Source organism: Argiope bruennichi, chromosome 1 (genome assembly GCF_947563725.1).
Source record: "Argiope bruennichi chromosome 1, qqArgBrue1.1, whole genome shotgun sequence".
NCBI lineage: Eukaryota > Metazoa > Arthropoda > Arachnida > Araneae > Araneidae > Argiope > Argiope bruennichi.
In genome coordinates, this window is record NC_079151.1 from 131,792,872 (window position 1) to 132,081,229 (window position 288,358).

Genomic DNA, 288,358 nt, shown 5'->3' on the forward strand with positions numbered 1-288,358 from the left:
CATCCTATTGTGATAATGTTTCGGACTTAATTCGTATATCGCTATTTTAATTATAAAATTTGTTCTTAATAATGTAATAGCGTTGAGATGCACATACGCACGCACACACACACACATGCACGCGCGCGAGAATGACAGTATTTACTATCCTCGAAACGTCTTTGTGTATTAAAAAATTATATTTTTTAAAGAATATTCAAAATGTTTCTTAAATATATTAAAATTAAAGTAAAAAAAAATGAAATTCTTATCATTAAAAAGTGTTTTTTTTTCAATTTTTAAATGATGTTAAAATAGTTTTTGTGTATAATATATCCGAAGTTAACACATTATTACGATCGAATCGGTAATATTTCACATAGGGCCACGACATGTTTATTATTTTTTTTTATATAATTCTCATTCCTTTGACATCATATAGGTTGCATGATATATGAATAGGGTAAATTCTTTAGTTTTATAACTTATTTTCATGTCATTCACACATTTTATTCTTTTACATCAGTGAAAATCGCGCTTATAATGTGTTCCTCTACAGGCCACAATATCACATACTCACATAACAGTGTCGCACAGTAAGAAGATGAAAAAGCGTGTGACGCGACCCTCTGAAAAATATTATCGTTGCGCAAATGTGCAATGTATCGTTGCGCAGTATGTTAAGGGAAAGCATTATAATAAACTTTCTAATTAAAATTTTGCCAAAAAATAATTAACCGGGTATTAAATTATTTCTCAACTTAAACTTAAAGGGAGCATTTACTATCCAAGAAATAATTACATGCTAAATTTGGAAACTCTTGATTCAACGGTCTGGCACGTAGAACATTTTGAACTATTCCTACATTATGCATGTCGCATTTGCAATAGTATGTCCTTATATAAGCACTATCGTATTAAAAAATATGCGTTATTAATTCAAGAAAAACAAATTTAAACAGTCAAGCCAAATTTTAAAAATGTTTGAAATATTAATTACAAACTAAGATGCAAAAGACATATAATATTTAATAAAAAACAAACTTTTGCAATTAAAATATTTATCTTATTTATAACTTTGTCAAATGAAAATAAAATAGGCGTCATTGTATTCAAAAAAGATTTCCTGGTGAACTAATGCAACTGCATAAAATTATGAAATTGTATCATATCAAATTGCTAATCATTTGAATTCTCTAATCGTAGCGACAATTTGGATTGAGAATTATAAAGTTTATGCGAAAAATGAAACAATTCTCTCCTTTTCCATGGCGTTAATATTCACCTTTTAGCTGTCCTCAGCTTTTATTCCACTAATTCGATTACTCCTCCATCAGAACCAACTCCGTTTTCGGAATCGCAATAATAAGACCGGAGGGCCTCTCGAATTTCACGGAGAGCTTTGTGAATCGATCCCAAACAGGTTGCTGCTACCCCTTCATAATGCTTAATGAGTAGGATTTCTCCAGGCTAGAGCATCAACGCAAAATATCTCCAGCAATATCGACACCACTCGAAGAACAATCGAATCGTAAACGCTTTGAAGTGATACGATACCGTTAAATTGTTGTGTGTTCGGGCCACTGACTTCCGCTGACTTGATTCTTAATTTTGCTGACATAACTTTCATCAGAGATGGGGGCGAAAACATGTAAAAGAAGATTCAATTTTTTTCCCTTTTTTGGAAAAAAAAATCGTTTTTTATTTTGAGGAAGAAATGTATTTTAGAAAAGAAAACGTGTTTCTTTTAAGAGAATTGTTTTTTGTCAAATAGACTCAAAAGAATCCTATTTTTTGAACCTCGGGGGTTTATCATACTTTTCTTTGTATTCTTCAAAAAGTGCCCGAAGGCTTCACGGCCTTTGAAGGAATTTTAGATTAACTTGAGGAGATACGACATAAACAGGGAAAATGAAAACTTTTGAAAGACTTTCCTATTTCGAGGATAATCGTTTGATTCTATAGAATGAATTGCTACAACTTTCATGGAGATTTAAATTCGTTTCTTTATGTTTAAATCAAAATTTATGACTATAACGTGGTAACTTTTAATCTAAATTACTGAATAGCAAGATAAAATTTTCAACTATTTACATAATTCTTAATAAGAAAAGATGTTTAAGAATACAACTTAATAAGAATAATAAAAGAATAGACATTAAATCACATTTTACATATAATCTGCTTTTAATATAAGATATTATTTTCAACGTGATATGAAAATTATGTCTATTTATTTTGAAATTGTCTTACTATTTAATAAAATAAATAATTTGGTTTTCGAATCAAGAAATTTGAAACATGAGAATTTTAATAAAAAATATATAAATCAATTCTCAAGACAAGAAAATTTGATTTTTTTCCCTTCCAAAAATTTCATTTACTGAACGAACGAATGAAATATATTTAGAATGAATAAGTATCAAATTTAAATTTAAATCGCATTTATTGAAATGATTTTATTAAATAGATCTCATGAATTCTACGAGAGATAAAAAAAAAGAAGGCACAGGGTTAAATGAAGTAGCAAAAGTTTTTTTAGGTTTTAAAAAGTTGGCAAGTGAACAAAATAGGAGAGACCCATTTTTTAAAAAAAATTCTGAAACCATAGATTTCAAATCTGAATGTATTAACATAGGAGGACAAATCAAATCAAATTGCAATTTTCTTTATTTGTATAACATATTTCAAAAATTTCAACATAGTAAATTCTTCAGAAATTAAAATATTGTTACGAAATTTCCGGGTTCGTTTGGATAGTGGAAGTTATATGGTGTATAAAACTCTCAATCAGAAAACGGCGGTAGGAAAAAAACAACGACGTTTATTTACACGAAGACAAGACAGCACAAAGACGACAACTATATACAGCATAGAGGAGACAATTATTTTCAGCCGAGACGTGCACACAACAAGACTCTACTGCAGACAGTAGCGCACAGCTTAGTTCAGCACGAGCTTGACTCCGTCGCTGCTCTGCTAATCTCTGAAAGACCAGTTGTTTATCGTCGATTCCGACTACTCTCCTCTGGCAGCTGCAGACTGCCTCCTTTTATAGGTCTCAGGAGGCGGGGCTAGAAGCCTCTCAACCAATCAGGAACTTTCAAGGCGTATCTCGGTTTCCAATGGACGGATCGGAAAAATTCTCGATGTTTCGGGTATAATCTATTTTGGCGCCAAAGTCGCCAAGCTCTGGGACCTCCGACGCGACACCCGGACTCCGTCCAATACAGATGACTGCAAAACGGTCTTTTTGATGATGGAACCAACTATGCTGGGAAGCAGCATTACAGATTCGTAACAATATGTATTTGTTTTGTATACAGTATTCTGAACCTCCTCTCTTTCTTATCTTCTTATTTTTTTATTCGCTGATTTGCTGGGCGTTAATCTACCAACTTTTATAAAATATGTTAATAAAAAAATTAATTGTTTGATTGTTTGTCATTACATCTTTACTCAAACGTTTTTTATTCTTCATTATATGTGAACAAAATGGGAAGTATTTTTAATATGAAAAATATTTATAACATGGCAAAGGGTATGCAATATATATCAAACCAGCTTTTAACATCTAAATGATGTTGATATCATTTGAGAGGGAGTGAAAATGTATATAAAATTTATTTTCAATAAAATACCAGCACGTACAGTGGCTCAAACAATTGAGAGTACACTTTAATTTTACTTGATAAATCTGACTTTCAATATAAATAACACATTACCGAGAAGTGCAAACATGGTTTTATTTTTACACATAACAAATGGTTAATTTAAAGCAAAAATAAAGAGGAATCAACGAAAAATTTCTGAATTGAATAATTTCAGACGCATTTTGAATAAACATATGCAGATTTTTGTTGATTGATAATGCACCAATGAAATTTTTAGAATATCTCGCATAGAAAGAAAGTGCCAATATTTAATTGCATGTCTTTTGGTTTTTATAATGGCCTTTAAACGTCGTGGTACCGATTCGACCCATTTTTGATGGTATCTGAAGATATTTTACATCATTCTTCTTGCAACATTTGTTTTAAATAAGCTTTAGTTCTAATTTTGTGTTTTGGGATTGCTGTTTCGAGTGTGGCCCACAGATATTCAATTATGGTATTATGGTGATGTGTGTAACTGCTGTTTACAATGAATAAAACGCATTTTGACGTTACATGCTTTCGGTTTGGGGTCGTTGCCCTGCATGAAAATGAAAGTTACATTTAAATTCAAGTTTTTAGCACTTTCCTTTAGATTGCTGCGAAGTGTATCCAAGTAAACCATATGGTTTATAAGGCCATCTAAAAGAATTAAATTTCCTACCCTGGATGAAGAGATACTGCCGCAAATCATAACGGAATCACCGCTATGTTTAACTGAGGACGTAAACTTTTTGTATCCAAAGCAGTATTAGACTTTCTCCATACGGTTCAACGGCTGTCACTTCCAAAAATGTTGAGTTTTCTTTTATCACTAAATATAACTTTCTTCCAAAAGTTATTGGTCTTCAATGGATGAATTTTTGCAAACTTCAAACGCTTTTTCTGAATTTGCAAGCTGATAAACGGTTTCTCTCTAACAATTCGACTTTTATTTCCAGCTTGTCTAATTACATTTCATACAGTTTCAGCACTTACAATTCTGCCTATATTTGAGAAATTTCTGTAACAAGTTGGATCAACCATATGGTAGCAGTAATCTAATGAAAAGTGCTAAAAATTTGAGTTTAGAGGGAAATTTCATTTCCCTGCAGGACAACGACCCCAAACACACTGCACATAACATCAAAATGTGGCGTCGTTTTCATTGTAAACAGCAGTTATACGTGCTACCACAATCCCCCGACATCAATGTCATTGAATATCTGTGAGCCACACTTGAAACAGCAATCCCAAAACACAAAATTAGAAACAAACCCTATTTAAAGTAAGTGGTGCAAGAAGAATGGGGTAAAATATCTTCAGATACCATCAGAAATGGGTCGAATCGGTACCTCGACGTTTAGAAGCCATTATAAAAGCCAAAAGACATGCAATTAAATATTGGCACTTTCTTTCTATGCGAGATATTACAAAAATTTCACTGGTGCATTCTGAATTTTTTGAGACAAAAATCTGCATAAGTTTATTTAAAATGCTTCTGAAACTATTCAGTTAAAAAAATTTTCGTTGATGGTTCTTTATTTTTACTTTAAATTAAACCATTTATTATGTGTAAAAATAAAAATATGTTTGCACTTCTCGGTAATGTGTTATTTTATTGAAAGTCTGATTTATCAAGTAAAAGTAAGGTGTATTTTCAATTGTTTGAGCCACTGTATATAAATAAATAAATTTAAAAAATATTTATATGATATTTTCATTGCAAAAAATTATTGTGAAATATTATTATATTTAAAATACTTTTATCGCAATTTTGCAAGTTTATTTTGAATTAAAATGAAAATATCAGTTGTGTCAGACGATTTTTAAATGTTACAGTTTCTTAAAAACTACAGACTGTATCAGATGATAATTAAGAACAACCTAAAATTATTTTCGTAAATAGATATTCGTTTTCAAAAATAATACGAAATTTAATTAAACATTGCAACTGAGAAATAAGTAAATAAAACGATTTAAAATAATTATATTTTTATTGACTAGGAAATTACCAAAAGAAATCTCTTCTATATACAGAAATATAGTTTCTAATTAAAAGTAATTATCTGTCCAATACATAGTGACGAAATCTCCACTGAAACTTTCATTATGCATTATGTATTTTTAAGCAAAATATGAAAATCTGTTGGATAATTTGGATTTCTATAGAGTATAAATTAGTTTTGAATTATTTCATATTTCAATATATTTTTGATTTATGTACTGATATAAATACAAAACATCAAAATTAATAGCAGTCTAATATTTGAATTGGCTTTAAAATAATTTGCAAATTTCTTTCAAGATTACTTATTTCTTACAAAATGTATCGCCCTGAATCAAAAAAAGCAAATGTGTTTAATGATCTTGAAATAAGATATAAAAAATAAATATCATTATTTCAAAATACTATAAGAATAAAAAAAGCTATTGTTATATCGAAATTTTGTATATCAAATATGCTAACACATTTTATGAATGTAAAATACTTCCATAGTTAATTATATATGTTAACAATTCAATTAATTATATACTTTATCAATTTTTTATATTAATATGTGATTAGCTAGCAACATAAGCCATATTGTCACAAAATGATGTATGCATGTAGAGATTTTTAACTGTCAACATCAAAATTTCGTATGTTTTACATCGTGTAGGTTTTTATATAAGACTTTTACAGACGATGGAGTTCAGCATCGCCTAAGGCAGGAACAGTCAGATTTCAAAGCCTAGAGCACAATGTGGACCTGCGAGATTTTTCTGTCCGATGTCCATGACGTGAAAAGGAAATTTAAAACGCCCACATTGATCAACTCACCTATGCAGTTTCGAGTTTTGTGACAGTTAAAGAAAGGCGGAGGTCCGCAACGTACTACCCACTCCCAAAGGGCAACAATTATTAAAAGTTATTTTAAATAGAATACAACTTTCAAATCATCACTGTGTGAAGAAATAAAAACACGCAGTTAATCTTTCATATTAAAGAATAAATGTTGTTTTTTTTGTAATTTTTATTTATTTATTTTTTGAAGAATAAAAGAAACGACTCGAGCACACACGCTGAATAAGCAAAAGCCAGCATAGAATAAACAAATTTTACTAAAAGGAAAAATTTTACTACTTATTTTTACTTTTCCTATACTAAATAAACAAAGTTTAAAAAAATCCCTCAAAATAAACAAACGAAAAAGTCAATATAAACAAACGAAAAACGGACATTCTGGTACCTTCAAAGTGCGGGAGGTTGCTTCAAATCATTAAATAAAATAAAATAATAAATACAATGTGAATGTCGATATCACCTAATAAAAATATCCTAAAAAGCCTATAATTTTATAAGTGAATAAGGTTAAAATCATGTAAGCATGACTGCTCAACTCACCTCAAACTTTAAATATATGAACGTACTTGACACAATTAAGAATTTCACCATATCAAAATAATCACAATGTATTTATTACGGTCCATGCGAATAATCGGTTATTATTAATACTAACCGGTCATTATTAATAATAACCAATCCGGTTAGTATTAATAATGATCCGTTAGTATTAATAATTATCTGTCATTATTAATAAAAATTTAACCGGTTAGTATTAATAATAACCGATTATTCACACTGCCAAAACATATACAAAAATCATCAAATGTAATTTCACTAAATGGCATCACAATCTTATAAGAAAATAATCTTTAAGCAATATTGCAAAGTACGTATAATCAGATCAAGTGTTTCAATTCAAAATATTTTCACTTAGAGCCAATGTATTAGTATCTTTCATGTTTACAATATAACTGTTAAAATTAATAATGTATATGATTAGGAATGGCAGAAGCTACTTTGTAATCCACTGGATTACAGAATTGTAAGGAACTAATCAGAACTAGATTTTTTTTTCATCCGCAATTTGGATGGGTTATGGATATTCAGCGGCAAATTTAGGCATTTTGCATTCCCAGGTAATGCACTTTATGAGATCTTACTTTCAATAACGATCAATATTGTTCCAGATTTAATTTTTAATTTAATAAGCATAATAATTTATTTTACCTGGATTTTTCAAAAATTAGCCATAATTATAAGTTAGTATGTATATTACCATATTACTACTAATTAATTAGATATTAATTAAGGTATGAATTTATTATCAACAAATAAAAGCATATAAATATTGCAATAGATTAAAAGAAAAAAATGAATTTCCAACGAATGCAACAAATGGTTCTGGTAGGTTGTCAAATAATTCTAGACCAAGGTGCTAAAGTTTGTTAAACCATTAACCATTGACATTCCGTGGAGGCGGGGCTAGAAGCTTCTAGACCAATCAGGTCTATCTCGGTTCCTAATGGACGGATTGACAAAATTCTCGAAGTGTCGAGCATTACCCATTTTGTCGTCAAAGTCGCCAAATTTGCCTCCAAGTCGCCAATTAGTCGCCATGCTTTGAGACTACTGGCTCGGCATCCGACAATATCCAATACTGATGGCTGTAAATCAGTCTTTCTTATGATGACACTATTCGTGCTGGAAAGCAAAATTACACGTTTGTAACATTTCTCTTCAAGGACTGACGTCTCGGCATTCCCACCCCAATCCAGGAGCCGGCGTAAGCTACCGATCGATGTACACAATCTTTGATCAGGCGTTGGGCGACTTCCACACTTTCAAACATGACAACATTTACTAATTTGGCGACAACTAAAGATCCATCCAAATCTTCTCACTGCTTTTGTCTCAGACCTCTTCGTCGCTTCGGATTGTATACCCAGACTTGATTTCTCTTTTAAAAATTCAAAGTGTCCCATGGAGCCAACTGTCTATCTTTATCATACGAAGCTTATACACCATAGGGATCAACAATATAATAAGTCAAAAGTATAACCTAAGTTAGAAGTTGCTGTAGCTTCTAACCTAAGTTAGAAGACTTCATTTCCACTGAATACTGGAGAATAAAATCTGGTTTACATTCGGCCAGTTATAAACCGACCAGTTGGCAGCGCATGCGTAGAAGGCAGAAAAATGCTTGTTCGGTTCATGGCAAGTACTTGTCCCGAAAGGACAACGACATGTCGCTGTTGTATTTTTTGCGTACTGTTCATGCGTTTGTAAAATTTGGTGGTTTATTATTTTTTTTAAATTTTTATTATAATGAATCTCTTATCATTGATTAATTTTGGCAATTTTTGCACTTTGTTCTTTCTGATGCGAGTTTTTTTTTTCATTTTATTTGCCATTTTTTTTCCCTATAATTTTCAAAATTTAAATATGTTGATCTTCTTTTTTTAAATTTTGCCATGTTTCTTTGAGTAAATATCCATCATTTTAATAAGATGCGTAGTGAAAAAGAAAAATTTAGGGACTCCATAACGACAATTTATAGCCAAGCATGGAATGCCTTAATCTAATTTATGAAATTGTGGTAAAGATAAATCAGTCTCTTGCAACGCATTCACTGCACACTGACTATCTTTTAACTGGCCCAGTGTAAACTCGGTAAAAGAAATGTTCATTCACAATTAATTAATTAATTGTTTTTTCTGTAAATAAAAGGCGTGGAAATATTATCAATTTGGGCAACATTGGCTCATAAATACGCTAAGAAGAGCAGAAAAAAAAAACAGGTAGGGGGAAAAGGACCGTGTCCCCCCTCCCCTTCCTTCTGACAAATAAGCATGATCATATTCTGTGTACAGTATAAGTCAGCAAGTTATATAAAAAATTAAAGCAAATTTTACTTTTCTGAATTTTTTAAAATATAACTGGGTTTAAGTATCACTTGGTCCTATCAAGGAACATAGTCATATCACTGACTTTCCGACCTGCCTCGAAGGCACTCGTATAAAAAAACTGAATGACCGGACCGTCGCTACAGCAACACTGGCGGGAACTGTGGTTGAGTCCTAAGGACATCACTGGTCACGGTACAACCCTTCCCTAAGGAAGTCGACGGGAGAAGCCAGACCCCCACCGTTTCGTGTACCCTCCAGGGTGGTGAGCACCAACCACCAAGCCCGAAGCTTCTCATCTTCAATTAAGAGGTGCTGCTCCGGGGGGTCCTCCATGGAACAATCCATTCGGAATTATCCAAACTAACTCAGATGATCCCTTTAAGCACATTGAATTTGCGAAAAGATTGAAATCGTCATACGAACAGTTTTTGTTTTATTTCTCTACATTTAATTACATTTTTGACTTTGGATAAAATTAATTTAAAAAATCACATCTGTCAATCTCTAATAAAATTATATCTGTCAATCTCTACCACTAATAAAGGAAGGTATGTTGACGCTGTGCATTTCAGACCATTTGGCCCAGAGCTAGCAAATTTGACACAATACACTCAATAAAAGGTCGGAATGTGCACCTTAGAGCAATTTTTTTGAAATTTTAATTTTGATAAATTAAATATTAAGCGATATTTTAGTGTTTTTCAGTAATATCTCCCAAAAAATGCACAAAACTGATGCCTACAATATTTTAAAATTCAAGGAAATGTGTTTTTAATGACAAATAAGAGAAAATGAGAACGATCAAATATCTAGAAATATGAAAGGAGAAAAATATTTTAAATGCCGATAAATTTTTTATTAATTTTGGCATTTTCTTAAAAAATATTTTTAATTTGATTTGATAATAAGAAAGAGAAATATGAAAAAGATCTTATGAACAAAATCTACAAATGTGAAACGAGAAATAACTTTTAATTGCCGATAAATTTTTTTATTGTGTTTTAAAATTTTCTTTAAAAAAATTTTTGGTACAATTTTTAACAATAGTTTTTATTGTTGCACTGTGATTCCAAATGCTTTATTTTTTTCATTCTAATAGTTAATTGCATGCCAGGTGAAAGATTCACAACCTTCGCAAATTTGGTGACAAAAATGGAGGAATACATGAACAATGCGATATGTTCGTCAGCAATCGAGATCCGAATATCTTTCTAGAAAAGTCCATACCCTTTTAATAATTGAATTATTTTCTTTGCTTAAATTATAAGAAAGAATGTGAAAAAAAATGAATCTATTTATGATATACTCATTTTCCGTAAAACGGCTGGCTAAACAGTAACACTTAACTCCCGTGCATTACGACATAATGAACGCATTTTTGTGTGCACATTATCGTTTGTACAATGAAGAGAGAATATCTAAAAATATTGTTACAAAAAAGAAATCTGGCTTTTGAAAAGAATTGTTACAAAAAAAGAATCTAGATAATGAAAAATGATGCTTGATTCTGCAAAGAAGCAGGAAACACATGTAGTGAAAATATAGCCAGTGTGTAAACAAACAATAGCATTTGTAGATACTCACAGTATAAGCAGTCGGAAGACAACAATACCGTTCAGAATGCAGCTGGAGAGGTCATTCACGATCAACAATTTAAAGACAGAATTGCTTCTGCGTCTGAGAGATTCTCCATTCATAGTCTCCCAAAAGAGTGTGGACTTTTCTAGAAAGATATTCGAATCTCGATTCCTAATAAATATATTGCCATTATTCATGCCCAAGAGGTTCTATCCTCGGGTTGGGCAAGGTTGACTCAGCCTTTCATCCATTCAGCGGGTTTTTAAACTGAGGATCAAGCATGCTTGGAAACTAAATACTGGGGATTGCGCTTTAGGCTAACTACCTAATCGGGAAATATGCATTGCATCCCAGGGCCCTCGATCAAGAAAGCAGATATGGGCACTGTAGGCCTTGGTCCACATGGGTTGTCGTGCCTCTAAGTTTAGTTTATTCATGTATATTCCAACCCCCATTTTTGTAACCAAATATGCAAAGGTCATGAATCATTCACCAGGCATGAATTCTTCATCCAAAAAAGTACCTGTAAATCTTTCTTCCCATATATGAGACTAATTGTGCAGGGAAACAATTAGTTAGTTATTTCAATTATAGAAATATCTCATTTTAAAGCAATACTAGGACTATTTGTGGACGGACCTCATAATTTTGAACCGCAGTCAGATGAAGAAGACGATATCTAAACTAGCCCCCTATCGAAACTTTCCCACCACACCAGCGGGAGGATGTTTGGCCCCAACGAATTTAAATTGCACCTGAAGAATTACACAACCGTTCTACGGTGGAATCGGGCTTCGAACCTGAAACCCTCCGGTTCCGAAGCCGAGACCAGGCCACTGCAACCTTAGAAAAATAGCATAACACATTCGTAACAATACAGATGAATTAAATCCAAAACAAAATCATGCTGTAATATTTCGAACGGGAGATTAAAACGCCTTTTTTTTTTAATACCTCTTGCAATATTCTGTGAAATCGTTTTCTCCTCAACTTTCCAACGTACTTACTTCCATGATATAGGATGTTTTGGGTGTAACCAACAGATGTGGAAAAGAAAAGAACATGTTTTTCACCGATGGAGACCAAAATTCACCTTTATAAAGTTTTGCTTTATAAATTACGTACTATAATTTGTAAACCAAAATTTCAGCTATAAATGGAACTGCTGCATCTCTGCAATTTGTGTTTTAATGTATAATGCTACGAAGCTTCGGACTATTTCTATGATTTATGTCACCATGTTTGAGCTCTAGAGATTCGAATGTCTTACTCTAATTAGATTATTAGAATAGGAGATTCTTAGATGGAGAGATTCCAGATAGAAATTCTAAACTATTCTAAAGTTAAAGAAGCTCTTTTCTCTCTGAATCTCTGCTTTATGAGTTCCTAAAGACAAACATTTTGTCGACAAATGTTGTTCGAAATTTTAAAGAAATCTATTCTTAGTGCCAAATTCCGCCCTTTTATCTGTTTAAGATTTTGAGTTACCGTGATCTCAAATAGGACGATATAATTCCAGAAACTATTTTTTCCAACTCTGTGAATTCTGAAATATAAAATTCATTCAAACCTGAAGTCGAATTTTTTGATGATTATAGTCTACTTTCTTGGTGTGGTCTCCTCAAAATTTTCTCACATACTCTCTAATAAACTTGGCGTGCCAGAGAACGATTTACAAGCCATTGACGTACGAAATAGTAACGTTTGGCAGGAATTTAGCATTTTTACTGAATCTATCGTCTGATCCTTGGCGAGCGTTTTGGTGATTACTCACTGGCATGAATTAATAGTATCGGAAAGTCAAATGTGTGTTTACACACTCTTTTCTCGACCGATTGAAACAAAAATTTGACACAAAATTGCGCTTGTAGTCTCAAAACCTCATACCAAATAGGATTTATTTAAGTCATAGTATTTTTACATTACCACTTTTACTTGTTTTAGAAAGTACAGACCGACATATGGTCAACCCATAGTTGTATTTGGTTCGAAATTTGATAGATGACTGTTGTTGTTGTGACTTATGGCACTTTACAAGCTCGCGGACAGTCATTTATCAGTGATTTAAGCCGAGTGAGAGTCTCTTGTTTTTTCAGTAGCGCCAACCAGGGCAAAGAATACGACTTAGCTACTCACGCGTCACAACCCTTTTTACTAGGCGGACGTCATTCATGCATTTCATTCACCCATCGACAGATCGTAATTTTGACCTGAATTAAAGAACGATCACCCCTGAACCAGTAACCCCAGTGGTATTACTCTCGACTTTGTGACCTCGAAAGATTTATACGTGCGCCAGCCATCACACACATGGAGAGTCTTCGGCCGGCGTGGTTCGAACTCACCACCTGCTGGATGCGAGTCTAACACCCTAACAACCAGGCTATTCCGGCCGATAGGTATCGTCTAGATGTTAAATCTGTATACCTAATTTTATCTATCTAGCTCATTTCATTTTATAGTTATCGTGTAAACATATATTCGAATAGCCGGAGAGATGGATTTCCTCTGAACAAATTTTACTCAAAATTTGACAGAAATCTGCAATCAAAAATACCAAATTTCCTCCATCTAGCTCAAAGCGTTTTTGAGTTATCTTTGTTATAGACACACAGACGCACATTTTTCTCAAAATGTGTTTTTCGAACTCAGGGAAGTCAAAAACGTAGATATTTGTCGAAATCTCGAGTTCTAATTTTTTGACGATTACTATACTTTCTCTATACTACGTATACGGGAAAGTAAAAATGACAAATAGTTATCGTTTTTCAAGAAACAGTTCATTCGGTTACACATGTTTTTTTATCCATCGCATCATTAAGTTTTGTTACTAAGATCGATATCAAATCATCGATATTAATCAATTTACGAATCAACTCATGGGCAGTTTTGGTTCGATGAGACTACGCTTGGAGAAAATCATTTCAAAAGACATTTCTTCTTATCGACAAAGTCCTCTTCAAGCAGTTTTAATACACAGGAAGATTCTGAAGAAGCATGTGCACCTGAACAGAATGAAATACACTGACGTCATCTCACGAAGTTGGCTGCACCTGAGGTTGCCCTTTATTCACTACGATATTCTAAGTGGAAAAGCAAACTTGCCCTGTACAAGGGAGGGATTCTAAGTTTGAAGTTTTCTCTCTCACTCTCTCTCTTTTCATTGCGAGGGAAAAAAAAGAAAAGAAATATTTGCGAATAACTTCATTGAATTTGGAAGAAGTTGTTAAAAATTTTCTAGTTGTTATTCCGATTATTTTATTTATTTGTTCAGAATTTTTGCTTCTAAACTCTTGCAGTTCGATTTGAATTAGTTCGTTTCTAAAAAATTTGGAACAAACAGAAATGAATAAATTGATTATATTTTTACCAAAAGTACTGAAGGTCAAAACGGAAATTTGCGTGACTTTATAATGACGTAATAAATATAGCAACATGTATCCTTTAACATCTAATTGCACATTACTTAAACTCTCTGCTGTGACTTCACATCATTATTCTTGATTCTAACTGCAAGATGAATTCGACATTATAAAGTGTGACGTTCTTGATATGTGTAGGTAAGTATGAGATCAGGTTTATTCTGTTGTTAACAGAGACGGATTCAAGTATTTTTCGACCACAGGCAGTGCTCATTACAATGCTCCTCTCTGAAAAAAATGACCCATTTATTTTTGCATTTTAATTCATTTTAAATATGTTAATAATTTATTTTAGATGAATACTTCTTTTAATTATTTTTATTCTTATACATTTCTTTAAATACGTTCTATTATGACATCACACTGTCCTGCATCCTCTTCTGTACACATTATTATTGATGGATGTAATCGGTTTTATGAATATTCTAATAATTAATTGAACGTAACATAAGGAAGCAATAGAATCTGGCTAATTAAATTTAATAAAATTTTAATGTTATTCGAATATTTTTATCACTCTTAGAATTCATATTTATTATAAACTTTTGTTTGTATCTACGTTTTCCCCGTGATCTGGGCTTCCCAGGGTTCGAGTCCTGGTTCCGGCATGGTTGTTCTTTACCCTGTGTTCTATTTGTGTGTAAAAAGCTCCCCGGTAAAAAGGGGTTGTGCAAGAGAATATGAGAGTGTCATCTTCATATGAGCTAGAAGTCAGACTTCTGCCTCGGGTGCTCAGGAGTCTCTACCCTCAGAAGCAACTACACCCCCTTTCTGTTGTAACGCGGACGCGACATCATTATCATCATCATCATTTGGTAACTAGGAAGAGAAAGTTTATCTACCTTCTTCAGCCCCCCTCTTAACCTAAATATCCTAGGCAGTTGCCTTGCGTGGTGTGAAAGTTTGGAGAGGGGGGGGAGGTGCCATCTCAGATACCGTCCTTGAGGGCCGTCCCAAAATATCCCTAGTATTGCTTTAAAACGGGGCGTTAATATAACTAAACTAAGGTGTCTGTCTAATTTGAAATCCGCCACTGATTACGCAGTTTAGTTTAGTTATATTAAAGTCCCGTTTTAAAGCAACACTAGGGATATTTTGGGACGGATCTCATATTCTTAACCGCTGTTAGATGACGAGGACGATACCTGAGCTGGTACCCCCCTCTCCAAACGTCCTCCCGCTGATGTGGCACACCACTTCAGCGGGAGGACGTTTGACCCTGACGAATTTAGCATGCACCAGACCCGCTTACACGACGGTTCTTCGTTGGAATCGGGTCACGAACCTGAAAACCCTCTGGCCGAGACTTTACCATCAGGCCACCATGACCCCACATGTTACGAAAGTAACAGTATTAATACATAAAACTTTACAAGAAATTTATTTTGAACTTATTATATAAATTTTAGTTTTTTACAAAAAGCTTAATACTTTAAAAAAAATTTGTGAGGAGTACTCACATATTTTTTATGTTTTTAGAGGGGGGGGGGAAGATAACTTGCGTCTAACATTTCAAATATTAATTTTTCTCTACTATACAAAGAGAAAGTAAAGTAATCATCAAGAAATTCGAGCTCAAGAATTTGATGAAAATCCATGTTTTAATCCTCCTTGAATTTGAAAAACAATTTTGTGTATCTGCATGGTTATCTATCTGTGGAAACAATAAGGAACGAGATAAACGTGAAAATTTTAATTTGTGCTTTTCACTTGAAAATTGTTCATTTGTATCAAATTTTGGACGATATCGATCAATAAAAAGTTCTTCTGCCAATTCGTGGACATACAAGTATGATAATTCATAAATGGAAGAAGCTAGGTGCGTGAGATTTAATACATAGATTCATCTTTTGATATTGTGGCGATCCTGCACATCCCACAATATCTTATAGATCTGCATCAAATTTTGAATCCAGTTTTTCAACGATTTGAGTGTCTGCCTAAATGTTTATTCACGTCTGTTCACGCACGATAACTCAAAAACATAACAAATTAGACATAGCAAAACATAGTGGGTGAATTTTAGAACGCCATTTGTGAAATCAACATGTAGATTTGTATGAAATGTCGAACTAATTTTGTAAATCTGTCTATCTAAAGGGCCGCTGTGACCTAGTGGTAAGGTCTTGACTTCGAAACCCGATTCACCGAAGAACCATTGTGTAAGTCGATCTGGTTCATGTTAATTCCGTCGACGCCACACTTCCTGCCGTTGGTGTGGCGTGGAAGTCTGGTGAGGGGAGTGCCAACTCAGGTGTCGTTCTCGTCCTCTGACAGCGGTTCAAAATTACGAAGTCCGCCCCAAAATAGCTCTAGAGTTGTTTTGAAAACTGTATAATAATATAACTAAACTAAATTGTCTCTCTAAATGAATACACGTAAACAGGATAACTCAGAAGCATAACAAGCTAAGTAATTAAAATTTGGCTGTAACAATTGCATATATCTGGGTTTTTTTTTCCAAATTACATGAAGATATAGTTTATTTTTTCATTTGGAATCGAAGAAAATTTAAAGACGATTATTCAAAATGCAACGTAATAAAATTTAGTGTCATTTTTACACCAAAATTGTAGCTAAATAAGAAATATTGTACCCAATCTGTAAAAAAGAAGCACAAGCCGCACAACAGATTTTCTTTTCTATACTACGAAGCTAAATACAACAGATGCAATATTATATAAGTATGCGAAAAAGTCATTCGGAGAATACGCTATCTAGTTGTTTAAAATTCAAACTGCTATTTGTCAATGGAACTGCAGAAAATATGACAATTACATAACATGAGTTAAAGATAAAATGTTAGTCAAAATTTTAGTCAAACGTAAATAAATTAGAGCGTTCTGAAGAAAAAACATTCGCATATTAATTATTGTGAATAAAATGACGAACATGGCTCCTATTTCAGTAAAATTCTGATCTTTGCGTATTTAGAAGCCTGTCTTTGCTTAAAGATTTGTGATTTTTTTTGCATCGCGTTTCAATCTAAATTCAAAAATCATGTTAACTTTGGGTGTAGCTTTATTATTGGGTAGAATTTTTATTGTAAAAGTAATATCATAAAAGTATGACTGAATTTTATAGCCGATGATCAGTTTACGAAATTTTAGTTGATTATTTTAAATTCTGGAATCTTGTTGCTAACGAATTTCTGTGTGTTTTAATTTTTGATTTGTAACTACATGCATTGAAATATTTAATATATTAAACTTGTTTATGTTACATTATAAAATAGAAGGGTATCTAATTGCAAATCCTAGTTATATTTTTACTTTTAATGTAGCTAAAATTATTATTAAATAAATTTAATATTTAAATTTAAAATCAGTATAGTAAATTTTTAGGCATCGTGGGTTCTATGTCTTTCTGCTATTGCTCATTTAGTGCATTGGTTAATATAACTGCTGGTAATCAGTCGTGGAATCTTTATGAAAAGTGCCGTAAGGTAGCAGATGAATACGGATGCCCTTGAGCTCACTATATAAATGTATGGATATAGACGGAGATGTACCAAACATGCCCGAATGTTCATTTTTAAGTTTTCTTTTTACGTTTTATTCAAGACGAATAAACAAAGTTGTTTCAAAAACCTGTTCTCTGTTATTTCTCCAATAACCCTATTCCAGATATTAAAGAATAAATATATTAAAAATATAACTATAATAACTTTTATTATAAAAATACTTTTTTAAAAATAATTCAATACTCAAAATCATCTTATTGCCTGCAATTTTATTTTTAATTAAAATTAGAATAAAATTTTAAATAAAAAGTATTTAAGATTATATTAAGAATATTTATTATTATAATAAGAATATTAAAAATATTTAAGATTATATTAAGATTTTCGATAAATTTGTGACTCTACCAGACAATTTTTTAAAAAACCCGATAAAGGGCATTTTTTTTTTTTTGTAAGGCGTTGCCAATAATGTTTAAAGAAAGATGAAGAATTAAAATGAAATTTCGAGTGACATTTTAAAAAGAAAGAAATAAATATAATGATCCAAATTGTATAGAATATTTTCCCTGAATATGTGTGACAATATTAAAAAAGAACTTTTTCCGATACATGCAAACATAGTTTTTAAATAATAAAAGATAAATCACTTTTCTCGCAGCTCTCATTGTAATATCAGTAAGCTTGGGCTTGTAGAAAAATTATAATTCTATAAAATAAACACATAAACAAACTATTTAACTAATCCATGATTTACTAATACCTTTCTTACGATTTATATTAAATAAAGTCAAATTTAAGTAAAATCTGTTGCGTAGTTTGGGTTTTATAGCGCACGTACAAGCTATTTATGAATTTGCTTTAATTTTTATAAATTTCTTAAGTCAAAAAAAAAAAAAAGATAAATGCCTACAATGCACATATCCAATGATAGAATAATAAAAAAGAAGAAATGAATTCATCAACTTTTTGTTTTAGAACATTGGTTAGTTTCAGAAATAGTCATTTTTTAAGAATGACTTTCCTGTATTAACTAAAGTGACAAAAACACTCTGTATTAAACAGAAGAATTCCGATTTTTGAAACGTTGTCCTGCATTACGAAAATGTTTCGTATTTGTCCTGAATTTTAAATAAATACCTCGGATTAGTCGGGTCAGACTCAATTTTAAACATTTTATCCAATGTTTGGCCGAAATACCCAGGATTGTCTTGACCAGACGTTTCGAATTAACCGGTATCATTCGGTGATTTTTCAAGAATTTATATCAATATATTTCGCTTCTGAAGAAAATTTTGAAGAATGGCAAATTTACATTTTGCGAAAAACGTATTTTAATTCAAAAATATTTACTTCTCAGAACATTTCGGCCCTACATTCCAAGCATTTAACATTTATTTAATGTAATCATCTGCAAATTAAAATGATAATTGATTTTATAGTGTTCCTTTACCGAGACGTTTCATCGCATTCTTCTTACAATTTCCAGATTCTATATTTAGTTTCCTCAAAAAAATGTATGTAGCTTTTTTAAATATTTATGTGGTATGCACAGAATTAAGGAAATTCTATTTAAACAAATATTATCCATAAATATGACATTCATTCTTATGCTCTGGATTGGAATTTCGGGTTTTATCATGCATGCATTCCTTCCGCAACTATGAATCGGATAAATTTACAAAAACTGGTCTCGCATCTTCTGGAGTATCAACAAAATGTTACTGTATTTGGTAATCATCATATTTTTTTAACGTTTCCGAGAATGATGTAAAAATAGATTTCTGATATTTCTAATAACCATAGATATATATAAAAAAATCGTTTAAGGAAGGGAAAAATTGAAAGAAACTGAAATTACAAAATTCTCACATTATCATTTTTTGAATGCTTTGAGTGTCTGTCATTTCTTAAGCATACCTCAGATAAAAAGCTGTTGTTGAAGATCTTAGTCTTTCATTCTTATTTCAAGTTTTATCTTAGAAAATTTATTTATTTATTTATTTGGCTAATATTTAAAATTTAACATCGGTGACATTTCTACTGATTTACAGCAGTGTAACGTGAACATGTATTTTTTAGTAGAATAAATTGTGTTGCTATTTCATATTTTCTTCTAATATACTAAAAGTTATAGATCTGCAATAAGAATTAAATTTTAATTAATCTGCATTTAATTTTTTACTTAGCTGTAGAGTAAAACTAGTATTCAAGATAACATTGAAATGTCAGTTTTCTAATAAATAAATGAAATTTCACCTCACGATTTGATTATAACTTTCTGAAAAACCACAAATACATTAAGATTAATTTCCCTTTTCCCCTTACGTTGAATTAAATTTAACAAAAAAAAATTTAGCTGTAAAATGACAGAACGAGTTAAAAAATATTTTAAAAAGCTGTATAGATAAAACTTATATTCACCGTTTTTTTGTGATTTCTCGTTGAGGTTCAAGAAAATGAAAACAAATTCCTCGATTTTATATGCTCTGTTTTCTCTTCAAATTTCCTGCTTGTTATATGCAGTAGCTTAACGATCGATAGAGCCAATTGTGCTATTTATTGGTATAGGAAGCCTTTAGCGGGATAAATGGGACTAATCTCAATAAAGTAAACGGATTGCATGTCACTTCGTTTTGTTGATAAAATTTTCGGATCATTTTAAAGTTGAAACAAATCATTGGGGGTGCTTTCTCCTCGACTTTCTCCTATACTTTCACATTATGGAATATTTATTTATTCGTTTTGAATTTCTACGTAAAGTAAAGAATCGAGTCTGAATTTTAACTCTTTCTGTCCTAATGGGCATATAATAACTGAAATCAGATTTCATTCCCTATTGGGCAAAAAAAAAAAAACTTTTTTTTTACATGGGTTATCGTAAAACGACATGGGATTTAAAATTTTAATCATGTAAAAATCGGTTTGAAAGGTTAAACTTTTGTTTAAGTGGGTACAAAATTTGACAAAGATTTCCTATTTTAGTATCAAGATTACATACAAAATTTCATCTACCTATATTGTTTCATTGCTGATTTATTCTTTCATCTTTATAACAATAGACAAAACAAGAAGCAGTCAACTCAGTGTTTGATTTGATCCAAATTTCTATAAATCTAGTGACAAAACTACATGCTAAATTGTCGCATTTTTAAGTTATCATGCTCAAATGCATAATGATGGATGGACAGGCAGTCTTCCCGTTGACCTTATTTCGTCGAAAATTTGATACAGATTGGTTATTTTGATGTAAGAATATAAATTGTACTGAGACAAACTAACATAATTTTTTTAAAAAAGCATTTGTTTGGACGAAAGAAGGCCAAAACATTAAAATCGCTAAAAGATGGTGAGATAAAATTCTTTGACGATTCCAATACTTTCTTTGCTTGCGTTAGGTATACCAGAAAGTAAAAAGGCTTCTTGTAATATCACATCTATATAGCTATAAGCAAAAGAACCAATAAAAAAAGGGAAGTCCTTAACAACCAATCCATCATACTTAACTTCAGTCTCAAACTTTTCACTAAAATATGTAGAACTCACAACTTCTGTATTTTAGTAAAGGCAGGGGAAAAAACAGACTCACCGCCTGCATGTCTACTCATAGTGACTTTAATCGATTGGCGATATCAAGATTTTACAAAAATTCAAAAACCATAGACAAAATTTCAACAACTTCTGCTTTTTCTAATTCTTTATGAGCTCTGGAGAATATTCCTGACTTTGATTAGTGCTGTGTTTCCAATCAACAATTCTATTTGTTTATACATGCTTATGAATTTTATTATAATCAGACTACAACATTTGGTAAACACATGCTTAAACCAGCATTCAAGTTTTGTTTCTGACAGTTATGATTACATGTTTTATACAGTTTTTTTTCTGAATTTTGAATTGTTCTTGGGAAACAATAATTATTTTCATTACGAAGATGGAAGGCAATAATATAATGCTTGACCAATCTCTTAGTATTTGGTATTTGAATAAGAATTAATAGGAAATCTGATGGATTTTTGTAGACTTCATGTTGAATTTAGACAAAAAATCGGGGCCTTAAACATTTTGTGGGGTCTGTTCCCCAACACAAAATTCTGTACATATTTTATGTTTTTATTCTAGAGATTCTGTAAATATCCTCGGTGCTATTTATAATCTGAATAAATGTAATAATATGTCGCAGATATAGCAACGATACAGAGCGCTTGAGACTGAGGAGCAATTATATGAACGCTTCCTTGAGAATCAAAGTGACATTTTTGTTGCTGAAAGAGATATAAAAAAACTGATAACTGAAATAGGAATATATTTAACGAATTCTGGGCTGGTAATCGAAAGCAGCCATCAGATGAAATATGCAATGAAGTTATAATTATAAATGCCTTTCTATTATTTGCTTTAGTGCTATTTCCGAAGTCATAAGTAAATTAATTAATTCTTGGAAAGAAACTTGCATGAAAACAAAATGTTAAGAAAAGATAAGTAAACTTTCACTTTTAGAAATGATACATTTAATCAATAACATTTAGGATACCATAAGAATTGTTTTATTTGTCATTATAAAGAAAATAGTCATTCTCACTGAGTTATTTGTTCACAACAACCGTTGTTGAAAAGAGATACTAATGTCCATAAGAATAAAAAAAGAGTTCACTCTTAATTACTATAATAAATATTTAGAAGTTAAGTTTATACAATTAAATGTTTTGAATTCAAAGGAGATGAAAAATTAAAATTTAATGCAAACTGGAAAATATTTATTAATTTTAATTTCTTGTGTAAAAAGAGAAAAATATTATAATCGTCAAAAAATTAGACCTCGAGATGTCAACGAATCTCCAAGTTTCAAATTTCTATGAGTCCGAAAAACACATTTCTGGAATTATGGCTGTCGTCTTCGAATATGAAAACTCAAAAACGTTTCGACTATAGGGTTAATTCATCCGTTTCATGGTAAATTAAATAATTAAATTTAAATTTAAATTTAATGCTCTAATTTACCATCAAACTTGAAGATTTCAACAATATTTTGGAATATTGCTCAAATCTACAAGTAGAATGAGTGCAAATAAATCTATAAAACGCTTGAAGCTAGATAAATAAAATTTGGTTCATTTTTTTAACTTCCAAATTGTAGATAAGCATCAAATATTGAAATAATAATTCATCTATGAGTTGACTCTCTGACGATTTGTATATTCACATGAACCGGATTATTCGAAAACAAGAACTACTTAGATAAATATTATTTGGTAATGATATTGTTACTAAAATTGCAGTTCTGTGTAAGATTTCAGTTTCCGTCGGTTAAAAAAAGGGGGCCTAAAATGCATACCCGATTTTCTTTTATATGTTGTGAACCATAAAACTCTCATGAGCAATATTCTAAAAAAATCTGAGAACTCATGTCATTCATCACCTTGCTCAAGGTCTATAATTTTAAATAGACCTAATTGGAACTTTCATTAGAGAATATGCGATAAAGGTTCGGGTATATCACTCTCCCGCTGGTTAAATTTATATAAATGAAAAGGATTTTCAAGCAATGGAAATAATAATATCACTAAATAAAAATCTATTCTGTAATAACTTGTGATTATTTTAATATTGCTATAGTGAATGAAGAAGTAAATATTCCTAATTTTTGGAAAGCTTTGGCTAGTTCTTTAATGATAATTCTTAATATTAAATAAATCCTTGAAATTCTGAAATTTAAATTCTATAAATACTTATTGAAGATAATTTAGTAAATACTAAGCAACTCTTTTAAATCAAATTTTGCATTAGATTTTATTAACTGGAAAGAATGTGAAATTCTGCTAGAAGACAATGTTAGGAGTGAGAACAAGTTTTCTATGAATGCGAACCACTTTTCTTTTGTGAATGAAGAATTTTTGTCATTCGAAACTTCTTACCTGGTGATAAATAATTTCGACATTTTCAAAATTCTCTTCTTCTTTCCTATGGTTCTTCGTATTCCTTGCATTTGCTTTGAATAACCCTAAATTTAAAAGTTTTAATAAATCTACATAAATAAAAAGAAAGCTCCAATTTTCCTGCTCTCAATACAAATCCAAATTACTCCATAGACTTTATATAATTTTTTTCATTGATAATATGTAGTAAAATAATAGTTTTAACAAAAGTTTCGTGAAAATTAATTAAATAATTATGTTTATTAATTAAAAACAATATTTCCTTCTTCATTAATATAGAACGCAATAAGCCGGTTTTGTTAACGAACAGAATTTAAACAATTTAAACGGATTGACGAAATTTTTAAAAATCAAAAGGTGGAACAGAAATAAATATTAACAAAATAAATTTTACCTTATCGATACTCAAAACTGTTTATTAAAAATTGTCTTGAAGTTTACTACTAAAAGAACTCATTCAAAACTTGATTATTTATTTTTAATAATGGATAAAGATTGAAATCTGCAGCTTTAGAGTTAAATGCATACAATGGCTTTCAAACGAGTTAGGCCACTTTTGAAATTTGAAGAAAATGCACTTTTGCTTGGAACTAAATTCAAAAATGTAGATCAGAATTTTTCCTATCCCCATATAGTAGCTCTAAAAATCGATTTTATTTCATTTCATTTTTTATTTTAATTTTTATAAAAATAATTGACTCAGATAAAAAGCGCTGCAATAGTGATAATTCATAGAAAATTTTTCGAATAAATGCACAACAAAAATTAACGTCTGTCACTTTTTTCATTTTTTCATTTTTAATGGCATTTTAAAAATCGTTTGGCTTTAATTTTTGTTTCCTCACTTCTCTATGCTCTATTTATTATTTTAAAATAGCTCTTAGTTGAAAAAATCAAAAAGTAATTATTTATCGAAAATAATAAAAAAGTTATTATTTTTCATCATAGCAGTAGAAAATCAATTTGCCATATCACTAATCGGAAAATTTATTCCATTTTACGATTCAGTATCCGATTAAATGATTTAAAGAAGGAAATCGAATAGAAAAGAAAGGCCAACCAACAAAGTTAGTTCAACGTAATAAAAAATTTATGGCAATAAAAAAAATCCAGAAAATCCACGTTTGAATGCTGTAAAGATTTCTTTAGAGTTTACCAAAATATTTTCTATTTGAATTTCAACTGAAACTGTTCAACAAAATCTCAGATCAATTAGATTACGTGAATAATCAGATAGGAGAAAACTTTTACTAATGAAAAAAAATTAAGCTTTTGTTTGGATATTAATAAGGAATAAGCCTGAAACATATTGCAATCAAGACTTATTTGCAAGCGGGAGCAAATTAACATTTTTGATTCTGACGGGAGTATAATTGTATGAAGAAGGAAAAAAAAATGAAAAACGTAATCCTAAGAACTTAGGAACAGAAAGCATGCTCATGGAGATGTTTGTATGTGGCGAAGCATATTAGTATCAGGACTAAGTACTTTGGCATTTATTAAAAAAATATGAATAATTCCATGTATTTAAACATTTGAAAGACAATTTAAAATTATCATATATTGGAAATTTTGGAGAAATTTCATTATTAGAAAAACATCGTTTTATATCAAAGCAACTATCTTAAGCAAAATGTCCCATGTTCACCTATAATGTCAAAATTTGAAAATACTATCTCAGTAGCCTGAATTAAGCCCAATGGAATATATTTGGAGATATCTAAAAATTAAAATATGGAGACACGATCTTAATGAGAAAATCAAACTAAAAACAGTAAATGTAAAGATATAGAAGCATTGATGCAGTAATAATCCTAACAAAACTAGTGCATTGTATAGGCAGACATTTAAAAACTGTTGTGGATGCTATAGAAAATTATTCTAAGTACTAATTAACTGAAATGTCATAACATTTATTAATATATACGGATTTCTTTAAAATGTAAAAAGACTTCTGCGAGATAACTTTTTTTTTCTTATTGATTTTTCAAAGAAAGTTTTTCGTAAAATATTTAATGAAATTTTGTTAAGAGAATTGATGAACATTATTTATAAAATTTTCATTCAGAAATATTAATTTTTAATAACAGATAGAGTAAGATTTTATTAAAATTCTTAAACATACAAACAATTTTGGAAGCCTTTCTATTTAAATTATCATTCACAATGTTCAACTAAATTTTGCCTCATTTTTTAAAAGTAATTCATAACTTATAAAAAAGGAATTATCTGTCTCCTATTTTTAAAAGTTTGAGACATTCTGTAAATCCTATAAACTACAAGATATTAATATTCTACAGTGCAAAAGGTCTTTCGCTTTTCTATTAAAATAAAGCTGCAGACAATAGATAAACATTCATTATTATAAAACTTTATTTAAAGGAATTTTTTGACATTAAAATATTATAGATATACGTACTCTGAATTGATATATGACGATTTTAAATTTTGCTATAAATATTTGTACATCTTACAAGTACATAAATTTTGTTCACATCTGTGAACAAAACAGTATTTATTTAAATATAAGAAATGTTTGAAAATTAATTAAATGGCTAATTTTTCGGAAACTATATTTCCTAAATTGAGAAGATTATTTTAGAGAGATAGTGCTAGTAGTTCGTAAGAAAATATTATAAATATCTGAAAATATCAGTATTTGCAGCATTTTAAATCGTTTCATTTATTTTGTCCTTGTTTTTGAAGTTATATATGAGTATTCGCATTGTTTAATAAAGCTTCGTATCATTTTTTAAAACAATTATTATTAATTTATAATAAAAAAACTAGCTTTCGTTGGATTTAAAAAATCTTTCTGTGCAGTCTATAATTTTTTGAGAAATTACGAGACTTAAAAATCGCTTCGTGCTAATGATATTCTCATTTCTCTTATAAAGAAAATAATAAGTAATAAACGTATTTTGTGTAGTAATATATATATATATATATATATATATATATATATATATATATATATATATATATATATATATATATATATATATATATATATATATATATATATATATATATATTAGATATTTCATAATTAAATTTCTTTAGATAAATTAGTAACAATTCTACTTAAACAAAAAAAAACAGAATTCAATAGTTAAAGAATATTACTTTCTATATATAAGCAAATAGTTAGAAAAACCATATGCAGAATTTTGAATACAGTAATTGCACAGTGAAACTTTAAAACAAAAAAGATATAAATACCATTAAGCGCTTTGAAGGTTTTTAAAAAAATGTTATAATTTTTTATTGAATAATAAAATAAAAGCTTTTAAAAACATCACTTCCAATGACTGAAGACACATGGTGTGATTGTAAACAAAAGAATTCAAAAATAAAAATAATTTTGCACAATTCTTAGTTTTGACTTAGAAAGGACAAAAATAAATTTAAATAACAGACGATATTTATATCATATTGAAAAGAAATTCTAGAGATATGAGGAAAAATATCGATTTATCAAAGAATTCGATTTAAAAATGCTTGAATTAGCAAAGCTCGTTTTTAGTAGAAAATTGGAATGATTTTAAAACCAACTTACTGTAAAAGTGGCTACTTCTTCAATTAACTTCTCAGCCTGGGAAAAAGCATATTTCAGCTAAAGGTGCACGAATTTTTCTTTTCGCGACAATATGATCAGTAGCAGAGCATTATTAAATCCATTTAATTGAATCGCAGAGAAATGTTCATTTACTTTTACAACAAAATTACGTAAATGTCTTTTTTATTTACATAAAACACAAATATTTTGTGGTTTTTTTTTTTCAAATTTCAAATTTATTGATTTTCAAATTTTTTATTTGGAATCAATGTTACTGTTGATGTTATTTTACGATATTTTTCAATCGATATTTAGTAACTTGAAAAGAAAACAAACAAAAAAAAGCAATAAGTGTTAACAGTAAGATGCAGTTCGTTCTTCTCAAATAAAATAAGGCATTCTAAATCTCCCAATTTTTTTATGAAGCATTTATGAATCCTATTTTCAAATAAAAGTTTGATTTTTTTTGTATACATCTGTACCTTTGATATTTATCTTATTTATTTGATTCTGCTTTCATAATATTTTATAAAGCTATAAAATTTTTATGGAGGAGGGAGATATCTAACAAAAATAAATCATTAGAGTTCAACAGTATTAATGATAGTCAATAATATATGATTGAGTGATGTTATATAAGAAAATTGTTTCATTTCATATATATTTTCTTAATATTCTTTGATATTCAACGCAAAATAAAAATGATACACCTTTTATTGAATGAAGCAAAATGTATTGGAATTATCGAAAAAAAAAAACGATTATATATAAAGAGAAAGAACGGGAAATCTGTTAAAGTGATATCTTATATAACGGCTAGGAATTCAGCCGTTTGATATTAGAGTACTGCAGTGGAAATGATGACAAATAAAAAGTCTCCAAAGATTAGGTCCGAGAAAAGGAAAGGTTTAATTTAAACACAATTTATTAAGAGGAAATAAAATTAAACACATGATGAACTATTTACAGGTATGATGGAAAAACTTAAATAAATAGACGGTCATTACAGGACCCAAGACCAGCACCGAACCACATGACAAACATAATGACACGTATTTATATCATGTCTTAATTCTTATATTTGCATATTAGTTACGGTTACCGGGTTAAATAAATGTCAGATACGATACCGATTAAATAGTTATATGTACTGTAATAGTTCTGTATACAGTCAAGTGAAGTGATTTACTTATACTAATGACGCACAATAGCAGATTTATAATACATTGCATCATTTTAGAATAAGATAAGGGAGCCAAAAGAATTTGGAATTTAGAACCTTAATGCCGAAATTTCCTAACAAAATCAGTAATTACATATTATTGTGGCAAATTATTTATTATGATGCTTATTGCAAGAAATAATTTTTAGGATATTATAATCAAGAGAAAACTTATAAATTTGATTCTTATAATTAGTTTTTTTATGTACCATTAGAAAGGTGAACATGTGGCTGATATAGAAGGCTTTCATTCTAATAATAGCACAATAACTTATTTCTAAACCATTAAAAATAGGTGCTTTTAGTGGGAAAAAGCCCAGATTGATGTAAATAATTACATTTTTATTTTATTTCAATGAATAGATATGCTGTTGAAAAATTATTGAATCTAAATATCTATACCGTCTTTAATCATAGTTAATGAAGTATTCATCATTTACTAACATATTAATTATAAGACAAAAAGCTCTAGTCTTCTCAGACTGAACAGGATTAAGTTATGAAACTTGGAATATCGTCATTTTCCCCGTCATTTAAATGATTGGCTCAAAAAAATCACCCAATGAACATACTGCATTTCCTAGAGGGGGTTGTTCATCGAGCTGAAATACTGAAATTTAAAGCTTCATAACTCGGCCAATTTTCATCACAGAATGGGATTTCTTAAGTTTAAAATTTTAGTGTACCAAAAATATTTTACTATGTATGTACCAGCTTGCTGCGTATGGTGTAATAGTACCGGGAGAATGTATAAAAATATATATTTCGTAATTTTATCAAACATATATTTTTTATTCAAACAAATAAAATGAATGCTTTACGTTATTGAAAGCTTTTTTAGAGCTATATGGCGATGTCCACTGCCAAAGAAATTAGCTACTGGGTTATAATTAGAGTGAACACCTTTTTATTAGACATATATTTGTCTTTTCGATAAACAGAAGAATTTCGAAAATTCTTTTTTGGAATTTAAAATTTTAATTATTTATCTTCTTTTGATGTCCATATTCGTGAAATTATCTTTTTGCATTAGGGGTCAAAATTAATAATTTGGTATTTTATTATGAAATTATTGATTTTTTAAATGTTCTTGCGATTATGTTTTTATGTATACAAATATTTTATTCAATTATTTGAATATATGTTATTTTAATTTTCTCTCACGTGCATTAAATTAGTTAAGTAAAAAAACGTACATAGAAGCATGCAAATTAAGAAAAATAAGAATTCTTTAATAAAAATTCCAAAATAAGACATTTCATCTTTCATAGAGTCAAAGATTATAGTATTATTTATAAATATCGGATGATGCTGAATTTTGAAAATTAAATCGACCAACCAAATATGGGTTTGAAATTATAATTTTTTGCTGATTGCATTCATTAAATACATGCGATTTTCACATTAAAATAACACCATAAATAAAAAATGCATTATTTGGAATTATATTGATAGTAAATGTCATTAAAAAAAGGGAGAAAAAAGCTAGATCAATTTTTTTACATAAATTTGTATTTGTAAATCCGGCGGAATATTTATATATACTAATCTTAAATATTCCAGTTTGCTTTGAAGCTTTATTTGTGGTGAAAAAAAAAAAGAAATAAAAAAATAACTCACACAATTTTTCGAATTCCGAACAAAATTCATTCAGAATTCTTTCTCCGGGAGCATTGCGAAGAATATACCGCTCTTAAGAGATCATTTTCTGCACGTGGGACAGGACATCCATCTACGCTTGCGTAATCGAAACGAATTCATCGCGAACCAATGAGCGTGAAGCGAAGTGTTCTGCTCACACCGCCCATAAACTTTTTCTCAGATACTCAAAACGGCTATTACCGTCTTGAGATGTGGATATGAAATGTACCAACACCGGGAGAAATTCAGTTTTAACGCCGAGTAATTCATCTTTACGTGACTAAAAAGTCGTCTGCTCCTTCTCCGCAGCCAGATCTAGAACCGAAAAACTTTCCTGCTGTTTGTTTACCGTGTTTTTATGCATTGATGTCGCTGAAAGTTTTCTAGCCGAAGAGGCGATGTGGGCCGATTGCGGGTTAGGCTGGGCTATGGTCATCCTTCAAGGAGTGGCGCTGTTTCATAATGGTAAGGATTGTTTTAATTTTACTTCATTGAAATTAGGAATACATTTAAAACAAATCGAATTTTTTCTTAAAGGAATTTATTTGGTTTTCGTCATTCTGAATCGTTTTTATTTTGGAATTTTAGAAACAATGAAGAACAATTTTTTTCCAAGAATTCCAAAATGTGATTTAATAAATTTGCTCTGTCAAAAATTCTGCATTGTTATTTTTTTGCTTGATTTAAATTAAAAGTAATTAAAAATTAACGAAATTAAAAAGAAAAGAAAACTTTGCTTATAAATAGTTTTGCAGCTTTTTTTCCCCCTTTTTCGTAAACCGTTTTCATTTTACAATTCTAGAAATACAAGCCCATATTATCTAATGAATTTTAGAACTACATTTAATAAATCCATGCTGTATTAAAAATCTGTATTTTGACAAATTTTCTTCAGGATAGTTGCTATGCATTGTTTCTGTAATTGCAATTTGTTAAAATATTAGCATCAAGTTCATTTTTGAGCTTAAAATATCATTTGCAATTTTGTTTTAAAAATGTCCTTAGAGATTTATTTTATTTTAGAAAACAAATCTCTAAGGATATTTTCCTTAATTCCTAAGGACAAATGTCCTTAAGTTATAAAATTATTTATGATTTAATTTTATATTTCAGGAAAATTAGTTTAACCTTTGTTAAAATTTTTTCAAACGATATTAACAGATAAACTTTACTTGCTGGATATAATTCTAAGCTTAATAAATTCTTAACTTTCAGTTTTTCAACTTAACTATCCGTTTTTATCCATTTTTATCGATTTTAAATTTAAATGATTTTGACTTCAAACTTAATGAAAAAGAATTTTTCCTTGAACATAACTAACAATGCAAAATAAATACATATTAATAGTTTTCGATAGCAACTAAAAATATAAAATATATACATGTTGATAGTTTTTGATGGAAATCAGAAGGTTAAGATTAGAAAAAAGAAGTAAATCTTTATCATTATCAGTCTTTTAGATCTCACCTGTTTCTTTGGTTAAACATTTAAAACAAGTCTTTAAAAAACAAAATTAATGAATCAAATTCATAGTTAAATTTTGTGAGCAAGATTCTGCTTAAATACTTAAATGTATATGGACTTGAATTGATTTGGCAAAAATTTTGCCTAAAAGACAGCCATATTTTTTTAACGAATTAAACTGTTTACATTTTTTTAAAGTGTTTCAAAATAAAAGTAGTTTTTAAAAATCATTCTAAAATTTTTCTTTAACCTTGACTTTTGAACGTTAATATTTAAAAAATTTTACGATCTATTGTCAGTTAGTTGTAAAGCTTCGCTATATCCAGCAATTTGATTATAATTTTATATATATTTTTCATGGATTAATACGAGTTATGCATAAATGTAGTAAAATGCAAAAAACAAACAAAAATATAAAAAGAAAGAGGAACATAATTTTTTTATGAAAGAAGGAATTCGTTTCAGCTGCCCTTTCAATCCAAACATACACGTATAAGCGAGTGACAGAAAGATTTCCCGATTTCTTTAACGCCTATATGGTTTTCGAGCTTTCGTTATTATTTGAACAAACCGGAATTGGAAAAGATTATATTATATTCAATACTTTTGAGAGTGTTTTTTTAGTTAAACACATTTGATTGCAAAATTTAATTCATAAATATGCATGCGATTTCATTATTTGAGAATGTGTGAGAATGAAATGAAAATCTAAAAATTATGAAAATTGTGAAAATCTAAGTATGAATTCCTGAATTTTCATTCTTCACAATTTTTAATTAAAAATTCAAGGTGCTGATGCATTTATTGCATTCGTATTACAAGACTTTTAACAAGCCTACAAAAGGGACAATTGATTTTAAGGTTTTATACCTTTATGGTTTAGTTCCTTTTATTTTCTCATATATAAATGATAGAAATACAAGGTACTGTAATTGTTAAACAATTCGAACTCAAGTTTTGATAAATCTTGACTCGAACTTACACTTTCACAGTTTCTTTCATGAAAATATTCGAAAAAAACATTTTTTTTTCTTCGGAATTATGCTTGAACTTGATAATTCAAAAATGCAGCGAAATAACTGAATTGGGTCAAATATGCTATCTTTATAACAAAATTATATATATATATAGTAAAGCACTGTTTTTAAGTCTTCAGAAAGCGAACAGACGTGAAAAGAAATTTGAATGCAAAGATGCATGCTCGAAATTTTAATAAAGCAACTTTTGATTGTTAAATACTAAATTCTACTAGTTAAAACTCATTTAAAGTAATAATTTTAATTTTTTAAGATTTTGGTATTATATTACCATATAGTTTTATAAAAAAAATAGTTAGAAATTTATAATAAAATAGGGAAATCCATATTTTTATTGCATATTTTGAATATTAATTAGAAATTTCTTAGATTATACCATTTATCTTCACACAGATAGGTATTTGATTAAAAAATCTTTTATCGTTACCTAACAAGCTGATTTTAAATACAGGGTGAATACGAAAGATGGACCCGATTTAAAAAAAAAACACACCTTATTTTTGAAACTACTGCAAATACTACAATAAAGAATACAGGAATTTAAAGAGAAGCATACCAATTTTTTTTCAGTTACAAATATCCGATGTGTGACTTTCTTGTTACACGGCATACGTCCAATATGTAATCCAGTTCGTTCTTAACATTTTGTAGCATCGCTCTGTCAGTGGTTCTGAATGCTGCACAAATGCGTTCTTTAAGTTCTGGCAGTGTTTTTGGAATTGGTGGGACATAAACAATGTCTTGTCTCAATGATTTCTTTTTGCGGAGTCATGTCAGAGATAACAGACAAAACAAAATGCTTCAAAATGTTTGTAACGAACTGGCTTCAGATTGGACGTATGCCGTGTAACAAGAGGGTCACACATTGGACATTTGCAACTGAAAAAAAACTGGTATATTGCTCTTTAAATTCACCTATCACTTATTGTAATATGTGCAGTAGTTTCGAAAACATTATTATTGGGGAGTTATTTTTTTACTCACCCTATACACGGTGTTATAAATCATTAATTCCACTCAATGATTTTCGATACTTTTTTGACAATTAAATTAAGTTCGAAGTTTGAAATAGAACGTAAAAAGCTTCTTCAATTGAAATTAATGGATGAAACCCTTCTTCATTTTTATAATTTGATCATTAATAATGAAACTACTTCATCATTACTTAAATTAGAATCTGACTTCCGGTGAAATAGATCAGAGCTTGGACTAGCTGTCGCTTAAATAAGCATGTATCTTCCATTTTTCTATATTAATAATTTCGGAGTAAGGATCTTTCTATCAGAATTCCGATACTTTTCTTAAGATATCTCGGAACGAATTGGACAAAAGACGCATAACCGAGTGTCCTAAGTGTTGTATAAACGAAATATTTTATTATTAAAATGATTATGAAACAATCGGGATTTTAATGCAACGACGTATAACTGAAAAACGGATAAATAGTTCTTTACTATGTATCAAATGTTGGGCGAAATTTTTCAAAGGAAATTCTATCTAAGTTTTCCGTATGCGTGTAAATATTATAAATAAAATATACAACAACTTGATAAATGAATTTCGACAAGCAGCTTTATCATTAGAAATGAAGATTTGCATCAGATTTTGAAGTAAATCTGTCATAGATTTGACAATTTGTGGAACATCTATTTTTGTTAACACTGAAGCTCGATGCATAAAATTTAGTATATCATCTTTACACTCAAACTATAAATAAGAGCCAGATTTAAGGCTACTTTGGTCTGTGAGAGAGATAATGTTCCAACTTGTATATTCGATAATCTACATTATACGGTTAAGCCAAATATAAAGAAGAGATAAGTTACCAAAATGTATACTCGATTTTCTTCATCATACGAGTAAGAAAAATACAAAAAAAAAAGATATTATTCCAAATTGCATACTCGATTTCTTCTTCATACGATTAAACCAAATACAAATAAGACATAATTCACCAAAATGTATGCTCGATATTCTTCATCATACGATTAAGACAATCCCAAGGAGAAGATAATGCTCCAAATAGCATACTTGATTTTCTACATTGCATGATTAACAAAACACAAAGAGGAGATAATTTACTAAAATGTATACTCGATATTCTTCATCATACGAATAAGATAAATACAAAAAAAGATATTATTCCAAATTGCATACTCGATTTCTTCTTCATACGATTAAACCAAATACAAATAAGACATAATTCACCAAAATGTATGCTCGATATTCTTCATCATACGATTAAGACAATCCCAAGGAGAAGATAATGCTCCAAATAGCATACTTGATTTTCTATATTGCATGATTAACAAAACACAAAGAGGAGATAATTTAATAAAATGTATACTCGATATTCTTCATCATACGAATAAGATAAATACAAAAAAAAAAGATATTATTCCAAATTGCATACTCGATATCTTCTTCATACGATTAAACCAAATGCAAATAAGACATAATTCACCAAAATGTATGCTTGATATTCTTCATCATACGATTAAGACAATCCCAAGGAGAAGATAATGCTCCAAATAGCATACTTGATTTTCTACATTGAATGATTAACAAAACACAAAGAGGAGATAATTTACTAAAATGTGTACTCGATATTCTTCATCATACGATTAAGATAAATACTAAATACAAAGAAAAATATAACGTTCCAAATTGCATACTCGTTTTCTTCATGGTACCACAAAAGATGTTCCATAAAAATGTTCTAAAATGTATACTCGATTTTCTTCATCATACGAGTAAGATAAATACAAAAAAAAAAAAGATATTATTCCAAATTGCATACTCGATTTCTTCTTCAAACGATTAAACCAAATACAAATAAGACATAATTCACCAAAATGTATGCTTGATATTCTTCATCATACGATTAAGACAATCCCAAGGAGAAGATAATGCTCCAAATAGCATACTTGATTTTCTACATTGCATGATTAACAAAACACAAAGAGGAGATAATTTACTAAAATGTGTACTCGATATTCTTCATCATACGATTAAGATAAATACTAAATACAAAGAAAAAGATAACGTTCCAAATTGCATACTCGTTTTCTTCATGGTACCACAAAAGATGTTCCATAAAAATGTTCTAAAATGTATACTCGATTTTCTTCATCATACGAGTAAGATAAATACAAAAAAAAAAGATATTATTCCAAATTGCATACTCGATTTCTTCTTCATACGATTAAACCAAATACAAATAAGACATAATTCACCAAAATGTATGCTTGATATTCTTCATCATACGATTAAGACAATCCCAAGGAGAAGATAATGCTCCAAATTGCATACTTGATTTTCTACATTGCATGATTAACAAAACACAAAGAGGAGATAATTTACTAAAATGTGTACTCGATATTCTTCATCATACGATTAAGACAATCCCAAATAGAAGATAATGCTCCAAATAGCATACTTGATTTTCTACATTGCATGATTAACAAAACACAAAGAGGAGATAATTTACTAAAATGTGTACTCGATATTCTTCATCATACGATTAAGACAATCCCAAGGAGAAGATAATGCTCCAAATTGCATACTTGATTTTCTACATTGCATGATTAGCAAAACACAAAGAGGAGATAATTTACTAAAATGTGTACTCGATATTCTTCATCATACGATTACGACAATCTCAAGGAGAAGATAATGCTCCAAATAGCATACTTGATTTTCTACATTGCATGATTAACAAAACACAAAGAGGAGATAATTTACTAAAATGTGTACTCGATATTCTTCATCATACGATTAAGACAATCCCAAATAGAAGATAATGCTCCAAATAGCATACTTGATTTTCTACATTGCATGATTAACAAAACACAAAGAGGAGATAATTTACTAAAATGTGTACTCGATATTCTTCATCATACGATTAAGACAATCCCAAATAGAAGATAATGCTCCAAATAGCATACTTGATTTTCTACATTGCATGATTAACAAAACACAAAGAGGAGATAATTTACTAAAATGTGTACTCGATATTCTTCATCATACGATTAAGATAAATACTAAATACAAAGAAAAAGATAACGTTCCAAATTGCATACTCGTTTTCTTCATGGTACCACAAAAGATGTTCCATAAAAATGTTCTAAAATGTATACTCGATTTTCTTCATTATACGATTAAACAAAATATAAAACCACGTCTTATTGTGGAGCTATCAGAAAATATCGAGCATAAGATATTCTCTTTATTTGTTTATTTTTTGGTCCGCATTAGAGCTTATTTTTTCTTAATCGTCTCATTTAGGAAATGAATAAAAATCATTCGCAAAGAGGAAACAGAAAATTAAATTTTGCAAATATTATCTTTTTTTTTTGGTATTAAAAATATGACTTCTTATTCAAGATACTTCTTATTCTTCTACTAAAACAAGAATACAACTTCTTATTTTCTTATTAAGATATATTAAATGAGAAACGCCCTAAAACGTGTGCTATTTTTAAACAGTTTTCATAAAAGAATGTTTAATATGCTTTTAAGAACATTCTCCCACTCACTTAAAATAAGGCAAGATCTTTCATTTAAATCAGACCACATTTATTTACTTGACTACTTTAATGAGATCTAATGTTTTAAAATTTCGAAGAAGATTTTAGAAAATTCTCTGCGATAATTTGTAAAAAATATCATTTTGTCTTATTTGAAAAAAAAAACTTTATTTAATTAAAAATAGTAAATTATGCTAATTTATTAAATTTAAAACATTAAAATAATCATTTCAACTAATGTTATATGATTAATTATAATCTAATGCAACATTTCAAAGCAATATATCTTGGAATAATATTTTGTAAATTATTGTTATATATTATTCAGTAGTAGTAATTATTAATTTCTGGCAGGAAGGTTAGACTATAAATAAATAATTCCAACAGAAGTAATTTCTAATAAAAAAACTAAACAAAAAAGAAAGTAAAATTTTATATTTATATTTTTTGTTTTAGCAAACGATGAACGGTGTTATTCATTAAATGGAAACTATCCGGTGAATAAACGTATATAATTTGAGAATTCTAAATTAATAATTTAAATGTTTAAAGTATTGGAAGTATATTATTTAAAAATCGAAGAAAAACAGAGAGTTGGTTTATATACTTGTGTGCGCATGCTCTGTTCTGCTGAATGAATAACACGAAAGTCGGAAAAGAGTTGAAAGAAAAGTAATATATGCATGACTTAAACAACTGTTAACTAACTTAATTCTTCCATATAAAATTACTAACTATATACTAACTTTAGTAAAGAGTTTCAACAAAAGAATTACAATTTCAATCTCGTTGCTGAATGAAGAAGGTATAAACGCGCCCATTAAAATTCTAGGAGGATTCTTTTGCTACGTTTTAAAGAATGCAATATTAAAATAAGAATAAAAAACTATATGCATATTATTTCTTTATGGAAAACTATTTAATTATTTTCGTATGAATAGAAAATTCTCAAGTTTGAACTTTAATACATTTTAATCCTCTGAGTAAAATATCATTCCAATGTTCTGCTGATTCCTTCGTTAAAGAAACAGTTAGTTGATCTCTAGATCTATCTACAATTAGTTGATCTATGATCGAAATCATTTAAATATTTCTTATTTTCTCATATATAAAAAGAAAGTTGTGTAATTAAAAAATTCCAACTCGAGATTTTGACTTTTTTGTGTTACTTCTTGGAACCCTGGTAGTTGACATAGGTACCAGAAAATGGGACAAGTATTTTTGACATCTTTTTTTAGACCGATTAAAACTAGAATTTGGCATAAAACTATGATTGTAGACGCCTGACAATATACCAAATTTTATTTATTTAAATCATATAGTTTTTGAAATATCGCGATTACATGGATGAGAAGTACAGGATGGTAATCATTCCCTTAACGGATTTGTTTCCAAATTTGTTACATATTTACTCTTTAGATGCTAAATATATTTTCTAAATGATATCAGTTTAACATTATTTGCTGTTACATGTTAATTAGATTCAGACCGTCTTATACACATGCGCTCTCACAATGAATTTCGTTCAAAATTTGACAAAAATTTTGAACGAAATGTACAAACGTAAATTCTATATGCTGAATTTCATCCGTCTATTTCAAAGCGTTTTTGAATTATCATATTCAGACAGAGAGACATAATTATCAAAATATGTTTTCGATGTCTGAAAATCTGGAACGTAAAAACTCGTCAAAATTTGAAAGTTTTAAAATAATTTTTTTGACAATTTTAATATTTTATTTACGAGAAAATAAAAAAGCAACCAAGTAGGTAGATACAATTAGATATATGATTTTGTTTATAGGGTTTTTTTATTACCTGTTTATAATCTGGTTTTTAATGACACATATAGCTTAACTCTGCATCAGCGCATCTTCTCCGTGATCTAGGCGTCCCGGGTTCGAACCCCGGTTCGGGCATGGTTGTTCTTCATCTGTGTTCTATCTGTGAGGTGCGTTAGTGTGCCCTCCTGTAAAAAGGGGTTGTGCAAGCGAATGAGTGTGTGTCATCTTCATATGAGCTAGAAGTCAGACTTCTGCCCTCGGGTGCTCAGGGGTCTTTACCCTCAGAAGCTACTGCACCCCCATTCCGTGGCAACGCGGACACGATATCATCATCATCAACTCTGCATCAAATTTTAAAGAAAATTCCTTGCTGATTAATTCTCTATTTATCTGTGTGCTTATGAACCAGTTAATTCACCAATGCTACAAATTAAACGAGTAAATTTTAAAATTGTATTTTTACACAATATAGTTTCGGACTTAATCCGTCTACATGTAGCCTGAATAGCTGAATACGATAACTCAAAGGACCAGATATACAATTTTGGAATGTTGTCTTGAAGCCAAAATTGATTACCTGTATTAAATTTTGAACTCATTTTCTCAAAAAGGAAACGTCTAAAATGCATTCGAATCTCTTCACTACACAGCAGAGCTCAACACAAAACTCAGTGTATAGTAGATTTTGAGATAAAATGGGGGGGGGGGATTATTTCCGCTAGGTTTTTTTCTATTGTTTCTCTAGAAACAAATTTGTTGTTTATACTTAAAATAGTTGTCTTTACGATCATTTGTATTTAAATAAACGTTTGGTATATATTTCCAAATAGCCTCTTAAGGAAGGTAAATTCTAAATTCAGCATTATTTTTTTACATTCTCTTATATAAAGGAAAAATGCTGTAATCGTCAAAAAATTTTAATTCGGAATTTTGATGAATATCCATGTTTTATACCCCCCTGGGTCCAAAAACAAATTCCTGGAATTATGTATGTATTTGCACGAGATAACTTCAAAACGTATTGAGCTAGAAGAACAAAATTTGATATATAGATTTAACATCACATTTGTAGATTTTTATCAAATTTTGAACGAAATCTATCCAGAGATAATCTGTCTGAATTGCTGTTCGAGTACAAATGAATCCAATAACTTTAGGACGTAAAGAGCTAAATCGATAAAATTTGGTGCACTAATTTAGCATCTAAAATGTAGATTCTTATCGAACTCAGAACCAAATCCATCAAGGGGTTGACCATTTGTCCTTCTGTATTTTCAGAAGTATGTAAATGTGATGAATAGAAAATACAATAGTTTAAATATATAGAATTTAGTGTTCTATATATTCATTCTATATATGTTCTATATTTAGTGTCCTATAGTGTCAAACTTTAGCTTCAATGAGTTGGAGAACCAGCGTTCAAAATACACATTCGGTGTTCTAATGCTTGTGTATTAACCGCATCCTAGCAATTAATCATCAAAAATCGTGCGCTGATAGTTTTTTCGTAATTATTGCACGCCAATGTCATGCGATTAATAATATACATGTGTAGTTATTAGAATGTATGCGAGAAAATTTTGAGAAGGTCACTCCTGCTAGTTGTTCGTTCCTCGCCTCACAAAGATAATTTTTTCTTTCTCTGTTGGCCGGATTCTACACGTGACGTTAAGATGTCTCCTCGTGACTCGTTTTGCGAAACATCGTTTCTTAAGGGAGTCATTTCTTAACATTTTATTTTGCTTGTTGAGTGAATCCCTTGTTATGAGAGATGAAGATTAAGCCAGGGTTGACTGTATTGTTTTTTATTTAGAAGATGGTGTATAAATAATTTTTCAGTGCTTGAAACATAGTTTATAATAAGAAATTAAGATAAAACCTTTTAAAAGTGCTTGATTTTTATTTTATTTTGAGATTTTCATATATTATAATTAAAGATATTAAGTGATACTAGTTTATTGAGCAATGTAAAGTAACTAAAATTTCCAATGAATTACCTGCAAAACATCGAATTTATTTTCTCTTTATTCTTTGCGGAAATGAGGTTAAAGAAATATCTTCAAACACATTTATAACTGTACAAAGAAAATTATTTGAAAAAATACTGTAAAAACTATTTGTATTATTTAGTTTGGATGTATCAAGCAACGAGTATTTTGGGGATAAAATACTTTCATTTCAGAAATGTTTCTTTATAAATCTCGGTAAATTTCTTAAAAGATCGAAGTAAAAAAATAAATAAATATGCTTCGTATTAATGGTATTGTTTTCTTTGCTTTATTTCGTAAATTCTGAGGGAAATGAATGAAATTATAATATGCAAATACAATGTAAAAAGAATGTGGTGACAGAAATGGAGAATATTAAAAAATAACTGTAATATGAGAAACATTTCGCCGTTAATGTAAATTTGTAGCCGAAATCTATATGAGAAAATTTATCTCTGATTATGATTTCGTATTGTTAGAAATTTTTTCTAGTTCATGTTTAGAATAATCTACTATAACTGATTCTGGTCTTCAAATGTAGATTTAAAAACATTGGTCTTAAGATTCCTTTTTGCAACTTTGTCAATAAATCCCATTTTTTAATCGAATCCTAAACACATATAAAGCAATGTTATGTTATTTAAGTCGGTTTAATTTAATAAAACATTAAGAAAAATAAGGGCTTAAAGTATCCAGCTCAGGCGTCATCCTCGTCATCTGACCACGGTTCAAAACTGCGAGGTCCGTCTCAAAATAGCCCTAGTGTTGCTTTACAACGGGTCGTTAATGTAACTAAACTAGCAGATTCATAACTAATATTCATATCTTAAAGTGTACGTAATGACCATGGAGGGCTATGAAAATGAGAAAAGCTAAATAACAAAACGAATTAGGGAATATTCCAAACCAAAGAAAAGATAAGCGATCTTTAATCCATACTCCTCTGGAATCAAATTTTACGTAATCTATAAAGTTGCATATTTATTAGCCTGTAGTTTTTACTCCTTGTCACAGTTTTAAATAGTTAAGATTGCGGTACAATACAGTCATTTTTTTTTCTTCTTTCTCAAATACGAAGTGTAGAGAAAATACTGAAATCGTCAAAATTTCGACCTCGAAATTTTTGGCGGGGTTTCTCCTTGTGTCAGATCTCTCTCTGTCCAAAAAATACATTTTTGGTATTATATCTATCTGTATGTAAACACAATAACTCATAAATGATTTGACTTGAACTATTGAAATTTGATATACGGAATTATAATCAAATTTGTAGATTTCTGTCACATCTTTAATGAAATCTATTTACTGGAAGTCTGTCTGTCTTTCTGTTCCAATACAAGTGAATTCGATAACTACAGAACGCATAAAGCTAGGCAGATGAAATTTGGCACACATGTTTAGCTTTTAAAATATGGATACTTATCGAATTTTAAACCAAATCTGTCAAACTTTTGACCGTCCATTGGTTCAGTCTGCCCTTTAGGATGCTTATAACAGCAATAAGTCATATACGGAATGACTTAAATCGATGAAATTTGGTATGGGATCTTGCGATTACAATTGCAGTTTTTTTTAAATTTGATATTAACCGATCGGCAAAAAGACTTCCAAAATATTGTGACGTAGGTATTCTAGTGTGGAACTCAATGACACCCACAAGAAGTAGAGCTAAACCAATTTATTAGCTCAACTCTGAACTCAGAGATTGACAGATCTTTATACTAGCAGGGAAAGTTCCAGAATACTTTTCTGGAGACAGTAAGAAAAGTCCAGATAAAAAAGTTATCTGGTAAACTAAAGAAAGGTCCAGAATGTTCTGGAACATGAAATAAAGGAAAACATAAAATCAAGGAATTAAATAGTTACACAGACTGTGAATCGCATTGTCTCGAGCGGGATTCGAACATACAATCTCTTGATTATGAGACCTGTGCTATGACCATTCGTCCATGGAGATTCGTCTGTTTTTTTTTCAACGCGGCAATATATATTTTCACAATAGATTTAGTAAAAATGTTAGATTTCTCGCCAAGATCTATATTTCGTAACTATTGCTTACAGGCATTTGTAACCTTATCCAAGGACCGCAATTTTATTCCGAGGAAGAGGGATAAGATTTTATTGGAGAGTATATGAGAATGTTTGGGGATTTGGGAACACTCCTACTGGTTTTCAACTGCCAACACCTAATTTCGAATTAAATATGAAGTAAGACGGTATCACTATTTAAGACGGTTTTAAACTGTTTCAATGACCATTGATAATCCGACAATCAATTCATAGCGCAGTCTTAAGACGGCCGTTGACTGGCTTAAAATAATGAAATTCAAAGCTTCATAATTCGATCACTTTTGGAAAAAGATGAGTTGAATTCTTTATTTGTTTAAGAAAGTAACATGAAGCATTATTCTTTACATTATTTAGAGAATTTTTCCAGATGAAAATATACGTCTTTTTATATATTACTAACCGCCTTTGGCGACCAGCCCGTTCACCAATCTTAATGCTCGTTAAAATTTTAATAATTAGATATTTTATGTAACTCCTATTTTAATAGCTTCTTCATCAAAATATTTTAAAGCTACAAATTTTGATAGTCATATAATTCATTCATAATATTATAAAGGCCTTCAACCATAACGTAATATGTATCTCTCTCATTTTCTTTTAGCTCCCATAGAATTTATGCTTTAAATTAAAGTGGAAATGGTGAAATTGCAATTAATATAAGGAAATTTTTTACTGAACCGAAGCATTTTTTTAAAATATGAGTACTGAAAACAGAGTCTCTGAGTATTTAAACTAACCCTTATGGGCATATTTACATAAATTAAGAAAGAATATCTTTCTTAATTTATGTAATATCTCAAGAAGTTTTCCACAAAATTTTCTCAGATGCATCATGAACAGATCAATTAATTAACAATGCTTGGTTTTAAATGCATGAAACTCTAAGAAAATAAACAGAATTGTTTAAAGTAATCGGCCGAAAAATGTTAAGCCTAGCCTTATTACTGTTGGAAAAAAAAACTGAAGCTTTACTCATTTGGCGGTGGGGAAAATGAAAAGATTTTTTGGCGGGAAAGTTAGTTTTTTATTAATAGTTAAAATTCTAATTAAAAATTCAAAAAAAGGAGCCCAGGTGCACATAGCCGACCTCCAAGGTATACATGTACCAAATTTGGTAGCTGTAGATGAAACGGTCTGGCCTGTAGAGCGCCAACACACACACACATTGAGCTTTATATAAGTATAGATGTATCAGGCATCTGGCATTAGAATTCCCAACTGCACGTTAATCCATTTTAACCAAAACTAATAGAAAAATGTAATCAATCATTCAAAGAAAATTTTAATAATGTTTAAGTGATTCTTGTGAACAAAAAGGGTAAAAAATATCCAAGAGCCTATGCATGATTTGTAATAAATTGTTGCGATAAGTAAAAAACTTTGTTTAATATTCAATGAGATGCAGAATTAAGTGTGTCCTGAAGCACAAATAATGTATTTCAGAGCATTTAGTGAAATGAATAGCCTCATTAAGTCGAATTATTTATTAAGCAGAATTAAACTATGATGAGGTATGAACTAATTATAAGCCACTTTTGCCAAATGAACTAATTTAAGTGAAATCTGCAGTTGGTATATTTACTGTTTACGCTGCTCAATACATTGTGTTTAGAGGGAAAAAAGGAGAGGAATGAAAATAGTTATTAGAGTAAAGAATATATAGAGAAAAAAAAATACAAAACCAAAAATTGTTTTAAGCCAGTGAATCACTTCAAACGAATGCAAAATGTCATTTATTAGTGCTTTAAAGCAAGTAAAAAGTGCTGATAAACAGATAATAATTTTATTTATGAATTTTAAAAAATTACCAGTGAAGTCTTCGATTAATCATGAAAATATCCTTCTCTTAATTTCTATATATGTTTACTTAATATGGGAAATTATAAGTTTAATTTCCTAGTGTAGTAAAGAAAAACGATTAGGCATATTGAAAATTGTTCCTTCGCCTAATTTTATCTAAAATTGGATACAAATATATAATTTTGTTGCCAAGATCACACAAGAACTTTCATTTATCCCGCTAATTTCATTTTGGAGTCATTGCATTCATATAAGCACGAATAGATAAGTTGATAAAAAAATCAAGCAGTGATGCATTTAATCCAAAATTCCATACGCATCTATAATTTTAATTTCAAAACCGTATACTAAATTTCACTTATCTAGCTTGTCTCATTTTTCATTTATTATGCTCACAAACACACGATGGAAAAGAAGGACAGAATTCTTGAATATTATCTTCCAAAATTTGGTTATAAATCTATTATATCTTTTTAAAGGTCACGCACCCATATCATTCATCTTTAGATATATTCCCAGAAGAAGAAACACAATGTGAAACGTTTTGTAGGAATATTATCTCTGTCTTTGATTCTCATAGCATTATTATCAATCTTCCGATAAGATTTTATTATTATTACTCATGTTGTATAAACACAATTATTGGAATATGTGAAAATCTCGGTCAGATTCTTAGCTGTGACACCCCCCCCCAACTTAAAGGGAATAGAATTGGCGTGCATGTGTATGTGATGTTTTCATACCCCTCTAACTCCCTTATGAAAAATAATTCAAATCATAGAAATTATCATCGCATCATAGCGAATTAGTTGTATGAGAGCTTTTTGATTGCTGCAATAGCTTAGAAGTTATGAGCTGAAAAGTGTTGTTTCTTAATGAGACTGCTTTTTAACCTACGCCTGTAACTCTTCGTTAAAAATGTTTTCAGGAAGTGTAATCTTTTCCTCTTTTTTTCACCATCGTAGCTTTAACTTTAAGGAATTAGAAATAGAAATGGTAGAGGAACTGAATTTTTTTTTCTTCATATCTCCTAACAAGTACAATATATCTTTCATTAATGTGAGCGCATTAAATAAAATATTTTCATTCGAACGGGCCGCGGTGGCCTGGTGGTAAGGTCTCGGCTTCGGAACCGAAGGGTTTCAGGTTCGTAACCCGATTCCACCGTAGAACCGTCGTGTAAGAGGGTCTGTTGCACGTTAAACCCGTCCTGACCAAACGTCCTCCCACTGCTGTGATGTGGTGTGGAGAGAGGGGTGCCAGCTCAGGTGTCGTCCTCGTCATCTGACCGTGGTTCAAAATTACGAGGTCCGTCCTAAAATAGCCCTAATGTTGCTTCAAACGGGACATTAATATAACCAAACCAAAACTAAACTTCTTTCAAACAATGGATCCCAAATTTCGGCATTTTACCTGGACCAATTACACATAAGTTCATAAATTTATTAGTATTTACTTTGTCTTTAAAAAATCATAATTTTATATGAAAATCACCAAATTCAGAAAGTTTCCCGAAATTCCTTCATTCTATCGACTTATTCTGATTCAAAATAAGTTTCCGTTTCGAAGTTTGTAATTTTACATCGATGTCTAAAAAGTACGAGCATCAATGAAATTTAAAGCATAAATTACACGTTATTAATTATCATTTAAAATTCTTAATGTATTATGTATTAATCTCTATTAATCTATTTATTATTCTATTAATTAATACATACATTAATTTATTAAGTATTAGCATTAACCTAACAAAATGAAAAATAATTATTAGTTAAATTGAAACCATATTTCCATTCTATTTTATTTCATCTTAAACTTCAAATCGCTGTAAAAGAAAAAACTGACTGTCTTTTTCAAATTCTTTAGAAAGATTTTTTCTCGCTGTCTGTTTCGCCGTTATCCCCGGAGGTATGAAAGTTTAAAGAAAACCTTTTCCTTTCACTTTGGCTTTTCATAAGTAAAACGTTTCTCTTCCACTTAATTTAACCAGAAAAAAAAAGAAGCTTCTTTTTCCTTTTCACTGCATTTTTATATATTTTGTAAGAAACATCTTCCTTTCTTTTGTAGCGTTTTAGTTTTCATTTATTTATGATTTCGTTTTCTTTGCGCAAAATTAACAAATCACGTGAAGTGACTTCACAGAAATTTTTGCTAAAACGATGTGAAGTAATGTGATATATAGTTTTAAATCTTAAAAACCAAATATAAGAATAATTTAGATAAAACACTTTTGAAGATGTTTAGTGTCTTTAAAATTTTATTTTTATGTTTTTATCTTTAAACTTTCATATTGGCAACAGTGAAATTCTTTTTTCCTTATATTCTAATTTTTCTCTGTATTAACGTTTAAATTTGTTTTTAAAATGCCCTTTTCTTAGTCTAATAAGAATATAGTTTCGGTTTAGTTATTTTTTGCTTTTTATTCTTTAATTCATAATTCATTGCTAGTGTCATTATAAATCCTGTAATCATTTCTTCTCAAATTCACCACCAGATGGCGCTAATTATAGGAAATATAAATTTAATTTTACAAATTGATATCGGATAGCTGGAAATGAAAGGTAGATTCCTTATCATCTAAGTCAATGCTTTTAAATTCCTTTCAATCCTTAGATAAAGCAATATTCCATATTGAAACAACTATAGGTAATGATAATATTGTTATTGCATGAATCATAAAATAAATAAGTTAACAAATATCATAACAATAAGGAATCTACCTTATTTGTCGATTTACTTATAATTCGGAAAATATTAAAGCAGAATATTTGCATTAAGAATACGCAAATGAGCAAAATTTAAAAACTGTGAAAATCAGAAAGTAAGTGAAAAAAAAATCGATTATAAAATTAAATATAATTAAACATAATTATATAATTAAACAAAATTATATAATTAAACAAAATTGTTTAAGAATTGATTCATCAATATATTCAGAATTTAATAGATATATCATGTGGCATTCAGTTTCATAATTTATTTTTAACATCTCGATGGCTACGTCCAAGTCTTCATTCTTAAAGCTTCAGGTTCGACCCTCTGTTCAACTAATGGTTTCCATAATAAACAACTTTGTGCGAAGAATATCTAATCTTATCGTACATGACTGTTATGCTTATCGACTTGACTTTTAATTACAATGAGACGAACTTCTCAATTTTTTAACATTTTGTTTTATATAAATAAAAATTGAAAAGACGTGTATCATTATTGAAGCATTTTTTGATTTAGTAACACAGCATATAAATTTATAGCGTTTGTGATAAAAGAATAAACTATTTTTAATTTGTATTATTCAGTTTTATTTGTATATGAAAACTTTACATTGTGATTAAATACTGTAGTAAATTTTTGGTAGTGATACAAAAAAAAAAAAAATATTAAAACATCCTGTTGATGAGGATTAGTGTGATTACTGAAGTTTCATTGTAACCAGTTTCGACTCATTGAATCTTATATTTTAAATTCAATCGTAAGTTTATTTATCTTTTTGAAATTAAATGCGTCCAAAATTTATTTTTCTTTAAAAGCATGGCTGAAAAATCCCATTTCAGAAAAATGAAAAGCATTAAAAATTGGCCAATGTTTTTGGAAATACAGGATGATTATAATTAAAGTTGCATTCTCGAATGGCTGTAACAAAAAAGAACCACTGGTCAGAAGGGTCTGATATTTCATCTCAGTATACATGAATCAATCAGAATTTGTTTTGAGAAATGAAAGAAAAATAGTTCAAAAGTTAACCGATAGACTACGCTGTACTCATCACATACTGATTAAATGATGTGACATATTGTTATGACATTCTTTATTCAAAGCCCATACACCACGACAAGGTGCTGCCACAGCTGATAGGAAAAAATTGGTTTTTAACTGTCCTTGAACCAAAAACCATAGAAAAAGCAAAGATTGATGACACCATCAAGAAAAGAAAGTCAGCTACGTCTTGCTTAAGAGATGTTTAAAATGTTGGCCAGAGATTTCTCCTAAGCCGAAAGCGTAAAACACCATGTTCTACAACAAATCGCATTGTTCCAGCGGCGATATTGAGAATGTGTGCGTAATGCTTTTTTTAAATACACCGAAGTTCACAATCGAACCATCTTACACGGCATCTTTTACTTAATCTCACAGCCAGAAATCGCAAGGGTTCAGATCAGGTGATTGTGGTGGCCAGGCTTTTTGGAACGACAACTGATAATCCTGGCATTTCCAAAATACAGATAATACAGATTCAATAGCTGCTTTACTGGTTTAAAATGTGAGGAGGAGCGCCATCTTGTATGAAAAGTGTGCTGTCTACACATCCGCGCTATCATAGTGCTATTGAGATGGTTGTGCGAAAATGATTCGTAAAGATCCCCATTGACGCTGCAGGTTACAGGAGCCAAAGGACTAATCTCTTTGTTGTTAATAACTATTCGATTTTCATGTTTAAATCTTTTTAAGTAGCTCAAAGTATAGATGTATGAATTATTTCCTGATCAAGACTATTAAAATTACAGTTAAAACATTTCAGAACGATTTTCAATTTTTTATAAACAATCTTTTTATATTTTATAATGATTGATGACTTTTAGTTGGTAGAATCGTCTGTATTTCATTTTCATTATACAGTTATATTTGTGAATACTGATGGAGACACGTATGAGTCAATTGTCTGTCTATGCCTTGATGCATTATTGGCCAAACAATTGAAATTAAATGATAAACTTTGCATAAATATATTCCGGAGGATGGGAATGGGTAGGTGCATTTAGAAGCGGTTTTTCAAAACTTATTTAATTTACAATCAAGCAAAATTTTGGTAATTCTAGTAAGGGAGGAAATATTATCTCGCTCAAACATAGTTGTTGCAGCAACTTAAAATTCAAACTCATATCTTTTCAGTTATATATTAAGTTTTTTAAATTTCCCTCTAGTTTTAATAAATTAAAAAACATTTCTAGGTATAATTTAAAATAGCAGATTTGATTTTGAAATTTAACTCGGATCTATTTTATTCTTGCGTTACATATTTAAATCATTTTTTTTTCAGTTACAAAAGATTTATTATTTTTGAGGTAATTTTTTTATCAGGAGTTTTACTTTTTAAATAATGAAAAGTAGCAAGCGATTTTATAGCTTACGAATATTAGATTACTCTATCTCTATGATAATAAGCAGACGATACATTTTATTTAAGGATTCGATTTTTCATGTGATATCTATCATGTGTACATAAATTATTTAGGAGATTTTTCATTACTTCTAAAGTTATAGATATATTTAAACAGTGCTTTTCATAAGCAAATGGCAATTCTCTTTATTTTGAGACTTAGAAAATTCTGTAGCTATTAAATATTTTTATTCAATAACGTAATATAAGAAAATTAACTATATAATTTATATTTATTTGATAATACTATTATGGATATAACCATTAGAATCAAGTGGGTTTTAATGGCTAATAAAATCGGTATATTTTTATGAATCTTTAAATTCCTTTATATTATTATCTGTTAATTTAGCTTTAAATTTCCGGGAATTTTTGAAAATCTTTTACAACTTATGGATGTAAGTGCCCATTTTCTGCTCCTTTATTTGAATCATAGGATAATTTATATTTTTGAATTGTATTTCAAATGCACTATAAATTTTTATAGATATAGATTATTTAGATAGTTGCAATGACTGATTTCTTAATTTGGATATATTTAACTGTGCAATTCATAAGATGGTAGTTTTGCATAGTTTCATAATTAAAGCCTCTGCAGTCATTAGTTTGTTCTTTAATCCTGCGTTATAGTTTTCTGAAATATATAATAATATATTTTATAGTATTTCATCAATTACTTTTTTCCTTTTTTTATAAGTAACGTTGTTTTAACTGAAAATTCTTTTACGTTAATTTTTGTTCATTTCTAATACTTTTTTTTATTTTAAATCTACAAATTTGGCAGAAGCGCTGTAATCAATATAATGGCTCTAGGAGAGGTGGTGCTTATTAACTTATAATTAGCTAAGTAATATGAAATGTCTGAATTTAAATTAAATTTATACGAGATCAAAATGTGACTATAATCTTAATTAAATCTTATATTTTTAAAAACACCATGTTGCCGAATGCTATTTCAACACTGCAATATAAGGGTTGAAATCAATAATTAGGAAGCATTCAGCATATTTTCATTTCATTCTTACATCAAACTATAGCTCAAATTAATAATATATACAGTGTCTCACAAAAGTGATGGGACACTTGTGCTTTACAAAAGGAAACTGTAATAAAATAAATAAATAAACATGTACAAAATTTTTTTTGGGTGTGTTTCATATTTAAAGTTAGTAACAATTATTACATAACATACATTTTGTCAAAATATTAAAATATTAATTTAATAAAAATACAATTGTTTAGAACGGAGCAAAAAACGGCTCACATAAGTGATGGGACACTTACTTTCCCATCAAATATTTATCCAAAAATTTTACTTTTTAAAAGGTTTTAATATTTTGTTGGATTTCCTTTTACTTTTAAAACATGATTTAATCTTCTTGGGATGGATTCGACTCATTTTTTTTGTGATTTCTGGAGTGATTTTACCCCATTCTTCTTGAAGCACCGATTTTAATTGTTGTTTTGCAGAAATGGTGTGTTTGCGAATTCTTGATTCCAATTCTTGCCAAATATTCTCTATGGGATTTAAGTCTTGAGATTGTTGTGGTGTTTTTATTATTTCTGGACAGTTATACAGCAGCCAGAGTCTAAAGTTCAAAGCAGTGTGCTTGGGGTCATTGTCCTGGTAGAATTTAAAATTGTTATGAAGGTTCAATTTTCATGCTGAAGATTTCAACTTTTGCTTTAAAATGTCAATATACTTGTACTGATCCATTATACTGTCAATAAAAACAAGATTACCAACTCCAGCGGACGGCATACACCCCCATACCATAACTCCTCCACCACCATGTTTTACTGTTGGCACCAAGTTCTGTTTGCGAAATTCTTCCCTGGGTTTTCTCCACACCAAGATTCTACCGTCAGAACCAAATATATTAAATTTACTCTCATCGGCAAATATAACTTTATTCCAGTAATCATAATTCTTATTTATGTTGGATTTTGCGAAAGCTAGTCTGAGTTTTCTATTCTTTTCACTTACAAAGAATTTTTTACTGTCTACTCTACCGTGATATTCAGCAGATCGAATTACCCTTCTAATAGTCTCAGGATTAACAATTATTCCATATAATGCTTGTAAATCAGCAGCAACTTTAGGAGCACTCTTTCTTGGATTTTTTTTTAATATTTCGAACGATAATTCGCTTTATTCGATTGGATAGCTTTGATGGTCGGCCAGGTCTTCTTTTATCTTGAATAATATGATTCTTTTTATATCATTTAATGATATTGAAAACTGTTGAATGACTCAAGTTAACTGTTTCAGCAGTTTTTCTAATAGATTTTCTACGTTCAATATGCAAATTAACAACTAATTTTCAAATTTCAGGCGAAGTTTCTTTTCGTTTAGCATTCATGGCTGCACAGAGCTAAAAAACACAAAAATTCCAAAACAAAGTGGAGAGAAATACTGCAGACGATTTTATAAATTATTGCCAATTGCTTTTGAGTAAAAATAAAACCACCAAAAATATTTTTATTGCTTATTTCAGATGATTTTTGTTGCATATCTAATGGTGTCCCATCACTTATGTGAGATATTTTTTGCTCCGTTCTAAACAATTGTATTTTTATTAAATTAATATTTTAATATTTTGACAAAATGTATGTTATGTAATAATTGTTAATAAATTTAAGTCTGAAACACACTCACAAAAAATTTGGACATGTTTTTTTTAATTTATTTTATTACAGTTTCCTTTTGTAAAGCACAAGTGCCCCATCACTTTTGTGAGACACTGTATACTACTATCAACTTATTTTTCCGTATTCTTGAATTTATTTCATCGTTTTATAAAGCAATCACTGCTGCTTTCAACGTAGCAAAAATTAAACAATATAACTTATTTAAAGGTGATTGACATAGCGAAATAATAAAGCAATAAATTTAATGTTTATGTTTTTGTATTTATGCAAGAATTAGGCTTTATATTAGCTTAAAGTATCAAACTGTTTGTTTTATTTATTACAAAAGAGTGTCTTACTGATGTCTAGTATTGCAATCTGCCTGGACTTGTTTTTTGCTTTTTTTAAATATTATTATTAATTACGATATAATTCTAAATAGTTTCTTTTGTATTAATTTCAAATAATTCATTTTTAAAAAATCTCTAATGCCATGCCAAATTTTTTAGTAATTTTACATATATAAATGTATTAATTTGACAGAAACTGTAACTTAATTAAAGATATATTTGTTGTAAATCAAAAAATTATTTTTTAATGAAAGGCAAAGAACAATTCTGATTTTAATTTTAAAAATGATTGCATATGGAATTGGAGAATGTAGAAATCTAATTAAAGAAAATATTTTTAAAATAATTTAAATTAGTTTTTTATCAATTTAAGGCAATTAATAATATAAATTTAAACTAATTATTGAGTTTAAATTACTTTTATCTTAATATTGAGTAGAAGATTTTACTGGGTATAGCTTTCATAAGAATTTTTTAGATATGTTGTTATTAAAGAAAATATACTTCAAAGATTCGGAAACTTTTTTTCAAGGAGTTAAATTAAAGGAAGTAATTGAGCAACCATTGTTATAATAATTGAAAATAGAAATAGTAAGAATAGAATGCTATTTAAAATCTTCACTTTTTTTTTTACTTTGTATAAAAAAGAAATTAATTAATTAAATAACAAAAACTATTACTTTTTAATTCAAAAATATTATTTTTAAATTAAATGGAGATAATAAAATCATTTAATGTCTGTCTTGCCCGATTAAAGATTCAGTGTCAAATATTGTGCTTCAGTTAAATAATTAGTGAATATAAGAACTTCTCAAGCTAAACTAGTTTGTAAAATATCTGTAACTCCCTAGAATTTTTTTTCAAAGCTCCTAAATAATTATTATTCATACCTTTAACAGGTTTTTTTTTTAAAATTCTTTTGCAAAACCAGTTGCAAAGTAATTTTATTGCCATTTGAAAAGTAATTTTATTAAATATCTTAATCACTTGTTATGTTCGCAGGATAAGAGCTCCGAATTCATACACTTCCTGATCATCCTCAAATCAGCAAATCAAACTCCTTCTTAGGATTTGTTTCTTACCTTAACCTTAATATTATGGACTAAATGAAGTCAGTATTTCTCTCTCGGCTGTTCTGATTCGAATTTTAAAAGTCAATCCAGCCTCAAAAGTCAATTAAAGTCATTCCAGCCTCAAAAAGTAGCAAAAATATCGAATTTAAAAGTTCATTATTCTATTCAGGACATGTCCAATCATATCAGAGTCTTGTTTTATGCTTACAATTTCTACATTTGTCATTTTTTTTATTAATGAAATTTATTTCCTTTTCTTTTCTCCTTCAATTTACAATAATTAAACTCTAGGTACTCTATTATCTATTTCAAACATTAATCGTGTGTCTGTAAGCGTGTGTGCTTGTTATTCGATAAAAATGCTCAGTGAACAGAAATATAACTTTCCGAGTTTATTTATAATAAGTTCGATTCCAAGTTGATTCTATTTTATTAAATAATATCCAAGTTTATATTATGTTTATATTATGGAAATTTATTTGCCTTTGATTAATTAATAAAAAAATTATTTTAAAACGTTTATTATTCGCTTGTCAATGTCAGAAACAATATTTGCCTACAGGAATTGAAATAGTGATTTGAATTTGAGAGTGTTCACATATTAAAATGACAGAAAAATCTGATTTTTTGGTACTATAAAGTTTTATTTTAGTTTTGGGAAATAAGAGTTTAAAAAATGTATTTATTTTTAAAATCATTAAATCAAAGTAGCAATAAATTTTAAAAAGAAAATTCCTTTGATTATCTTTAGTATCATTTACGTTTTTATATGGATTGAAATAATGATAAGCAAGCAGCTTTTGTCAATCAGCTGTTCAAATACGATATTAGTAGCATTGATTTCATAATATGAACCAACTTCGGTAAACTGCGTGTTATCCTTCCAAATTAAAATACTATTTTAAATTATATTGCACAACAAAAATAAAGTAATCTGATTGGTTAGTTGTGTATGATAAGCGGTGAAATTAAATGGAGAATAAAATTAGCGAAATTGGTCAAACTGTTGAAGTTGAAGACTGTATGAAAATTTTATTTAGCGATATCTCTAAAAATGGAAGGAAGAAGGGGCAGAAAGTCAATTGACAGCATATAAAAAAGTCATGAGTTTTCAAATGAAATAAAAAAAAAATTGGAGAAATCAGGTTGGGGAACTATTCCAGACAGATAGTGGCGGATTTATGTATTTTGCAGTTTTAGACAGTGCACATTATGAAGTTCCTCTTTTTATAAGGTGTCCGATTTAGTTTCACATCTCAGCGTATTATTTACCTGTTAATGGTTTATTTTATGCTAACATGTTTTTATTTTATTAACTTTGCGAATATCTTTTTATTCATCTTTTATGACTCCAGATTCCCCGGCGTCCACGTTGTGTGCATAACATTCTTGAAGCAGATGTTCGATTTTATAAATGTTCTAGTCCCACGAGTGGGGGGGGGGCACCTTGAAATTGAAGATGAGAAATATCCGGCATGGTGATTGGTTCTCGCCATGCTGATGGGTATACAAAAAGGTACGGCTCTGGATCCTCCCATCGATGACAGACGTACTTCCCAAGGAAAGGGTTGTACCATGACAGGTGGGGGGCCCTTAGGACTCAACCACAGCTCCTGCCCGTGTTGCTGTTGCGGCGATACGGTCATTCAGATTTTTCCGTGTGCCTTCAGGCGGGGTGCAATAACCAGTTTATAGTTTATAAATATCCTAATAATTAGTGAACGTAATTAAATATATACGAACCTGACAAATTTTGTTTGATGAGGTGTGAATATTATCCTCATATTTTATCACTTATAGAAATTGAATTTTTTTATTGTTTACAAGTTTATTTATTTGGCAACAGGGAAAATAAAGTTTATTAATCAATTTTTATAGCTCCTTCTCAGCTTAGAGGTCCTAAATAGTTATCTAGACTACGTAGGACCGGTAGTTATCTAGACTACCTAGTTGGAAATCTAATACCGTGTACAGTGAAATAGAAGAATTTTTTTATTCTATTTCTCTAGTAAATGAGGTGTGCAGAGCTCAGACGACAATTGATATCTTATCTAGGAGTCGTCACGAGATTTCATACGAAAAAAAAATGGGAAGATCGGATCACTAGCTGGATCTGGGAGAGTGATACTTTGGTTTTCCTAATTATTTTAAATATATAACGCTAAAAGAAAGGAAGATTTAAGAACTAAGATTTTATATTAAAACTAGATAGGAAGGAAGATTTTATATTAAAACTAAAACGCTACAAAAAACGCTAGGAATATTTTATATTAAAACTAAAACGCTACAAAAGAAAGGAAGATTTAATATATAACACCCTCAATAAGATATCGCATGTAATTACTAACTGAAATAAATTCATTAGTCAAGGTGTCATGAAACGTAATTGTTTTCATTAAAAACGTAATCGAATCACCATCCTATCAAATCTTCAAAATAAAGTTCATTTTTGAAAATGAGAAAAACTCCCGGTGATGGCATGAACACACCGCCATCGGTGTTTATAGGCATCCGCAGTTCCATCATCTCCTGCGGTACGCTTCTAGAACAGAGCCGTGCGGCAAAGAGAAAGAGCGACAAACAGCTGAAAGCGGGAGAGTTTCCAAGTGGCCGGTGCCTTGAGGGATCAAGGGATTTGGGTAATATTGAGCTTCTTGGGTTTGGGATGAAAATATAATGACCTCTATCTGATCGATGAAAAGCCTCTCGTGCTGGGTGTTTGCTGAATTTTCTCGAATCGTCTGTTCACTGTCTGAAAATAGTAACCGTAAGAATGCTTTTCCGATTCAGGACGATGGAATTAGCATTCATCCGTACAAAGATGTATTCTGAAAAAAAAAAAAAAAACGAACAAAGAAAAGTTCCATACTGTATTTGGAATATTTAGTTGAATGTCTACAATTTTTAGCATGATAATGTTACTAACTATAACGCGTCATTTGATTAAAAATTGTGTTAAATGCTCTAACAGAGAAGATCGTTTGGCCCAGAATTACTAAATTTGGCCGGTAGTTATTTCTTTGTGAAAGTATGCTGACTTAAAAAGAAAAAAATGGGTTTTCAATTTTTTTATTAAATTTTTAATTAAAAATGAATAATTTTTTTATAGCTTTTCGTCCAGAACTTCCGAGATCGTTATTACACACAATAAATATTCGGAGCATTTTATTTTGGTCATTTGAGAATTCAAATAATCAGCTTTTCAGCAATGCCAAATTTATTATTCTAAAATGCTTTTTTTTTCTAATTTCAGTAATTTTTTAAAAAAAATATTCGAAGTGTATTTTATAACAATATCATTCATCGTCTTAATTATTACATATTTAGGATTAATACATTAGGATTTAATTACTACATATTTAGGATCGTTAGCATTCCGATTACAGTAAATACACATTTTGAATGCATTTAATCGCAGCCATGTAATTAAAAATGATTTTTAAAAATAAACAAAAGATAGAAGAATCAAATCTGAAATACTGCTATGTTACAAACGAGAGAACTGAATCTTAATTATTTAACTTAATTAGTAGTCTTTAGCGCCCAGTTTGTCTGACAGGATTTAATTCTCACCTTTCCAATAAATTAAATAATTTATGTACCGTTTCAATTAAATATTTTATGCCCCCTGGTCTTTTAATAATTTCTTTAGAAATAAATTTCAAAGAGCTTCAAATTTTGATAGCATATAAATAAACTTACATTATTATTGAAGCCTTACTGTACTATTCATTGTACTATAAATAAACTTGCATTATTATTGAAGCTTTACTGTACTATTCATTGTACTATAAATAAACTTACATTATTATTGAAGCCTTACTGTACTATTCGTTGTACTATAAATAAACTTACATTATTATTGAAGCCTTACTGTACTATTCATTGTACTATAAATAAACTTACATTATTATTGAAGCCTTACTGTACTATTCGTTGTACTATATATCTCTCTGATTTTCCTTTATCTCTCATAAAATTAGAAATTTAATTTGAAGCAAATGGGATGAACAATAAATACACAAACTTTCTTATTGAAACAGAAAGTGGTTCTTAAAAATATGAATACAGAAAATAAAATCCTTCAGCATTTGTCTTATGGATACTACTGAATATTTTTTTTATAATTAATGCAATATCTCAAGGATTTTTTCAATAAAGAATTATCTGAATCATTATAAATTCAGTTTTATTTTCAAAAGGATTTAAATGCATTAAGTAATATTTTGTTTTATTGTAGCCAGTAATTTCTGAAAATATTCATGAAGGATAAATTTTATATAGAACATCATCTTATAACCCTATTCAGTAATATATTCTTGATACTCCAGTTTTTAAATTAAAAAAAACTAAATCTTCTGCGACCAAATTTGACAAAGTTTTGTGGAATATCAATATTTTAGGACAAGCAGCAATTTCATTATTTTAGGCCGCTCAGATTTGGAAAAACCCTCTAGGCGCTGATTGGCTTATCTTCTACAGTGGAATGACTTAAAATATTGGGTTTAAAAAAAATGGTATTTAGATTTTCATTACTCAAATCGGTTTTTGTCTCAAAAGAGTGAAACTGTTCTGAAAAAAAAGTCTCAAGAATAATTTCTTAAATATGACTCATAGAAACGAAAGTTTCAATGAGAAATAGAAATGTTGTAATTCATCAGATCATTTATTGACTCAAAGTACCTAAAATAGTATTCTTTACTTCATTTAAACGGTTTTTTTAATTAGATAAGTGCATCTTCATTACTAGTAGCTCAGAAATTAGCTATTGAGCCCTGATTAAAGGGGATAACCTATATATATATATTAAAATATATATTTGCCTTATCACTGAATTATTGAATTATTCTATAAATAATTTAATAGTTCACAGAAGCCTTGAAAGAAGTAAGATATTGGGATTTATAGCATCAATATCTGTTATCCCCTGTTTCCATATGTAGAAAGCAAAAAAAAAAAAAAAGAAAGAAAGAAAGAAAGAAATGAAAGGTGTGAAACGTGAAATTTTAGTCAGTTAACTGTTACAAAGCAGTTCCGCTGATGCGAATTAGTACATATTCGGTAGTTCCAGTGGAAAGAAGAGGTACTGTAAGACAGAGCGTTCCTGCAACTCGAAATGTTGATAAAAAAAAGTCTAAAAATAAGTCCCAACAGAATGTGGTCAATAAAGTTAATAGATAATGAAATGCTTCATCGCTTGAAGAGAAACTTGCCGATTGATCTTGTTTGCAGTTATTTTTATCCAGAACATTTTTGAAGGAGATATCTTTATCTCTGTAGAAAAGTCCACAATTTGTTTCTATAATACGTATAATTTTTGCACGAGAGAACTATGTGTTCAATATCATTAATGCTTTTACATACGTGACAAAGGGGATCATTTTGGAGATTAAAATGATTCAGCAGTCCTGGTGTTATAATTGTTTTGCTGATGAGTCTGGCCAAAACAACATCTTCCCTCCGATTTTTGGACCAGGAAGACAGTGCTTCAATGCTAGGGATGTCACCTAAGAAAATGAAACATTTACTGTTTCTATCATTATTGATTGTGATCCGATGCGTCTCTCTCTTGAGTACAGAAGCCTTTCTCTTGCATTTATTTTTCTGGAAAATATCATGTTTCATATTTATTTTATTTCATACTAACCGCATTTGGCGATCAGCCGGCTCGCCAATCTTAATGCTTCGTCAAAATTTTAATAATTAAATATTTTATTTAATTTCTACTTTAATAGCTTCTTCATCAAAATATTTTAAAACTTCACATTTTGATAGTCATATAATTTATTCATAATATTATAAAAGCCTTCAGCCATAACGTAATATGTATCTCTCTAATTTTCTGTTTGCTCCCGTAGAATTTATGCTTTAAATTAAAGTGGAAATGATTAATCTGCAATTAATATAATAATATTTTTTACTAATACAAAGCATTTTTTTAATAATATGATTACTGAAAACAGAGTCACTGAGAATTTAAAACTTATGGGCACTAAAGAATATCTTTCTTAATTTATGTAATATCTCAAGAATTTGTTAACAAAATTTTCTCAGATTTATCGTGAGCAGATCGATTCATTAACAATGTTTAATTTTAAAGGTATCAAACACTCAGAAAATAAACATAATCATTTAAAATAATCGGTCGAAAACAGGTTAAAAAAAACTACTTAAAAACCGATGTGCTTAAAACTATAAGCATATACAAAAAATATATATAGCTAACATAAATACAATTTAATTACAAAAGCACACAACTAACCTAAAAATAATTTAAATAAAGTCAACATCCATTGAAAATTTTTGTCAACAATCAGAACACAATGCGCATGCTTGAATTTTTAACGCCAGTTACGGTAACGCAAATGCGTGAATTTTTCTACGCCAGTTGGGGTAACGCTATGCAGATTAGACATTTTTAATTTCCTTTATTCTGTGTTATTTTAATTCAAAAGTATTTCAGAATGAATCTGAAACATGGATTAATTAACAATGTTTCATTTTAAATGCATCAAACATTAAGAAAATAAACAGAATCGTTTGAAATAATCGGTCGAATGTTAAACCTACTCTTGTTAGCGTGGGAAAAAAAATAAAAAACTGCAGCCCTATTCATTTGGTGGTGGGGAAATGAAAAGAGTTTTTGGCGGGAAAGTAATTTTTTTAATTAATAATTAAAATTCTGATTAAAAATTCAAAAAAAGGGACCCCAGGTGCACATTCCCGAAAGGTATACATGTACCAAATTTGGTAGCTGTAGATCAAACGGTCTGGCCTGTAGAGTACCAACACACACACACATACACATTGAGCTTCATATAAGTATAAATAACCGGCAACTAAAAATTACTTTTCTAGATTTAGTTCACAGTAAGGATTTATTTCTGATTATCTCTCAACTTGAGCTTTTGACAACGTTGATAAAAGCTGATTTTTTTTCATAATGTGCTCGTGCATGTTAAATTCTATGCGGAATGGCAACGACTTCATTAGAGAGTATGCGAGAAAGTTTTGGGGAGACCACTGCTTGCGGTTTAAACTCAGGGAACTCTAAAACGCAGAAATTTAGCAGAACCTGAATGTCGAATATACTGTGTGTATTTCGCATACATAAAAATCGCTGAACTAAATCATTAAGCGACGTGAAGTGTCATATATTTTCTATTAATCATTAAATCGAAATTTTCCGATCACTGAGACTAGAGAATGCCTGAGGTTGCAATAGATGATGCGCAAACATACCGAAAGCTCATTTCCAAGAAATTACTAGCGAATACTCAAGAAATTTTCAAGAAAATCTTCTTCATAAATCTATCTTTATAAACGAACCTTTATGGCTAGAAGAAATGTCACGATATTTTCAAATCTAACATTTCCATGTCAACGAAAGAAAGGAAACTTGATACAAAGATAATAAATACTGCAGTCATAATGATAGGTTTACAATAAGTTGCTATGAAAATATCTTGTAACCGACGAAATCTTGCGTTTTCCGGATTTTTATTTTCTCTTACATATAGTATGCAAAAGAGAAAATAGTAATAATATTAATAAAAATAATAATAATCAAAATAAATCGAAAAGAAAGCCTTGAAAGTTTTCATTGATAAATCTGCAAGTTGCAGATATCTCTTAGATAGACCAAAAAGCCATATTTAAACAACTTTAATTAACTTGAATTGTTTGAAAGGATAGCATCATGAAATCAATTTTGAAATCTTTTCCTAAGGAATTATAACTTTATACTTATGGGTTTTTTTTATGACGAGACATTATTTTAATATTTTTAAGACTAATCATAGGTTAAATTTTGAAAAACAAAACACATGGTGATATTTGGTAGAAAATCCGTGAAACCTTTTTTTTAACATTCCCTGATATTTATAGTAATTGTAGTACATTGTTTATGATGTGATTAAGTTTTTCTAGAGTATATTTTTATACTAGATTTGTTCATTTAAATCAATAGAAATGTTCTCTTATATGCTTACACAATCTCCCACCCGGGGGCATCTCAGACATAGGATCAAGAAGCTCCTGGAATGATGGTTGGTTCTTGTCACAATGGTGGATACAGAAGTGGTGTGAAGTCAGCTATCCCTACCAATGATAGGAAGCGCCTCTTACGGGAAAGACTGTACCTTGACCGGTGATGACCCTTAGGTTTCATCCTTAGTCTTCGCCTATGCTGCCATCATGTCCAGTCATTCAAATTTATATATATGCCTTCGGGCGCATCGGAGAAGTTGTTTATGGTTATATTTACACAATAGGGCACGGTGTGGTTTTCTTCATATATGTACAGCTTCGTAGTATGATAAAAAAGACGCGAGTACGCATTTTGGAATTCTATTCACTGGTATATAAATTTGTACACATACGTTTTAATATTAATCAACAATTTTAGGATTACGAAAACATTGCGAATTTCAGATATATGAATTATTGCGGTTGTGAGTTATTGGATTCAAATATGATTTCATTGATGGAAAAAAAGGCAATTCTTTTGTGGATTTACACAAAAATATCGTACGATTTTATCAATTTCAGTGGAAAAAGAACCATATTTAAAGTTTGGGTCTTCTGCGCATTTTTACTTTCTGTTAAAGAAGTTTACAAGGAGTAATAGAGAATGCAAACAGTGAAAAAAATTGGTAATATTTAAAAAAAAATGAGATTTTGATGAATTTTTATGTTTTAGACCACTCTGAATCCTTATAACATATTTTCGTCTATCCGCTTCTGAGTGCAATAATTCGAAAAAGGTTTAGCTAGACGTGTGAAATTTGATATATGATCTTTAATAAATTCGTAAATTTCTATCAAATTATGAAAGCAATCCATTCTGAGGAAATCCGACTGTCCAAGTGGAAGCAAAAATGATAGTTACAAAATGTTTTAAAAAAGGATAGTGTTACATAAAATTTGCTCTACAGATTTAACATCTGAACAATAGAATCGAATCTAATTTTGAAACAAATCTGTCAAAGGTTTGGCCATTTCCTGGCTTGTATTCTCGCATTCAGGCAAAGCAAAAACTAAATTAAATTTTGTATGTGATTTTATGATATTTGGTATGCGAATTGGTAAGTGATTTCAATTGCAGTTTTATGACAAATTTTAGTTTCAATCGGTCAAGGATAAAAGGCATCAGAAAGACATATCCAGTTTTCTGGCATTTATGAATTAACAACATACCAGTGGTTAATCGCCAAATAAGTAGCCAAAGATCACATTCTAGATTCAATAAAAACGCCAAATTTGCCGTAAGATCGTTATTTCGTAACTATTGCTCGCCAGTAGATTGCAGTTAATACATAAGCGATGGCGGCGTCCTAGAATAGAGGCAGCACGTTTTCTCCGTGATCTGGGAGTCCTGGGTTCGGTATGGTTGTTCTTCTTCTGTGTTCTGTCTGTTAGGTGTGTGAATGTGCCCCCCCCCCTGTAAAAATAAGTTGTGCAAGCGAATGTGACGCATGAAGTAACTAAGTCGTACTCTTGGCCCCAGTTGGCGCTACTGAAAAAACAAGAGACGCTCACTCGACTTAAATTGCTGACAGATAACTGTCAGTAGGCTTGTAAAATGTCATAAGTCGCAACAATAACACACATGAGTGCAGGTTTTCTTTACTATATTACGAAGCACTCAATTCTCATGTGTGAAAATAAAAATCTGAGAAGTCGTGTCATTCACAATATTAACAGTAGTATATAAATGCCTGTTCTGGCACACCTTAAGAGCCATCAATAATTTTAAAATAACATCAAAATTTAGAGCAAAAATAGTGTAAAAAGGGCATAATTAGCACACCTTAAAAATCCATCAATAATTTTAAAATAACCTCAAAATTTAGAGCAAAAATAGTATATAAATGCCTGTTCTGGCACACCTTAAGAGCCATCAATAATTTTAAAATAACATCAAAATTTAGAGCAAAAATAGTGTAAAAAGGGCATAATTAGCACACCTTAAAAATCCATCAATAATTTTAAAATAACCTCAAAATTTAGAGCAAAAATAGTATATAAAGGGCATAATTAGCACACCTTAAAAATCCATCAATAATTTTAAAATAACCTCAAAATTTAGAGCAAAAATAGTGTAAAAAGGTCATAATTAGCACACCAAATAACATCAATAATTTAAAGTATCAAGTCAAAATTTAGAGCAAAAATAGTGCAAAAAGGTCATAATAAAATAACATCAATAATTTAAAATATCAAGCCAAAACTTGGAAAAAGTTAACAAATTAACCGAAAGGCTATCGTCTTAAAATCAATATAAATTCATGCGTTGTTCACATTATTATACACATTAAAAGAAATAAAAATATAAGAATAAAAATATAAGAATAAAAATATAAAAAAAGAAAAAATTATTCATAAATACTGCACGCACCCCATTGAAAAAAATCTTTATGTTCTGTTAAAGGTTCGCCGTTTAATTTTATACATTGAAATCTAAAACCATATCGATCTACTTCTGTTATTTTAACAATAAAAGGTTCACCATATTTACAAATAGGTGTTACAGTTATTACAGGATGAATTCTAAAAGTTTCTGTAAAACTAACGTTTATTCGATCACTAGTACAACTACCTGTTAATATCTTTGTTTGCTTACCACCCATTTATAAAGATTAAAAAAAGAATTATTATTTATTCAAACACGTTCTTGCTATATACCATAATTTCATCCTTCTATAAAGTTTATTAAATTCTTCATCTGAAAGTTTCAGATTTCTCATAACTCTACAATCTGTTATTTTTTCAACATGTTTCATTATAAATTCAGAGGTTAAATTTTTCTGATATGAATAAATTTTATTCCAATTAACAGTTGTTTCTAGTTTTTCGATTATATTCATACTCATTTCATCTTGATACTGAGAAACTAAATCCATATCTAGTTTTCCAACATTTTCAAAAATAAATTTATCACTTAAAGTTTGATATTGTGAAATTGCAGGCCAGTGTACTTTATGATCATGCATTAAAATAAATTTTTCTGTTAATTTTTGAAATTTCGATATGATATCCCATTCAACTAAATGTTCATTTTCACTTATAAATTTTTCTGATAATTTTTGATAAGCTGATATATTTTTCCAATCAACTTTATCTTTAAACTCTAAAATGAAATTTTCTGATAATGTTTGATATCTAGAAATTAAATCCCATTTCACTTCATCTTTTAATTTTCTAATCAAACTTTCAGGCATACCACGTTCTTTTGAAACTTCATCCCAATTGACTTTTTCACTCATTTATTATAGGATGAAATTCTCTAATAAAATCTTCACTTAATTTTAGTTTTCGGGATATATAATACCAATCTACTTTATCTTGAAATATTCTTATGAAATCTTCACTTAATTTTTGATGTTCTGATATACCTTCCCAATCTACTTTATCTTGAAATATTCTTATGAAATCTTCACTTAATTTTTGGTGATATGATATACCTTCCCAATCTACTTTATGTCGAAATACTCTTATGAAATCTTCACTTAATTTTTGGTGATATGATATACCTTCCCAATCTACTTTATGTTGAAATTCTCGAATAAAATCTTCACTTAATTTTTGATTTTCTGATATAAGTTTCCAATTAACTTTATCTTGAAATATTCTTATAAAATCTTCACTTAATTTTTGATATTCTGATATAAGTTTCCAATTAACTTTATATTGAAATTCTCTTATAAAATCTTCACTTAATTTTTGATATTCTGATATAAGTTTCCAATTAACTTTATATTGAAATTCTCTTATAAAATCTTCACTTAATTTTTGATATTCTGATATAAGTTTCCAATTAAATTTATCTTGAAATTCTCTTATAAAATCTTCACTTAATTTTTGTTTTATTGGTTTTTTATAGTCGGAAAGACTATCGTCTTTAAAATAGTTAGATGAACTCATTTATTTAGAAAAATTTTATAAGTCGAAATCTAAAATAAAAAATCAAGTTTATCTTGAAATTCTCTAATGAAATCTTCACTTAATTCTCGATATTCTGATATATAATACCAATCTACTTTATCTTGAAATTCTCTTATAAAATCTTCACTTATTTTTTGGTGACATGATATACAGTCCCAATCTACTAAATCTTTAAATTCTCTTATAAAGCTTCACTTAATTTTCAAATCTAGATTTTTTGACTTTTCTGCTAATATTGGTTTTTTATAGTCTTTAAAATAGGTAGATGAACTCATTTATTTAAGACGATAGTCTTTCCGACTATAAAATTTTATAAATCAATTTCAGCTAATTTCTCGATATAAAGGTAAGATTTCAATAACATATTAGACGTATCTTGATTATTATTAAATAATAGACGTATTATCAATTGAGAGTCAATTTTACCGTATGTTATAAAAATAATAGGATTTAATTTACCAATTTTGTCACCATATATGATATCAGTTGATTCATAATTTTCAATACTGATTGATATGTAAGGATTAAAATTAAATCTCTTTAAACAAAAGGTAATTTTTACCAGCATATCTTTCGTAAATCTCAGATCAGGAGTTAATAATGATGAAGTGAATTTATCAAAAACAATTGTAAAACTTTCGGGATAAGTATGATATTTATATTCTTGAGTTGCTAAGAATGTTTCAATTTTATTTAAGTTAGGAACATATAATCCATCATGGTCTCTAGTTAACATATTGTCAGTTTTTTTATCATTTATTTTTGTTTTTTTATCAACGTATTGTTTAGTAACTGCATCGTTTTTATCTTGAGGATTAGAAAGATTTTTTAAAGAAATACCTTTCAAATCATAAAATTCTTCAGGTGGAACAGTATTCTTTTGACTTAAAGTTAAAGCATTTTTTTCGAAATATTGCTTATTGACAACATTCAAGTTTTTTATAGGATCTTTCACATTTCCGATAATTTTACCTTTAGCATCAAAATCACCATGTTCTGAATGAATTAAACTTCTTTTTTGCAATTCTACAATATCTTCTTTTAGTGATATTTGATTCAAATCAACATAAGATTTAGTCGCTGCATCACTAATTTCAACAGGTTCATCAACACGTTTTAATTTCTTCTTTTCCATATCATAATCACCATTATCTGTTAATTTAGCTGAAAGCTATCGCTTAAATCCAATTCCTGGAGGTCCTATACGTCCTTCTGTCATTTCATCATCAAAAAGTGGATAATAAGCAGCCATTTATTATAGGATGAAAAGCGACTATCACTCTGAATGATCTTTTATACTAAATGTAAATTTATTCTCATACATATTTAAGTAACATTTATTCCTTTCCTTCAAAATAAAATAAAATATATAATCTTTTTGGGTATTATTTTCTAATTTCCAATGAAATATTAATTCTCTGGAAGATACAGAAGTAAGATTCTTATGAGCAGATAAATCTATACAGAGAAATGGATATAATTCTCCAAAATCTTTATAACCAATCATGCAACCTGTTTCTGTATTATTAGCATTATATCCTTCTTTTAAAAGAGCTGTATATGCATTATTATAATTTTTATCCGAAAAATTTACTTTATAATGATATTCAGGATAATCTTGTCCATTTACAGTAACCCAATATTCAACTATCCCTAAATTATCAAATATTAGATTATTTTTAGTATAATCTCCATTTCTATCATTATATTGGGGAATTGCATAAAATGCTGAGACTTCATCCCATTCAGTTGAAAGTTTATATGATCCATATTTTACTTTTAAGTTTATACCAGATTTTTCTATTCTATAATGATCCCAATATATATCTATATATGAATTTAAAACTTTCAATTCTGTAAATTTCAAATTTGCGGCATTTCTAAACTTTACATAAGGTAAAAATAATGATATTTTCTCAACTTTTACTTTAAAATCAGGGTTTGCATCATCTGTAATAATCATATCCTTACTAGTATTTCTCGTAAATTCCATTCTAACATGAAATCCAGTCAATACTTTTCTGTATTCATTAAAGAAATCGAATATATATTTCAAAGGAATCCATATATTAACGGTTTTACTATTTTTTGTGAAATAATACCTTTTATCAAAGCCTTTGTTATAATTCTCATTTATTTTTAACTTATTAAAAAATTCAGTTATTTTAGTTGTATCTGTTAAAGTTCCATCATATTTTAATATATTTATATCCTTCGTATCTGCTGTATCTGAGTAAAAAAACATATTTTGAGCTTCAGATTTTGAATAATCACTTGTAAAATGAATATGTCTTAAAACTTGATCTAGAATTGAACAATTTTCATTAATCGATTCGAGTGTAGTTGAGCCAATTTGCAGTTTTTTACCCTTAAAAAAACCTCCTCCATTCTCAAAAGTTGCTTTTCTATTTCCAATATTTAAATCATTTTTATCAGTAATTTTCATTTCCAGATGAATATAGGCTCCTGAATAAAATATATTATCATTTTCACCTTTAATACTAAACTTATACGTTGCATTTTCATCATAAGCATAACTTGGATTTTCACATTCTTTTTCCTGATATTCAAATTGTTCGAGATCATTATTTTGAAAATAATGAGTATCTGTCAAATCATAAATCTTTTCCATTTATTAAGGATGAAAAGTGTAAAGGTCACTTGGAATACTTTTTAAAGCCTCCTCCAATTTTATTCTTCGATAAAATTTCTTCTACTTTATCATGAAAAATTTTCTTTGTTTTATCTTCTAATACTGGTTTCACTCCTTTAATAGCTGCTAGAAACAAATCTTTAAAAAATCCTTTTCCTTGAATTTTTTCTCTTTTAGATGAAAAGCTATCTCTTTTACTTCTACGATATAATCTATGTTTATTCATTTATTATAGGATGAAAAGACATCTAAGTGGATAATCTTTCATGCATCAAATTGTAAATTTTCTTTAAATAATTTCCCTCTTCTTCATCATATACAGCTACAAAATTATATTCAACTCTTCCTTTATTCAAATCTATTAGTTCATTATTTTGATTAGTAATTCTCATTCTTATTCTATATATATTCTTCTTTTCCACAGCTGAAAATATCCAATTATTAAAATCTTTAGTTATATTACCACCATGAGGAATTTTACTAACGAATGAATGAATAACATCTGAATCACAATTATTAATTAATGAACCTTTTACGATGTCACAATGAATATAAATATTATCGATTCCATGTGTAATATCTGCAATATATTCACCAAATTGATTTTCCTGATCTAATATTTTAGATTTAAAACCTAATAATTGATGAAGATTTCCTTCTGTTAAATCCATTTTAAAATTTTTCTTCAAATTAACAGAAATTAATTCTCTTTCTTCAATAATACCAAATTTAATGGGTGAATCTATTCCGAATAGTTCAATCATATAACGATTTAAACTTTTAACAGTATAACTACCATTTGGAATTTTAATGATCCTTTCATTGTTTCCTTCAATCAATTTAAACTTATTATTATTAAATTTTTCACTTATGTTATGCCAAGTCTTTTTAATAGAAAACGACTCTAAAGCTAACTTTTTAATCTTCAAAGGAGGCGAATATTCAACTGTAAAGTCTTCAGATTTTTCATAATTATCTGATGTCAATTTTAAACGACTCATTTATTATAGTCGAAAAGACTATCGTCTTATGGATGAAAGTCGACTAATTTCTCATTATAAGCACTTGGTTCTTGAGTAAATGAATATAAAACTTCAACAGGTGATTTTCCTTTATTTCTTTCAGTTATGTATTTCATGCAAAATAAACCACATTTTACAGAAGTAGGTTGTTGTAAAAAACTAGAATTATATCTGATTTCTTTCTTAGATGTTTTAAGATAATTTACAATATTTTTAGGAATATCACCTTCTTTGAATTTGATCCCTTCATATTCATATTCACCAAAAGAATCAAAATATTCAACAAATTTATATTTAGGATCATTATAATAACAGACCCAATGAGTTCCAGATCCAGTTGAAATATCAAAATTAATTATCCCATTTTCAAATTTTCTCATTATTTTGGGTAATGTATCTATTGTAAAAACTCCTCGAAATCCTTTCTCTTTTATCATATTTTCATTAATCATTGCATCGGATATTCCCTTGGTAGATATACTCCCTTTCCATTCTTTGGTTTTCGATTTTTTTTTTTAGGGTGCCAGCCCTTCAGTCTAGGATTACCAGAGCCTGTTACTTTATCTAATACTTTTTTAGTGCCCCAAGCTCCTAATCCTGTTGCTGCACCAGTTAAAAGAGGAATAAGAAATTGTAAAAATCCCCCATTTTTATTCAATTGAGCTTTACTGATTGTAATTCTTTTACCTTCATTAATTCGATTAATATTTGTTTTTGTTAAATACAATTCATAATTCGGTGATTTAGATTTATCGATTTGTAAGGTAATTTCCTCATTTTTTCTATAAGCCGATTTTAATTTATCTTTCTGCCCATCACTTAAAAAGACTTTCTTTTTAATATAACTCATTTATTAAGGATGAAAAAAAGCGTAAAGATGTTAATTCCTTTTATAAGAGAAATTTATGATAATATCGTATTACTTGATCATTAGTCATAAATCCTTCTTTATGTAATCTATCTATTAATATAACAACTTGATTATATATTTTTGCAGGAATATCACTTTTAAATTGACAAATTTTATCTGTTAATTTATCTAAAAGCATCTTTTTATCTTCTAAACCTTCTCCAATATAATCTTTACCTAAGTTTATAAGACTCAGTGCTTTTATGTATTTTTTCATATTATTCATCTTTTTATCTGCATCTTGTATTTGATCTGTTTTCCTATGTTTAGACGCATTTCCTTTTGCTCGTTTATATTCATCTCGTCTATCTTTTGCGTTTTTTATTATTGTATTCAGTTCATCTGCACTTTTATTTACTAATTCTGACGGTAATTCAAAACCTTCATTTTTAATAAAAGATGTATCTAAATCTTTATTAAAATGCATCTTAAATATATCGTCAGCTCTCTCAAACATATTTGTAATATCTGACGAATAATCAGGCTCAATTTCTAAAGGAATTTTGGATGATTCATGCTGTGGAATGATTGAAAAATCACTTACAATATTTTGTATAGCTCGTATTTGCTCTTTCGTATTTATTTCTTGTTTCTGAAATTCTTCTAAAATAGGCTTATATTTTTTCTTTAAAGATTTTTGTATTCCAATTTCTTCTTCTAATTTTTCTTCATTTATTCTTCTTTTTTCTTCATCTAATTTATTTATATGTAATAAATCTCTTATTTCTGAACTTTTCTTTAAAGGGGTAATCTTTTTATTCGTTCTATTTAAAGGTTTAGATACCTTTAAGGTGATAACCTGTCGGTTTAAAGCTTCTTCATTTATTCTTCTTTTTTCTTCTTCTAATTTTATGATACGTTTTAAATCTTTCAAGTCTTTTTCATTCAAGTCTTTTTCATTCATTTATTATAGGATGAAAAGCGTAAAGGTCTGCTCGTTGCAAATATGGCTCTGCTCGTTGCAAATATGGCTCTGCTCGTTGCAAACCTTTACGCTTTTCATCCTATAATAAATGATAAAAATCAAAAATTATAGTGAAGAAGAAGAATTTACAGATGAAAACCAAAATCCATATATACCAAAACATCCATTTCGTTTATTAATTACAGGAGCATCTGGTTCAGGAAAAACGAATTTATTATTGAATTTAATCTATGATTATTTAGATTTTGATGCTTTATACGTATGTGCTAAAGATTTATTTGAACCTAAATATTCTAAATTGCAAGAAAATTATACATTGTTTCAAGATCTTCAAAAAGAAGATATTATTAGCAATATTAAAAATCATAAAAAAAGGGAAAGGTTATTAAAATTGTACAACAAATTCAAAAAGAAAGAAGTCTTATTTTCATCTGATTTGAATGAATTTATTACAGTGGATGATTTAGATCCTGCTATTAAAAACTTGGTTATATTTGATGATTGCGTTACAGAAAAAAATCAAAAATGTATAGAAGATTTATTCATAAGAGGAAGGAAAAAAAATGCATCAATTATTTATTTATCACAATCTTATTATTCTACACCAATCAATATTAGAAAAAACTGTAATTATTTCATTTTTTTCAATCTTCAACCAAGAGAAATGAAACAAATTATTAGAGAAATAGATGGTAAATTAAACACAGAAGAATTTAAACAATTATATAATAAGTGCATTCAAAAACCATATGATTTCTTTATGCTAGATTTAGTGAATCCAAAAATGAGATACAGACAAAATTTTGACTATATTAAATGGACGAATATTTAGAAAAACGGATCTTTATTTACAGAAAGAGCTATAATTACTTTCACAAGATAAGCATTTCTTTATCTGTCAGTAAGTTTATTTTAAGTGGAACAGGCTTATCAGCATTTGTTTTTATTCCTTTAGCAGCATTAAGTTTAAGTGCTGGAATTGTTGAAATTATTGAAAAATCGTTAAATATTTTAGAAAGAAAAGAAGAATATAAGCAATGTTATAGATTTTATAAACAATTGTTAAATTTATGGAAAGCTAAAGCAATTTCTGAAGAAGAAATATATCAAAGAGAACAAGATTTTATTAATAGTTTAAACTATTTTCCTGTCGAAAAATATGTAAAAAAGACTCAATTGAATGGATATAAATATGTTAATAACGTATGATTTTTTATCCTTAATAAATGGTTTGTGATAAGAAAAAGACACCTTGCAGCTGTAAAAAATTTGTTATTGAAAAAATATCAAAAAATGGAAAATTTAAAGGATATTGTCAAAAATGTGAACAATTAGGTTCAGGTTTATTCAAACTAATAAGTAATCCGGAATCAGTTAAATATGGAAAAGGATTTATAAATTCAGCTATAAATAATTTACCATTCGAATTGCATTTACCAGGTCATAATTTTACTGGTCCTGGAACTCAATTATTATGGGGAAAACATAGATTAAATCCAGATTTATCATATAAAGATTTGAGTAAACCGATTAATAGAGTTGATAAAGCTGCTTATAATCATGATGTTTGTTATTTAAAAAATAAAGATACAAAAGTAAGAAATGAAGTATGTGATTCAAATATGTTGAAAGAATTGGATGATATTGAAAAGCCAACTATTAGAGAAAGAATTGAAAGAGCAATTGTAAAACCTATTATTAAAACTAAAAAAAGGTTTGGAATGGGAGGCGTTTTCATGATATATTGTGTAAAATGTAAAAAGGAAACAGAAACTAAAGATATGAAAGAAACTGTTACTAAAAATAATAGACCAATGTTAAAAGGAATTTGTGTGCAATGTGGATCTAAAAAGTGTCGTTTTTTAGGGCGCTAGCCCTTGAGTCTAGGGGGCAATCTAGGAAAGGAGAAAAAGCCTTAAAAGGAGAAAAAGCCTTAAAAGCCTTAAAAGTCCTTGAAAAAACATATTATAATCCAGAAACTGGTTATTGTGGAATTAACGAGATAAAAAGAAAAACAGGGATAAAACAAAAAGAAATTGCAGATTTTTTACATTCTCAAGATGTTTATACTAGATATAAACCTGTTATAAGAAAATTTAAAAGAAGAAGAGTATATGTTTCTCATATTGATGATCAATGGCAAGCAGATTTATTATTCATAAAAAAATTTAGTAAATACAATGATGGAACTAATTATTTATTAACTGTCATTGATATTTTTAGCAAATATGCTTGGGCTATACCAATTAAAAGAAAAACAGGAGAAGAAGTTACTGAAGCATTTAAAAAGGTTTTTAAAGGCAGAATTCCTGAAAATCTTCAAACAGATAAAGGAACTGAATTTATTAATAAACATACTCAAAAGTTATTCAAAGATAATAATATTCATTGGTTTACAACAGAAAATGTTGAAATTAAATGCTCTATAGTTGAACGGTTTAATCGCACTATTAATACTAAAATAAGAAAATATTTAGCAGCTAACAATACTAAAACGTATATAAATGTATTACCGAAATTACTAAAAAATTATAACAATTCTTACCACAGATCTATAAAAATGACACCTATAGAAGCAAGTAAAGAAGAAAACGAATCATTAGTTTATAAGAATTTATACCAACAAAAAGTGATTAGAAAACCGAAATTTCAAGTAGGTGATAAAGTTAGAATATCTAAATATAAAGAAACTTTTACACGAGGTTATGATCCTACATTTACTGAAGAAATATTTCTAATCTCAAAAATATTAAAAACTGACCCAATAACATATAAAATTAAAGATTTAAATGATGAAGAAATTAAAGGAACGTATTATGAATCTGAATTGGTTAAATATAATAAAAAAGATGATGACTATAAAATTGAAAAAATTATAAAAAAGAAAGGAAATAAATATTTCGTTAAATGAATTTAATAGCTGGATAAGTCGAAAAGATATAAAATAATAACATACCTTTAAGGTGATAACCTGTCGGTTAAACCCCGACTCTCTGTATTATCGGAGGTTGATCCGTTTTTTATAAAATATCCATTTTATCCGAATTAGCCTGAAGTAATTCACGAATACGCTTAATTTCCTCATCAATACTCTCATATTGTCTTTGCTTTTCGGATAACCTCGTCTTGAGTTTTCATTTTCTTCACTAAACCTTCCTTAGATTTTTCAAGATTAGAAATATCAAGCAAAAGTTCTGATTTCGCTTTTACTAAGCTGAGGGATTGACATAGCGAAAGTGAGAGGAAATAAAATTAGTTATGGAATTGGAGATAATATATAGCATCAGAGAAGCTTCTGGAGCGATAAGAAGTGCAATAAGACACTTCTCGAAGCGATGATAAGAAACCAGGAAGTTACGTAAATATGAATGAAAAAAGGCGTCCTTCAAGACTTTGAAGGACTTTTACAAGGTTCGTCAAAAGCTTTTGAAAAATATTCGTAGCCGTCCATCTTAGTTAACAAACTGTTTAGTGGCTTCATCTTTTGGACTTTATATTATTTCTTTTTAATATCTGATAGGTTCAAAAAATTCCACGTACACTAAAACAGTGAAAACCTAATAAATGAATACTAATTTTTTAAAAGACTTGGAAGAAGATATTTCTTCTGAATTTAGTGAAAGTGAAGAGGTCTCTGGTCATTATTTGAAAGTAGTTAAACAAATAAAAAAATAAGGAAATGTGTTATTTTAATTTAAATTTTACTAACGAAGCGGATGAATTGTTTTTAAAATTTGCGAATTATGCAATATACCACACACTTTAAAGATGACTAAAAATGAAAAGATCTGGAATGATTTTATGAAAAGCCTTAATAAAAATGTGTCGTAATAAATGGAAGTGCTAAGAACTTGTACATACTGTCGAATTGTAAAACCATTAGATGATTTCTATAAACATCGTAATTATGGTAAATTTAATCGAGATAATATATGTAAAACATGTAAATCTGTATATAATTATACAAAATATGATTGTGAATGTGGTAAACAATACTCTATGGGTCATAAAAAAAGACATGAAAGTTCAAGATATCATATTAGTCGTCTAGCGCAAAGTCCTTTAAAAAATGTTTCCTAATAAATGGAGGTGCAGTTTAAGTCAAAGACTATCGGTGAACTTAGAAAAGCTGTAAAACAGTTAAAAATTAAACAACCTAGAGGTTGTAAGAAAGATGAATTGATCAGATTATTAAGGAAATACATTAAAGAAACAGGTGAATATAAACCGGTTTTGGTAGATTTATTAAACTTGGATGTTACTGATTATTTGAATAAATGTAAAAGAGATAGCTTTTCAGCTAAAAAAATATTTAACAAAAAACCAGAAAAGCGTGATAAGATTAAAAAAATATTTGATTCTTTCGTAAAAAATTTATATGATTTTGATAAAGGTGAAATTGAAGGCCAGTTTAATCTTGATAAGTTATTTACAGTGGAAGAAGATAGAAAATGTCATATATGTGGAAAATATTACAAAATCGAAGATATAGAGGAGCATATAAAAAAAGACTTAATGAATAAAAAATCAAAAAAGAAGAGAAAATGTATGATTTGTGGTGAATATTATAACATAGCACATTTAAGTAATCACATATCAAGTCGAAAACATCTAAAAGCATTATCAAAAATAAAAGATGGAGAAATTATAGAATATGACACTGCTTTTGAATCTAGATTAAGATCTTATAGAATTAATAATTATAATAATATTATAATCCCCTTAGAGTTTTTACAAGAGAAAAGAAAAATTGTAATTGATAAAATAAGACAAATTTTGAATGAATTTAATGGAATAAAGGTGAATTTAAAATTATTTTGTTTGTATAGGTTAGATGATGAAATTCAGGAATTTTCATTCAAAACTGAGAATCAAATTATATTAAATTCTAATGATTTACATACTTTTTATGATAATGCTATTGACAAATTAATTAATGAATCTGATGAATTTATAGCAAAAGGCTCTGGTTGGAGTCTTGAAGAAATTAGATTTTTGGAATTGAGAATAAATAAATATCAACCTTTGAGTGGATCAAGTTATATTGATTTACCTGATGAAATTAAATCTAAAAAAGCTATAATAAACGTTAAAAATACAGATAATAAATGTTTTATGTGGTCTATATTATCAGCGATTCATCCTGTAAAAAAGAATCCTCAAAGAGTGTCAAAATATGAACAATTTAAAGATGAATTGAATTTTAAAGGAATTAATTTCCCTGTTTCATTAAATAATATTAAAAATTTTGAAAAACTGAATAATATATCTGTAAATGTTTATAGTTATGACAGTTCGATTTATCCACTTAGAATAACTAACAATAAATTACAAAATCATGTAAACTTGTTTTATATGAAAGATGAGCAAAATGATCATTATTGTTGGATTAAAGATATAAATAAATTGGTCGGATCCCAAATTACTGTTGATCATCGAATATTTTTATGTGATAGATGTTTAAATCATTTTTATTCTGAGGAAAAATTAAAAATGCATGAAGAATACTGTAAAAAGAAAGAAGCTGTCACAATTAATATGCCAGAAAAAGGTAAAGTTATTCGATTTAAAAAATATAATCATAAAATGAGAAATCCATTTACTATATACGCAGATTTTGAGTGTCTTTTACATAAAATGGATACAAGTGAACCAGATCAAACTAAATCATATACTATGAAATATCAGAAACATGAATCTGATAATTTTTGCTATTATATCAAATATGAAAATGAATATTTTAAACCTCCTATTCATTATAGAGGACCTGATGCAATAAAAAAGTTTATATCTATGTTAAAAGAGGATACTCTCGAAATTGAAATTTTTATAAAAGAGAAAACTGAAAAATATGAAAGTCTTAAATCAATGATAGATTTCGATAAAAATCATTACAAAAGAACTAATATTTGTCATATATGTGAAAATGAAATCTTAAAGGATTCTCCTGTTGATGGGGAAAAAAAAGTAATTGATCACTGTCATTTAACCGGAAAATATAGAGGTCCAGCTCATAATATTTGTAATTTAAATTATAAAATTCCAAAATTTATTCCAGTAAAAATCCATAATTTAACAGGTTATGATTCTCATTTATTTATAAAAGAGCTCGGATTTGATAAATCAAAAATAGATGCTATACCTAATACTGAAGAAAAATATATATCTTTCAGCAAAAAAATAGGAGGAATGAAATTGAGATTTATTGATTCATTTAAATTTATGTCATCCAGTTTAGATCAATTATCAAAAAACTTGAGAAAGATGCCTGAAAATGAGTTGAGTAAATATCCGTCAAAAATAAGAGAAATGAAATATATTAATTATTTAAAATCGAAATTTAGAGAGACATCATTACATTTTCCTGATGACAAATTAGATCTCATAACAAGAAAAGGTGTATATCCGTATGATTATATGGATTCTAAAGATAAATATGAAGAAACAAAATTACCTCCAAAAGATAAATTTTATAATAAATTGAATGAATGTCATATAACTGATGAAGAATATCAACATGCTCAACGTGTTTGGAAAGCATTTAATATAAAAAATTTGGGTGAATATACAGATTTATATGTTAAAACAGATGTATTAATTTTAACAGATGTATTTGAAAATTTTAGAGATGTTTGTTTAAAAACTTATAAATTAGATCCAGATTGGTATTTTACTGCTCCTGGTTTATCTTGGGATGCAATGTTAAAAATGACAAAAATTAAATTAGATTTATTAGATGATTATGATATGATTCTTATGTTAGAAAAAGGATTAAGAGGTGGAGTTTCGCAATGTTGTAATAGATATGGGAAAGCAAATAATAAATATATGAAAAATTATGATGAAAGCAAAGAATCCAATTTTTTAATGTATTTAGATGCTAATAACTTATATGGATGGGCAATGAGTCAATATTTACCTTATGGAGGATTTAAATGGATAAATACAAATGCAATACAAAATGCAATACAAAATATTCTTAAATGTCCTGATGATTCAGAAAAAGGATATATATTGGAAGTTGATTTAGAATATCCAAAAGAATTACATGATTATCATACAGATTTACCATTATGTCCTGAAAATAGAATTCCTGAAAATTCTAAACAAGGTAAGTTATTAACAACTTTATACGATAAAGAGAAATATGTAGTTCATTATAGAAGTTTAAAACAGTATTTGAAAATGGGTTTAAAAATTATAAAAGTACATAGAATATTGAAATTCAAACAATCGAATTGGTTGAAAAAATATATAGATTTAAACACTGAAATGAGAAAACGAGCAACTAATGATTTTGAGAAAGATTTTTATAAATTGATGAATAACTCAGTATTTGGAAAAACCATGGAAAACATAAGAAAACGAATAGATATAAGATTATGTTGTAATTATGATCAAGTTAAAAAATTAATTGCCAAACCTCATTTTAAAAGTCGAACTATTTTTGATGAAAATTTGGTTGCTGTTCATATGAAAAAGACAAAAATACTTTTTAATAAACCAATCTATGTTGGAATGAGTATATTAGATTTGTCTAAATATTTAATGTATGATTTCCATTATAATGTAATGAAGCCAAGATATAAGAATAATATTAAATTATTATATATGGATACAGATAGTTTCATATATGATATTAAAACAGATGATTTTTATGAAGATATGAAATCTATGATTGATTATTTTGATACTTCTGATTATCAAGAAAATAATCTATATAATATGCCGAGATGTAATAAAAAAATATTGGGTAAAATGAAAGATGAAAATAGTGGTGTTATTATGGAAGAATTTGTAGGTTTAAGAAGTAAAATGTATGCAATCAGACTAGAAAAATGTGAAATTAAAAAATCGAAAGGAGTTAAAAAATCTGTAGTTAAAAATAGAATATCATTTGATGATTATAAAAAATGTTTATTTGATAAAATTCATCAATATAGAACACAGAATTTAATTCGAAGTATGAAACATGAGCTGTATTCAATTCAAATAAATAAAATAGCTTTATCAGCAAAAGATGATAAAAGATATATTTTAGAAGATGGAATTCACACTTTAGCATTGGGTCATTATAAGACGATAGATTCTTAAAGGAAATAAATGGAGGATCTAGAACAACTTACACAAGAACTTATGAAACTAAATTCAAAATATTTAAGATCTGACTTGCATGAATTAATAACGAAATATGTCAAAGAAATAATTAATTCATATACAAATAAAATATCTAATGCATTGGAAAATATCGATTCAAACATACAATTAATCAACTCAATTGAAGAAATAATCGATTCATAAGATGGAAGTCATTCAACTTGTAAAATTTTTTTCTAAATAAATGGAAGCTTTCAATAGACTTAAGCCACTTGTAACATATAGATTAAAAGATTTAAAGAATGGTGAATACACTCTATTATCTTTGAAAAAAATTCAATCTGCTAAATATGGATATATAGTTATTGCAAAATTACAAGTTGAAGGGCAAGAAAAAGAATATTTTCTCCCTAAACATAAATCTAATATATCTGATGAAGCAATTGATATAATTAATGAAGGCTCATATATTTTTGGTTATAGAGGTAAGGTTGATGGTAAATATGATGATTGCTATATCAAGAAAATTGAATAGTGAAACCTTTTTCTTTTTATATTTTTATTCTTATATTTTTATTCTTATATTTTTATTTCTTTTAATGTGTATAATAATGTGAACAACGCATGAATTTATATTGATTTTAAGACGATAGCCTTTCGGTTAATTTGTTAACTTTTTCCAAGTTTTGGCGATATTTTAAATTATTGATGTTATTTTATTATGACCTTTTTGCACTATTTTTGCTCTAAATTTTGACTTGATACTTTAAATTATTGATGTTATTTTATTATGACCTTTTTGCACTATTTTTGCTCTAAATTTTGACTTGATACTTTAAATTATTGATGTTATTTTGGTGTGCTAATTATGACCTTTTTACACTATTTTTGCTCTAAATTTTGAGGTTATTTGATGGATTTTTAAGGTGTGCTAATTATGCCCTTTTTACACTATTTTTGCTCTAAATTTTGATGTTATTTTAAAATTATTGATGGATTTTTAAGGTGTGCTAATTATGCCCTTTTTACACTATTTTTGCTCTAAATTTTGATGTTATTTTAAAATTATTGATGGCTCTTAAGGTGTGCCAGAACAGGCATTTATATACTATTTTTGCTCTAAATTTTGAGGTTATTTTAAAATTATTGATGGATTTTTAAGGTGTGCTAATTATGCCCTTTTTACACTATTTTTGCTCTAAATTTTGATGTTATTTTAAAATTATTGATGGCTCTTAAGGTGTGCCAGAACAGGCATTTATATACTACTATTAACCATATTCTTCAATTTAATGAATGAGAGGGAGGGGGATTAACACTTTCCTTAGAGAGTATTCGAGAAAGTTTTATGGAGACCACTCTCACTGGTTGAATTATTGTATTCACATTATCATGGGTCAACAAATTCACAGATTTTTAATAAATGATGTGTATCGAAAATTTGACAAAAATGTGCAAAACACACTTCATACTTTCAGCTTGTCTTATATTTAAGTTACTATATTTATAGACCGAAAGATATAATTAAAAGTTGTATTTTTCGAATTTAAGATCTGAAAAGAAACAATTTAGTAATATCTCCAGATCATTTTTTTTAACATTTCAAATGTTATTTCTTTTTGTATTTTTTGTACTAGAGTTTAAAGAGTATAAATTTAAAGCTAAAACTTTCAATTTATTTATAGCTTTACAAATCACATCGCAATTCTCCTTTTTCTCATTTCACCGAAACGTTTAGGTGGCATCTATTTCCAGCCATCTATCTATATCACTTCTTTCCTCACAATTGCTCACAAATAAAGCAATCGATTTTTTTTTCCAGTGAGCATCTTTTCGAGACACCATTTAAAAAGAAACTATCCAAAAAGCATTCTTGCATATTTTCTTTCATTTAATTCTTTATAACAGCCATTCTATTACATTTTTTTAAAAATATAAACCTTATTTATCAGCAAGAGAAAAATCCTTTTTAGCCATTTTCAGTCTTAGAAAATTCTCTGAATATTAATCTTTAAAGTTTGAATGGAAAGCTCAAAATGTGCAATGGAACATAACGTGTTTTAGAAGCTGTTTTGACTTTACTCGAGAGTCGGCGAGAAGTTTATAGCATGACACTCTTCTAAATATTTCCGCGAGCCATGAATTCTTTAAGGCCTGACGAGCTGAGAGCTTTTTTGCAAATGCGATCGCTTACAGCCTTCATTACTTATGGATTACAACTCTGATTTTAAATTTCTTTTTTTTCTGTTGCGAATTTTATAAAACTTAAAATGCGAGGAATAAAAAATACGAAAATGGCAATACAAAGATTAACTAGAAATATTTTTCTATAATTCAATAAAAATAAATTTAATTCTATATTTCTAAATGATGGCTGTATATATTTAATGAAATCAATTCGTGCTTAACTGATAAACATAAAGTGGCCCTCACCGGCTCAAAATTGAATCTTGTTTTAATTTAATTCTCAAATATTAAGAAAGATTTTTTTTTTTTTTTTACTTTTAAAATAATCATTCGTTTATTTACTAGCCGCCAATGGCGACTAGTTATTCTCTGATGCTCAAAGTTTAATTAAACTTTTTTTTTAATTTGGTTACAAAAAAAATGTGTAAAACTTTATTAAAAACATGCTGTATATTTACATCTTTCCAACATGGAAAAATAAGCCTATTTTCATACTTTGATAATCAATAATGGGAAAAAAAACCAGTATGAAATATTAGTATCAGCAATAAAAACGTTTTGAATTTCACTTCAATAATGATATATATTGTTATAAAATGCGCATGAAATATTTTCTAAGCTGCAGAAGTGGTTCCCCCAAAGCTTTCTAGCATACTTTCTAATGATGATGATAATGTCGTGTCCGCGTTACCACGGAAAGGGGATGCAGTAGCTTCTGAGGGTTAAACCCCCTGAGCACTAGCTGACTTCTAGCTTATATGAAGATGAAACTCGCACATTCGCTTGCACAACCCCTTTTTACAGGTGGGCACATTCACACACCTCACAGATAAAGAACCATACCCGAACCGGGATTCGAACCCGGGAAGCCCTGATCACGGGGAAGATGCGCTACCCCTATGCAAGGACACCGGCATACACTTTCTAATAAAGGTGTTATATCCCACCTCCCGCAAAAACTTGTGGCTTCTAAATAAGGGAGATAACGCCTCACATGTCATTAGCGTACAAGTAGTTAGAAAATATTTACCGCTGGGGTGAATTTAGCATTTTTGCAGAAGTTATCTTATCATACTTGGCGAATTTTTGGCGATTAATCCTGGCATGCGGTTAGCAGTATCCAAAAATAGAATTTATTTTTAAAACGAATTTTTTTCCTATGAATTGAAACCACAGTTAGATACAGAATTGCAATTGTAGTCTCAAAATCATATACTAAATTTACTATATTTAAGTCATTGTTTGAAGTTTCCGTGTTTGCATGCTTCTAAAAGAACAGATTGACAGATTAAACCCCATGTCGGATTAGGTTCAAAATTTGACAGGTGCCTACAATATAGATATTAAATGTACACACCAAATTTTATCCATCTAGCTCTCTTCATTCTATAGTTAACATGTTAACTTTTATTCGGAAAACTGGACACATAGATTCCTCTCAATAGATTTTGTTTAAAATTTGCTAGAATTCTACATATTTGGGGTAAAGAACCATATACCAAATTTCATCCGTCAGGCTTAAAGCGTTTTTCATACACAGAGACGAAGAGACAGACAGACCATTTTTTTAATGTGTTTGTGTTTTTCGAACATAAGGAAGTCTGAAACGTAGATATTTGTCAAATCTCTATTTCTAATTTTTTGACTTTCCAAATTTTTCGAAGTTTTTTTATAATACTTTCTCTGTATTAAGTTAAAATTAATTAGAAATAGAAAAATTATATAACAAAACTTAGCCTCATATACGGAAATATACAAGAAATTTGGTATCACTCAAAAGATAATATTTTGAATTTCATATGATGAAAAAATTATTCTTGAGTCATAATATTTTCGGAAATTATCGCAAAAAAATTCAACATTTCGTTTAGTTTTTAATTCATTAAAAATTATTAAACGTCGCTGCACAGTGAATATTCCTATCCTCCATAGTATATATGTGCCCAGTGTGGTGACTTTAGATCAAGTGTTCTGACCTCTTAAAACGCCAAAACACACACAGACATTCGTCTTTATTATTAGAAGGGACAGACGCGATCAATTTAGACCATAAATATAAATACTCTAGAATATACCTAAAAAGAACACAATAAGCAGTTTGATACAAATTTTTTCGTATTATTTCCATAATATATTATTTTAGTTGGTAAGGGTTAATAGTTGAGAGCCTGAAAAGGATTCTTACGATAACCATCGTTTTCTTTTGCATCGTAATATCGAAAGTTTAACAATTACTCATTTCTAGAAAGATTATTTACAAGTATATTATCTATTATAATGATTCTTATCTCAAGACTTCAGGGAAATATCCAACCAACATACAGACAATAATCATTCCAAAATTGCTCTTATTATATTCAAAAAAGTCTAAACGTGGAAAATCATCAAAAACTTGAAATCAAATGCTTTGACTATTATAACACTTTACCTCTCTATACCTCGCTTAAGGAAAACTAAAAATACATGATATCCAATTAGGCACTTAATTCACAAAAGGGTAGCTATTTGTTGGTTTACTGTTATTCCGCTAAAGAGGCGCATCGATCGATATTGATCACATAGATATAATTATTCTATCTCGCTGCATGCATGATGCCACCGAGACCGTCTGCTGCTGGCAAAAATATCTTGTTAAAAGGAGCGACGCATTTGACTTACCTCTATCTTAATTATTCAGGAGAAATATATCTCAACAGTAATTATTCTTATCCAGTATTTTCATATTAGGATATATTTCATAAGAGTAAAAAATGCCAATATATATATATATACAAAAGTATTAGAATCAAGTTAATAGGAAAAACAAAAATCAAATAAAAATTAAACCAAAAAAATTATTAAAAAAATATTAAAAAAAGAATCCGGCCTGAAGACTTTTTCAAGGGTCACCCTCAGGCAGGGATTCAAATAAAGGGATTTTTTCTGTGAGGACATACAGACTTTGTCTAATAATGATTCCTCGTGACCCGAAAATCCCCTGAAATTATGCTCAAGAGATATACCATTTTAACAGAAAGGAAATACAAAATAACAAATTAGAAAAAAAAAGAACCACAACAAAGTAAAAATACAATAAAAACAATAACAATAAAAACAAAAACAGCATTAAAATTAAAATTAAAAACGAAAAAGCCAGAGCATACCATCCAACAGTCAAGGAAACTTTAAACAATTGATTGTGATTTCCTGTTTTTAAAAAAGTTAACGGTAAATTATGTAAACAGAGGTAGGCACCCAGCGCCATCTATTGAGTGATCCAATATGCAAGTAAAGTTCTATTTTTATTTAAGCCAAAAGATTAATCCCAAACCATACCTTGTTTAATTAAAAAATTGACATTACAGTAATTTCTAGGAAAATCATTTTTAATTAAATTTTTAAGGAGGTTGTTTGATGCTTCAATATAAGAATTTTTATTATTGCAAACCCTTTTGATCCTGTTAACTTGTGAGAAAATTAGATTTTTGAAAATTTTAGAGTTTAGATTGGAATGGTAGTTACATAGTTTTGTTATTTTAAAGTTGAAATCATCCCTTTTATCGTATATACCAACTATTGTTTTATCATTAGCAATTTCGATTTTTAAATCCAGAAAGGTAGCCTCAAGTTGATTTTTATTTGTATCTTTTAGAATTAAATCTTTTGGATAGCAATTAGTAATAATATTAGTATTGTCGAAGTTAATCAAAAGTAGGTCATCAATATATCTCCACCCGTTTATTAAATTATATTTAATTATTTTTTTCTCATAGTAATGCAGGAAAATATTAGCTAAAGCACTTGAGAAAGCTGTCCCCATTGGAATGCCCTTGAATTGTTTATAAAAATTAATACCATTAAACACGTAATTTTCAGTAATATTAAAATTACATAACTCAAGCCAGTTATTTTTAGGAATGATATTTTCATTTAAATATTCGTCATATATAAAAGTGCAGACCTTTATTAATTTTTCATGAGGTAGATTAGTGTATAAATTTTCGAAATCAAAAGTATTAAGTTTATTAATGTTGTTATCTTTAAGAAAATCCAATACTTCTTTGTTACTAGAAATAATAAAGTTGTCTTCATTTTTTATTTTGTCCAGGATAATTTTTAAGTATTTAAAGAAATGTTTACCCGTATAGTAATTAAAACTACCAGTGCTACAGGTTACGAATCTGAATTTTAATGGATTTTTATGAAATTTAACTGTTGGGAATAAATAAGGATAGTTAAGAGAGCAAGTCTTAGTTTTGGTTTTTTTTTGCGAAAGCTAGCATTCTTTTATCTAATTCCTTTTTCCCGGTGTTCTTTAACATATAAGTTGCATTAGAGTTATATTCATTAATTAAAAGTTCTTTATAAAAATATTTACAAATTAAACAGAAATTATTTGCTGATTTATCTATTACTGAAATAACAAATTTTTCTTTTAAATTTTTTATTTCATTTTTTAATGTTTTACTAAAATAAATCCCACGTTCTTTAGATCTGTCAAAATCAGTATTCAATTTTATTTTAATTTCCTTTAAAATTCTCACTTTCCATTCCCCAAAACCTTCCGCAGGGTAAAAGTATTTTCTAGATAATTTGGCAATAAAAACATCCAAATCATTACCAATAGAAATCAAAATTTTGTTATGGTTTATTTTTTCTCTTAATCTAAATTTTGTTCCTCTTCCCATCAAATCTCTTAAAGAGTTGGATTCAATAATTTTTAAATTACCTGTAATAATATGACCTTTATCAATATCTATAAAATCTTTATATTTTTCCTTGTTACAGTAACAATCTGTTTTATTTATTTTATCTAAATTTTTGCTATAGTAATTATAATTACAAATTTTTTTCTTTAAAGTTGAAGTGTAACTAAACGCTATTGATACAGTAGTTTTATCTGCAAGAGGAAAAAATATATTATTATTATGTATAATTTTGGGTAATTTTAGATATTCGAAGTAAATATCCAAGAATTTAATCACACAGTATTCTTTGTAAACATTATTTTTATTATTAAAAAGTAAATCGTTTTTTCCAATGTTAAGTTTACATTTAATAAGATCTAGAATAATACATTTAGTGTACGAATTTTTAAACTCTAATTCCCCGAATTTATTATTTAAAAACCATTTCATTTTATTATTTCTAAGACCAAAAATGTATTTCCTAATTCTGTGAATGTTTTCACTATTGTGTTCCAGATTACAGTAATTTTGAAATTCCTCAAATATAATTTGAAAATTGCCTCCTTTCCCTTTACCTCTTTTAAATCTTTTAGAAAAGTTATCTTTATTTAGAAAATTTTTAAATATGTTAAATTTGTTATAAATGCAATTATTGTTTAAATCTGCACAACCTTCCCCATTTAATTTACTATTGAGACCATAAGGAAATAAAGTTTTCAGGTTGCAAATATAAATGTTTTCCAGATCTAATCTTTTGTTTAATTCGTTAATATTGTCTTCTAGAATGTAGATATTAATATTGTTAAAGTTATGGTTTTGAAAATGCTCCAGTTCGAAGTCAGTGGTCCTATTTTTTATGAAGTTTTTTATATCGGATCTGTGATTGTTAATTCTTAAATTAAGCTTGGTGCTAGTTTGGACAATATATTTTAAATTACATTCTGAACAATTAAGGAGATAAATCAAATTTTTGTTTTTACAGAATGTTTGCAATTTTGAGTTTTCATTTTGATCTGTTCCTTATCTGCTAATGGACATGTCCTACACTTTCCGTTTCCACAAATTTTATATTTTTTTGTATTTTTAAGATTTTTTAAACAAAACAACTGTGTCAGTAATTTTTTCTCCGTGAATGCTCCTGACACAAAGCTATCCACAGTGCCCCTTGGTAGAGCGCGCGACGGGCCATGCGCTATGATAAATTCCTTATTAACTTTTTGCATAGTTTAATTTATTTATTAAAATGAAAATATATCTCCCAAACGCCAAAAACAAGGAATTCTCGAAAAAGTAAAATCAGGAAAAATGATCTGAAAATTCTTAAATTTTTTAGGCAATACACCGAAAAACCTATTGAACCCCCCACCACCACCAAAAAAAACTATTAAAAATATTTTATTTAAAAATTTGCAGTTCGTGGAACAGCACACCTGCAGCTAAATTCCAACCAAATGCAAGAACGAGTAACCAATCTAAAGTAAGAAAAAATTTGAAAACGAAACTAAAATGAAAACGAAACAAAACAGTTTCGCAATCGCAACTAAAATTTATTACCTATTTAAATATATATATATATATATATATATATATATATATATATATATATAAGTATTGCATAAACAATCAGTAACTTTCATCTAAGTTTCATTACTTAAATTAGTTGATTAGTTTATAGTTAAATAAGTTGATAAATAGATTAGTTTAGAACCTTTCATGTCCTCCGAAGTACTGATGATTATTATCCATTTGCCGCTATAAAATATTCTTCTGTTGATATTACTATAATATTCTCTGCTGATATTGCAAAAAGACTTAATATGCCAACAGATAAATTAGGGAAAATTATTTTTGAAAATTTTTCTCAATTCGTTGATAGTAGCTTGAGATGTAAACCTTTAATTTCGTAAATCTCCTCAAAATAGAAATCCACCGGAATGAGGTCCGGTCATAATGGCAGAAATTAAATGTTATCTCCTCAATTGAAGAAATCCCTCAACATAGATAGATTCTAACGTCTCGAAAATAGTGCGAATGTTTTCTCATCCTGCTGGAAATATTATTTTTGATTATGAAAATGTATGTCATTGAATGATCATGCTTTGCTGCTGCAATTTCAAGTTAAAAGCGCTATTCATGATATTTTCGAAGATGAATGGTTCATTTCATGTACGCGCTGATAGACTATTTTACACAGTTAGCATCCGAAAATTTCCCATGATGCTCAACTGTCAAACAAGGGCTTTCAATTGCAAGGTAATTGTAAAAAGGAAGTTTGAATGACATTAATTATTAAAACATAGCCTTAATACATGAAACTATTTATATAAAAATGCCTTATTTAATTATAATAAAAGAAAAAAGCACATTTTTTAATTAATTAAAATCAGGAAACTTGGGATAGCTTCTAAGATTCTATATTTGTGTATGTTAATATAATTAAGGAAACTCCATAAACGTTATTAAGTTCAAATGTTGAACTTGAGAAGCTTTTACATTTCTTTGCCAATGACTATTGAATATTGAGGATAACTTTTGCAATTTGTTTATTTGTTAGCTAAATTTATAAATCAGCTTACGGAGACAAGGTGTTTTATAGTTAGGAATGCCGATTTCAGTCTCGATATATTTTTCTTCACTTATTTGTATTTTGTTAACTGCAATAAATTATATCGGAATTCATAAAATTCAAATTTTTTGGAAAGAAAAAATATATATATTATTTTCAAAACAAATCCAGAGTTGATGAAAAATACTAAGATTTTTTTAGTTATCAAAAAATATCTCATTCTATTAAAAACTAATAATTAATTAAAATCTTATGTAAATACTTAGCTTTAAATTTTCTTAAGTATGCGATTTTTTTCGGCTAATTTAAAGAACAGATGAATCATTGAGCCTGTCAGAGAACTTTCTTTCTTTGAGCGCTTTTTCTTCAGACAATATCTAATTATAGAAGCATCTGAAAATGTAAACTCCCGAGTTATAAGTAATTTCATAGAAAATCAGAGCTACAGTGGTGGCCAAAAGTGTGGACATTTTTTGAAAGTTTCATGTTTTTCAAGTTTGCGTGCTTGTAGAATATATTAATTTTCCCTTAAATACAAATGTTTGTATATCAAATTGAAGGTAATTTATTGTAGAATGTAATAACAAAAACAGTATTACAATATCTGTATTACAAAAAAAGTTACGCTCATTTTAGTAGAACAAACAAACACAAATCGTTTTGAATAATGACGTGTTTTGCAATAAAAGCGTACTAGCCAATCACAAACACTGTTCTGAGGACCCCATCAAATGTCTGTAACTATAGTTTAGGTTATTTGGTATGTAAAATAGTTATTGTTGTGGAAATATTTTGCGGAATGATGCATACAAGTACAATTAAATAGAGTATTGCTGTTTTTGAATATTTTAAGTCCTTTTTTCTAATTAAACTAATTTTAAACAATGTCACCAACAAGAAAAACTGATTGGACATCTACAAAAAGAAGCCGAATTGTCATATTGAGAGAAAATGTCTTATGCTAAAATTGCAAGACAAGTTGGTGGTTCAGTGACTTGTTCTGGTGTACGAAAGTTCTGTTTACGTTATGAAAAAACGAAATCAGTGGAAAATAAGGCCAACTCAGGCCGAAAAAAGTGCTAAGTGCTACTGCCGATAGAAAAATTAAACGGTTATGCCTTCAAGATAGAAAAATTTCATCAGATGCCATTAGATGTGAAATGAATGCAGCGGGTATTGCAGTAAGTTCAAGAACAATAAGAAGAAGGTTATCAGGATTTAGACTACAAGCTAGAATTCCAAGGAAAAAACCATATTTAAATCAAAAGCAACGCGAAAAACGAGTTAAGTGAAAAGAACACATTAAATGGTCAGAAAATCAATGAAAGCAAGTAATCTGGAGCGATGAGACTGAAATATCGCTCTTTGGTAGTGATGGTAGAAAATATGTGAGACGTAGAGTAGGTGAAGGGCTTCATCCTGATTGCATTGAAGCAACTATAAAAACTACAACAAATGCCATGATTTGGGCATGTATGTCTGCAGATGGTGTGGGCCGAATTCAAGTGATTGATGGCATCCTGAATGCCAAAAAATACATCGAAACTGTCCTGGAACCAAAATTGATACTTTCCTTCAGGGATTTCTTCCCCAACAAATCACCATTTATTTTTCAGCAGAATTCAGCTCCATGCCACACAGCAAAAGTATGCAAAGCATGGTTTCAAAATAAAGGCATAGATGTATTACCATGGCCAGGAAACAGTCCTGATCTCAATCCAATTGAAAATTTGCGGCGACGTTTGAAAATTCTTGTACGAAAAAAACGTCCCTCCAATAAAAGACAACTTATTGAATCTATAATTGATTCTTGACACCATGTGATTACGAAAGATGAACTCCAAACACTCGTTCACTCGATGAAAAGACGCTGTGAAGCTGTCTTAAAAAATAAGGGTTATCCTACTAAGTATTGATTGTGTAAGTATCACTTTAAAAAAATGCAAATCTAAGATGGATCTTACTAAAATGAGCGTAACTTTTTTTGTAATACAGATATTGTAATACTGTTTTTGTTATTAAATTTTACATTAAATTACCTTCAATTTGATATATAAACATTTGTATTTAAGTGAAAATTAATATATTCTACAAGCACGCAAAGTTGAAAAACATGAAACTTTCAAAAAATATCCACACTTTTGACCACCACTGTATACTCTAGTTTGTGGCATTTGCCAGAAGAATTTTTATGATTGATATTTGATATTTTAAATAGTTCCCCAATAAATTAAATTCAAAATTTTAATATTTATTTTAATTGAATTTTGAGTTTTGAATTTAAGGATGTTTAATGTTCAAAATAATTTTCCAAGAATTATTCTCTGTTAATTAATGAAACTTTTACTTTTAACCTGAAAGACGTTTTGTTATGACCAATAATATTCATAGTTGGACAGCTTATTTATATTTAACTGTAGACATTAGCATTTCCTTCAAAGTGGTTTCATCTTTTAATAAAAAAATGAACAATAAAATTATTTAACTGTTTTAATAGATGAATCCCAAAGCTTGACCGGCTACCGTTAGGGAAATTTCGATGCCTTCAAAAGGGCATCGCAAGAGTTTATATAATTTTCATAATTTTATTTGCAACTTTAATTCAAATTCATAAACAGCGACATTTTTGCAAAAGCAGATTACCTTAAAATACCACGTGGAATAAGAAATATATTTTCAGAATGATAATATCGACATATGTGCATGGATTACAAGATCCATTTAATGATACTGCAGCATCTACTTTTATTGTTGAGGTCTAGGATAATATGATCTTATCTTATGACAATTCATTAAAACAAAATTTGAAAGTGTAGAATTAACTGTGTTTTGATTTTCAATGAACGATTTGTATCCTCTACTGATTTATTGATAAAGTTCAAATAATTCTAATCCATCTATTACTTCTTTTTTTTATGTAGTGCCCGATTTTCGGCAATTGCCATCTTTCCAATTGAATTCCATGAATTCCATGGTTTGATTCATTCGTAATTCTATTTCATCTGATTTCATTTCTACTAATTATTATATTTATCGAAATTTTCATTACCTAAAATTTATTTTGTTTATTTTAAACTAAATTATACAAAAATTATATACTATTTTATAAAATCGTTGCTTGAATTTTACCCGGTGTGCTTTTGGAATAATATCAGGATTCACGATATGTGCCAAAAATTGAAGGATTTGGTGAAACCACTGGCTTAAGCTTAAATTCCCTAAAATCAAAAATAGAGAAAAAGAAGAGAAAAACTCTTTTACAAGCCGTACTCGTGTCGTATCCTAGGAAACAAGTGTAATTTAAATTTGTGCACTTGTCTTGACTTTTTAATAATGCAGGGGTCGGTCGAAACAGATGGGTCAGTGCGTCACCTGCCTCCGGCTCCTTTCACTTCAGTTGAAAAGAGTTCGAAATAAAGCTGCCTCTGCCGTCTGTCCCTCTCTCTAAGGCGTTAGCAGTAATGGACGAAATTTAATGCTTTATGGCTGTAGAGAAACTCCTTATCATTTATCATGGTAAGTAGGAGGTCAAGTCACGCAATATCCAAATATCCGAAACTCTTCATTCGGAGAAAAAAAATGTAGGAGGGGAAAAAAATAGTGAAATCTATTTTCAATCCTAATTTTATTTCTGTAAAACATAAGGAAATGTCGTTTTCATTTAACCTCCTAGAAATGGATATTAGATTAGAGTAAAGTAGCGCATATTTGATATCAAGTAGTATCAATATCATTTAATTGTATGATTTTCTGGCTTTCAAATAAGTTATTCTGTTTCATTTTTACAGCGATATTTATTCGTACGACATCATAGTCACGTGATAGCAAGCTACCTTAAGGTATCCGACTAGGTTAAAAACGTAAATTTGTATAGAAATTCACAATCTCAAAGATTTTTTTTTTTTTTTTTTTTACCCTGCGAGAACATGATATTTGGTTTGGAATTTTTGAAGCCTCAAAATACACGGGCAGATTTTTTTATTTTCTACTATTCTCGATATCATCAGTATTTAGCTAGAATTATTGCATAATACGGATGGCAGTAACTAATTACAGAATAGCAGTATTACATTAATGCAATAAATTAAATTCTGATTCTGCAAATGTTAGCGCAACAATTTAAATACATTGATATTATTATATAAATCTGCAACTTTTATGTTAGTATCCAGATTTTTCGGCCTCTAGATTCTAAATTCTTAAAATTGCTCTGGAAGATAATCTACACTGATACCTATAATCAATGGTAAATGAGCCGTAATACATTTGTAAATAATGTCCGTAATAAATTTCTAAATATGGGTGTAATATATTTGTAAATTATTGAATTTAAAGTCTGTTTTATACAACTTCTCTTTTTCATACATTTGTACTTCTTTAATTTTATTTGAAATTATCTGTCTTCTGTTAACCCATCATATTAGTATTATGAAAGCAATCATATTAAGAAACTTTCATGAATTTTATTTTATCACAACAAATGAAAACATTTTAACATTTTTTTAAATTACACAAACAGCATTATGATTAGCGATCTACGCTTACAAAGTACTGAGAGCAATTGATAAATAAAACTGTTGAAATTGATCCAGTTGCTAAAATTGGGGTGTCGAGTCAATATTTTGCGATATCTCTCAAAAATGAAAGAAAGAGGAGAAGAGGTAGACAATCATTCATGATGTATTTAGGAATCATCAGTCATGTCCCCCCGCCCCCACTCCTTATAATAGATACAGGGAAACAATATACTTGAAATTTCTCTTGGAAATGTGGAAGAGGATAAGAAACCAATGACGGTTTATCTAGGAATCATTGCCGTTCATTGAACATTAACGAAATTGACAGAATGGTTTGAACTGGAAGTTATTTGCCAATTATTTTAAACATGTATCTAACTTTTAAGAAATATAGAATTTTACAAATTCTTCTATTTTGTTGTGTATTCCAATTATACGTTTATCTAATTTGATAACGATGCTTTTCTTCTGCAGCTATAATGTTACGTATAATCAAAGAGATTCTTTCTGAATGAAATATTTGGCACTTTATTCGAAATAAATTAAAAAATCAAGGAAGTTTTTGAAAACGACATTTAAAAAACATTTTGTTTTTTTTATAATTTTTATAACCTTAAATGTTTTAAACATTTTGCTTCCGTATGTGAAATGTGTAGAAATATATATATATATATTATAATCGTAGAAAAATTCGATCTCGAGATTCAGATGAATCTTAAAATTTTAGACTTTTCTGAGTAACAAAAAACAATTTTTTAATTATATTTCTATGTCCTTCTATCAATACGATATCTTAAAAACACTACATATTAAACAAATGAAACATCGCATGCAATGTAAATAAAAACTATAAATTTATATCAATTGAATAGAATCAATTTAAGCGGAAGTCTCCAATTTCTATCCTTGAGCAATTGAATATGATAGCTCAAAAACAAAACAAATAAATTAAATTAGAGTTGGCAAGTGATTTTGACACCAAAATTTTATAGGAAACTCTAATTATCTATTTATCTGACCTAAGGAAATAGATTGAAAACCCATACTCAATTATTTTCATTTACTATGAAGACAAACACTAAGCGTACCCTATTTTGAAAATATATATGAAATTCAAAAAGAAAATATTCCCATTTGGTTTTTATATAAAAAATGTATTAACGGAACAAAGTTAGTCAGAATAAGAATCAAAGCGATCAAGGCAGAAATTTAACAATAATCAAAGTTAAAAATATATATCTCATCTCTATTATCATTAATCTTATATCTTTAAATGGGTAATTCTTGTATATATATTTATTTCGTGTATTTCGGAAATGGCTTTAATGATTTGCATCAAATTTCATGATAAGGGCTTGCTTTTTAAGTTTATCTATATCGGTGTCTTTCCTAGAAAAATGCGATTTCACACACACACACACACAAAACAAAACATTTTTTTTATGTAACTAACTATTAGAGCCTTTTCCTATCTTCTGTGATGCTGACAATGTCATATCGCGACATTTCATACCCGATTTCACCGTGATAAAACTGAGTGTAAGTCCAAAAATTAAAGTAAAGATAGATAACCTGCAAAATGAATACTGTAGTATAACAGATTGTTTCGAATAAGTTTTCAAACTAAGTGCATTCATTATTTCTTCTATTTAAATAGCCAGTTCATATGTTGGTAATATTGGGAAATATTCATATGTAATTAGTATGTGATTCGTATCTAAATATTTTTTCCGAAAAAACGCGATTTTACAAGCAAAAAAAAAAAAAAAAAACCTGCCGAATTAAGCTGGCTCTCCTTGGTGCTATTTCTATAGCTGTAATTATTCCATAAGATTGACTACTATTATTAATGCATAATGCTCAATAGCCATTTGAACAGTAATGAAGCAATCCAATATCTTGTAATTATTATAAGTCCATTATGAGTTTATTACAGATTTTATTGAAAAAGTAAATATTGAAATCAAGTTCTTAATATTAAAATTAAGCTAAAGCTAAAAGTTTTCTCACATACGAAACTGATATGAAGAAATGTCGATATCTCTCACTATAATGGCCTTTTACCACGACATTGCGTACAATAAAGAACACTTAGTAGCATTGCTCTGCATTATGGAGTGAAATCATTGGCCGTTACATTTTGATCATTGGTCGTTATGAAGGCTCATTGGTTATTATCATTTTGATCATTGGTCGTTATGAAGGCTCATTGGTCGTTATCATTTTGATCATTGGTCGTTATGAAGGATCATTGGTCGTTATGAAGGCTCATTGGTCGTTATGAAGGCTCATTGGTCGTTATAATTTTGATCATTGGTCGTTAGGAATGATCATTGGTCGTTAGGAATGATCATTGGTCGTTACATTTTGATCATTGGTCGTTACGTTTTGATCATTGGTCGTTACATTTTGATCACTGGTCCTTATCGTTTTGATCACTGGTCGTTATCATTTTGATCATTGGTCGTTATCATTTTGATCATTGGTCGTTATGAATGATCATTGGTCGTTACATTTTCCATATGTTCATAAAAAGAGAAATCCGGTGTGCGTTTTTTCATTTTTTGAGAATTCTTCATACCGTTCAGAATGCAATGGAGAAAATGAGTACTTTACGATTCAACTAAAATATAACAATTTAAAGGGAAAAAAACAGTGTTTTTCAATTTAATTCAAATCGTTATGTGGTTTATTTAATCAAATGTGTTTTATTTAATCAAATGATTTGATTCAATTTTAATCGTTTTGTTCTGTCGTGTAACGTCTGATTTTTACTAACCTTAAACTATCAGCTGACAAATGGCCTGTCTGCTGCACGAATGGTGGCAAATTCAAATCTATTAATTTTGGGACAGCCTTTATTTTGCATATGATCATAATAAGAAAAAAATCTGGTATGTGTTCCTACAATTTTTAAGAGAATTCAAAATCAAATTCTCATATTATTCAATATGCATATAATTGGAGATTATAAATGCTAATTTACAAAAGTTCGTTAACTTCCAACAACGATGGTGGATTGCTCCAGGAAAGATTTCTCTCATAAGTTGAAGCTCAGATGAAGGAAGAGAGAGAGAGAGAGAGAAAGATGGCTGATATGAGGCCTAGTTTGTAAATTGGACTTTCTGATCATGTACTCGACATCCATCCCAATCAGGTGACCCAAATAAAATCTTCCCTGATTAAGACAAAAGTGCAATATCCGACTCACGTCATTCGTACAACAAGAAAGAAAGAAAAAGAAAAGAAGAAGGTGGAAAGAAGAAAAAAAAATGGCGACAGAATTAAGGAATGGATGACTTCTGGATCGCATTCCACGGTCGCCTCACGTTCCAACTTTGACCGTGTATTATTGACACGAACGTTTCTGGAAAGATGGGTGAAGGGGGTGGAAGGGGGATGGCACCCACACAGTATATATTTCCACCATCCTCATCTAGGAAGAAGCCCAAGAACATCCAGATACAAAGATCCTCGCCTCTTTTAAAAACAGAAAGTCTTAGGAAACGCGATAATCGTCGAATTTATCTTCAAACATACTCATGACAGGAATGGGAAGAAAGAAAGAGAGAAGAAGAGAAATAAGTGGTAATGAGATCTTTTAAGCTGTATGACGTGATGACGGACTTTTGGCTGATATCGTAATCTTTTCCTCCCCCCTCCCCTTCCGTTTATTCCTCTTCTCTCACCACCACCCCTTTTTGTAATTTCTTCCGATGTCTTTTGTTTTAATTTTTATCTTCTTCCCACAAAGTGTGGTTTTGAATCATACAAGAGTTACTCGCGAAAGTTCCACTTACGAAGAAATACTTCCATTTCGGGTGGACTTTTGTTCTTGGCTTATTATTCGCGAACTTTGTTGGCCCATTGTTCATCGCTGTCGACCGTAATTGTGAGGAAGTGAGTGGTTGCAGTTATAACTTCTGAATTAACCACAGAGTCGTTTTTAAAAGTTACTTTCGAGGGAGAAAGAAAATGGAATGTATGTACCAATAGAATATATCTTTCATGAAGTTTCCAGAAGGATGCCACGAAAGTTTCATTTTATCCTCATACTTTATTTAGTTTAACTTCTGTTACGAATCTTAGATTATCATTTTTTTATTAAAAAAAATTTTAAAAAAACTTTTGGAATTAATGCCAAATAAAAAGTAAGATAATTTTTACACGAAATTTTTTCTGTTTACCTTTAGGTCTTCTTAGTCGTGTTGTTGAAATGCTCAACAATATATACAGAGAACGAGAATTAAATGTTTCACTTTTATCAAAATTAACTCATGTTCAATCAATTCAAAATTTACCATATTCATTCTAAATTATTCAAGTCTCAAGTGAATATGGATAATGTACCAATGATAAATGTCAGCTTTTTAGATATAATGTCAAACAGTTACTTTAAGATTCACTTCTTTCCTTCCTAAACAAATACAGTTTATTATTAAGGTAGGTCACTAAATTAAAAAGTTAATTTTTTTTTACATTTAATATTCTTAATGCTTGAACAAATACATTTATAAAATCATTAGAATGCTGTTTCTAAATCTATTTAAGGGAGGGAAGTTACACTGATTTTTATTTACATTTGCAAATGGTTTAAAGCCATTTTTACATCTTTAGATGCTATTTTCTCAAATTCCAATCTTTGGTAGAATTTTCTGGCAAAAACCTCACGAATTAATATCTAATGCATATTTTAGTTAAAATTTGGTATAATAATTTCTCAATATGTTGTGCAGTTTATGAACTAGAGAATAAGTAATCTGTTTATTTAAAAAAAAATTTTATGTTATATATCAGTCCAAATATTTATAGAATGGAAACAAATACAACTTATTTTTTAGTTCAGGAATTAGATAATATATTTCTCAGCTATCTGCAAATTTGAGGTAAATTATTTGATGAGCCTCTGAACTAGAAGATTTTTCTTTATTCTTTTTTTTTTCTTGTTTGAGTCAAAAAAAGCTCTTTTTACCAAAATACGTTTGCCACTTAACTAGTTTAACTAGTTTATTTTGGTTTCATAGATGTTTTTTCAACCCTTTTTATGTTCAAAAATATAATAATATAAATATTCAAAAATATAACTATTTTCGAACGTTTTTTTTTTTAATTCACCCAAACGTAGTCACATATTTTAAATATTTATCGGTCGCCTTTAGTGACCAGCTGGTTCACTGGGTAAATGATAGCTGAAAAATTCAATTATTTTTTTTAAATAACTTGATGCTAATGGCTTCCTAAGTAACATATTTTAATACTTTAAACTCTGCTGCACGTACTATTTTAGATAAAAGAAGAAGTAGAACGAATAAAATAGTATGAGTAAGACTCTGATATCTCATACTATTTTAGAAATTTTGCACAGTTCTGTTCATTGTTCTATGCATTTCTCTAATTTTTTTATCTATATCTTTACGCCTCCAATTGTATCACTGAAAAGAGCAACTGTATTTAAAAATGAGCTTACTTTTTAAAAAACTTCATCCATGCCTGCTTCTAACGACAAGTTTTAATTGTAAATAAAAAAAAAATTCAGAAAGTTTATTAAAAGCATGCCTTATACTGAAACCTGTTCTTTATATCTTGGCCATCAACAATAGAAAAGAAGAAAAAATATTACTAGTAGCGATTATTATTAAACTAAATATTAGTAAAACATATATAACTGTAAATGACATATATGATTGTAAAATAAGCTTAAAATATTGAAATGATTCAATAACTGATATCATTGAAAAAAAATTTTAATTTTAAGATGACTTAAAAATCGTTTTTGTTTCAGGAGCCATTGCAGAAAATTCAGATGCCATTGCTTATTTTTTAATAAATTAAAATTCTGATAGAAACTTAAAAAAAAAAAAATCGTTTCGAAGTGCATATTTCCACTTTCCAAAGTATATACGCGCCAAATTTGATAATTCTAAGCCAACGAGCTCCAACATACACAGAGACAAGCAAATACTTTTCGTTATAATTATTAGAGATTAAAATTTAAAAGAAAATGCTCATTTCCATTCTCTAAAGTATATATATCCGAAATTTGGCAGCTGTAATTCAAACAATCAAATCCGTAGAACGGCAACACACACAGATTCATTTTCGTTATTTGTAGAGATAGAGATTATTCATAGAAGAAAACCAATAATTGTACATACCACTGAAATAGTCAGAAGAAGATATTTTTTCTCTAGATAAGTTTATTGTTGGAGTAGTGAAAGTAAGTAATGCTCAGGTTATGAAATTACTCTCCCCCCCCTTTATATTTCTCCAAAAAAGTGCAATAAAGGGCACAAATATTCCGTTCCCTTAATATTGCTAAAACTGTCGTCTGAACATCTAAACTCTGTGCTACCGACGTTTTTCTACTGTGCTACTGAAGTTAATCATGATTTTTTATTATTATAGAAATGTGATTAATCGCTTGTATCACTTCTCCTTACAGTAGTTAGTAACTGAATTGATATTAGAATATTTTAATAAGATACTGGTTGAAAGTCAAAGCAATTATGTCAGAAAATCACCAGTTATAGCATTTATATACAATTACATTGTCATTCTCTGAAGTATAAAGATTAAGATAGTAATTAGAAAAAAAAATTTTAAGAAAAAAAATTATCATGGTAAATTCAAACTGGCATCACTGAGTAATTTTTTTATCATGTGAATACATGATGGTGTTTTAGTTAGAGGTTTGTGAAGCTCGAAATAGTGTAGGCAATGAGTAAAGCATAAATGGCAATTTTCATCATCCTCTTTTAATCAATAGCATGTATTTTTTTTACCTGCTTTTACCAGCATTGCTTTATTATTGCGTACTGCTTTATCAGATAGCAGATGTTTTTTTAAAAGGTTGACGTAGAACTTTGACATCATAGCTGTTATTTCATCTCAAAATCGGTCGAGCTCCAAAACTTTGTGTGCCAGCAAGAAAAATTGAAAATGAAAGTTTAAAAAAATTATCATTACATATATATAGAGAGATATATAGAGAGAGTGATAGAGAAGTCCCGTGATTGTTTTAAACCGGTTTAAAATGGTTAATGACTTAAATGAATTAAAACAAATAATGACTTAAAAAATAATAATGTTCTCACATGATAACTTGAAATTTGCAATCGTTGATTTCATTTTAATTTTTCTCCAATTTAAATTTGATTTGTGAATAAATTCTTTATCACATGCATCACATGAGTACAGTTTTTATTATATTTAATTTTTTGTTATTTCTTTTAAATTTTAAATTGAAATGAAAATATTTTGCTGTATATATCATATATCAAAATTTTCAAAGTAATCAATAAACCATTGATATGAGGAAATAAAAGATATTTTATTGAATTAGACAAAAATAAAGTAAATATTTAATAAACATTTTTTATTGTTTTGAAATCTTTCTTTGCCTAATATGTAGATAAAATCATCTTCGAATACACGTTAAAAGGAACATACTCTAGAAAGTGTATATTTAAAGTTAAGGAATGAAAAACATTTTTTTGCTCAAGATAGTTGATTTGAGTTATTCTTTAATATCTTTTAATTTTCATTTTTTAATATTATCACACATTCTTCTATTTTCGTTGTATATTCTGTCTGGTTTTATTGACATATTTGTCTTGGTTTTTCTTTCATCCGCTTCTTGGATTTTTCAAAATGTACTTTTGTAAAATCATTAAACGCAGAGAATTTTTTTTTTTTTTTTTTTGCCCTTTTATAATGCAGCAAAATAAAGCTGTATTATCTTTTGAAATTTTTATTTTTGTTCTTTAATATTATCTTAGTTTTATTTCCACTGATTTCAATTGCAGTAATCCTTCTTTCGATGATTTTGTTTATTAAAAGCTTTGTTTAGAAATGAATGTGCGATAAACTAAAATCACTGCATCTTATTTCTCCTCCTTTTAAAACTATTTATAAAAAAGATATCAAGATAATAATAACTTCCTTCCTTTGCTTTGAACGCAAATTGTTTTGAAATCTAAAATTCTAACATTTTTCTTTTCGCTTTAGATATTTAACGATTTAGAATTCAAAACCAAATTCAAAATTAGCATTAAATTGATAAAAATTTAAATAATTCACCTAAATCCATAAAACAGTAAATTAATAAATCAATTTATTATATACAATAAAATTTCCCGCATTGTCAATACCAATTAATGTTGTGGAAATAAACTCTTTAATCCAATTCACATATTTAATAAAATATTTTTAACATGCTAACTTTTCAAACAAAAAAAAAATGACCCTCCCTTTTACTACTAAAACTGACTGAAATATGTAACTTCAAATTTCTGTATTTTCTACTAATAAAAAGTCTCAGAAGAAGGCGCTGCGTGTAGACTGGCCATTCAACTGTACTCAAACTGAAAATGGGATATTATAAACATAATGCATCTGCCAATTTTAATAGCAGAAACGTGGTTAAAACGTTAGCGTGTCTGAAATAATTTGTTAAACATGATTAATAGGATCAGGACACTGTAAAAATATTGATTTAATAATTTTTTAACAGTATATTAATAAATGGGCGAAAAAATATATAATTTTCTACGCTATTTAGAGCACTTCTCCAACTAGGAGTATATGATTATTTTTAATGGTTTATGAACTAGCTACTGAACCACGTTTAGAATACATACTTCTGCACTAGTGTAGATCGAAAAAGAGTGCACATCTTATGCACTAGGATGGGTAGAAAAAAGTTGCTTTTATTTTCATGTCGCTACACAGCAGACAAACGGACAATGGATGGGATAAATGCTGATAAAAGTGACTGATATCTTACGCTCATGCATGGAGCTTAAATATCATAAAAAGTCCAACTTTTTTCATTAATTTCTAAAATTTTTATTTGCTTATTATAATACTAACTGTTACTTAAGAGTATTTTATTTATTTTTTAATCAAAATCAGTACATTGTTGTTGTTTATAATGGCACTTGCCATGGACAAGCTCGGCCGGTCAGCGATTTTAAGCCAAGGAAGCGTCTCTTGTTTTAGTAGCGCCAACTAGGGCCAAGAGTACGTCTTAGCTACTTATGCATCACATTCGCTTGCACAACCCCTTTTTACAGTGGAGCACATTCACTCATCTCACAGATAGGACAGATGAAGAACAACCATGGCCAAAATGGATTGGAACCCAGGACGCACTACCCCTATGCCAGGACGCCGGCAAATCAGTACATAAATATCTTTTGCGCATTCATTCCAAAGTTAACTTTCAAAAAATGTTAAATTGTTTCTATATATAATTTTAAGTTTCTAACCATCATCAATAATACAAAGTATGTACTTGTAAAAAGTCATTGAGGCATCAAAAGCATATTCATTTCATTTATTTACTCATTTTAAAGATATATATATATATATAATGTTATGAACCTGTGATGTGGCTTCCCAGCATAGCTGGTTCCATAGGAGGTCCCAGAGCTTGGCGACAAACTTGGCGAAAATTTAGGCGACTTGGCGACGAATTTGGTGGCTTTGGCGCCAAAATAGATTATACCCGAAACATCGAGAATTTTCCCGATACGTCCAGTAGGAACGGAGATACGCCTCGAACGTTCCTGATTGGTTGAGAGGCTTCTAGCCCCGCCCCCTGAGACCTATAAAAGGAGCTGCAGCTGCCAGGGAGTGGTGGTGAATTGGGTTGCGAACCAGTGGAGTCGAAGAGTAGTCGGAAGCGAAAGAGTAGTTGTCGTGGTGAACCAGATTGGAGAGAGTAATGGTGAATTGAGTAGTCGTCGTGGACCAGTGGAGTCGAAGAGTAGTCGGAACCGACGGTAAAGAACTGGCCTTCCAGAGATAAGCGGAGCAGCGACGGGGTGAAGCTAGTGCTGAACTAAGCTGTGTGCTACTGTCTATAGTAGAGTTTTGTATGCTGCACGTCTCGGCTGAAGATAATCGTCTTCTGTGCTGTATATAGTTGTCGTCTTTGTTCTGCCCTGTGTGTCTTCGTGTAAATAAACGTCGTTGTTTTATTTTCTACTGCCACCTGGTGATTGAGCGTTCTTCACACCATATAGCTTCCACTATCCAAACGAACCCCGGAAATTTCGTAACAATATATATATATAAAATGTAACACATTAGAAACTAAGATCCAAAACTAGAAGCAAACTAGAATTTGTCAGCAAACAGCGAATGATAAAAATACAGAAAGTATTGAAAATTAAGAGACCTTTAAGAGAACATTTTAGCAATTAAAAATCTTTCCTTTAATGGAATTTTATTCTTGTTACTTATCAGATGATACTAACATGGAAATAAAGGGACAACAAAGTCGTTCTTGGGTTCAGTTACATTGTCCGTTATGTTATTAATCAACCCTTTGTCTTTTGTGACCCTAGATACAAATATATAGAAGTGACTTTCATCTCCTCATCAAATGTCTTGAAGTCTTGTGGGTGTCATTTCTCAATAAAGAGGAAAATTTGTAATAATGTAGGAATCAACTTTCCAGTTTCAGAAACTTATATATTAAGCTTACTTTAAACCACTAATACATCTTGGACATGGAATACATCCCCAGATGGGGCACCTCAGATTTGGGAAGGAAATGCTTCTGGTGTGATGGTTGGTTCTTGCCACCTGGTAGGTAAAGGAATGGTGTGCGGCCAGCTACCCCGTTTCGATGATGGGACGTACTTCGAACGGGAGGGATTGCACCGTGACTGGTGAAGGACTCAGCTTCAGTTTCCACCAATGTTATCGCGGTCATTCAGATTTTTCCGTGTTCCTAAGAGCGGGACGGAATAGTCAACTTACAATTACTTTAAGCCTCTAGTGAAGAGATAGAATTGATTCAACTTTCATTCCCAGTTCTATGGAAAGTTTTCTACAGTCACAGTACCACGATCAACATCACATTTTTCCGGCATAGGTAAAGTTATCGGCGTATGACTCTGCGTTTTAATGTGCAGATTGTAAACGCTCGATACATAAAATAAACATTTCTTATTTTAGGATATTACGACCAACGATTTAAAGTATTTTAAAGAAATTAAAATAAAAACACAAACTACGTCAAATCCAAGCAACGGCGAGCAACTCACTCGTTCTATTTATTTTTTCAATATAAATCTCGTTGCCAGATGCAACAGCAGAAAAATAGTTTCATTTAACACAAAAATAATATATAAAATATTTTTGATGCAATTACTTCAAAAACAAACATGAACAATTATAACAATTAAACAAATACAAAACATTAATAATTATTTATAATATTTAGTTACGTGTGAACCACAATAACTTGCGATGATGAGTTGCGTTACTCACAACCTGTTCCTACATCACTCCCTTGCCAGTAACGAAGTTACGTTAATTAGAAAAAAAATTGAAAATGACATTTAAATTTAATATGAATAGAATGCACTAGAACAACATTTTATGCATCGTCTGTAAAACGCACAGGTCGTTTTATTTTTCTTCCACAACGTGTTTGTGTGGTTAAAGCAGGCAGTTTCTCGTCCTTTATTGAATCACTTAATGCATTCTTATGTTGCATCCTTTCAGTTGAGCCACTTCTTTTGGGTTCACAAGATGCAGGACTGTTAACAGTTGATGGCAATGGAGCATCAGAAGTGTCAAAATGTGTTAACTTATAGGCTGGTTTAATTCGATCAATAGAAATATTTACATGTTCACCTTTGATTAATAACGTGAAAAATTTTTGCGTTCGTTGTAATACTAAAAATGGTCCTTCATATGGCGGTTCTAAGGGTTTTTTTACGCGATCAATCCTAAGAAATACGTGAGTAGCTGTATTTAAATCTTGTGGGACAAAAATGTGTTGTTTGCATTTTTGCTTGGGTATTCTTGGTTTTACTAACTGCATCTGTTTTCGCAGATTATCAACAAAAGAATCTGTAATGGACACAGTTTTCGAATCTTCAAAAAACTCACCAGGTAATTTGATAGATTTACCAAATACCATTTCGGCTATTGTAAAACTACAATCGTCTCGAAGAGAAGCTCGTAAACCCATGAGAACCGTAGGCAACGACTCAGTCCATCGAATACAGTTGTGGCATCTAATGGCTGCTTTTAGCGTGCGATGTAGGCGTTCTATCTTTCCATTGCTTTGGGGATGATAAGACGTCGTATGCCGTAATTTTACACCACAAATGATTGCTAATTTTCTGAATAATTCTGAAGTAAACTGAGTTCCTCGATCCGTAACCACGAGAGAAGGTACTCCAAATCGTGTTATCCAGCATTCGTAAAAAGCTTGTGCAACAACTTCAGCAGTGATCTGCCGTAAAGGAACCACTTCCATCCAAGATGTGTGTCTATCGATGCATGTCAAACAATAGATGTATCCATCCGATGGAGAATACGGCCCAATCAAATCAATATGAATTACACTAAAACGATCATCTGGCGGTTTAAAAGTTCCAAATTCGGATTTTGTATGCCGCGAAATTTTATTTTTTTGGCAATGTAGACATGCCCGTTTCCAGTTGCGAACTTCCTGTTTCAGTGAAGACCAAATGAATCGTGATGACATTTCTTTAACTGTTGTACGAATTCCGGGGTGAGCTAAACAATGGATTTGTTGAAACATCCGCATACGGAAAGGCTTTGGAATAAAAGGTCTAACCTTTGATGTAGATGTGTCGCACCATAAAGATTTTCCGGATGGAAGTTGACACTGCTTAAATTTCAAGGATTTACTGTAAAGTCGCAGTTGTTTCAGTTCGTCATCATCAGTTTGGGCGTCAGCAATTTGATCATAGTCTATAGTTGGCAGGTTAACATTAGCAATTCTCGATAATGTATCTGCGACAATATTTTCCTGACCCTTTACATGACATATATTTGTGGTAAATTGAGAAATATACTGTAAATGTCTCAACTGTCTTGGCGACGCTTTGTCGTTCTTTTGCTTAAAAGCAAAAACTAAAGGTTTATGATCAGTGAAGATTTGGAAATCTCTACCTTCCAAATAATGCTTAAAATGTTTTACGGACAAATAAATAGCCAAAAGTTCACGATCGTACGTCGAATAATTGGTTTGTGCCTCATTTAACTTTTTTGAATAAAATGCGATAGGTTTCAACCCATCAGGTTCGTGTTGTTGCAAAACTGCTCCTATAGCCAAATCCGATGCGTCTGTGTGAAGAGACAGAGGATAATCGGAATTTGGATATGTCAACATTGCAACTTCTGCTATATCCATTTTGCATTTTTCAAATAATTTTACAGTTGCCTCACTCCAAGGCACTTTTCTCTGATCTTTCTTTTTGGCACCTTTTAAAAATTCATGAAGAGGGGCTTGAGTTGCCGCAGCATTTTTTATGTATGGACGATAGAAGTTTAGCATACCTAAAAATGTACGCAATTTTTGAAGGGTGTTTGGCAATGGATACTCTAATATGGCCTTTACTTTTTCAGGCAGAGGCCTTGATCCTTTAGCCGAAATTTTATAGCCCAAAAATTCTAGTGAATCAACTCCGAAAACTGATTTGCTGACATTTATGCGAAGCCCGTAATCATTTAAGCGTTGAAAAACTATTTTGAGATGTGAACGATGTTCTTCTGGACTAGAAGAGGCAATCAATACATCATCTAAATAAGGAAACACAAAGTCTAAATTTCGAAATACTTCGTGAATAAATCTTTGGAATGTTGCCGGAGCATTCCGCAAACCAAAACTCATTCTGTTAAATTCGTAAAGTCCAAACGGAGTAATAATAGCTGTTTTTTTCTTGTCCTCCTCTGCAACAGGAATATGAAAATAGGCCTTAAAAAGATCAATTTTAGAAAATATGACTTTGTTTGGCAAAATGTGCTGAAAATCTTCGAGTCTAGGAATTGGATATCTATCTGGGAGTGTTTGGTCATTCAACCTTCTGTAGTCCCCGCATGGTCGGAAAGATCCATCTTTCTTCGAGACCATATGCAGTGGACTGGCCCACTCTGATTTAGATGGACGAATAATATTATTGTCCAGCATAAACTTAAATTCCTGTTTGGCAGTTTCTAATTTCTTCGGATCTAATCGTCTTGCCTTAGAGTACACTGGTGGTCCCCTAGTTTCTATGTGGTGTTTTATAGTATGCTTTACATCAGAAATAAAAAAATTAGGTTTTGTAATAGATGGGTACAAATACAATAAATCTGAATATTTACAGGCACTGTACATTGTATTTACACTGACGTTTAAGGCAGGTGCAACTTTACCTTGAGTAGAGAGGTTAGTTATTCCATCAATTAATGTTTTATTCTTAACGTCAACTAACAAATGGAAACGATTTAGGAAATCTGCTCCTAAAATTGGCTGTTTGATATTTGCTATGACAAAAGGCCATTGGAACTCACGACGTAATCCCAAATCAAGGGTTAATACTTTCGTTCCATATGTTTCAATTTCAGTTCCATTTGCAGCATATAATTTATAGTCACTAGTTGAAACTTGTTTTGCGGTATTGGGAATAATGCTAACATCAGCTCCACTGTCCACAAGAAAACGCAAACCCGTTGTTTTGTCAAAGACAAATAGACGGTATTTACGGCAATCCTGATTTACTTCCGCAGCAGAACTCGCCGTTAAGTCTGCTGCTGATGCTAGTTTTCCGAATTTGCATTTTTCCATTCACAAGGTTGTTTACATTTATCAGGGTAGCATTTTGCTCCAAATTTATAATGAAAAAAACAGTACTTGCCAGCAGGATTAAATCGTTTACGAGACGCGCTGCGCCCCCGATTGTTTTGATTAGCAGCTCTGCTCCTTGAACGACTGCGTTCAAGTTGTAAGCGGTTGATTTTACGCTCTAAAGAAACAATCTGCGAACGTAAACTATTTATTTCACTATCCTGCTGTATATCATCTCTAGATGTAGCATATATTTCCCGATTCGGATGCATTTCTAAAATACGGTCAGCCATTTCGGCAAGTTTCCGGATATCTTCATTGCTGACGATTAGGATATTTCGGATGGAATCCGGCATTTTTTGAAGAAATAGAGTTTTCAACACATTATCCGAAATCCCATCTGTCGCCAAACTACGCATTTTTTGAAGTAGTTGAGTTGGCCGTAAATCGCCTAACTCCATTTCTGACACGAGACGCTGAATACGTCTATTTTCGCTTTCTTTAAAGGTATTCAGCAATCTCTCCTTCGCAGCGGTATATTTATTTTCATTAGCATCAGTGACTATATCCCATAAATTTTCAACAAATCTTGGTTCCATCTGCGCAATTAAATAATGAAATTTTGTTTCCTCCGATTTAATACCACTAATGGAAAATTGCGCCTCCACTTGGTAAAACCAAATTTCTGGCTTTTCTGTCCAAAATGGAGGTATTTTTATACTAACCTTGGCTACTTCACCATTAGCTGCAGTTTCCGTTGCACTTAGTTTCGGTTCGTGTTTTTCGCTGGTCGCCATTGCAGTTCTGTTTCCGGGTCACCACTTTATCGGCGTATGACTCTGCGTTTTAATGTGCAGATTGTAAACGCTCGATACATAAAATAAACATTTCTTATTTTAGGATATTACGACCAACGATTTAAAGTATTTTAAAGAAATTAAAATAAAAACACAAACTACGTCAAATCCAAGCAACGGCGAGCAACTCACTCGTTCTATTTATTTTTTCAATATAAATCTCGTTGCCAGATGCAACAGCAGAAAAATAGTTTCATTTAACACAAAAATAATATATAAAATATTTTTGATGCAATTACTTCAAAAACAAACATGAACAATTATAACAATTAAACAAATACAAAACATTAATAATTATTTATAATATTTAGTTACGTGTGAACCACAATAACTTGCGATGATGAGTTGCGTTACTCACAACCTGTTCCTACAAAGTAAAGGCATTTTATTTGTTCTCAGTATAATTAGGTTTAAGCGAGTTTTTAGAAAAGTGACCGGTTGTTTTAATAGTTTAAACGCATAGTTTAGAATGATTTTATTAAAAAAAAATTTAAAAAGCAAATAACTTTAATAAAAATGTGTGGCAACAGCCTATTATCAGATATGTCGTCTGCTATTTTTAAATTTATTCTTCTTTTAAAATATTATAAATAAATTAGCTATGAATTAAAGGAGGAGTTTTCCCGCTTTCCGCAGAGACATATTTTTGCTCCATAATTTTAAACGTCTTGTGATACCATTTCTAAGAGCAAAATAAGTTAATAATTGGATAGTTAAAAACAGTAAAGCATTACTTTTATGTGGAAAAAAGTTCCCAAATACTCAAAAAAAGTACGTACCACTCCAGATATTTCTAAAGTCAAATCAAAATAATTTAACTAATCTAAAGTTAATTCTGTTTCTGTATACTGTAATATGGTAGCATGGATTATTCCAAAGAAACAGGCCGTTTTAAAAACCGAATTGGTTTATTTCTTTTTTGACACATAGGGACGATCACTACATTACACACCTTTATAGAGACTAACATTTAAACACGAAACATTTTAAATTTTAATAAATTATTCCTTCCGGTGTTTCTTTTTCACGCACACCACATCATTCCGCCGCTGCACGCTTCTTTCTCCACGTTGCCACTCGGCACCAACTAAATTTAGTTTCTGTCGCCATCTCACCAAAGTGTCTAGTCCTTCAGTACTTTGCAATACCAATGACTTTCAAGGAGTGATTCATCACAACTAAGTTGCAAAAAAGCGATTAGCGATCTTCGAAAAGTACCGCTGCATTCCTTACTAAAATGAAAACTCATCTATGCCTTTTCGACATATTCCTACGAAATCCCCTGAGGTTTAATGTGCTTTCGGTCTGCTGAGAAAATCTTTTTATAAGCTCAAACTCACCATGATTTATGCTCCTAGAAAGTAGTAGAAAAGGAATGGAAATTAATACCCCTGGAAATTTTACGATTTTTTTTTTCTATCATAAAAATTATAATGCAGACTTATAATTCAGAAGAAGACAGTTAACATTTAAAAAAAAAATCTTTACATTTTAAATATGGTTTAAACGGTCTCGGAATCATTGTAAAAATATGTAAGCACCCTCTGTTGTTTGGGCTGTATGACGTATTTCCTGGATTTAATATTTATCAATTGTGGGATAGAAGATATCAAAACATTTTTTTTTATTTCTTTCAATATCATCAAAGAAGTTTTTACCATAATTAACCATCAGAAATTTTCCAATTGCCAGGTTCTTGAAAAATTAATTACTCAACACATGTTTACCTATTTTTATGGCAGCTGAAATATTGGGAAGATAATTTTAATCTTCATCGAGTGGGTTTTTATTTTTTATTTTTATATATTTAATAATTTATTTATTTTTCATAATAGAAGCTAGGCTTGTTCTCACATAAGTTAGACTTTCAAGTATTATCTGTTCAGAAAAAATAAAATGCCATGCGAAAAATTTAAAACACATAATGGCGTTTTAATGGCGGAAGTATTTCATAAAAATGTCTGAATGTTTACTAAATTCTCATTTCGGGATATTTTTTCTTTGCTGATAAATAAAATTTTAGCTTTTGAACTTATTTTTGCAATATGTTACCATAAATAAAAATAAATAAATAAAGCTGATATCTTTTTGAAACTAACTCAGTTTTTGTCGTATATATATTTTAAACTATAATAATTCGTCGATTATATTATGCATGAAATGTATGGTGATGATTACGAGGTAAGAACTGGAAATGAAAGTAATTCCAGGGAGTTACTTTTCTTTTCGTTTATTTTTAAATTTGAATTCGATGCTCAAAAAATGATATTCAATTGATTTCGAATAACTAACTTTTATTCCTTTTAAGAAGTTGATTACTTAACAACTAATGCAATAATAAATAAATAGACAAAAGTTTAAAAAATTATAATTAATGAAAAGCAATCGATTTTTCCTTTTATTTTATTTTTCAAGCTCCATGCAAGATTAGAAAACATGAATAAATTTTTTAAATTTTTTCCCTCGTTAAATGTCTCACCAAATGCGAACTTTTCAGCAACAATAAAGTTTTTTTTTTTTTTTTTTTAGAGAGAACAAGTATTGATACACTTAATTTTTTTCTCTTAACAAAATAACATTTTAAAACAAAAACATTAATTTCTCTTTTTTTTTCTTCTTTTTTTTTTTACTTTCTTGTATACATAATTTAGAGAAACTATAGTAATCTCTAAAAAATTCGAACTTGTAATTTTGATGAATATCCACTTTTTAGACCTACTTGAGTTCGAAAAACACATTTTTGGAAAATACTTGTTTGTCTGCCTGCCTGTGACAAAGATAACTTAAAAACGCTTTGAGCTAGGCGGATGAAATTTGGTTTATGATCTTTAAACCAAATGTGTCTGTTTCTAACAGATTTTGTGTAAATTCTGTTCTGAGGAAGTCCGTCTGTCCAGCAGTTCAAATATAAATTAACATGATAACTAAGAAACGAAGATAGCTAAATGAATAAAATGCGGTGCACATATTTAACATATGTAATGTAAATACTTGTCAAATTTTGAACGAAATCCAATGATTGGTTGACTGTCTGTCGGTCTGTACTTTCACAAGTATGTAAACGTGATAACTCAAAAACTCAATAAAATAAATATATTTAATTTGATGTGGGGTTCTGTGACTACAAATGTAGCTTTTTACAAATTTTTGTTTCAATTGCTTGGGAAGAACTCATTTAAAATACAAATTCGATTTTCGGATGCCATTAATAACATGCTAAGAATGAATCGCCAAAGAAGCTCTCTAAGAATCGCACGATAGATTCTATAAAAATATAAATTCACGTCAAAGGTTGGTGTTTCACAATTATTGTATGCCAATGCGGCAATGGGGCACTGACCCTCATACTTCCTTGTAGCAGAGTTCTTCAATCATGTTTTATTCATTGCCAGCTTATGTGAAAATTAAATTGTAATATTACTATATTATGTATTATAGCTTTTGAAATTTTTGTTACTGTTCTTATAAAATCAAAGAAAAAACCTTTTTACCATTGTAATGAGCTTAGTGTTTTTCAAGTACATGTTTGTATGTCCTGTGAATGGCTCACAATAAATAAAATTTCAACTCTATAAATACTATATACATGATTCCTTGTTCTGTTTTTGGAATTCATCATGATAACATTATTTGAACTTCAGAAAACTATTTGATGGTTTTGAAATTAGAGGATATGCGCCTTAGAGGAACAGCCCAACTAAATCTAGTACCCTGAATCGTTCTCAGTCCTTAAGGTTTCTAAAAAAGGAAAGGATTTAGTGGTCAACTCTTTCAGCACCGGACGCTAACAAAGCCCCTTTGATGTATGGCTGGGCCTTCTCCATTACATCCTGTAGAAAAGTGCTGCGAAAACTGACCACTTACGGAGTCCCGCGGCCCTACGTGAGCCCATTACCCATTCTGATGGACTCGAGGCCCCATAATGACATTGGCTCGAGTTATGTTGATTTTGCCTTCGAGTTGCGTCGCAGAGGCGAAAAAGCGTTAATATTAGATGGGGATGCATCTTCCTTTATAATTTACGAGGCACTTGCCCGACGGCGCTCGCCAGAAAGGATAGGGTGGTGGTGGTGGTTTTTTTTCTTTGGGAAAACGCTCTATTTTCGCTTCCCGGATAGGTCGGGGGTGATTTTAGCCGCAACCGCATCCCGATTCCTGGAATAACATCTCTCTTGATGGGAAAGGGCTGGACTGATTTCTTGTGGCGTAAAAATGAAGATCAGGAGCTTGTATATTAAGTGGGTTTTGTAATGATGTGAAGAGCAGTATCTCATTGGTTGTGAGCAATTTAAAAAGGAAAAGGGAGTTTGATTTTCGGTAAAAGTGTTCCTGTAGGTTTGACAGCTTTCAGTAGATTTTGGTTATTTTTTAGTTCTATTAGTGTCCCGCTATTAAAGCAACACTAGGACTATTTTAGGACAGACAGCGGTCGTGTCACACTAGACCTATTTTGGGATTTTGAACCGTGGTTAGATGACGAGGACTACACCTGAATTGGCACCCCCTCTCCAAACTTCTACACCAACCAGTGGAAGGACGTTTGGCCCCGACGATTTAACGTGCCCCAGGCCTGCTTACACGATGGTTCTTCGATGGAATAAGGTCTCGAACCTGAAACCTTCCATTTCGGAAGCCGAGACCTTACCATTAGACCACTGTGGCATTTCAGTAGATATAACAGGCACACAGAAAAAAGATGATTAAAATAAGAAATGATCAATTAGTTTTCAAAAACTCACTGGAAATTAATACGCTGTAAATAAAAACTTGTACAATTTAGGTAAGTTCTAATATTCCCTTTTAAGAGACAAATACAATATTTTTAAAAAATGAAAATACATACTGCCATTTAGTAGGATAAATGAGGTCTTCAGAGCACAGTGGAGTAACACAGGACTCGATTAGAAACCGAATGTGTCAAGCATGGCAAGAGGGGTGGTATCCGATCTTGTCCCATAATTTGAGACTAATTAATATTTATAAATGATTTTTTCAAAAAATTATACATTTATTCTGTACTATAACTAAATACAAACATCTTTATACATAAGTCTTGAATAAGTGCATATTTGTTTTCAGAAAAACGTCATTATTATAGTTTGAAGTTTTTAAATACTGTGCAATAAATTTTTATACATATAATATCGAAATTAAAAACCACAAAAGAAAAACTATAAAAAATGTAGAGCAAAAGGTGAAGTAAGGTGTTCGACGAATTAATTACTCATCAGGGGCGGAAATCAATGTTGATAATAAATATATAGCTCTTTGTGGTATTTCGAAAGTTATTTTACCCTTTTTTTGGCAATTAGTGAAAAATTGTAAAAATTTCTTGAGTGCACATACTAAGTAAATAGGACATTTATAATATGTTTACCTGTTCTTTGAATTTTTTAAATTAATTCTTAGAAACTTATTTTAATATTACTCAAACATCTTTGTGCGAACATACTTATAATACCCATTTAAGGAATTGGGAGTTGTATATCTCAATATTTATTACTTAAAACTACTTAAATAAAGAATAAATTAAAATCTATAAAAAAAGACTTGGTTAAGTAAGTTTAGAGCGGAAAAAAGGCCTTGAAATCAGCCTTACCTAACGACACCAAGAAGATTAGTCCGGCCCAACTACCAATACATTTTTAACCCTCATAAATGTGCTTAACAATTTGCCAATATTATCACATTAACACGAAAGCTATGGTAATTGGGATTGAATTTGAACAAATGGCAGGTGATATGTTGCAGGGGTAGGGAAAATTCCTATTTGATTTGTAAGTAGGCCATCCAGCCTAAAAGGGACGGAAAGGGAAGATTTTAATTTTTCCATTCTCTCATACTTAGGAGGCAAAAAGAATTAAAATTTCATTACAAACAATTTTTGTGGTGAAAATTTTAAATAACTGCAATTGTTTAGAAGTTACCGTTTTGCCACATTTTCTTGTTCTTGCATATACTTTTATATAAAAGTTTACTACATCTGTCATGTGCGAATATGGGCTTTAAAAATATTTTCATTCCTTAAATTTGTCTGCTTTTTAAATTTATCTTGTGACTCTTGTAAGTTACCTCTTCTTCTGCCATCTTTCAACCTCAAGGCTCTAACTCTTTTGAAATTGGTGAATGAAATGTTAGAGGAGGAAAAATTTCTTTTCTATACAACTCTGTACAGAAGAAATCTCTTTTTGCTTCCTGGCTTTCCCACAGGGATTTTTTTTTTAATACAAACTATTCTTTCAACAATTTTTGCAGACAGGTGTCAAAAGATCTGAAAAGAGATACTTTGAAAACTCTTTTGACTTGGATATTACTTTCAATAACTTTACGCAATAGCATGAGCCACGATTAAATAATTTGCAACAAAACAAAGAAACTTGAAAAAAACATGACTTCATTCAAAACATTAATAATTTTAGCCATCATAGCACACTTATAGCCATGGAAAAATGACGGAAGTGGTTCTCTATGTATCTCTGCATAAACAAAAATCTAACTCTGTCTTCCGGCTTATCTATTATGATTTTTTTTATTGTAATGTTTCCTTTCAAATAGTAAGTTAACGAACTTAATCTGTTCACAGACGATATTTGTTCCCCGATGTATTCGTTAACTGATCTTCAATAATAGACTTTCAAAATAATTTGATTCATTCCTTCTAAAGAACCAAAAGATAATTGAGAAAATTGAAACCTTGATTGCAAAGTTTATTTATTTACAAATCGTGCTCAACAACCAATTGTTTCGCCTGGAATATCGTCTGCGTTTTATTTCGGTTAAATCTCTCTTGTAAAACTTGATATTCATCATTATTTCAACAAACATTTTCAAGCATCAATTTGTGACAGATATTAAGGTAGTGTTATCTACACTACCTTAATGTTTACATCTATATTATAATTTTATTTGCGTACTATTTTACATCTATTTATTATTTACATCTATTATTTTTATTGTGGACTATTCCTAATGGAATCGCGTCCTAACACATCAAAAAACCATTAAATGAATCGATATTCTGTTTCAAAATGCGCGTTGTCTTTTGAGATCATGTCATTTCGTCCTGTGATTCCTCACGTAAATTGTATAAATAATTGGAAGAATTTTTCTTTCTTAGATTCCAACAGTGCAAAAAGTTAATTAAATTAAATTAAACTTTTCAAAAACAAAAATCATAATTTTCAACAATGATAAAAATAAACAAATAATAAATGCTTAAAAAATATTATTAGGTACCCAGATCAAGCAATTCATCGTCGGTCCTTGAAATCTCATTGTGCATACAAGTGATTGATTGATTGAAATTTAAAGGAAAACCTTTTGACTCTAAAGGCGCTGGAGTTGCAATCAGAGCAGATCTGATTTGGAATGTTGATTACCCCTCCCCCTACCCTCGGGGGGCACCTCGAAATGAGGATGAGATGCTTCCGGCATGGGGGTTAGATCTCGCCACCCTGGAGGGTACACTAATAGGTGGGGGATCTGGCTCCTCCCATCGATGACGGGACGTACTTCCTTCGGGGAGGGTTGTACCGTGGCCGGTGACGGCCCTTAGGACTCAACCACAGTTCCCGCCAATTGCTGTTGCATCGGTCCGGTCATTCAGTTTTATGGTTTAAATCCGTGTGCCTTAGGGCGGGTCGGAGAGTTAGATGGTTGACTTACCCCTCCCCCTAATCCAATGTAAAAATCGGCTTCGTTTTCTCGCTTTTCTCCCTATCTCTTTCACTGGATGTTCATTTTTGGTTTCGATCCTTGTTGCTCTAACAGAAATACATCTAATTTATTGAATATCCATTTTCTTTTAATTGAGAGTGTTCTTCGAAAAAAAAAATGCTTGGGTAACATTCTAAAACATTATTCAAATAAAAAAAAAATTGAATAATCAATTATTATGAATTATTTGTAACATATAAAAATCGACGAAAGTTCATATTATTTCATTTTTTATTTTTAGGGAAGCATCATTGAGCAGAATGGGCGAAATCGAAGGGTACATGAGGAGAGAAACTCTCATATTTTTATCTGATAAATTATAACTTCAGTATTTACTTAATTTTCTATTTGAAAAATTACAAGGAATTTGTACCGTACACTATTTAATGTGCTCATATGTGAATTTAAAATTCAAAATTTTAAGCTATTTATGTGTAAATTAGTTTTTTTTCTTTTTATTTCAAACTCTTAATAAATACTTTTTACATCACTGCTAATTTCTGAGCTAACAGGTTGCTATTGGTCTTATAAGCATATTAAACAATTCATTCAAGTTTAAAAAACTAAAATAAAATCTTGAAAAAATAAATCAAAAGGGGAAAAAATTTAAATATTTCCTAGAAAATTTTTATTATATATATATATATATATATATATATATATATATATATATATATATATATATATATATATATATATATATATATATATATATATATAAGTACTTTCTTTCTGTCTTTTTAAACTCTCCGTCGTTATTTCTTTCAGCACTTTTTTAAAAACTTCGGACATAACCATTTATTATAATATTTTAATTGTTTATATTTTTAAACAATGGAAAAATAGCATCAAGCATTAAAAATGTTTTACATTTTTAAATATACTAATTATAATCATATTTCTAGATATAATTTCTAATAATCAGGATTATTAGAAATTATATTGACAAATATATCAATAATTTCAAAGCAACACTAACTTATATATATTGAAATGACCGTTTAAAAATATTTCACTTGTTTACTATGAGAAATTAATAATTTTTATTCCAATCACAGAGCTTTGCTAGCAAAGAATAAGCAGTTTCGAGTGTAAAAAATATTATTTGAAATTTTCATGAATATATTTGTTTAATATGATGGATTGCAATGTGTGCGCTCTTTTTCGCCACTAAACACAAAAGCCTTAACTGATAGAATAGTAAAAATGTCTTCAAACAATGCAGGGAGACATCGCCTAAGTACTATATAAGAGAAGAAATATCTTCAAACTTTGGGTAAGCTAAAATTTACTTTCATTTAAAGCATTAAAAAAAATCTAGTTTTGTTGATCATAGTTTTAACTATAAAAAAGAAGCTACATTTTTTTTTCCTTTTTATTTAACTGCTGATAATTATATTATTATTGATATGAACTCACATGATTCCACAGTTCCTAAAAAATTGTGACAACGCACGTTATTTATATCTACTAACAGTTCCCGCACTGTGTTACTGTGACATGATAAATGTCAAAACAAAAAAAAAGTATGATAGAGTTGGCAAACCTTAACCACTGGGCCTATTGCAAAACTTTTACTTTCATATGAAGACTCATGATCTTTAGATATTGTTACAGATTTTCTCCTTATTGGCGGGTTAGCTTTGATAGTGGGTGTATGGTGAAGAAAACACACAATCGGCAGGCCTCAAATGAAAACAATGATCTCACAAAGACAGGAACAGCACAAAGACGACGAGTACACTATTTACAGCAGAGACGAACACAGGCAAGTTTATCGCCAAGCTCTGAGGTCATTGACGCGGCACCCGCTCAGCACGCACAGGACAGATCGTACAATAGTCTTTCTCACGATGATACTATTCGTGCTGGGAAGCCAAAACAACAGGTTTGAAACAATGTGTTATTAATGGTTACCTATCTTTCACAATTTCTCATTTTTCAAAAAAAAATCGGAAAAACCTGAGCTTTACTTTACATTTCTATTGATTGAGTTCCCATGCATCCATTGATAACGTTAAATAAATCACCTAAAAGATTAAATCATCCCAAAACATTAAATAAAAAAATTCTACGTTAAAGTTTTAAATTGTGGCTTCGAAGTTCGACTGCTTATGTGCCAAATTCATGCCCATAAGTGTGAGAGATTGGATATCGTTGGATATGAATATCGTCGACACACAATTTACATAGATACACGCACAAACATTTCCTTTTATAAGTATAGATTTGATGTTATCTTAGCTATGTTGTGGCATCATCTGTTTTTCATTCCCACTAAACTCTCCATTAAGAAGAGGAACTTGTGACTTTATTTTTAACCCAGAAATAAAAATAAGAAAATACCATCCACCAATAATCCGAATTATATCAAAACATTTCCCGCATATTTCCAAAGATTTGAAAGAATGCAAGAAAATAAATGCATTTGTAAAGGAATCGTCACTGTTTACCATTATTTAAAGGAAGGTATAGAAGTCTCGGAACAAAGAAAGAATCTAAAAGTTGAAGTACTCAGTACTAATGCTGCCAGGAAATCTTAAAATACTCAAAGACATGATGTGGAAGATTGAAAAAATTTTACCAACTATTTAAAAGTTTAAAAGTGTTTGCCTTTCTTTTGTTGTAAGACGCACATTTGGAGGAATACAGAGGATTTTGAGACGATTTTCTCAAAGTGTTGATCTGCTGCTCGTAAAACAAGATGATAAGTGTAGGGAAAGATGAAGAGGAAGGACAGAAATTGACCACCTGTGGCTAAGGACCAACCGCTTCAAAAAGAGTGGCAATTTTTAGAATTTGCCAGTAATATGGATGGATTATGATAAAAATAGCAGTCGTCCACGACAAATCCGGCCGATACCACTTCGTTCAGTAGTGGAGGGGTGGTCGGCTGTACACAAGAAGATACGTAGATTAAATTGCACTTAACATCTAACGTGTATAATATGAAATCTTTTTATTTCATATTATATTAAATGCATTCTAAAAAATTCTTATAACTTCTAGTTAAAGAGAAATATTATATAAATAAAAGTAATCATAATACTTTTCCATGCTTAATTGATGCAAGCTAAAAAGATTATTAGCAGGTCTTATTTGAGCCGTCCTAATGTAAACAAAAACTTCAAGAATGTATACAATATCCTTCCTTTTTCTCGTTGAAAATTAGAAACAAATAAATTATTTCATTCACATTATTTAATTTACAATTTTAGTCATATATATATATATAAATAGTTTTCCCACTGAAAACACCGAGTATGCATACTATCAAAACACCCTCCTAAATTAACAAATTTGCTACAAAAATTATTTAGCTCACACGAACCTACAATTTAGAAGAAAAGACCAAATAACAAATTTCACTCAGATAGACTACTGCGTGTTTCAGATAAAGTATTCGCATATGTCAATACCCAGACAATACAATAGGCTAACATCGTATAGCCTACCCGACCAATGAGGCTAACATAAATAATACAATAAGCAGATTTTTTTTTTACTCGTTAAGATCCAAAGTTAAAATCTAATGCTCGAAATTTTTTAATGTTTTTAAGGCTTTTCTATATAAAATATACATTTGGATACAGAAAAAGAAAATTTTTAAAAGATCCTGCAACAATACAACGAACAAAAACGCATCATTATCACAAATCATCTATTTCTATTAAAAATATCTCCACATTCGAAATGTTGCGCCGCTTCGCAACTCAACCCTTTCGTTCTATCCTTGACAGTTGAGTGTTGTTCGGTGCGTGATTCAATCGAGATGATTATAGAAAGCAATTAGCCGGAGTTGGCAATTATGCGTGCAGGAGGAACAAAACAATTCGCACCCGTCTCATTGTTGGAATGGCTCCTCCATAATTCAGACCACAAGAACCTTGGGAAAAAAAGGGGCCTCCTTTTTTCTGAGGTCATAGTTTCGGAACGGAATGCGAAATAGGCAAAGGTTTACGTTCGCTCACTTTTGAAAGATGTTCTTTTTTGTAGTTGTCCTTTAAATATTACAATGGAAACTCGAGAATCCCAATTTCATGATATTTGTATAAAGTAACCGATTTCCGAATAGTTTCGTATAAATATAAAGAGTATTAATGTGATTTTTATTTTACTTCCCACTTTGAAATTTGATATCAATGACTAATTTTTTTTTCGATTATATATTAAACATATCATTCACAACATTCGAAAAAAAACTCTGCATTCTATATTTTTATCTTAAATCCAAGTAATCCGGATTTGCTATGTTTTGTTTCCAATACACTGTGTAAATATTTAGAGCATCTAACGATTTTTTTTAAGGAGTTGTTATGAAAGCTCAATTTTTTAAATAAATTTATTCTTTAACATTAATTTTTCTCTTGAAACATATAATGTTTCGATTCAGTAAGGAATAAATACAAAAGATGAAGTAAAACAAAATTTTGATAGAAAGATTAATAACTCTTATGATAATAGATATTATTTATGAAATATTTATAACTTCCACAAATTCCTGCTGATCTTGACTTTAGGTTTTTCAAAATTAAATTTTTTTTTAAAAAAAGTGAGTAAAAATAAAGTTAAAATAATTTTGAAATCGTTTTTAGTAAAATTACTAAAAATTAACTTATTTATATTAATTCATTAAAAATAATAAACATTAATTACAGCAACAAAAATCGTAATAAAATATTTAACAATGTAATTAGATAAAAGAAATTAATAACAATCGGAGAAGGAATTCATTATTTGCTTTAAATTTTTATGCAAATTTTAATATTCTTCTTCTTTTTTTTTCTTTATCTCTATATAAAACATTCCTTCATTTGATTCTATTTTAGCTTTTCTTCGATTGATTTAAAGCAAAGCTTCAATCATTTTAAAATTAAAGTTATTAAGAGTTGTTATTGATTTACCTTCTGATTCATTTGATTAACTTTTATTTTTCATCGGAAAACTTATGATGGTTAGTTACGAGGCTATACATACAGCCAAACTTCGAATAACGAGAAAAACAAAATGTAAAAAAATGACTGACTTAACAAGCGATGTTTCGCCGAACGAGTGGCGAAAAGTTACATGAAGTCATATGCTCGATTCGCTTGTAGCAGTCTATTTTGGGGGCTTATTTGAAAAGAATACTTATGTATATATATATATATATATATATATATATATATATATATATATATATATATATATATATATATATATATATATATATATATATATATGAATAGTGTTATTGACCGCGAATCTGAGTGATTTAAGATATGCCTGTGGAACCTTAAAAGATGTAATTTGGTCTATAGTTAAGAATATGCGACTAAAAAAGGATAATAATGATATCGATCAGCCAGAATTAGCAAAAGACTTACGGAGCTTCATTCTAGTCACAGTAAAAGGCTGTGGAGGAGATTTGGACAGAAGGAAAGAAAACAAAGCAACAACCTTCCAGTAAAAAAAAGGGGAGATGCTAAAGTCATTGTGAATTACAACATCATACATTGAGAAGTATCATTGCGATAAGGCAGTAGCTATGAACACTACAAATTCGTTTAACGATAATGCTACGTCTCATTTTCATTAAATTTTGAAGCTATTCAGAGAGAAATATCTTTAGACAACATTCTTATAAATAAAAAAACATGTATTATCAATAATAAATTACTTTATTATAAATTTGTTTGAGTGCTGGGTTTCCCCCCCCCCCCGAAATATAAAGCGTCGTCCTATTTTACATGGATCCATATGGAAAAAATAAATTGTTTCGTTTACCGAATGTTTTACATTACGAATAAGATTCGGGAGCGAATTATGCTAGCTAAGCGAGGTTTCACTATATATGTCTATAACGTTTTGTCCATTTTATCTTGTTAAGACGAAAACGAGTATTTTTTTTTTTTTTATTTTAACTCTTTGGGATATGCTTGTAACCCCAATAAATTCATATAAATAAAAAATCTTGGATGAGCCGTAGTTGTCCATCTAGATCAAAGGAGGCGAAAACTTTAAAATTTTGATTTTACCATAATTTTCTTACAATTAAAGATAGAAAAATAAATCAAATGAGGCGAATTAGAGCCTTAATAAGGTTTATCGGATTTAGATAGTGAAAAAAATGCTTCTGTCTTTGCCAAGGGAAGGAAACTTGCTCCCAATGAGTTTTATGTATGCTCCCAGTGACATTTTTTTTTTTTTTTTGTAATGAAATTGAATTCGTGGCCTTTAAAATTTAAAGTTAAGATTCTGACGTAAGATTTCTTTGTCCCTGAAAAATAAAATATATAATTTAACCATTGAATCCCAATTTTATTTAAAGCAAAAATTTCAATAAATTCTTTTTAAATTATGTTAGAAATGCAAAAATTAAGATAAAGGTGTTGTAAAATTAAATTCCTAAAAATTCTGAAATTTGAATATTTTGCGTAAAATAGAATAAAAATCAAAAGAAGGAAATAATAAAAGGAATAAACGATTGCACTTTGATTTCCAAATTTGGCTTTTGGGAAATATATGACTGTTGAAAATTGTTTAAAAGTCTGGAGTTCTTTGGAAAAAGAAAATTTTTTAAAAGTTTGGAAGTTTTTGTTTAACAAGAAAATATATATTTTCTTGTTAAACACAGCAAAATGGCTATAATCGAATAACTTTAGACCAATCATGTAAATGAAATGTAATTATCATATAAATAAGACGCTGAAAATAAATGGAATATACTGCTTGAAACAAAGCATTATAATGCAAAACAAAAAGAATCATAATACAAAATAAAATAAAATAGAAAAAGATCCATTCAGAATTTTCAAGAAAATTTCATTAAAAATAGATTAAAAAGTATTCGAATAAAAGCATTTCGATTGATTTATTGATTGATTAAGTAATCATATTTTTTCGATAATCATAAAACATTCGAAAAATAAAGAAACTTCATCGTCAAAATCAAAGCTCACATTATCTGTAACTTTTTATAATACCACTTCCTATTAGAATAATTCTCTTTAAATAATTTGTATCTTAGTAAGCATCATCTGAGCTATTCAAAATATTTATAGCCATTCTCACAAAATCTAAATAAATAAATAATTTTTATTTTTTATTTCTGCTATTATTTAAAAAGAATCTTTTTATTTTTGCATTCGTATTCAGTATTTTTCTCTGCATATTTAACTTCTCATGAGCCTTTTTTTCAGTGCTCATTGCTCAAGTGAGGTTTCTTCCTTTACTTGTGTTGCCACAAATCGAAAATAAACTCAAAACAAGAAATATAATGCTTGAATTATACTGGGATCGTGAGACCAATTTATTTCCTCCTTATTTATTTATTTCTCTTTCTCTCAAGCAGAAGTAAGACAGTAAAAAGCGCTCTGCATTTCTTCAAAATTCACGCCGAGTGCCTTTTATTTGTCGCTGCAGAGACCTTCCATTAGAAATTCCCGCCTTCGAACAGAACGAAAAAATATCGTTTGGCGATAGGGGGGAGAAAGAGAGAAGAGAGGAGGAATGCATTCTGAAAACAAAAGAGGATTTTAAATTTCGTCTGACCTCAACAAAAATGCCTACACATATATAGAAATATAAAGAAAAAAAATGGATGGAAAGAGGGGTAAGAATTCGAACCCTCCCTCTTATCTAGATGTAACAAATATGAGATGTATATAACTACCAGGAGAGTTCCTTCTTCCATTGGCACTATCGCGGAGTTATTTCACTCCACCCCCATCTTTTTCTCTTCCACCCCCCTTATCTATATTATAGCCTGTTATTATTATTATTATTATTTTCTCTTTTCTCCCCCCCCCCCTCAGCAGCTTATTCCAGAAGATAGCCACGCTCAATATTTCATGCTATTCACGGTATTCCATTTCTTGGGGAAGCAGTTTCTATTTGGCCCAAAACGAATCCTTGGGGAGCCCAGCGCCTTTTTTCGCCAAGAATATTGTGTTACCAGTACGAACACTGCAGCAAGGCATCGGCTGATATACCCACCGAAGAAAATTTGGCGTCAAAATAATAATAAAAAAATATATTATGGAGGAACACATGTGGTGGGGGGGGGCTCTTTTTTTCTCCTTCTGACCCCCGGGCTTGGCTAAAAGGACGGGAGGGGGTTGCAGAAAGAGGAAATAGACTCTTGTAACCACACGATGGCCATCGTGAAATATAGCATTTCATAATGGAATTACATCATCTTTCATTTTGGTTTTTTATTTTGATGATGGCGCTATTATTAGTGATAGAGTGGAGGATGGTAAGGTATATGTTTGAAGTAGAAAGAAAAGGGATCCTCTGTTTTCTTTCCTTTTTCTTTTAACAATATAGAGAATCCGACAGAATCGTTCCGGATTAGTTTTGTGGTTTTTGAGAAGCTTTATATATGTTTTCAGCTTTAGAGAAACCGCTTGACAAATAACCTGATTGTTATGATCTTAAGTAGCCATCTTATAGATGTCTTTAAGAGTATAACTGCCGATCAACACGCCCAAAATTGAAATGAATGTACCTCCTTTGAGAAAATTTTAATTCTATCTAAAACGAATTAAAACGTTTTAATATAATGTCTAAATTTATTATAGTAAAATCTCTTTAGTATGACCATTACAAATTGATGTACTATCCAAATTTTGTTGAGTATGGAAAAATCTACATAATTTTACCAAACAAATAATAATGCAAGTTTATTTTTTTAATATGATTTCAAACTCAGTTTTATATATTACCAGCAGCTTTTGGCGACCAGCTTGTACTCCGGGAATATTAAGTGTATTTCATTTCATTTAAATCTCTTATTCATAATTTAATTTTGGCCTACATTTCCCCAGAAATATTTTTAAGAATCAAATTATGGCGGATTTCAAGGCCTTGTCATTTTAATAACATTGCGCACATTCTGTCCAATGATGTATGAAATGTTCTGATAAACGCAAATCCCATGATATAATATTTGTATAAAAAACATAATTGCCTGATTCATCTCATTTTCGTGATACTGTAACCTTCATCTTCTTATTTCACATATATACAGATATTAAATAGAATCATTCTTTCTAAGTTTTCAACAATAGAAGAAAATCACGTGATTACATATCTGAGGAAACAATTAAAATGGTTTGAATTTTAGAGTAACAATGAAAATGTTGCAAAATGTATTTAAAAATATCTTTGAAACTTAATTTAATCTATACTAAAAAATTTTTACAATAATTAAATTGGTTTATTGAAAAAAAGTTTTAAAATGTATGAACTTTAAAATGGTGTAAAAATTATTATTACACATCGTTAATAATTTCAGAAATTATCGCGAACAAACGAGGAAAATTCGCTTAAGATGTATGTACACACTTCGAAAATCGTTCAAAATATCAAATATTTTTTTATTGCTTAATAATGTTCTGTGATCCTTTAGCTTTCAAACGATACCAAGATGTTGCCAATATTCCAAATATTTCTCGAGTTATAATTATTTTTCTTGAGGTGTTTTCATTAAAAACTCTAGTTGCGGTTTTTTTAAACTCTACGAAGAATGATAAAACTTTATGAAGAATGATATTTTTCCACTATGTTGCTTCATTCAAACAATCATAACACAACAAGAAATGAGCGAAATACAATTATTTATATATCTAAATAATCCGTATGAAATAGCGGATGTTTTGTGCTTCAATCAAAGTTATATTTATAAAAATAAATTTTTAATAGTTATTTAAAAGTTAAAATGACAGAAAAAATCTCGCTTTTTCAATTCAACGTTGATTAAAAAATTGTTAAAAAAAACTATATATTTTTATAACCTGATTGAGGCAGACAACATGAAGACTCATATTAGGCATAATTTCCAACTAGAATTGTGTGCCTGTACAAATTAGAATTTAGAAATATCATGTTTCAAAAAACATGCTAATTAGCTCATCAAATATTATTTAATTAATTAATAATTAGTGTAATGTGGGTTTTTTTCTCACTGAAATGAGTTTAAACATATATTAATGACCTCCTGTGAAAAAAATGGATTTTTAAAATTAAAATTTAAAAAAAAATCTTCCAGTGTGTACGTACACCTTAATTTTCAATTAATTAAAATTTCAAAAAAAAATCATTCCGAGGTGCTTATTTTTATGCTTCAAAGTATATCTGTGTCAAATTTGGCAACTCTAGGTCTAAAGGTCTATCCTGTACGGTGTCAACACAGGTGTTCTTCTTTGTTAGTAGTAGAGATTAAGCTTATAATGTGAAAAACACATTAATTTTGCTAATACCATGCAAGGCATTTGCGGTCTTGTCTTCGGCTCATAATTTTATTCTAGGGGAGGGGGATACGACTTTAATTGGGGAGTATGCAAAATAGGTTCGGGGAGGCCATTCTCGCTGGTTGATGTAAAATTAAATTTTAAAAAATGAAATAGGTTCTAACTTGCAATTTTATGTTTTGAAATACTTGAAACTTGCTATCAAGTCTGCCAACAAACTTACTTTGAATTGTACCATGCAATTTCGCCATTAATAAAACTGATATATCAGAAATTTTGGTCTCAGTTCAAGCATGCAAACTATAGTTGGCACAAGAAACATATCTGAGAATATCTTAGAGAGTCTACTTTAATCATCAATATATTCCTCTATAATTATTTATCATTCAATTAATTGACTATTCTAATGATTGCTAATTTATTTTATTTGTTATGCTTTTCCGATGTATTTTTCTCTTAATTTTGTTTTATTTATATATTAAATAATTATTTATTTATTTATTTTTATTTTATTTATTAATATTTTTTGTTTTTACCATATATCTTATATGAATTTATGTTATTTTGTATTATTATTTACTGTCATCGTAATTATGCAAGAATATGATTCATGTATTGTCTGTCCACGACAAGAACACTGCTAGACAATCGTCTATGTTTACGGCGGGCGTTATAGAAACAGGTTTCGGTAGGGACGATCCATTTTGAATGGGTAGAATCGGACGAAAGTCTGGGGGGTATTCTTTTTCTTGGCGTCAATGTGAAGCGATAAAAGAAAACCTGTTGCTCCTTCGTCTTCTCGCTTTAGTCGCAGTTGCACGTATCTTTATATTCGCTTAGCTTACTTCTTTTATATTTTATTAATCTTTTCTTTGGTTAATATTAACTGCATTTCATTATATAATATTTTTTTTTTGTCTCTTAAATTTTGACATCCTTTAAAATAAATATATTTCAACTATATAATGGTATGAAGAAAATATTATATTATAGATAGCGCATTACTTTTTTTTCTTCAATAAAATAAAGAAAAATAGTCATTTATTCAGGCTTGTTTTCTCGCCTCCCTGTTGTTTCAATGGCTTTCCTTCTTAACTAGGATTACAAGAATCTAAAAATTTATGCGCGTTAATGTGAGTTAGAAGGAGTAAAGTATTTAACGAGATTCCTTTCTACTCAGGTGCACTGATTGTGATAATAAAACGGTAGCAGATAAGTATTCTCAAACGGCATTGATGGGCTTTAAATAGAAATGTGAAGAACATTGGGAGTGAAGAATTTTCAACCCCCAAAATGATAAAATGCATGCAGGAATTTGGATCCTTTATTGCTTCGAGCTCATAACTACTGATATACATTGAAAGGAAAAGCTCATTTATCACTCTATTATTTGAATTGACAGTTCGTGATAAAAAATTTTCTTTTAAATAATTGTATTTCTTTTTCAAGCCGGGAGAAGTGAATAAATGGTAATCTGGAATACAAAAACAAACTTTTACCACGTTTTTCGTAGAATAATGTAAAGTGATGTTGGGCTTATTTAATCGGGTTCCTTTAAGTCCGGGACACCTGCCACGTGAATGAATGAACATTTGAATTATCTTCAAATTCAGAATACTTTTACATATACACTTTGCGAAATTAATTATGCTGTAAAAAGCTTGCGCATATTGAAAATAAGTTACAAATCAAAGTTTGATTTTTGAAAATCTGAAAATTGATAGTATGGTAATCGTTAATTTTGTGTTTCGGGAAATAGTATATACATCAGAAAAATAAATAAATATAAATTTGGAAAGGTTTCAAGCATATTTAACAATGAAAATTTTACTTTATAACAGAATAAAAGCAACTATTTATAAAAATTATGAAATAATTACGATTAATTATGTTAAATTAGACAGATTACCTCGCGTTTACTGCGGAGACTTTGATATTAACAACTTATATAAATTTAAAACAAATGAAATGAATTAATGTTTTGTCATGCATGATTTTACTTCTTAATTATTTTTTTCTTCTTGCGCAATCGTTAGACATAGAAATAATTATTCAGTTTTCCTATTTGATTTATTTTGTTCTTTGTATACATATGACAGGAATATCAGATATTTTCAATATTCCGAGTATGCAAATGATTTTCAGTTTAGTGAATTATTTTTTAAATTTATTTTCAAGAATTAAATGCAATAATACCAAATATAGCCAATGTGGCGCTAAACGTGCCAACGTGAGATACTTGAATTAGTCTCTACCTCTGCGAAATGAACTCTTCCTACAGTAATCTGTTTCTATAACGCCCGCCGTAAACATAGACGATTGTCTAGCAATGTTCTTGTCGTGGACAGACAGTATGACATCCACAGCTCTTCCCTTCATCTCGTACACTGACATTAAAACACTTAATAAAGAAGGCGAAATCTACTTCTCTTGAACTAGAAATAAAAATATTTCCTCACAAAGGATGGACGAAACTTTATAACTCAGCTAAAAATATATATTTAACACTAATGTACGTAGCACAGGTTAATTCTTATTGCCCAATGGCAGCAGTCAAATGTAAACATATTCCTCTACGAAAGTTTCAGAGTACTTCACTGAACATTTTTATAGCTGATCTTAATTCAAAGCTTCGTTATTTAATGTAGCTGCAAAGTATTATTAGAAATGCTAGGAAAAGACTCACCTTGTCACCAAAAACTCCATTCAGTCAGAGAAGAGATATAAAAGAAAATGAGGAATAAGCACCAAATAGAATCAAGTTTAATCGAGCTTAACCGTCGCCAAATAGGTTATGGCTATCAATGGAAATTTTATGGAAATTTGTGACTATATCTTCCATAACTGTTACGTCACAAAAATGGTTTTTGCACTGTCATATAACTCAAAAAGCAACCTTTTTAATTATAACCTTTTCATATCCGTACAATTTTTTTGTTTTTAACATTTTTTTAAAACATTAAATACAATGCATAATGATGTTTTTAATGGTATCATGAAATTGAAACTCATCTATAAAATCATTCAATCGCGCGCTTTTTTTCAATCGCGCCAATGATATAATTTAGTTAAAAAGAAATGTGTTCTTTGAACAATAATTCAGAAATAAGATTTTCATTTCAGCTTTTGCTTGTGGCAGATTAATTTCTAGCCTAAAATGCTTCAGAGCAAACAAGCTGGTAAAAAAAAAAAAGATGGCTAGTTTATTATAAAATTTTAATCGATTGAATATAATTGGCACTCAGTGTGGGGTTCCGATTTCTAAAAAAAGTATAAGTTTCATACTTACACGTATTTATAATCATTTTATTTTAAAATCAGTCTTATCTTTGAGCTTGAACTTATTCTATATTTTTTCAGCACAAGTTGCTACGCGCATACATCTAAAACGTAATGACTAAACAAAACTTCAATTCGTGCGCATGCGCTCTTTGAATCAGAATGTATGAGTATCATACTGAAACAGATCGATTCTAGCTCATATTTTCATATTTTGGACTGGCATTATCAAATGGGAAATATTTCGACCAGTGTCAAATATACGAGCATTTCATGAGACTCGGCTGGAACAAGTGTAACAAAAAAAAAAACATTAAACATTGAATGAAACCATATATTTGTTAGCAACAAAGTTTAAAGTATTTTAGATTTTTTTATTTGGATCTTGAGAACTCACTCGGCCCACAGACAGGATATTAAATTCTGGTTTTGTCTGTGTGCTTAAATTTCAAAATATCTGTCTGACGGAATAGAAGGCTTTATTCATAATGTTGAAATATAGTACCTAAAGTTAAGAGGGACGAATGTGTGAAATTTTTGCTTTTTTTTAATTCAATAAAATCCTCTTTATGAAATAATGCGAAAAATTATAAATGCCTATATATATATATATATATATATATATAGCGAGAGAGAGAGAGAGAGAGCTATCCTACGTGATCCAATACCTTATTTATCATTTAGTGTAGAAAGACAACAGTCAAATGTAAATAAATCAATACATGGACGGCTCAGACTGTTTCACTGAACGTTTTAGCAGTTGCACTTAATACAGAGCTTTGCTTTTTATTAGAAATGTTCTGGTGAGAGTTCACCTTATCGCATAACTCCACTCAGTCAGGTGGAAAAATATTTAAAAAATAGGCTTAACCCTCGCCAGAAAGGTAATTGATATGATCGGCCTATGTAAATTGATGTTCATGTCCTGTAAAATTACTATCTCACAATAATTATTTTTGCATTATTGTGGAACTAAAAAAAAAATTATTTTTAATGATACTATTTTCATTTCTGTATATATTTTTATTTCTGTATATATTTTTGAGTTATTTTATCATAATTTTTTTTCATTTAATTTAATACCCATTATGTTGCAGTGTTTTTAATATTATGATGAAATTCAAGCTCATCCATCAAAAAACATTCAATCGCGTGCTTTTGCCAATGTCAAAACTAAGAGAAAAAAAATTGCTTTCTTTGAAATTGAATTTTCTTTTGAACTTTTATTTCATAGTTTCTCACATTTCTAATTTGCGCTTACAGTAATTTGTAATGGATTAATTCGATTAAATTTAATTTTCAGTTACGTTAAAAAAATTTAATGTATTTCATATTAATATTTAATAGTCTAAAATGCCAATATTTTGGGAGAAGAAAATGGTTACCAAAGGTAGTTAATTGCAAATAATGAGATATCGACTAATAAGAAAAATTGTTTGTTTGCATCTATGTGTCTATATGATATTCTGTGTTGATATCTTACAAATTAAGGCATCGGACTAAGAGCTACGAATTTCTCATACTTTAAAATATGAGAACATACACTTCTGACCATTTCTTTTTATGTTTTAAATATTTATTTAAAAATTATTGAAATAGATTTTGCTGTTTTTTTTTCTTTAATAACTACCGGAAATATTATATCAAAAAGCATATCATTTTAAAATGAATTCTATTTGAAGATACTAATTTTGCTGTCTAGTAATTTTTTTCCTGAATTCTGATAAATTTTTAAAAATAGTTTATGCATTATTTGCAACAATACCTTTTTCATTCCAGCAATTGAATTTAAACCATTTTCATTGTTTCTACTAATATTCTTTCATGTGCTTTTCTGTCAATATTCAAAAATTCACAGAATGAAGATTCTATTATTTTTTTTTTATATTACATGGCAATATCAGCATGAATTTCTGTTTCGTTCGTATTTTATTTAACCGCATTTATGTGAAATCTATTAATAAAACCTTCTAAGATGTCAAATAATAAATCAGATGTGCTGAAAAAATGACATTGATTTTCTTGATAGTATGTTTCAATCTACTTAACGTTGTTATACGCATTCATACATGTATGCGAATGACGTCATGCAACTTGACAGCCAGAAATAATTAATCTCTGCTAGTAAAAAAATGAGAATTTGTGTATGTGTTGCCGCTCCATAAGCCAGACGTTTTGATTCAGCACATTAATGACTTATTAATTGGCATATTAATTGATTGATAAAAAAGTGAATCTCGGAATGAATTTAAAAATTATTGGTTAGAATTTTAATTAATTAAAAAATAAGAAAAATTTTCACAGTTTACTTTTAAAAATATTACAACATAAAAAGTATTTTTACATCCTCTTAAGATTCAAAAAATTATTTATTCAATTATACCATTTTTTTATGTCATATATTATTTTTTCAATGTTTAATTAATTGTTAAAAATCGAAAATCGTTTTTCCTTTACAATAATAAAATTAACTATCGAAAAGAAACTTAAATCGTTCTCATTATTGCTACTGGTATTTTATCCTGTTTTTTATTTTGCATTCCTGAGGTTGAAGATTCCATGTAAACATACGGCAAGCTTTTAATAACGTTTTTGAAAATTTTTTGCAGTTACAATTAGGGTTTAACTCTCAATATCAAGAAAATGGCGAAAAAAAAATTTTATGTACCAAGTTTTGAAGGCTGCTGCTCTTTTAAATGATATAATTGGATGTATAAAGACATAAAAAGAAAATGACGGAAACGTATAGCACAATGAACGGAACTATGTAAGATATCTAAAACAAAATGAGTTATATGCGTATCAAACTTCGAAATTTAAAACATTTTGTTGAAGATGACATTAAGACCAAGATACATAGAATATTTAAATGAAACTTTTAGCAATCACTAATCACAGCTAACCAAGTGGTCTCTAAAAGCAAATTTCATAATAAAGTTAAAAATCAGAGCTTCAGCTTATTGTTTACGGTTACAGAGACTGACATGAAGCGATCTGTTTTCACTCTCCTTCTTTCTATTCGTCATTTTGAAAACATCGAATACTGCAGGGTTTGGATCAGAGAAGGGACAGATTATCGAGAGACCTCTGCAATTGGAGGAAGAGGCATATAAAACCTCATCAAATGAACCACTGATATTTTAACACTGTCGCAAACGAATCATTCAACCCACATGTGAAGCCTTAGCCCATCTTAGGGGAAGCCATCTTAACCATCTATCTATCCTAATGGGATGAGGGATTGGGTAATGAATTACTCACTTGGGATGGAAATCGCATTCGAGTCTTGATGACGTAATAAAATGTTTTTTTGCATATAGCAGCCACTCATTTTCTTTGGCAACAGCCGAATAGTAATAACTTTTCGTCCGCAATCAGCAATAGCTTCTAAAGATGAGGGCATTTATCATGAAAATCGCATTTAGATTCCGAAAAATATTTCATGAAATAATAAATTAAATTTGTGATTAAAAAATTTCGATAATTCTCAAATTAAAATATATTTTATTTAAACCATTTTTTCTTTCAAAAGAGGAAAATCATAATTCTCTTTAACAAATAAAAGGCCTGCAAATAACAGGCTAATCTCTTTAACAGGCTTTTTGCTAAGTATTTACATTACAAAAATGGAGGAGTAGTATCACGCAAAAATCAAATTATTCTATTAATATAAAAATAAATAGTGTTGTTCGATGTTTTTATGAAATGACGTCACCTTCAGATGGCGCTACTAATTTATCGTTTGATTTTTTTATTTTTAATTTATTCATCTCTGGCTTCAAAGAATCGTTTGAGATTTTCGAACAAGTTTTGTTTTTATTTTCACACTTTTGTAATATGAAAATTATGTTTTTTTCTGTAATGACTTTTTATATATTTTCTAATCGCACTCTTACGAAATGTAAATGGTTCTCAAAGAATCTGTAAATATTTTGTAAATGGCAGAATATAATTTTAAATTCAAGCTGCATTATTTTCATTGGATTTTATCACACACGCATTAGTTTCCAGAATATTCCAGTAATAGCGAGCTTGTGATTGAATTACTTGCCACTATTTATTTGTTACTTTCAACTACCGCAACATAAACAACATTTATTATAAAAAAGTGAATGAAGAATTCTGAAATTCTAAAAAAAGAACAATTCGTATGTAAAATTAATCAAAGCAGAAATTTTTTTTGAGCATAAATTGACGATTTGAATCTAAAATGTTTTATTCCTGTTTATAAAATTATCTGGTGAATTTCTCAAAACATCTTAAGATCAAATAGATGATATTTGAATGAATTAAGTGGAAACGGCAAATGAAAAGAATACATGATATTTCAATGCATTCTCATAATCTCTTGGCATATGAAAAAGCCATTACCAGACCATGAATAAGAATGACTGAAAAGAGTCGCCAGCCACTTCCTCTCCAGGCAAAAACTCCATAGGGTAATTAAATTTATCAGTGAAAATAGAAATATTTTCTTGCCTTCCAGCTTTCAACATCAAGTGTCATACTCACAAGGACTAAGGTTGAAAAAAAAATAGCACAATTTTTTCACATACATTTTCATTTATAAATATCTTTCAAACAGAAATTTTCTTTGTTACCATTAACCAAATTATTTTCCATTTGATTTTTAAAACTGCATCTTCATCTTCTCTGTCATGATAACATGTGAACACAGAATTCATGCGTTTTTTCATACATTTTTATTTTCCTGCATATTATTATTCCAAACAATTTTTCTTTCATTTTTCAAAGTTGAAAATCTTTGTAAACTGTTTCATTTTACTTTTGTTGCGGCATAAATCGTAAATATTTTATTTAAAAGTAGCTAACGATTATTTTAATAATTATAAATTTTATTTTGTAAATAGTTGTAAAATTCAGATTGGCAACAGTGATACTTTTGGAACTTGTTGTTTAAAAACGATGCTAGAATGTTGAATGAAAATAAGTTGATGTAAATTTGATAATATTATCTATATGTAATATTTAGTTTTATAGTACGTTTGTCTGCATTTTATTTTTGTTGATGCACGAACGCCATCGTAGCCAGTTTGTCTAAACCTTCTTCACTTACAAGAAGAATATTTCGAATAAAATCAGGCATTTTATCCAGCCATAAAGATTTCAACACTTTTTCTGAAAAATCGTAAATTTTTCATCTTCTGCAAAAGCTGATTTGGCTTGTTATCGCCAAGGTCTATTCCAGTAACTATGAGCTGAATTCTCTTGTTTTCACTTTCTTTGAACATATTTAAAAGTCTTTCTTTCGCCAGGGCATATTTATTAGGCTTAGTGTCCTTAATAATATCCCATATATGCTCAACATATTTCGGTTCAAGCTGGGAAACCCAATAGTTGAATTTAGTTTCTTCAGTAGAAATTTTATTTATTTCAAACTGAGCTTCAACTTGATAAAACCAAATGTCTGGTTTTTCACACCAAAATGGTGGAATTTTTATGCTTACTTTTTTTGCTTCGGCATCCATAACAGTAGTTGTTTCAGTCGTAGAATGTTCGCTATCCGTTGTCATCGTAAAACCAGGGTCACCAATTGTTGTGTTCGTGCGTCAACAAAAATAAAATGCAGACAAACGTACTATAAAACTAAATATTACATATAGATAATATTATCAAATTTACATCAACTTATTTTCATTCAACATTCTAGCATCGTTTTTAAACAACAAGTTCCAAAAGTATCACTGTTGCCAATCTGAATTTTACAACTATTTACAAAATAAAATTTATAATTATTAAAATAATCGTTAGCCACTTTTAAATAAAATATTTACGATTTATGCCGCAACACTTTCCTTTCTTATATGGTAGTAAATTCTGTACATAGTTATTTTTTTTTTCCTACTGTAAATATTTTGGTATTTAATAAAATTCCCTTAACATGCCCATCAAATGATTCAATAAACCAGATGGTTATGGATACGGAGGAATGAGACGGCGTTCTGTTCTGTATCTTCATGTGTAAACTGATTTGTATTAATATGCCTAATCTGGCTTTAAAGTTTTTCTAAACTCCTTTTAATCATTCCGCGTATTCTTTCAATTGAGCGAATCACTCTCTGTCTATTTATCATTTTCATTATCTTTTAACGGATTTTTTTTTTCTTCTAGTAATGATGTATTCAAATATTTTAAGCTAAAGATCGATTTGAGAAAAATCCTTCCTTTATTTTATAAAATTATTTTGATTTGCTAATTAATGTGATCATTTAAATATGAATAAATAAACAAATATATTTTATTATGGTGAGTCATAGGAAATTGAAGTAACTAGTATTTCGTTTCACCGAAAAACTTGACGAGCACTTACCAACCAACATAAATAATTGCATACAAAAACTGACTGAATTTGATGGTAAGCCTACATCCAATGGCTACAGAAAAAGTTAGAAATTTAAGAGTGTCCAAAGTAATTTGAGATTTTTTGCCAATAAAATTAAAGCAATATGGAAATAAAATTGAATATTTGTATGTATAAACTTTAAATTCCTCTCGTATGTACTGTTATTTTCTTTATAGATATTGAGCTTAGATTGTGCCAGTAAATTCCAATTTTTATGGATTTTACCAGCATCTTTTTTCTTTGCAGTCAAAGGACATCCTTCCATGCCAACTTTCGCAGGTCCAGTTACAAGTCAGACAATTGCCAAAGGAAGAGACGCCACACTGAAGTGTGTTGTGGATAACCTAGGAGACTACAGGGTAATAGCATGGCTTTCTCATCCTTAAATTTGCCGCTTTAACATTTGCTGTTCATTTTCGTTGCCATCTCTACTAATAATAGAAACGAATATGTGTAATTAATTGTAGGAATGAAAGATTAAAATTTCTAACTCCCTTATGAACATTTGACGGCTACGACTTGTCCTATAACTTTTTTTGCCGAAGTTAGGAATGAAGAAATCAATTCGTCAGTAAATTTTTATTTAAACTTATTTGTCTTTATAACAATAAATTTCATGGAACTTTATTTGTCGTTAAGGTGTATGTACACACTTGAAACTTCGAAAATCGTTCAAAGTATCGAATATTTTCTTTTATTGCTTAATAATATTCTCTGATCCTTTAGTTTTCAAACGATACCAAGATGTTGTCAATATTCGAAATATTTCTCGAGTTATAATTATTTTTCTTGAGGTGCTTTCATTAAAAACTCTAGTTACGGATTTTTTAAAACTCATTTTATGAAGAATGATATTTTTCCACTATGTTGCTTCATTCAAACAATCGTAACTCAACAAGAAATGAACCAAATACAGTTATTTATATATCAAAATAATCTGTATGAAATAGCGGATGTTTTGTGCCTCAATCAAAGTTATATTTATAGAAATAAATTTTTAATAGCTGTTTAAAAATCAAAATTATAGAAAAAATCTCGATTTTTCTATTCATCGTTGATGAAAAAATTGTTAAAAGAAACTATATATTTTTATAACTTGATTGAGGCAGACAACATGAATACTAATATTAGGCATCATTTCCAACTAGAATGGTGTGTCTGTACACATTAGAATTTAAGATATCATGTTTCAAAAAATAGGCTAATTAGCTCCTTAAATATTATTTAATGAATTTATAATGAGTGTAATATGGTTTTTTCTCACTGAAATAAGTTTAAACATATATTAATAACCCACTATGAAAAAACTGGATTTTGAAATTTAAATATTTAAAAAAAATCTTCAAGTGTGTACGTAAACCTTAAATCTTTTATATACTATTCTGCGCATTACTAAATTAAAATTATTCCAATACAAAAATCCTTTTATAAAAATAGGCACCTAAAGGATTAAAAACAAAATTAATTCATTATTTCAGATATCAAATCAGGTTCCATATTGAGAATTAGTTAATAAATGGGGAAGAGTGTTAACTCATTGCCTCTATGATCACTTCTATATTTACTGACAACTGGTGGCAAATTTTTGTGTTTTTAATTCAAAAATGATCCACCGATTACTTTATGTAACTTGTTCTTGTTTCAAAGAGATGCTTACTTTTCTGAATAAAAGCATTTATCTTATTTTAATCAACATTTTTAGCATGTGATGGAACATCTGTCATAATCTCACAAAATCAGTGTAAATGGTCTCAAAAAAACTTTCTCGCATACTCTATCATAAAGGTGCTATCCCAGAGAACGCCTTGCATGGAATTGGCGTACAATAGTTACGAAATACTAACCTTTGGCGTGAATATACCATTTTTATGGAATCCATCATGCCATCCGTGGCGATTAATCCTTGGCAGTTGGTTAACAGTACCTGAAGTGTGTGAAATGTTTTCATTATAGATTTTAAACTTGTGTACCGAATTTTATCTTGTTAGTTCTCTTCATTTTGTAGCTATCGTGTTAACATTATATTTAAGCAATCGGACAGACAGACTTACTGTTTTGTTCAAAATTTTATAATAATCTACAAATTTATTGTAAAGACAGCAAACCAAATTTCATTCGTCTATCTCAAAGCGTTTTTGAATTATCTTTATCACAGACACACAAACATACGGATAATTTCCAAAAATGTGTTATTCGAATTCAGGGAGATCTAAAAGGGGAGATTCGTCAAAATTTCGAGTTCGAATTTCGAACCAATACTTTCTCTATATACTTCTTATACAAGAAAGTAAAAAGTGTTCATCATGCTGTAGAAGTGAGATATTGTGAAATAAATACAGCAGCCTCTCAATAATTTGACTGGTATCGGACCAAAAAGGAATCGGATTAACGAAAACGAATAATTAGCAGTGGTTCATTAAAAAAAAGCATCTTAATTTCAAAGTCTATGTTTATTATGTAAACTCATACAGAAATTATTCAAAATAAATATTACAAAATATAAATCAAAATCTAAGCAACAGCGTATTGTTGACGTCGCGCCAGGGTGACTCAATAATATGAGGTGATTTGATTTCCTTGACATGTTCTTTGCTCGCAAGTACAGTATTTTTTTTTCCTTGCACCTATCAATCGAGGATAATATCTCATCAATTGAAACTATAAATTAGTTGAGCATACACTGAAAATAAATTATGATCGCAAAAAAATAATGAAAAAAAAATAAGGGACCAAATGTTTACAATTCAAATACGAAAATGTATTGGGTGGAGTTTCCAGCTTTTAGAGTTTAGCTGGACAGAAATAAACTTAAATTTCAACCGAAGTTACAATTCCCCCCCCCCTCCTTCAATTTTGAGATAAAAGATTCTGGCAAAAGCAGCGGCAGTGATCACCCAGAAACTTTCTCGTATATTCTCTTATAAAACTGTTGTCCCAAAGAACGCCTTGCTTGGCATTGGCGTACAATAGTCACAAAATATTAACCTTTGGAGTGAGTTTAGAATTTTTAATAATTCTATTGCGTCAATCTTGACGAATTTTACGCAATTTCCCTGGCGTGCAGTTAATAGTATCCAAAAATCTAGTTTGTCTTTTAGATGCGTATTTCCAACACGATTGAAACAAAAATATGCTCCAAAAGTGCATTTGTAATCAAAAAATTCCGTACCAAATTTGATATATTTAAGTCATTGTGTCTTTGAGTTACTGCGTATACAGGCTTCTGAAAGTACACACCAACATATAGTTAATCCCTCTTTGGAATTGACTCAATATTTGACAGGTGTCTGAACTATAGATGTTAAATCTCTGCACCGAATTTTATACAACTACCGGCTTTCGTTTTGTGGTTATCGTTTTAACTTCTATTCAAACAGCCGGACAGAAAGATTTCCTCTGAATGGATTTTGTACAAAATTGAATAGAAATCTACAAATTTGGTATAAAGATCATATATCAAATTTCTTCCATCTAACTCAAAGCGTTTTTTTAGTTATCTTTGTCTTAGACAAATAGACGGACATTTTCCAAAAATATGTTGTTTTTTACGCAAGGAGGTCTAAAACGTGGAGAGTCGTCAAAATTTCGAGTTCGGATGTTATGACGATTACTATACTTTTTCTATACTACATATACGAGAAAGTAAAAATTGCATTTACATTTAAGAATAAAGTGTAAAAATGTGAGTTGAAAGTTATTTCAATCTTCACCGACAAAAATTTATTGAAGAGGAACGATGGAACACATTTTTCAAACATAACTGGTGTATCAGAAAAATGCTTGAAGTTAAAATTGCTAATGATGAAATAGCCAAATATATGTGCAAAGACTTTGTCTAACTGTGACCACCCTGTCTAGTAGGTGGCTTGGGTTCACGTGGACAAGCAGACCCTGCTGACCATTCACACTCACGTGATCACCAGGAACAAGCGGATATCCGTGTCCCACTACAACTACAGGACATGGCTGCTGCACCTCAAGTCTGTAGAGACGGAAGACAGCGGTTACTACATGTGCCAAGTCAACACACAGCCCATGATCAGTCAGGTGGGCTACCTAGAAATAGTAGGTGAGTTACTGCATGCCTTCTGCATCATTCTTCCAATGTTACTTGGTACTCAGTTAATTTAGGTAAATGTAGTGGATCTAGTTATAATTTTATATAATCGTGTAATATAATACTGGGATACATTGCAAAATTGCTTCAAAGTATCACTTGGTATAAGATCTTTCTTCGATGCTGCACATTTCTAACATGGGTCATAGAGTTTAATTTCACAACATTGTTATTTCTCAGATTCCGATAGATGGCGCTAGGTAAGACCTGACGATGATTTAATAAGAAAATTTCACTTAGTATTCGTATCATGCAATTTTTAAAATTTCATTAGATTGTTTTGATATGGAGTTACAAAAAGATTATGTATATTAAATGTGTTGGAGTAATTTGCAAGATTTAAAGTAACATATCACAACTGCGAATGAATTGTTAATTCCTCAGGAGTTTTCAAATACATAGCATAAAAAATAGGGAGCAATCAAATAATCTTATAGTGGTTTTTCACGCGAATGTCGCTTAACGTCAAACTTGGCAATCTTAAAATTACGGCAACCCCATTACTCGCCCTTCCGTTCGAGTCTTTCAGGGGTTCATCAGAAAAGTTTGGCGTTCAAGTTTGGCGTTAAGCGACATTCGCGTGAACATACCGCCCGACCGTGCAATGTCTCCCAAAGGTACAAAGACGTTGCACACAGTACATATAGAAATGCAATTAATCTTAATTTGAAAGTTAACAAATGCAAAATTCAACATGAAAGAATATATACATAAAGTACAAATACGCATTAAAATACAATGAAGACACTAAATACTACAGAATAACTAAATTCAAACTACTAGATATATAAGTATGCAAAATACAATACAATAAACACAATATAAATGAACATTTAGGTTTCAATTGGTAATATCGGTAATTTCGTAATTGGACGTTTATAAGTCCCTTTGGCTGTTTTAACAAGGCACACTCGAATAATATTATCTTTACCATAAAAAACCTTGACAACACGCCCTAACAACCAAGAATTAAGAGGGACATTGTCGTCTTTGACTACTACCATAGTACCGACGCTAATATTGTCCTTTTGAAAGTACCATTTTGACTTTTGCTGTAAATGATTAAGGTAATCTCTATGCCATCTAAACCAAATATATTGGGTTATTTTAGTTACCCTTTGCCTACGTTTCAAGGCATTATCAGAAAAATCTGTTAAATTTGGTTCAGCAATTGTGGTAATAGGTCTACCAACTAAAAAATGTGCGGGGTTAAAGCTTGCAAGTCATTTGGATCTGAGGAAAGCGGTATTAATGGTCGGGAATTTAAAATTCCCTCTATTTGATTTGCTTCAGTTAGGAATTCTTCATAAGTCAATTTTAGGTTGCCTACAGCTCTTAAAAAATGAAATTTAAAGGACTTAACTCCTCCCTCCCAAATTCCACCGAAGTAAGCCGATAAGAAAGGAATGAAATTCCAATTAATTTTTTCTGAACTTAGATAATCTGCCAACACATTATCTGGATTACTAACTATCGTGTATAGTCTTTTCAACTCATTATGGGCACCTACAAAATTACGACCATTGTCTGTAAAAATAGTAGAAATTCTGCCTCTTCGTGACATAAATCTTTTTAGGGTAGCTATGAAAGAATCTGATGTTAAGTCTGAAACAATTTCAACATGTACTGCTCTCGTTACAAAACATACAAAAACTGAGACATACATTTTTTGAAGAGGTCCTTTTCTTTGAAACTTATTTTTAATAAAAAACGGACCACAGAAATCTACTCCAGTAATATTGAATGGTAACGAAGGATTACAACGTTTTGCGGGTAAATCACCCATTTTTTGAATAGACAGGTGAGGATTATATCGGGAACAAGTAATACAGTTATGAATAATACTGCGAACTATATCTCTGCCCCAATGGACCAATACATTTGTTTAGTTAAATGAAGTAAAGTATGGGCTCCAATATGACAATTTTTAAAATGAATACTTTGCATAATTAATTTAGTAAGGATATGAGTTTTAGGTAAAATAATAGGAAATTTTACCTGAAATGGTATGTCGGCATTTCTAAGTCTACCTCCTACTCTAATCACATTAGAACCTTCTTCTAAAAAAAGCGGATAAACTTTTTAATTTGCTAGAAGGGTTTACCTGTTTACCACTTGCTAAGGTTTTGAAGTCATCAGCAAGAACATTTTGTTGTACAAAGGAAATTAATTTAAATTCTGCTTCCTCGATTTCCTTTGAGGAGAGTGAACCCTTCATCTTCTTGTTTCTGCAGTTTCCTAGAAATCTGAGGAGAAAACTGAAAACACGTATTAATTTGTCATACCTATTACTAGTTTTGAAAAGTTAGTAAGGAAATCTGAATTTAAAGTCACTAAGGTGTGAGTGGTATTGTCCTTGAGTTCCAATAAAAATTGAGATGCATCAATCATTTGTTGGTCAGCAGAGTTCACAGAAACAGGTAGTTCTTGAAGGAAAGTTGGTCCATTCCACCATAAATAGTTGTCAATCCATTGTTCTGGAACTAGTCCTCTTGATATCACATCTGCGGGGTTTAAAGTGGGGGAAACATGCTGCCATTTATTGTTCTGCGTCAGTTGTTGTATTTTTCCCACTCTATTTGCAATAAATGTCTTGAGACGATGTGGTGATGTTTGAATCCAGGCTAGGGAAATAGTAGAATCTGCGTATATCACTGCGCTATCAATTTGCAGATTTAAAGCTTTTTCAACCTTGGCCTTTAGTTAAGAGGCGAGAAGACATCCACAAAGTTCCAATCTGGGAATGGAGACAGTTTTTTATGGGGAGACTCGAGATTTGCTGCATACAAGTCATGCATTGAAGATAAATAACTGCTCCATATGCGGCTTCACTGGCGTCTGAGAAACAATGAAGAATTAATTTTATAGGATTTTCATTTAAAATCCATCTTGGAATCTTTACTAGCTAAAGAGCCCTAAGGGATTGAACTAAATGACTCCACTCTTTACCAATGGCTGGAGGAAGAGGGTCGTCAAATGTAAGTTTTTGCAACTACAATTTTTGGAGAAAAATCTTCATTTTAGAGATAACTGGTCCCAGTAGACCCAAGGGGTCATAGAGTTAAACAACTTCAGTTTGTAAGGCTTAACAAAGCCCACCGCAATCAGCCATGTATTATATGAACTACTCACCGCAAAAGGAGTGTATATAGTTGTAAATAAAGAAGTTTAAGCAAAAGTATAGTTCACTGCTCACTTCGAATCACCAGTGGGATTTATTAATATTTGCAGTTATGGTGTAAATAATTAAAGACGCTTTGCTTCTATACCTTACAATTTTTGTTTTATTTAATTTTGTTAACTGTCCAGTATTTTTCGGTTATTGTAAACAGACAAATTAATCTAATTTTTTAAACTACAAGGCTTAAAAATATTTCAAAGCCATCATAAACTTTTAGTCTCGATCGTTGGTTTCACATTATATGGAAGCATGACAATTTAAGTAAATATTTATATATAAAAAGTTATCTTAGAAAGGAAACAACTTTTCCAACTTGTTAAATCCAGTCGTATTCCCCAAATAACATTTAAAAAAGATTTTGTTTAGTTATAAATATACTTAACACGTTAGTGTTGTCTCTTTGTCGTAAAGAAAGATATGTAAAAAAATATTCGAAATATAAAAACAGGAATGTTTATAAAATTCTTAAAACTCAAAGTGTGAAAGAAAATGCTCATAATATCATCAGTAAAGGTAAATGTCCCACGATTTTCATTGAAATGGGGTTTCAACTGTGCATACGTTAGAAAAATCTTCATCATATACGTTTGGGAAGTAAAAGGTTTTCCCTCGGTTATTCGTGTGAAGATATGATATCTCAAACTCTCTATCTCTATATAAATGAGTGGATTTATTCACAAAATGCTTGGCATTCTTTTTGCTCAAGAAGTTTGCCATAAAACAATATTCCATGTTTTGTGTTTTCAAGAACCATACCATTAATCAGCTGTGTCACGTTGACCTTCAGCATTTTATCATATTCATCACATGTGTCATACAAAGAAAATGCATAACAAGATTCATCTCTGATTTTATATGGGCCTAACTTTAACGGTTCTACTGTTTATGAGGCCCCTGCCAATTCTATTTGATGTAGAAATACTTGAATGGGAATTAGTCTTTTCCTATCAACTATAAAATTGAGGAATCTATCTTCCCAAAGAATCTAATAATACTTTCGAAAACAACATCCAGATGCTTTCCACAATGTACAAAATTAAGGACTTCGAGGGGTTCATCTGCTTCATCATTGCTCAATAAAGTTTGGCGCCTTGGTTTCTTCGAATTGTAACGCCTGACTTTTATTCTAAATGATTCTTTGAAGGATATTATAATTTTCAAATGATGCTTTTCCACTCACTGCTCATTTTCTTTTTCAGAATAACACTTCTACATAAGAGGCAACAAAATGCAACAAAATATCATGCTAATTTTGATACCTGAGCTTGGACCTAATGCGTCATGATATCTGATATACCTGTAAACCAGTATATATACACACACACAAAGACATTGTTTAAGGAAGTATACAAGAATTTCAGAAAAATGCAAAATTCTAGATTGGCAAAATTGTCCCATTTTTTACCTAGATTTTTGGTGAAAATTTGACAAGTTATAATTATTAAGCCGAAATTTGGTACAAAATTTAAATATGAAAATTATTCTAAATGCAATTATATGGTGATTTAAACAAAAGAGTTTTTTTTTACATTTAATTGAATGAGTTGTTCGAATTACTTTAATTGATTACCATAAACACATGTTTAACAAGATGAAGATAAAAACGCTTATTAAAACATGTAAAACCTGTTACGGGTTAAAATATGTAAAAAGACTGTCATGGAATACGTACTGAAATCTTATATAAAAACAATGATGATGATGTCGTGTCCGCGTTACCACAGAAAGGGGGTGAAGTAGCTTCTGAGGGTAAAGACCCCAGAGCACCCGAGGGCAGAAGTCAGTCTTCTAGCTCATACGAAGATGAAACTCACACATTCGCTTGCACAAACCCTTTTTACGGGGGGGGGACATTCACACACCTCACAGATAGAACACAGCTGAAGAAAAACCAAGCCCGAACCGGGATTCGAACCCGGGGCGCCCAGATCACGGGGCGCTACCCCTATGCAAGGACGCCGGCTTTATAAAAACATTGACAGATACAAATCACATGGCGATAAGTTATCTCAATATTTATCTTTGAAATTCAAAATTCAACAGCGAAACAAGTGGATTTATTAATCTTAAAAAAAATCAAGTAATATGATTAAGAAAAAGTCTGGATTAATTCTATTTGGAAACTGAAGCATTACAATTTGATTCAGTAAAAATTTTTAGCCTTTATTAGAACAAACGAAATCGTGAAATGTGAAAAAAGGAATAATTGCTTTGGAACATTTTACAAAAAAGATAGTACATGCGAGAATGCGTGAAGCACATCTCGAGCTCATTTAAATTTCCTACATTATTATCCAGTTCTTTTTCTCAATTAATCAAATGACATATGATACTTTTGATAAAAAAAAAATATTTAAAAGTGAGGAAGAAGAATGGGTGTGTAGAAATAAAAAAGAATGCTCCCAGTATAGAATATTCCTTGGCCTGAAATCCCATTTTCAAACGAATGAGTATTTCCCATCGTCACATGCATTGTGTACGCTATCTCTCTACATTCATCGGAAGATGCAAGTAGTATACTTGTTTTATACAAATTTATATCCAATGAAAGATTATTATTGTATAAAACAGTATTTTATAACTTTTCTGTAATGTAATCTTTTTGAGAATGGTTATCACTGCAACTAGAGCATTATGTCTTTGCAGTTCCTCCAGAATTTGTAAATGACGTCGTCAACCGAAACATATCTGTCGCAGAGAATGCAAACATCTCTCTGTCGTGCAGGGCAACAGGAAACCCGATTCCCAAAATTAAATGGAGAAGAGAGGATGGACAACCCATCATTGTCGGACAGAGAAAAGGTATCACGATTTCTTTCTTTCTTTTTTAAATTTGTGAGTGATCCCCTTAACACTTTTTGACTTAAAGTCACGTGAAGCGAATAAATTAGATTCTTAAATTAGTAAATAAGATTAAATCAAAATCTTTTCAATAACTATCAATAAATAGAGAAATTTGAAATAGAAGTTTAATTCGATAAATTCAGTGTTTCTTCCTCAACTGTTAATTTTCAAAATGAGCATAAAGAGTGTGTGCAATACTGTAACATATTCCATAACCAAAAAGAAGTTTTATCGAATTTTTCTAGTATTCCATATAAATGTGAAATTATTTCAGACAATTATTTTATTTATTTATTTATTTTATTTACCTATCTGACCTTTCCTGTTATTTTGCAGTGGATCTTTATGATGGTGAAGAATTAGTCTTGCACAAGGTGTCTCGCCAAAGTATGGGCGCCTACCTGTGCATAGCTTCCAACGGGGTGCCCCCTGCTATCAGCAGGAGAATGCACATCGATATCACATGTAAGTTTAGAAGTGATTTTGAAACATTGATGCTTTCTTAAGGAGATCCGTGAAAGCCTGAAATTAAATGATTAGATTCCAACAAAATTAGATGAGACACTTCCACATCAACATTATGCGATTACAGCTCATTTCGTTATAGTAAATTGACCTCTAGGTTGAAATCTATTTTAAGGGGCCCCTCAAGTTAGTCGCCAACTCGGTAACCCAAAAAAAACGAAACAAAAGAAGAAGCTTTTCTAACAACCTTTTACATATTCACAGTATTCTTTGTCTTGTCGGCCAAATTGAATTTTTGCTTGGCAACTTGACATTCTTTTCATTCTTGACAATGTGGAATCACGTTAAAGTAGATTTCAGCTTAACTATTATTATCATCAGGAAAAAGGATACGTTTGTGACTCAAACTATTCAGATTCTTTGAAACGATTTTCCACACTTTTTTAAGTTTGTATAAGTTATCTGAGTCTCGCCCGCTACGAACTCGACTGCAAACTGGTACCTTACATAAAAAGGAATAAAAACAACAATAGAATTGGATATGTGCAATTATCAATAAAAAAACATCGATCCTTTTAGGCCTTATATGTTTTCTAAATCGACTGGTAAGGTAAGGATGATATGAATACACTATATCTCATAATTTGGCAAACACGATATAATAATTATGGCAATCTTGAAATCTAACATAAAACCACCGGAAGTGTTTTGCCTTCGACTTTCTCATATATTTTGGAAATTCAGTATCTTATTTTCTGGTCTCCTTCTTGCCTCTTGCCAGCCCTAAAATTTAAATGGTGGAGGTAATTTCAATTTTCAGGTACAGGAATTCTTCGTGGTTTCACACATGCTCTGGGAAATGCTCATTTCACCAAAACAGGGTCTAGACAAAAAAATGAGATTGGATATGTTTATAGATTTACCAATAACATGAGCTCATATTATACGCAATATACAAGTTAGGAAACCAAAATGACAAGTTATTATACCAAAATGACAAGTCCCAGCTTGTCATTTTGGTACTGTCCAAAATGACAAGTTGGGGAAGGAAGAAAAAAATGTAATGAAAATTCATCTAACGGAATAGATGTCAATAGCAATAGACATAGCAAAGGATCACAGAATTGCACTCATATCATCTGCGTAACATCTTTTTGCTAGGTAGAATCGACCAAAAATGTTAGCCTCGGGATCCTGAAATGAACAATAGGAAAGATGGTGGCCTCAAAGGTTACGTGAGTGCCTATCCCTCTGACTTCCGTTTGTAGTGACATAGTAAGGCGCATTTTATGCTTCGTAATATAATACAGAAAACTGTTTACTCATGTTGAACACTTTTCATCGATTGGTTTAAACTTTTTATTCAAATATACAATTTTGGTCTCAGCACTACATTTCATTTATCTCTATAGTTAAGTTTTGAGTTAAGGTGCTTGCACGCATGCGCGTGCAGACAGTCAATCAGTAGATGGATTTGGGTCAAAATTTGGTACAGATCTATATTTTAGATTTTTAAATTGTACACTGAATTTTATCCATCCAACTTTTTGCGTTTTATAGTTATCGTGATTGTTCAGACTGATACGGACAGACAGATAGACTTATCTTCGAATTTTGCCTAAATTTTGATTGAAATCTACAAATATGGTGTTAAGGCTAAAAATCGATTCAACATTGTAGCTCTATGCGTTTATCATATTCACAAGCATAATTCTAAGAATGTGTGTTGTCGACATTATGGAGACTTGAAGGCTAGCATTTCGATACAGTCTTGAAGTCTACATTTTTGACGATTACGATTTTGTTGTATACTTCGAAAAAACTAGAAACTAAAAGTAGAACTGCATGCTCTTTCTTGCTTCTTTGGCAGTTTTCTTGATGTTTGATGGATGTTTTTGAAGTAATTAGATTAATTTGTGGTGAAACTTATAAGCCAAATGACAACCTCGGGACACAAGTGATCACTTTTGTCTAGTGGTCTTGTTACTCGGCTGCAAACCCCACCGTTGCGAGTTCGATCCTACCCATTACAACTTCCTCACTTTAAAACCGTCATAAATCAAAAATTTCCCATTCAATACATAAGTAAACTGCCAAAATTGGTCAAAATTTCTATATTTGTCATCTATTAAAGAAAAATTCATCGACACCGTACACGTTGCTAAGCGATGTCAATATCAAGTTAACAACATAGCAAAAGAAAGCCAAGCATTTCTAAACAACATTTTATAGCAAATTTGTAATTTTAGCAATTAATAAAAAGTTATTCTTTATATCAAATGTGCTTACTACTTATAAATAAAAAATTCTTAACTCAAACGCTAGCTTAACAAATCAATTCAGTCTGGTTTACATTTAAGTATCATGTTCTCATACTGAATCTAAAACAATTATTCTAAATGTTAACACTAAAGTTAACGTTTTCTAAAACCGAATTATGTTTTGTATTTTCAAAAAGATAATTTCCACTTCGATTTGCCTTTGGGATTATTAACAACAAATTTCAAGAACTAATTTTCAACCATGCTTCTTTTCACTTTGATCGTACAGTATTTATTCACAGAATATTATACGCAGAATTTTCGAGCACTTAAAATATGCCTCTATTCATTTCAATAGGCATATCCAGATAAAAAATAATATGTTAAAAATGCAGCCTATTCTTAAGTCCTAACCAATTAAATATTCAGTTATAAAATATTTGTAACTTTCTTTTTAAATCAAAAATTTGATATTAGTATAGCGAACAACGGATCAGTCTAGTGAAAAAGAAGTCAAAGACAGAAAATAAAAATAATTAATTATTAAAAAGTAAGTAAAAAAAAGATCAGTCTAATAAAACTAATACTTTATGAAAGTTTTCTAATACATTTAAAGACATGAAAGCAATAAAAATTGAAGGCTGTAAATTTTTAAGAATCTCGAGAATTTCTTGACATTTTAAAATTTAGCCACATAAGAATTATTAGAAAAATTCAAAAATTCTCTCACTCCCCCTCTGTAAATTTTCATAATATTAAAAAATACATCTTGGAATACTTAATTGTAACACAATAATTCCATCATGAAAGAAACGAATATTTGAATTTATACTTGGCCACAATCGCAACGAAGGCTTGACATCCTGGGCCAAATCACTTCACATAAGCGCACAGATTTCCATTTATTTTGCGGAGTCTTTTTATCTACTGTAAGACATCTAGTTGAGATCTTGGGGCCCACCTTATTTCATTTTCATAAATGATAATTTACTTTTTTTAAAGAATATAATCTGGTCGACGAATTTCTGAAAAATGATCTAACTGGCCAATTCATTGGATGGATTTAGAACCAGCTGGCCAATTCATTGCATGGATTTAGATCTAGTTGGCCAATTCATTGGAGGAATTGGCCAGCTAGATCTTCAAACCTAAACCTATTCTTTATAAATGAGATTCTCGAGAGATTCCAAATTTGATTCACATTGATATTTCTAGAATCTAAAAGAATCTTGTTCAAAGGATATGTACGACTCTTAAAAATTTACAAATTCGAAAAATTCATAAACAGTCTTATTTCTAATATAATCTCCGACTGTGACATCTTTATATCTGTAAGAGAAGATCATGCCCTCTATTAAACCTTTTTCAAAAACCATTCTTTGTTTTAGACCATCCTTCTCTGATGAGCCTTAAGCATGATGATGGTAATGTACAATAACTATTGCATCACTGTTTCATTCTCTTTTTTTTTTTTTTTTTTTTTTTTTTTTTTTCCTTACCAACTTCTATATGTATATTTAACATCTTTAAAACATGGTCAGTAATTTTGAAGGTAACTGGCAAAAGAATAAACGCTGCTAATTTTGAACATTAACTTAGAACATACCAGATATTATTTCACACTATCTCGTCTAATTTATAATTCTTTTTGAAAAAAAAAAAAATCTAACGTCAATTTCTATTTCAGTCCCCCCTATGATATGGATTCCCAACCAACTGGTGGGTGCATCTGATGGCCAGACGATAGCACTGGAGTGTAACACTGAAGCTCACCCTGCGGCTACCAACTTCTGGGTGAGGAACGACCACGTCGTTGGCAGCTCCGACGACAAGTTCGAGACCTACCAGGTAGTCAACGGATACAAGGTACACATGAAGATCGTCATCAAGAACCTGGAGGACAGCGACTTCGGGATCTACAGATGCGTGTCAAAAAACGCGCTCGGAGAAACTGCTGGTTCGGTTAACCTGTACAGTAAGACACAGTCGTCCAAGATTTCCTTTCAATCAAAACATAGAAAATTGATGTGATTCTATAGTTGTTTTGTCTATATATAGTGTAAAATTCTTATTATATCGTTCTTTCGCAAGCGTTGAAGCAAACGCAATATTAGATAAATGTAAAAATCGTATATAATGTATTTTTTTAGTATTAATAATAGTGATGCTTAGTAAATAAGTTCAAAATCTACTGGTACAAAACTTTAATCTATACTTATAATAAAGCTCAATGTGTGTGTGTGTGTGTTGGCGCTCTACAGGCCAGGTCATTTGACATACAGCTACCAAATTTGGTACATGTATACCTTAGAGGTCGGGAATGTGCACCTGGGGTTCCTTTTTTTGAATTTTTAATTAGAATTTTAATTATTAATTAAAAACTAACTTTCCCACCAAAAGAATCTTCCATTTTACCCACCGCCAACTTTCCCGCCAAAAAAAATCTTCCATTTTCTCCACCGCCAAATGAGTAAGACTTCAGCTTTTTTTTCTCCCAACAGTAATAAGGCTAGGGTTAACATTTTTCGGCGGATTATTTCAAACGATTCTGTTTATTTTCTTAATGTTTTATGCATTTAAAATTAAACATTGTTAATTAATCCATGTTTCAGATTCATTCTGAAGTACTTTTGAATTAAAATAACACAGAATAAAGGAAATTAAAAATATATAATTTGCATAGCGTTACCCCAACTGGCGTAGAAAAATTCACGCATTTGCGTTACCCAACTGGCGAAGAAAATTCACGCATACGCATTGTTCTGATTGTTGTCATGACAACCACTATCAATGGATGATTTAAATTATTTTTAGGTTAGTTGCATGCTTTTGTAAGTAAATCGCATTTATGTTAGTTATATATTTTTTTGTATATGCTTACAGTTTTAAGTACATCATTTTTTAAGTAGTTTTTTTAAACCTGTTTTCGACGATTATTTTAAACGATTCATTTTATTTTCTTAGTGTTTGATGCATTTAAAATGAAACATTGTTAATGAATCGATCTGCTCATAATGAATCTAAGAAAATTTTGTTGACAAATTCTTGAGATATTACATAAATTAAGAAAGATATTCTTTAGTGCCCATAAAGTTTAAACGCTCAGTGGCTCTGTTATCAGTAATCATATTATTAAAAAATGCTTTGTTACAGTAAAAAATATCATTATATTAATTGCAGATTAATTCTTTCCATTTTAATTTAAAGCATAAATTCTAAGAGAGGTAACAGAAAATTAGAGAGATACATATTACGTTATGACTGAAGGCCTTTATAATATTATGAGTGAATTATATGACTATCAAAATTTGAAGTTTTAAAATATTTTGATGAAGAATCTATTAAAGTTGGAATTGCGTAAAACATTTAATTATTAAAATTTAAACGAACATTAAGATTGGCGAACCGACTGGTCGCCAAAGGCGGCTAGTATATTATATTTATACCTTTGTTTCTAAAAAATATGCAGAAAATGTTCCGTTGCAACTGCTTATGGACAAGAATCGTCCCACGAGTTAATGAGAATTGATTAAAGAACCATGCTTGTTGTGATTATAGATAGAATTTTGAAAGGACCAGCGAGTGTGGTCTCCTTAAAACTTTCTCGCATACTTTCTTACAAAGGTGTTATCTCAGAGAACACTTACATGGCATTGGCCTACAATAGTTACGAAATATCAACCTTAACGCGAATTTAACATTTTCGCGGAATATATCGTGCGTTCCTTGGAAAGATTTCTGGCGATTAATCGTTGACAGACTGTTATTAGTATCCAGAAATTGAATTTAAGCTTGTTTTTCGAAACCGATTGAAATAAAAATTTGATACAAAAATGCATTTGTAGTTTGCATCTCAAAATCCCATACGAGATTTGATATATTTAAATCCTTGCGCGTACATGTTTCTGAAAGTACAGACTGACAGACTCTCCATCCCTTATCGGATTTGGCACAAAATTTTATTGGTGTCCACACCACAGATTTTAAATCTAATGTATCGAATTTTACCAATCTAGATCTCTTCGTTTTGTAGTTATCGTGTTCGAACAGCCGAGCAGACGGACTTTTTCTGAACGGATTTTATGCAAAATTTGACAGAAATCTGCAAATTTGATGTGAAGTTCACATACCAAATTTCATGCGTGTAGCACAAAGCATTTATGAATCAATCATCTTTATCACAGACTGATAGACATAATGCCAAAAATGTGTTTTTCGAACTCCGGGAAGTCTCAGAAACATTCATGGGAAACAAAATGTCGAATTTTTTTGACGATTACAGTACTTCCTGTATAATTCCTATACGAGAAAGTAAAAATCAAGACGAATTATTCAGGAAAATTTACTTGAAATCATGTAAAATTGCAGAGTAGGGGAATGTTCTGGCCGCAAAGACAGCCACATTTCACTCTTGTGGAATTTGGATTATCGAACTTCTAAAAATTTTGCATATCGATTCCTGGTTCACAACAAAGACTTTTGCCTTGTAGGGGAGGGAGCTATCTCAAACTCGAATACAAGAAATTCCCGACATAATAAATAGATTCTGCAGATTCTTGGATTTCTATAATTGTTGCATTGACCTGCTAACAATCCCAACACTGATGACGAGATGCACCTCCCAGACAGACAGATATATATATATATATATATATATATATATATATATATATATATATATATATATATATATATATATATAATAGAGAGTTTCTTCAGGTACTACAGAAGAGAGAAGTCATTTTTTTCCTGATCACTATAAGGTCTTAGATATTAGGTACTTGCGTATATTTTAATCAGTGACATCTATTGGTAAATATGCGAACAGGGCCCGACTTAGCCAAATTGGGGCCCTGGGAAAAAACTTCTTTGCCCCCCCCCTCTGCTTCACTGCTTCAGTAATGAAGAACCCTGCATAGAACTTGTCTATGGTATTTTTCGTTAATTAATTCAAAATATTATTTAAACTTAAAACTAAAACACTCTTAGTATTAACTCGAAGTACCACATTTAACCATTAAATTTAAAATGCAATCTGACAAAATGCTAAGGCAAGATTTATATTAGAATGCTTTCTACAATTATCTTAAGCATCTGTCTATAAGAGAAACTCCTAAATTTCATAAACTAAATATAAGTACATTTTTTAAATGAAAATATGCAAAATTCTCAACAGTTATTTTCATATGTAGGAGTATTTAATTATTTATTGCATTTATTGCATACAAACAAAACGAATATTCTTCAAATCAAATATTTTTCAAAGAAAATGTACTTATACTATATGTTGCACGATACTAATATGATATAATAAAAATCTGCAATCATTAAAATAAACACACTAAACTGCGCAAAACGCGAGATGCAACATAAAATGGACTGATTGCCAACCCGCGGAAATTCGCGGGATAAGCAGGTGGAGGGTTAAAGGCCACAAAAAATGCTTAGTAAAATTTGGATGGTAATAATAAATTATGCAATTGTTAAAAGAACTCGAATTATGTAGTTAAAATTATTAAGAAAACCAAAGAACAAGTTCTCTAACCCTAACCACTGGTCCGATTTTATCACTTTTTGTTTGATATGAACGCTCATGATTTGTTGTAAGCCACCAATGATAGCTTTGCTTTTGTGAGAAATCTCGAATACATACGCCACGCCATGGGGGGGGGGACATTGCAAAGATCCCCAGCCACAACCACTGAGCCGGTTTCACCAATTTTTATTTCATTTGAAATCTCGTGACGTTTAGATACCTGATCAATGCTTACCTGTTCTCTTCCGCATTTCATTTTTAGTGATATCTCAAAATTCCCCCCAACACAACTATTGGGCTGATTTTATCTATTCATTTCTCCAGTTTGCTTCCATAACCATCCAATCTGATTGCGCTATGTTTACTGTGCAAGTATAATTTAAAGTAGCACTTGCATTTCGTTTGATAAAATGTAGTTCAACAATGTTTATTGACTTTCTGATTTGTCGCATTTCATTATTGGAAATATATATATATATATATATATATATATATATATATATATATATATGTTTCTGTATATTATACATTGAATTTCTTTTTCTTTTTCAGAAGTAAGAGCTACAAGTTCTTACAACAAAAACATTCCTCCACCATCCACTCCACCAGAGCAAGGAATAATACCATATATCCCAGGTACAGAGAATTTTGATATTTATACAAAAAGAACCTAAAAAATTATTTCCCCAAACGGATTTTTAGATCATTTCTATTCTATTAATTCTTGATTCAATAATTGTTTTTTATCATAAGCATTGATATTGCCATCTATAAACCTATGGGAGTTGTCTCCACAAAACTTTCTCGGATACTCTTTAATGAAAGTGCTATTCTCTTTCCTTGGCATAAAATTGCAGACTTTGGGAATAGTTGATTCTACTTTCATTAGAATCAACATAGAAATGACTTCCTTGGCATTGGCGAACAATAGTTAAGAAATATTTTGATTTTTGGCGGAAATTTAGCATTGATACTAATTCTATTTTATAACTCCTTGGCGTTATTATTTTTTCTTGATTATTAATTCCTAGAATTTAGCGATAGGTACCCGAAAATCGAATTTATACTTTAGGCACGTTGTTTCCAACCGATTAAAATCAAAATGTGGCACATAAATACAATTATAGTTACAAAATCGCATATCAAATTTTATACATTTAAGTCATTGTCTTTTGATACATTATCGCGCTTACAAGCTTGTCAAAGTACAGATCGGCAGGAAATGAACCCCTTTAGGGATGTAATTCAGATTTGTTAAGTGCACTTTAGATGTTAAATCTATGTATCAAATTCTTGTCTCTCTTGTTAACTTGTATTAACTAATCTCTTCTTGTTAACTTGTATTGACTGACAGACTTCCTCTGAATGGATTTCACTTAAAATTTGATAGAAATCTATGAATTTGGTATATATGCAAATTTGATAGAAATCTGCGAATTTGGTAATATACAAATTTGATAGAAATCATGAATTTGGTATATATGCAAATTTGATAGAAATCTGCGAATTTGGTGTATATACAAATTTGATAGAAATCATGAATTTGGTATATATGCAAATTTGATAGAAATCTGCGAATTTGGTGTATATACAAATTTGATAGAAATCTATGAATTTGTTATATATGCAAATTTGATAGAAATCTGCAAATTTGGTGTATATACAAATTTGATAGAAATCTATGGATTTGGTATATGTGCAAATTTGATAGAAATCTGCGAATTTGGTGTATATACAAATTTCATTAGTATAATGTAAAGTGTTTTTGAATTATTTTCGTCACAGAGTGGCAAGTATAATACCAAAAATATGTTTTTCGAACTCGGGGAGATCTAAAACTTGGTTTTTTTCAAAATCAGAGTTCGAATTTTTTGACGATTACAGGTTATAATCTTTTTTCCTGTATGAGAAAGTAGAAATCATTTCTCGGACTTATCAAACTGCATGCTTCTAAATGAAATTCAATTCTATTTTAGAAAAACCTAAGATTGACCAAATTCCTCTAATTAACTGCAGATCGCGATGCTATGGCAATACCTCTGTAATGTCCAACGGAGTATCTAGTGTTCAGCAAAGAATTTCAAAAAAAAAAATTATTTGTAAACGGTGGAAATCATTCGTTCAATTTAGTAGTATTACAATACATAAATGTAGTGTCACAAAAACACAGTTTTCAAAATAATAGCTGTAATGTAAATTAAACTATTTTCCAATCCTATTTAATTTTATCAGAGGTAAATGAAGATATTTTGTGGTCCCAGAAACCACACATTATATGGTTCTATTTTTAATGAATTTGTCAATTTAGTTTCTATTTGCCGATATGAGGGATGAATCACGGAGTACTGACACTCGAAGTTCTTAACCTCCGGGTCAATTTTAAAATAATATACCAAACAGATGCAATTACATAAAAAGATGTTGATTTCGGAAGGAAATAATTTAGTTTCATATTTCAACATATTTTTGACATGGTAATAATTTATTTTATGTTAATTTTTATTTTATTCATTTTATAAACATCTTTTAATTATCTTTTTTTTTCGTTGTTATGACTTTTGATTGCCCGTTATACACTCTTGTTCATAATTTTATAAAAGCACACATTTTGAATGTTATTAAATATTGTAAGGAAAAATCACAAAAATTGGATTGTTTACAAATTTATCTACTTAACATCTGAAAAAAAGGTTTTTTAATCAGTCGTCTTGCTTATGGTCTCCTCTCAGCCTAGTTGTCCTAGGTCTGAAATCCGTGTCTGAACTTAATCAGGAAACATAAACTAATAATAAACATTAGTAATTAGTCAAAGGGAATATATATATATATAATGTTACGAATCTGTGATGCTGCTTCCCAGCATAGTTGGTTCCATCATCAGGAAGACTGTTTTACAGTCATCTGTATTGGATGGAGTCCGGGTGTCGCGTCGAAGGTCCCAGCGCTTGGCGACGAATTTGGCGACTTTGGCGCCAAAATAGATTATACCCGAAACATCGAGAATTTTCCCGATCCGTCCATTAGGAACCGAGATACGCCTCGAAAGTTCCTGATTGGCTGAGAGGCTTCTAGCCCCGCCTCCTGAGACCTATAAAAGGAGGCAGTCTGCAGCTGCCAGTAGTAGTCGGAATCGATGGTGAAGAACGAGTCTTCCAGAGATTAGCAGAGCAGCGACGGAGTCAAGCTAGTGCTGAACTAAGCTGTGCGCTACTGTCTGCAGTAGAGTCTTGTCGCGTGCACGTCTCGGCTGAAGATAATTGTCTTCTCTATACTGTATATAGTTGTCGTCCTTGTGCTGTCCTGTGTGTCTTTGTGTAAATAAACGTCGTTGTTTTATTTTCTACTGCCGCCTGCTGATTGAGCGTTCTCCACACCATATAGCTTCCACTATCCAAATGAACCCGGAATTTTCGTAACATTTGGTGTCAGAAGTGGGGTAGTGGTCAGCAGTGTATGGTGAAAACGAGATCTCAGGCTACGATGACTGATAGCGTTAATGGTGAGTTACTGGCTCTGTTGGTTGAGATGAAGAAATCTATGGAAGCTGGACAAGAGGAGATGAAGAAAAGACAAGATGAGATGAAGCAAGGACAAGAAAGAATAGAGCAGGAGATGAAGAAAAGACAAGATGAGATGAAGCAAGGACTGGAAAGAATTTTGGAAAAATTGAAAGCCAGGAGGAGTGAATTACAAAAAGACCTTTCGTCGATGAAAGAAGCTTTAAAATATCAAGTTAATAAAATCGAAGATGTCCAAGTTATCACAGAAGAAATTGAAGGAAGCAGCGAGAGCCAAGTGGAAGAAGAAAAGGCTGAAGATCGAATGGAGACCGGTGTTACCGAAAAGGGGCTTAGCCATCTGGAAAAAGAACCGAAGTTTAATAAGGAGAGGCACGAACAGGGAGAATGTCAAATAATTGCGGAACTGAAACAGTCTTCTCCGAATGAGTCCCCTGAAGTGGAACCGAAAGTGCAGGCGCTTGGGGATGGAGAAGAAGGACTTTCTTCGGACGGGTCTGTTGGTGGCGACCCGTGCTCGATGCCTATGGATGCAAGAGTTAATGCGACCCTGTTTGGATTGGATTCGTCCCAAAGATTAAAGGGACTACCTCTCTGCAAGCCTCTTGGTATCGCCTTGCATAGTGACACGGAAGAAGATTGCGTGGCTGGAATCGTAGTACTACGTGGCTGGATCCCTGTAGTCACGGTCTAAATTTCCTCCAAGAATTCGGATATGCTGTGGATTTTTCTAGGAGTGTCATGAATCACCTGTGTATCCGGTCAAGTTGTGTCGTTGCAGAGGAGCCCTTCCCGTAAAGGTAGATGAGCTCTTCAGAAGATCCTGTGTGGAGGGCGTCGGACAATTCTCGAGTGTCGAGAATAGACCGGGAAGAAGTGGACGTATTCCCGTGAAAGTTTTGGCATTCGAGTAGACTTCAGAAGGCACTATTGGATCATCCTGATATACGGCTGGTTCGATGGAAGAAGTTCAAAGTGACCAACCGACCAGCCTGGCAAGAATTCATTCCGGAGGCCTCTACTACGATCCAGCGTTTCGCTCCATGGGACACATTGCATTTTAAGAAGAGAAATCAAGTCTGGGTGTACCATCCGAAACTACGAAGAGGTCCGAGTCAAAATCATTGAGATAGTTCGGATGGATCTTTAGTCGCCTCCAAATTAGTAAACGATGTCATCTTCGAAAGACCGGAAGTCGCCTAAAGCATCATCATCACAACATTCGGAAGCCTACGCCAGCTGTTGGATTGAAGTAGGACTGCCTGGGACGTGCAATCCTTAGGAGGGGGACAATGTTACGAATCTGTGATGCTGCTTCCCAGCATAGTTGGTTCCGCAATTTTGTATCTATCTATACGGTGCACGGGCATTTACAGCAATCTCTCTTAATGCCCGGTTTCTATACAACTCCCTCAATATCGTATTCCTGCTCATGAATAGGAGGGTATCTATTGTTCGTTCTTGGATTCGGAAACCCTAGGCATATTCGCCAAGCATTTATATCGTCAAAGAAAGGATGAGAGGAAAGATGAAAGTAGAAGCTGTTTACATTTGGCAATAGGAAAAATTAAGATTATTCGCGGAAGAAGGGAACATAATAACAACTTGTCTTTCTGCGTATCACCCTCTTAGCGAAGTACAATCGTCGATGAGTGCCAATCTCGAGATCCTGAAACGAACAGCATGTTAGTTGAAATCAACAACGTGATGTCTTGAGAAATCTCTCTGTTTGCTATTTGTATAGAGTCCAACTTAACAATCAGAAATGCAGGTTGCGATTATTAATTTTTTTATATCGGGGTATATTCTTATATCTTATTATCATGAAGCAAGAATTTCTGTCTACAAAGCAGAGAGTTAAAGCTGGAATCAATTCAGAATATTAATATCTACTCTTAGAGGATAGGTCTATTTTCCTTATGTGTCTACACGTTTTAAATTCCAAACATTACCGACATTTTATTAAACTAAAAACAGTACACTTTATTTTAGATTAGATCAAGAGTAACAGAAATAAACTTCCTCTTCGCATTATTACTCTCTAGAAGAGAGAATTTAATTTTTATAAAAACATATTAACTAGATACAAGAAATGCAGTTGATCGAGTCTAAAATCTTTCTGTTTAAAGATTAAAAAACATATAAATAAATAAAAATGATGAACTGAAAACATAATTGATATGTCATCGTTGCCCCAAGAACAACTAAATAATACGTTAAATATTTCTGAATTTCTCTTCCAGATCAACCAGAAGAGGAGGTACCAGAGAAGACAGGTATCCAAGACAACTTATCTTTCCAAGAAGAGGAAACAGAAATAAGTGTCGAGCAAAGCACAGGTAGGTTTCAAAATATATATATGATATTAATAACTTCAATCTCTACTTATATTAAGAATAAAGGAAGAGTGAGCATTTTCTTTCCCGCTTTACAGGTCAGACCTTTTGTTCTTGAGCTACCAAATTTGATACAAATATATGTTAGAGAGTGTGAATGTGCACCCTGAGAATTTTTTCTTTCATTTTAAATTTTAGTTAAGTAAAAAGTAAATCTGCTTTCACCATTTTCCGGAAATAACTTCCTAAAATATTCTCACAAAAATTATTCTTACACATGCTGAGAATTTTCGAAAGAAAAATTTTTGGCCAATAAAACAAAATAACGTGTTAAGAATTGTAAAAAATCATGGAATTTATAAAATAAATATGACGACATAGTCAATAGAATAAAAGCATCTTGTATTAAATGGTTAAGTTATATATCTTGTAGACATGGCTATGCATTTCCAATATAAAAATAACCTCTTCAAGAATAGAGGGAAAGAAAGGAGAAAGAACATCCATCTGATGGCAGGTCAAAGTTGAAAAAATCCCGAACAGCTAAGGATTCAGCCGGATAGAATCAGATGTCGGAAAACTTGGGAAAAGCCTTGACTGTCACTGCTAAGAAATATATTACTAATTTATTTGTCACATAATTCTTTTTTCTAAATTTTAAGAGTTATTTGCATAATTTTTCAACAGATTTTATTGCAATAATACTCCCCCCCCCCCTTTTTCACTGTTTCATCAGACATTCAATCACACTATTTTAGCTTACTAATGGAAGTAAAGCAAAAAAAGGTAATGTTAAATATCTGTATAATTTACATGAGTAATAAGAAAGTGAAGTTGCAATTCTGGCAAAGTTAAAAAATTAATTAATAGCATTATGATGTCATGGGATTTGGTTCAATTAAGAAGGCTCAAATTGCTATGTGGATTTGATAGAAATTGAGTATAGTTAATATTCCTGGCAAACCAGCAGGTCTTCAAAAAGAGCACTTAGTAGCAAAAATAAGTATGCATGTTGATGCTCAACAGGTGACACCATTAGGCCCAGAATTACCAATTTTAGTAATTAGTACAGATACATTTTGAAAAATAAAAATGTTTACTTTGGAGCAGTTTGGAAGGGGATGAGAGTAATGTAATTAAAAATTAAACAAGATTTAAGAATTGAGAATTCCATGATAATTCCAGAAAAAATTATTGAATCAAAATAATTTTTACAACATTTTTACTTACAAATATATATATATATTGACAATACATATTAAGTTACCTTGTAGCTTTTAACTAAGCACAGACGTTTTTTTCGTTTTGTTTTGTTTCTTTGCTTACTTATTTTCAACAATACATTGCACTGTTGCAATAAAATCCACAATTTCTTCATTGTTTTACCAAGTATATAATCGCAATTTGCTTTTTCCTTCCACCGTCTGCCGAACTCAGAAAAAAAAATCCAATTTATTATCTGACCAATTTACATTTGGAATTAAGAAAGTATCTTTGTACCATGAAAGATAATGTGCAGTTAGAAGGGTTGTGTGTCATTTGCGTTCAGTCGCATTTGCGCTAACTCATTAAATAGTGTCATTTGCGCTCAAGCTTTAAAAAGATTACCACAATATAACTTTTATATTTGCATGTAAGATTTGGCGATTTTACAATATACCTAAGGTGACCATTTTATTTTAACCTGAAACCAGGACAACATGAATTTTGACCAGTCACCCCCAAATTTTATAAATTTTTATCAAAAATTCACCCAACGGCCAACCTGTATACCTAAGTAAATAAAAAACTTTTAGATATCAAAAAATGTTGCGTTTATTTAAACACAAGAAATGTGAAAACTAAAATATGATTTTACAATATAAAAATAAAACATAATAAACATAACATGATAAGCCATACCTAATATAATAACATAATAAAACATAAGGAGTTATTTAATTTAGTTTGTTTTTTTATATTTTTCTGAGGAGTGAATTGCTTTTAACAAATTTTTGTTTTCCTGTATATTTTCATAGAGTTCCATACAGGTTGCATTTAAATTATTTTTGACAATCAACAAGGATTTCAAAGTTTCCACTTTCAATTGGGTTTTCTCGCTAGTCCAGATGTTGTTTAATAAAGAAAAAACCCGTTCGGTCGGTGCATTAGTTCCTGGCATACAGAGGCAATACTCTACCAATTTGCCAATATTATTGGACACATCATTTTCTTTACAGGTTTTAAAAATTTCAATCCACCTATCTGATACCGAAACACAATTTTGTTTCCAATGCCCAAGTTTCTCATCTGTGATGTAGCGCTGAATGAAACAGATTTCATCTAAGAGCTCAATTACATTTATTTCCGGATAATGTTGAATTAAATAGTCACTGCATACTTGAACCATTTGATGCGTAGGTTTCATGTTTAATGTAATCCAATTAAACTTCTCGATTCCCTCAAAATGGCCTTCCCATTCTTCCAGATACTGAAAACATGTACTGTAAAATTCCCCCACTTTTTCTTTGAAAATATTCGATTTAACTAAGCCGTCTTCTTCTAGCTTTTTTAAATTTTGTCGAACTTGCAGGGGCAGAAACACACTTGCTATCCTGTCAGCAATTTTGACTTTAAGGTCCTTATAAATGATATTTGTTTCCAACATAGAAATATCTTGTCCTTCTATCTTTAAAACCGTGTTATGAAACATTGACGACACATTATAGAGAAAGAAAAGCCAAGATTCGGTTTCAGGATTCTCAAAATAATTTTTAATAATTGTCGGAATTTTTTCATTAGACGCAAAATTGATTTTAATGCAGGAAATATTTCCAACACGCGCTCAATAGCTGGTCGTAACGCTAACCACCGCGTAGCACTGTAACCCAAAAGTTTTTAATATTCTATGTCTACAAAATTACAAAATTCTTTTAATTCACTGACGCGCACAGTATAAATGTAAAAGTAAGAGTAAATCTTGATAATTAAAGTTTGTATATCAATTGGAAAGCAGACCGCCGCGGTTTGTATAAAATTGTTTAAAAGATGCGCTGAGCAACCAATTTCCACAAGCTCCCGTCCTTCCGAAGTAGCTTTTAGCTTGGTAAAAATATTATTTTTCCCTGCTCTTCGCATGCCTCCAAAGTTAGTGTTGGTGTTGTCGGCCCAAAACCCTAATATCTTGCTTTCTAAATTATGTTTTTTTAAGACCTCTACAATATATTCGGTAACTATGTCAGACGTTTCTCCTGGCAAATCCTTTACTTCAATAATTTTTACCTGTATTCCATTCTTGTATGAAAAATATCTGACAAGTAAAGGAATAAGCTTAATTTCTTTGTGATTTGAGGCGTCTGAATACACTGATATAAAACTTACGTTTCTCAAATCTTCGTCCAATATTTGATTTGCATAAGGGACAAGTACATCGGTGATTATAGCTTCGCGTTTGGTCTTACAGCATGTGAATTTAGCATCGAAATATGGCTTAATAAGTTTACAGGTACAGTCCATTGATCGAAAAGATTGATTATTCATAACTGTATGATATGCCCACAAACCTCCAGCTGCAGCTATTTTCTTCTCGGCAGTTTCAAATTCTTTTTTCTTAAAATATGATGTCATACTCGAACTTGCAATTGCTGCTGACACTGCTCGTTTGTGTTTAACTGTTTTTATGTGGTTTTCAATGTCGTTTTTTCCACTATTTGCAATAGAAAACGTACTTCTACATTTTTCACAATATACTTCACTAGTATATTTTAATTTTAAATCATCATTAAATACGCACTTTCGTCGTTTTGCCGCCATGATAATAATAAGGTAGGTACATCACAGTAGTTAGTACATCAGACCACCACTGGCTTGTATGACGTCGTGGCGGTCCTGCTCATGCGACACCTGACGATATCACATGGAATTATCAGGGTTGCCAGTTCTAATTTTATTATTTTTATTTTATTACTTTTTTTTTAATGTTTTCTAATCTAAAACCAGTACTTTTCGTGTACTGCTTTTGTTTAATGACTAACCAGGACTTATGCCCTGAAAACTAGTACTGTACTGGTAAAATCAGTACGAATGGTCACCTTAAATATACCTCATATGGTAATCAATCACTGTCAGTGTGAGAATGATACTCCATGTCCCTGATAACGAAACTAAGCCTCCATGAGAAAAATGCTGATGACCCTTACCGCGTTTCAGACGAGTGTTGAAAATAATAAATAAATGTGGGGAATTTGCTTTAAAAATTTATTATAAAGGAACACGTCTATAATTTTGCCATACAGAAGACATTTATAAAAATTATAATTTTGATGTGCATAATACAAATTTAATCTAATAAAGTGAAGTATAATTTAATTATGAGGATTTAATCTTATTTAAATTATCAATAATGTTTAGATCTTCCAACATATATGTATGCATACATAATCCACAGGCTGATACTTGAAATGAGCTAATGTATTTTTTACATTGGAGTTGTTCAAATAAGTTTTTATTTTTTATTTGTTTCTTTATTTTGCAAAATAATAAACCCTCTGGCTAAAATAAATAAGATAGGAATCATATTAGTAATTTTAAAAATAACTGCCGGTTAATTCTCAGGAAATAAAACACATTTTCAATAAGAAAATGTTGATAATTACTGAAATTTCTTCAAATCTGAAATATATTACATTTTCTAGCTCATTTACTGTCAGATTTAAGAATACATAATCCAAAGTATCAGCAATCGATATGTAAATGAAACATCTATACATACTACATTAAAACGCTTAATTCTTAGATACAGTATCATGAGCTAGTTTTTTTCGCAGGTACTGTAGCAGCAAATTCCTGCCTATTTCCTGAAAAGCGCTGCCAATAATTTAGAACCAATTTTCAATTTGTCCTAAATCTATACACGAAAGAAAGCTAGAAATAAAATATATTACTTTATATTTTATTCGTTCTTTTTTCTTTTTTTTTTCCTTGAATTTCTTGCCAAAAATATAGATTCATATACGATTGGACCTTTATCGTAATCAAAATTGAAATCACAATAGTAAATATTTAAATACTATACCGTAAGATAAGACTAATTTCACAACTATGTAAATATGGTTTCTGAAATCATTTTTTTAAAGCATTAGGTGGTTGCATTTAGGAACAAGCTTTAAAAAAAAAAAAAAATACTGCATCTAGACTTACTTCCAATTACAAAATTTTATTAATAAGGTAGGCAATTGTACGAAAATCACAAAAATTTAATATTTATAAGTCCATTATAATTTCCAGTGTGAATTAGTATGATTTCTCTCTTATTTTCTCTATACGTACAAAATTTCACATTTCTATCTAGAAAATTTGCTGAGATATGCTTAGTTTTAAATTTCGAAGGACTGGCTACAAATGTGGTAGAAAGCGTTTATTTCAGAATGCAACTAGCACATCATCCAATCATTATGGCTTTAAAAAGTTTCGATAATTACGCATAACGTTTGTTCACTTTCATTGTTCGACAGTTGCACCATCGTCTTTATAAAGAAGGGAACGTGAGAAACTGAATATTTAAGACATTTGAAACTTACTGGAATACTCGGATAAAAAAAAAAATTTTTAACTTGTGCAGTTTCTTAAAAAATAATATATATATAACAATAAAAAAAACTTTTGATTATAATGTTGATTTATTTTTATGTAATCGCAATGCTTTCCTAATTCTGGAAAAATACAATGTAGTTTTCAGTTTCCAACATTTTAATTGGCTGTGTGATTTAGTGATTAAAAATTGCAGGATCCTTACTTCAAATGGAGAAAAGATGAGAATGAAATGTCATATATGCGATGAAAAGAATTGACATTTAGCTCGGTTTTTTAGGTTACACTTTTGCTAGATCAGAAACAGTCAGTCCAAAGCTCATCCTTCCAAAATTGACTGTGTAGAGAATATTTCAACTTTAATAAGTGGCATTCATACTGAATACGAGATCGGTGTCTAAAATCAAACTAATAGGCCCTTCCTTAGGCAAAATCAAAACTTTCTTTTCTAGAAAATGTTGTTTGGAAACGAATGTTGCTTTAATCTAGATAGAAACATTAATTTGCAAAATTGTCACATTTGGAAAAGTGAAAACTATTCTTCGTGCAAGAAATCCATCATCAATCGCAGTTTTCTATTCGTATGTTACATGCTGCTATTTTTAGAAGTTCTTTAGTTTGTCCCATTTTCTACAAAAGTATACTGTATGGTACCGACAGATTCAGATAATTTTTATTGGCATTATATCTGAATTAAGAAATGAATTAACTTTATCAGTAGATATTTGATAAATCTTTATTGACTATCTCAAAAAACAAGTCATTACGTCACATGAACTCGATCATATATGTTCAAATATTATTAAAATAATGCATTTTTGTATAGGTGTCAAAGGTGTTCATTTGGAACAAATTTTTAAGCACTTCAATTAATGCAATACCAAGCTATTTTTTTTAAAAAAATTTAATGAAAATTAGTAAATCTGTTATATATTTTAGTAAAGGAAAGACAGAATTTAAACCTCTTAAAATTAAGTAGCAAAACATGTTATATCCTTTGAGGGTAAATTTTATTGACCACAGTTTAGTACTTATTACAGAATAATTTATTCAAATACTTTAAAGATAAGATTGGGTTGTTGTTGTTATTTTTTTTTTGGGGGGGGGGTCCTCCAAAAGGGGCTTAAATTGGAATTAAAATTATTTCCTGAATTTGGTCAGGTCTATTGTAGCTTTCAGAAGGCATTATCATTAATTGGAATTGGACAAAATTAAAGCAAAAAACAATAATTAATATAGAAAAACTAAGGCTGTGTGGTTTTATATCTTAAGGAACAAACAAATAAAAAAAAAGTGCTACAGATCATAAAATTTCAAACTTGAGTTCAGATTTTATTTGCTGATTTGAACTTGAAAATGGAAAAATATTTTACATTATTGAGCTTAAAGGAATTGGTGATGAGTAACCATTTTCTTTAATATTATTTTATGATCTGTATCGGCTATATTTTATTATACTTTAAAGTGTATTTCTCATTAAGTTTATTCCATTCTTAAAGGCAAATAAACTACAAAAAATTTACTGCTTTTGCTTTATTGAAATTAGTTTTCAATCATTCTCCATTAAAAAATATTTAGGTGATTCAAATATGACAAACTTTCTTTATTTCTGCTATTTTAAAAATACTTCTTTTAAAGTAAGCAACAACAAACTAATTTTCTTCCTAAAGCAATAAATATAATTGGGAAGGAAACAAAATCGATAGAATGATAATTGCGTGGGATTCTATTTACTGACCAATTACATTAGATTTTTTTTTCTTAATTTATATAGTTGTATCACTAAAACCTGAATTCGAAGCCAAAACTTAAGTCTTGACATAGCCTAAAAATTCAATTCAATTCAATTCCCTATGTATTAGATATCCTTTTCTATCTATAGTTTTCAAATTTCGTATGTGAAAATGTCCTTTTTAGAAATCTATTTTGTAAAATATAATTATCAATCAGACACCATGACTTTTCTCTGTATAAAAGCAGTATTGATTATATGAATTGAATTAACATGATTTAAAATATTTTTTAAAAGAATATATAGCATAAGGTGAATTGAAATAAACAAAGGAGGGCTTTTTGCCTAACTATCGTATTGGATAAAAAAGGCAAAAGAATTCTTGAAATCTATTATTTATTTGCTGTATATTATATATAACCATTGAGTTTATTTTGCCTCTTATTTAAGTATCAAATTGACTTTCGACATAATTGAAGCTCTAGCTGTCATTTTTTTTTTTTTTTTTTTTTAACTTTTGTGTATGACCACATTTCGCTGGTATTTTTTAAGTAATAAAAAATGTAGCATTCAATAATTTAAAACTGGCAGATAATTGGCAGAATCCCATCATCGAAGTAATCCACTTATGCATTTTTTTTTTTTACTTCAATTTCTTTTTCCTTACGAATCTGATTTAAATAAATATTAAGACAATTTATTCCTATTAAAACAACAAAAGCTATTGACAGTAACAATTTTTGATACTTTGATATCTACGGCAATTATTATTCTAAAAATATGTATTATCTATAGTTTTTAGCGACAATTTTTCAAACATTATTTCAAATTTCTGTTATTTTACAAATATTTGACTAACTTTGCTATTCTAAAAATTGATATCTATAGTTTTTAGCGACAATTTTTCAAAGATTTCAAATTCGTTTTGACAATATTACAATCAGTGTAGAAATTAATTTTTTTCAATAATTAGTATAAATTATAGATTTGCATAGCATAATATCCAACAAATCAAAATAGTTCGAAAGGAAAGGTTATAAATGTAATAATCATTTTATTTTCATTGTTAAAAATTTCAAATATTAATGATAATTGGACATTTGCTTGTCTTGCATTTATATGAAAGAGGTAAAAAAAAATTTCATTTTCCTTTGAACACAAGTTTATTCAAATTATATAAATTGTTATATAATCATTCATTTTATATGATGCTCTCTATATAAAAAGCCTTTCCCACAACTGAAATATTTATCGACTATTTTAAGAATTTAAAAAAATAAACATGAATGCTGTTTAAAATTTTAACCTGCAAAGAAATAAATATAATTTTATGCCGATTAATTTCGAATCATTCAAGAATAATAAATGTCAAACATTTCAGCAAATGAGGGGTTTTTAGGAAAATGCTTTTACTTTCAACTTCATCATCATCTTTTATTATAATTATATAAAATAAATTTAGCAGTAGATTTTTTTTTAAATTTCTTTGCAATACTTAAACCTTTTAAAGAGGTTATGCAATATATTAATAAAAAAACTTATAGTAAAGTATATGCAAATAGTTTATTAAGAAAATGCCATGATTCGAATATATAACACAGATCAAATAAATTATTTCAATTCAACAATTTTTGAAATACAACAAAAATTTCTCTATCACACTTCTATTTAAATACAATTTTAATCAATGATGGTAAATTACATAATTAATAACAAATACATGAAAAATTATTTATAATATCTAAGAACATTTTATTTCAAGTTTGCACTTCCTTAGGTTTTTAAATTCCATTTTATTACTACAAATTATTTTTCAAATAAAATTCTATTATTTATTGCTTTAAAATACTTTTACAACAATTTTGTTATAGTTACAAAGCAGCTCTTTAAATCCTTGTCAAAAGACCATTTTTCTATTGTTTGGATTATTCTATTATCCAGACTTATATATTTTTCGCTCTGTTTCCCTCTAAATTTAAACTCTTCCTGTGCTGCTAAAAAGTCATATTCAGCTTCCCTTTTTAAGAAACGAATTAGCTCCTATTTTTGGAAATTTCCCAATAAGCAAATTTATTCAATTATTCCATCTTTCAATAGCATTGTTTGTTCAATGGAGTCTCTTGTAATAATTCCACATGTCAATAGTAAATGTGGAATTTTCAAACCATTGGTCAACAAAATAGTCATAAAATTTTGTTAAAAGACAATGTTGGAGAACACAGTGTCTTTCTGTGTTTTCATAAATGCATTATCCAAATCATCAAGCAGAAAAGCCAAACCAGCACACATGCGAACATGGAGTCTAATTTCTGCATTAGATGTGTATGCTTCTGCCAAGCCGATATTTTGTACTCGCCTCCATAAACATTGGTTGAAATGAATATTGCAGCCTTTTATTTCTAATGTAGGGAATATAATTTTCACGCTTCTTATATCTGTAGTTTCAAAGTCCATAGTCAATCATTCAGGATTAGAATAGATTGTTTACATTTTTGAAGAATATTTTTGCTTTTTGAAGTCCTACTGATTCACTTGCAGTCGTATCAGCAAGCAAAAAACTAGATGTTGGATCCAGTTTTAACAGTTCCACAGGGAGGTATATTTCAATTACTTTCAACAGCTTCATTGCTAATCCCTTGTATTTTTCAATTTATGTAAAGAACTTTTGATGGAGGATAAAGTGGGAATTTTTCAAAAATTCATATCCACTTTGAAGAAAAGACATTTTCTCATGGCATATTTTTGAGACTGATTCATCAGTTTCATAATCTCTTTTGAATTTTTATTCAATGTTTCTTGCCGTCGATTTGAACTTCATCTGAACTAACGAGAAAAAGGCATTTCACATAGTTGTCATTTGTCTTCATCGGCCCTTTACACTTTTCTTTAATACAGCGTCACGTTATCACATTTTCAAGGTTACAGTGATATTGCCAATATTGATATCCATTATATAAATCTGATGGCTTTCCTTTTGATGTATTGAAAACTTCAATATTATTCATATTAAAAATCAGATCAAAATAATGGAGAAAAAAGTGGATAATCAAGAATCCACTGTTATAAATAGAAATCTTTTATCTGAAATTTAAACTAGTATATATTTTCTCATGGTCCAATTCATATTATATTAAAAAATGAAAAAAGTACAAGCGATTTTTTTTCTCCATTGCTTCAATCCTTTGCTTTCATAATATAAAATGCATAATTCAGGGTTACAACTTAAATTCACAAATTTTATCTGCTTGCATACACAGTATAAGAGAAAATGTGCAGAAATTAAATGTGATCTAAAACATAACGTGTCCAGCTTTCAAAATTATTGAAGCATGTTAAGGGCAACAAAAGTAAATTGTCTATTTCTTACAGCTAATGCAGTAGTGTTTAGTTGGCAGTGCATTTAATTATTGTAATTAAAACTATACTACCCATGTTTTTATTTATTTCACTGAATTGAACAATTACGGATGTCTTTCTTTGCAGGTACCTCTAGTTCTTCTCTGAGTAACCTATTTCCACCAAAGGAACAAATCCTAGCAATTACACTGCTGCTTCTTGTCCTGTAAACAACCATGGATAAAGCCAAATGTGCAACTGGATTCAATTGTATGAGCAAATCTCCAAGTTGATTTTTTTATTCTCTGTATATAATGTTTGCAAACTACTTCAAATTATAAGTCAACTTGTTTTTGCAAACTTTGTTCAAATTAGTGCTCAAATAAATTTAAGTTACAGTTTATCAAATGCACTTATTTGCAAAATTTTAACACCGTTTAATTTGTTTTAAAATTTTATCCCACAATTTAATAATTTCTAAACAGAACAACTCCTTACAAACTAAAATTTATTAAAAATATGTACAAAAAGAAATGTCATTAACTCATTTAGAGTCAGTGATGGAAACAACAAAAGAAAGATAAAGTTATATAGTTTTTTCTTTTTATTTTACAACACTTATACACATTTACTTCAACTCCTTCACTTGCAAACCTGCAACAGAACAAAAGAATAATTTAGCACGACAAACAAACGAATCAAGAATACATTTATAATACATAAAGCATTTATAGATTGAAAAAACATTTATCTAGGACATAAAGGATAGGAACAAAACACCAGTTTTGCTACCGAAGGCACAGTCCTAATTTTATATCCCTTCCGTAAGCATTCACGTCATCACCATTAAGAGGTGACAGAGTGCCAAGATGAGAAGGTTTAGAATTTTTAAAGTTTTTTTAAAACAAAAATGCATGTCTAGAACATAAAGGATAGGAACAGAACACCAGTTTTGCTACCGAAGGCACAGTTCTACATTTATTTCCCTTCCGTAAGCATTCACGTCATCACCATTAAGAGGTGACAGAGTGCCAAGATGAGAAGGTTTTAAATTTATATTTTTTCTCAAAATGTGACAAAATGAGAGTCATTTAAAAATAAAACAGCAAAAAAAATCAATAAATACAATAGAAAAAGAAATTTTAATTACTTTCTTTAATTATTCAGGGGTGTTTGTGGGACCCCAAAAAATCCCCCGAAACTTTTACGGACTTACTACCGACATTTTGGAGTTTCGAGAAGGGGGGGGGGGGAGAAATGAAAAATTACAATTATGAAGTATTGAATGACCTAATTATAAAAGTTCAATGAATTACTTTTTTTGCAAAATTAAGACCTTTGAACCCAGGTCACGTGATCGCACATCTGGTCGAACGAAGTCTCTCCCTTTTTTTTCTGCCGCACCTACTTGCCGAAAAGAATCCAGAAGAGAATGTCCGAGAACCGGGGGAATGAGTCATAACTCGCAATAAGGAAAGAACAAAAAAGAAGTTTTTTCCCCCTTTTCACGCATTATCACTGCCTTTGGAGAAAGAAAGGAAAAGTTTTCATCATACACACTGGCCTTGCGTTTTCTGCTTTCAAAGCAAACAAAATTACCCAGATCAAAATAAATAATTCATTATTATTCCTACTTCCTTTTGAACGACGATCCCCGGAATTTCCGGGTATCGAAGTTCAAAATCCCCGGAATTCCGGGGTTTCCCCGGAGCACAAACACCCCTGATTATTATATTTATTATAATATGATAATCAATAAAATATATTCAAATACTACAATATCCTCAAATTTTACTATTTTATTTTATTGCAGAAAAACTTGCACTTCACTATATAAGCTCTAAATCAAAGGATATGTTAATAAGCAACATTTAATAATTAAAAAATCCATTATTAAATATTTAAGGAGACAAATTATGAACTCAATCAACATATGAAATAAATCAATAACAGAAATATAGAGCTCTCTTTTCAAATATACATTTTAATGTTCATGTGAATCAAACAATTCTATACAAATTAAAATTTTTGACTAATGTTAAATTACCAAAATGTTACAAAAAATTTAATAAATTTATTCAAAAGATAATTTATGAGGCGATTAAAATAAGGCGATCAAAATTCTTATTCTCTAAAATATCTATTATGAGCAATCATAAAATAATAATCCATTAAGAATAATCATAAAATAAATCTTTACAAAAAAAAACTGCTAACATACTAAAAGGAAAAGTGAAATGTGAAGATAGTAAACAAATAAATTTCTATTCATATGCAATCAAGATTTTAAAACATAACAAACCCTGTCACATGATCAATTATTCACATTCATATTCAAACATATTTGCAAAATACAAATTACTCGTGTCTAGGACATAAAGGATAGGAACAAAACACCAGTTCTGCTACCGAAGGCACAGTCCTAATTTTATATCCCTTCCGTAAGCATTCACGTCATCACCATTGAGAGGTGACAGAGTGCCAAGATGAGAAGGTTCGTAAACTTAAAACTTTTGAACACCAATAAAAAAAAATCAAATGTTAAATTTATATGAAGAAAACAGTATAAATTCTAACAACTAAAATACATTTTGAATTCTAAAAATTTTATTTTTTAAATTTAAAATTAATCATGCCACATAATTGAACATATGAAGTCAGAAAATAGGTGTGCAAAAGGTTAAATCTAAATATAATAATATTGTAATACATTAAAATAGACAATACTAAATATGTCTAGAACATAAAGGATAGGAACAAAACACCAGTTTTGCTACCGAAGGCACAGTTCTACATTTATTTCCCTTCCGTAAGCATTCACGTCATCACCATCAAGGTGACAGAGTGCCAAGATGAGAAGGTTATAAAACAAGACATAAAATACTTATATGAGCCATTCAAATAAAAAGCTGAATAAAAGCACAAAAATTCAATAAAAGCACAAAAATAAAACTTACCAGGAGGTAGAGACTGCTTTAATTTCTCAGCCTTTTCCCTGTCTTGAATGACAAATGTGTACAAAAATCGGCTGCAACGAACTTTGAATTTTACATTTTCACGGTTTTTCTTGATTTTGACAGCTACATAAAACAAATACATATAATTACTCAAATGACTTTTCCTAAAACTTTTAAATAACAAAATCTTTATAGGCTTTTGAAGAAAATTTTCTAAAAGGCATTGAACAGTTAAAATAAGAATATCAAACTTTTTTCATTTATGATTTTAGTATATATTTCCATTACTCTTTATAAATAATAAGTCAACTAGTTGTCCAATTACAGAATAAAAACCATTTCAATTATTTTTCAATCAATTATCGAATCCAAAACGAAAGTTTATGTAACCTTAAATAAAAAATTTTAATCTAAATATATTTTTTAAGCATTAAGATTTTACAATTCATCTTCAGCAGATCTTATAATTTCAATTGAATTAATCGTAATTTACATATACTAATAATAGACCATATGTTTTCAGGTATGCTCTATCCCCTGTTTACTAAAATTAATAGGTACAGCATAAATTATTAACTTCTAATTGAGGTTTAAGTCTTTTGCACAGTATTTTTACATAGGACATCAACTACAAAAATTTCTGACAGAATGAAATAAAATTTCAAAATAAGCATAGGAAAAAAATAATCTATAAAATGGTTTGTCTCGTATGAAAAAAATTATTTTTTTAAATATTTAATCATGTTATTATCATATTTTGAAAATTTATAAACTTATAAAGTAATATGCTAGTAGTAATACAATTTTTTAACAAAATTATCAACATCATAGAAGTTTATAATAAATCCATCAGTCTTTCATCCCAGGATAAAATACAGATTCCAAATAAGGTAGAAAAAATATTTTAACACTTTTATAATGGCCAAAATATGTTTTTTTAAATGTACATATAACATACAGGGAACATGAGTAAAAAAGAGTATCTACTCTATAATTCTCACTACTTTATATTATATTATATATTATATTATATATATATATATATATATATATATATATACCAATCAATAGTCAATTTATATCGCATCACACACATAAAACAATGAATATCTATAATAAGATCAACTTTGCAGAAGGATTTTTTTAAAAAAGCAAATGCATATTGATGACCTACAGTAAATTCATTTCATGGATATTGCCTTTATTGATATAATTAAAATAAATACTACTTTTTTTGATAACTTTTTTAAAGAAAATCATAATAGCCTTGATTTTTCTTTTACAGGTTCTATGAATAATTTAAAATTAAGAGGTTTATTTTAAAAAAGCTACAAATTTATAGCAATTATATACTAATTAATGTTCCTTTTCATTTGAAGTAATGATTATTTTACTACTACTTCACCCACTGAAAAAGGCATTTCATTTACTTCCCTTCGACAATTTACTAAGGCAACCGTACCAAAGTAATGCTTTTAAGGAAGACTTCCATTAAAATAGCTAAAAAATATTTCATTAACAATTGCAATAGACAACTAGGAATTTTTTTTAATAATTATTTTTTAACTGTAAAAGCCAATCAGCACACTTATTGAGATTAAACATTAATAAATATCCCTTTTCATTTGAAGTAATAATTATTTTAATTATTACTTCACCCACTGATAAAGGATTTTAATATACTTCCCTTCGACAATTCACTAAGGCTATACTGCCAGAGTAATGCTTTTAAGGAAGATTTTCAATAAAGGTACTAAACTGTCCAACCCACATCAAACTTAAAAAGTAGATTAAATGTATGATTCTTAAACATATTTATATAGATATAAGCAAAACCACTGTAAAATAGTAAAACAAAAGTTATTATCCTTACAAAGTAATATACATTTTTGCATGTTTATCGACCAAAATTATTACTCACTAAAAATACATCGCGACCCTACATTAAAATAGCATTACAACTTATATTAAAAAATGTATGCTAGATACTCACATTTAGCGTCTTTCCTTCTGGCAGTCAGCAGAAATTCTTTTATTTCCATAATTTGTCTGGGCTAAAAAAAATTAATAGTTAAATATTTTATAATCAGTTAATTTACTAAGAGAAAAATTTTAGATTTCTTTAAAGGTAACAAGCCAAATTTCAAAGAAATATGAAAAGAAATTGAAGTGAAATTATTAGTGAATTTAATTCATTAATCAGTGAAAATATAAATAAAATATTTTAAAACGTATAAAATACAGAACAAAAACTTATCAAGATATCTCAAAAATGGTTAACTACACCGATTACAATGGTTTAGATGGCAGTACAACATGCACAACCATCTTAATTATTTACAGGTATCTGAACCACTGCAAGAGATCAGACATCATTCAACTATCATTAAGGAGTAAACCTTTCAAGTGGAAACCGCAAATGATATATAATAGAGTGTCATCATATTTGGCTTACAGTGATTCAATATATATATATTAGTATATTTTTAATCAACTAAATATTGGTAGTTATTCAAATTACAGTCAATGTTCTTGCAAATGGAGCAATTCTAATTTCTGTTCATTCAAGCTGAAGAGATTTTACCTTTTCTTCATAATATTTTAAGAAACTACAGCAAATGATAAAAATAAATTTACATCCATCCAAAAACAGTATTATACAAAATTTCTACTTGCAAGATTATCAGACTTCATTACGCTATCATTAAGGACAAGTCCTTTCAAGTGGAAACCGCAAATGAAAAGGAAATAGTATCATCATGTTAATCTTGCAAGCCACGAACAAAATAATTCATTATCATTCAGCTAACAAAGAATAAAATCCTTTTTAGTGGAAAGTGCAAATAAAAAACAAAGCATCATATCATGTCTTACAAAAAAGAAAATTTATGTATGTGAATTACAATATTCATTTGATCAGACATCATTTAGCAATCATTAAGGACAAAATCCTTTCGAGTGGAAACCGCAAATGAAAAAACAATAAGTGTCATCATATTAAATATATTATGCATTAAAATTCTTAAAATAAATTTTCATTTGATCAGACATCATTTAGCTATCATTAAGGACAAAATCCTTTCGAGTGGAAACCGCAAATGAAAAAACAATAAGTGTCATCATATTAAATATAAGTAATAAGGAACATATTATGCATTAAAATTCTTAAAATAAATTTTCATTTGATCAGACATCATTTAGCAATCATTAAGGACAAAATCCTTTCGAGTGGAAACCGCAAATGAAAAAACAATAAGTGTCATCATATTAAATATAAGTAATAAGGAACATATTATGCATTAAAATTCTTAAAATAAATTTTCATTTGATCAGACATCATTTAGCAATCATTAAGGACAAAATCCTTTCGAGTGGAAACCGCAAATGAAAAAACAATAAGTGTCATCATATTAAATATATTATGCATTAACATTCTTAAAATAAATTTTCATTTGATCAGACATCATTTAGCTATCATTAAGGACAAAATCCTTTCGAGTGGAAACCGCAAATGAAAAAACAATAAGTGTCATCATATTAAATATAAGTAATAAGGAACATATTATGCATTAAAATTCTTAAAATAAATTTTCATTTGATCAGACATCATTTAGCAATCATTAAGGACAAAATCCTTTCGAGTGGAAACCGCAAATGAAAAAACAATAAGTGTCATCATATTAAATATAAGTAATAAGGAACATATTATGCATTAAAATTCTTAAAATAAATTTTCATTTGATCAGACATCATTTAGCTATCATTAAGGACAAAATCCTTTCGAGTGGAAACCGCAAATGAAAAAACAATAAGTGTCATCATATTAAATATAAGTAATAAGGAACATATTATGCATTAAAATTCTTAAAATAAATTTTCATTTGATCAGACATCATTTAGCAATCATTAAGGACAAAATCCTTTCGAGTGGAAACCGCAAATGAAAAAACAATAAGTGTCATCATATTAAATATAAGTAATAAGGAACATATTATGCATTAAAATTCTTAAAATAAATTTTCATTTGATCAGACATCATTTAGCTATCATTAAGGACAAAATCCTTTCGAGTGGAAACCGCAAATGAAAAAACAATAAGTGTCATCATATTAAATATAAGTAATAAGGAACATATTATGCATTAAAATTCTTAAAATAAATTTTCATTTGATCAGATATCATTTAGCTATCATTAAGGACAAAATCCTTTCGAGTGGAAACCGCAAATGAAAAAACAATAAGTGTCATCATATTAAATATAAGTAATAAGGAACATATTATGCATTAAAATTCTTAAAATAAATTTTCATTTGATCAGATATCATTTAGCTATCATTAAGGACAAAATCCTTTCAAATAGAAACCGCAAATGAAAAAAAAAGTGTCACCATAAGCTTTGTATATGTGATATCAATACATTTTCTTTCAACAGATATTCACTTGACTATCATGAAGGACAAAATATGAAATTTTATACTACATGTGAAATGATTAAACTTCATTAAGATTACTATAAATTAATGAGGAACTAAAATAATATTACATTAATTACCAAATATGTAGGTTATAATAAAAATGGTGAATACACGAAGTAAAAACACTCAGAGACGAACATATCATCAAAGTTAAATCAGATCGCCCTAGTTCGTTACTTTCATCATAGAAAAAATCCTTTCGTGTAAAAACCGCAAATGAAAAAAAAAAAAAAAAGTGTCACCATAAGCTTTTTGTATATGTGATATCAATACATTTTCTTTCATCAGATATTCACTTGGTTATCATGAAGGAAAAAATATGAAATTTTATACTACATGTGAAATGATTAAACTTCATTAAGATTACTATAAATTAATGAGGAACTAAAATAATATTACATTAATTACCAAATATGTAGGTTATAATAAAAATGGTGAATACACGAAGTAAAAACACTCAGAGACGAACATATCATCAAAGCCAAATCAGATCGCCCTAGTTCGTTACTTTCATCATAGAAAAATTGCATAGAATACTATATAGCATCTATAGTTTTGAACAAGTTTAATCTCTTATTCCTTCTCACTTGAAGTTGTGATTATTTGAATCGCCACTTCACCCACTGATTAAGGTTTTTAATATACTTCCTTTCGACAATTTACAAAAGCAAAATTGCCAATGCAATGCTTTTAAGGAAGATTATGTTTGAAAAATAAGAAAAGCTATATGCAAGAAATAATTTTTATATACTTTATTTTATGCTCTAGTTGAAAAGTATTTAAATCAGATCTCAATTATTGAGAGTTTAGCATAATATTGAAGAAGCACTATTTTCCTTTTTTTGTTAACGATAGTTATTTTGCTAGTCAAATAACCAAGCACATATATAAGTAAAATAAGCAAATAGCAAAAAAAAAAAAAAAAAAAAAAAAACGTAATCCTTAAATTTTCAACAGCTTTTAAGAACCAGATCAATGCAAAAGTAAGGCATATTAATAACAGAATATCTAATTAATGCCTTTTACTAATATTTTTTTTTCTAACACATATTTCAGACAGCTAGTAATAATTTTTTTAATGAATTGGCGTCAACTTAAATTTAAAACATGATAATATATACTTCCAAATCCAAACATTTGGAGAATTTTTTCTATTAACTTTGAGTAATATATATATATATAAGCCATGAGAATATTATGCAGAATGCATACAACTTACCATGATGAAATGTTGCGAGGCGATCTGAAAACATAAGAAAATACCAAGTTATAAAATGACTTTAAAAGCAATATATAATTTTTTGAAAAGAAAAATGTGAAAGAAAACACATGAATTTCATTAATAAGAAAAAGATACACTTACCAATGAGATCGACTAAGATTATAACTTAAATTTTGTCACTACCTCAGCAACAAGAATACAATACAATATGGACGACGCGACTGGACGACAAGTATCAGTTGAAGTTAAATTTCTGGCAGTCCCCTGTTGCCATTCAAAAATGCATTTATTCTACTGTTTTCGTGATTGATAAAGTGTCACACTACAACTATCACTCAGCTTTTTTTTTGTGTGTGTGTGTGTATGTCTTCTCTTTATTCCCATAAAATTTATTTATGACCACAGAAGATGAAAATTTTTTCTGAACCCAGAATAATAATTAATTTTATAAGAATAGCGAAATCCTCATCAAATTAGTTTGCGAAGTGATTTGATTATTGTTGAAATATTCAATCTGGAATCAGAATGTTAGAAATATATTGTGAGCTCTAATTTCCTTTAACTTTCACATGGTGTTGAACCTTAACCTTAGCACTTAATTTTAATAAATAGCATTGAATGCTGGATGCTAAAGGGGAAAAAGCGCAGCGTTTGAAGCCCCGCTGAAAAGATGCTTATTATCATTGTTTTGGTTATGTGGGTTTGAAGCTCGAAATTGCGTAGGCAATGAATAAAGCATAAACGGCAATTTTCATTTTCAATTTTTTCTTGGCTGACAAAAAGTTTTGGAGCTCTCGTCAATCACGAAAGAAAAAAATCGTTGGTTTTCTAAAAGCTCTCGCATGAGCACACGTCATAAATTTTTAAACCGGTTAAAACTGATTTTTCACTTTTCAAATTTTTTGTAGCTGGCAAAAAAGTTTTCGTGCTCTCATCAATCACGAAAGAAAAATAATCATCGCGTTTTTTTTTTGTTTGTTTGTTTGTTTTTAAGTTGAAGCATACGCAATACCTGATGTATTTCTAACCGTTTAAACCAGATTGTAGCTTTTCAATTTTTTTCTTGGCAGGCAAAAAAGTTTTGGAGCTCCCGTCAATCTCGAAAAAAAAAAGCGTCGTATTTTTTTAAAAGTTGACACATGCGCATTAATATAATCACGTGATCATAAAATTGTTCTCGCATGATAACTTCAGAGTTGCAATAGCAGATTTCATTTCTTTTAATATTTGTTTGAAATTGCAGATATTTTTGTTCTAAAAGTTTGCCTTTCTATAGTAATTATATCTTTGAGTCGAAAGACAGAAAAAATTGTACGACAAATACTCTTTCAATTTATTTCCAACACAAAATACAAAAATGTTAATTATCAAAAGAACTTAGAAAATTTCAGACAGAATAATTACACTTTACGAAATTTAGCTCAACTCCATTCTTGAACAAAAGTAACTTTTGAGTCCCAACAGATATTATTGAAAAGAACAAGGAAGAAAAGAGATTATATTTATTATTTCGCACCAATAAAGAATTTAAAATTATTATTCTGTTAAAAAATTTAATTTAACTGTGATTCATATATCATTTCAATGAGTTATTATTTTATGGATAAGAATTTTAATATTTTAATAGGAAAATTTGTTCATTGTTAATTTAATATGAAATTATCAATTAAAAAATAAACAGGACCGGACTCTGATCACCTGTTTAGGAAAATGGCTCTAAATATTGTTACAAGCATCAGTTTATTTTACAGATATAGAAAAAGAAATGATAAACATATCTCTATGATGTAATCATGAATGAAAATTTACCTTGAAATAGTTTTATTCGAATTAACCTCCATCATTATCGATGATCAATTTTAGTTTTATTTTGTTTAGCTGGATTAACCTCCCATTTTTTTTGAAGCAATACTAGGGAACGGATATAATTTTAGAACGGACTTCATTATTTTGAATGACGGTCAGATGACAAGAATGACATCTTTATTGATAAAAATATAATCTCTTATGCTATTTGTCCGATTATGGCACGAATCATGTTAGAAGATAATTATTCCATTCGCTCAGTACGGAAGCGATAAGCGAGTCAAAAGTTCAATCCGTCATTTATTAAACTATAAAACTCACAAATATAATAAAGTAAAGGATTTAGGTCAGATAAAAAAATCATATAAATGTTTTGTTTGATGAAATGCGGAAAATTTGCATATGTTATTTAGCATGTGATAGTGCAGAATTTTACTAAAATATAAAATTCTTTATAATATAACATGTTACAAATGACATGAAATTTGTATTCAAAATGCCCTATTTCTAAAATATGCAATTGATTTCATCCTTTATCTTTGAATTTCAGAGACATGCTTCCACTATTTGATATAACAGCCCAAATAATATCAGAATACTTGTTCAGGAAGCATTTAACAGTTTGAAAAATTTCACAAATATAATAAAAATTTCTTGGTTATTTTTTGGAATTATAATATAATTCAATGTAAAATAGCTTTTCATGAGAAAATTCTATCCTTTCAACATTTTAGCAGCCGCGTCTGTTCAGTAATTTTTGGCCCCTTTGTAATTTTTTTAGTATTTGAGTGTTAATTAAACTTTGGATTTTTCTGTTGAGATGAGGACGGAAACTCGGCTCTTCATTTATGATAATTTGCGTGATTCTATAAATAAATGTCTTTTTAAAAGAATTGTTTATGTGTTTGGATGAAGCGAGCGGACTATTTTTCTCACGTAGGAATATCTGTGTCGTGTACTCGCCAACGGTACACGGGTTCTTTTACTGTGATTGAAAAAAACTACTCTTCTTGAAAAAATAAACTATAACATTTATTTCTACGACAAGACAAACTATTCTATATACATATTAAGTTTAAATGACTGCATTTCGAAAGAAAATAGTTCAGAATCTTTTCAGCTGCTGATCACAACGCTGTTCTGTTTTTCTAGTTTGATTCCAAGCTGTTGTTGTTGTTTCAATACGGAGTTGAGTTGTTACTCGCTTCGTTGAAGATCGCGGATTCATGCGACACTCCCACCTTTTGGGTTTTCCTTTTCAAGAAAACTCAAAATGTTCTTTAGTTCAAACAGTTCACATGTCCAGTCGTTTGGGAATTTGAATCTTTCGGCCGAAACGGGTTTTCCTGGCATTTAGATTTGGCAAAGACGTTTCGTCCGATTCTGGTAGCTTCTCGGAATGTTCAACATATTGCTGTTGTACTGCCTCTTCTTTCTCATCTTCAATTTCAGATGCTCTCTTCTCTGGTAGATTCTCTACTGAAGGCGTTTGAACCTCAAGGGCGTAGAGACGCTGTACAGGTCTCAGAAATTCGCCGTTCTTCGTTTTTACTTTCACAAGACGAACTGAACCGTCCTTACCAGGGAATATTTCTGTTATTTTCCCCAGAGGCCAATTCAGACGTTTTTGATTGGTTACTTCGACAATAACCACTTCTCCCACCTTGAAATCGTGGGTTTTTATCATTTTCTTAGTTTGTTGCCTCAGCTGCCCCAAGTATTCCTGTCGGAATCGATTTCTGAGATCTTCTTGCAGTTTACACCTATACAGTCGCCGCTTTCGAAAATACTCAGGAGATAGTTTCAAATGTTCAAGATCTGGAATTCCATCTTTCCTACGTTCTCTGATGAAGGAAGATGGTGTTATAGGTTTCAAATCATCATGTTCAGAAACATAGGTAATGGGTCTTGAATTTACGATGTCTTCGCAATCGCATAGAATCGTATTCAATTCTTCGTAACTCAGGCATGCTCGACCTAGAACTTTCTTCAAAAGGTCTTTTACTAAGGCAATAAGGCGCTCCCACCATCCTCCCGACCATGGAGCTGATGGTGGTATAAATTTCCAAATAATTTCCTTTTTTCCTTCTTCTTCATCTTGACTCAGCTTCATCCATCGAGGTATTTTGACCTCTGAAAGATTCTTTATACCCTTCAGCCAGTTCCAAAATCCTTTCGATAGACCTTCTGGCAGGGCATCATCCCATTTAAGTCCAAGATTCCAGGATTCTTGCAGCATAAACTTTGGAATGATGGTTACGGGAGAAGATATACCCAAAGGGTCAAATATACTCTGAGCCAAAGAAAGCAGATCTCTTTTAGTAAGAACCAGGTTTTCATCTTTCAGACAGTTTATGATGCAAGACAGAGTATTTTGTTTTAGGTCCCAGTTAGGCACAATAAGAGTACAGTTTGGTGTTTGTCAGGTTGATCGATAATTTCAAGTGAAGCATTTGATTGCCAGCCTCGTAGATTGAATTTTCCTAAAGACATCAACGCTTGCCATTCAACTATAAATTTATCTGCTTCATCTATATTCTTCAAACTGCAGACGCAATTATCCACATAAAATGAATTCTTCAAAATTTCCGCAGTATTCAAGAGCTCTTCAGGCGGTTTTTCCAGATGGTAATCCAAAGTTGCCGCTAAAAGGAATGGACTACAGGTGACACCAAACACAACTCTACGATGTCTGTAGATTTACAATCCTTTGTCTTTGGTTTTCCATAAAAATCGCAGATAATCCTTGAACCTCTCTCTAATTCCGATCCGAAGAAATGCCTTCTCAATATCTGATGCTATTCCAACAGGAAATTTCCGGAAACAATTCAGTAGGGAAGGAACAATTTCAATTAAATTAGGACCGCTTTCTAAGCAAGCATTCAGTGAGGGTGTACCCTTTATATGTGAGGATGCATCGAAAACTGGCCTCACTTTCGTAGTAATGCTGTTCTCTTTAAAAACAGGCCTGTGCGGAAGATATTATGCATTTAAATCTTTTTTATCTTCGATTTCTTCAATGACGCCGTCAGCAATCCATTTTTTAAAGACCTCTGCATATACTACAACCTTCTCGGATTCTACAAGTTTTTTATAAACAGAATAAAGTTGTTTCTCGGCCATTTGTTTGTTGTCAGGGTGTCGGGAGGATTCTAACACCCAAGGTAAGGCGACTTCGTACTTCCCTTCCTCATCAATCGTCAGAGTGTTTCGAAAATAATCTAAAGTACCTTGATGCATTTCAGTCTTCTTTTTCGATTCAGCAGGATCAGTGATTCCAATATCTTCTAACTTCCATAAGTCACTTATATTACAATCTTTTATAAGTAAGTTTGTCACTGTCATGCTTATAGAGTCTGAACTGCTTGGTGCTCTTCCCATAAGTGTCCAACCAAGCAAAGTCTCAATGGCAGTTAATCCACAAGTTAAATTGAGAATTTTTCCAGTCATCAATTTTCCTGCTATGTCAGCACCAATAAGCAAATGGATTGTGGATGATGAACAAGATGGTAAACATTCTTGATCAGTTAGATGGATTCTATTATGCTCTAGTTCCTTTGGCCAGAATAAGGTTTGTATCTGACAAATTTCGGCACAGATTTTATCTTGATCAAATGCGTTAAAAGTGCAATGATAATTCTTTTTAAAATCACTTACAAAAATCTTGTACTCTGAGTGTTTCTGGGGATTTTGCATCCCTCCAAACAAAGTATGAATAAGAGTTCTTTCTTTTAATGCAGGATACTTCATTTCCTTAGCAGTTTCTTTCGTAATATAAGATTTCTGACTTCCAGTGTCTATGAGGGCTCTTACAGCAAAATCCTGTGTTTCTCCCCGAAGAACCAAGACCAGGGTTTGTAGAAACACACTTGTAGAACATGTGGGATTGGTCAATGTATTGAACTGTCCAAAATTGATTGAACTGTCCGTTGTTTCTTGAGAGTTAGAAGACTCAACGGTCTTCTTATCCAGGCACATCACAGCATGATGTCTTTGACCACAGCTCCCACAATTCACTTGGACCCTACATTGCTTTGACACGTGACCGTTACTTAGACATCGGAAACAGCAACCTCTTTTCTTCAATCGGTTCATTTTCTCACTTAAATCCAAATTTCGAGCAACATGACATTCTTTGGATTCATGATTGTTCTTGTCACAAAATGCACACTTCAAAACAGATTTTTGGTTTCCTGAAAAAAGTCCCGCAGCTGTCGGCAAGTCTCTTTTAATCTTTATATTTTTGTTATTTTCTTTCAAAGAGAAGCCTTGCATGGCAAGAGCTATCCTATCCTCATTTTCAACTTCGTTCTTCAAAAATTTCATCAAACTTTCCAATCGAGATTCTTTCGTGTCATCTTTTCCATCCGATCCTCTATCATTTCTCCGCCAGGCTCTTAAAACTTCTTCACTTAAACAAGACTCAACCAAGGGAAACAACATGGCCGCATACTTTGCTGTAGTAACGCCAAGAGTTTCTAATGATCTCAGCTGGGTTTCAAGTCGATCATAAACAGCTGATAGTTCAACATGTTTCTCTTTAAGATTAAATGCGAGTGTCAATTTTAACAATTCTCTAACGTAATATTCAACCAACAAATCATCTCTGCCGAATCTAGATTTCAGACAATCAATCGCCTTGCAATAATTTCCGGAGGTAGGGGGAAAACTTTCAACTAATTCCCTCGCTCTGGAATTCGGGATAGTTGCTTGGACTAAGTATTGAAACTTGTCGGTTTCATCGATATCGTTGTCTTCATCAATTTTTCCGAATTGTCCCCAAAACAGCAGCCAATCTTTAATTTCCCCGCCAAATTTCTTCCGTTCCAAACGAGGCAGCTTGAATTTCCGCTTTTCACCGCCAACTGAAGATAATGTATCAGCGTTAATAGCGGGATTAGTTTTTCGATCCACTAATAAACTCATCCTTTTAAAATTGAGTGAATACTCATCTGCTGAACGAGATTCCTTTTCAATATCGTCTTCATTTATGTCTTCAGACATCAACAAAAGATTCAAAATATCTTCATTTAATTGCAAAAGTTCATTATTTTTCTCGCCAAGCAACTGGAAGGTTGCCAAACAATCTAAATCTTCTGCAATGTTTACTTCCGTTTTCGCTGACTCATCTAAATGATTAAACAATCTAGTAAATGCAGACCTAACTGTTTTTCGTTTAAGCTTTAAAGCTTCCATAATTTTCTGAAACAGTTAATCTTCAAAGTATCGACAAATTTCTAATAACAAATAATTTATCGTCAAAAAAATTCAGTTGCCTTTCAAATCGTTGATTTCAAATCACAATCCTGTCGCGGACGCCATGTCGTGTACTCGCCAACGGTACACGGGTTCTTTTACTATGATTGAAAAAAACTACTCTTCTTGAAAAAATAAACTATAACATTTATTTCTACGACAAGACAAGCTATTCTATATACATATTAAGTTTAAATGACTGCATTTCCGAAAGAAAATAGTTCAGAATCTTTTCAGCTGCTGATCACAACGCTGTTCCGTTTTTCTAGTTTGATTCAAAGTTGTTGTTGTTGTTTCAATACGGAGTTGAGTTGTTACTCGCTTCGTCGAAGATCGCGGATTCATGCGACAATCTGTGTGATTACGCTTCTGCTTCGTTCCGGCGCATTCCTCCCACGAACTGCTTAACATGATGCTGTGTGCGTAATTGTCAATAACTGTGTTCTGTTCTTTTCGTTTTCTATGTATAATAATTGTACTTTCTTCAAGAACCATGCTGAGATTTATTGAAAAGGAACAACAGGTTGCTTAAAATTTAATCAGCGGAAAATCGGCTAACAGTGAGCTCTTTGATCATTATTCTTTAGCTTCAGTCTTTGCAATAATTTTAATCATGTGCATTAATTGAAAGCTTCAAATTACAGAATTAGAGAGATAAATTATTACTTTGAATAGATTAAAATAAATTTTTGGGGAGTTACAGCATTTAATACAAGCTATATTGAAAGTTTGAAAATTTATTATGAGAAGGTATTGCAATCATGAGGAAATGCGAGACCAAGCTTCTGGGAGACAAAAAAATATTTTAGTCATCATCATCAGTTTTGATCATCTGTGTTTTGTCAATCATTCTATCTGTTTATCTGTAAACATGATAACTTGAAACCACTTGAAGCTAGGCAAATAAAATTTAGTATATGGCCATTACGCCAAATTTGTAGATTGCATTGTAATGCATTTCGAATGAAATCTTTTCATAAAAAATTTATCTATATGATAGAACATAAGGGAAGTGATAAACACAAACGTAAAGAGCTAGATGATTAAAATTTAATATACATTTTTAGTAATTTAGATGTAATTTTTTTCTTCAAATTTTGAACCAAATCTGCCAAAGGATTGGCTATTTGCCGGTCTGAAAATTCTCATATATATAAACCCGATAATTTAAAAACGCAAGGACTGAGGTAAATAAATTTTTTACATAATCTTCTTACTTTTATTTAGTTTTGTATCAAGATGTGGTTCCAATCAATGTAAAATGGATAATCGTCGAACAGATTCATTCGTACCAGAAAAAAAAAAAGGAGTTCAAAATGCATACTCACTGGCTTTCACTATACTATGAAGAACAAAGTACTCGTGAACGGGACTCTGAAAATAATTCTGACCATTCGCTTCTTTCATAATTTTGTTCAAGATCCACAATTTTAAGAAAGGGGATAACATTTTTATCGTACAGTATATGAAAAAGTTCATGAAGACATCTCCCATTGGCTTATATTTACATTCGACAGAAAAAGCAAATATTTTATGAGTATTCCATTCTCATTTCTTATTTTAGCAAAAAACCGGGGCTCTTTATTATTAAATTAACGGCGTAAATTTATTTTTGTAATTTTTGTTAGAATAATGCATCTAAAAGTACAGAGAAACCATGTCCAATTAATAAATACAACATAATTTTTAAAATAGCTAGTGTATTAAAACTTCCTCGCGTGCTCTTTAATAAAGCCATTATCCCTCCCCCTTCCCACATAAAAATAATGGAGCTTTAATAAGGCAGAGAACACCAGATGGCACTGTCCAACAATAATTACAAAATATTCATTCTCGGCATGAATTTATTAGTTTTATTGAATCTATCATGGGTCCTTGGCGAGTTTTTTTGGCGATTAATCCCTGGTATTTAACAATAGGTACTTGAAATTTGAATTCCTGCTTTAGGCACGTTTCTTCAATCGACTGAAATCTAAATCTGACTGCAACTGTAATCAAAAAATCACATCCTCGGTTTCATATATTTAAGTCATTGCGTTTACATACTTGTAAAAGTGCAGATTAACAGAAAATCAAAGCCTTGACGGATTTGATTCCAAATTATCTACATTTCAGATGTTAAATCTTTGTATTAAATTTTATATATCTAGCTCTCGTCATTTTGTAGCTATGCTATTATATTTTCTCTAAACTTCGTATGAGCGAAAGTAAAATTGGAAAAAGCAAAGGAAAGAACAACATATCGGTAGTTAATTGAATATATTAATAGTAACTGACTGCATTTTGATGTCATTATATTTCGAAATATTTATTATAAGTTAAACTGAATTTTTATATTTCTCAGTAGTCAATTTTTTTCGTTTTTAAAGATAAAACCGAGAATGATCATTACTGTCCTGCGAAATGGTCAAAATTGCTATAAAAATTCAATGCCGGAAGAGAAGTAAAAAAAGAATATAAAATAAATATACGTCAGATCATAACTTAATTTATCAATGTTCGTAATCATAATCTTCATTTTCGAGCAATGTACATGCATTTTATATCATTATAAATTTTATCAGTTTACATCTCGTTCAAAGAAAATGGAGAGGCTCGAGAGTCATTAAAAAATATTGTTTACATTTTAGAATAGGTCATCTTCCAATTGGAAATCCCCTCAAGTATGGGAATGAGAAGTTTCTGGTATGATGATTATTTCTCGCTTCCCTGGTGGGTACAGAAATAGTGTATGCTTTGCTACCTCTTACTGATGATGGCATGTGTCCTCCTCTGGAAGGGATGTACATTAGCTGGAGATAGCCTTGAGGACTCAATCATAAACACTCCAGCCTATTAATCGCTTATGACTATCCTTTATAATTAACATATAGTACAAATTTTTATGAATTCATTACAAAAAATAGTTCTTTTGCTGAAAACAGAAAGAGAGAGAGAGAGAGAGATTGAATTTATGACGTTGTAGAGCATAATTCGGGTGTATTTAATTAAATTAAGTTCCTATTCTAATCAAACTATACTCTGAGCAATGTGTTTTATGCATGAGAAAAGTATTTTTTTTAAACTTCTCATGAATAATTTCTACAATATTTCCACAATATATATATTTTTTTCGTATATGAATTCACAGCTCAAAATTTAAATATATATATGTGTGTGTGTGTGTGTGTGTGTGTGTGTGTGTGTGTGATGAAACAAATGGTTTATAGCAACTGGTTCTTCTTGAAAGAAAAAAAAAGACTTAAAAATATAAATAATTATATATTTGTGTATTAAATTGAATATTAATAACAACATTTTTATTTTCACTTTCCCATACACAAAATATCTTAATTATAACTTTAAACGAGCAATTCTTGTATTTATTTCATGTATCTCGGAAACAGCTCTAACGATTTCAATCAAATTTTATATTTAGATAAGGTTTCCTTTTCTTTTATCGGTGTTTTTCCTGAAAAAAAAAAAAAAAAAAAAAAAAAAACACGATTTTAAACACAAACTCCTTTTTTTTTATTACTATTAGAGCCTTTTTCTGTCTGCTCTCATGTTGGCAATGTCTCATAGTGTCATCTCTGGCCCGATTTCTCCTTGATAAAACTGAGAATAAGTTCAAAAACATAAGTAATGATAGATAACATATAAAATGAATACTGTAATATATGTAGGACTGGGTGGGACAAAATGCCCTTTCAATCCCATTTGGGCCAGTGTCTAAGGTACTGATTAAGAAAAGAGGTAACGTTTAAAGAAAAACAGTTAATTTATTCAGAGTAAACAAAATTTACAGGACATTAACAATTAAAATAGGAAAAGTTAATTACATTATGGTTAAAAGTTAAAATACTGAGATGGCACCAAAGGGCGAAGCCAAACAAGATGTCTGCACATAGCAAAACTATGTGCCGCCGTAGCGTCAGGTTTATTAAACACTCATCGTTACCGGAAACGAAGAACCCTCTTCTATTTCTTCCCCGAGCGAATTCCAACAGCTTGCTTTTTACTCAAACTTATGGTCATGTGATTTAGCACTTTGGATTAGTAGAACCCATGGTCCCATCTATTACAATACAACAAAACTAAATCGAAATCTGGATGCGTTCGGTAAATCAGTGGAATGGTAATGGTCACTAATTAAATCTCTACATATACAGCAGATTGTTTCGAATAACATATTTAACTAAATGCAGTCCTGATTGATTTTTTTTATTTAACTGCCGAGTGAACCTCGATTTTCCAGATATTACAAAAAGAAAATGTTGCAACCAACAAAAATTTTGAACTCGAAATTTTGACTAATGTCCACGTTTTAGATATTTCTTGAATCCGAAAAATACATTTTTGGAATTATGTCTGTCTGTCTATTTGTGAACACGATAACACAAAAACGCTTTGAGTAAAATGATCGAAATATTGCATATTTGTAAACTTCTATCAAATTTTGAATCAATCCGTTTAGTGAAATTTGATCTACTCCTAGTACAAGTTAAACATTACTACTACAAAACGAAGAGAGCTAGGTAGAAACTTATAAAATTTGGTATATAATTTAGTCTCTATCATGTATATCTGCGTCAAATTTTGAACTAAAACTGACAAAAAGTTGATTGTTTATCGGTCTGTACTTCCTCATGCTGTAAATTCGATAACCTAGAGATTTATCTTAATAATTTCTTAAATAAATGAAATTTGGAATGTGATCCTGTGACTATAATTGTAGTTTCATTTCAAATTTTGGTTTCAATCGGTCTTAAAAGAAAAGAAAAACGGGAAAAAAACGAGCAAAATACATATTCGGCTTTTTGAAACTTGCATACCAACTTGCATATCAACTATAAATTGCCAAAGATCGGACATTGCATTCAGCAAAAATTCCATATTCCTGTTGTTTACAACTATTGTTTGTCAGTATCATGCATTTAACACACAAGTATGAGTTTTCTTTACTGTAGTACACAACTTTTATGACTGAAGATAAAAATCTGAGCATTCGTAATGTTCATGACCTTGCACAAGTTATACATTTTTATGTGGGGAAAAAATTATAACACCCTTACTCTTGGTTTTCATTCACTTTATATAATACTTCGATATTTAATATTAAATTAACTCTTTTAGGAAACAATAGTTATTTTTTAATTGCTATATATAAAGAAATTTTACTAAAACTCTTTTACTCTTATTTTATGTAACGAATTTCGGAATTCTCCATAAAATGCAAATGTTTTCATATATTTTTCTTAGTTCAAAAGTATTGAAATTACCTACATAGTTTCGATAAACTCATCAAAAAATTGCATAATTGTGGAAATTATCATTAATAATAAAATAATTTCAATTATTAGAAATAGTAGTATTATCTACGTACTTTAAATAAACCTATTACAAATTGCATAATTGTGGCGATTATTATTAATAATAATATAATTTCACTTATTAAAAGTAGTAGTAGTATCTACATAGCTTAAACAAATCTATTAAGAAATTACATAATTGTGGAAATTATAATTAATAATATAATTTCAATTATTAGAAAAATTATTATCTAAATATATTAAATAAAGCCATTAAAAATTACATAACTGTGAAAATTATCATTAATAATAAAATAATTTCAATTATTAGAAATAGTAGTATTATCTACGTACTTTAAATAAACCTATTACAAATTGCATAATTGTGGCGATTATTATTAATAATAATATAATTTCACTTATTAAAAGTAGTAGTAGTATCTACATAGCTTAAACAAATCTATTAAGAAATTACATAATTGTGGAAATTATAATTAATAATATAATTTCAATTATTAGAAATAGTATTATTATCTAAATATATTAAATAAACCCATTAAAAATTACATAATTGTGGAAATTATCATTAATAATAAAATAATTTCAATATTTTGAAATAGTAGTATTATCTACATTCTTTAAATAAACCTATAAAAATTGCATAACTGTGGAAATTATCATTAATAATAATATAAGTTCAATTATCAAAAATTTGAATTATATTGTTTCAAGTAAATGAGTATGATACTTTTAGGAAGCTTTTAAGAATTTCATGCTCAGAGTTCTCCAGTAAGATTGATTCGTCCCAGTAGATACACATTCCTTATTAGTAATAGAAGAGATTGCGTCATGTGTAATATAACTTGTTAAGTTGAGAACATTATACAATTTTATTATTTTCGATTTAACTAGTTACGTCATTAAAATAGAGCGCTGTAGTAGATGAACATGAAGGGTGGAGGGTAAAGGGGTCTGAGTACGGAGTGGAAATTATGAGGGCGAGATAAATTACGATCAACTATAGCTTTTATTTTTCATTTTGATGTGAAATATGTTTGAGGCCTGAAAAAATATAGTATTCTAGGAACCCTTTACCGATTCCCATAACACTTTTGTTTCACATTTTTTTAAATTTTGCTTTAATAGTCTTGAAAACAGAAAAATATAGAAGTTGTAAATAGAGAATTGAGGGCGCATAAAAAAAAATGTAATGGAAAATTTTCGACTTTCTACATAACATAATATTTTACCTAAACGGCAATTTTAAATTACAAGTTATGAAATAACCAGATATATCTAGAAATATAATTTCCAGTTCTTTTTAAATTGCTGGCAACATAGTTAAAAGAAATGCATACATTTTTATTTTCAATAACATTTCACATTATTACTTGTTTTCAGCATTACACAGATATGGCTTTACATAAAAACAATTTTTTTATTATTTAAAACCATACCTGTTTCATATCTAAACCATATCATTTTTTATTTTTCTAATATTTCAGTTTAAAATAACTAGTTGTAATTCTTTGCAACGTGATTATGGATAATTCAAAAAAATATTTTGAAATTCTACAAATTTTTAACTATATATTTAAGAAAAAAGTAAATGTTGTTATAGCCTTAAAACAAGCGGCATGGAAAGAGATTTGAGAAAGAATGTTAAATCATATACATTTGTATAGGAAATACAATCGAATGTTTATCATACACTATAATTTTGGCTATTTACAATATGTGAATGTAATCGATGTCAGTACTTTATACAGAGGGTGAAATATGTCATTATATAAATATCTATGCACATTTATTTTTTCATTTTAACAAAACTTACTTATAGTTGTCCAGTGTTTTCTGAAAAGGAAACGATTCGCAAACTTCTTCGAAAAATAACGTATTCGAATACCTCAAAGCTTTAGATTATACAAAGTTAATATCATTAAAAGCTTTTTCATCTCCTTAAATATTATATGTATCGATTTTCAATAAAAAGGAAAGCAAAATAATGCGATCGTTATAAGCATCTATTATATGACTCTCATTTAGTAAATATTGATCGCAGGAACACCAAATTATATACTTCGGACAAATCATTGGCTTAAAAAAAAATAACAACCTTCAATACTCCCACATTCGCATAATAAATAATTTATTTTTATCACGGAAGCTTCCAAAAAAAAAAAATAGAAATGACTCTAACGTTTATGTTTATTTCAAAAGTAACATTTTATTTACTCAACTTGAATTGAGACGGGGTAAGTTATTGGATTAATTTTTATTAATTGAATGCATTTTACACATTGACTACTTCTGCTAGAAAATATAGATATGTATTATATTTTTCATCGCTGCAAGCAACTTTAAAGTGATACTAAAATTCCTCGTCCTTTACTCACCAAAAATGTCATTTGAGAAGGTGTTTCGAATAGCGGTATTACAGGCAAAACACATATTCGAAGTCAAGGAATCTACAGATGGCAAAATTTTGCCCATCCGAGGTATAGAAGCTAGAGTTCTGGAGCTATTATCCCAGTGTATGCATTTCAGATATGAACTTGTCATACCAGAAGATAGAGAATTCGGTCAATTACTAGATAATGGGCAATGGACAGGAATGATTGGACTGGTTGTCAGAGAAAAGGCCGATTTCGCAATGAATATGATTGCTTTAACAGGTGTTCGACGAAAAGTGCTGAATTTCAGTTATCCGTATAATGTAGATGGAACAACCTTTTTCACCGAAGCTCCCACATTATTACCAAAAGGATTGGCCTACTTTTATCCATTTGACTATATTTTGTGGATAATTATACTATTTTCAGTTTTTATGGCGCCATTTGTGTTTAAGTGCGTATTTCGAAATGTATATTCGTTGTCAAAATTATACTTCGAAGTGACCGGAAGTTTTCTAGGCTTGCCTTTTAATGCAGTAGTACAAGATTTTGGTTCACGCATCCTTCTTTTGGCATGGTTGTTTTATGTAAAAATTCTAGACTTATGCTATTGCGCTGTTTTGCTGTCTTTCGTAACAATTCCTTTGATGACCGAACCTATACAGAACATTCATCAATTGGCAAATGCAATTAAAGAAGGAAAGTTCGAATGCTCCATATTTCGCGGGACATCTGATCAAGAAACATTCTATAGTGCAACGAGAGGACCCTTGAAGGTCATTGCTGATTACATAAGGGGAAACAATAAATTGGTACCGCATGGACTGACCATCACACAATATATTCCCAATTCCAAAACGGCATTGATTGGTTCCAGAAGTCTCGTTCTATTTAATTATTTAAGCGAAAATTACAAACACTACAGCATATCAAAAGATTTTTTCTATACAACTCTGATAGCTATTCCTGTTTCGGATCACTTCTGCTGCCTAAAGAAAATGAATAAGTGCATTCAAAGGATGTACGCGGGAGGCTTGTACAAAAAGTTCATGGAAGATGAAATATATATCCTTGTATTAAAATCCATGCAAAAGCAAGACATGACAGAAGACGATTTGATACTCAGAATTGATGATATCTATGGGGCATTCTTAATTTTAGCAGGTGGCTGTGCTATTTCTTTTCTCGTTTTTATATTCGAAATCTTTTATAGGAAGAAAAAATGATATTTCAAATAATGAAAGCAAAAATTATTGTTAAAAAGTACTCATTCATGATAAGTGGATGAGCAACTGTCATGTATGTAAGTAGATTCTCGCTTAACTTTTTGTATAGAGATAGTGCAGAGTTGTTTACCTTCACGCCGATGACGGGACGCACCTCTCATTGGAGGAATTCGGTTATGGTCGATAACGGCCATTAAATCTCCATCTATAACTTCCTCCTATGCTGTCTTTTCAGATTACAATGGACGTTTACGTAGACGGAGGAAAATTCTTTGTGGTCATTTTCAATAACAGCAATTTAATGATAAATAAGGAAATAAATGCACAACAGAGAACAAAAAATAACAAATAAATATTTCTTTCTTGTATTGCTCTTATCGAAGTCAGCATCTGTGCAAAATGCATTTATGTAAATACCATTTTCACGCAAAAAAATAAATTTTTTCCTATTGAAATTATTTATTAGAATTATTCTTTTTAATTCTAGAATTTAATTAATCTAAGAAAACATTGGGAATTAATTCACTAATCGAGGGACCTTTACAATTTTAATTATGTTCTCATATTTCAAATATTCAAAGTATTTTATCTTCAACCTTGAGAAATGAATCTACACGTTTCAGTCCTTCACGACTCCGAAAAACACATATTTGGAATTATGTATGTTTGTTGCTGTTTCTAATGGTACTTGTCATAGACGAACCCATTGACTTTAGAAGTCAATGATTTTAAGCCAAGGGTGCGTCTCTTGTTTTTACAGTAGCGCCATCTACCGCCAAGAGTACGACTTAGCTACACACACGTCACAACCCTTATATATGTTTGTGAACACGATAATCCGAAAACACTTTGAGCCAGATGGTCGAAATTTTGTATATGGTCTTTAATACAAATTTGTAAATTTTTATCAAATATTGAAAGAAATCTATTCATGGAAAACCTACCTGACTGGCTATTCAAGCACAAACGAATACAGTAATACAAAATGCGAAAAGCTAGATGGTTAAAATTTTGTACACAACTTTAGACTATTTTGAACCAGATTCGTCCATTGAATTAACGTCTATCAATCTGCATATAAAACAACTCGGATTAACGAAATTTGATGCTGATCTTTTTACTAAAATTGTAATTCTGTGGTAAATTTTAGTTTTAATTGCTTAATAAAAAGATGTCCAAATGGCAAACTCGATTTTTTTCATCTTAATAAGAAGCACAAAACGCTCATGTACGGAAATCTGATAATAAAAAAATTTGAGCAACCATAGCGTTCACCATTTGCTCAAAGTTTCCAATTTTTATACTAGAGGAATAACAGCTTTATTAGTAAATATGCCGACGTTTTAGAAAAAAGAAACATTTTTTTTTGGGGGGGGGGTGGCACTTATTCAGTTTCCCATTCTTATTCTGCACTTATGTATATGATAAGTATTCATCAGTGACAGTATATAAAAATTTCTTATGTGTGAATCGATGCCCATGATCTCCTCAAGCAAGTGTTTTTACGCATCAAATTGTAGTAGCATTAAAATAATGCTATTTTAATAGCCTAATTCCTCTCCTGTTTATTGAGCACATGATGCTTCTTAACAGATTTAAGTCCTGTGATATCAAGGTGCCATTAAAAACATATCTGTCTGCTTTCCTGTTTAGAATCAAGCGTAGCAAATGCATCCTTACCAAGTCTTTAACTGCAAATTGAAAAAGGAAAATCAATCTTTTAATGGAACAATTGCGTGATTTGTCTCTTTAGTGTTTCATGAGTCCAATCTAGTTCACAACACCAATCCGGAAAATAAAAAAATATCATGAAACTGATTTCGTGTAATTTTAGCAAGCGTGATTCGCATGTTTATAGTCTCTTTTTATCTTCCAGATGTGCAAATACGTCCATTAAAATTGGACGTATTTTTTTACTTACATGGATCGATTTTTTTTATTAATAAAATTTAAAGGAGATTTGAACCTCCAGCTTGAAATAACATGGCGCTATCTAATAAGCTGAATTCGCCTGTCTTTTATTATGATTGTTCTTAATTACACAGCAGTGATAACGTGCAGACAAAAAAATGTAAATTCTATCGCAAGCACTAGTGCAATTCCAGTAGCTAAAAAAATGAAAGATATTCCTATAAAATAAACTTCAAAGGTATTTAAAATTTAATTAAAATAAGAGAAAAATTGAGTAAAATAAAAGGGGCATAATATTATTACCGTGTTTTAAATCAGTCTAAAAAATGCTTTTTTAGGGGGTTAGGGAGGGATAACATATGTTCAGAAATAAATGAAAAAAATTAAATTAAATTAAATTTTTAATTAAAAACTGAATTTGAATTCTGAAAAATTTGTTCTACTACCCAAAAAGAAATTATCTGTCAAATATGATAACCCTATGTCCAACAGTCTGAAATGTAACGTTCTCTTAACTACTTTTTTCATGTATCTTGTTATTGACACGCATTATAATACATTATCAAATCACATATCAAATATATTCCCAAAAAAAAATGTAATCTAAATACATATGAAATTAACAGGATCATCATATTTAACCTTTCAACAATGAAAGAAAAACAAACAATATAGTTTTATTTTTATTTATTTATTTGCAACAGTGAAAACTATTTCGCTTTGGCAACAAAAAATATTGTTATAGTATAAAGATATATAAAAAAAATTTAATACAAATCGCAAGGAGACTAAACTGGTATTACTAAAGTTAAATTTCAAATTTTAGGATGATGTTTAAAATTATTTTGTGATATATTTTTTGAAATTATAGCGGGAAACAGCAAAATTTGCTTTATTTATAATTGGTTAAAATTTTGAATGAATGGCTTACAAATGCACATTCCCACCAATTGAGTTATATTTGTGCCAGATTTAGTATTCTGGATCAAATAATGCTTCGTACAACACCAGCGAACATACGCAATCGCTATTATTATTAGGAAGATTCACAAATCAATCTTTATAGTTTGGTGTTTATCCCTAAAATTTAAAAATGTACTCCAGTCATAGAAATTAACTTCTGCTATAATAATAGCCCTGCTCTTTTTATCAAATATGATTCTTATTTCTAAAATATTAATTAAAAATATTCATAAAAAGACAAATGAAGACGATTTTTCTTTTAACCCATAATTAAAAAATTATCAAAAATCATAAAATAAAAATGAAACTTTTACAAGTTTTAAGGTTAAAGGTAAGGGGGGGGGGAAATGCTAAGTCATTGCAACTAGAAAAAAATTCAGTACAAAATTTGTTACTTAAAATAAGGTACCAATCGCCTTATTTGAATTATTTTTCTATGGAGAAATAAAAGCTTCAACCTGCCACCATTTCCATCTCCTTACAGCTGGATAGCTAATCTCCACTGACAAGTTCATTAAGTTCTTTACAACATATATCTCACTAGTTCAAATTTCATCAAGATTATTTAAGTTATTTCATTTCGAAGTTAGCATAACCAAAGCTTTATGCAAATATACATATTTTTTTGAACAACAGATGCTTTAGGATTCAAGGGACTATGATCAAAGCAGATTTGAATCCCCCCCCCCAAAGTCTTGTTATGGAGTCTTATTCCCATAAGCAATCTATCTTAAAGATATATAAATGTAGTAATATATAGAATGAATCATTAAAAAATCAAATAAATTAGCTTTAAAGTAATATTATGCTAATGTATAACTAGTTAAAAAGTTGAAGTAAAAGAGTTTTTTTTTTTTGTTGTTGTTGTTATTGGTACTTGAAATACCACTAGCTAAATTTATACACAAAATTTTCTTTTTAATGGTGTTATATTCAGAAAATATTCATTCATTTGTAACCCACAGCACATCTATGTGGGGGGGGGGAGAAAAAGCAGGACATTCTAAAGTTAAAATAGTGTGAAGTTAGACATTAAAATCTTAGAGAAAAATTTGAATCATTTCTAAGTTAAAAGAATCAGAATCTATATAAATATTTTTTTTATCAAAAAACCAAATAAAATTAGCATGAATTCAATCTAAAAATAAAACACAATCAATGGAAAGCTTAAAAAAAATCTATAATTTAAAATAAACTAATTTATATACCTGATAACAAAGCAGAAAAAAAGGTTGATAAATGAAAAGGAATTAAAAACCCCAGCACTTGCAAAGACCACTATTCACATCATTAGATTCAATCCCAGATTTATTTAATTTTCTTTGCTTATCATCCATAGTTAGTTCCTGGAATATAAGTAATCCACATGCTGATATTTATTTCTTTTTCCAAGTATTAATGCTCCAATACTTAGGTATCTTCTAAATTTTCAGTAGAAATTTTGCACATACACATTAATGAAATATTTGTAACTTTACATTTTCACTAAAATACTTTTTCAAGTAATTATGATATAGAAAAAAATACATTTAAATTATAGGACTTTCTCTAGACATAAAATGACATGTGCAGCAAATATGCAATATCATAGAATTATTTCCATTCAAGAAAATAGGCTACTTCAAATTTTATAATTAATTATAGAGATTTAAGTAATTAGTTGATGTTTAATTCTTTATAAAGCTTTTATCTCAAAACCTTTTGCTTGATAAAGTTTATAATTTTTTCAGACATAATTTCTGAGCAATTAACAATTTGCTCTCTTGCTCAAAAAAAAAAAAAAAAAATGGTATTGCAAATTTTAAGTTATTATGCGAGAACATTATTATTTTTTAGGTCATGTGGTATCAATCCGATGAAACACATAAATTAATTGAATTAATTTACTGCAGATTAAAAAGAGTATAGATTATGAAAGCAAAGTGGGTATGAAAATCCTACAACTGAATTAAAGACTGGTAAAAACATGCAATTGAATATTTTGATGAATAACTTCATAGCATTTAAAAAGATTATTTCAGATAGTGCATCAAATTGAATAAGTGAAAACTATACAGATATGAAATTGATATCATTAAAAAGGTAATTTTTTGAGTTTTAAGATAATACAAAGACTATTTGTTGGAAGATATAAATATCAATTTGCATAGAGAAGGCATAACGAATACAACTAGGCTTAATATACATCACCAAAGTTGAAATATTTGGAGTAATTTTTCACCAAATGCAATCATAATAATTTTTTATTGCAACCTCTAAAAGCCTTTTGTTATCATTTCTGATAATCTTTAAGCGAGTTTTAGAAGATGGCACAATTTTAATTTGCTGCCCGGACAGGAGAATCGGGTGTATGGCAGACATTTGCACCAAGTAGTAACTTTTTGTTGGAGATAAGTTGCCAAATATGACAACCTTCTTTAGTATCTTCTATAACCCTAAAAGCAAAAAATTGATGCCTCAAAAGGGATAAATCACCAATTTTCTGCAAGTGCATTTTGAAACTTCAAAACCACAAATCAAACCATCATGTTCTCAAATTATATATATATATCCTATGGAAATGAATTTGATAAGTTTGAAATATAAAACATCAACAAATTTGAAATATCAACAAAATTATATTTTAGGCTTCTAAAATATTAAAGTCATAGATAGTAAGGAGGATTAAAAAAATAATAATAATTCTTATAAAAATGTTACCTATACTTTGATATATTAAAGTATAATAAATTATAAATCAGTTTTTTGCCAGTTATAAAAATGACTCACAAGTATATATTATTTAAAAGAGTAAAAAGATAAAAGCTCAGAAACTGGAAGTATTACACTAGTTTTATTGTAAAAAAATAGCTTCTCATGCAGTTTAGAATAGTCATAAAAATTAACAAGTGATTCAGGCATCTTGCTAAATTGACTTATTTCACACAAGACTAATTTACAAATTTTAGAAAGAAAAAAAAATTAATACAGTGATAAAAACATTTATTTTTTTCAAATATTGTTTTCCTAACTTTTTAAATATATAAAAAAATACATTGTAATTTGTTTTGCTGTTAATATATTGATTAACCTACCAAATTGTAAGGTCCAATTAAAAAAATTTATATCAATAATTTCAAGATCAAAATTCATAATAAAATTCATTAAACTCAAAATTTCCATAATAATGCTATCATAAAAATAGTTTGTAGATTTTTTTTAAATTTCAAAATATAAGTTTATAAACTAAAAAATAAAATAAAAACTTTTGACTTCATGATAAATAATAGCAAATTTAATAGAACACGAATCATTCATGACTTTTCATAACTATTATTTAAAATAATAAATATGTTTTACACAAATTCCATCAACATAAACTGTTTACAACTTAAACCCTTTCTTGGACAAAATTGTACCACTAGTAAAAAAAAGATGCATTTGAAAGAATAATTTAGTTGAAACTTATTAACATAGATAATTACTTTGCAGCTAACCTTTTGGTAATTGCACTGCAATTCATTTCAATTGACACAAGAATCATACAAGCATTAAAATTTCAAATAATCCGTAATTTTTTTTTTTACTTTCAATTTTGTAATAATAAAAGCAATTATAAGAAAAGTAATAAACAATGCTATAATTTGTTAAAAGAAAAATATTAAATTTATCCAGCAAAATTTTAAAAAAGCAAAGTGATATGTTGATTTTTACTATAATTCAAATAAATTTATAATTTTTCCTTTAAATATTTCATTAATATGGTTGTTATATATTTATTTGTTAATATTACTGTGAAATATAAATAAGAAACTGCAGTAAATGAGTAATTATAAAAAAATAAAGAAGTTCTAATGATATAAAGCTATAAAAATCTGAAATTTCAAATCCAACTAGAACATTGTGTAACAACAGGCTAAAGTGATTCAACAAAGTACTTTATATGATATTTATATAACAAAAGAAAAAATTGCATTCTTCCCCTTCCCAAAATAATAAAAGAGATGCAATTTAAGAAAATAAAACAAGGCTAAAGTTAAAAATAATTAAATTTAAAAAATAATCTAAGTAACAGATCTAATTCATTTCATAGTTGGTTGTTTACTAAAAATCTTTTACTCAGCATAAAACAGGAATTAAATTTTTTTCTTATCTAAAAAATACAATTTTCTTCTTTATATACAAATTCAAATAAAAATAAGAAAAAAGTCAACTCAACAAAAGTAAAAATTTAATTTTAATTTTTAAATAAATGTATAATTATGAATTTTTCTATATTATTAATATGTATCTGTTATACCTTATAGTTTAACATACTGAATATTAAATAACTTAAAATAAAATTCCAAATAAAAAGCTATAAGCCATACTCATTAACTTAATTTATATAAATTTAATTTATGAATAAAACAAATATATGTATATATTTATCTAGATATGGTCCTTGAATTAACATTATGAACAAAGTGGAGCTTCCCAAACTATAGTTTATTGATTTATAAATTGTTCACATATCAATTAGTTGATTTTAATGTTGCTTCATAAGGCTTCATCAAATTTTCAGAAAACGCCAAAATTTGATTTGTACCCCGAACTTCATGTTCTAAGAGAGGCAACTTTGTGACATGAAAATCTTCATACAAATCTAATATCTGATCGAGATACTTTGCTTGCAATTTGTATCGAGCTGAGCACATTTTGCATGGTTTTTCAGTAGTTGGAAATAGAAGTTGATTGACAACAATATTGTGAGTGTCGATTCCACATTTTGTGAGCTCTTGAACCAGTCTCTCTGTTTCATAAAGTGACAAAAATTCTGCAATGCAAACACAGACAAAAGTTGTCTGATCAGGATCTCTAAACTGTTCATTTACTTGCTGAATAATAGGCAGTATTTCTTCAATTTTATTTGACAATATATCAGCAGTGAAGTCTTGAATACCGAAAAGGGATACTATCTGAGAAACAAAAGGACTCAACTGGGATTTCAGTTTCAAGACTTTTCCCAAACCTTTTTCTACCACTGCAGGAAAAGATAGAAGCCTCAAGGTGTGACCAGTTGGAGCTGTGTCAAAGACAACTATGGAAAAGTTCATACTTCTTACAAGTTTCATAACCTCTGCATAACTCACAGCTTCATCAATCCCAGGGAAGGCTCCAAGTAGTTCCTGAATGTTCTTCTTCAGTTTCATTGGATCGTCTTCAGAAAAGTACTCTTCAGGAAGGTGAGTGGCTCCAAGATTCGGATCGATTTCCATAGCATACAAATTCGGAAAACCTTTTACAAGAGTAGGAACTTTGGAAAACTTCTGATCAAAGGCATCCGATATATTGTGAGCTGGGTCAGTGGAAATTATAAGCACAGAATCTCGAACTTTGGATAATTGTACAGCTAAACATGAGCTACATGTTGTTTTACCTACACCACCTTTTCCACCAACAAAGACCCATTTTAAAGTCTCTTGCTCCAATATATTCCTTAAAGAAGGTTCTAATTCAAAATTGTCACCCGTTTCCATGATAGAAATACAAGGAGTTCAATATTCTTAGTCAAAATCGTTTACAAAAACAATATATTCATAAACGACTCAGCATTTATTTTTCTTCTAGAATCAAGGAACCTGAGTTGAGATCAATAATGCTTCTCAGATAAATTTCGCTAACAGAAAATCTTTCGCTTTTGCTAAAAAGAATTTCTTTCCATTTGAAAAAGAAATTCTGGATTTTAATAAAATTTTTTAAAAGTTTCCTTATACACAAAATAAGAGAATAAAATCTTTTCTACGAAATATTACGATCGAGCTCATAATAACAAACAGAAATGAGGTAAAATTTCTTATCTATAACCGCCTCAGAATCATGCTTTTAGTTCGTAATTCCTTGTTTTTGTATGATAAGATGTTTTTATTTTATTCTCCAATTTTTGAAAATTATTTAGTCATAATTTGACGAATTAATTATATTATTTATTGTTAACTTGTGAATTAAAGATCTTTATAGTTATGAAGAGCACAGTTACAAAAGAAATAGTCAAATTCGGAAATGATGCTTCTCGACGTTTGTACAGGTAACTATTTTTTGGAGGATTAATAAATACTGTTTACCTTATTTTCCTGCATTTTTTGTTTAGCAGCTTCATGAATAAGATTTGTAATTTTTAATTTTGACCGAATAGTAATTCATCTTATATTAATGTTTTGGAAGCAACTAGTATTTCGCAATCAACAGAGATGTTCGATAGTGTTTGTTTACATTAGAAGTAATGTTTACATGTTGTTAATGATTTGAAAAAGTCTCAGTCGGAAAAAAATATACTGTTGCCGTGGAATTACTATAGCAATTTTTCAATTGATATTACTTTTTTTAAAAAAATATTTTTTATGTTTATATTATAAATTAAAATATTCAAGAATTTTTTTTTAAATAAGTAAATAAAAAATATATTCTTATTGTATAAATTCGTTAGCAAAATTTTGATACTCACAAAATATAACTAATATTAACAGAATTGGGGATTTTACAATTTGAAAGAAATCTTTTCACATTAAAGCATTTAATAACTGTCAGGTGTTTATTTAATGGTTTGTGTGTTTGTTACAAAAGCTAATATTTGCATGACATGAACTTAAAATAAATCTGAAATTTTTTAATGTCTGATTGTGATATGTTTAGTAAAATTTTGCTTCGTGTCTATTTAAAGTAGTTTGTTTGGAATGATACATAAAGAGAAACTTGTATCATCACTTTTAAATCTATATGAAACTTGTATCATCTCTTTGAAATATATATATATAATCATTGAACAAAGGCTGAAATAGCTTCAATAAAAAAAACTATTAACCAAATTCTTGTAAAACTTTTTCTAATACCTTTAGAAGGTAATAATCAAAGTCAATTGGTTTTTTTTTGGGGGAGGGGGGGGGTCAAATAACTGCATAGTACTCAGTAGAGTTTTCAGTTTTTCCCCCCTAATTTAATAATTAAAATTTTGTAAAATTATAAACATTTTACCAAGCAGAAGTAACAAATTTTGCCTTTTCATCAAGATTCTTTTGAAGATTATGCTAATTCATGTAATATATAATAATAAGATCCGTATGAATACTTAATGCTGTACTGAGGTGAAGAATGTTTCATTAAAAAGGCTATGTACTACCTTACCACTCTTTGTGTTGTCTGTTTAACAGATCAACAATAACAAATACAACTTCATTCTATGATACATATCAGTCAACAGACTGTTGATAATTTCTAAATATTTCCAATGCTGGTTAGTTCAAAGTTAGGAAGCTGTGTTCTAGTTTCATCTCTTGATGGGTCGTAATTTCTTAAGAGAGTATTTCAATTATGTAAGGCTATTATATACCTGGCCTTTTTTTCTCTTTGTAGAATGGCAGAACCTTTGAATAGAATCTATCTACTTATTTGTAAATCATTTCAAAATGACATTATATTATTGGGCACTAAAATTTTTAAGGCAATGATCAGTTACTATCATATATAGTATCTTCTCTTTTCATATACATTTGGTATTTACCTGCCATTGTAAATAAATAAAAGAAAGGCTGAAATTCAGCTTGTAGATTAATTGTAGATCAGTTAATGAATGTTCAACCATTATTTTTTAATTTTCTAATTTAATGAAATAAATTTAATTTTCAGCAAGCATTAATCATTATAGTAATTTTACTGCTTTAGTATTTTATTATTTTTATTTTGATAATCAAATGTAATGTGGCAACTTTATTTAGAGGAGCCACAGAAGCTGCAAGGAAACTGGAAACTCGTCTAGGACAAGGATCAAATTTAACAGAGCTGTTTTCTTCTGAAATAACAGAGTTAAGAATGAGGTAAATATTTAATTTTTTTTTTTTTTTCCCCATCTTGAACCAGTTTTGCTTTTGGTTTTCATTATGATGTATTTAGAAGATGGGAAAAAAGTAATTTTTATTAAAATTAAAACAAAACAAAAAAAACATCTCTTGCATTTTCAAATAAAATTAGTAGATTTTTTTTATGTTTTGAAATTATGATTATTCTTTTGTATTTTTTAAATAGTTAATAATTATAGAATCAAGTGATATTATAAAACATAATATTGGCACTCAAAATACTAAAAAGTAATATATAAAAAGTTCACATTTATTAAAACCCTATGTCTGTTTAGTATCACTTTATATGCCAATAAATACCAATATATCATCAAAAAGCATGATGGCTGCTATGATAAAATGCTACAAAGTAGTATTAGTTTAAGATGTAACTGCGTAAAATTTATATGAATTTTCAATTTTACTAGAAATTTCATATTCATTTTTATCTTTTTAAATCTTTATAGGTTATGTTGATCCTATTTATTATATCATAAGATCTAATATCCTGCTTGCTTTATTTATTTATTTATTTTTTAGCTAACAACATGAGTTGTAAATATAAAAGGATACCAACTATTGGATTTCAATAAAATATTTTAATTTATGACCTTTTGCATTGAGACCTTTTTACCATTTTCTTAATATTCAAGTAAATTATTGACATATCCTGGTCTCATCTAAAGACAAATAATAAGCGTTTCAAACATTTAGAACTTAAATCTTACAAGTTCAGTATTTCCCTTTGAAAATATCTGAATATATATTAAATAGATTCGACAGGCCATAGACATTATATTCAATTTCCCTTATGAATGGGTTGTTTTACTATACATTATTTAGTTCTTGTCATTTTAAATTTGCTCATTTATATTCCGCTAAATAAGAGGGGAAAAATCATTGATTTAAATTAAATAATATATAGCTGTTGTTACAGTTTAATTTCAAGTGCCAGTGGAAATAGGAGGATATTTTATTGAAAAAAAAAATGTATGCTTGACATTATTGTAATTCTGTAAATGATTCTTAAAATAAAACAAAAATTAACATTTGTTTTGATTTTGCACCAAACCTGCTGATTCTTTTTTTTTTTTTTTTTATCATATCTGTTTGATCCAAAGACTCCCTTTATCTAAGAGCTTGTTAATATTAATAAAACTAAATTGTATCTTTGAATAAACAGTTTTAATTGTTTCTCATGTCTTGAATTTAAAATAGAATTTCCATCTTATATCTGAAGAGTGGTGTTCTTATCTTCATTTCTCAGTTATTAGTTTTGTTGTATTGATTATATTTGGTTTTGAATGTTAGGGAACACTTGGTTCCCAACAGTTGTAATGTACTGAATTTGAAGGAAATTATTATTCAGAAAAAGTGTCCTTCTAAATTTTTCTAAAAATAGTATTGTACATAAATGCTCAAAAACTATCTATTTGTTTAGTAAGCTAATTAACATTATCTAATAAGATTTTTAAAAAAAGGGAGAGAGAAAGGAAAGTCTTGGCTCAAAAGCTTTAGAAGTTATTAAAAAGGAGATCATAATTTTTGTTTCATATTGCAGGAAATTCCTTTACTGATATATTCTTTTAGATATGTGTTTCATAATTGATATTTGAGCTTATACAATAACAGCAACTGTTACTAATCAACTAAGACTCTTTTTTTCTACAATGCTAAACACAGAACATGAGAAAATTAAAAAGAAAGATCAACTTATTTTGGAGGATGTTATGGGAATTCAAAATAATGAAGTAAAATCTTGTACTTCAACAGTAGAATTTATAAGCAGCTTTTTTAATTTGAAACCTAAAAGCAGGTTTGATCAGTAATTAAAAGAGAAAGTTCCCTTCCTCTTGCGGGGAAAAAAAGATCTTGATTTACTGTTTAGAGACATTTTTTGTCTGAAAACAATATCAATTTTTTTAAAAATTCTTATTTTTTTATTATATAGTACAATTAATAAATGTTCTTTATTCTTTAAAAAACTAGGTTGAAAGACTACTGTGAGCGACTAATATTTGCTGATCCTGTTGAATATGGTAAAAAAGCGGAAGATCTTCTATGGCGCAAAGTTTTTTATGACTTTTTCTGGCGGTGTAAACAGAATAGAAGAGTAAGATATATTTTTATTATTATAAAAATATAAATATCTGTTTTTTTTTTTTTGTCTATTTGTCATATATATGACTTTTTTTTTTTTTTTCTCAAAAACCTTTTAGAAACTTTTAGAATCTGAATATCATAGGAATGCCTTTCGTAGTCACTTGTTAGCTGGAATTGGATTTTATCATCATTTGTTATTACGAATACAGACAGAATTCCACTTGAATCTGGAAGGAAAAGTAGATGTTCCATTACTTTGGCATTTAAAGGGCGTTAAAAAAGGTAATACATTTTTGTATTTGCTGAAATAGATTCTTACAACTTTGTTATTTTAATTAATGAGAGTGTTTCTTTTTTTTATTGTCTTCCCCATGTTAGTTATAATTAGTTCTTAGTTATTGTGGTAAGGTCATTGTGTAATACTATGTCCATTATTAGTTTCAATTTGTGAGTATTTTTAATAATAATCCATTTAAAATGTGAGTTAGTATTCTCCTAACTATTCTATTCATGGTTGTGTATTAGGATTAATTATAAGTGATTAATCATATTGATTGTAGCATATATATGAAACATAAAATATATCTGCATTGAAAAATATTGTCATTTTCAAAAATGTGAGTACATAATTAAATTCTGATGGAATAAAAATGCTGAATTAGATTCATTTGTAGAATAGAAATAAACATGAATTAATTTAAATCCTTTCTGATGTAATTGGAAATTTTCAAAATCGGTTATTTCTGATGAATAAAGGTGGGGAAAAAATATATTGCAGAAAATATTTTATAATAGGTGTAAATTATCAAAAAAGTGAGTTTACAAAATCTAAATATCAAACAGATATATATAGATTGCTTTATATTTTGAATATGTTGTTTGACCTCAATTGAGAGTATAAGCATTTAATGTAAAAATTTAATAACTTGAGAATTTATTTTGAGAAAAACTATCATATGCATAATTTTTCCCTGGTTTTTTTTTTTTCCCTAAATTTACTAGATTAAAAAAAAAAAAAACTTTGAATAAGATCTTTATGCAATTGTGACTCTACACCGTTATAACATTATACCCCTTTAAAATTTTTAAGGAACCTGGGGAGAATGCAGATTTTGAGAAACCTGTTACTTAAGAAAAAATGCTGTGAAAGGATTAAGAATCTTTAAATATATATATATGTAATACTTTTCGAATCCTGTCGGCTAAATAATAAATAATGTTTTTGGTTGAAACAGAATGCAGGTTTGAAGACATAGATGAGACATTGTATTTTTAATTCTTTTTAATATCTATTTCGTGAAAGCATAATTATTTACAAGCATACGCAGAGCGGCACAAAAGCAGAAGTAAGAAAGAAGCGAGAAAGCAAAAAGGGACGAAACAAATGATCACTAGTCTTATATAACATAGGATTTCCAGCCATGCTCCAATTCATTACATATGTTGACCTTTGGCACCTTTTCAATGCACCGAAGATATTACTTTCATTTCATACATAGTACTGATAGCGCATTATTTTTACAAATCGATTAATTAAACAGAAAGTTTATCACGAAATAAGAGAATATTTTTAGAATGAAGTTACTATGGGATAAATTATGATAAAATGTTGGAAATTAATCAAATTGAAATTAGAATTAAAATATCATTACATATATATATATATACTAGCCACCTTTGGTGACCAGCCGGTTCGCCAATCTTAATATTTGTTAAAATTTTAATAATTAAATATTTTATGCAATTCGTACTTTAATAGCTTCTTCATCAAAATATTTTAAAACTTCAAATTTTGATTGTCATATAATTCTCTCTTAATATTATAAAGACCTTCAGTCATAACATAATATGTATCTAATATGTACCAGTATTAAGATCTAAAAAGTATTGAATACTATTATTGAACTTTTGGTCCTAAATTGCAATCCCTACATACAACATGTTTGAATATTGCAATTTTGTCAAATGTTAATGATAATAAAATCATTTTAGTTTCATAATTAATACTTTTTTTACATTTCTAAACTTATTAGTTAATTTTAAATACTATATTTATTATTGAAATAATTTTTATACACATTTATTTTTAACTAAAAGTAAAAATTTGCATTGAATGAAAGTATGAAGCTAATCATTAGATTATTTTAGTTAGTCTTTAAATTTTCCAAAAGATTGTTAGTGTTAAGCATATCTATTAAATTTTGTTTTACTTTTAAAGTTCTAATTTTACAAAGTAAAATTGCTTATATCTATATAAATACAATTGGAAAGCTTATTCTTTTTTCTTTTAAATTCTAGCTACTGTATTAGGTCTTTTTCTAACTATCCTCATAAATACTGTATAAAATATATGGAAAGTTGTAGTGAAGATTTTGTGACTATTAATTAAATTGTTACTTTTAATTAATTAGATACTATGTTTCCATTGTGCATATGCAATTCAAGTTTTTTAGCTAAAGAATGATGTATTAAAAGTAAAACATATAAATTAACAGTCAGTTAATAATAATAACACATAAGTAGGCTTTTACTTTTATTGCATGCCCTACAGAAATCCAAAATTTTAAGAGTTTCTTAACATTTTGTTATCAAGCACTATGAAGCGTGTATATAAATAAAAGTGGAATACAGAAATAATCTGTATGCTATTGAAATCAAAAACCAATAGTGAATCCATTTTTGTGTTAACCCTTTAAAGGGCCATTTTTTTCTAGTCATATTATGTTTAAATAGTTTTAGGTTTGAAATTAGAATAAGTAAAGGGATTCATTTAACTTATTAGATAAATTGAATTTGATTCATTAATTAATTTGGTTAATTAATAAGTAGCAAATCAAGACACATCATTTTGTGTAAGATAAAGAACTGAAGCATCCAAGTTTCTGTCATTCAAAAAAAATTGTCAGAACTTATGCCAACCTACATAATTTCATACAAAGATTGATAAATTTGGTGAGAAGCATACTTCCCACGGCCTTAGAAAGGGTTAAACAAAAAGTGGGAATCTTTAAGACAATCCCACCCAGCTTGGTTGTAAGGCGTGTTGTTATACTGAGGTTGTTAACCTGAGATCCAACCCTTCTATTAGCATCTTCATTTCAAAATCCAGTTACTCATTTCCTCAAATTTTGATATTTTAAAGCATTAGAAAGATATTAGTAAAGATTATTTTTTATAATTAATTGAATTCTTGAAAATATTTTTCATTGCAGTCAACAATAAGTCTTATCAGTTAATGTAAATATTCTGAAGTAAATAAAATGTAACATTTCAACTTTATTTTCTTACACCTTTTGCGTTGATAGTGCTGTTGGTTTCACATTCAATCTCAATATTGTAGAGATTGAATAGAATATCCAAATAGAATTTTACATTAAAATTCTACATGGTATCTTTTTTTTTATATATTTGTTTATCATTCAAATTTCAGAGAGATGGAAAAAATATCAGCTGTCAGCAGCTAGTGATGAGAATGTGCAGACTTGGGCAGATCAAGCAAGTCATCGAATATTGATATATCTTGGAGATTTAGGTAATTCTCATTTTATACAGTACAAAAGTGGGAATCTTTTTCCCTTGATCTTTATAAAATTAATTTATTAGTTTTTAATTTTCTTCAGGTTTTTCTGTAAAGTCTTAAAATTGTTTGGTTAATAGTTATAAGTGGCTTTAAGTGTTTTTTGCTTTTAATGTAATGTTAACTTTTTTTTTTTCCTTTCTTTTACATATATTATAAATTGTAAAAAAAAAGTCTAAAATTTTGTATTTAAGATAGTATTTTCTAAGTGTTTTTTTTTATTATTATTATTGGTTATTTAACATGCATATAAATCTATCAAAAATAGTTTTAAACGTTGCTAACTGTTGTTTGATAATGAAATCGTTTTTCTTCTTTTCCAGAACGATATATTGCAGAGCTAGATGAGCCTGAAAGCAACCATCTTGCTGAAAGATATTATCAACAAGCTTTTTGTCTCAACAGCCAAAATGGAACTCCTCATAATCAATTAGGTTCTCTATATTCCAATAGATTTGATTCAGCATATCATTACATGAGATGGTAAGAAATGTTGTCATTTGTTTTGCAATCCTTAATTTCACTTTTCCATAAAAGCATTTTTGGTCCAAACATTTTATTCGGTTTGCTGACTCCTGTTGTTTCTAAGTTTTGTAACATGGGTTCATTGTTGTATGACGCTAAAATATCATATCAGTATTTGGTGATATTTTAATGTGTCTTAGGCATTATAGATATTTGTGAATATAATATAATTTAAAGAGAGTTGTTTTTCTAAATTAATGCATCACTTTGGTGTGTAATTTTTTGTTATATATAGAAAGTAATGATTAATGCCACATCTTGCTTTTAATATTTGATTTGAGGATCTTAAGAGTTATAATACATACTATTCATTTATGAATTGTAAATCCATAGATCATTATTTTCAAAATAAAACATTTTAGGCATTAATGCTATATTGGTACTGAAATTATAGTGAAATCAGTTTCAAAATTGGCATTTCAGTAAAATTAATGGTAGTTGAAAATGAGATTACTTAACACACTGGATGTGTTTTGTATTTATAGTGCGTTCAGACATCTCTTTATGACATAAAAAAACTGCAAATAAATGGTGAAATTTTGAAAAATATATCTATATTGTCTATTAAGTCTCTTCTTGGATCATAGTAATTTGCTTGTTATCTATTTTTAAACTAATGTTTAATTTTGACATGTCAAATTTAATATGTTATATCTTAGTGATATTCTGTTTTTTAAATTTGCAAATACTTCTGACAAAACTCTTGTGCCCTTTATTCCCCAATAGCTTGTCGAGTCGTGAAAGATTCGAGGGTGCTGATAATAATCTAGTACGCTTGTTTGAGAAAAATGAAGAAGTGATAAAGCAGCTGTATTCATCTGACTGTGTTGAAAAAAAGTAATTTTTCAAATTCTTTTTAGTTTAATTAATAATTTTTAAAATTTAAAGTTCAAATTTTTGACTAATTTCCTTCTGCTTTATAATTTTTATTCAGATTTGGTTTTGTTAACAAATTAATCATTCATTTTCTTTTTTCCAGGTCATTGAAATGCACAAGATTTTTATCTAGGTTCTTAAAATTGTGCCAAATGTTTTATTTTAAGCCCAGTGAAAAGTGAGTAAACTATCCCAAGTAATAAGTTTCTCATTACATAACTTCAGAATTCACATTATTAATTTTTGATTTTTTCCTCTAGTTATAATGCCCAAACATACTGCCAGGATATTCTTAAAGAATTTGGCATAACTCGCAGTGCCTCAACTTATGAAAATGATTCTGAAACAGAAGATATAGATGCCTGGCTCTCTGAAGATATAATTTTTAAAGTGGTGGTCATGTCTTTGTTATGTGTATGGAAGTCGCAAGAAAAAGGTTTGTATATATTAAAATTAACTAGATGCATGTTAATAAGTGTGCATTTCATTATCCTTATTATATTATATTATCTTACTTGAACATTTTCATCATTTACAGTACTTTTTTGATAGGCTTTTTAGATTTCTCACAATCAAATTCATATTTATGAAATTCCTGCCACTTATGCCATGTCAGGCTCTTCAAACATGGGGGGGGGGAATTAAATAAAAGGGTTCTATAATCATGTACCTTGAATAATCGTTTGATAGTGAGTGAAAACAATATAAATAATTATGAACTTGAAAGACAAATGGAGGACATAAGAAATAAGATATGTCATCAAAATTCATGTCAACATACATATGAAGTTACTATTTTTTTTTCCTTACTGAATTTAGTATTGACTGATATTGTAAATACAGGACAAGCTATTAAAATTTAAATAGTTCATCGGGTGAAATGTCATTAATTGCATCTTAGTCAATTCTATTCCTGTATTATGAGAGACAACCAAATTAAAAGGATATGTTACCCAATATTTCAACTATTTTCTCCTAGCTATTAAATAAATAGAGTTACAAAGTCAAAATGGTATTAACAATATATTTATTTGAAGTAAGCACTAAGAATAGGATAGAAGTACTGTATAATATTAGTAATTGCATTTGGAAAAATGTTGACCTCCCTTTTTTTTTTTTTTTCTTTTGCTGGAGGTTTTTATTTTTATAAGCGGTTTCCTGTGATTTGCACCACTTTGCTCTTGTTTTTTTAAAAAATGTAAAAGTAGGAAAATATTATTAAATGTTATTCTGAAATAGCATGTAATTTTGCAAAGATGATGCAGATATATTTGAACTTCTGTTAATTAGTATGTGATGGAATAATAATTATGAAAATATAAGGAGGACAGCAATCTTGAATGGATAGAAAAATATTTTCTCATATAAGAAGTATGTAAAAAGAAAAAGCGTTGTAATCATCATCATATTTAACCTTGAAATTTCTTATAAGCTTGTTGGCTACATAGTTATTAGATATTGCAATCTTATTTGTTGTCCAGTTTAAGTAATCTTGAAATTTTTCGCATTTTGTTTAAGGGAAATAGGTAAATTAATATTTTAAAGATTTAAAACAATTTACATGCAAATATATTTTAAATTTCATTTCCTGAGTACAAAAATAAAATATATATTGAATATTGTTGTTATACAAAAAAAAAAATTATTCAATTTTTTTTTTCTTTTTTTCCATAGCTAATCACATATTTTCTGTATAATTCTGTGTAGATGATGTAATATATTCTCTCTGTAGATTATAGAGAGAGAATAGAAGAAATTACACAACTCAATACAACTTACCCAAAAAAAATGACTTTACTGAAGTTATTTAAGCTAATTTAATTTTTCAAACTTCAATAACTAAATAAACTTATAATAAAATGGGGAAATATTGGAATTAATGGAGTTCCCAACAACATTGCATTTAAACTATATATATATTTTTAAATGATTCCAAGTATATATATTTGTGTTATGGATTTAGTATTATTCAGTTCATTAAAGCACAATAATTATTTTCGTATATTTTATATATAAAGAGTAATTATACTTATTGCAAATGTACTACTTTAAGTAGCAATATTTGCTAGTATTAAAATGTTTTATTTTGATAATTTAATTGTAGCATTATATTATGAAATTTTTAGCTTTTTATAAATGAGTGAAATTACTATTTTAATCTCTACCTATCTTTTGAAAATTGAATCTAAATTTTCTATATTTATTGTCTCTTTTTATAGTTCTCAAATTACTTTTAAATCGAGTGAAGTGTAGCTAATGTTTTTATTTGTTTTTATAGGTCCTACATATGCTTCTGTTGCTATATCATTTTCCTTTGCTTTCTTCTCTTATGTTGTACAAAGAGTCACAAGACAGTTGTCAATAGCAATACTGGATTTAAAGCCTACAGAAAGTCTTCAGAATGGGTGTATAATTGGTAAATTGTTTTATGTAATAATACTTTGATCGAAGGAACTAATATTATTTGTTAAAAAAACTAAAATTAGTAAATAATTCCATTTTGTGTTTTTACAGAAAATGAGAAGAATCTTTCAAAACAATTAACACTGTCCATTTCCAAGGAACAATTAGATGACACAAGTGAAGAAAATGAAATAAACAAAGACCTATTATTAAAGGTATCTGAATGTATTTTTGTTAACTTTTTATATCTTTATTGTATTTTATTTATGGTTGTAGTGTAAGCTAATGACATTTTTTTATGTAACTTGGCATTTAACATAAATATATAACAGTTTTCATTAGCCCCACCTTCCATTTCCAAAGACATTTATTCGTGATTTGATTTGAGATATATGCAGAAATTTTTAATAATACTTTGCCTTTTTTTTTTAAACAATTTAAATTGTGTACAAATTAAACTGTACATATTTTTTTTAATGATTTATATCTTTAACCGCAAATTTAAAAGAAGAAAAAATGCTTTTAAAAATATACCTGATTTTAAATTTAACCTGCAAAATATTTACATATTTATTATTATATTTTATTAAACGGTATAAAGTCTTTATATATAGCCAAACATTTTTGTCCTTGTTGTTTCTAGATGATGGCAAATTTCTAATAGTATTTACAAAAATTGAAATTAAATAATTATTATAATATATAATTTTAAATATTTTGATTTATTTATTTGTTTGTCTGTTTTCATTGAGTTAAAACTATATTGAGAGTAATGGTCAGTATAATTATCTTCTTTAATATCTTACTCTATAAGGATGTGCAATGCACGTCACTATATGTACTTTTATCATCTAATTTATAGTAAAAAAATGTAATATATAAAGTAAATTAGAAGCTTAAAATGTGACATTTAAATGCATATAACTTCAGAGTTCTCTTCGGATTTGTATTCTAATTCTTCAACTTGTTCGGTTTTAAATGATAGCTTGAATAATCATTATTTAACAACCATGAATATTTTTTACACTACTAAAAATTGTTATGTGCAGAATTGGAACATTTATTCATATTTGCATAAGTTTTTGAACTAGATTTGCAAATTAAATAAAGCAAAAAAAAAAAAAATCATAATGTGCAATCTGTATTTGAAAGAATATCTTGTTTTTGAATATAACTTTAAATTTAATTCTTCTTCATGTATTCATTTCTTTTTTTTTTTTTTGTATATTATTGTTGAATATTGTATGGAAAAAAAATTGTTATTTTATAAAAGATGAATACAATCTGCAAAAGCTAAACATCCTTATTTTCAAGTAAATAAATAATTAATAAAGTCTGAATTTTAAATTAATTTTTTCATTTATTATTTCAGAAAATGTCTGGGAAAAAATCAAGTTTAAAGAAATTTTCTGCACGGCGCTTGCATAGATTGCGTCGCCGACGGAAACTTAGCAGCACAAGCCAGGATGATTCAGAATTGAGTGATGGTATTACTTATTTATTAACTCTTTTGAAACAACATTCTGATATGTTAATTAATATTTTTGTATGATTTTTTTTAGATAGATTATAGATATTTTATAAGATAGATTATAGAACATAGATATTTCTTATTAATGTTTTGCAATTTATATGTATTAATAGATCTTAGAGAATCATTACTGTGAACATAGTCTGTATTTAGCATTTTTTCTTAATGATATTTTAGAAACATGTTGCTAAACTTTCTTTCCCTAAAATAACTATTATATTGGGTGGGAAACTTAAAAAGATGAGACAGATTAAGACTGTCTCAAAAGTTTGTATAACTGCTTATGATTAACGAAGATAGTTTAAATGCTTAATATTTTTATTTATATATTCTTTCATTTTAAATTAACAATAAATGTTATTATAAGGTATGTTTACTGATTAATTTTTACTACAATTTGATATTTAGAAGCATTTTTTTTATCGTTAATATGTTTGCTTTGGAAGTTATTTTATAATCGCTGTAAAATATGTGTTTCACATTGTTGGAATTTAATGTATCTCATTTATTGTGCTTTACAGGAGAAATGTCAGATTTACCAGAATCGGATGAAGAAAGTGGTTTGCTAAATTCTGATGTAAGTTGTAGTAGTGAGAGTGATGATGAAGATGAAAATATAATTGAAGAAAATGGCCTAAGCATTGATGGGTATGTTTAATTTTATTATTATGGGTATGTTTAATTCATTATAAAGCAATTCTTGAAAAATGTTATCTTATTTGTACATCTTTCTTGCCTATTATTATATATCTACCTTACCTATTATAATATTCTACCATAATACTATATTATTCTGTTTTGATGGAATTTTCAGAAATGCCAACATTTACTGAAAATTGTAGCTTTGATTGAAACAATTTTTTTATGCAGTAAACTAATGCTTAAATTTCAAATGTACTTTCGTACGAAATATTGTGAAAATTCATGAAAAGTCTTTTATGTGCAAGCATTTATTTGTCTCATTTCAGTTTTGTAGCAATTTTTATGATTTTCTCATTTATTGCTAATTTTATAAGGATATTATTATAAAAGGATAAAATTAAATAATTCAAAATGTGAAATATGTTTAAATAGGTTATAGGCTAATTTAGTTACAAAACTTTTTATACTCATAAAGTGTTTTAAAACATTTTTATACTCATGTATATATTTGTTTGAGCAGAAGGTAGGTTTGAAGACATAGACGAGACATTGTATTTTTAATTTCGTTTTATTCTCTCATGGGAGACAGGCATGATTATTTACAAGAAGACGCAGTGCAGCACAAATGTAGAAATAAGAAAAAGGGGCGAAACAAATGATTACTAGTCTTATATAACATGGGATTTCCAGCCATGCCCCAGTTGAATACTTATGTTGACCTTTGACACCTTGGCAAGGGCAATGGAGGGATTGCTTTCACTTGATACGTAGATTGATGGTGCAGTACTTTTTACACAGCTTCAATTGAATTAATTAAACCGAAAGTGGAATTGGATCAGAAATAAGAGAATGAAATTACTGTGCACTAAATTAAGATAAAGCTCTGGAAATTAATTTGGATTAAATTAAGAGCTTAAAATATCATTATATATATATATATATATATATATATATATATATATATATATACTTGAAAATAATTACCTTGTTGAAAAATTCTAAATCGTTTTTATAAAACTTCATATAAAAAAAAGTAGTTTAATTCCAAAAGTAGAAATAATTGAACATTTTTTTATAAAGAAGTAAATTACCAAATTTTCAATACAGAAATACCTATCTTATATTAAAACATAATTGTATGTGCAGGCTCCCCGTACTGTAAATAAAAATTCCTTAAAATCTTTCATTTTATTTGTTACTTTTATCAGTCTTTTTACTAATTATCTGCAGTTGCTGCACCACCTATTTCCTCAAAAAATTGAAAATTTACTTTAATTTTCACGTGATATTGTGACCTGTTAATGATGAAAATGGTTAAGGATGTTACATTTTTATAATTAAAAAAAAAAATCTTTTTATTAAAACCTTTTTTCCTCAAAATTTTATTTATTAAATATTGTTGTTTTCATTGTTGTCATTATTTCTAAAGTATTATCTACCCTAAAATGTCAACCTTGTTAATTCATAAGATAGATGCATGTGTAAATGTTGGCTTTCCCCCCCCCCTTTATTTTAAGGTTAATTTAAGATCCAAACTTTATACTATGCATCAAAAGAAAATTATCCTAATGTTGTTGCTATTGTTAAATTTTGATATTTGCAGTTAGTCTATTTGTTGCATAAGTTTAATGATTAGATTGTATGATTATAGTATGGTAAATATACAAGATTAACACTTCTTCTATATGTTTAAATTAGTTGCATCTTTTTTTAATTCCAATTTTTAATTAAAAGCCAATATGATGGGAGATTGTTAAAATTTGATGAGGATTTAAAATAATTTTTATTAGGAAATTGTAGTTGTACATACATGGGCATGAATTAATAATTATAATACAAATATTTTTTCTTTTAGTGAATTGGATGCTAATTTAGATAATAACTTAATTCTAACTAATGGAATTTCAAAAAATCTTTCTGATGATAATGCAAAGGAAAATCATGATGAAAGTGATAAAAACTCTTCTATAGATGTTAATAGGTAAGATTTCATTTGTGTTTAGTGTGGTTTTGTAAATAAATTAATCTTTCATTTTTCTATTCTGTATGAAAACGAATTGTTGATGATAAAATTGCAAATAATAATTAACACATATCCTTTTGCTGTCTTTTTCAGTATACAATTTATTTAATTCCATGCTACTTTCCTGACTGTTCTAGAAAGAAAATTCTGTTTATTCTAAACTGTTAAATGCATTCTGTTTCCAGTTGTTCAGAATTTTGTTCAGCTTTCTTGTTAATTTTTCTTTCATTTAGAAATTATATATTGACTGTTACCTTAAGATATCATTATTTTATTATTTCAAGCAGCTCATATTTGCAAAATCTTTGCTTTTATTTGTTAGGGAATATCTGATTTGAAGTACAATTATTTTATTATGAATAGCATAACCATAGCATTTTTGATACTGTTAATGTATTTCAAAATTGTTTTCCCTCCTGTTCAGAATCACTGATTTAGATGGAGATCGTAATCATTATGTAATGAGTGATAGAAATTAAAAAAAAAAAAGAATGAACAAAAAATGAAGTATTATATGTTTTTAATTTAAAAAACTTTTATTGAAATTATAATTTGTATTTCATTAAAAAAAGTACTTTTAGAAATTATTGATTTGATTTAAAATTATTTAAACCTTCTCATCAATAATTATTCTAACTTGAAGATGATTGATTTGCTTATTATTTTTTAATTTAATTTATTTATTTCTTCCTAAAAAAAATTCAGTGTTCTTGGCAACCCTACTATAGCTCCAGAAAAGTTTGTTCATATTCTCCGTAAGATAAAACTGTTGCCTTGTCTCAAGATTCTAACAGATTGGCTTAGAATAAATGAAAACATTTTATCTGCTGGTGCTGTGGTATGTATGTTTTGACATGTTTTCCCCCCCTTCAGTGATATATAATTATTAAAGTATTTTTGATATTCATATAATATTTTGCATGAAATATTTTTAATATTTTGATTATATAAAGCAAAGATTCCCAATCTATGGTGCATGCGTTCCATTTAGGAGTTTGCAATAGTAACGGTAATGTCTGAAAACCTAAACATAAGGAATTCAAATTAAAAAAAAAAAGAGTTATAGAACTTTGCCTTCCAAGTTTATGTAATATGTTAAAGTATGCAAGTCTGAAAGCCTATTGGTTAGCAGTGAATGAAAAATACTAAAATTTTGATACAGAAGCATGGATTTATAGAAAAAATATATAATGCATAACATTTTATGTATATTGAGAACAAATATCATTGTAAATTGGATGCAGTTCAAGCATGAAATTATATTTGCCTTAATTTGAACCTAATTTTATAAAAATTTATTTTCGCGAAACATAGTTCTAGAATTAGATTGAAGTTGTCTTTCAATTTAATTTGAATTTCATTTGATTATAATGGTGCATAGTTGTTAGTTTTCATCATAAGTTCATGCCAAATTATTGTTATTATTATTATTTTTCCCATTTGATTTGAAACGAGCTAAGTAATGTAAGTTTATCTCGTTTAAGTTTATATATATGTCTATTTTTATTTTTCTTGTGAAAATATAGTTCATTTCACCTATTGAGATCAAATTTGACATAATGAAAGATTTGCATTAAGTGGGAGCTCACACTATAAAAATTTTGATTTATTTAATGTTTTATATAATTTAATTTGTAATTTTTATATCATTAAGTTCAGAAAAATTCTTTTCTAATAAGTGTAAATTGGAGATACCGAGTAACTTTTTTTATTTCTAATTTTCTCAAACGCAACTTTCCTTTGCAAATTATTAATGTTACATGCATTGAAAATTATTTGAAAATGTTAGGCTTAAATTTTTTAGAAAAAATAAGTTCAATTTTAATTAGATGCGCTACCATTCTGACTGATATTCTGTCTTCCACACAAGAGAAAATCGAACTTTGAATTATGTTTTCAAAGAAACATGCTTGCTTTGGTAAATCTTCAGCTGCAAAAAAGAATTCAAACCAAAGCTTGAAATTGAATAACCAAATGGAAGGAATCAGACAGTCATGGAAAGCAAGACAGTGAAAAAATATTCAAGAGAGAAAAATTAAGGGATACATAAATATTAAAAAGAATGTTGAGCAGAGACATCAAGAAATTGCATAAGAGTGAGAACATGGAAGCAATTTGAATGCTGTAAAGGAAACTTATCAGACAGTGAAAAACTGAAGAGCAATATATGAGAAGAAAACCTGGAAAGAAAATCTTGTGTCCTGAATATTATGCTATTAAATTTGAGTGCTTATAATTACCATTTCATTTATGCCCATGAATATGAAAACAGAGCAAATGTTGGATTGATATCAAATATTTGCTCAATTTGTGATGTGGAAATATGATTTAAAAAGTTACCTTATAAATATTTCTGTTACAAAATATAGCAATTGTCTTTGTACCGTTTGAACCTTGGAAAAAATCTTTTTACAAACAAGTTATAAAAAGTTAAATAAGCAATAAGCGATTGAAAGGGGATCTATGTTTGTTGAGAAAAGTTAATTGTATTATTTATAGAGAAAAAAAGGAGTATATAAAAAATTAAAAGAAAAAAAATTGAGTTTCAAGCAATAGCAGCAATTGAGTATTATTGAGTTATTAGCCAATACTAAGCAAAATAAAATTTTAAATCGGGGATAATTCTTGCATATGTTATGTAGCTAATTTGTGTCATTTAATGTTTGAATGAATCCAAATCCTTAACATTATAGCATAAATGTATACACACACACACACACAAGACTTGGGGATGGAATTAAACATTAAGTGAAGTTCAGAAAAGCTATTCAAGGGTATGCAGACATTAAAAGGTGGAAACTGCTGATATAAAAAAATTAATGAAACTGTAAAACAAAAAGAAGTCAGAAATACGTTTAGGGGATGAGTGTATTAAAGACAAAATCAATATAATAATATTATTAGTGCTTTCAAACCCAATATAGGTTTTTACATTCAATTTTAATCATCAGAGCAAATCAGAATTGTTCCTTTTTCAGCAAATACATAGTCTGAAAGAATTTTCAAAGAGTTTGTTATTAATAATAATAAAAAAAATTTATTATTATATTACAGTTTGGATTCATAGTATTTAAAATGTGTATGATGTTTGCAAATGAGAATGGTTTAAATAATTAAATTTCCAAAATTTCATGATTTATTCATGTTATTTAGCAATTTTATATTATATATGATTATTTGTTGCAAAATTTTATGAAAATTTATGCATAAACACAAGTAATCTCACTACTTTTTTTTTTTTTTTTTTTTTTTTTTTTTACATTCATTGGAGCATGTATACCCCATAAGATTGTATTTTATCTATGATTTTTCTTTCTGCAAAATAATTGTATTAGTTTCAACTGATTATAATTTCTTTGTAAAAAAACAATAATTTCATTGTAAAAAAACAAGAAGGAAACTTTTGAAGCTAATACAGTTGAAAGTTTAAACTTTCTTTGCACATATGGTATGTAACTCATTGGTCATGTGGTAATTCTTTTCATGACAAATACTATGATGCATGTTTCTAAACATTGATGTATGTTTAATAACTGCATACTTATTTTCATGTAGAAATATGCCATTAAAATCTTTTGAAATTACTTTTTAACGTTTCTTTTGCATACAGTAAACTAAAAGTCCTCCTCCATATAGAATGCCTAATATGCAAAAGAAATGATCTACCAGTTAGATTTATTTTTGTGATCAATGGAATTCACATATGGCAGTTATTGCATATGCAATAAAGTTTTAATCTTCCATCTGCAACCTATTTATAAAAAATTGGTCCCAAGATTGTTATTGTATTTTTAATCTGTGCATTTTTTTTTTTTTTTTATAATGGTGTATATACATATATTGTAATTTTAATATTATATCTAAATTATCTGTGAAATACTTTTTCCACAACTCAAAATTTGTAAAGGATAACATATTAATTTTGATGCATAATAAAATTATATTTATACATTTATTATTTCTTGTAATTGTGAAATTTTATAAGTTTTAAAAAATGTAATATATATTTATATAAAATAAGATTACTCTTGTTTTAATAAAGATTGGTAGATGTAATTTTTTTAAAAAAATATATTATAAAACAACATCTTACTGTAATGTGACTTCAGATTAAAGTTTGTGCCTTTGTCATTATATGATTTTTTTTTAATTTATTTATTTGTAAATATATATCTTTTTCTTTTTTCAGACTTCACCATATCTGTTATCTTGTCTTATTGAACTGTTAAATATACTGCTAAAAATAGAAGATAAACTTTCAAATGGTACTAGTAAGCTAACATTTTTTTTTTATATTTGTCTGGAGTGTTTAAATTCTTTCCTGTTTGGATTGATTTGTTGTTTATGCTTTCATGAATTATTTTATTAAATTCAACCTTTTGCTTTTGCTTTTATAGATCGTTTTCAGAGACTTTTAAAAAATGATGAAACTGTCATTCAAGATTATCCATTACCTGAAGATACTGTTTTGCAATCTTTTCCCATATTAAAAGATATACATTCTAAGCTTTCTTTTGATGTTTCTAAAAGGAGAGCTCTATCTACTTCAGAACAAGTAAGCTGATTGCACATTTTTTGAAATAAGAATAATTTTGTATATTTTTTTTTATGTTTGATTTTAATTTTGATATATTATTGCTGAATTTACACGATGCATCTTATTCAAACTAAGAATAATATATATGAAATTATTATAAAAAGTGTATTGCAGATAGTAATTGTATTCTTTAAATTTATTATTAAAAAAATCCATGCTATTTCATTTAAGCATTTTACTATTAATGGTTAAAATAAAATGCCCCTAATGTACTTTGCTTTTTCTACAAAAGCTATTTGAGCCCCTTAACTTAACAACTCCATTTAAAATGCAGATTTCGTGTAATTTCTTTTAAATTATTTTAAAAACACCATGATGAAGGTAACTCTAATGTAAAATGGAACTACAAGGAAAAAATAATTTAAAAAATCATTGAAAATCATTAATTTGTTTAATCATATTAAAATATTGAAAAATACTTTTTTTTAAATCTAGTTCAAGTTTCTTATATTACCTTGAAAACAAAGGGAAAATATTCAACAGGACAGTAATTTGTCTTGTCTGGCCTATTAGCAGTATATGCCATTGAAAATTGTTCAGAAATGTGAGAAAACTTATTGACTTGTTTCACAAAGCAAAAAAAAAAAAAAGCAGATATTGAAATGTTGATTGTACCAAGACTCGATTTATGGCTGATAATTTAAATTTGATTCATATCTTATTTTGTTTTGCTCTTAAGGGTGTTACTAAGCAAAACTGTTGCAATTTGAATCTGTATTTGATAAACTTTATTCCATGTTACTAAATTCTGCTCTCAGTACTTGAAAGCAGAAATTCATTTTTTTTTTTTTTTTTTTTTTTGCTAATAATTGATATTTTTATACATTACAGGTATATCTAAGAGTACAATGTTTGCTTTCATTTGGAAAATGTGTCATCAAAGCTTCTGAATCATCAGTGGATTTTGATTCCGAGAAAAAGAAATACTATTTTAATCTGAGTAATAAAGCTAAAGAATCTAATAAGGAAGAAATGAGTTCTGTTAAAACAGTATGTTTAATTTTAAGTCAAATGTTATTCAGTTTGAACATAAATTAATTTTCATCGAGATAATTTATCCGTTATTTTTATTAATCTAGGCTAATCGTGATGCAGAAAGCCAAAAACACTACTTGATGAGAAGCATGGCACATCTGTGGTTAAAAGTAAGTTCTTTTATAAATTTGGTGGCATAATCTTCATCTGTTTTAATGATTTCTTAGTTGACAAAGCGTAATATCTGATTCACTATGTCGATTATTTTGCCAAATTTAAGGCAAACTATAGACTGGGTGAACTACAACATAATCATGTTCAATATTCTGCAGATAGTTATGTTTCATCGGATATCAAAATGGAAAAAATATACCTACTTTGACTATGTAGCATGTATCAACTTTAAATTATTATTATCTTTGATATTCTGCTGCCCACACCTTCCTTCTAAAACAATGAATATATTATATTGACAAAACTCATGATATCTCTAGAAAAGGGAAGGGGGGGGGGACAAGTGTTTAATGATAGGGACTAATTAACTTTCCATTGTCAGCCCCCTGTCATGATTTAAAGTTTTCTAAGCTTATTATTTTATATATTTGCAAGAGAAAAGTTATTTATATGTGTATCTTCTATTTTGTTTTATGAATTGATGTATGAAAGTTGTTAAATAATATTTCTGTAGCTTGAGTTAAAAGCTCTCTAGAATACAAAAAATAGAATAATAATTTGGGTCATTTTCCAATCTTATTTTTTAAATGATGATTATAATATCTGCCCTCTCCCTTTTCTCATCTCTATTAAAAAAACATATATTAAAAAAATGATAAATAAAAATAGCTTTTTAAGATTCTTTTATTTGCAATTAATTTAAGATGCAACTAATGTCAAAGCATTTATGAGTTTAAATAAAAATGGAGAATTTCAATATTTAGATTCAGAGTTAACTAGTTTAAATATTTGCTAACAAAATGTAGATTTTTTTAAAAAATTTTATGATTGTAATTTGAACTAATCAATTACAATCATAAAATTGCTTTGATCAAATCTCTGAATTTTATTTAATTGTTTTAGAATTTTATATAAAATAAAGTCTGAAAAATATGCCCATGTTGTAAAAACTCTTGCAACATATCCAATCACAACATACACCACTGCATCAATGTAATTATATTTTTTTGTTAAATTTTTATCCATTTGAGATATTTTACTTTTTAATTATTATTATTTATTTATTATTTTTAAACATTATTTCTTTAATTTGGAATTTTATATCTATTCATAATAAATGAATATTTCACTTAATGAGATTCCTTAATTGTAATTTGTTTATGTATTGTGAGATTTAAAAAAAAAAAACTTCTAATAAAGCAGTAGACCTGAATTGAATTATTATTTTTAATAAAAATATTATTTTCAAATTTCATTATGAATAAATAAATTTTTTTTAATACTAGGCTGAAGTAGATGATTTGGAAACATTTGTTGAAGGCCAGGCCTCTCGTCAATTATCCCCAATTCTAGTTACAGATGCCAGTGTTTTGTGTTGTAATTTACCTGCCATAAAGCAACTTGTTAATACCAAGAAGTTCATAGTTGTCGTTCCATTAGTAGGTGAGAAATCATTACATATATCACTCTTGTGTTTAAAGGTGACATGCAAAGTATTTGTGAAATATAATTCTTTTTAATTATTAAAATTTTGATTATTCATATAAATGATGTTATACTGTTATGAATCCAATATTTATTTTTTATTTAATCCTAAAAGGATTTTAAGAAAAAATAGTTTTACCATTACAAGTAATCCTTTATCTTTGAAATTTTTGTATATTGCCAAACAGCTGGAGAAAAATATTGAAAACAAGAAATAAATTGTGTACAATTTTTTTTAACATAATGGCATTGTTTGATATTATATTTAAATCTTTACTTTGCTAATTTAAAAACTTAGAATTTCAAAAAAGAAATAAATTTGATTTGTTATTATTATTTTTTTTCTATTACATAGAGTATTTTTATATTATCCATCTCATGAAACATTTCTTATTTACATTAATTAATTCTTAAGTTAAGATATGTATTATGTTCTAATAAAGAATTATTTATAGTTATTGCAAATCTGGATCAATTAAAAAAAGAAAGCATTGCAGCAAGAGAGGCTACTCGGTGGTTAGAATTTGAATTATGTAAAGGTGGTCGGTAAGTTTTATTTCAAAATTATCTGTGAAATGTATTGATAGTTAATATTAAAAAATTATATAAAAATGTAAAGCAAATTTATTTTTCAAAAGTAAAAAAAATATTTCGTTACAGCCATGTTCGAGCGCAAAATCAAGTGGAGAAGAGTAGTCTAGTCCCAATGAAATATCCAAGGAAAAAAGATAAAGAAGCATGGTTTGTATCCCAAAAAGATTCTTTTCATAGAAGTATTGATAACTCTCCTTTATGGTTTATTTTTACATGATTATATTAATAGGATTAGTAGGATGTGAATTGTAACCTGCTCAATGCCAGTCATTCAAAAGTCTCTGCAAGACAAATTATTGGACCTAGAATTATGAAATTTAATACTAGTTGCTTTTTAATGAGTATCAGGGGTGTTTGTGCTCCGGGGAAACCCCGGAATTCCGGGGATTTTGAACTTCGATACCCGGAAATTCCGGGGATCGTCGTTCAAAAGGAAGTAGGAATAATAATGAATTATTTGTTTTGATCTGGGTAATTTTGTTTGCTTTGAAAGCAGAAAACGCAAGGTCAGTGTGTGTGGTGAAAACTTTTCCTTTCTTTCTCCAAAGGCAGTGATAATGCGTGAAAAAAACTTCTTTTTTGTTCTTTCCTTATTGCGAGTTATGACTCATTCCCCCGGTTCTCGGACATTCTCTTCTGGATTCTTTTCGGCAAGTAGGCGCGGCAGAAAAAAAAGGGAGAGACTTCGTTCGACCAGATGTGCGATCACGTGACCTGGGTTCAAAGGTCTTAATTTTGCAAAATTAATGGTTATTAATTTTGCAAAAAAAGTAATTCATTGAACTTTTATAATTAGGTCATTCAATACTTCATAATCGTAATTTTTCATTTCTCCCCCCCCCCCTTCTCGAAACTCCAAAATGTCGGTAGTAAGTCCGTAAAAGTTTCAGGGGATTTTTTGGGGTCCCACAAACACCCCTGGAGTATGTTCCTACTTATAAAGGATTTCCAAAATTTTTAAATAGTATATTGATTTAAATTTAAAAATCAAGCAAAAATGTAATGTTTTCCCTCAGTAATCACAGAGTATTTTATTTCACAAAAACTGTTTTTACATTGCTGTAAAGATTTAAAAAATAACCTTTTCAGTTATACCAATTTTATTTTCAAATATATTTTATGAAAGTACTTATTGTTTATACATACAAATATGCATTTGATGAAATTAAATTTTTGGATTGTATGTTATTATATAATAAAGAGAAAATTTTATTAATTAATAAAGAAATGTGATATTTTATAAACATAATTATATTTAGTTAAAATAAATAAAGACAAACCAACCATAAATATTGTCATGCTATGACATTTCAAACTAGGTTTCCAAATCTGTTACTATTTTTTTTTACAAAAATTTAAGCTTTAATGTAGAATACAGAGATCATACTTTCAGATTTGCTATACTGTATTTAGCAAACTTTATCCAATGTTACAGATCTATGTTAAATCATATGAATTAGCTTTAATATCAAATGGTAGAAGTTTTATGCTTTTATTGCATTCCTTTTTACTTCACAGGGACTTTTATCAAGTGCTTGAATGTTGCAACTACCTTGTACAACAGCAAACCAATGGCAAATCGAATTGCCATCTAGTCACATTATTGGTTGGATCATTTCACCATTTGCCTGATAATGCTATTGCAATTGCTCAATCTATAGGTATTGTATATTTATCTTGCATTCTTTAATAATTTTTTGTCTCTTTTATAATTAAATATTATAGTATTTTTTTAAAATTTATGTAAAAGCATATAAAAATTAGAATGTATAAATTTCAGTGAAGAATTAATTACATATTGTTTTTCCAAATATAATAATAATTTCTGTTTGTGGTTTCAGAATATTACATTTTTCTCTTTTTAATTAAAATACTTCTATAATTATTTATATTCAAATAAAATATCAAAATGTAAGTTGGTAATTACTCATTTCATATTTCCTGAAAAAAAAGAAAGAAAAAAAGCTTTAATATTATTTCAGTTGAAATGCTCTCCCAAGAGAACCTTAATTGTCATATTTAGTAAACAAAACTCTAGTATGTTGATAGTATTGATTGCACAATAAAATAGCATTTGTGATTAAAAGCAAAATTATTATTAGTAAAAGAATTTTGAAGCTCTTTTATTTAATTAAACATTTTTAAATCAAAAATTATGGCATATTCATATTTTAATACCTAGAGATGATCTTTTGAGTGTATTCCTTCTTCTGTATATTTTGTTACTAAAAATAAATCCCTCAGAATTTTTTTAAAACTTTCTTTTGTTAAATTCATTTAGTTAAAAAAAAATAACATCAATTTCTAGTAAAAATGTTGAGATCTATATTTAACATTATGAAAATTCTGTTATATAAATTTTACAATGCATTCAAAGTGTTTAGTATCAAATTTATACAAAAAGATTTCATGATTGAATTGGGTAGGCAAATCATACTATGAAGTTATTTAAGACATCAATCCTTTTTTTTTTTTCTTTTTTTTTTTTAATTAGATGTTACTATTGAGAAAATTGGAAGCTTTTTTGCAAAATGGCGTACTTCCCTGAAGAAACCTGGCTGAGAAATTCAAACGAAATTGTCTACTGGTTTCCCAATGCAATTCTGTGTGGCATTCTGGAAGTCCTGTCAGCAACCACCTGGTTCTCAAGTCTGTCATTTTTAAAGGGGGTTTAAACTTGCCCACGGCCTATCGAGTTGTGGCAGAATTCATGTCGACAACATTAAGCTACAATTTAAACAGGTTTTAAACAATTACCTGTATGAAAATGTGAACTCTGTACTTCATTTTTTACATCCTGATTTGGAAGTTTGTATCTCAGTGAAATTAAAGCTGAAAACATGCAATAAATTTGTTGATTTTTTTGTAAGTTCTATTTCTTTTACTGCTTTGCATTTGAATTCTTTTAAAAAATTTATTGACATTTAAATGAATAAACAATTTTATGCCATAAGTCTTCTAGCAATTCTAGTTAAACTGAATTCAATAGCTCTGAAAGACAATCATGTCAAATAAGTTTTTTTTTTTAATGTGACCGTAAAATAGCTCATGATTAAATAAAAGCATTGGTATTTTTGAAAATTTAACTTTAAATCCAAACCAGTATTATGGCTCACATTTCTATTATATTCTTAATTTTATTAGTCGATAAACTGTTTTCTTCAAATTACTTTACACAATAAATGTATTTTGCCTTTGAGCTTAATAATGTTCTTTTCACATATTGATTACCTTGCAAGAGATGAATTTCTAATTGTGTTCCATGAATAGAATGGCAAAAAGGGATAATAATGAAAGATGAACTTTAATTATCTCGATAATTTATTTCTTGCACTTTTTAAAATTAGAAATTTTAATGGGTGGGAAGGAGAGAACTAACAAGTATTCTAAATGAAAAGTTTCCAAGTTTTCTATATATAGTTAGGGGAAATTTTGATATAATGAATATATGACTACAAGTATACTGACATGTATTGTCAAACATATTTAAACAATTTTCTGTATTACACATTCAGAAATTGAATTAATCCTTTATGTACAGCAACTAATTAATGCAGGAAAATTAATAAATCTAAGATGCACAATTATTCGAGATCAGGGAAAAAGTAATATTGCTCAATATTTAAGTAATTTGCCCCTTTCTTTTTTCAAAATTCTTATTCTATCCATATCTGAGCATTGCTGAATGAGAACTTGAATTAAATAAGTAAAAAAATCATGAACAAATATCTAATTTCTCTGTTCATTTAATTTTTAGAAAATGCTGCTTTAAATCCTACAAGCTTGTAAAAGTAGCATGTTCATATAAAACAGTTGTATAATTTGGCAATTCATTTGATTTACAGGGGTGTTTGTGGGACCCCAAAAAATCCCCGGAAACTTTTACGGACTTACTACCGACATTTTGGAGTTTCGAGAAGAGGGGGGGGGGGGGGGAGAAATGAAAAATTACGATTATGAAGTATTGAATGACCTAATTATAAAAGTTCAATGAATTACTTTTTTTGCAAAATTAAGACCTTTGAACCCAGGTCACGTGATCGCACATCTGGTCGAACGAAGTCTCCCTTTTTTTTCTGCCGCGCCGAAAGAATCCAGAAGAGAATGTCCGAGAACCGGGGGAATGAGTCATAACTCGCAATAAGGAAAGAACAAAAAACAAGTTTTTTTCACGCATTATCACTGCCTTTGGAGAAAGAAAGGAAAAGTTTTCACCACACACACTGACCTTGCGTTTTCTGCTTTCAAAGCAAACAAAATTACCCAGATCAAAACAAATAATTCATTATTATTCCTACTTCCTTTTGAACGACGATCCCCGGAATTTCCGGGTATCGAAGTTCAAAATCCCCAGAATTCCGGGGTTTCCCCGGAGCACAAACACCCCTGGATTTATAAGGAAATAAAGTAAAATTTACTTTCCTTTAAGCATTCTCGACTGTTCAGAAAAGATGAAATAAATTTATGCTCACTGCTCAAGAAAATATTCACATTCTTAATTTATTAATATAATATGGAAAGATAAGACATTTAAAATGTTAAACTAACCATTGTGAATATAACATGCATGATGATAAATGTTAATTTCTAGAATAAGCCCTTAATTTATCATAACATAATTTTTCACTAATCTCATGCTACTGTGTTCATGCATTATTCATGCGATAGGAAATGAATTTTCCATGTTAGTAATGTTATTAATTCGGTAAAATTAGTGAGACAACTTTAAATTTGTGTCCGCTTTTTTTAAGTTGCAAACATGCATCAGTTAATTTTTTGTAAATTGGAATTACGCATTTATCATTAAATTAAATAATCACCATATTAAAAGAAGAAAAATTTTCCTATATTGAAACTTATATTTTCATTCATTCCATTAAATTATCTCCCAATTTAATACAAAACTAATTGAAATATACCTCAACTCATAGCTTACCGTCCAAGACTTCCTGGATGAAATTTGCAGAAAATGCTAAATATTTTCCTAAACCTGCTATTAAGAGCTTTGATCATAGCATTACAATGGTTACTACACTGTATGAAATAAAAATTTAGTTAATGCCACTTAAAAAAAATTAAGTACTAAGTTCCTTTTATCCTAGATAGCTATCGGTACATTCAATTGTAAATACATTCTTGTTTGATGTATTCGAAACATTAAGGTAAAGTTGACATTCAGTTTCAAATATATTTAGTTCAGTCAGTAAAGCAGACAATATTTGCTAGCCAGCTTTTTATTCAGTTCATCACCATCACATTTACAAAGATCAGCTGTCTAGTTTTATGCATTTTTTTCTTTTAATTTAGTGTCCTTTTTATAGTTTATCTAGATATTGGTCAAGGTCTGGTAGAGATTCTTTCAATCCCTTACGCTTCCTTGTATCCATAACAATCTGGTAAGGCCTAGACTTGCCATCCAAAGGATCTCCTGGGAGAATTTGCCAATGATCAAACACACACTGTGGGAAGGCTTGTCCACCCGTATTGGAACGTAAATCAGCAGTGAATCCTGTAGAGAAAAATCAAATATCGGATATAAAGCAAATTTTAGACATACCAATACCTTCATTATTCATTTTGTGCAACATAATTAAATATCTACATTAAATTACAAAAGTCACTTACCAAAAGATTCGTTTACAGGCAAGTAAGCTTTCACGACAAACATAGGTGTGCCAGCAATTTGTGCTTCTTCAAACACATGGCCACGACGACGATTCAATACACCATAAATTCCACCAACAGCACTCTCAGGGCACTGAATTTCTACAAGGTATACGGGCTCCATAAGACGAGGCTCAGCAGTCAACATGGCAGCATAGAAACAACGCCTAGCTGTTGGAATAATTTGACCACCACCTCTATGGATAGCATCGGCGTGTAACGTCACATCATAGATGTTGAATCTTACTCCACGCATGTTTTCTTCACAAAGGACACTCTAAAATAAAATTATATTATTAAATATTAAATTTATAATACTATAGCTTATTTTCTACAATTAACAAATTATTGCAGCTTTAATTTCTATAGAATATTAGCAATCTTTCAGAGCATAATAATGCATCAACTTGCATACTACTGTACTAAGCAGGAAGAAAATCTAGAGTTCAAATTTAAATACCAATAAAAGGAAATATTACCTCCTTAGTAGCCCACTGGAATCCAGCAACCACACTATCTTTGATTTCATTCAGATACTGAACTCCCTTCGTTACATCCACAAGAAGATTAGGGCCAGTTCCTTCAGGTCCAAAACACCAGATTTTTCTTGCTTCAGTAGCATCCCATTCATACTTGTCAACCAAGTAGCGAGCCCGAGCTTTAAAGTCATCCTTAGGATTGACTGTACCCTGGAAAAAGAAAAAAAAAAATATTACATAAACATGATTTTGAAAGATCTGTAATCAAAAATGCAGAAACAATTATTCCAAGTATTTACTTTGTCAATGTCTTCAGGCAAGCCATCAGGCATTGGACAAGCTTTCATGTAGAGACGGTTATGCTTATTGGGAGACTTGGACAAGCACATGATACTTGACTCCTCTTGTACACTTTCTCTGTATGATACAACAGGGTCAGTTTTCTTGAGTGGAATGCAAGCATGATCTTCCTCTAAATCCTTCAGACAGATCTCAAGATGGAGTTCTCCAGCACCAGCAACAATATGTTCACCAGATTCTTCAATAATACATTGGACCATAGGATCAGATTTGGCCAATCGTTTCAAACCTTCTACAAGTTTGGGTAAATCGGATGGATGTTGAGGTTCTACTGCAACTCTGACAACAGGGCTCACAGAGAATTTCATCACTCTCATGTTATGGGCTTCCTTAAATGTTGAGATGGTACCAGTTTTGACCAAGAATTGATCTACACCTACCAAACCGCAGATGTTGCCACATGGGACATCTTCAATAGGTTCTACATATCGTCCCATCATAATGACAGTTCTAAAAGGAGAAAAAGAAAAATCAAATTCTGGAAATATAGAATACCTTAACATTCTATTTGATTAGAAGATAAAAATCTTTTATTCCACTTGTTTTTCTTAAAGAGGGAAGGTACTTGTTTACTTTTAGTTTTTTAGTCAGTTTATAGTAGATTTAAAATTAAAGCATAAAAAAGAAAATTTTCTTAAATCTAATGAATTTTATATATATTTTTAATTTAATATAAAAACTGACATAATTACACTTGACAAGCATTTATTTACCACCTTGATGCCTGACATACGAGCGTGCAGGTACAGAGCTGTTTGTACTTACACTAGTTATAGAATAGGAAGGTAACTAACAAAAAGAAATATTTACATAACTAAGAAAATGGAAAGAAAATAGATTACACTATCCTATTTTTAAGACAGCTGGAAAAAAACAAGGAGAATTAGTCTTCCAGGATAAATTCTTGACAACGTTTATTAGTATAAAGACATTAAATATTATACCTCAAATTTATATCAGCAACTTGCCATAAGCTTTAAAGGCTACTTATGTATGTTATCTAATTTTTAAGATTAAGAAATACATAATGAAAAAAATACCCAAGTTTTATTAAGTCTTCAAATAAAATAAAATAGAACATTTACAAACCTCTGAATACTTTTTTCGTGAAGATCATCCTTCTTGCCAGGGATGTAATTTGGACCCATGATTCTAACCTTCTGTCCGGACTGAACAGTTCCAGAGAAAACACGACCAAATGCATAAAATCTACCCTTGTCAGAAGTCGGCACCATTTTGGAGATGTACATCATCAATGGACCATTGGGATCACAACTTTTGATGGCTGAAGAAAAGTATTCATATTATGAAAGTTTCATTTTTTAAACTTTTCTATATTTAATATCTTAGATTAAAATATAATTCTTACCAACAGCAGCCTCATCATCAAGAGGACCTTCATAAAGCAACTCCATCCTGTATCGTTGGGCAGTTACAGGAGATGGAAGATGAATGGCTATCATCTGAAGTAATGCATCACCAGCTGGCAACCAAGTCCTCATAACAACTTTCAATAAGTTCTTACCATCCTTATCCTTGTCATCCCCTTTCAACACAATATTCAACTTTTCTAATAATTTTGCAGTTTCTTCCTTCTTATAATTCATGATAGCATCAAAGACCTATAAATAGGATAATATAAAATTTTAAGAAACTGAAAGTTCCCCCATCACCATAAAGAATGAAAAAATATTTAGGTTCAGTAAAATTCAAAAAGTTGAATTAATCCCTATAGAAAAGGTTTTAATTCTATACCTTGTAGATAGGATCCAAAACAAACATGTTAAAAGAACGCTTGTAACCTTCAGCTGGTTTCTTGGACCATTTCTTAGTGTTGGGATTATAATAATTCTCACCCCATAATTTTGACATAAGCTTATCAACGTCAATTTTAAACTTCTCAGCATAAATTTCAGCTATCTGTTTCAAGGTGAAGGCCCAACCATGAAGACCAGATCCAAATCCAACATTTCCTTTAGAAGGATCGACCTGTAAAGGAAAGCTCATTTTAAGAAACATTTCCAACATATAAAAAAATATTTCTTTTCTAATTAATAGATCACATAAATGAAAACTTAAGAAATATTTCTGTTCCAATATGAAAACTTACACTGATATCTCCCATAGGTCCAGTTTCATCTGAATAAGTAGCAATGATTACATTGACATTTTCAATAGATCTCTGGAAAGCCTGGTACATGTCTTCAGGGTCTAATTGCAAAGTTAAAAGAGCCAAGTCCATTTTGTTCAACATCAAAACGGGCTTAATTCGCTCAGCAATAGCCTGCCTCAACACAGTTTCGGTTTGGACACAGACACCTAAAAAATAGAATTTCTTCAAAATACAGTCCTTATATCATTAACAATATCAAAACCTTAATACATGATTTAAGATTCATTTATATAGCATACAATATATTTAAAAACTTGTGTATATTATTAGCTTGATACAAAAGAAAAAATATTTTAAAATAGTTCAGAGAAAACTAGATAGACCATGTACACATACTGTAAAAAAGTGGACAATATGAACGAGATTCGATTCCTTGGTATAATATAAATGAAATGGAAGACAAACCGAGCTACGCAAGGCATATCTTAAAAAAGTTTTCATTTTTAAGTTATCATATTGTAATGGTCAGCATGAAATATTTAAGTAAATTTTAAGCACGTACGCATTAAAAATTTAACAAGGAAATGTATTTATAATTAATAAGGATAGAAATACTCACCACTAACACAATCTACAACAACAAGAGCACCATCAGTGACTCTCAAAGCTGCAGTTACTTCGGAAGAGAAATCAACGTGACCAGGAGAGTCGATCAGATTAATTAAGAAACCTCGGGTTTCTTTTTCCTTTTGTAAATCATCTTTAATAAATACTAAATCTTTTTCTTGTAATTCAAAATATAGAGATATAGCGCTGAAAATAAAAAAGACAATTAGAATAACTAGTGATAAACTTAATAAAATTAGTAAACATTTTACAAGCTTAATAAGTTAGATCTTGTATATATACAATTAATCTATTAGAACATGCATAAAAAAAGTACAATAATTTTCATTCATCTTAAAATTTACAATAGTTTAATAAAAAAATTAAAAATGTAATTAAAATATTTAAAATCTTACAAATTTGGTAAATAATCCCATTTATAAAACATCCAACATGTTTAGAATTTTTAGTTAAAAAGCGGTTCATTATTAAGAACTTTTGTAGGTTATACTTGAATATCCAAGACATGGTTTTATTTATTAACATGTTAAGTATTAGTTATCATACGAATGTTTTCATTTTCATAATGCTCTTAAAACAATTTCATTAAAGAATTCTACACACTACAAATGTTTATTAAAATAAAATGTCTTTACTTACGTTGATTTAATTGTAATACATCTTTCTTGTTCATCTTTTCTGGTATCAGTAAATCTCATTTCACCAGCTTTAGCTGCTGCGATGATACCAGCTTTAGATACGAGAGAATCAGTTAATGTTGATTTTCCGTGGTCTACATGAGCAATAACAGACATGTTTCTGATGTTTCTTTTGTGGTTCATAAGACCACGGATCTCGTCTACCGTAAAGTTCACCTGGAGAAAAAAAAAGAAAACACTTTTATTTATATCTTTTTATTTTATAGGTCTATATTTAAAAAAAATCACTTGAAAATCTTAGTACATTCTAAAAGTGAGCAACAAGAACTGATGACAAGAGAGTAAACAGATTTAGATTTCTGAAGTTCCCCAAACTTTAGCATAAATACTGTTTTTATAACTTTATAAAATCTCATAAATCATGTTTTTTAATCTCATGTAAATGTATCATTTAATTATATTATTAAAGTTTTAGAAATTATATTCAGAAAAATCTTATAACCTAATGTCATGTTAATGTTCTAAGTCATTAAATAGACCACTTGCAAGCATATTAGGATTTTTACAAGTCATGCTCTAAGTTCTGACATCTAGGTTTTTGCCGACCTTGAGTTCCTTGTCTGTAGACATGTTTACATTTTTATTTTCAATACTGGTCATTAATGAGTTGGGCAAAATGTGATATTTTCACAAAACATTTAAATGTTTACTGATCTGTTAAGAATCATGAATTTACCTTTCAGGAGTCAGCTAAATATTAGCTTTGACATTTCATATGTAATAATATAGAAGTTTATTTGATGTCTTTTTTTTAAATGCAAGAACTCTCATATGTGTGTTGGATGTTAGATAGTGTGTCTTCCTAAATAAACAACTTAGGTAAATGTTTTATAGTTGCTTTCTACTTCAGATTGGTATTGGCAAAAATATCCATATCTACTTAAAATATCAATTTTTGAATATTTTGCATACACACACATACAACTGATTCAAGATTGTGGAATTTTAACAGTACAAAGAAAGTTTATTATGTAATCTTTGAGAATCAGATAATTAACTTATCTACAGAATAAATTAATATTGATTAAAAAATTTCATTGAGAAAATTAAGTAAATGCGTTTTATATAAGAAACATTAATAAAAATCATTAACACGCATGCAGCCATGTTAAGTCATTGCAGTAAATCAGATTGATTTTGTACACATATTTTAACAATTTATATAAAATTCATAAACTCTTCCCAAAAAATTAAAGTTGGAACTATTTTTATTAACTTTAATCATTAAGAGTAGAAACTACGTTTCAGTTAGGACTAACATCGAGAGGTCCTCTTGTCAAAACCAGACTTGGATTGACAATATTTCACCGATAAATTCAAAATTTGAATCGTGAAATAAGAGAAAAATGAATTTTCTTTATACTGTAATTGTATTTATTAAGTTGTAAATCTCGCAGAATTATATCATTATGTCTTCGCAATTGCAAAATTTGCCACGTAATTAAAATACTCATATCTATGAAGATAATTCTGAAAGACTTCCCAAACATGAAGATAAAATTTTATATACCTTTTACTACATTTAACATCTTTTAAGGTATTTATAACATGAAGAAATGCTATTATTTTGCAACAGTACATTGTAGGAGATATTTCCCAAAAACATGGCGAACAATAAGTCGGTGAGAAAAATACAATTCAAAATAGTTTAAGTACACCAAATTATCCATAATAAAATAGATCAAGTGTCTTGATTTAACAATGAACAACGGATGGAAAAAGATTGAAATTGGATTGCTTACCATCTTGGAGTTTTAGTTTTTGAACTGCAACTTTAAGATCTTCAGCACCCGTCTCTTGTCAGTAACGGGCGGCTAATAAAAAGAGAGAGACCGTGGCTTGGACGAAACAGCTGTTGCCACAATTGAAAAGGTATTTCAATGCCATTTCAGAAATATTTATAATGTCATAAAATGCTTAGTAGTAGCCACTTTTGGGCAAAAATTGTAAATATCTTTAGGATTCTTTGTTAATTAAAATTAGAGCAAAAAAAAATTGAGAAAAGAACTGAACATTTTTCATCAATCAACGGATGACTGAGAATCGGGTCTCGACACAAAGTGTAGGCATGCAGGATGCAGGATCCCCACACACTACTCACATCTTAAACAGCCTCCCCTTATTTTTCAAGATCAGTGAACGTCCTTGTTATCTACTTGTACCCTGGAGATTCTCTAAAACCGATGTATAATTTCAATTTAACAAAAAAATTTGTCACAGGAATTTTACAAATATTTTAGCTCTGTATTTGCTGCCAATGATGGAAAACCAGGATATTCCTGATATGGCTGAAAATTTTTCTAAACTAAGCCGCCAATTGCATGATTTCCCTAATTTTTTCTTGAACTGGTGGAAGGGGGATTTCATATACTCAGGTTTGTGTGTTTATGTCATTCCCATTGGCACTGGATTTTTTTGTTGATTCCTGGGAGCAGTGAGGATCTATTTTCATTTAAATTGAGACTTCCTTTAATCTGCATTTGTTTAACTGTTTAACTGTAATCCTCTAACTGATTTTTTTCCCTGTGTCCTCCAATGGCCGCTGCAAAACGTTTATAGGGTTGAACTGAAAGTTGGCCATATAAGGCCAAATATATCTCTAAGTTGGCCCTATAAGGCCAAATATAATCATCACACTTAACAGCCGCGATCACATTTTTGTGTGTGTGTGTGTGTGACAAACAACATTTAGCTTTAAGTATGTGCTCAAACAACATACTTAAAGCTAAATTTACACTATTTCGACCTAAGATTCCACATGGCGTTGATTAGTATTATATATCTCAACTTTAAATCATAATATAGAATAACTTTTCGAGAATGCAATATTCCGTACTTTATCAATTGTAAAGTAATCGACTACATTCGATTTTTTATTTTTGAAAAATTGGATTTTTTAATAATCTTTTATTATTTTTAGATGTGTTGTCAATTATAAACTCGAAAATAACGACAAAATTTTTTATAAACAACATTTTTAGAGAAGCAGTACAGTTTGTAGAAAATTTCAATGAAATTTGTTTGAAAATAGAAAATTCTACACTAAATTGTAATGTTGAAATCACAATTATTTTTGTACACAATTTGTAGAAAATGATCTATGAAATAATCCAAAATCCAAGAAAGATTTTGAAATGTAAGTAAATTAAAATAAATATGGGTAAATGTGAATTCTTCCATTAATTTACAATTCAGTCTTTTATATAAATGCCTGTTTTTTATATGATGCAACAGTAAAAAAAATACTAAAACAATATTAGTTTGCTTATAATGCAAGTTACCTTTGTTGTTACGACTTATATTCCATAATAGGTGTGCAATCCATCGATGTAGTGATAGGTCGTTTCCACTTATCCCCTTTTTTCATTTTTTAGTTTTTCAAGGGGAGCTCTAATTCCTTAGTATATATGCCCTATGCATTCGATCTCCCTTTCTCTCTCTCTCTCTCTTTTTTTCCAAAATTCACACAATACAATTTTTTACAAATTTCATTATTATACACAAAATACAGAAAAAAAACAAGATATTACAATTTTAATGTAACTCAAAATGCTACTTCCAGTTTGGTGTTGCTTCAAAGTGTTTTATAATCCTTGAAAGGGTTATTGTAATACACTTAGGGAAAAAAATATGGTAAGCATTTTTGGTAAGAGAAATGTATGATATACAAAAATATTTCAAAACAATTATTCTCCGAAGTGATCAGAAATCGATGTTTTCATCGTAGTCGATGGATTTGATAGATTTGAAAAACATCGTGACTTAGAAATAGTTGGATGAGTGGTTTTGAAAAACTGACATAGATTCCTTAATTTTGAATCTTTTCAACTGGTTTTCCTTGTCAAACTAAACCCTTTAATTCTGTCACTATTTCTCCATTGTCCATATTGATGGGAAACTATTTAATTACTACTTTAATGCATTTGCGTACTCGTTAGCCAACTCAGAAGAAAATTGATAAACACGCCAACTTCCTTAGCTTTACAGTTGATATAAATCATTAACGTCTAAACTGAGTTTAGACGTTATAGATTTTTCTGTATTGTGGGACTGGTTTGTGAAATAGAAGGAATTATTGATTCTATTATCTTCTAAATAGGTTCTGCATCGTTTAATTTAACTAATGCATCTAATCTATAGTACGTCTCAATTGCCTCGGTCACTGCAAAGTTTTTTTTTGGGGGGGGGATGGTTCATTTGATACTTTATTACTTTTTTTCTGTCATTTGAATCTGACATTCGTCCGTGATTTTATTTTTGTTTTTAAAATAAACAACCACAGTGCCAATGCTTTCTCCTCTTTTTCTATCATATTAACATCTTCCACCGTGGGGCTAGTATTTTGTTCCCTAATATTGTAATTATTTTTCGTGTCTTCCTTTGCTTTAGTTACATTTTTATTAACATTCTGATTGTCTAGCATCTTTATTTGAAAACTCTAACATGCATGTTAAATAAATTTTTATTACTAATTTTTCAGAGTACCGTGAAAAAAATTTATTTTTAGTTCAGATCTCTATAAGTATATAAGTTTGTTGAAAATATGACTTGCATTTTAGCCCTTTATATGTTATGATACATGGTTAGTAAAATTATTGTCTTTCCGTTTATTTGTTTGTTTGTTTGTATTTTTTTTTTTTTTTGTTACCTCTAAATTTTGAATCATTTGCATTGTTATAGCATGCATGTTATAACTAATAATTTTTAATAAATTGATATTACTTAAAGAAGTGAGTTGCATTTCTTCTATACTTAATATAAAAACGAATCACTTCACTTACTGTTCATTTCAAGATATGGGGATAAGCACTTATCGGCGATTATACTTCGATAAGGAATGATTCGTAGAAAGATGAGAGGTTATTATGCCTCCTACTACCACGCATAATCTGAATTCACCATAATGTTAAATGTAAATACCTTCTCTTTTTATCTTTCCTTTCCCCCACCCTTTTTTGACGAAATAAACATTTTCTGATACATGTGCGAAGCACGGATGGTTTTGTGTTGAATTGCATAAAAGCCAGTAAAAGCGCTTCTACCCGGACAGCTGTTTTGGTAAAATCGGATCGTTACTGGACTGCTAACCTAAAGGTCCCAGGTTCTATCCTAACGCGTCTCATACCTCTTCAGTTTCCTAAACCGAGAATGAATAGCACTTGTCTACTCTATAAGTAAAAGTTGAAGAGTTTCACCAGAAAATTAGATATAAAGCCCTTTGCGAATTTATGGTACGTGGGAGGATAAGCATCATTATTTTAAAACTAGAAGGTCCCTCGGAGTTATTACAACACATATGTATAATACATTCTATCAAAACTTTTTAATAATTACTCGGCTAACGTAAAATTGAACTTCAACGCTCTTACCAACGTTATAGAAGACATCCTGACATGAGCAGAACGCTTGAAAAATTCAACAGATGCCGTTTGTTTGGTACTTGTAACGTGAGGTGAATTGATCTCATTGTGGTTTAAAATGATAATTTTGCCACGTTTTAATCATTAAAATTTAATCTTTAATCATAACTGGCTAATTATGATCAAATGGTGACCAGCTGGCTGTTAAATCTCTTGCGTATAAGTTATGGTGTCCTTATAATATCTATATTACTTTTTAAAATCAGCTTTCGTTTAGAATTAAAATGCAATGATTCAAATATCATGCCCGAAAATGCATATGTAAGGGGTGGGTAGTGGAGATATTATAGCTTGGATTACTTCTTTTCTATTATACGAATAAAAATAAATAACTTATATTTTTATTTTAGTCATAAGTGTTCTATTTTGTATGAGATTATTCAACTTCAATTTTCACTCTCAAGAAATAGTAAGATAATTAAGGTTAATTGAAAAAACGACCTAATCTTAATGTACACCTGTGAGATTTTCAATGAAGGTTTTAATATTGATTGGTTGGAAAGCTGAAAGTTTGTTATGGTGCGTTCCTACGAGGCTGACTGTTTCGCTCAACAGTCGGCTCGTTGCTCTATCTCAGTATTATTCTTATGCTAACAATTGAATTAATGTGATCCGGACAATGGCAAATAGTTGAAGAGACAACTATTTTCCATTGACTCATTAGAATCCATTGACTTCTTGAGATAGGCGCGGCTTTCTGTTGCACCACAATTGTTGGCCTTGGGTGAACGCTACTTAACATGGTTCTTCAACAAATTTCGCCGTCTCAACATTTTCATTGCAAGACTGTGTAGTTTCAGTAGAAATTTCTACCCCAGTTGAAGTTTGAATTGTAATTTCTGAAGTTGAAGCAATTTCTTTTCCAGAATTACTTCGAAGCCAAGAAAAGTGATCTACTTGTGACTTCTTGTGAAGTTTAGCTTTTTTTTTCTAATGATTTTCTTTTTTGACACCCAGAGCGATATTTCATTGGCATGGACATGGTTATATCTAACAGTATTAAGCAGTTTATAGAACGATTTATCAAATTAATATATGCTATACTATACGCTATTACCTAGTAAGTGAGATAAGTGACTGTAAATCCACTTACCTTATATTAATAATATTTGTACACTTGCCCTAGACTATAATATATACTGTAGACTTCATATATTTCGAAATCCGTTGACTACTCAATTTAAACTTCTTCCTTAAATCTTTTCACTCCGGTCGTCAGCAGTGAAACAGTAATGCAATGTGCATTGTTAGGAGTTGATCGTTTATCTTCGTTTTAATTTTTTTGTTTCAACAACTTAATATAAACAAATATACACAGATGCACACATAAAATATATTACATTAGATGTAGAAAAAAAGTAGATAGTTGATGATTTACATTTGAATCTAGCCTCATCCTCGACTTCTGGGAGCCGCATGCGTCCAGAAGTCGCGCCGCTCTGTCTTAACATGTCTGAATGGGATCTTCTTATTCATAAATGAGCCCTCCCCCTCCCGTTTTATAGGTATTACTGCGATCGTTGTTGTTGTTTTATAGGTATTACTGCGATTGTTGTTGTAACAATTGTAACAAATTGTTGTATAACAAATATATTCAAACAATGAATTAAGATTGTTAAAACTTAAAGAACACAAATAATAAATCGATGCGAAAACATTTTATCTTGTATGGAAAATCAAAGGAGATAGGACAGGCGAATTAAGAGTGCTTAAATCGTTAGATTCTATTTAAAATGACTTACCAACATAAATATTGTCTTTAATCTTTTGTTACAAAAATTTTAATTCATTAATCTGAAGACTAAATATTTGAATTTCCCAATGTTTTTGGTGGTAAATCAAATTAAAACATTTTATTTAATATTCATATAACCTGTAATGTTTCCTACTTACAATATAAGTAATTTATTTCTAAAACTTTAGAAGTAAAATCAGGCTAGAATAACTTTTGAACAAAAATTGCAAAGAGCTTGAAATGCAGCATTTATGTGCATTCTTACGTGCTGTCATATAAAAATGGAGCTCTGATTGGTTCAAATTTAGAATACATCCCTATATATCGGGAAACGTTCTGTATACCGTATATGCTATTCGTTTCAGTATTCTGAAACGACCACTTTTCTACGATTAAGGGGAAAGACGCGAAAAGATTAGCGCATTTCCGGAATTCTTTGTCATCCTTTGACCTTGATTTTCGCCTTGTTAGATACTTTTTTGTTCAATTTTTTTTTTTACGTGTATATGAGTATCGTGTTGTTTCTGGCCGTATTATTTTAATTCAATCCGCGAGTAATCCGAGTTTATTTTATTGTTAAATGTAGACATCTCCTCCTTTCATCTTCCCTCTCACCCCTATTTTGACTAATTAAACCCATACTAACGCATGCGCAAAAGGGCAGTGGTTTTTAGAATCCCTTGTCAAACCATACGTCCCTATATATCAAGCTTGAAATGCATTGTTTACATATTTACGTTCCTGTCCTATAAAAATAGAGCTCTGATTTGTTGAAATTTAGAATACACCCCTATATACCGGGTGTACTTGCGAAATATGCGGGAGGGCTAGTGGTTATTTTAATGTGGTTGCCTTAATGGCTATTTTGAAACTAGTATAAAACCCCATATTACTATTCGCGATGTCCATTCATTTAAACACTTCGACCGGCCGACAGTGATGACTATGTTTGAAATTCTACGAAGCAAAACATCTGCATATATACGAAAAAATCAAGGAAAGAGTTTCGTCTCTGATAAAATGATACTATTATTACATAATTTAGTGATTAATAGATATCTTCTAATTTTAGAAGCGTTTTATCAGACAATTTTTTTTTTCAGTAAATCTTCAAATGTAGTTTAACAACTGAAGGTTAACGAATGCATTACGTGAGTAAGACGCACTTGGTACTTTAACTTATTGATCCAACATCAAAACTAAACACCATGACAATAGCACGTGTTCAAATGGCCTGTTGACCTTTGATTGTATTATTTTTAGCCAGATGTAATTTCATTCAAGATAATGCATAGGAAAATAGCATCATATCAACACATTTCGGATTATTTTTTTTATCTTTTATCGAATTAAATACATGTAAATATTTTAAAGTCTATGCCGAATAAAAATTTATTTTAACTCAATTTCAAAAGGAGCGAAATCAGATGTTTATTAACACATTTCGTTGCAGTTCATGTGGAAAGTAATAAAAAAAAAATTAGTATTGGATTGGAAATTAGTATGGATAGCATTTGATACTATCTAAATTAAGTACCTTTGATTCACAGTATTTAATACTATCTAAATTTAGTACCTTTGTTTCACATTAATAAAAATTAATGCTTGTGTCATTTTCTTCATACAATTAAGGCAAAAAAAAAAAAAAAAAAATGTCATTTATCTAACTAATTTTCAGATCAAAGATTTTATAATTAGTTATTTTCCCGTTTGTAATATTTTTGAAATAAAATTTTATGCTCATATTAGCTAACGGATGACTGCACCTTCTACTTTCTGGTATGTTTAAACTTAACGCTTTTTGTATTGTTGTTTCTGGTGACATTTGTCACCAGGCATAGACAAGCCCGCTGACTAAGTAATTATGTCTAAACTTTTGCGTCTCTTGTTTTTCAGTAGCGTCACCCAGGGGTAAGAGTACGACTCAGCTACTCACGTGTCACAACCCTTTTTACGGGACGGACTTCATAAGTATAATTCATTCATTCATTCAAACACAGATCGAAATTTAGACATGAACTAGAGAACGATCACCTTTGATCCAGAAATACCAGTGTAATTTTTCTCGACATGGAGAACTTTGTGACCACTACAGATTTTTCCCTTGCGTCAGCCACCACCACACACAGAGAGTCTTCGGCTGGCAGGTTCGAACTCACAACCCAAGGGATCCGAATCCAACGCCCTACCAAATAGGCTACCCTCACCCGAAAAAGGCAGAAAGAAAAATCTGAATAAGCGGACGCCGCAACAGCATTGGCAGGAAGAAAGATTCAGTAACAGCCACCGATCACGATACAACCCCTCTCATAAGAGGCCTGTCCTCTCATCGATAGAGAGGTAATTGATCCCACACCATTTCTGTATTTACCAGGGCGTCAAGAACCAACCACCATTTCGGAAGCTTCTTATCCCCCATGTCTGTGTTGCCCCGATGGGGGGGGGAATTCGTAGCGTATTTTGGATCGTATATATATATTTTTTTATCAAATATCGACGTTTTTTCGTGCATGTATTTTGGAATTTTTTCTATTTAACTGGTACAAATGTATTACAGATCTGCAATTTCGGTGCCAAGATTTCCCGCCAAATTTTATCAACCTTTTCTATTTTTGAGATTTGCGGTCCATACAAATAAATAAACTTACCAATAAACATTTCATCCAAAATTTGCTAAAACTCTGCCCTTTTGGTGATAAATAACTATATGTCAAATTTCATTCATCTAGCTCGCGGCATATTTGTTATATCCTATCCACGTGTATATGAACAGAACGAGAGAGGGACTTTCTTTTGATGGATTTCGTTCAACATTTGATATAGTTTTGCATTTATGGTGTAAAGACCATTTACTAAATTTTAATTCCCTATATATATATATATATATATATATATATATATATATATATATATATATATATGTAATGATATTTTAACTCTAATTTCAATTTAATTAATTTTCATAGTAACTTCATCTTAATTTAGCCCATAGTAACTTCATTCTAAAATATTCTCTTATTTCGTGATCCATTTCCACTGTCTCTACTTAATTAATTCAAGAGAAGCTTTGTTAAATTGTTGAATCAGCTAAAATCTAACTTTCCCACACTACGCGTGAAGAGATAACATACTGCTGATCAAGCAAATTCTTTTTTAAAGCCTCCCTGTGTTTCCCCTACCTTGTCCACCCGTGTAATGAAAATCCCTATCGAAATCTCATAGTACATTAGCACTGTAAAGAAATATTTTCCCTATCAAAATCATAGGTTATATAAGACCAGGGATAAAATGCCCAAGAGCTTTTTCCTCATTCCTTTCTGTGTCGTTCTGTGTGCTCGTCGCTTGTACATATGCTTGCTTCTTCAAAATGAAATAAACCGACGTCACGAAATAAAAAGTATCTTCATTGTCTTCAAACTGCATCATGCTTCACAACAAATAATATTACAAATTAAAAATTTCTAGTAGTGGGTGAAACTTAATGACCCAAAAGTAGGACATCAAGAAAAGGGGACGTAAGTCAAAATCAAAAATTGGTCAAGTAAGAAACTACAATTTAAAAGCATATTAAACGTGATATCCGAGTTTCCCTTACCTTGTCCACCCGTGTAATGAAAATCCCTATCGAAATCTCATAATACATTAGCACTGTAAAGAAATATTTTCCCTATCAAAATCATAGGTTATATAAGACCAGGGATAAAATGTCCAAGAGCTTTTTCCTCATTCCTTTCTGTGTCGCTCTGTGTGCTCGTCGCTTGTACCTATGCTTGCTTCTTCAAAATGAAATAAACCGACGTCACGAAATAAAAAGTATCTTCATTGTCTTCAAACTGCATCATGCTTCGCAACAAATAATATTACAAATTAAAAAGCCGACAGGATTCCGAAAAATATTATATATATATATATATATATATATATATATATATATATATATATATATATATATATATATATATATATATATATATATATATATATATATATATATATATATATTACTGATCTATTGACAGACAGACATATTTCCAGAAATAAGTTTTTACGATTGTAGATAAAATTAAAAAAACATAAACATGATGATTCATCAAAATTTCGAATTTTGAATTTTTAAAAGAATGTAACACTTTTTATTTGCAACTGTAAATGAAAAAGTAAGAAAAAATAAACACAATTATAACAAATGGAATCTAAATCAATGACGAATGTTTTCATGTACTGTTAAAATTGCCATGCTCTCCGTTATAATTATTTCTTCTATCTATACCATCAAATTTCAAATTTTTACATTGTAGGTACAGTTTAAAAAAAGCCATCCGAATTTTATCAAATGATTAACTGCTTGAGACACAATATTTTTACAGAAGATTGAAGAAAAAATTAAGTGTCCAAGGTTAAAAGCTAAATGAAGAAATACAAATATGGGCATCATTTACAATTGACAAAAATATTACGATTTGAAATGTCGGTATTTGAAAAAACCCATTGCTAAATTTTTCAATAAACTATGTATTAACCGTGTACAAAATATTCTCTTTGTAATTGAGGAAAAATCGACAATGGTTGAAAATATTTTTTTTATTCTAAAATTCTTAAATATCCAAAGGGGTGAAAAAAAACTTAAAGATCATGAAAAAAAATTGGGCAAAAATTAAAAGAAAAAGAAAATGTTATAAAGTGTTTTGTTAATAGAAAATTCAAATATAATACGTTTAATTGAAGAAGCATCTATGATGAAAAAAAGTACTTATCTGATTAATATTGTATAAAATACAGACAAAGATTATAGATTACTGTCTAATCGTTACAAAAATTTTACATACATCTGACTTTAGAGTAAGCAGCACATTTTTTTTTATCCTGTAAATATAAGATACTTTCTTCTCTGATATCTTCGAAAAGTTTGTGCAAAAAAATGTTTCTAGAGTTTTTGTCTTAAGAATGCTTAGTTTGTTAGATTTATCTGGAATATTGAACGAGCAATGGAAATCCTCATCTGATTCTTCTTGAAACATTTATTTTTTAGGTGGTTTTTTTTCTGGGTGATAAATATGAACTCCTATTCCATATTTAACAATCTTCTAATATTCTATATTTGTCGCCGCCTATTGGACATTTATTTTTGGAGATTATAAATATGGATAGAGGAATCGAAACTTGGATTCATTATAGCCAAAAATAAACTTTGACACGTACCCTATTAGTCCTCATAAATCCAGAAATAGAGGTTAAAATAATAAGGTTGCGAAAATAATGAGAGAAAATAATATGTGTAATATAATAATATTATTATATATATATATAATTTGTTTGGTTGCCAAATATGGCTCTTTTCTCCTTGATGCAATTCTATTGAATATTGTCTCACGTTTCTTTGTAATTGGAATCGAATTCAATACTCTAATGCGCTTCAGAACTCGTGCAAATTCAATGGCGTTTGCTATTTTTTGTAATTAGTATTTGTAATTTTGGAAATTTAATTGTATTATTAATTACTAAAAAAATTTTACATATATATATATATATATATAGTTGTTGTAGGGCTGACTGTTCTGAGAAGTAAGATGTTTGGTAACTATCTCGAGCTGAGATAGGTGCTATAATAAAATGTTTCTGATTTTTTCTTATGCCGGATTTACACTCGGCCAGTTATAAGATAGCCAATAGACAGCGCATGTGCAGAAAGGGATTTTTTTATGTTTGCCATAATTTCATAAGATAGATTCAGGCATTCCATTCTTGGCTATAAATTGCCATTTTGGCGTTTCTGAATTTTTTTTCACTGCGTGTAGTATTAAAATGGATATTTACACAAAGAAACATGGTAAAGTAAAAATAAAAAGGTCAACCTAACTAAATTTGGGAAACTATAGAAAAAAAAATGGCAAATAAAATTTAAAAAAAAAAACACACAACCTAGTGTCAGAATGAACAAAGAACAAAAATGTCGGAATTAATCCATGATAAATGATCAATTTTTTCAAGCCAAAGAAACCCGCCAAATTTTACAAACGCATGCGCAGTAATAAAAAGAAATGCATTACAGAGGCATGATGTCGTCCCATCGGTATATATACTTGCCATGGTATGAACAGCATTTTTCAGCCTTTCGACGCATGCTCTGTTGACTGGCCTTTTATAACTAATTGACCGAATGTAAACTCGGCATTAGTCTACTCTGCTCACTGCTGCAGCTTCCACTTTTCATAATTTTGAATCCGATCTTTTCGGCATAAAATATATCAGTTCCCTCTCTCTCTCTCTCTCTTTTTTTTTTTTTTTTTTGATGAGTGTAAATGTAGGGAAAAAAATAAATTCAATTTCAGCAACCTTTTACTTTTTTTCATATGAAATATGTAAATGGAAAGAATAGTTGCCGAAGAAAAATTCAATCTCGAGATTTGGATGAAAACACTAACTTTTTAAATATATAGGGAAGAGGGATTATGTCACTTTTGCGCAAGAAAATGACCATTAAAATCGCAACGAACTATAGGGATAAAAGCTAATATATGCTTTTTACTCCAAAATTTAAATTTTCTATCAAACTATGGACGAAATCCGTTGCTTAGTAAGTGTGTTTATCTTACCATTTGTATGAGTGTGAACACGATTGTTCAAAAACGTAACGCTAGGTGAAATACAGTACACTAATGAGGATTTAGCCAAATGTGGCAGAAGAGCAGGCCAGACAACAAAAAATCCGGATGGGCTGAAGTTCTATGAACTCATTTCTTTGTCCACCTATACCAAGAGACAAAGTTTTTATACTAAAACTCAAGAATACGCATTTCCTCACTTCTTATTTGAATACTAAGCCTTTCATTTATCTCAAACCATATAGAATGTGAATTTACGAATACTATAATTACTATGCAGTTATAATCAGGAACAATGACAACAATTGAGGTCCGTTACACACTGATGAAGCAATGGACAACGAGTAGAACGCTGCTCTTTTCCTGTCACAACTTGTATTTTGCAGACGACACGTGGGAGAATCATAGTAGACGCCCGCTTCCAATGCCTTAGCATGTTGCTAACGCAACGCCTTGCCTTCCTCATTTAATTATGATAAAAGGAAACTAGGCAGGATAGTACGGAAACCGGAGAATCGGGAGTGTACTGTATAGTTATATTACTGCAATTGGATGCAACTGTCAAATTTCGGATATTTTCCGTCAGTAAGTTAACCATCTGCCAGTCTGAATATCAGAATATATATGAACGCTATTCTTTTAAATATAGCAAAATACTTATATTAAATTAAGTTTGTGAACTTAACAACAAAATTTTAGATCTGTGTCAAAGTTTGGATGCAGCCAGACAAAGAGTGGACATACTGGATGTTGATCCTCATTGCACAATAAAACTTAACCAAGCAATAAGACGACCTTTATTTTAGATTTGGGTGATACTGTATTATTAATCTGATCAGATATTTTGTATTAGATATGGAAGAGCATTTGGTATACAAAACTGAATCAGACTAAAAATATCAGATATTCAATATCAATTCTAGGATTCGATTGATACTAATAGACTCATTAGTCTCGTCCGTTTTCAGTCGGATGATACTGTTAAGGAAAAATTCGTTGGTGGGTGTATAATGAAAAGTTTAACAGGCTCAGCCAGATAACGACGCTTTATTCATCAAGAAAACAAGAAACACACATAACAAACACATAAGATGCGCACTTAAAGACGCCACTCGCAGTAAGCAACAGCACACAAATAGGAAATCGCTATCGAATAATCGTAATAGCACAAACGCTCCGAGAGAAATCATTGTAGGTCAACACTTATAAGAGAGAATTCGCTCAACTACTCTTCTCACTACTATTCTATTATTTATCGTATATGCACCTGTACTTTTATAGTTCCTGTGACAGGAAATCAAATGTTTTTGAACAAACTTTTGAGCTCCAATTCTAATAGTGATATCATCAAAATTTTTGAATATTTGGATTATTCATTTTTATTGCCACATTCGTCACCAAATAGTTGCCAAATTTGTCTCCAAAGCTGGGCGGGGGAAGAACATTGATCTGATATCCATTCAACATCCATGAAATATCTGTAAAACTCTCTTCCTAACCGTGAAACTAATTGCACAATTAAGCAATATCAGAAATTCGTAAGAATATTCTGCCAATCTGATGCGAAGTCCAAACAGTATCAACCAACATTAAGCCACTGTTCTATCACTTTGACGTTATTAGCGTTTTTTTTTTTTAATTTCCTAAATTTTACCATTGTCTTGAAATAAAAGTATTTCTAAGCTTTTTTTTAGCCTTTCCTTGCAAATGTTTATTAAATATGTAAGATTGATAAGTAATATGAATGATACAATTCATCAAATATATAATTCATCAAGTATATAAGACAGTGTTTATTTATTAATGAATAAATAAATGTACTTTGTTTAAAATATTTTTATTCAAAACAAATAGGTATTCAAACAACAAAAATATTATTACTAAAAGCAAATGAGTACAAATATAAATTAAACATCAAACGTGAACAGGATTATCAGGATATAAAAATTAAAGAAATATATTTAGAAAGAAAATATTTATATTTTAAAACATAAATATATTGACGAAATAATTAAAAATCTAATTAAAATTAAACAATAGTATCAATCCTTTAAGTTAAGTCATTACTTTTTATTATACTTTAAATTAAAATTAACAATTAAAACTGCATGTAACGAATAATTTGAGTAGATATCACAGTGTTTAAAGCTAATATCTATTAATTAGAATGAGAAAAGAATGGTTACCATCTTCATCAAGTAAAAAAGGATCAGGTACAATCGAGCATCAATATGTGCCTGCTACAGCCAAACTATTGGTATAAATATCAGGTATACACGGATACTGAATCTCAACTCAATCCTACACTATTGTGTAAGCTTGCAGGTGAGCTGACAGGACAACGCTGCCGCTAGTTAGCCATCTCATTTCTTTCAGTTTGTGAAAGCCCAGCAGTAAAGATTTCTTGCTTTAAGTTTACAATGTGGCATCAGCTGTACTGGCTAGGTCATCGTTCTAACTACAACTGTACTTATGAGAACGCTCGATCCTTCCTGCTGGCGAGATGAATAAAATCTATGTCACAGACGGACGACAATCCCACCGGCCTTGTCATTCACACGGTCGGATGGAATGTTCGTCCGGGTGCATCACAGAAATCACTTCCGCCCTCGGATACCTGCTCATCCTGAAGATGACGATTTCACTCTTTTTCTTGTGTACAGCCGACCACCCCGCCACCAGTGATTGTTGTTGCTGGGAAGATGAGCCATCTGTCAACTACTACTCTGATGTTTCTAAATTTCTGTTCCTGTAAAAAACAGAAAATAACAATGAAAGAAACAAATGTGGAAATAAAATAAAGAGTTAATTAGTTAGTTAAATTTTTAACAAAAATTTAACTAATCCCTTATTGATAATTTTTATTATTATTTTAGCCTCTTATTGTTATTTAGCCTATTTTTATATTTTTAATTAAGGTATTCTAAATCTCAATTAAAGATATAATTTATTATTATATCTTTAATTAAAGCTAGAAAAATGTCCCACACCTACAAGGATCGAAACCGATACCATAAGCAGGTCATTTATTAAGTCCAAATTATAAATTAAAAACGCGAAATTTGTTATTAAAAATAAAAAATGTTTAGTACTCAAGGACAGTTTAGGACAAAGCGTTTACTAAAATGACATTTATAATTGCTCATTGTTATGTTTTTTCAACTCTTTTTATAAATGTAAAAGATGTCAGAGAAGGATTAGAATAGAAAATGAATACGACCTATATATCAACCAGCAATCATTAAGGCATGATCAGTCTCAAATACAGAAGACTCCATGAAAAACATCAAAAATCGGGGTATGGCCGAAATAATAAGTTTTTTCTCTTATTTAGTTGGCGTGAATTGTAAAAAAAGACAATGATCACATATAAAGCCATCTATATATTGGAACAATAGGCAGAATTTCCATTCATTATGAGCTTTTTATACTAATACAAGAGAGCTAAAAAAAGGGGGGGGGGGTAATATTCATTTCAGCTGTTAAAAAAAAGTGCGTCTTGGAACCACTTGGAGTTCCCGCCCAAAAACTTTCTCGCATTCTTCGACTTCAAATCAAAATGATCACCAGTATAGACCTCATATATATATAGATATAGATTCGATTATGGTCCAGCTCCAAATCTACAGGATACATCCAAGGGCCCGGATCAATGATTCCTCCAATGCATCAGCTAGCATTTCTATGCTTGGATACTTTCCCATCTATTTTGAATATTAAAAAGGATGAAATTTTTTGAAAGATACATCCTCAATCAACATCTTCGATGTACCAAAATCTCTGTAAAAACGTAAATGACATTTTTAATCAAAGACCTAATTTTTACTTCTAGACAAAAATAAATATATAAATATTATGGAAGAAATAACGTAAAAGTACTTTAAAAAGAAAACATTTATGAGTATAAGTGCTTGACATCGTCAAAACCATTTGCGAATATCCACGCACGATTATGCAAGAGACATTCTCTAAAAAACAAAAGGCATTTGTTGATACTAGAAATGAACATAAGCTATCCATTTAGGAGTTGAAAGAAAATCGTCTGAGTATAGATGAATCTTTCAGTTTCTAACAAGACTGTACATGCGTTTATACTAGATGTAAACGACTGTTCATTGTATCCAAAGTTATGCCTCATTCAGATTTAACGAGGTTATCAGAATGAATATTCTTTGGACTGGACATTTTCGAAGGTTTCCCAACTTTTGCTTTGTCAGGTGGATGCCGACGAGAATCCTCTTCAAAAGAACAGATACCGGTATAATTTTAATAAAGATATTCCCAACGTATAATGTATAAGTTGACAATTAAAAGAGATAAGAATGTCAGTGATTTCATTATACAGGTAGTCAACTCTAATCGTGATCTAATTTCTAAATCATTAGAGACAGGTATATAATTCCAGAAAAAAAAATGCTTGAAATGACGTAAGGAATTGTACCTGTAGTTGTTAATAAATGAAAAAAAAATTGTTTACATTTTTATACAGTTTATGGCACTATTAATTATAATTAGTAAAATATTACCGAGACATTAATATTTTTAATTCCATTTTTTGCCGCCAAAATTGATTGAGTTATGAAGCTTTAAGTTTCATAATTTCTGACCAAATAACGGCCACTTTAATCAAGCGCCATACATTGATTTTTTTTATTTTTCTCGATACGGTCATTGAAATGATCAAAAATCGTCAGAGATATTAATGTCCAAAGCCATAAATCGATCAGTTTTTAGCACCAAAAGTGTAAAACTTCTTTTGTTAAAATGTTATTTTGTCAAGAATATCTCATCAAATATGACTAATAGGGCCACAGGACCGTATAAAAATGTAGATTTTGCAATTTTTTGGCAATACATTTTTTTTCACTGAAACAATATACAATTCTTTATGATATTTAAAGTATTTTTTCTCACAGCAAGTGCATATTTTTCTAAAGATTTTAAAAATTAGCTATTATTCATAATTAGAATATATAATCAGACTGCATAATGAAATTTTTATACGTGTTAATGAAGTCAAAATGATCTTTTGTGTTAAAAGCAAATTGCCAAAATAACATCGTAAAACGAAATATGGCAGTACGAATTTTCGAGAATATAGAATGGAAATAAGTTAAATGCATAAAGTGGATGAGTTCAATTTTGGACGCATGTGTCTGATAATTCGATATGCCATTTACTTCCACTGCAAACAAAAAAATGAAGTGAAACGCGCAATCTTTTCATTTTCAAGTGAAATGTGTAAAACAGTTGTGTATTGTATGCAAAGATAAATTCCACATTTTGTAATACTTTTTTTACAAATAAGAAGAAATTGTATCGTTTTTAAGGGTGGAAAAAGTAAGAGCAGCAAAAATATATCAAAATGCTTTTCGATAAAATTATATTTAAAAAAATATATACACAAACCAAAATAAGTTGATAAAAAAGATTTCAATGGAATATAAATTATATGATTAAATATTTATTTCTTAATTATCACTCGAAATTCTACAAGAATTATCACTCTAAATTCTACAAATAATAATAGATACTCAAGTAGAGCTCGTGAGGAATAGTATAGTTAAAAATCGTCGTGTCTCATAAATTGCGTTTACATTATGTGTATGTTGTCAATCCAGTAAGATCAACAGGCGCCTCAATCTCAGGAGACACCCGAGCACAAGTCGAATCTGATTGGTTCGTTCAATCACATGACTTCAAACTATACGTCATGGAAAATCTTCTGTTGGCTATTTATCTTTCCTTTTGGCCATTAGATGCGTACTTTGGCGAAATTAATTTAGGAATAGATATCAGTACTGTAGTATTTTGTTTTGTAATTCAGTTGATTACAATTTTACACTCACATCTGATTTATAATAAAGCTGATATAGAAGAAATCAGGGTCTGCTACATGTTTCTAAGTGTGCTCTCATTTCTATATTTGAAAAGAAAATATTATGAACTGTTATTATATAGGTTTATTAGGTTTATAAATGTTGTCTTTCAATAAAAATGAAATGCACAGATCTACAAAACTCTCGCTGGATCCATTTTAACATATGTGTTCGGAACTTAAGGCAATAACTTCACAGGGAGAAGCTCTTATTTCTATATTTGTAAAGAAAATATTATGAACTGTTTTTTTTTAATAAAATGCATTTAAAATAACTGCGTTTTTTATAAAATTCAGCGCCGCATAATGCGCATTTGAATTCCATGTTTATTGCTTATCCTTGCAATACGGAACAAAGCTTACCACTTCACAGATAAAAATTGGTTACTGTAAAATTGGCGGGAAACGAATTTGGCGGTTTTCAATTCACTGATCTGACAAACCAATCAGATTCGACTTGTGCTCGGGTGTCTCCTGAGATTGAGGCGCCTGTGTAAGATCACAAGTAAAAAAAGGAGAAACAACTCGTAGTTATACCAAATATTTGCTTATATTTGGCGTGATTTTGCTAGATTGATGATATTATTTCAATGTAAATAGGCCTATAGGGCAATCGAATTTAACATATTTACGTAATTGCAGCAGTTATTAGCTAAGATACAATCTTCAGGATTAGTACATAAGTTACAATCTAAATATCTGTCCATTATTTTACTGAATTCTACCAATGGAAGTTCATCAGCTCAGAAATAAGAAATACCAAAATCAATATATTTTTTAAATAATTGAGGTATAAATATTTATGCATTTCTTAACGTGCGAATAAAGTTATAGAACATTTTGAGAGAAAAAAAAAATCGAATTTTTAAAGCATGAGTCTCATTTTCGAAATCAAAATATTTTCTGGGAAATTCGTTTGGCACAAAATTTTACGAGAAACTGATAAACACTGCAAATAAACCGTCTGCTCATTGTCTTATACCAGACGACATTTCAAAGCAGCTTTACTACGCAAGCTCCGCAAAAGTACAGAATCGTTTATACATGTTTAGAACGATTTCGGGTTTGCTATATTAATGCTTAAAATGTAATCATTTTTTTAAAGGGTTCGATCCGATCGATTACTTTTTTTTTTTTTTGATATCGTGATTTCCATGACAGAAGATATTTGTGTTAAATTTCCAGGAATATTAATTTTCATTCCTCTTGTACTAGTTTTTAGAATCGATCAATCATGATGGGTTTGAACTTCGAATGAGCTTTTTACAGTAGACCAGTGGTACAATAGGCCCTAAGTAAAATGTTAGATGACTTCGCAGGAATGTTTTGAAGAAATATATATATACAATACTTTTCAACTTTTTCAAAGAATGCAGTGATATTTTCGAAATATGACTTGAACTTTTTCGTGGTGAAGTTTCACTATTTGAAAGTCAATGGGATATAGAAATTGATTTTCTTTCGTAAATATTGAATACAAAATTTCATTTTTATAATATGTTTTAACATTTTTTCCCTCATATTAATTTCCCTTTACAGGTAAATTCCGTAACAATCATAAATTCTTATTGAAACTTTCTTTGTATTGGTGGAGCCAGGTTTGTATATTTTTTCTCTTTATATTAGATATTATATGGATATTTTTTGTTAAAATTATTTAGATAAATCGACACTATTATGAAGAGTCATAATGTATTCACATTTCTCTCCTGTTAAATAATTTTTACAGGATTTGTTGACTAATTGTTTTGCATTGAGTTACAGGTTACATCAAAAGCTGGTGAGCATTTTTTTTTTCTTTTTAGCTTTAATAAATTGTGAATCTTGTTTTATCATTTTATTTATTGTTACTAAAGATGCATTTAAATATTGTGCAATTAATTTTTGAGTCGAAGGATTTTCTCTTATTACCAATGATTTCACTTTAGAAATATTTGAATTCTACGTACCTTTTTTTCGGGTATCCACTTGGAGTCTCCTTTTCGTGTAGAAGCAATGATTGACTGCTTTATTTTTGCAGTTAATGTTGTTTATTTTGCATTTAAATATTTTAATATCAAGCATTTCACAATCTTTTTTGCATTATATAATAGGAATATTTCTATTCGGAAAGTGCAAAAATGTATCTTTCAATCCACAGATTGTTTACTCGCAACATTTTGGGAAAAAAAAAATAACTTTAAAAGTAGCAGACGATATTTCTCATTTCAAATAATAAGCTGTTGCTAGAAATTTTTATTCCAAAAAATTTGCTTTTTAAAAAAATTATTTATCAAAATCGTTCTAAAAATGTGTAACCAATTTTTGTAGCATTCAACATGAATTTTATTGCTAGAAAGTAAATCTCTTTTTAAAAATACTTTTACTATGTAAGAAGAAGGAAATATATTAACAAACTCGTGGCAACAAGAAAGACGGCAATTTAAAATGCGTAACAGACATGTAAATATGTATAACAAAATATACGTTCTGTAATATACTGTGCTGTATATTGTATACAATATACTTTAGTATATATATTTTATATTATATTGAATAACTGTAATATATTGTTACTACAGGAAATATCTGTAGTAAATATAAATAAATAGAATGCCGATGATAAAAGAAAAAAAGATAAAAAAATTTAAAAAAAAAAAAACGTTTCTGCATTAAAATTAAAAAGATTTATTGCTCAAAATATTCAGAAGAGGGATACATGCCCTATTTAAAGGATATTTTTCATTAGAAACAAAAAACATTGCTAACATCATATCAGAAAAAATTGCCAAGAAATTAACAGTAGTAAAAACAATAGAAAAGGAAAGGAGGATACATTATTTTACTAGGGCGAAAACCAGATCTATATTTATACTATAGAGAAGATAGTAGGAAAAAGTAAATAAAAAAAAACGAATTAAACTAAGGAAAAGTCGCAAGGGAATTTTGCTATATTTGATCCTTCTTGTTCAATAGTATAATATATACATAATGTATTAATACATCCAGGCCAGATTTGACTTGGTAAGGTCCTAAGTTGTTTGGAATATAAAGCGCAATCCAATTAGCTAATATACTTAGTAAAAGGTGTCCCAAAATTAACGCAAGATTTGAATTTGTCACCACTTGTGCAGTAAAGTATTGGCAACCCTATTAAAAAATCTTCTAACAGCTGATAGTTTAGGGTTAGTAAAAGTGGAGCGTTAAGCGATATAATAACATGTTAACGAAAGATTTGAATTAAATAAAAAACTCAGTTTTCTTTCAATTGTTATATTTTTATTGAATCGTAAAGTACACAGGATAGGGTTATATATGAAATAACACATAGGGCAAATGGCCTCCAGGTTTTGTTGACACATATGCACTCTTTTGTCGAAATTTTCCAAGATTATTTTGCATAAATTTCAAATGAATTTCGTTGACGCAGCGTGGAATTCCCTCCTTCAATGCACGCGTGCTAGTGGGCTTATTGGCATAGACCTTTGACTTCGAAAAACCCCATAAAAAGAAATCCAATGGCGTTATCTAGAGGACCAATTCAGAAATTTATCGAATTATAGCCTCCAGACTTTCATTATTTTTTTAATATTGTTCAAGAAAGAAAATACGACGTGTTCTGTCTTGTAACTCTCCATTATTGCTAACCTTAAGTTATCAGCTGTCAAATAGTTTTTTAATAGGATTGCCAACACTTTACTGCACAAATGGTGGCAAATTCAAACCTTGTGTTAATTTTGGGATACCCTTTATATATATGGCATTGGCTCTTTTCAGGCAACTCCTTTTTTGAGGGAAGGGCAAGAAAGTGGAGGCTCCAAGTTATAGTTTTTGTATCTTAGACATAAATCCTTTCTGGAAGGCACTACTTAACGTTACTACATAATTACTACATAACGTTTTGATCTCAATTTGATTATAAATAACAACTAGGAATGGAGTAATAATACAAGACATGCATTATAAATATTCTTAAATAAATAAATAGGAGTAGTTATTTTCAATTCATCTAATTTCATACAGATATCCTATATTTTCTTAAAACGTTGTTCAAATATGTTAGAAACATAGATTTAAAAGTAGTATAGAAATCATGAAGAAAAAAATAATTTATTTTTTAAATTATCATATTTTTGACATTGGAAAACAGAAAAATTAAATGCGCTTTCATGATTTAAATCATTTGTAACTGTTTAACAAAGAAGAAATATACAAATTTTTAGTTAAGATATAAAATATTTGAGATATTAAATTCTTTTGTTTATATTGTTTCAAATTTACAATACGATGTAATTTTGGAATAGTTTCGTCGTTATTATTTACTTAATAGCGTTTAACCAACTGTCATTCTGAATGTGAGTATTCACATTGTATTTAGCAGCTTCAATTATATAAAAATTATTTAAGTGCTGAAATTTTTTGTATTAAAATTTTTACGCATTAAAAATTAAGCGAAATTTTTTGCGTTTTTCCATGATATCATCCAATGGATCACTGCAAAAAATTATATTTATATCATTTTAAAATTTAAAAATTGCCTTTTTAATGATACTTATTCAATTTCCGTTTATTTTGTTTTGCCGAATTTTGAGGCTTCTTCAAAGGTTTCCTTTTGCGTAATTTTCAAATCGTTTTAATTATTTCATAAAATATCTCCCCACGTGATTGTCTTTCATTGCTGAAAACTAAAAGAGAAAGATTCTCTTTATAATTTCATTAATTTGCATCAATAAGAAAGTGAAGTTACAGTATCACGAATGGCAACGTACAATTCGAAAATAAATTATTCAGACAATAATGTTTTCTGGGATGTCATGGAACTTGACTTTATTAAGATGGCTCATTTACACAATAAACAGGTGTAAGGCCATCACACCTGAAAGCTTTAAGGTCATGACTAAAATTACTTTAAGTAAATATTTTAGCTTTTTTTTATTAAATGATTCCAATGTTTATTTTATATTATATTTAATAATCACGCTTTGATGTTTAAACATATTTCACTTAAGGAATCAGGGAAATCAAATTATACTGAAGGAGATTTAACAGAAATTAAACCCAATCAGTGTTCCTGATACCTAATCAGTACTACTGATACTCAAAGGTAGCTAGCATAGGATAATGAGAGAATATACAAGCGATTTCATATCGAAACCAATTTAAATTTAATTGTAATGATGGAAAATATTGTGGAGAATATAACAAACACATTTTTAAAAAAAGGTCGAAATTCAAAGGAAAGACTTTTATAACAATTAAAAATTAGTAATAAAAAGAAACTTTAAGATGATATAAAACTCATTTTTTGGTAATAATATTGGCAAAAGTTATCATCAAAAAAGGACAAATTTTTATTTAATTTTTAGCAAATTTAAATTCTAAATGCAATTTCGGGAAAATTATTGCAAGTCACTTCAAAATGTATACTACAAAATCCAATAGTTTTATATCCAAAGATTTGTAGTATGTGTGTGTGTGTGTGTGTAAAGCATCAACATACATACACACACACACAATTCTCTTTTACAAGTAGCAAAGACTGAATGATATGAGAAGCCTTAACGTCTTGATTACTTGATTTCTTTTTTTTATATATATCATAATCTAATATCACACTCTTTTTCATACAATTTTTTAAGCTTTTCTAAATTTCTTTTTATTTTTATTCAAAATATTAAGAGAAAAGAATCAAAAATATACGAAGAAAGTACAAAAAGGATTGCTTTTTCAAGGTGACTGCAAATTTATTTTTAAGGACCGAAATCATTTTTTAATTCATACTCTTTTGAAAGTTGGCAACATATTGAAATTCTTGATTTCTTCGATCTTGCTCAAGGGCGAGTGAAACAGATTGCTAGTTATATAATAAAAAACAATGGATATTTTTTTCTGCTTAATCTGGAATTATTTAAAAAGATGTTTTATATCCTTGTGGAATTTTGTTTCCCGCTTGCAAAATAGTCTTCGAACAAATAACGTTACAACCGATTGTTCTTTTTGTCGATTTTTGACGTATTCTCAGAGTATTATCTTCTGTATTGTATTTTTTAAATAATAGCTGAATGAACTGATTGCAGTTACTTTTTTATCAGCGCCTGATAGTATTTACTTCGTAATAAAGTGAAGACAAATAAAATTTATCAGTTTAAGTAAAAAAAAAAATGAATTCATTCATTTGTAGTATTTAATTCAAAATTAGGTCAAGGGCATTGGATTATAGTAATAGTTGAGAATTCGTTAGCGAATTAAATATTTATTAAATCATGTTTGTCAGTGCTTTTTCAAAGAAATAAAATAAATAACATAGTTAAAAATATCTTTGGAATATTTTTAGTTAATATTTTAAATTTTAATTCATGATTTTAATGACAGCTGAAGAACATAGTTTTGTTAAGCCTAAAATCGTTTTTGAAAGAAAATTCGTGAAATTCGGCATCTTTAGTTCATTTTTACGATATAAAGATTTCCATATTATTTTTTTCCAAAAACTTCATGAATTTTGCTTACTTTTACAATTTTGAAGAAGAATTAAAAGAATATAAAAAAGTTTATCATTAATAATAAATATGATACTATTATCATCGTTTTCTACATATTCAAAAGCAGAATTGCAACGGTAGAAACTGATAAGAAATATGAATAAAAGTGTATGAAGAAATGTGTATGAAGAAAAGTGTATGAAGAAATGTAAATAAAAATAATTAATTTACAGCACATCAAAGGTAATTTGGGCCTTTTACGGTACCAAGCAGGGAACATTGTTAGGTCCCTCTTTTAATAACTGCCGATTTAGTTTAATATTTTTAACTTAATCAACATATTAATGATCTATTTTAATTATTTTTTATTTTAATAACTTTGTGAAAAATATGTTGTTAGTTAGTTAATACATATAGCAAGGAAAAATAATAAAATTCTTGAAAAATTAACTAAATATTTATTAATGAGTTCTTTACTTAAAAATAAAAGCATTGGATTATTATGATAAAACATAAATAAATAATAAACTACAAATAAATAGAACATTAAAAAATCATTAAGATACAGGTCTTGTCAAAATCGAATATAACTAATTAAATGAATAATTAATATTCAGTATATTTTAAATAAGCAATTAATAATACTTTAATTTATTTAATAGTGATTTTAACAATTTAATGTAAATATACATTATAATCTTTTTTTATAATTCATAGAATATGTATTATTTTTTTTACAAATTTATTTATTTGCCGATGAGATTAATAAAATTTTAAAAATCTGTTTGCCTCATTTTTAATCCATTCCTTCAGCCATTTGCCCTCATTTAATCTATTTGATCTCCGTTTGTATACTTTGGAATAGAAACAAAATGAATTTCTAAAAATCTTACCCTATGTACGAAAACACAACAACAGTAGATTTAGAATTCGAATGCTTTGTGAAAAAATTTGAGCATTCCATAAAAAAACATTATTTTTCACTCGACCAGAAAACAAATTTCTTCTGTAATCCAAGCACTACATCAATTTTTTTTTCAATTCTAAATAAATAATGATTCAAAACTGAAATAAATAATAAGCATTAGAGAAAAAAATGATTTTCAGAAATAAAAAAAAAATGTCATGTCATTTCTAAAGAAGCAATTTTTTAAAAAGGAAGTGCTAATCTAAATTTTAAGAAAAGTAGTTTCATATCGCAAACGTATTGCTTTGATAGTGTTTTCAAAGCAGTGAAAACAGCATTATTATATTGCAAACACAATGTCTAGATTTCTGCAGGATCTGCTTAACATTAAAAGCAGACAAACATATCTTGCAAAAAGAGAATGCATGATCAAGTACAGGACTGGAAGGAAATATTCAACCAATAGGGATTTATGGATCTTTTTCATTTGTTTTTTGTTCCTGCAGAATAGATATTTTTACTTTTGTTTTCAATACTAAGCATTCAAAAATAAAGAATAATTTCATGGAAAATATTGCAAGTTACCAGAGTGATATGTTATCATAATTTCAATAATCTATATTAAAGGATCTAGTATTTAAAAATGCCACATTTTTAATTTAATTATAATCGTGATTCATAGATAAGGATATGTTACATTTTCACTAAAATAAATTTAAAAAAATTTCGAATTCAATATTTTTTTTATCGTTTAACACAAGTTAAACATTTTATCTTTGTAATCGAAATAAAATTATTTTTTATGATTATTTTTTACTATAAAAGAATTTCTAATGTTTGAAATGTAATTCTAAGATCTCAAAGCAAAAAATAAAATAAATTCTTTCATTTGTTGTTGTTGTTGCTTGTTTCTGATCCCAGGCTATACCACCTCCATAAAACCGAAGATCTCTAAAAAGTCCAAAAACAATAGCGGATCTCTTAAAATCTCAAAAATATTCTTTCATTTAAAAGTATGTAATATTTTCTGATAAAAATCTGATATGTTAACTACTTCAATTTAAAATATCTAATTCAAATAAATGTTGCTTTATAAATAACTAAAAGGAAGCAAAATCCACTTATCAGTTAAAGATGAAAATTCTCCATTAAAGTTTCCATTACGCAATCCAAATAACCATCAAATTTATGAAAAATAATTTTATCGTATGTTCAGCAGCTGATATTTTAAACTGACTAGAGATACCAAACCTGGCATACTATTTCTTTTGAGGTAATAAGTGCTCATTAATTAAGAAGTAAGGGTAAATTAAATGCTTAAATGTAAATTAAATCAATTAAGAGTTAATTATTATATTAAAAATCTAATTTAAATTTTGTAGAAAAAATGTTACAAAATTTAAATCAGATCTTTAATAAATTAAAATTTTAATATTTTTCCATTTTCCAAATACCATTCTTACATTCATTAAATTTAACAAATTAGTTTTCAGTATTATCAGTTTTATTTTCCAATTTTATAATTATATTGAATTTTTCTCTTATGTAAATAAAGAAAAATTAACTTTTGCCAAAGTTAAAGTTTCATTAAAAAAAGAAATCGCTTTATTTAGAACTATGATAAAAACAATAATTCTAAAGTAGAACCTTCACTTTTGTTGTTATTGTCTGCTTCATTTAAAATAATTATTCACAGAATACAGCGACCGATACCATCAAGTCAGCTAGCTTGACACCACAGTTGTATCAAGCCTTAACCTTCAGCATATTACAGTACTTAGGCTTGAAGTTTAAGATTATTTTTAAATAATTCAATAATTAACTATTATATATTATTTGTTAATTATATTTATTTATATTTAACTAAACTTTCTATTATTATTGCGATTCTGTCAAACACTTTCTATTCCATATAAAAGTTCTGAAACTCTCGTGTCTTTCAGTTGTGCTACCATAGTAACAAAAACTATTCCATAAATTGAAATACAAAATCTTAATCAATTAATTCATTTTAAAAATTACTCTTTATTAATAAAGAGTAATTTTGTACTATCGGAGATATTATTTAGAGATGTATCGTATCTTTTCCGTATTTGTACCCGAGGAACCACATTCTTATATCTAGCGATAACACAGTGTTGGATTAATTTTCGTGCCCTTTCGTAAGGTCATTGATCTAGCGAGAAACTCCTTCCAATTTCCCACGTAATTCACTTAACATCCCGCTCTTATCAACAGTTAAATGATTAAAAGAAACAGATACCAGTTTTCGTGATAACAAGTGGTTGAATAAACTTTCTTCAGTTTTGGCAGTTTTTTCAATAAACAAATGCTAGTGTGATTCATAACTTATAAACAATTATTATCTTTTGATACATGCTAAAACTTCAAGGGAAATGCGAATCACAAACCAACATAATGAATTTTTTTGTGCGATAACGTATCCAGCATACAAAGTATTTTTTTTTTTCAAGAGATCGAGGGATGGTTTTATTGAAGTTACCAGATTAACTTCAATCTGGAATTTTCTAGAATCCCAGTTTACAATCCAACTGATTAGGAGAAAGAGGTTTTCTCGGACGAATTATAAAAAAATAAAGAATAATAAGCCATACTAATAATAAGGATGAATATGTGTATGTCTGTGTAAGTTTGAACATACTACAGATTAAATGGTTTGATATGGTTATGATATGAAAATAGGCCATATATTTTTTAGGAAGTGAAAAATTTCGCCTTAATGAGATTTTTAAAATTTAATTAGGATTTTAATTAATTAAAAATTAAAAGAAATATTGGTATTTTTCCATGGTAACTTCCGAAAATGTGACAGTAGAACATTTATTTTTTTCATCGATTTACAAATCCAAAATTTATCTTTTCAATACTATAATTTTATTCCGAATAATTTTTTTCTTTAATTAATTACATTTTGAATAATGTTATAAGTGTATTTTACAACAATATATTATATTTCCTTATTGATGTAACACTCAAATCATTTTTATAGTTACTACTCATATTTTATCCTGGCTTTTTTTTCCATTGTTGACATTTAAAATATGAAGGTTTGGCTTATTTCTTCAGCGTAAGCCATGCTTTTAAGAAAATTTTTGAAATCTTATTGTGTTTACAATTAATGTTCATTTTCAGAATCAAGCAGTGGTGAATAACTTTTAAAGTGCGCCAATTTTTAAACACTGCTAACACTTCTTGTATATAATTGGATATATAAAATTATGGATAGAAAATTAAGGAAATACATAGTGTGATATATAGGAAAGAGCACGGTGTAAGACTTCTAAAATAATATATCTATAATAATTTTAAATTAAAAAATATTTTGCCGAGAAAGCTTTTAAGATCAGATAATACAAATTATTTAATTGAAAATTCCAGCAACCAATCATTCCTGTAAACCTATAAATTCGAAACATCCAGTCCGAAACATCGTCGCATGGAAATGTTTTAATGCTTGATTCGTTTGCCTCATCGTTGTCCAGGTTAATTGCATCAGCCGTTGTATTCGGTGAGAAACAATTTTTCAAACACACAATTTACGAAACTCCTTGAATATAACCAATTAAATTACAGAACAGAGGAGTAGAGTTTAAAAATTGAAGAATTTCAAGATATGCCAGTATTACTCACTTCTGAAAATAAAACTTAATTTGCAATAAAGCAAAAAAAGGTAACTTCAAAAAATTTTGCATAACTTTAACGGTGGAAAAATTAGGTGGATAAAATATTTGGAGAAATTATTCAAATCTCATTAGTACAATGAAAACGTGTTAGAAATTATGTTTAAATCTCATTAGGCCAATGAAAACTTTTTAGAAACTGTGTTTAAAACTAATTTTGACAAATTTATGAACATTTAAGGGAAAAAGGCTGCAAGGAAATAAGATTGGTGCCGATGTAATTCTAATTTTTTAAAAAAGACTTTAAAACAGATGTAAATTTTGTTTATGTGCAATAATATGTTCCAAAATAAATGAGAAAAAAACGTTAAAATTTGGAATAATTTTAATTAACTAATAATCTCATTAAAAGTTTTGAAAAAAAATAACCTTTCTAACTGAGCATTTGCCATCCAAGAAATAAGTGAATACTAAATTTGGGAGTTTTAATTTCACTGTTTGGGAGTTATAGGGCCCTATGGAGTTCAAATCTTTGGGTTATAATTTTTACATCATACAATTTATCGAAAGTGACTTAGTCTAAATACATTATCAATTTAAAAATGTATCAGAAGTAATGGGGTATTTATTTACAAACATTTCCAAGGAGGAATATTTTTCAATTATTCCCTCATTTATTTGCATATTTAATTCAAATTCAAATTATTTGCATATTATATTCAACCTGACGCTTATATTTCAAGCACACAAAAATTCAAAAATAGTATTATCTTGGAAAACTTTGGATGTTTGCTTATTTTATATGAAATGAGAAAGTTAAAAGAAAAAGCATTTATTTTTAACTGACTTCTATTTAATATTAGCTACCCTTTATGATCAACTTTTTCGCCCGGAATAATGCTAGCATTTAATTTCAATTGAATTCTTAATGGAAAATTAAATATTCCTGATTTTAATAATACAGTATTTTTAATAATTAAATATTCCTGATTTTAATGATACAGTATTTTCAATAATTAAATATTCCTGATTTTAATAATACAGTATTTTCAGTTTCAAATTCTGATAGGTATTGAAGCAGTATTATTTTAGTAGCCTAACCTTACACCTATTTTGTTCATTGTCTATATAGATGATTCGCAACATTCATTTCCTCCCATACCCTTATATATATATATATATATATATATATATATATATATATATATATATATATATATATATATATATATATATATATATATATATATATATATATATATATTTACTTTTGAACGCCTTTTACCTTTTATACTCCACTCAGCCATTCTTTCACACTAGGAAGTTTTTACTAATAAAGTTAATTTGATTTTACAATAGTATAAATTCTAAGTCCTAATAAATGAGATTAATAATGAAATATAGTCGCATTAATTTGTGATTAAAACTATCAATTCCTCATTTTTAAAATCAATTATTTAAATAAAAGACCATTTCAATGCAATCCTTGAGCTTATTTCATAAGGTTACAGCTATGATCTCACATCTGGAGCCGGGCACAGTTTCTATGGTATTTATTATTAATATATGCAAAACAAAAATGTCCTTTTGGTAGTTCTAAGTTCGTGAAAGACATTAAATATTTCTTTCATGGCTACCTAGTACCTCTTCTTTCATGGTAATTCAAAAATCGTTTACAATAATATATGTATTTTTTCCCCTGATTCCAAACGATTTCAAACTCAGCATAAATTTCTCTCATGAAAATACAATTGTCAGTACAACAAAAAGCTATTTACTTCACTTTCTTAATGTTAAATTCGAGATTTATTCGTTATAAGGGTTTAAGATAGTCTATTCTTAATTCTGTTACAGAAGCTCAAAAATAAAGTTTCCAGGACAATTTATTAGGAAAACGCGTATCTAATTGAATTTAAATTACAAATTACACACAAAAAAAATATTTAACATTACATTTAAAAGATCTAGTTTTATTTTTCTTATTTTCTACGGCATTTGAAGAATAGTTATTAAAAAATATATTTTGTTTTTGTCTTAACATAAATTCGACAAATATCTTATCAAAAAATAAACTCAAAGTTTCCATTTCTTTATTTTTCTAGAGAGGTATAAATGAAAAAATTGTCAAAGTAATAAGGGAGAATGGTATCGTTTTAGATTGTTTCTAGAATGACAAAAATATAAATTCGAAAGGCGCAAAATGCATTTTTATGCTGCTCAAAAAAAAGGGAAGGGGGGGGGGGGGCAGATTTATTTTATAGCCAAAATGAAAAAGATTGCGGTTAATTATTCTAAATTTCTTAGGATCTCATGCCATTTTCTCTTCATCCATGAAATATTTAGAAAATTCAGCCAATATCAGAGTAACTTTATCAATTTGTATTTGTTTCTAAAATATTTTGATCTGTTACTTTTGATCGAATATATGTTATTTGTTTTTAAAAATTTGGGCAAGAAAACGCTAACTGAAATTATTACTGAAAATTAAATTATTCTAATTTAAAATCAGTAAAACTGTTGCTTGGTTTTTGAAATTTTGATTTACTACAAGAAAATATTTTTCTGCCAAAAGAATATGCTCCAGTTTCTCAGGGTTTTTTACATATCTGAGCGCGAAAGATGAAGGCGTATTCTTTAAAAAAATCTACTACGTCTTAATATTCAAAATATCTTTCCAATTTTAAGCTGTCAGAACAAAAGATTGGTTCATGAAATTAATACAGAGAATTCACGTTTTATGTCATAACATTGTATGGAAGTTTTAACCTTGTTGAATTTGTAACGCCTAAAACCGCATGCCACACAAAATAAATTTGTGTAAAATTGAGATTTAACGCGATATCATCCATTTTGTGATGTTAACAGGCATTCTTTTTAAGTACTACCCATGCTTAAATGATAGAATTCCATGAAACCACCTTATAACTGATATGCAACTGAAAACACAAAAAAACCAACGCACTCAAACTTTTCAAATGGCGCGATTATAGAAGAAGCGTTTTCACTTACTTGTGCCGTTCCTTTCTGCCTGGTTTGAAGAAATCCCCGCTCTTTCCCGGAATTGGAAATGAATAATAAGCCAAGGAAATCATCCGTTCTCAGTTTACAAATAGCTTAGAAAGTGAAAAGCCCAGAGGAAAGTGAAAACATTTTGCTGACGCACAGATTTTTGCCGAAGTTCCGCCACTTTTCTGGAAGCGAGATCCGCGCGATTCCGGCTGAGAAGGGTGATTGGGCCACACATGACGCCTCGGCTCAAAGATCAACTCTGGTCAGAAGGGCGTTTTATCGCTCTTCTATCAGTTTATGTAGAAAGGGGATGCTTTTGATAAAATATCTCTTGGAGAGAGTACGAAGTGCAAAACTGACTGACCTTTCTTGTGCTCGCGCGCTCTCAGTGGCAGTTGCCGAGTCGCCTATCGCTTCCGGTTGGCCCCTCTTGCCCCTAATTGGCGCATTCACACAAGTGATTGTGAAACTGGAGTAATAAGACTGGAATGCGCCGGAGCATTCCGTTAACAGTGGGTCGTTTCATCGAGGGTCGGTTCAAATCAGGTTGGATCCAGGAAGTGGGTAGTACCTCTGACGCAAATGCCCACCATGAGATAGTTGCACCTCTCAATTCAAAATGGAAATAAAAAATGTTCAATCTATATCTCTTATATAATCAGATTTTCTGGAGTTCAACTTAGATACGGGAATGGGGTGTCAAGTCAGTAAAAAACTGACTTTGTTCTGGTAACTTTACCATGAACTCAGAAAAAGGTTATGAATGGAATTCAATAATATTCAGTAGAGTTATGATGTGAAACTGGGATTGTACATTTAATCTCTTATGGAATAAATATCACCCATGGTAAAAATTGAAAAGTAAAATTCACCAAATGCGAATGCTCAAAATTAAAATCATTTTTTAAAATGAACTAGTCCCATGAAAAATATTTTAGAAATGATATTTTGTATATTTTATTCAAAAGCATGGATAAATCTAGGACAAAATTTCTGTCTAATTCAGAACGACTGATCGTTTTAACAGTTTCTTTATCTAGTCTTTCCAACTCTGTGAATGAATTCTCAAACTGCTAAGCTTAACAGTTGAGAATAGAGCAATGGCATATAGAAGGCGCCTATCTCCTTACCTAGCAAAGAGAGGTTATTTTTAAAGGATGGCCAGAAACATAGTGACAGGTGAAAAAGCATCAATATCCCCAGCGTCAATTTTAGGAGAGACCATGCAGGCAAAACATTTGTGTATATTTTCTGATAAACGAAAAGAAAGTGCAGTAGTCTTCAGAAAATTCGAACTAGAGATTTTGACTATTCCCCATTTTTCACAAACTCCCTGAAGCCCACAAACACATCTTTGTAATTATATTTGTCTATCTGTTTGTGAACATGACAATTCAAAAATACTTTGAGTTAGACGGAAAAAATCTGTCTTATAGTCTTTGAACAAATTTGTAGAATTCTCCCATATTTAAAATGAATTCCATTCAATGGAGGTCTGTCTGTCCGGCTGTCCGAATGTGAGTCAACAGGATAACTACAAAACGAAAAGAGCTAGATGAATAAGATTTAGTCTACAGATTAAACATTCAAAGTATAAATATGTGTCAAATTTGGAAACAAATCCTTCAAAAAGTTGACTATCTGTCCATATGTATTTTCACAAACATGTAAACGCGATAGCTCGAAAACGCAGTGACGTAAATATATGAAATTTAATATTCGATTTTGTGAATGTAACTTAAACTTAATATCAAATTTTAGTTTCAGTTGGTTGGTAAAAATGTTTCCAAAATCCATATCTGATTTTCGGTTCCTTTTATATTAACCAAATACTAAAGGTTAATCATCAGAGATCGCCAAATTAGATTAATTGCCAAAGATCGCAACTGTTATGTGCTAATATTGTATGGTTACATGCTTGAATAAAGCATGCATTTATTAGGGAACATGCGAGATCCTTCGAAAAGACCGCTCTTGCTAATTAAAGAAAAATAGGATAATACATGCATTTATTAAAGAACATGCGAGAAAGTTTCGGAGAGACCACTCCCGCTAATTAGAGAGACATTTGGAGACAAAATGTCAGTGAATTTTTGTTATTTTCTAAAGCCAAACATGACGAGCGACCGGGGGGGGGGGAGATGATAATATACTCTTGGCACTTAACACTCCTTATTTTAAGTCACTCATTGCGACTACAAGGGAGAAAAAGAGGAGGGAAAGTCATATTACACATCAAGCGCCATACACCCTCACTACGCAACTGTTCTATCTATATCTCCTAGATCTAGGAAATATAGTTCATTACGCATTGAGAAAGAGAGATGCATTCTTCAGATATGAAATGCTTAAAAACCATGACAATCCACAATTCGAAAAAAAGAAACGCTTCTAGCCATATTGCGTTTTTTCAAAACATTTATAACGAACTCATATCATTCCACATGTTCTTATCGAGTGTTGTCTGTTATATCCGTTTCTGATAAATTCGTTTTCTTATTTGGAGATGTGTCCTTGAGGAATTTTTATTCTTAAATGCAAACATTTCTTTTTAACTCTCTCTCTCTCTCTCTGTTTTCCTTTCCTCCGTAGTGAATGTACTAGTTACTTTCTCGTGTACGTAGTACAGGGAAACTGCAGTAATCGTCGAAAAATTCGAACTCCAGATTTTGACGAATCTCCACGTTTTAGACTTCTCTGAGTTCGAAAAACGCATTTTTAGTAAATGTCCATCTGTCTATCTGTGACAAAGGTGACTAAAAAAAAATTCGGTATACGGTCTCAATACCAAATTTTCAGATTTCTGACCAATTCTGTGCAAAATCTGTACAGAAGTCCTATTCGAATATTCGTGAACACAAACGAAGCGAGTTAGATAAATAACATTCTGTACACAGATTTAACATCTATAGTGTAGACACCTATCAAATTTTGAGCCAAAATTCAACAAGAGGTTGAACGTCTGTCGGTCTGTACTTTCAGAAATAAGTAAAAGCAATAATTCAAAAACGCATTGATTTAAATGTATCAAATTGGTATTGGAATTTGTGACTTCAAGCGCAATTTTGCGTCAAATTTTTGTTTCAATCGATTGAGAAAAACGTCTCTAAAACACAAATCCGATTTTTGGATACTATTAACGCATGCCAGGAATCAATCGCCAAATAACTCGCCAAGGATGACACATTAGATTCAGTAAAAAGGCCAAATTCAAGTCAAAAAATGTTTCGTAACTATTATTCGTTAACATCTTATAAAACGTTCTCTGGCATGACAAGCTTATTAGAGGGTTTGCGAGAAAGTTTTGGGCAGACAACTCCCGTTAGTTACTAGCTTAGATTATTCAGATTTGAATATGACACTGATTGAACTTTTCTTACATATTTCGTATCGTAGAGGTGAATTGATTTATTTGTTATATATTAGCCAATTCCCGTGATCAGCTGGTTCGCCCAGAAAAAATTTGCTGTGTTTTCTTTAATTAAATTCATTAATAACTTCATGATTCTCTTCAGAAAATATTTCTAATCATTAAAATGTAATAGAAATTAAATTTGGATCCTTTTAATAGATTTATATGTAATTTAATAGCCAGTCTTATATTTAATACATCTGTTTCATTGCGTATGCAAAGAAATTTCATAGATTAAAATCCAGTGAAATCATAGATATTAAAAAATTAATTATCGGTTTATCCATCTTTTAATTTTCGAAACATTGCATTTGCCTTCTTTTTCGTCATGCAAATGACACGGATACTTAACAGAAATCTCTTTCCTTTAGCTTTGAGCAGTGGAAGAATATTCGATACCATAAGTTTGAATTTCAATGCAACTATGTTATCTATTGTTGTAATTTCGGCAAATAAATAAATAAATAAAAAGAATAAAAATGTACCAATATTTAGGGGGGGGGAAGAATTAAAATTAATTCTCAGTTTTAATTAATTCTCAATAAAAATTCAAGAAAATTGTTCCAGGATGCTTATGAAAGTACATATGTGCCAAATTTGACAGCACTAACTGAAACGACCTTTCTTGTAGAATGCAAATGCATACACACATCATCCCTTATTATTAGTGGAGATAGAAATTGGATTGCTAATATTTTAACAAATTAAAAACTAAAAGAGATAGTCTATCTTTCCCCACTGTGTCTTTAAGAATTATCGAACACTTTGTAAGTAACTCGCACCTTTCAAGAACATTAGCCGCCTTTGGTGACCAGTTTGTTCGGCCAGATTACTAACTATTTAAGATGTTAAATTATTAATATGGGATGCATTTCCTGAATAAAAACATTTCATGTAGTAATTTAATAAGCCTAAAACACATGAAATCAATTAAAATAGCTTACTGCAATTTACAAAATGTATAAAATAGAAGTAAAAGCAAAACTGAAAATCCTACTACGGCTTTAATGCGTGGCAAAAGTATGTACTTGAATATTTTAGAATTAATAATTTAGTTAAATTAAAATAATTAAATCTAATTTAAAAACTTTTTAAATCTAAAATTGTTTAATTAAATTAAAAAAAACTTTTTTCCTTCAGATATAATACCTCACCAATGCTTTTCATTAAAAATATCTTTTTGAAAGTACTCAAATATTTTTAAACGTAATTAAAATATGGGTACGGATAAGTAAACCCGTTAAGTAAAATTCGCTGTTGAATGATATATTTTTTCTGCGTCACTAAACAAAAATTGTAAAGAAGGTTAATTTACATTTTGAAGGATATAAAAAAATAATAATTTCAAGGCAAACTATTGCATACTGCGCAAAACTTTCTTATAAGCTCTCTTATAAAGGTGTTAATCGTATTCCCCGTACCATATAGTTTATTGGAACTTGGTCAAGGCCATGAACGCCTCGAGTATTCAGTTTTTTTTTTACTTTTAGAATATTGCAAGGTCAGTTTGATGGCAAATTACTAATTGTTGAAAAGGGGTAATGAACTAGCTTCAAAAGCTAAAATGCACGGGTATTGATACTTATCGTTAAATCTAAAGGATACAGTTATTTGAACAAAAAGGACTTACTGTTCGTTTGGAAATGGTTAAATTTTTTTTATATGTATAAATGTTCACAAACATCTCGTATTCGAAATATTTGAATTATAAAATCTGGAATATCCTTATGCGATATAAAAAAAATTGGAAATTATTGAAATCGACATAACGAAGATCATACAATTTATACAAGTTTATGTAAATTGTAGATCTCGGAGAACAACAACAAAAAAAAATTAAATTTTGAAGGCTTGCATGATTTCAATCTTAAATTTCATGAAGTCGTTAATATCGTGACACGAAAAAGGAAGATTCATGAATGATAACTGCTATTTTATAACGCAAAGCAATGCTGGGCAGCAAGAACAAAGTCCCATGGTAAGAAAGAAATAAAGTTTAGTTTAATGTATCAACGTCGCGTTTTGAGGCAAAACAAAGATTTGCTTGGTGTGGACTTAGCAACAATGTGCAACCATGGGCAGATATAACGCAATACATCTGAGTTGCTGACGCAGTTGACGTAGTGGAAGTTATATTATTTATACTGATTCTTTAAGCGTTTTACAATCTTTAAAATCATTTCAAAATCATACTCATCTAATGATTTCTGAGATTTTAAACTTATACCATAAGACTATCTCCCGAAGCTTTGAAGTTTTATTCTGCTGGATACCATCCAGTGGGGGAATATGTGGTAATCAGCAGGCTTATAAGAGTGCCAAATCCGCAATTCAATTTTTAGTACACCCATACTTGCATGCGATTTGAAAAAATAGGCAAAGCTGTCTTTACAACTGGCAAACTCAATGGTATTCGGAAACTCTAAACAAACTTCATACTTGTAAGCCTACCACAGAAAATTGGCTTTCTTTAAATAGTCGAAAACGATAGTTTTAACTCATCTGAGAATCGGTCACACTAGATTCACACATAAACATCTGTTATTAAATGATCAATTGTCGATGTCTCCACATTGTGACTGTGGAGTAACAGTTTATCATATCCTTTTTGAATGCCTATATTTTAATGCTCAGCGCTTGTTTCACTTCAAAACAACATCAGTGACTTTGCCATTGTTGCTTGGCAGAGATCCATATGAAAACCTTTGTCTTTTAAAAATCTAGATTTTATTCCTTAATTTGAACTCACTATTATGGTTTCGTCACGACTTTTGGTAATTTAACATCGTTTTACCAATTGTTATTTTTGTATCATTTTTATAAAAACTGTTTTTAATAAACTATGAATAGAAATAAGCTTTCTTGGACCAGTATAACCTTCATATTGATTCTTTTGCCATAAAACCTCAAACCAAATCAAACATCTGAGTTGCCAGCCCTCCTTTATACAATAACCGAGAGGACATTTGATCCTCAAAGTGAGATTTTACTAGCATTAAAATTAGATACAAGGCATATCATCGACGGACTCAGGTAACGAAATTAGGTATCCGGCAATCCCTAGTCCGGTATTGCGACTAGGGATTGCAATACCGGACCAAAATTTCAATACTGGTATTCGGTATTTTTTAAATCTTAATACCGGGATACCGGTTTTAATGCCGGTATTAGAAATTTTGGAAAAAGAAAGAAAACACAGGTGTTTTTTTATTTATTTGCCAGTTTTGTCAGAGAGTGCAAATATCACAAAAAATAATTTGTAACTTATAAATTATAACAGTATATACTCCCAAAAAAGTAAAGAAACATTTTATTTAATTAAATCACAAAAAAAGTGTAAATATCACTATTCAGTTTGTGGTACTATTACAAATTTTTGAAATGTGATCTAAAAAAACATAATGCATCAATTGTACCGTCATTAAGCCTGAAAAGTAATTTTGTATAAAAATTACCAGTTGTCGAAAACGCTCTTTCGGCATTTACGCTAGTTGATGGTACTGTTAGCAATGCGCGATATACTTTTTCCAAGTATTTAGCTCTAAATCCCTCATTTTCAAATAAATTGATTTCTCGTCGGATGGTTTTGGATATAGCTGATTTCTGTATTGTATTTTGGTTCGCTGAAGTTTTTTTATTTATCGCTAATTCTAATTTTTGTTCAAGAGACAATTTCTTTTCACTATCGACAGTAGTGGCATCATAATCTTCGATAATTGAACCGAATTTTGAATGTGGATAGGTTTGTGGGAAAAAAATTTTAAGAAACTTTACTCTAACTTAATCAGATTTGAATTGGTTATTTTCTTTTCTTCTTTTTATTTTCATTTTTAAAATTATTATAATTATGTAAATACCGTAAGACATTTTCTATTTCGGTATGCCTTTCTTCTGTGCGATTTTTCAATGTAATATATAATTCTTCAGATACTAATGTGTGCTGTTCTTTCAGTGACTGCAACATGAAATTTATTGTTGCATTAGCTGTTAATAAATCAGAATCTCTCCGACATAATGCATCAACACCCAATTTTATTGGAAGTAGAGCTGATATAGTTCTGGATATTAAGTTGAATTCACTATCTTAAAAATTAATTTACAGGTTTAAGTCGATTATTGCTTTTTGGATTGGATTTCTCAGTTTCAAAAATCGTTCCATCATTAGGAGTAAACTGTTCCAACGTGTTTTAGAATCTAATATTAACATATATTCTGTTTTATTTTCAGTTAGTATATATTTTAGTAATATATCCTTTTTATGGGGGAACTTTTAAATATTTTAACAAATTTTCGAACTTTATAAATTATAGGAAGCAATTTTTGATAGGTAAATATTTCATCCTCATTAGCAATACCTTCTTCAACAATTACATTGTCATTATCTTCATTGTCAACTCTCACTCTTTTGAAAGGTTGGAATCCGAAGTTTCTATATCCACAGTATTTGGATTCTTCTGTTCTTTATAGTTTTGGTATAATACATCTATTAGTCCTAATTGAATTCCATGAGCATAGCACAATTGCTGATTTGCACCAATCAACTTTCCAACTTTTTTCATAATTGTTGCTCCATCAGTCGTTATGGATACAATATTTTCTTTCAGGGATTATCCATACTTCGCTCATTTAGATTTAAGCAATTAATTAAGCCATTAATTATCTAATTAATTTCGCACGTTAGGTAGACTTAAAAACAAAAACGTATACTATATTGCTATGTTCGCGATACCTGAACATATAGTGGAGACAATTTTAAAAATTTCTAGTAAATACCGAAAAACCGGTATTTAAACTTGTGAATACCGGTATTACAAAATTGTACAAATGGCTCAAAATACCGGCATTCGGTATACCGGTATACCGGTATTGCAATCCCTAATTGCGACATAGAATCTGAAGCCTTACCGCAGCGCTACAAGGCTAACGTGGCAGATAAAGAACCGGGATTTTAAAATGTTCTCTAAAATCATTTCTAGCACAACTTGTACTGACAATAGAAATCCACGTGTTCATTCATAAGTTTAAGCAGAGTTGGTTAAACACGCTTGTTGGTGAACTTTATACCTTGTGGTTTCTTTCAGATACCAGAGTGAAGAAGTTTAATTTTGAATTTGCGATAAAAGATGCTTTGAATAACCGAATTGTAAGATAACAGTTTTGTTTGCCTTCGGATAAGAAATGGAAGATTAAAAATATTCAGCAGAAAAAGCAATATACGGTACAAAGCAATATAAGCTCGTTGTGTAAAAGGTCGTATTTTAAAATTCTATTCATTTGAAATCATAAGTCGGTATCCCTTCATATCGCCAACCGATGCCAATCTTCGATCCCAACATGGAATTGGATTGCTAAGGCAAGCAGTGTCTTCATGGTATCATCCATTGGCGATATGAGGGGATGCCAATTAATAGATGCCAACCGAAAAGACATTTTTATATTTCACTTTTCGTACTGTGAGCGACAATGTGTTATTAACTGTACAAGTCAAGATTTTTTTAGTAACCAATAGGAGTAGTTTTTCTGAAACTTTCAGGCATATTCTCCGATGAAAATATTATTTCTGTTACAATTGGCTATAGCGAGGATCGAACTCCCAATCTTATGGTTCATAGCCGAGTAACATGATCAAAAGACAAAAGTAATTACTCATGTCTCGTAGCTGTTATCTGGCTTATAAAGTGTCACATCTTCTCCTCGATATAAAGTTGTGGTTCTTTGTAAAGTCAGTAAATGCCGTTAGTGCTCATATCTTTATTTTCAGAGTCCCACACATGAGAATTTCTCGCTTCATATCATAGTAAAAAAATGGTACTTGTGTATTAGCTATATGCCATTGGCGAACTATGGTTACAAAAGGCTGATCTTTGGCGTGAATCTAGAGTTTTTACTGAATCTAGTTTGTGATCTTTGTCGGCTTTTTTGGCAATCAATCGCTGACTTGTGTTTAGTACCCAAATGCCAGAAAATTAAATATACATTTTGGATCCTTTTTTTTCCAACTGAATAAAATTCAAATTTGTTACAGAATGACAACTGCTATCACAAGATGGCATATGAAGTGTCACTTATTTTAATAATCGAACTTTTGTTTTATCGCATTTGCATTGATGAGAAAATAGTACAAACTATCATACAATCAATCCTTCGAACATATTTGCTTTTAAGTTTAATATAGATTCAAGTTTTATGTGGTAAAACTACATATCAAATTATATTAACCAAACTTTTTACATTTTAAAGTTATTTTGCACACTTGTGCAAAGACAACCTGACAGAATAACTTCCAGTGTATGGATTACGTTCAAAATTCGATTCTATTTTCATACTTTTTGCAAAAACCACATGCCAAATTTCAACCTTCTAGAGGTGAGTGTTTTCCAGTTATCGTGTTCATAGACGGGCAGAAAAAGCAATAGACTGACATTAACTCGAAAATGTGATTTTCAGGGCCAGGGAGATCTGAAGCTTAGAGATATTCAGACGCTGGAGCTGCTGACAGAACAGACCTGTAAAGCACCAAAATTCTCACATTGCGCTGTAGCTAAGCGCCTCAACGGAAGGGAAAACCGACGTTTACGGCCATCGAGAATAGCGTGATTCTGTTGTTCAAGCCACAGCCCAAATTGGATTCAAAGCCAGCTATATGGTGTGTCCCTCCCCCACTCCTTCCTACCTCCCCCTTCGCGCTTTAGAAGAACAAGAGAATGAGTTGAAAAATTCCCAAAACATAATTCAATTGATTAAAATAAAAATTTGGATTTATTTAAATCATTAATCATCATGTCTTTGCGTTTTGCAAGTATTAAATTATCATTTTTCAAATTCATAAAAGGAAATTAAATGTTTCAAAGACACTACAATTCGATACAAAAATTCCATACATTCCATAAACATCTCGAGTGCCCTATGGGACTTAATGGAATCAGTAGAACAATAGTTTTTCGAAACGATTCATTTAATTTGATAAGTAAAAAAGCAAAATAATTAACCCTTTGCATTCGAATATCTTCTCTCAGCCACCATCCAAGACGGTGTATCGTTTTGACATTTTATTTACTTATTTTTTAAATTTTAATTGTTAAAAATACCTACAGAATGGTAAAAAAAAGTAGATTCATTTTTGCAGGAAAATTCAATTGCAAACAATTGTATGTATTTATTTTTTGGTGTAATAAACAAGTCCATGTATTAAGTGAATAATTATCATCGAATTACTTTTCCGAGTGCAAAGAATTAAAAGGTAAAGCTGTATTTTAAAAGCTATATTTTAAATGTATTCGATAGAGAAATATTTTTCACAATATATCAGCTGCTTTCTGAGCAGACAAACCGCCACTTGTTGATGACATTCCATTAAAACTAATTTTCATCGTTAATAGTCGTTTAAGATAATTATTGATAAAACTTGACAGTATTTTGTTAAAAAAAAACCATTAATAGAAAAGTATCGTGGAATATTCTAATCGTGTCTTTAAAAATCAGGATTATTGAAGAGAGCATCTTCAAACAATAACAGTTATAATATATCTGAATCTTTATGCTCGATTGGTTCAGTGATGGCATCAGCGATTGTTGTTCCATGATTATTTATTTCAGTTTGGCATCAGTGAGACATTAAAAGGTGAATGTCTCTCGAGTTCGCAAATTGTACAGACTAAGTCTATGGCAAAGGATACCGACGTGCTCTGATTGGTTTAAGCCTTGGCATCTTTTTGGCAATGTTTTGCCAAAAAGATGCCATACCGAAAGATATTTTTATAAAAATAAATGAAATCTGTAAATTTAGCCCCCCTCCCCTATTTTTTACGGTTTACATGCAATATTAATCTGGAACACATATACAGCAGAAAAGATCCAATCCTGAAACCTAAATTCAGGAAATATAAAAATTACAATTTATTAAAAATATTTTTATGTGTGTTTCTTCTTAATATTATTTTAACTAAAAAAATTAGCTACGAAATCACATATACCGTTAAAGCTTACATATTTATACGTTTTGGGCATTCAGTAATCATCTCCCCATATGTAGTTGATGGGAAAGTAACAAACGTTCAGTAACAAGTTTCAATGACTGCATAAATTATCTAATAAAGGCACGAAAATCATAGAAAAATTAGAATTATTTAATTGCTGCATCATATGTTGAGCAATTACTTTCATATAGTTTTTATATTTCTGTGCATAAGCAACATTAGTTACTTGTATTACTAGTATTATTAGTAATATTTATTATTATTAATAATAATAATTAGTATTAGTAGTATAGCTAGTAATATTTAGAGAAAACAATTATATTAATAAAAATTAGATCGTGTTGATATTCACTCGTATCTTCCATGAAACTAATGAAAGGTATAAGGTTGGAGCCAAATAAGCGAAAACTACACTATTGTGAGTGCAAAACATTGCCAAAAAGATGCCAAGGCTTAAACCAATCAGAGCACGTCGGTATCCTTTGCCATAGACTTAGTCTGTACAATATGCGAACTCGCGAATGTCTCAGTAATTCCCCTTAAACATCTGGAACATTTGTCATTTATTGCCAATGTCTGGAACTCATAAAAAAAATCATGTGCTGAAAAAATAAATACATTAAATCATTTATTTCATAACGTTTTGTTTATCCGTTGTATTCGGAAGTAAGCAAGAAAATAAAAAGAATTTTACAAAGATTTTGATTTTTTCATGTTTTTTAATCATCTGCATTTTGATTCGAAATTTTATTACCTCCTCTAAAGATGAGTATGCCGCATAGTATAAACACATATTGTATAAAAAAGTTTTTATACTTTTTTTTGCTTGCAAATCCTTAAAAACTGAAGGGAAGATAAAAAACATTATCACTGTTTACACAAAATCGTTTGAAAACATTTTCTTCTATGTTTTTGCAAAACATAGAAGATAGAAGACAAATGAAGCATTAATTAATAATTAAACAAACAATTATTCTATTTAATGCAACCATTTGGTAAATAAAGATCAAGATCAATTAAAGATTAAGATTATTCTGTTTAATGCAATTAACGCAAGATTTGAATTTGCCACCATTTATGCAGTAAAATGTTGGCAGCCCTATTAAAAAACATTTGTTAGCTGATAGTTTAGGGTTAGCAAAACACGCTAGAACAACATGTTTACACTTTTGAACATTATTTAAAAAAATAATGAAAGGTCTGGCGCTCACAGTTCGAACATTTGAGAATTGGTCCCCTAGATCGTGCGATTTAACACCCTTGGATTTCTTATCATGGGATTATTTGCAGCCAAAAGTCTATGCCAACAAGTAAACAAGCACACGTGCATTGAAGGAGGAAATTCAAAGCTGCGTCAACAAAATTCAGCCACATTTATGCAAAATGATCATGGAGAATTTCGACAAAAGAGTGCTATGCGCCATCACTCTTTTGTCTATGTGTTATTCCATACATAATTCTATCCTGTGTACTTTAAGATTCAATAAAAATATAACAATTTAAAGAAAAAAAAACTGTATTTTTTATTTAATTCAAATCTTGCATTAATACGTTGTTCTATCGTGTAACGCTCTATTTTTACTAACCCTAAACTATCAGCTGTCAAATGTAACATCTTGTTTGAAAACTATAAACCAAATTTCATGCAAATGAATTCGATAAGTATTTCATTAGATAAATATTTAAGTTGTATTTCAACAAATGTTTGATGATTGAATTTGGTATACTCGGAAACGATGCTAGATTACTCCAAACGATTAAGCCACAGTGAGTTCTAGTACGTGAAAACGACTAACTCTGAGCATTTTTGGGTTATCTTTGTCATAGACGAACAGACAGATATAACACCAAAAATGTATTTTTCGAATTCAGGAAGATCTAAAAAGTGAAGATTTGTCAAAATCTCGAGTTCAATTTTTTTTGGCAGTTACAATACTTTCTTTATATACTTCCTATACGAGAAAGTAACAAAAGGGCAAGCCCTTCGAACTTTCTCTTTTTCTGTTTACTTCCGGAAAGAGATACAACAGTATCAAACAATCTCGTCGGTGCCCTGGACTTTGGTTTGATGGGACGAAATAAAATACGGAATGATTACTTGACCACGTGCCCGGAGCAAAGGGGAAAGCGATGGTTTCATGCTATCACCGAATGTTTGGATGAATGAATTCGATGTGTTCGAAAATGACTCCAGATTACTCCAAATGGTCAGGCCACATCTCACAATTGAATCATCTCCCGGAAGTAGCCATGACTGAAATAAATTTCATAATGGCATTCTTTGTAATCGCAGTTCAATCGCATCTCATTAAGCAAGTGTTGATAAACATTACAGCTTTTTCATGACGCTTGGAATCAGACTAAGTGATATAAAAAAAATCGTTTACAGATAATTGATTTGTTATATACAGTTTTTTTATGTGTTTATAAAAAAAATATCACGATCTGACTCTTGGATACAGAAATCTTCAGATATTCTTTCTGGACATTCACCTTCTGCCAGAAGAAATTTTCTGAATTGGCAATTGGACAGTTTGGAATTGAAAGTGTATAATGAAACAATAACTAAAGGAACATATCTGAAAAATATATAAACAGATATTTAAAACCAGTGGGAGGGGTTTTCATAAAACTTTCTCTTTTACTCTCAAATAAAGAGGAATTTGTATTTTGAACGTGGTTTTTCCTAACCGACTGAAAAAAAAAAAAAAAATTGGCACAGAATTACAATTGTTGTCCCAAAATCATGTACCAAATTTTGCATATTTAAACCATTGTATTTTTGAGTTATCGTGTGCTTTTTAAAGTGCAGACCGACATACGGTCAACCTTTGTTCGATTTCACTCGAAATGTGATAGGTGTATATACTGTAAATCTGTGTATCGAATTTTATCCAAATAGCTCTCTTCATTTTGTAGATATTCTGTTAACTTATATTCGAACAGGTGGAAAAATCTATAAATTTCATGTAAATACTATAACAAATTGAATGAGTTTAACTCAAAGTATTTTTCAGTTATCTTTGTCACTGACAAACAGACAGTTTTCAGAAATGTGTTTTTCTAACGCAGAGAGGTCTAAAATGTGGAGATTCGTCAAAATTGCGAGTTTGACCTTTTTGATGATTATAATAATTCTCTGTACTTAATATACGAGAAAGGAAAATTCACCACAGTTATTTTCCCCCCACATATATTGCCACAACATAGAGCATTTTTTTTTTTTAATTTTTCAGCTTCGTTGTACAGTTATGAGGACCATATTTGGATAGTACATATTTTGAATCATTTCTTTTGCTCTGAAAAAATACAAAATTTGTCACATATCTACAAATTTTTTATCACGACAGATGTAATTTTATTCGTGAAACTAGTTGCGTTTTTCGGTTCAGCTTTTCGTACAAGATAGAGCGATTGACAATCTACCAGTAAATGGTTTGGATAAAAATTTTCCACAGGACTATTATTGTGGTAATAAAAGTTATTCCAGATCATAAAATGTTTAATTCAGTAGTCAAATTTTATAGCAACACCAGAAATAATTCTCCTTTTATGTTTTTGTTTTACATTAAATTTCAATTGAGAGACAATTTGAAGAGATAATGCTGTGGCAATCGAAAACTGATGAGCAATGAAAATGAACAGGGATTACTCACCTAGCCAGCGATCGCTCTTTTCGCGCTGAAATGAAGTCACATCGAACGTACGAATCTACATTAATACGAGTTGCTATTAAATTAAATCAGTCAGTCATGAACACTGAAGAGAGCCAATCTAAAAAATAATAAGACATTTAATTAGTTGAAATTATTTACAGAATTATATACAAGGTTTTAAGTATAAACATATGCGATGGAGCTGTAACACCACACATCGCAAAATTCTCCGAAGAAAAGTTCCGAATTTGTTTTCAGGAATTCCAGGAGTTGAGTTGTCTCAGAAGAAGTGGAAGAGCTTTTCGTGACAAATGCCAACCAACGGAAAGAAGATGTGCAAAAATAAGTTTAGTATAGTTTCGGTTAGTTAAGATGTTAGTTATATAAAATTAAAACTACTTTTTATTTCAAGAAACATGCATTATTTTTATATATTTATCTTTTTTTTAAATGAATCTGCAGATGTTTTAAAATATTAGCTTGATTTTGATTTTAAAAGGCGCCAGTGAATTTGTTTTTTGTTGTTATTACTTACAAAAACTATATGACGGAATTTCGCTCCTCTAGCTCGTTGTTAATAAGAAATTAAGCATATTATTACTTTCTTGTGTAATCAAATTAAGCGTATTATTTCTTATTCGTATTGCATGCTATGTAAGCATATTATTACTTTCTCGTGTACGTAGTATAATGCACTGTAATCATCAAAAAATTCGAACTCGGAGCTTTCATCTAGCTTTCTTCATTTTATAATTATCGTGTTAACTCTTAGTCGAATAGCTGGACAGACGGACTTCCGCTAAACAGATTTTGCTCAATTGAAACATGCAAATTTGGCGTAAAGATTAAATTTCAACAATCTAGCTCTTTGATTACCTTTATCATAGATGTAAAATATCTTCAATAATTACTATGGATGTGATATGAGAGAACAATTTATTTGCGATTATTTACATAGCAAAGTTTCGAAAGCATATTTACATCGAGAAAGACGAAATCTGAATTAATTACACTTTGGAGTGGAGTTGAGTTGCAACTAGTATGACGCTTACATAATCTCCCACCTTGCAATTTTATGAAGTACCTAAAATTGCAACAAAAGTTATAAATCGAGTCTGTTAGGAATTTTAATACGCCGTCCAGCTTTAGTGACAACATCAGGAGTTACTTTGGTTATATAATCATCATCTTCACTGGAATCTTGATCTGAAACAGCTGGAGTTGCAGGAAGTTGAGTGTTTGTGTCTTTATCCTTTTGCTGAGCAATGAATGGTAATTTTTCAGAACTTCTGATTTCCAAGGAATAAAATCTCTGGAATGGTCTTAATTTTTCCCCTTGAGCTGTTCTTACTCTGGCGACTCTTGAATGTCCATCTGCTCCA

At 29.6% G+C, this 288,358-nt stretch overlaps 7 protein-coding genes across 8 annotated transcripts; 3 read left to right on the plus strand and 4 right to left on the minus strand.

Moving 5' to 3' along the window:
* Positions 1–30,371: 30,371 nt before the first annotated feature.
* Positions 30,372–171,716, plus strand: LOC129975134 (lachesin-like). Its single transcript, XM_056088089.1, has 9 exons — positions 30,372–30,630; positions 136,839–136,951; positions 140,454–140,661; positions 146,537–146,692; positions 147,071–147,199; positions 151,148–151,435; positions 155,549–155,632; positions 160,758–160,853; positions 171,634–171,716. Exons 1-9 carry the CDS (start codon positions 30,564–30,566, stop codon positions 171,714–171,716), a joined length of 1,224 nt encoding a protein of 407 aa, XP_055944064.1. The 5' UTR covers positions 30,372–30,563.
* Positions 171,717–183,240: 11,524 nt separating this feature from the next.
* LOC129975142 (uncharacterized) lies at positions 183,241–184,185 on the minus strand. The gene has a single exon (XM_056088101.1). It carries the CDS (start codon positions 184,183–184,185, stop codon positions 183,241–183,243), a length of 945 nt encoding a protein of 314 aa, XP_055944076.1.
* A 743-nt stretch (positions 184,186–184,928) lies between these two features.
* LOC129975149 (uncharacterized) lies at positions 184,929–186,950 on the minus strand. The gene has a single exon (XM_056088114.1). The coding sequence runs from the start codon at positions 186,948–186,950 to the stop codon at positions 184,929–184,931; it is 2,022 nt and encodes a 673-aa protein (XP_055944089.1).
* A 7,944-nt stretch (positions 186,951–194,894) lies between these two features.
* On the plus strand, positions 194,895–196,112 carry LOC129975159 (glutamate receptor ionotropic, delta-1-like). The gene has a single exon (XM_056088126.1). The coding sequence runs from the start codon at positions 194,895–194,897 to the stop codon at positions 196,110–196,112; it is 1,218 nt and encodes a 405-aa protein (XP_055944101.1).
* A 7,174-nt stretch (positions 196,113–203,286) lies between these two features.
* LOC129968308 (ATPase ASNA1 homolog) lies at positions 203,287–204,577 on the minus strand. The gene has a single exon (XM_056082164.1). It carries the CDS (start codon positions 204,482–204,484, stop codon positions 203,480–203,482), a length of 1,005 nt encoding a protein of 334 aa, XP_055938139.1. The 5' UTR covers positions 204,485–204,577; the 3' UTR covers positions 203,287–203,479.
* Positions 204,578–204,821: 244 nt separating this feature from the next.
* LOC129974956 (nonsense-mediated mRNA decay factor SMG5-like) lies at positions 204,822–231,206 on the plus strand. Of its 2 annotated transcripts, none has more exons than XM_056087807.1 (24): positions 204,822–205,032; positions 206,717–206,815; positions 208,826–208,949; positions 209,056–209,221; positions 212,370–212,471; positions 212,840–212,999; positions 213,768–213,878; positions 214,021–214,095; positions 214,178–214,353; positions 216,196–216,333; positions 216,432–216,535; positions 217,693–217,807; positions 218,373–218,499; positions 220,349–220,474; positions 221,222–221,354; positions 224,706–224,787; positions 224,914–225,071; positions 225,945–226,103; positions 226,193–226,258; positions 227,549–227,705; positions 228,203–228,293; positions 228,408–228,488; positions 229,860–230,002; positions 230,836–231,206. In XM_056087807.1, the coding sequence occupies exons 1-24, from the start codon at positions 204,968–204,970 to the stop codon at positions 230,901–230,903; spliced, it is 2,826 nt and encodes a 941-aa protein (XP_055943782.1). In that variant the 5' UTR covers positions 204,822–204,967; the 3' UTR covers positions 230,904–231,206. The 2 variants fall into 2 exon arrangements, with proteins under 2 accessions (XP_055943782.1, XP_055943853.1); XM_056087878.1 differs by having other exon boundaries at positions 224,706–224,781.
* Positions 231,207–233,559: 2,353 nt separating this feature from the next.
* LOC129975130 (eukaryotic translation elongation factor 2-like) lies at positions 233,560–240,154 on the minus strand. The gene is made up of 11 exons (XM_056088118.1): positions 240,025–240,154; positions 238,224–238,438; positions 237,577–237,770; positions 236,955–237,163; positions 236,600–236,833; positions 236,214–236,466; positions 235,934–236,129; positions 234,784–235,294; positions 234,485–234,694; positions 233,967–234,282; positions 233,560–233,850 (listed from the first exon to the last, which is right to left on the minus strand). The coding sequence occupies exons 1-11, from the start codon at positions 240,025–240,027 to the stop codon at positions 233,657–233,659; spliced, it is 2,535 nt and encodes an 844-aa protein (XP_055944093.1). The 5' UTR covers positions 240,028–240,154; the 3' UTR covers positions 233,560–233,656.
* Between the last annotated feature and the right edge of the window lie 48,204 nt (positions 240,155–288,358).

Bases quoted from the DNA above. Each gene is read 5' to 3' on its own strand.
- LOC129975134 (XM_056088089.1), top strand. From the start codon at position 30,564: ATGTGGGCCGATTGCGGGTTAGGCTGGGCTATGGTCATCCTTCAAGGA. The intron at 146,693-147,070 runs GTATCACGATTT...GTTATTTTGCAG, and splicing joins CATTGTCGGACAGAGAAAAG to TGGATCTTTATGATGGTGAA. The intron at 151,436-155,548 runs GTAAGACACAGT...TTTCTTTTTCAG, and splicing joins TGGTTCGGTTAACCTGTACA to AAGTAAGAGCTACAAGTTCT.
- LOC129975142 (XM_056088101.1), bottom strand. From the start codon at position 184,185: ATGCTGCAAGAATCCTGGAATCTTGGACTTAAATGGGATGATGCCCTG.
- LOC129975149 (XM_056088114.1), bottom strand. From the start codon at position 186,950: ATGTCTGAAGACATAAATGAAGACGATATTGAAAAGGAATCTCGTTCA.
- LOC129975159 (XM_056088126.1), top strand. From the start codon at position 194,895: ATGTCATTTGAGAAGGTGTTTCGAATAGCGGTATTACAGGCAAAACAC.
- LOC129968308 (XM_056082164.1), bottom strand. From the start codon at position 204,484: ATGGAAACGGGTGACAATTTTGAATTAGAACCTTCTTTAAGGAATATA.
- LOC129974956 (XM_056087807.1), top strand. From the start codon at position 204,968: ATGAAGAGCACAGTTACAAAAGAAATAGTCAAATTCGGAAATGATGCT. The intron at 205,033-206,716 runs GTAACTATTTTT...AACTTTATTTAG, and splicing joins GCTTCTCGACGTTTGTACAG to AGGAGCCACAGAAGCTGCAA. The intron at 221,355-224,705 runs GTATGTATGTTT...TTCTTTTTTCAG, and splicing joins TTTTATCTGCTGGTGCTGTG to ACTTCACCATATCTGTTATC.
- LOC129975130 (XM_056088118.1), bottom strand. The intron at 237,164-237,576 runs GTGAGTATTTCT...TCTATTTTTTAG, and splicing joins TGTTGTAGATTGTGTTAGTG to GTGTCTGTGTCCAAACCGAA. The intron at 233,851-233,966 runs GTAAGTGACTTT...TTTTCTCTACAG, and splicing joins GCCTGTAAACGAATCTTTTG to GATTCACTGCTGATTTACGT.